At 41.5% G+C, this 248939-nt stretch overlaps 3 protein-coding genes across 11 annotated transcripts; all 3 read left to right on the forward strand.

Annotated features, from left to right (window-relative positions):
* Positions 1-28355: 28355 nt before the first annotated feature.
* LOC149314304 (SITS-binding protein-like) lies at positions 28356-90767 on the forward strand. Its single transcript, XM_089523089.1, has 12 exons — positions 28356-28376; positions 33295-33365; positions 43180-43624; positions 48823-48994; positions 50319-50526; positions 53461-53608; positions 54167-54370; positions 58246-58514; positions 60737-60873; positions 73623-73744; positions 77438-77617; positions 88760-90767. Exons 1-12 carry the CDS (start codon positions 28356-28358, stop codon positions 88931-88933), a joined length of 2151 nt encoding a protein of 716 aa, XP_089379215.1. The 3' UTR covers positions 88934-90767.
* A 28715-nt stretch (positions 90768-119482) lies between these two features.
* LOC149314305 (carnitine O-palmitoyltransferase 1, liver isoform-like) lies at positions 119483-201073 on the forward strand. 3 transcript variants are annotated; one of them, XM_089520807.1, is made up of 19 exons: positions 119486-119766; positions 133952-134105; positions 135971-136110; positions 137970-138141; positions 143244-143345; positions 144466-144603; positions 149318-149395; positions 153145-153252; positions 155805-155892; positions 159703-159898; positions 164910-165098; positions 165396-165501; positions 167010-167126; positions 171505-171669; positions 180034-180168; positions 182554-182706; positions 184418-184522; positions 185643-185735; positions 198547-201073. In XM_089520807.1, the coding sequence occupies exons 2-19, from the start codon at positions 133965-133967 to the stop codon at positions 198631-198633; spliced, it is 2313 nt and encodes a 770-aa protein (XP_089376933.1). In that variant the 5' UTR covers positions 119486-119766; positions 133952-133964; the 3' UTR covers positions 198634-201073. The 3 variants fall into 3 exon arrangements, with proteins under 3 accessions (XP_089376935.1, XP_089376933.1, XP_089376934.1); XM_089520808.1 differs by lacking the exon at positions 155805-155892 and adding an exon at positions 156356-156440 and having other exon boundaries at positions 119487-119766; XM_089520809.1 differs by lacking the exon at positions 198547-201073 and having other exon boundaries at positions 119483-119766; positions 182554-182657; positions 185643-185732.
* Positions 201074-203843: 2770 nt separating this feature from the next.
* Positions 203844-240748, forward strand: TESMIN (testis expressed metallothionein like protein). 7 transcript variants are annotated; one of them, XM_089520813.1, is made up of 13 exons: positions 203844-203915; positions 208525-209057; positions 212077-212194; positions 214952-215010; positions 217816-217974; positions 219878-219998; positions 228818-228894; positions 232073-232146; positions 233199-233267; positions 235340-235442; positions 236992-237129; positions 238314-238489; positions 239936-240541. In XM_089520813.1, the coding sequence occupies exons 1-13, from the start codon at positions 203876-203878 to the stop codon at positions 240126-240128; spliced, it is 1860 nt and encodes a 619-aa protein (XP_089376939.1). In that variant the 5' UTR covers positions 203844-203875; the 3' UTR covers positions 240129-240541. The 7 variants fall into 7 exon arrangements, with proteins under 7 accessions (XP_089376939.1, XP_089376943.1, XP_089376940.1 ...); XM_089520814.1 differs by lacking the exons at positions 203844-203915; positions 239936-240541 and adding exons at positions 203933-204122; positions 240548-240748; XM_089520812.1 differs by lacking the exon at positions 203844-203915 and adding an exon at positions 203934-204122.
* The last annotated feature ends 8191 nt before the right edge of the window (positions 240749-248939 follow it).

The raw sequence follows: 248939 nt of genomic DNA on the forward strand, positions 1-248939 counted from the left end.
AATAGATCCATTATTTAATGTTGTTTTCTAGCAGTTTCAGCCCAGTCATTACCTGGATTAGGAGATTGGCTTCTTCCCTCACTTTTCTCCTAAATGAGTCCTGTTTCATTATGGTAACTTGTGATTTTAAGAGAATAGTTGTTTTTTTAATGAGCTAATTTTTTATCCCAGTCTCTTTTAAGCCATAACTATTTGTCTGATGGGCTTTTAAAATAGTTTGCTTGCACAGTAAAATGCCACACTATCGTCTATTGCTTTCTCTTCTCATTTGGAAATTCTGCCTTTCTCAGGCAAAATGTCTAAGATGTGAATGTTATATTAGAGAGCATGTCTGTTTCCATGGTGGAAAAATGTTACTGGAAGATTTCTTTCCAGTTACTGTCTGAAGAAGTACTCAGGATTTAAACTTAAGTGGTTGTTAATATGTGTGTTCATATGACATTTTCTTGACAAAGAGGCCAGGGAAGTTGACCCTTGTGAAAGCAGTTTGCTAAAGCTGAAAGTATAGCTTCACTTCCAAAACCTTTTATGAGGGAGGCAGGGGTAAATGCTGAACCTGTCATAGGCCAAGCACTTGCTAAGAATGATAAATGTACCTGAAGTGAAATACAGCCTGAATGTTCTACAGCAGGTGATGATTATGTACATAAGAGGGTTTTTAAAGTTCTTTACAACCACTAATAATGTCTTCACTCCAATTTGTAACATCCTACATCCCCTAAATCCCACATCACCACTGGTTGTGGAAGTGCATTCTCTACAAACACACATGGGTTTTCTTTTCTTCTTTAACCCTGTTCACAGTGTCATCTAATGTCATCTATACAGCAGCATTTCTCATGACACAACTTGCTAGGTTATACATTATCCCCATTACTGCTGTCACAGAAATCTAACAGAACACTTCTTAAATTCTCTGTTGCTCTGATTTTCACCCTGCCAGTGTAATGCATCAGAAATAAATACTGGACATTTTAGAAGTAGGTATCGAAATGACAATCCCATATACAAGATAAAGCATCAACACAGAACAGCACTGCTAAGTAATGGGAACCTGGTTCTTTTTAATAAATGGATGGATCCAAATTTGTACATCTTAATGTCCTGCTATTGAGGCACTTTAATGAATGGTGTAAACCTAGGTACTGAAAATCCTGGCTTCTGTTCTAGGGTTGGGAAAGCCAATCTCACTGGGGCACTCCAACTCATGAATCATCAGGGCCACTGCCTGCTCATTTGTCCAGAGAACTAAGGAATGGACAAGCAAGAAATCAAGCAGAGGTGAACTGAAGGCACCTGCTCTGGCACAGAGTGGTATCAAGTGCTGTCACAAGCTTCTACTGCTCTTTTTGGTGGGGTCAGTTGCGGCCAGTTGCCAGACAAAGTGTGCTAGTACAGTGCTTCTCAGGCTATCCATAGTGGGGGGACCAGCTATTGTTGCTTCAAATGTGGATATTATTGCACTGCCCTTTCCCATCCTTTCCTCCTGAACTAGGTACCTAGGTGCGGGGTATAAACTGTAATATGTGGATTTTATTGCACACCTCCATGCCCAGGCAGGAGGCACCCCGTACCTGATTCAGACTTCTCTCACACCTTGAAAAGAATGGGGAAATCCCGTTCTTTCAAAAAGTGCGGGAGAAGTCCGGATTGGGTATGGGATGCCATGATCAGGAATGGAATGCCTCCCTCCTTGGCAAGGAGGTGTGTGATAAAATCTACACATTACAGTTTACATGCTGTGCCTAACTCGAGCGGAAAGGACAGGAGAGGGCAGTGTGATAATTTTCTGTTTCTTTCTTTGCTGGAAACACAACATATTCCATGGACCACCACTTTGAATAGCACCAGGCTACTTCCCCTTATTTGTTTAAATATTTCTTTCCTCCTCTGTATTGTGTGAACTTGGGACAGCATACAAGCAAAATCAATCTGAGCAATTCAGAACAGTTTTTTAAAAGAATAATATTTTAAAACAGGCTAAAGGCACAATTAACCAATTAAAACAGGATACTTACCCCACTTTACCTCCTGAGATTCGTGTTTGTCATTTCTGGGCTTTAGGGAGTCAAAGAGAGAGAGCTAGGAGCTGGAAGTCAAATCAAGAACCAGCAGTTAGAGAGAGAAAGCAAATATGGTATATACTAAAATCCCCAATGGGGGCAATGTTTCTATGGGGTTCAACAGACTGCCCTGAAAGGGCGAGCTGGAGGTTCCCATTTTTGCTTCTGAGGGACACTGCAGTAGCCAAACCACATGGCCTCCCTCTGCACCAAAAAGAACCCACTAAAAGCAGGTTCTTTTTGGTGCATGCGGTGCATGCCATGAGTGCGCACAGCGCTGCAACATGCGGATGCTGCACCATGCTTGCATCCTGATGGTGGCCCCATGTGGATGGGAGGCCGCCATGATGGCAGCACTGTTACATACTAGGGTTCGGGAGCATGCAGACGCTCTGCAGTCCTGAGCCCTAAAATCAGCCCCACGAGGCCACAGACCAGTGGTCTGTACTGGGCCTATTAGGCCTACTTAAAGTTTTAGCGTTGACAAGATTGTCCAGTTGTGTCCAGCTGTAGGGAGTGGTGCTTTTCTCTCTTACTAAGCCAAAGAGCCATAATTGACAAAGACGATTCTGTGTTGATATGGCCAGCATAACTCCATGGAATGCTATTAACTTGCCACCAAAGAGGTACCTATTTATCTACTTGCCCTTTTACATGCTTTCGAACTGCTAGGTTGGCAGAAGCTGGGATTAGTGATGGGAGTTCACTCCGTCTCGTGGCACTTGGGTCTTGAACTTCCGATCTGCTGGCCTTGCAATAATCAGAGTCAGTTTCTTAACCTCTAAGCCAGTGTGTCCCTCTTAGGTCTACTTACCAGATGAGAAAAAAGCTTTCAAGATGACCAGATCTCCTCATCAGGCAAGGTGTTATAAAAAGAAGATAAGTGGATGAATAGAAGGGGAGAAGGGCCTTAAAACCGAAGCCATGGTGTTTGAATAGCCAGTCTTAAAATAGAATAGGGCAGATGGTTTTTAGGGTTTGTAGCGCTCAAGACATGGGCTCTACAAACCCTACAGCCTTCAGAACGAGGGAGATGAATCTTAGAGTGAGAAGGCTATCTTGAAAGTTGTATCCATATACATTTTCCTCCACACTTTGTGTCACCAGAGGAGATTATCCCTAGGCCCCAGGTGCAATCAGGGCAGGGCTTTGGAACACCAATTAATAACCTTGCTCAGCAGAACAGCAGGAGGGAGCCTTAACATAGCAAGGCTGATTCCCCACACTTTGAAGCAAGTGAAACTATATACGTTACCACCCAAAGGGTGGGAAGCACTGTAAGGCTAGTGCTGACAATTGCCCAAATGCACCATTGAACACAAATAACACTGTAATTGGGTTTTGCAGAATTATACAGAACTAGGTGTTCAAGCAGACCTACTCCAGTGTGTCAAGTTAACAAGCTGCAATGTAGGATTGGGGTAGGCAAAGTGTGGATATTGTTGCAGCACCTATTAACGTAGCCTGAAGCTGCCACCAGCAACTCCCATCAATGTAGCCTGTAGTAAGGATGGTAGTTCAACATCTGCAAAACAACAAGTTGTCCCCAGCTGGTGACCAAGGCTCTCCTGACACTTCAGACTAGAATGAAAAAATGAACAAAAAATAAGAATATAAAAATAGAAGAAAAGCAGTGCTCCTACAGGGCATGGATCCGTCCTCCCCAAATTGTTGACTTTGCAATGCAATCAGTCAGCCAACCCCTCCCCTGAAGACTAGGAGGTATTGACAATGGTGCCAGCCCCTCTACAACATCCCCACCACTGGAGGAAGAGGAGGGCAGTACAAAGAATGTGGCAGTAAACAGTCATGGCATTTCTATTATATCATATAATTTCCATATCCAGTCCTCCTTTTTGGGGTACCATTTGCCACAACATATTCCAGAACATTTCCCTCTATCAAAGCAACACAAATTTAAATGGTTATTTTCTTAACTGGGATATATTTGGCCTCTTACCCCATCCACCCTCTCATATAATGGCTACACCTGACATGAAAAGCCAGCTTGAATCCTTCTGAAATAAACCCAGGTTAATTAGGCCCATTACATTTAGCATGCTGATATGTTACTGTCATGTTCCAAAATGCATAATATTTTCCCCTGTGACAAGAAAGACCTGCTTGCTCTCATTGTGGGAGAGGAAAAATAAAGAGAATTTGGCCAACTGAACATCTGTGGGATAATTCATAATAACTTGAGTCAGTGTGCTATTATTATCATGCCAGAAAGAAGGCATAACAACGTGACAGGAGAGCAAAAGTTTATTTGGCCTTCACAGCACATGCAGATAAGGACCAGCTGCTGCCTGACTAGGCAAACCACCTTTCTCATTCTCTGCTGTGGGGTTTTTGTGGTATGAATGGATGGTGATGGCGATGAGAATGAGGATAATTTTATCCATTTATATCTATTTATATCACATTATTAAAAGTCCATCCCATTAAATTTCTAAAGCCTGGCTCTGGTAGTACAAGATTTTTTTCAGTTGCCAATGAAAAAAGAACAAGAAGGAGCTCTCTCCTCGATCTAGCCATGTGTGCGCACGCACTCGTGCGCGCACACATGTATATATATAGAGAGAACACTTTCTCTAATTGTAAAGAAAGGTGACATGTATAACTCTGGCTATGGATTTTCTTCTTGCTAAAAAAAAATTCATCTCCCATAAATATGCATACTGTTGCACAGGGATTCTTGTTCATGGGGTTCCAAAAGCGCCCATAACCCTCTTGAGAAAACATTGGGCCAGGAGACAGTTCTGCACAAGCCAGAGATGAGACAATCTCTGGAATCCCTTTGGTAACATATCTTCATGTAGCTCAGGGCTATGCATGTATCTTTTTTTGGAAGTTGAGCAAAGAGATAAGTGCTACTTTCTTGTACAACATCCATACACACACCATGCCAAACTGCTTTCAAGGCCCAGTGGTGCTGCTACAGCTGTTTACTGGCTAGGAAGAATGTGCTGAGGGGAGGGGAATTGGGGGGAACGGATACTCGAGATCTAGTCAGGTACTGTCTGGTAATTTCCCTGTTCCTTCTGGACAGTAAATGCCAGTGTCAGTGCCTCTGGGGCTTAAAAACTACCTTCCAGAGGTGGGAGCAACGGAGAGTTGTGTGTTATTCTTTAAATGCCTTGATTTTGGATTATGGACACCACATGGTTATTGTTTTTCTAAAACATACTTTCTTTTTGTGGGTTCTCTTTTCAACTGTCTTCTGCATTTTTCCCTCCCAAGCAAAAGATTTTTAAAAACCCACAAAGCAAAAAGCTCAATTCAACTTCCAGCTTCTTCCAAATGTCAAAGGATTATTTGTCCTGTTCTTGACTAAAATTAGAAACTATGACTTGGGCAAACGCATGGTATTCAAAAATGCCAATCAACATTTGCTAACAAGATAGGTTAGCCTGCTAATATGCTGATCTTACTTCACCTGCAACACTGCTGTGGACAGGATTTCCAGCAGCCAAACAAAGTACCTCCTAGCTCTGAACTTTGCTAAAATGTAACAAAATGCTAATCACACTCTGAGAATGTTATTTCCACCAGCCATCTTCTATGTCAATTTTCCTATGTCAGAGCTTGGGAAAGTTCCTTTTTTTGATTTTAACTCCCAGACTCCCCTGGACAACATGATTAGTGACCATGCTGGCTGAGCTGTTATGGGAAGCATAGTCCAAAAAGGGAAAAGAAAAGGGGAACTTTTCCATGCTCTGTTCTGTATTGCTATCTGATCATTCACAGAACTATCGTCAAGCAGAACTGCCTTATTCAGATTATACAAGATTAAACACCCCTTGGTTTTAGCTGGCTGTTGTTTGTTCCTGACTATTCCCATCTCCTCTAGAGAGTAGGGATACGTCATATAGGCATTATCATACAGACAAGGTTATTTCTTTAAAATAAATAAAGTATAGAAGCAGCTAAATTGACTGAAAACCCCTTTGTAACCCTTTCCCATGTGGAACAGTTTGTCCACAGAAGGAAATTTTGCAAATAAAATTGTAGCTTAAAAAAAAATACAATAAAGCATGGAAGGTTATTGCTGGCATTCCCTTATGTACTTACATATTTTTGTGAACCAAAAGTTAATACACCCATTTTGTTGAGATTTCAGTGATGTGAGGCCCGGGTTTGCCATTCAAGAATTCCTCCCAGTCCCTGCGGGAAGGAGAGACAGCCAGAGGCTGAATGAGGGCAGAGCACTCCTCAAGGGGTAACCCTGGAGAGAAAGTTAAAAGAAGTCTGTGGCCAGCTCTCAGCAAGAGCCGGGCTATGTAATCTGAAGGAAAGCTGAGCAGGGTAATGATTGTAAGACAGACCACAAGTAAGAGCCTTGCCCATGTTTAGACACATTCCATTAGAGATGAGAACCATTGCAAGCTTATGCTCACGATTTGCTAGATTCCATGTTTGCAATCTTCCTGTTTATTTGGTTTTCCACACCCTCTCACATCCTATATCACTCTGACAACACTTTTCTTCTTTCCCATCTTCCTTCTATAAGACCCTGTGTTTGATTAATTGTAACAGTTCTGCCAAGTTTTCACACATAATGAAAGAGAGATGGGATGCAGAAAGATCTCGGCAACCTGATGGAAATGGGAAGCTGAAAGATGGCAGAACAGTGCCAGGATGAACCACCACAGGTACCCAATGCAGAACGTAGATAATAGCCTATCATAGCAAGAGGACTTTATGTCTAAATTTGCCTCTCTGCTTGACTCATTGTATGTAGGTGAGTGAGCATGGGACTGATATTGTGCAGTTTCTGCCTTGCCCATTTTGATTACTCTGCTCAAGCACTGTACGAGCTCTCAAAGTCTTCCAACACATTCAGCAGAAATTTAAAGCATTACAGGGACGTAGCCTGGGGGGGGGGCTGTTCTTGGGGTCTGGACCCCCCCTTCCATTAGAAAAATGAATGGTGCATGCTGCTGCGCCGCCGCGCCCAAGCCCCATTATAATGGTGGCACTTAGTCTGGACCCCCCCCTTCCTAAAATCCTGGCTACGTTCCTGAGCATTACTTCTTTGAACTTTATCATTGTTGTGTGCTTTCTGACTTATGGCAACCCTAAGGTAAACCTATCATGGAGCTTTCTTTGTTCAGAGCAGGTTTGCCTTTGCCTACCTCTGAGGTTGAGAGAATGTGACTTGCCCAAGGTCACCTCACCCCCATGGCTGAGCAGGAATTTGAACCCTGCTCTCCAGAGGCATGGTCTAACACTGGAACTACTGTATCATGCTGGCTCTGAACTAAACTTTCCCAAATCTCCCCAGCCAGAACAACTATTGGCCATGATGCCTTAGCGTTTCTATGAGCTGTACCCCCTTAATACGTTTTGCAAACTCTGGCACATTTAGGCAGTATGGTTCACGGGATGATCACAGCAGTTCTCAGCTTTAACGGTGGGATCAGAAGTGATATTGACACAATTGTAAACATTTTTACTGAGACGCAATTCTTTCTTTTTGTTTTCCAGTATGTGCAGTTAGAACTGTACCTTTTCTTTCTTTCTTTCTTTCTTTCAAAAAAGCTTCCTCAGTGTGGCAATGGTGCGGTACAGACGACACTAAAGCACCATGCTGGCGCCATACTAGAGTTAAGGAACCACGCAGCAACCGCATGGTCCCTAACCCTAGTACAGTACAGCACCATAACAATGGAGGCGCCCTCTATAATGGGTGCCGCCACTGTCATGTAAGTGCCGCGTGGCATACACACGTTGTCATGTGGCACTTACGTAATGAGTGAGCCAGTGGTGCACTTGTTACGCTGCCCCTGCGGCTTTAAAAGAACCCACTTTTACGTGTTCTTTTTCTTCCACATGGAAGCCACGCGGTTTGGTGGCTGTGGCTTCCTCCAGAGGAAAAAACACTGCTGCCAGCCGGGACATTCTCTGAGGTATGTAGCGGCCCAATATAATAGAATTAGCAACTCTTTTTCCCTAGCAGGTCTCCTGTGTCTTTAACAACTGCATCACAGGAAGGATTGTGAAGCTGACCTTTTCCATATCACCTCCTAAATTACTGTCTTCCCTCTGTTCCTGAAAATGCTGGCCCTTCTGGAAATAGTGTTTACGCATGTTGTTTAAATCCTCTTTAGGAGACTTTCCTGCTGTTGGCATTCACATGCACAAGACAGAAATAGAGTTTGAAATGCTGTTCTGTCAGGTTTTTAAACTGCTTAACATACATGCAAGATGAACAGAGGTATTTTAACACAAAAGGCAGCTTTGTTCTTTGTCTTTCCTGTCCTACTCATTCTGCATAATTATTCATATTTGTATTTTTTTTCTTTCCCCACTCTTTCTGTATATTAGCATCCTGTTCAATACTGTTAATGCAACTATCCCCCCACCTGCTTTCTTTCCCTCTCCCATGACCTTCTGTATAGGCAAAAGGCCTATTTCTTTCATCCACTGACAACCCTCATTCCCTTTTAAATCTGGTCTCCACTAAACTGACAGCATCATTTTTCAGTTACCTCCTCCCAGGGCCTGTTTTATACATGCAACAGTGCTGGTGCTGAACAGAGCAGCTGACAAGTTTTCCCAGCTTCATCAGTTTTGCTGAAAAGGCAAGATGAGATAGTTTAAAAAACAAAACAAAAAAACCCCAATTATTATGTAACCAGTTACAAAGCCCCTCCCCAATAATTTGTGCAGATTAATGCAACTAAAGTTTTTTTTAAGAGAAATTCATTACATTGCATAACATTGTTCTTAATGTTTATTATTCTTTTAAAATAACAAAAATCTTGGGATGCAGTGGCTTAGTGGTTAAAACACCAGTTCTGACGATTGGAAGAATGGAAAGTATGAAAGAGAGACTGCTCCAAGACAACCTGTCATCAGACCTTGCGAACTCAGGGTGGTGGTTTCCTTGATTGGGTCTATCCATCTGTAATGCAGGTCCAAAACACACTGCAGAAATAATCCAGCTCAAGACTGCTTTCACTGTCCTGGCTCAGTGTTAGGGAATCCTGGGAACTGTAGTTTGCTGTGGCACCAGAGCCCTCTGACAAAGGAGGCTAAATGTCTCACAAAACTATCGTTCCCAGAATTCCCTAGCACTGGGCCAGAGCAGTTAGAGTGGTCTCAAACTGGATTATTTCAGCAGTGTATTTTGGACCGTAGTCTTCCTCTTTCCACTTTGGCTGCATCTGCTTGACAGAAATAATCCAGTCTGACACTGCTTTAACTGTCATGATTCAATGCTATGGAATCCTGGGATTTGTAGTTTGTTGTGGCAGCAGATCTCTCAGACAGAGAAAGCTAACTATCTCACAAAATCACAAATCCCAGAATTCCACAGTATACCAACATGACATTGTTGTTGTTGTTGTTATTCTGTTTGTTTGTGATTAGAAGCACTTCTAAATCTGAGCGATAAGAAAGGTGAGAGGAAGAAAATCAATTTATTTGAAGTGTAATGCTGGAACAGTGTTCTACAGATACTTTAGACCATCAACATGACCAGTAAATGGGTTTTTAGAGCAAATCCCACCTGAACTTTTCCTAGAAGCCAAGATGACTAAACTGAGACTATTGGATTTTGGACATCTGATGAGAAGACATGACTCATTAGGCAAAACAATAATGGTGAAAGACAGTAGGAAAAGAGTGAGGCCCACATTGCAGATGGATAGAAGCTCACAACTCTCAATGTGCAAGACTTAAGCAGCGCTGTCAGTTGATAACAGGGTGACTTGTAGGTTTCAGGGTTGCCATAAGTCACAGCTTGTTGCTGTTGCATGCCTTCAAGTCATTTTCAGCTCATGGCAACCCTAAAATGAACCTATTGTGGGGTTTTCTTGGCAAGATTTGTTCAGAGGAAGTTTGCTATTGCCTTCCCCGAGGCTGGTGGGTTTCATGACTGAGCTGAGAATCAAACCCTAGGCGTTTATCAGATAGGGTCTCTGCAGTTCAGATGTGGGGCTTCCGCAGATTGGGCAATTCGCATTGACGTGATAACGAGAATGTATTTTCATACCTGGTAGCTTTAAATGTGAGCCCCTTCCACGGGACTTGCGAACTGAATCCTTACTGGCTCCTCATTTTGGCGCGATTTGGCGAGTGCGCTAAATAAGTGGATTGACGCAATTCGCATTGAGGCTCTGTTTGATCTCACTGCGAATTGGTCTGGTGTGGAATCCCAATCCTGAACACCATCGCAAGACCCCCAGGTTGCAAATCTCCCATGATGCCCTGCTGCAATGTGTCCCATTTTCTTCTGGTGGCTCTTTTCGCTTTCAGGGCAACCGGCGCTCCATTGGAGCTCTCTCTTTGCTTCCCCCCTCTTCCCCAATGCAACTTCGGCAGAGCAGCCAGGCTAGCAGCGCTTTCTCCCTCTCTGCCTCTCTCTTTCTCACACACACATATCCCTGGCAGCCAAGTTCAAAGGGATCCTGTGTCAGAGCCCCATCCATTTCATCCACATGTACATCTATCCTAAGGATGTATACTAATGTTTTCGAAATAGATGTGAAGGAAATGAAACATGAGGATGGAGGGAGAGATGGAACTCCCAGAATTCCATAGCCTCGAGTTAAGGACCCCACAACAAACTCCAGCTCCCATAATAGTAATACTTTATTTTTAAAATAATAATAATAATTTATTATTTCATAATAATAATAATAATAATAATAATAATAATAATAATAATAATTTAGGTTACTAGTTGGCCGAGGCACCAGAGCTCTCTGACAGAGAAGGCTCAATGTCAATTTCATGCACATCTACATCCATCCTCCTGTCAGTCTCAACATCTATCTCACACACACACACACACACACACACACACACTCATATACACACACACACACACTCACATATATGTGTATACACACACACACCCATACACTCATACACTCATATATACATACATATAGACACACACACACACACATATACACCAGAGCTCTCTGGCAGAGAAGGCTCAATATTTCTGTACACTACAGTTCCCAGAATTCCATAGCACTGAGCCAGGACAGTTAAGCTGGAGTTAAACTGGATTATCTCCCCAGTGTGGATGCAACCTAAGAGAAGGCAACTGAATGACAGGAGAATGGATGTAGATATATAGAGATATAGATATAGCTCTTTAAGGGCTTTTGGACTTCAGCTCTCAGAATCCCAGGCTATTGGCCAACATGGCTGAGGCTTCTGGGAACTGAAGCCCAGGATCCTTTAAAGGGCACAGTTTGGGGACCACTGGGATAGATATAGATGTGGATGAACTGGATCGGGCTCTGACATGGAAGACCCTTTGAATTTGGCTGCCAGGGAAGGGAAACTAGAAGGGAAGAAGAAAAAAGGGGGAGCTATCATTCAGGTGAGGCTAGCATTTTCATGATAGTGGAGCCTGGCTCCCTTCTTAGCCCCAGAAGTGCAAAGGTTCAGGATGCCTTCAGGGCCCCACTGGGCATGTGCAAGAGTCCCAATTCGAATCGTTGAATCCCCATGGTATGCACCGGTGTGGAACTACAATTTGCACTCACTCCGCTTTCCCTGAATCTGCATCACGTGATTTCCTTTGATTTCACGTCATTACAGAAGGGCAACAGAAAAGCAACCAGGTATGAAAATACATTCTTGTTATCACGTTTCCAGAGTCGTACTGCAACACTCAAACTGGCTTTCATAAGTCACAGTTTACCTGGCAGAAATTAGCAACAACAACACAATTCATTCTGAAGCTCTGAACTGTAGCTCACTTAGTTTGTGCCTAAATTCAACACGGCTCCAAACTCTTGTCCTCCTCAACACTTGTTGAGAACCCTGTAAAAGCTAAATTATCTCATTATTGTTGAGGGTTTGAAAGAGACGGAGAGAGAAAGAGACAGAAAAAAGCTCCTGGGCTCCGACTCGGAGGTGATTTGGCAGGAGGAAAATCTCTTCCCACTCTTCGCTGATTCAGTGAGGAGTGGGGTAGAACAGAAATTTCTCCCAAATTCTTCAGTTAGTTCTTGGCAATGTGGCTTGGTACAAATAATAAGCAGGAATTTGTGACATTGTGATGTGTGGGATGCTTTGAGAGGAAAATATGTTTCTCAGGCTCATTACTGTTTAAAGGTCTGCCTTGGCTCAGAACTGCCACCATCCTCCCTTTCCCTGCTTCATGAAACATAGGCTTCTTGGAGAGAGAAAAACATAGAGTTGACATCGTGGGGGAAGTCTGTCCTTTGAGTCGTTGTTGTTTGCCTGTAATGAACACCAGATAAGAAAGCAGTTGTGTCTGTGCATCCACCTAGAAAATAGAATAATATAAGGCTCAAAGTGATTGCTGTGACAAAACATAATGATACCTTTTACTTTTCAATACTAACAGATGTGTTCAATGAACCCACTCCCAAAGTCTAGGTACCCTTTGCAAAACACTCGCTCTGGACAATACTCACATGTGGAATGCTTGAAACAGCCTTTGTTTTTTTTTAGTAAGAGGACATATTGAGAAAGGTGCCCTTAGGGAACTGTGTGCATTGACTTGCCAAACTGAAAGACAAAAAATTTAGTAACAAGTGGAGCCAGATCAAGGAACAGAACTTGGTAGGGTTAGAAGCAAGTGCTCAGGACAGTCAGGGTCTGACATTGGCTGAGTCTCAGGAGATAGTGCCTAGATATAAAGGGATGGAGCTTATTGCCAGCATCCTGTTGCTGACACATGAAGGCATAACTACTTTTGGGACCTTTCAGAAAGAAAATTCCATCAGTTCCATTATGCAACAACAGCTAGAGGCCTGCTGGACACAGCTCCATCACTTTTGGCACTGATCAGTTGTGAGGTTGTGGCCATTTTCATTCTGATTGTTTTTGAGCACCAAATAAGGATATAGTAGTCTGTGAGTGTGTGTGTGTGTGTGTGTGTGTGTGAGAGAGAGAGAGAGAGAGAGAGAGAGAGAGAGCGCCAGGGGAAGCAGCTGGACAGAGGAACAGCCTCCACCTCATCCTGTAAGTAAGCCTGTAGAGACTTTCATTCTGCCAGTGTGATGTAAGATCTTCTTAGATACCCTAGTGCTAAAGTGGCAGAGCCTTCCCCAGAGGCAGTGGCCAACAGTAAGTTACAGCAGGCCCTTGGTATCCGCTGGGATTTGGTTCCAAGACTCCCCATGGATACCAAAAACCGTGGATCCTCAAGTCACATTAAATACGCCTTTGGTCCCCAACAACAATCTTAAAACTGAACTTATCACCTCATCATCAAACCCACAAGTTTTGATACATTACATTTGATACAATACATTTCTAGTGATATTCTATTGCTATTCAGACAGCTTATAATAAACGTCTGTTCCTGGGCACTTCACTCTATGAAGCTGAGGAAACAGACTCAACTCTATGAAAACTAATGCTACCAACCTCTTTCTTCCTTTCAGTCTCAAAGGTGTTACAAGACCCCATTGCCTAGTTAAACTATACAGTTACATAGAGCCAGTTTATCCATAGCTCAGTACTGCCCTCATGGGCAGTAGCTTTCTTCTGTCTCTAACAAAGGTATTTCCCAACAAAGCCTAGGCACCAAAGCCTGGCTCTCATCTTTCATTACCAACCATTTGACCTCAACAGCCATGTTAGCTGGTTAAAGGCGTGGGGGAAGTACTCCCTAATGACTTCAGTGACAACAGATGATGATCCCAAATGGGTTAAGAGCAGTAGAACTTGTAAGTAAAAAGCCACCACAAAGTGATTACAGTTGTTCCATATTACTCAGCATTTGTGATTTTGGATGCATATAGTAGAACCATGGAAAAGTTATTCTTTTGGACTACAATTTTCAGATTTGCCAGCTAGCATGAACAGTGTCAATGGTGGCTAGAAGAGTTTGGAAACTGTAGGGTTTTTTAAAATAGTTTTTCTAACCTCTGCTTGTAAGGACTTCATTCCCTCAAAATAAGGGAAGTGAAGTTTCTTGCACAACAGAGGGCAGCACAGTGCAAGACTAACCATGTGGGTTGCTGCTACTACCATTGTGAATACTTTGCATGTCTTCCTATTCTTGAATTAAATTGTGTATGTGTGTATGTTTAAGAGAGAGAGAGAGAAAGAGAGAGAGAAAAATACTGGCCTATAATACTGAATGAAAATTGTACTTGTGGAATGCACCCTGAACTAGCACTCAAATAAAATCAGGCATTTTCACATTGCTGCCCAGCATGTGTAGAGAGCTATTTGTCCTGATGGGTTCTCAGAAGCAGTGTAGCTATGGGGTGGTGGGCAGGGGAGATGGGCAGAATGAGGGCCTTGTCTCCTTAAATAAAAATTCTGTCCTCAAATTTCTAGTATAGCAGAAAATGAGACACTGACATTCATTTACGCCTTATATTTGCTGTATTTGCATTCCCTTAGTATCTTTGCCTATCCACTTTGTTAGATGCCTAAACTCTGTTTCTAAATGCTTATCCAAAGTTTTAAATTGCTGCAATGCTAGAAATTTGGGGAATTAAGGTAATTTTCATTTTAGGGAGAAGAATTCTTATTGTGGGAGCACTGCCTTCACTTCCCTCCCTTCCCGTAGCTATAACCTGGCTCAGACACAATCCATAAGGTGTGTTGTGTTAGGAGTTTATCACATGGCTGGGATCCCATTGAAAAACAGGGTTTAAACTGGAAAAAGCCCACAAAAGCAGATTAATTTTCAGATGACGTCTGACATTAAACTGGACAGAAAGTGGAAAAAAACACAAAAGTGGGTTGTTTTTCAGATGACATCAGGCTTAATGAGCATTAACCCAGATGGAAAGTAGACAAAATGCACTGGAAAGTGAAATCTGGAAAGTGAAAAAGCGGCCCGTTTTGTCAACTGTCTGTCTGGATTAATGTTGTGTTAATGCTCATTAACTCTGATGTGTCTGAAAAACAACCTGCTTTTGCGGGGGGGGGGGGGGTGTTCTGAGTTTTAAATCTCGTTTCTGCACAGGATTTAAGCTGTTTGCCTCCATGTGATAAACTCCTTAGAAGACCAGCCCCACAGACATGTCTACATGATCCTTAAGGGTTAACAGTTCTCCAGGAGAATAGTTCTCCATTTTCAAAGGTACTATATATCCATATTCTTACAGAAACACATACAGTGTCTCCCTACAGGCAGACAAGAATGGCTCTTGCATGCATATCCAGGCAAGGGATTTAAAGGTCCCTTAAGGTTCAGTCAGAGCTTCACCAATTAAAGCATTAAAAAATCAAAGATTTGGTAAACTTCTTTTTGCAACACTTTGTAAACCCTTTAATGGAAAAAAATTGTAGCCTTTGAAATCTGCCTTCTTATTTATTCCTAACAAGCAAGATTTGACAGATTTCTTCTCATTGCTTTAAACCTTCCTGATATGACTCATGTAAGTAGTGAAAACTCACTGAACCAGTTTAAACTTGCAGATTCCAGGGGCTGGAACCTGGAACCCATGACCAAACACTTCTAGACTTCTTATTTCTGTTGTTGCTCACACATAAATCTGAACCGTCTGCGAATCTAAAGTAGATTAAATGCTTGCAACCAAAACTTGTCATGTCAGTAAAGAATCTCTAGTTGTTGAAATTCAAGTGAAATAGAGTGTATGCATATATGTATGGACACATGTAGCCTTACAGATATAGACACATTTAGCTGCTTCCTGCAAGCCTTTCCTACCATTGCCAGGTTAACTGCTTGCTATGATCTCATGGGATACACAGAAACAAATAAGATGTCAGCTTTAGAATATTAAGAAACAGTAAAGTTTCTGGGAGGGAAGTGAAAATTTGCTTTGGATGAATTGATGCCATATAGAGATTAGACTGTAAATTAAGAGTACTCTGGCTCTCATCTTGGGAGAGGTCCTTCTTGGTTACTATTTCCAGACTGTGGAACTCCCTTCCTAGAGATGGTTAGCCTGGCACCCTACTTGCTATCATTCTGTAGGTAGGTAAAAACTTTGGGGGGGGGGGTTGCTTCTCAGAGAGAAAGTACTTTTCATAAAGTGCCCTTCCATAATGTCAATACTGGTTTTGCTTTTTAATAGTCATCCTTTTAACAGCTTTCAATTCTACAGATAGTTTCATTATCTTTTTCTCATTTGTACGGTGTGAATTTTTAGCTATATATACATTAATCAGCTACAATGGATGGGCATAAGAATTCTTTCATGCTTATGTTAAGAGAAGTTTTATCCTACTTTAACTGCTTTGGCTAAATTCCACTGATGTTCTTCTGCCACTGTTACAAATGCCAGTCAATTGCCCAGTTGATCAATGAACCTTTTATGTTATTGACCAAATATATCTCTCTCTTTTCCTATCCCCCTTCCCTCTCTGACCTGCCCCCTTTGTCTTGCAGATTAGAGGTGGCTCCAAGTTTTGGAGACCCCTTAGGTTGGATTCTCTTAATAGCTCTCCCATTTCCTTGCAGCTGTTATATCTGTCCATTTATTCTTCTTTTTTGTGTGTTCAGTCTGTAGTGCCATTAAAACAGGGAGAGGGCAAGAGATAAAGAAGTTGCTGCTCCTTCTCCTGGTGTCTAGCAGTACATGTTTCCTTGGAGAAGACAGACAAGTGAGTAACAACAGAGAAGAGGAGAAGCAGCAGCAGCAGCACTGTAAGAATGCTCTGGGGGTTGGCAGCTCCGCATTGAACAACAAGCCTCAGGCTATGCCCAACAATGCCAACACTTGATGCTGACAGTGGTATTGTGTCTTCCATATTAATCCAAAGAAGGTGACCTCAACTGAGTATGATGACATGACATAAATAAAAAGAGAAAGACTATGAATTCTTGAAAGTATTTTTTAATTTTAATGGTTATAATATTGGAGAGCAGGTTTAGACTCAGAAGAAAGAAGAATACAGATAGGAGCAGGGGAACATCAACAATCTAAGCTTTGCGGAAGACACCATACTACTAGTGGAAAACAACATGGACTTGGAACAATTACCAAGCAAGGTCAAGGAAGAAAGTACAAAGGCAGGCTTGTCGCTGAACATAAAGAAAACAAAAATAATGACACAGAGGATGTACATAAACTCAACCTAGACAAAGAAGAAAGTGAAATGGTTAAAGATTTCCCATGCCTTGGATCAAACATTGATCAGAACAGAAACTGCACTCAAGAAATAAGAAAGCTCCGAATGGAAGTGCAGCTATGAAAGAACTAGAAAATATCTGAAAGAGTAAAGATATACATCAGAGCACTAAAATTACAGTAGTCCAGGCCACTGTATTCCCTGTCACCATGGATGAGACAGCTGGACAGTGAAGGAAGTGGATAAAAAGAAAATCAACTCATTTGAGAAGTGGTGATGGAGAAGAGTGTTGCAAACACCGTGGACAGCCAAAAAGGCAAACAAATGGGTCCTTGAACACATGAAGCCTGAATTCTCTCAAAACCAAGATGATTAAACTGAGGCTGTCATACTTTGGCCCATCATGAGAAGGCAAGATTCCTTTTAAAATGCAATAATGCTAGGAAAGGTAGAAAACAGTAGAAAGAGAGGAAGATGGCACGCTAGATGGATAGACTCAATCCGGGAGGTTATGGGCTTGAATGTACAAGACCTAAGCAGAGCAGTGGAGGATAGCGGGGCTTGGCAATGTCTCATACACAGGGTCACCATGAGTTGGGAGGGACTTGAGGGCAGGTAAAACCAACAATAACACAGTACTGAAGGTCACAACAGATACATCCAGACATAATTCCATGATGTTCTGTGGAGTTTTTCCTGTCACTGCACTACTCCTTCTTAATTCACACAAAATACTTTGTGAATATATTTATAGCTGTTGTGCTCCAGCAGATGGTGTTGTTAAACCAGGAGGCTGGGAGAGAGGCAGTCTTGCTGGAAAAATGCATACTGACTGAGGAATTCTGAGAATTGTAGACCAGATTGTTACTTGTCCAATATCTAGTTATAATGGCCGAAACTCTCTACCTAGTGAAGCAGTTAGTGGAATTAGGTCTTAAAAGAGGTGAAATGCTAAAATGCTGACATACGTTGAAATATCACGGGCTGAGCATTTTATACCATATGTATACAAACCCAACACTCCTGCTGTTGTTTCAGCATGGATCTAGAGTTGGCTAGGAATTTTCCCCACTGCAAGGCACTGGCATTTTAGTCTCATTTATTTATTTACACTGAAAATGGAAGAAGCATTATCAGGGACATCATGTTCTGCCTTTTAAAAAGCTTCTGTCAGACTGATGGTGGCGGAGGAGGAGGAATGTAAAGGATTTGGAAACAAGCATATTAGTATGTGTTCATTTCTTTCCCACAAAGCCAAACAGATTAGAATAAATTATCTCCCCTCCCTTCTGCTTCTCCTTCTTCGTCATTCTTGTTTGTGCTGAAAATTTAGCACTTGTTGGGTTTTTTGTTTTTGTTTTTTTACTATTCCTGACCACCAGTAAAATCCTAAATACTTTTCTCTTCCCAACACAAGTTCCTACATGGTTGAGCATAGCATAAGAATTCCATATGTGAAACCCCACAATGGCTTTCTCTTCCCGCTGTGTCCAAGACTCACTGTTGTGCTGTGGTAGTCCCTGCCACCCATATACGTTTGGTTGCTGATGGAAAACAGGAAGGATCAGAGAAGCATCTGGCTATGTCCACACAGACAGATACAGACTGTGGGCATCTCTAGCTGAGATCTGCCAGGGTCTTCCAGAGGTCTCTGTGGATGATGTCATTGTTCCGCATCTGGCTGTGGGAACATAGCCAGATCTTTCTCTGATGCCCTCTACTCTCCACCAGCAATGGAACAGCTGTAGGTCAGGGGCTGTCACAGCACAAGAGTGAATCCTATGGGGATATGAATGTTATATATAGAGAAAGAAAATACTAACTTCTGTGATGTCAAAAAATAATACATACATACATACACTTGTGTATATCACTAACAGGATGCTACCCAACAAATGCTAAATTTTCAGCACAAGTGATTAGGCAGAAAATGCTAACAAAGTGACCACTGGAAAGCAGCCAAAGGGCAGATGCCTCATTCAGAAATGGTCACAAACTCTGCAGGAATCTCCACTGACCGTTAAAAAACAACAACACACCAATGGAGATCTACTCTGGGGTGGTTAACATGAGCCAGAAATTCCAAGCCATTTAAATTGGCCTTGTCTTGTAGTAATTATGACTGGTGTGCTGCTGTACAGCGAGTTCTCATTAGCTTGACAGGTCGTTAAGGAGAAGAGATCCTGTTTTGCATAGCTAGGCAGTCTGAAGGGTCATGAGGTTTGGAGGAAGCGTGTACATGCATAAGATGTGACATATATTGTGAAATCAAAGCGTTGATTTCACTTGGGCTTCATGGTGCTAGTGTCAGTTCACTAATGGGACACATCCTGCTGAGGGCCAGTGCTATCAACAAGGGAAAGTTACAGCAGCCGTTTATCATTACAGTGTGGCTTGTTAGTTAGCAGACTCAGTACAGTGCCAACAGTGTTGCCAGTCAGCACTGAGTTAACGCTTCTGCATCACAACCTTTCCAGCTTTCATTAATTGGTAAATTCTATTTACTTATTGCTTCCCTACAATGAACTGGCAACTGAAAATAAAGCACCAGCACTTGCTGTTTCATTCTCTCTTGTCTTGGACAGATATGTCTATTGCGAGGTTGTATTTTGTTTCCCACATACTCAGAGAACTATCCATCTCTCTTAGGCAGCAATGTATCATTATAGAAAATGCCTAGGCTGCTATTATTCTCACAATGTTCCAGGTGGCCCTACAGAATTATTTCTCAATAAATAGTTATTTCTTTCATCTGATTTTTTTTTAAAAACAACCTTTTTCTGGGAACTTCCTTGCCCAAAGAAGGGCAGTTGAGTTCAGATCTTTATAACACTTTTACTTGATCCAATAAACCAGTGCTACTCAAAGTGGTGGTGGCCCCTAATCCATTCGTTGTCAGTCCCTGGCAAGGTTCCAGGAAAGGATCCTTTTTGCCAAACTGACTGCGATCTGTCAAGGTCATGGATCCTAAAACATGGGGAAGCAGCCCTCTCCTGAAATGGTCTGGCAAAATGGAACCCTGAGATTGCTATGTAGATTAGACCTATTGGGAAATTTCAATCAGGAGTGTACTAAATGATCAAGCACTAAAAAACATGAAGACAGCTAGCTATAGCTAGCTAGCTATAGTGGCACAGTGGTTAAATGCCTGTACTGCAGCCATTCACTCAAAACCACAAGGTTGCGAGTTCAAGACCAGCAAAAGGGCCCAAGCTCAACTCAGGCTTGCATCCTTCCAAGGTCGCTAAAATGAGTACCCAGACTGTTGGGAGCAAATTAGCTTACTTGCTAATTAGCTTACTTGCTGTTCACCGCTATGATCTTTGGAATAGCGGTATAAAAATAAAACAAATTAAATTAATTAATTAAAATTAGCCATTGAATCCTCCTAGGAATAACAAAGGCTGCCAGCAATCTTTCCTATGCACCTTACTTAGGCTTAAGCTAGACTGAACAGATGGAGTACCCTTCTACTGTAAGTATGCATAGTGCTTGTAAGAATCTTCATGTTTAGGGATGTTGGAATGATAATAAATGGGAAAGTAATTTACCCTCGCATCACAAGTAACCACAAGGAGGCAGAATTAATCACCACCCACCTGCCAGGTTTGAACACAAACACACACATACCTCCTCAAAAACAGTTCTGCAGTCTCTGGGAAGGCCTCATAGCAATGACATTTCTTTATCTCCTAATTGCAATGGCATTTACTTTGCCACATCCTCACCATTATCCACATCTCCAAAAATTGAGTTTAGCTAACGTAATAAACCTTTAAACTGAGGTAAACCACATAGAGAATCCCAGACTAAGGTCCAAAACACACTGCAGAAATAATCCATCTTGAGACCACTTTAACTGCTCTGGCTCAGTGCTAGGGAATACTGAGAACTTTAGTTTTGAGAGACATTTAGGCTTCTCTGTTAGAGAGCTCTGGTGCCACAGTAAACTACAATTCCCAGGATTCCCTAGCACTGATCCAGGGTCATTAAAGTGGTCTCAAACTGGATTATTTCCACGGTGTGTTTCGAACCTAGCTTTCCTATTATGCTCAGGATCAACCACATGAAAGACTGGGAAAATTATTTACATGGCGCATGTGAGTAGCCAAGTTTGCTTTCCATAGGAAGGCCCACTCAATACTCCATGTGACATCATAGAACATTTTTGCTTTTTCATTTACATCTTCCCAGAATTTGAAAATGCATAGCTTCCAACATTTCACAGATGGAAACCAGGATACATGTGGTCAAGCCCCATCAGTGTGGTCAAAAAGTTATTAATGAGAAAGAAAAAATAAGCTAGGGGTCAAACAGAGTGGCAGCTTGGAGTGGCGTCCAGCTGATCCACCCCCAGTCAGACCCCGATCACTGTGGGACTGCAGCAACTGGAAACCGCAGTCCTGAAGCCAGCCACTGCTGGGGCCCCAAACAGGCCCCTGGCAATGAGTGGCTTTTCACTGCTCCTTTTTCAGCCGGCTTTTCCTGGCCAGGCACGCTCTCTGTGCAGCTTCCAGCCATTCTGGGTGTGTGCATCATTTGCACACCCCACCCCCAGAGCAGCTGGAAGCCACTCTTTCTTGCCCATCTGTTTCAGGCCTAGGAGAGGCTGCAGCAGTTTGATTTTGTCTGAGTCTACTGGGAAAGGCAAGATTCTTCCCTATTTGTTCTCTTCCACCATTAAGCTAATTGAGTTCAGTTTGCAACAATTCAGTTTGCAACAACTCAGTTTGCAGCAACGGCAAATGGGGAAAATGGAAGGAAGAGAGAGAAACTGAGACATTTTAAAAGCAGCCCCCCCCCAAAAAAAAAAAAAAAACAAAGAGAGAGAGATAATAGAAGATGAATTGGGACTGTCCCTTCTAAATTGGGGCAGTCAGACAGTATGAAAATGTTACTTCTTTATCATTTATACAATCCTCAAGCCAGTATTACAATTTGTCACCTGGCTAGGAACCCTGTTGAATGATTGTGTTCAGATTTTTTATAATTTGTATTAGTGGATTTTATCTATTTTTATGAGATGTTTTTAATGGTTTTTATATGGTCTGTAAACTGCTTTGATCTATGGAAAAGTGGTATACAAATAAAATTTTTTATTATTATTATTATTATTATTATTATTATTATTATTATTATTTTGGGATTTGCAGTATACAATTCCTCATTTTTCAGTCTTCTGCTAAAATGCTGGAGTTTAGTTACAAAACTACTCATAAAGAAATGCTGGAAGTAAGCCAGCTATGATACTGCCATAAACTGATCTATTTAAACTGAACAGTGCTGCCACCAGCTGACCATGACATAAAAGAAGATATATATATATATATATATATATATATATATATATATATCCTTGAAGACTCCAGCAATGCAAGAAAGCATACAACAGCCTCAATATTTTTGTTGGCATTAATAACGGTCATCTGGAATAGTTCTGGGGAGAATGGGGGAAATAGTAAAAGGACAAACAAAAAAAGGCATTAAGGGGCAAAACGGACAGCCTCGAAGTAGCAATTTGACACTGCCCCTTTTAGGACCAGATCAGGCTCACAACAACTACATGCTGTGGGCCCAATCCAGCACTTTGCCAGCTCTAAAAAGACCAGCAAAATGCTGCTCCTTTTCAGAGCAGTAAAAAGCCACCCTTGTCACAGTGGCAGCAGCTTTTCCGGTTTTCTTTGGCGCAGCATGTCTAAACGCTGCGCCAAAGAAACCAAAGAGTCAGGACATGCAGTGTGCGGTTGCCACGCCCCCACTCCACCCCAATGCTGGCTTTTTATGCCAATCTGTTTAGCTCCCTAGGTTCCTTCTATAGCCTTTAATTATTATTTCAGTGACTGACATATCAAAACTATGCAACTGTGCAAGGTAGCTGAAATCAACCACTTTAAAGACACATAATTGAATGTTTTTACCTGCTCTTCTATCCACATCCATCCTTCTATTCTCTGCAATTCCTACTGAGCAAGAAAGAGAACAAAATTGCTCCCATTGAGCAACTTTTAACAAATAAAATTAAATATATACTGTAAAGGCTCTTAGAGTTAGGGGCTAAACAGACCACCCCTTTGGCTAAACAGACCACCCTGCTGCTGCCCCTTTCAGTGCTGGAGGGGGGCCATGGCAACTACATGTCGCCACCCCAATCCAGCCTTTCCCCAACTCTAAAAGGAACAGCAAAATGCCACTCTTTTTCACACCACGGAAAAGGTTTCTTTGCTGCCAGCGTGGCACTTTCTGGTGCTCCTTTTGGCGCTGTGTCATCTGGATGCAGCACAAAGGAGCACCATGATGCTGCCGACAATGCACTGGGGTACACAGCATGACAGCAGCATCAGGGCATGCGTTGTGAGGATGCCATCCCCCCCCCCCCCCAGCCTGATGCCTGCGTATAACGCCGGTCTATTCAGCCTCTTAAGAGTCAGAATGTTATAATGATCTGAGTATTGGGCTAGGAATCTGGGAAAGCCTTGCTCAGCCATGGAAACCCACTGGGTGGCCTGGGCAAGTCCCACTCCCTAATTTTAGAGAAAGGCCATGGCAAACCTCCTCTAAGAAGAATTGCCAAGAAAATCTTATGAATTATAGGGTCACTGTACTTGGTGATCAGATGTCCTCATTGCAAAGGAAGACAAGGCGCTGCAAAATGTAGGGCATTCAAGAAAAATGTAGAATGTTACCAAATAAAAGCTAAAAACATTAATATAATTGTCCATGGCAGCCATGCCAGACTCTGAAGGTTGATGCTGGGGGGCAGAGTCTTTCACACCTGCTTGTTCCAAAGTTGGCAGGAGGGAGAGAAGGAGGGAGAGTAAGGCAGTCTGCCCCTCACACACCAGGTTACAACAAATGTAGCAACACCACTGGGAAATGAAAGAGTAACTGTGCAGTCCTAGGCACATGTAAAAACTTTAAAAGCCCACAGGGTTCTGTGTGCCTTATTTACATGTAATGGCAAAGTAGTGGAAAAATAAATAAGCAAAGGAGAGATGTCCTGAAGCACAATAAAAACTATTTCCCCTATAGTACTGGGTCAGTTTAATACTTTTTTTGTTGAAACTTTCTGTGCACAGCACTCTGATTATGGAAGTGTAATTCAGGTTCTGTTAGCTTCTATAAATGCTATGAACCAGAAAAAATATTTATTAAATGCATGAGAAAAAATTAGGAAGATATGTAGGGATATCATATCAAAGGATATCCAGACAAAATGGAGGTACTCATGGTAACGGACCCGAACTCAGGTATTGGAATACAACCTCTAGTCCTAGATGGGGTCACACTCTCCTCCAAGGAGTATGTTCGCAGTCTGGGGGTGCTTCTGGACCTATCGCTCCTGATTACAAATCAGGTAAATGAGACGGTCAGGAGTGCCTGTTATCAGCTCCCTCGGAGTGTAGTGGAATCTCCCTCCTTGGATGGAGGTCTTTAAACAGAGGCTGGATGGCCATCTGTCGGGGATGCTTTGGTTTGGATTTCCTGCATGGCAGGGGGTTGGACTGGATGGCCCTTGTGGTCTCTTCCAAATCTATTATTCTATGATTCTATGATTCTATGATATGCCAGCTGCGCCCTTTCCCGGAAGTCAAGGATCTTGAAACCATGATACATGCTCCAGTAATCTCCCGTCTGGATTTTTGTAATGCACTCCACATGGGGCTACCCTTGTGCTTTATCCAGAAACTTCAATTAGTACAGAACATGGCAGCCAGACTGGTCTCAGACACATCCAGAAGAGACCATATAACACCGATCTTAAGATAACTTCATTGGCTGCTCATTAGTTTCCGAGCCCAGTACAAGGTGTTGGTTATCACCTATAAAGCCCTAAATGGCTTGGGTCCAACCTATCTTCGGGACCATCTCCTTCCGTATAATCCCCCCAGTGCACCCAGGTCCTCTAGGAGGAATCTGTTACAGCCTCTAAAAACAAGTTTGTCCACGACCACCCAGAGGACCTTTTCAGCTATCACTCCCAGATTATGGAATGGCCTGCCAGATGAGATCTGTAATATTACCACCTAAACGACTTTAAGAAAGCCTGTAAGGCAGATCTCTTCTGGCAGGCCTTTCCTGAATAAATTCCCAGCCATCAAAATAAGGAAATCCAGCTTCTGACCTGACCTTGCTATAACCACTGCTTACTGTTATTTGTGAATTTTAAGTATGTTTTAATTCTAATGTGTTTAATTGTATTTAAAGGGGGGTGGGTGGGAATGATGGTTTGGGAATGTATATTTTAATGCTGTAAGCCACTCCGATTGCGTTTCGTAGAGGGGTGGGATATAAATAAATTTTATTATTATTATTATTATTATTATTATTATTATTATTAGGGGGGATGAATGACATATAATAGAATTACAGAAAGAGCTATATGCTATTTGTTGTCTTTCTAGCTCCATAATAATTTAAAATATAATGGTGATTAGTGGAAAAAATGTATCTTAAAGAAGATGTGACTTATTTTGTCCAAGAAAAACAAGAAAAGGAACTGAAAGGGAAGGCAGGCCCCATGTTGAGAAGTAAGAGAAATGTACCAAATGTTTTTCCCTAGTCAGGTCAAAGGAAAGCCATTTTTCTTGGCTGCAGAAAGTAAACACACACCAAGGACCATTCGAAGGAAATGTAACAAGATTAAATTCAGCTGTACTTCATAATGGACAAGAAAAATATTGTTCAAATTTTTACTAAGGGTGAAGGTGTTTCATAGGAACAGAAGTTTGGATAAGAGGCATATTTTGGCCCAATTTCCAATCAGGAAGAGGTTCAAGCAGTTTCTTCCCCTGTGTGAAATCATCTCAAGTGTTAGAACTGCTTTCTAAATGGTGTCTATCAATTTTCAGTAATTAATTGTACTACCACCTGGGGGTCTGGGGAGCTAATTTGGCTATTAAGCCACAAAACCAGCATAGAATCATAAAATTATAGAGCTGGAAGAGACCTCAAGGGCCATCCAGTCCATCCCCCTGTTACCCATGCTGCTCCATATAAATTTTGGTATAAATGATAACCCTTAATGACCCCTAGACGAACTCTAATAGCCTGTCCACCATTGCCAGCAAGGCATGAGGACATGTACACAGACCCCTGAGGGGCACCCACATTATCATATCTAGAGAGTCGCATAAGAGGATTATCATATGACCAGGAAGAGCAAATGTTTGCCTTCCCTGAGGCTGTTGCCCCCTCCTTGGGTCTGTTGTCCCAGCAGCTTAAGACCACTAAGACAATCAGACAGGGACATCCAGGTGAAAAGAAAGTAATTAAACACCTTTGTTCTCACCATCAAGCACCTTTGCCAGAAGCAAGATTTTGCCTATAAATATCATCAGATTTGCCTGTTCACTGGGCCAGTCTGGATTTCAGGGGGAAGCTATGTCCCCTTGAACCCTGTCCTGGCTCCTGACTCCTGGCCAGTCATTCCATGGCTGAGCCTCATGCCATCCTCATCATATTCCATTTGGATTCCTGGAGGGAGTCTACATTCTGGTACATATCACCCCAGTGATGCCTAAAATCCTATTCCATGCTAACCTATGCTTTTCCTGAACCTTGTATGTGTGTGTGTATGCTAGTGAATCGTATGTGTTTTTCCCCTTATAAATAAATTGGTTATTAATTCTAGAAGTCTGTCTCAGCTCCATTTATTGGAATCCCCTGGTCTATTCCGTATACATATCGGGAGACGATTCTGCAAGGGCCATCATAGCAGGCCCTCCTCTTGCAATATTTGAGCTAATAACAATAATAATAAAATTCCCCTAAACGGACCCTTGGCTACACCCCTGCCTATTGGCACAGTCTTGGCGGGGAGTGGGGGAGGACCTTATCTGGAATACAATGTCGTTTGTTTGCTCCTGGCTTGTAGGATTCCAGCCAGGATGATATCTAGGGGTGTGTGGATGGCACCGGGTGACATCTCAGAGGGGGTTGGACACCTGGTAGGTGGTCACTCACCATCTGTTCCAAGAACTCTTCAGCCAGACAGGGTGCCTATCTGCTGAGACCACTGGTATGGATGGGGTGCTGTCACTGCCTGGCAGCCCTTTCTAGATCTGGGAGATTCCTTCTGTGTTGCATTGAAGAATTCAGCTATGTAACTTTTTAATACTTCAACTGCATAGCTTCTTTGTGATGCACCACTGGCCACTCGGGGAAGCTTAAGCTGTTGTTGCTTACATTTGGTTTGTGGTGACACATGAAATGGAACATGCAAACATTGTGCTACCTGGATATTGTGATTTCTTTAAAGTAGGCACAGGAATCATGTGTCTCTCCAAATGTTTTTGGACTGCAGCTCCCAGCATTCCTCGTGATTGGCTATACTGATATGGGCTTCTGGCATTTGCAGTCCATGGACTGCGGGATTCCCAGCATTGCTTCAAAGGATGGATGTTCTGAGGCAGACAAGTCCATATGTTTTCTGCCGGGCTGGTTGTAGTTACTCAGTTGGCCACTGCACTGCTGAACAGCTTATCAGGTAGTCTCTACGTTCCTGTATGTTCTCCTGTAGCTTAATTAATCCATTGCCTTAATGTACCTCAAAATAGATTTATAATTCCAGTTTGTTTCTAGACTTCTCTGTTTACTTGCTCATCTTTTTGTGTCTGGGGTCTGTAATTATCCACAAACACCCATTCTTATTACATCTTATCTGTTCATTATGTATCACTCACTCACTTCCTCCTCCAATCCAAAAACCAGCCCCAAAACAATTCAGAATAGGTAATACATCCTTTTCTAGACAAATCCATCCACATATTGATAGCTCTTAAATGATTAAACTGGAGTTTCTGCCATGTTTTGGATTATTTTGTCCACTCAGCTGTTCTGTTTTTCATGTTACTATTAGTCCAGATAACCTTAATACCTTCTGAATGGTTCATCCAATTGAAAATAGAAATAATAATGGAAGGTGGAGACTTAAAACATCAAAACTAAAAATGACCCTTATTGTGGGAAAATCTACATATGGAGTGGCACAGATTTTGGAGGAAAGTGCATGTGTGAGAGACAGAGAGGAAGAGAGATTATTTGGGATGTCTATTATTATTCTATTGGATAGTGTGGCATCAACAATTTCTCCTCTAGTCTTTTTGGAAGTGCATATTAGTAAAAACTATACCGATAATAATATAAATTCCATTCTACCAGCAACAGTCCTATGTAGCAAGGTTAGTGTGAGAGTCAAAGGTAATTCTTAGCAAGTCATGTAAAAAGAGTTTAAATTATTCTCTCTATATTTTCCATAATTTTGTGCTTCTTGTATGATTAAGTATAGAGATGAAAGCCACAGTTTTCAAGGTATGCAGGTAACACTTCCTGAGACCCGACTTCTCCATCGCAGAATTGCAACATCTTATCCCAAAGAAAACAAAAGGGAGTTCAATGAGAATACTGCAGAAAGGGAGTAGAAAAGCTGAATTTAGAGGTATGATTAAAAGAGTTAAGTATATTTAGTTTGGCTAAACAGTGGTAACAGGGTGGAGAGGATAACTGGACAAATAAGCAAAAGGGTATATAAATATAAAGGAGGAAAAGGCTGTGATACTTCACAAGTATTATGAGAAGTCATCAGTGGCAAGAAGAAACAGTGAAGATGTCATTCTTGGATAATCCCATTGGTTTCTTCCCTCCATTATTAAAGATGTTCCTGACAGCTATAGAAGGTAAGATCATAGCTCAAGATCTGTTGTTCTAGGCAAGTGTTGGGTTTGACTGGGAAAGAGGGAAACTAAAAATAATATTGATGTGAATCTCTCGGTTATTTAAATAAAAAGTGTTCCACACAATTATTCTGATGTTGTTTAAATACAGATTTATGCCTGTGACTTTCATGTCAGAGAAAGGATGTATCCTATTATGCATTCAGCCAGCATGGCATAGTGGTTTGAGTGCTCAACTGTGACTCTGGAGAACAGGGTTCGATTCCCCAGTTTGCCATGAAACCCACTGGGTGACCTTGGGCAAGTCACATGCTCTTAGTCTTAGGGGAAGACAATGGCAAACCTCCGCTGAACAACTCCAGCTAAGAAACCCCATGACAGGGTCACCTTAGGGTTGCTATAAGTTGCAAATAACTTGAAGGCATACAACAACAACATTCAGACATTTGGTATACCTATTTATAGCATCTAATCTTGGAGGTTAAGCAAGGTCAGCTCTGGTTAGTACTTGGGTGAGGGATTGTCAATGCTACCAGATTCTATAGGCTCTACTTCAGAGGAAGAGACTGGCAAAACCACCTCTGAGTATTCATTGCCTGAGAAAGCCATACAAAATTCATAGGGTTCCCATAAGTCAACAGATGACATGAAGGCATATACACACACTCACAATCCCTGTGATATACTGTATTGTCTCATGTACTATCAATTAGCATAGTTAATACAACTCCATATATTCATATATTGAACTGGAATCAGTTGAACACATCTCATCCCCCTTCCCGCCACATACACACATATGTCTCTTATTTAATTGACAGAGAGATAGATTCTGGAATATTTTGCAGCTAATTTGCCAAGAAAACCTAGGTTCGCTTTAGGGTCACCATAAGTTGGGAAAGACTTGAAGGTACACAACAACAATAAATAGCCTATTTAGGAGCAAATAGGTATATAGGTTGTTTTTTAAATGTGTTTTTTAATGTTGTAAGTTGCCCTGAGTCCCAACCTTTTGAGAAGGGCAGGATATAAATAAATATAATAAATAGGTTGTAGGCCACACTGGAGGCCCTTTGGTTTAATTTTAAATGTCTGCTGTAAAACCCATGAGATCTGAAGGTGGTCCTTTTCACATCTCCTGTCCAAGGTTACAAATTTTCTTTCAGCAAAAATTAGTCTTTCAGATATACTGGCCATCATTATGCCTATTTCAGGCCTCAGTAGCTGAAATTGATCCCATGAACACTGACTGGATGGTGTACTGTACATGTCCTTAGGCTCTGTAACAAGTGTCGTGTCAGGTTCTGAGCAAATGTGAGCAACTTGTTTCTTGAAGTACCTGACATCTCAGGTATTTCATGGCATCTATGCTCATCTAATTCCTGACTGGCATTTCTTGGAAGTTCCATAAAATCCATTTTAGAGCGACAGCATCTAGGAATTTCCTTCATGACATTTGTTGTTACTGTTATTGTGTGCCTTCAAGTTATTTCCAAATTATGGTAAAACTATTGATTCTGCACCAAGCAGGCTCAGTTGATTTGTGAGATACAGATTTTTCTAAGTACCAAAGTACCAAATCAAATTAATCACAGGACAAAACAAGTGAAGCAGCAATTTCCAATTTATTCATTACAATCTTGCAAGAAGGGGTGTCTCAGGCAAGTAGGCACACCGTCCGAGGTTTCACACAGTATTTATAACACATTTTCTGTTACAATATTTCTATCTCATTTTTTTATTGGCCAGATCTAGACATGTGATCAGTTTTAAAACTCCACCCATAACATATCTCATCATACATCTCATGACCATTTAAATTAGTCATTATAGATTCATAGGTGTGTTCTAATATTCATACCCCCGCATTAGGCATGCACAAAAGGGGATATCTCTTGACTTTTAGTAACCCCACCATAAAAATAGTGTTCTCTATTTATTTATTTTTTTTGGCTTATTTTCTTCTGTGCATGATACTTATTTACCTTTATTTCTTTTATGACCAAGACAAAGCAAATACATTTAAGAGTAAAAATCCAGAGGTACTGTGCAAGAAACTATGTAAATAAATGTAAAAACCGACAATAAGATTATGCTAAGCACAAAAAAGGAATAGGGCAGGAAGGGAGGTATTAAAAGGAGAATATTAGGCAAGGAGTTTATATATGGTCTAATATATAACTCTGTTAAAGCATGTGAAAAACTGTAATTTTATGTATTTAAAACAATATAAAAATAAATTATAAAAAAAATAGTGTTCTTGACAATTAATGAGGATGGAGCTCTCTTATCAGTTGGCTCCAAAAACTGCTTTGCCTCCTCCTTTGCAAAGTTGTCCTTGACTTCCAGGTGCAGCCTTTGATGCGTCTTTTACTTCATCATTTATTTATTTATTTATTAAACAGAACACTTAGCCATTTTGATAATTTTAACAGTGACAAAAAATACTATTTAAAATAACTAAGTCCAGCATATTTTATAAGTGTATCTTATTTATTATCAATGATATAACTCCCCTTTATTCTTATAAAACAAGATATTTAATATTTAATAAATATCAGTGTTATAAAAAGCTTATCTAAAAACTCTTTCTTTTACTAACTTATATTTTTATAAAATTCCCTTTCAGTTAAAGGGTCTCAGCTGACCTTTACTCAATCCTATTAGAATATATATATATATATGTGGTTCCATATTATCTATATATATAATCTAATTATAGCAAACGATTATATAGTCTTACACGATTTCTACACTATTCATCTGTTTCTAACTCTTTTATTAAATCTTATGTGTTTCATTCAAATCCATTTCTCTCAGATTGAAAAGGGAAAACCACACAGAAGGCAGTAAAGGCTGGGCTGTTTAAACAACAGGTTTTATTAGCCTGTTGATTTATGCGAGCCTGGCCTCATTTAGGATGCCGCTGTGGATTAAGGGCAGGCCATTCTTTTCCTTTACCTAGCAAGTTAAATCTGATATCACAAGGTTTGCAGCCTTTGGGGATAATTTCCCCTTATGTTTTATGCCTCACTTTAGCTCCTTGGCCATCAGGTTCTCCTGCTCCTAAATGACAGTCTTGGAGGAACCCTGCTGTAGCACATTTGTGTTTTAGATTGAATGAGTCAGCAGTGGAAACCCTTCTGAAAATGGAGATGGGAAAGGATCTCAAAAACTGTCGTTAAAGCATGTAGTCTTTAGAAAAGCTAAAATACAGATGTTACAAGACCCGGCAAGAAAAAAATAATACAGAACTACTGGGTGCTTCCATCATTTTATTGTATAGCCCACCTGCGTTGTTATTAGAATTTTACAGGAAGTCCAGACATCTGTGGTTTTCTATTTATGACCCTTCCATGTTGATCCTGTCACTTCTTCCATTTTTTTTCTTATCACAGGAAATCCATTAAGGAACAAAAAGTGGACTGTAGTACTTCGATGGGGGACCACCAAAGAATACCGGGTGCTATGCCCCGTATATCAACAGAATGAACTAGTAAAACCACTTTGAGTTTCTTGTCTCAGAAAACTCTATAAAATTCATGGTGTCTTCATAAGTCAACAGGCAACTTGAAGGTATATACACACAACACTAGGGACTATCCATCTGGAAGTACTCTAAAGGAAACTTCAAGACATTCAAGCATGCTTCAACAAGCACATTTCTACAATGGAGCCAGTATAAACAATTCAGAAAGTGAAAACCTAATATTCAAATATGCACCATTATTTGTGAGAACAACAAAACGAACAATATTCAGGGGTAGCCATGTTGTCCATGCAGCAAAACACAACAAAATACAAAATCCATGAAAGGGTAATACTTTTACTGGCCAACCAAAACGCATGAAATACATCATGCATTTTGATGCTCCACTGGCTTCTTCATCAGGCAAAAGACGTTAAAAAAATCATAGAGGAGAAGAGAAGTGATTATGGTATAATCACTGGCATGCAACCTGGACATGCTCTGCCAGAACCAATTTGGCCCTTAGACCAGGAGCCTTATGAGAATACATTGCAGTATAGGTTTCACACTTTGGAAATCTTGTATACATTCATATACACGTATATATTTCAGTTCTATACTCCTAGAAATGTCAGTAGAAGAACAATATATTTTTTTATACCTTAATTACGAAGTCACTGTCCTGCCTCAGTAACTGGTAAGATCCTGCCTGTTATCTTCTGAGTGTTTTTTCTGAACAATTTGCTGGGAGGCATTACGTGAGAGTGAGAGCAAATTTGGCCAGCCTGGATGCCTGGATTTTGTCACTGTCCAAGAACCTGCATCTGGACTAGGCAGATACAGTCTATATCACGGCAACCTGTAGGATGTCTCCACAAGGCATCCTACCATGCTGAAAGCTCACACAAAAGCATGAGTCTTCAAGGGTGTCCACCCACCATCATTGTTGATATGTCATGCTCTGAGATCAGCACTAAGCTTCCTGTTTTTCTGCAAAAAGCCTCTCCAAGATTTTGCTAGCACTATTTTAAAAGCCTGGGATTACGCACAGGACCAATCTGTTTAATGAACCACATCACTTTTGCAGCTTTGTCTTCTGACTGTGGCTAGTGTCCTGAAAAAGCTGGAATTGCTGACTGCCTTAGGCCTTACAACAAGGTAAGATTTCTTTCCCCAGAAGTCAATATTGGATTTACCTAGCAAAAAAATTTCCTCTAATTATCGGTCTGTTTTACGATAAGTTACAGAGAAAGGCGTTTGGTTTCTTCTCATGATTATAGTTTTTGTGTTCATTTGGATATAACCACTTGTTTCTCCTTTATATTCTTCCTGGTTATTGCTAATGATGGGAAATTCTGGGCAACCATCCAGGTTTCCTCAAGTCTACAGGTATTTATTGCTTAAAATGAAGATTATGATGTTAACAGTAGGGATGAAAAAAAGTATACACCACCTCTCAATAATTACTTTCAAAGCCATTCAACCTATTACATTAAAACTAAGGGGTCTCGGGAACTATAGTTCAAACAAGGAATCTGTCCAGGTTCTGACAATGAGTCATCCTATTTGTCCATCTAGACTAGTACTCCTTACTCTGACTGGAGGCAGTTATCTAGGATTTCACACACAAGTGTTCCTTTTTTCACCATCAACCTAAACGTTTTAGGCGGAGGCACCAGAAGTTCAACTGGAAACCTAATGCATGCAAAGTAAGTACCGTACCATACTGTACTGTACTATTGAGCTCTGGTCCCTTCCCACTGTAAAAGAGGATAGTATAATCAATGGAACAGATTAAACAAATCACTAGAGAAAAAGTAGAAGAAACCATATTTTAAATTAAAGTTCTGTACCAAGAAAGATGGACTCTATTACATGTATAAACTTAGCATATCAAGCACATTTTGCTCTGTTTCATTGATTCTGCCTGATATATTCTGCATAACTGTTTCTTCTACTTGACTGTTCATGGGGGAGTGACAAGGAGCTCTGTGGGACACTGGCATGTGTGGGGAGAAACAAGAAAGTTGAGATTTTAGGTGCTGAATCGAAGTGTGTTTGCTGTACATTTACAAATTTATGCTTATGTTTGCAGTGTTCTGGAAACATGATTTTCTTTTTAACTGTAAAAGTTTAAAACTTCAGGATGCTGATCCTGCAGTCAATATCAAAGCTTGGGTTTTTTTCATGCACTTTTACAAAATTGCAGTGTACACATAAATGTGTCTGTTGGTCTTTTCATTGTCAGTTCAGCCACCAGTTCAGTTGGCTTTTGTATATGTAAATGTCTTGGGCCAACCCTGATGCAGTGCTAGTTGTTTCTCTCTACACTGAGTGCCATCTCTAGTTCTCTACACCCAGAGCCAAACTTTCTACCTGAACTGCAGAGGCAACTGTTTGGCCATTGTTCCTGTGGCCAACAGTGAAAAGAGGGTAGATGAACTTTCCCAGGCATAGCCTGCTAACCTCCATTATGGCAAGGTGACACCAAGGAGGAGAAAGGGAGGGACGGCCCATAGAGAAATGGCAAAGACCAAGAATGAACAATGGCAGCAGGGTCTCCTATATACATCACAGGGGACACATGTCCCCCCCCCCCCACGCCGGAATGGCAGCTTTTGTTTTCACTGACAAAATAAAGATTTCTGGGAAGGTGGGGGACTGAGTTATGGCAAATATGACATTGATAAAATCAACACCAGTGAATAGAAGAAACAGGAGATTTCAAGAGCTGCTATGTAACTGTTTATTGTTGTCTGTCTGTCTATCTAGTTTACCAGTGGTGGGAATTCTTGTTCTTCTTTGAGGGCTGCATTCTCCCAGGGGTAATATGTGACTGACCCAAATACTAGCAGTGAAGGAGGATAGTGCCAGGATCCAATGTGGGTATGGCCACCTTCTTTTATGTTACCCTTTCTGACTCAAACTCTCTGCTTCTCACTCAATGCAGTTTGGGGAAGAATAGATTGCTTCCCTTCCTCACCCACCAGAAGTCCAAACTTTCAGTATTCACTATGAATCGCCACCATAAAGGCACAAGAGAGTCTGTATGGATACACTAATGTAGGATTGGTTTGTCAGTACATATAAACCATATCCTTTGATATGAAGCACTGAGGAAAAGCAAAAGGTGACAACCTCTTCCATCATGTCACTCTTAGGAGCTTCCAAAACAACATCTATCTGTCCTTAGCTGAAAATAGCATGCTACACAAAATGACATTTGTTCAGATCCAGAAAAGTATTGCTTTTAGTATTGTATTGCTAAATGTGCACATTTCTGGGGATATATTTGATTTGAAATCCTAGAGTCCATATGGTAGATTGAATCTATTCTCTTCCTCTCAAACATTTCCTTACTTCAACACTAGAGCCCTAACATTAATTAGGTCCATAGAGTAAACTGAATTGCTTCTTCCAAGGAGTTGCAACCTTGTATGTCGTCTCCTAACCCCCATGGAAATTTCCAATAACTTTCTCTCTAACATCATCTTGTCTCTCCATTATTGGAGACCTGCCATCAATTGAAATTCCACCTCAACATTAGGAAGAACTTCCTGACAGTAAGAACAGTTTGACAGTGGAACACGCTTCCTTGGAGAGTGGTGGAGTCTCCTTCTTTGGAGGGTTTTAACAGAGGCTGGATGGCCATCTGTCAGGGGTGCTTTGATTGTGTATTTCTGCAAGGCAGAATGGGGTTGGACTGGATGGTTCTTGTGGTCTCGTCCAACTCTAGGATTCTGTGATTTTATGATTCTATAATTCTATTAAGGCCAAGAAAAAAAGGGGGGGGAGGAATGATGATGATGTTGATGATGATGATTGGGAGGCATGTGATGGGCATTATGGGGGAATCTTTGACCAAGATCCTACCTCAAGCCTATGAAGTCCTATGACCTTACCCTACCCCAGAAAGTTGTCAAATTTTGGGAGGAGACACTGGTACCGATTATTAACAGAAGTGCAAAGAAGCAGGGACAAAGCAGTCCAGAAGAGGAAGATGCAGGTGGTCCCAGCTCTTAGGGGAAGGGAGAGTGTACTTCATTCTCTCTTCTGGTAGCACAGAACATCTACATTTTCCTCCTCTGAATTGCCTCCACCTTCCCATCACATTCCACCAGCAAGCAACGGCAGCAGCAGTGGCCCTTCCTGGGGCTTTACAGCTGCCTGAGAAGGATGTTTCAGAAGGAGCACAAGGGGGGGAAAATCCCTCCATGTCTTGTCCAAAAAGAGACTTATATGTGCACAGTCCATATTTGCACATTATCATTAACACAATGCTAGCCTTTGTATCCAGAGGACCCAAAGTGTTCCTGGTCCACATATATGTCCCCAACACAGATTAAGGAGATGATATATTTTAGGCCATCCATAAAGTAGGGAGGGGTAGAATATTAATCAATATTCACATTGGTAATGAAAAAGGATATCTCAACAAGGGATGGAAAGAATATTTGAAAAGTGACAGATAAATGTGTGTGAGTTTCTTTGCTAGTGAAGACTTATTTTAGGAAAAAAATGTGCTGGGATGGCTGTTTCCTGTGCAAAAATCCATATATTTTTGCACAGACTAAGTTTTCTGAAAGACATCCTAAACAGCAAATCATGGATGAAAACTGTGCAGAATACACACTATTGTATTTTGAGGCAGCAAGAAGAAAATTGTTGAGATTGTTCATTCTTGCTTGAGATAATTAAGTGAATGAAGCAGGAATAAAACCATGAAAAAGAAAAAAAGGAAAAGGAAAAGGAAAAGTGCTTCTTTGCCTTCCATTCTCCCCAGCAAATGTGAAGTTGCCTTGCTTTGACTAAGGTAATTTTTCCACAAGGTTTTTTTTTAACAGTGGAATGGAAATGATTTAGCATTGGCAAGCAAGAGACATTTTACATGTACGTGCTGCTGTTCTGTCTTCCCCCTGGCTTAATCTTAGGAGGGAGGAGGGAGTATATTGCCTTAAAGAACAATCTGTTTGTCAACCTAGGTCATTATATTGTACTGGCTGACATCCTGTTAGTAAGTTACTTATTCCATTACAACTCACTTTTTTTTTAATCATCGCACAGTTTGGAATTCTGTTCCAGCCATACAATGACAAAAAGCCCATCCCAAACCTACCTTGTAAGCCATGCAGCCCCTACACAGCCATTTCCTTGTTATCAGAAAGCAGTGATGCATCCAGCTATTCCCCTTTATCTGGCTGTGCTGCAATGCTGTCATATTCCAATAACTTCCAGAGATCCCTTGGGGTCCCTGTAGATGCCTGTCAGTTAAAGGAAAACAGTTGGATGCATTACTGCTGATCCTCTCACTGTTCAGCATCCAGAAATGACCATGTTGAGAAGGGTGCTGCATGGGTTACAAGATGGTTTGTGGTGCAGTATTGGGAGACATAGGTACCAGAGACACATACATCTTCCAATATGGGATCTCAGCCTCTGTCTTCCAGGGTTTGGCTAGTATGAAAAATCTGTTTCATAAGTATCCTCATTTAGAGAGCAGCAGAGTGTGTAGCAAGCTTGGTTGCCTAGGTTTACCTGCCCTCCTGTCTCAATTTCTAGTGAAGGTAAAACTGGGTGTATCATGGATGAAGCCATCCCTAGAGGTTGCCACAACTTCCCTAATTCTTTTTTTAAAAAAAATCCATTGCACTCTATTGCTACAATGGTACTGCTCACTGAAGTAGTGGCGTTCCCGCCCAGTTGTCACTCAGTGTGGAGATGGCAAGGCCAAATGGGCACTCCCTCCACCTCGCTGCTATGGTGTGTAGAATGACACCATGGCAGCGAGGGGGGAGCATACTCAGCCCTCTCATCAGCTCCCTTGGCCTTCTGAGGCCCACATGGCCATGGCCGTGTGGGACCTGGAAGACAGCAGGAACACAGCTGTCCGCCTCCCCTGAGTGTACTACCCCACCTAGTGACACCCTCCCTCTGGGGTGCCACCTGGTGCAGTCCACACCACCGCACCCCCTAGTGATGTCACTGCACTGAAGTGTGTTGAAGGAATGTTGCACTACCATTATAGTGATAGTGATACAGCAGTTAGTGAGCCATTGGAACATGTTGAAAGAATGTTGCATTCGTGCAATTATGATAGTTGTTTTTTAAAAGAGAGAAATGTGGAGTGGGGAGAGTGACAATGGCCTCCAGAACCATGGCCTAATGAGACACAGGAAAATATTGGGGGAGGTGGTACATGGCCATTCAAAGCTGTCTCCAGTTCAGGAATGCTATAGCTCTATGAATGATTGCTACAATAATGGAACTAAAATTAATGTGAGAAAGGCAGCATTATAATTCCAGTAGCATAGTGATAGTATACTCCTTCTTTAGTTATTAAATAAAATGAACAAAGAGCTAGTATACAAAGGCCCTTAGGCAGCACTTTCACCTTATGAGAAACTACCACACACTGAATCATGAGAGCTGGTAGCTACTTTATGTTCAAAAGTTATCAACATACAGCTCAAAAATGTGTCCAGCCTGTTGAAGTAATTTGTTGTCACAGCTGTACCCAAACGGGTCAACCAGATGTCCATTCCAGTAGACCCCTACTGAGCAGTGTAAGAGTGTCTGTAGGAGTATGGGGGGAAAATATCTGGCACAGCTAAACTAGTGCCACGATTTAGCAAATCCACTAGTTATGTGTATGTATTGATTTCTCTCATTCTCTGATACATCTCCAGCACTTTAATCTTGGTTTTGTGAGAGGAAGGAACTAAGGACAGAACTATTTAAGACATAGTCTCATAAATCATTCAAACAACCCCCTGGTTTTCTGTTTTAAATAACTCATTTCCTATGGCTGCTTAGGTTTCCTAGAAGTCAGAATCTCTTATTTTAAGGAGTGCCACTATCACAGTGGCAAATATTCTAGTCCTCATTATCTTATGAGCCAGCATGGTGTAGTGGTTTGAGTGTTGGACTGTGATTCTGGAGATCAGGGTTTGATTCCCAGCTCAGCCATGAAACCCTCTGGGAGACCTTGGGCAAGTCACATGCTCTCAGCCTTCTCAGGGGATGGCAATGGCAAGCCTGCTCTGAACAAATCTTCCAAGAAAACCCAATGACAGGTTCACTTTAGGGTCCCCATAAATCGGAAATGACTTGAAGACACACCACACACAATTATCTTGTATATTATTGAGGGTTCTAGGGATGATGTTTAACTAGGCCCAAGGGGGGAAATGGCTATAAATCTTTCCCACTGAGTCTCACCCACCTTTAGATACTCTCTCATACCATTAATAAACTGCTCAGGGAGTTTATTTGATTAGGCTGAGAATTTTATAGTAATTTTGCAACTGACAGTATGTAAGACATGTGTCTCTTAAAGTGGGGCATGTTTCTTCAGGCTTTTCTCAGGAGTTACAGTTCAAGCGCTTTCACACCTGGGGCTTTTGTGTGGTTTGTGCACATGAGCTCGTAATTCACTAAGCCTCTATTAGAGCTAGTCCTATCAAGCACCTTCCATTTTCCCTTTTGTGTCCAATAATCTGGGGGACAGCATGAGAATTGATATAAAGGTAGGGGCTGTTCATATGTTCATACCCTCCAACATTTAAAAAATGAAAACCAGCAATTGAAGTAAGCTGACAAGAAAGATGAAAATGGGAGGAGAGAGGAATTGGGACATTTTAAATGCTGCTGAAAAAACCTAAACGGACAGAGGATTAATTAGGAGCATCTCTGACAAATCGGAACATTTTGAGGGTATGCATGTTACCCTGCACATAGAGGGGTTCAGACATTACATTAATCACAGGTACGCACCCACTGGGTAACCGTGGGACCTCTCTCAGCCTTAGAGGAGGGCAATGGCAAAGGCAAACCCTCTCTGAAGAAACTTGCCCGTGATAGGCTTGCCTTAAGCTAACAACAACATTAACAACAAGCACTTTATGTACATGTGTACATACATTGGTGATGTGTACAATGATAATGTTGTTTAAGGAAAAAGCAACATGGGATATACAGTGAAAGAAATAAAACATGTATGTGAGAGTCAGGGTGACTCAGCAGAAGCAATTTGAAGCCACACAGGTGTAAAAGGTAATGTAATTAGCAAGTCCTAAATGCCAAGGACAGAAATGCAAAGTGGATAATTGAACACACCTGAGAATTGTTAAGTGGTCAAGGCTGAGATGATGAAATCATTAATTGTGGGTTGAACCAAGAGAACCAATGAGAATGGTGTACACGCCCACTGGGTGGAAACAGACAACAGTGGGTGGTATTTTCCAATGACTATAATAATGGCTATGAATCCCAATGTATTTTGTGGGTAGTAGTAGTGGGTAGTAGTGAGGAGTATTGGATAGTTTTGGAGCTGTATATAGTAGAATAAAGTAGATCTTTTATATAAGACTACTGAGTTGTCTGGTGTCTTGGGTGAAGATACAAGAGCCAGCTGGATCCTGAAGAAGTGGGAAGACTTCTGTGGAAGCAAGAGTGAGAAGGCTTGGAGAGTTTGTCAGGGTCTTCAGCCTATTCTCTGTAACTCTGCTGCTTTAGAGCAAAGCTTTAACCACTGACCAAAACTGGTCAGCGCCGGTGCGTAACAAGGTGGTGAGTTCGAGCCAGAAGTGAAGAGCTACAACTCCCATCATCCCTGACAAATGTTTCATACATAATGTTTAGGTTATTTATGTGCAATTGGATATACACATACTCATTTATGAGTTTCATGGTTTCCACTGCTGTTCACATGTTTAAGCTTCTTGATTAACAAATAGAAATAAAAATCTTGTGATCTTGAGTACATATATCTTTTTTAATGAAGTAACTAATAACATGAAGTAACATGTATTGCTGCTGCCATTTGCAGAAATGAGTCCTGCATTCAGTGGGGCTTCCATATCATTGTGATCTCTAGGGGTTCTACTGAATGATTTATAAATTGAAGTAAGTTTTTTGTGTAGTTTTTTTCCCTTTACAAACCAAAAGTACTAATATGAAATCTTCAGAATGGAAGAAGACAAGTGTTAATGAAAGTCAAACATATTTGCTGCCAAATTTTTATTTACTAACAAGCATGGAAGAAAGAAATAGGAACAATGTTTAAAGACTAGAAAGTTCCAGATTTTGTTCCTGCTCTTTCCAAGTTTATTTTGGAAATACATACATGTTTACCCTTGAATATTTTCTGCCAGCTCCCAGTGCAACCAGATACTTTTACACCTGCTACCTAAGTCAGTTTATTCTAACCCAGAATAAAATCGGAAAGAACAGGAACAATCTGGGACTTTTCCTTCAGTCTGGATGCTCTCTCAGAGTTGGGCATGATCCAACAGATCAGATTTTTACTGAAGGCCTCAGGCCAGGCTGCTGCTACACAGCGCTGAGCGGTAATGCAGCTCGCTTATAGACCTCATCCTGCCTCTCTTTGGCCTCCAAGGTGTTGGTGGTTGAAGGCTGTGAAGTCCGCATGCAGTTTTGGCCTCCACTTTCTTCTCTAGTTAGTTTTCTAGTTAGTGGTCTTGCCTGCCTACTCCTCTTGGGCTCCTAGAAGAAAGGGTTGACAACATGAGATGCTGGCTTGCTGTAACCCACACTACAGTTTAGCCTGGAGATGTTTTGTGTGGAGATGTTTTGTGTGACAACAAAATATCATCAAAGCCAACTGACCTTGCCTATTTTATATTTATGAAAAGTTGATCTTTCTTGGGTATTTTAAATTGAAAATATTTTAGATAACTCTATATCTATATACCTATATATATATATATAGATAGATAGATATATTTGCTGCACAACACAACAGAGAGCAAGGGGTTCTGTATCTGTTTTTAAAAGAAGTATTTAAAAAACAAGACATCTAGAGCCTCTAATCTCCAAAGGGTCTCGGCTCAATATAATAAAGTACATGGAGTGCAATCCAAAAACAAAGAGGAAAACGCAGCCACGTAACCCGGAATACCCACAGAAAACTATGGATGCTGGCCATGAAAGCCTTCGATTTCACATCATCCAGGACATTTTCATGGTCAAGCAGGGATTCAAACCCTAGCCTTCTGGTGTCCTAGTCCAACACTCAAGCCACTACACTATGCTCACTCTTATATCTACGATACAGTTGTTTCATATTGTACATCTGAAAAGCTTTCCATTCAAAGGGTTAATCTCTCATTAATGTAATTTGACATTCAAGAACCTTTTGCTTATTTACACCACCAGGATGTGTGATCAACTCTCTTCATAACTGTGGCCACGCAACAGACTATTATAAGTTGCTTCTTATTTGAGTTTTTAATTTTTTAATTTATTTATTTTTGGCAACTATCCCCAGAGCACACGGGTTTTAACAATACTCTGGAAGTGAACCAGAGGCTGCTTTGGGAGCCTTTTGTGGTCTTTTGTGTTTCAAAAACTTTGGCCCAAATCCAGACATGGCATTCAATTGACTTTCTGCAGTTCCTTAACATAACTGGCCATCCATGTCCTTGTTCAGCTAGCAACCTTTTTCTTATATAGAATCAAGGCTTCCCAGGGCCCAGGGGGTTTCTTTCTTGAGCTATGGACAGAGTTCCTGTTTAGGCACAGTCTGACATGCAACCAGAGAAGCATCGGGACACTGGTACCTGGGCCAAATCTGGAAAAGGCCTATAGATTTGACGTTGCCACATCCTTGCAACTATATTTTATAGGTGCTCTCTCTTTTATGTTGCCAGTGCAGACCAGGCTAGAATAATTTCCCCATACTTAAGACTCTCTTTGAATAATGCAGTGAGAAGCACCAGCACAAGCTCTGAAAAGTTTTACCTTTCCTTGCAGCCTTTTTATTCTTCACCTCCCTTGGGCAGGGGCAGTGTGGTGTTATTCATTCATGGACAGCAGGGGGGGAAGACGCAAATCTGAAAAGGGCTCCAGACAAAGCTCATAAAGGGGAGAGATCTGTGCCTAGAAATGTTGTGTTAGATCATTGCCTTTTTAAAAAATCTGCCTGTGGTAAAATGCCTCACAATCATCCCAGGAACCCAAGTCCAGTCCCAGAGGTGCCGTGGGACTCTGGGCTGAAGGAGATGAATGAGACCTGGAAAGGAGGGGTTGCTTGCCTTGGAGTGGCTGTGTTCTTTGTGATGACCATTGGGATTATTTACTGGCAAGTGGTGGATCAGCCCAGCAAAAACTGGATCCTGAAAGGGAGCACCAGCGGGCTTCTGTGGGAACGCAAGGCTCGCTCCCTCATCCTACAGACCCTCAAGGAAGAGAAAACCATGTTGGAAATTCACATGGGAATCTTCCCAAACATGGATGTGCCTTTCCTGAAGGACCTGTGTTGGCTGAACAAGACCGAGTTCTGCTCCACCTGGGAAGCCATGGCAGACTTGACCATCTCCTTGGGCCCCAGCCTTGCTTCCAACACAGACTGCTACAGCATCAGTTGGACTCCTCTTCACTGCCAAGTTAAGCTAAAGGTAACCATCTAAAGCCCCAATCTTTTTCAGAACACTGTCTCACTTTTGTTGCATCCCAAAGTGATAGCTATGAGAGGGGGAGCAAAATGAGGGCATTGCCCCCCTCATAAGAATTCTGCCCCAATAAATGAAATTTTCCTTCAGTCCCCAAGTTTCTATCAGTGCAGAGAATGAGACACTGAAAATTGTGCATAATGCTCATATTTGCTGTGTTCACAGTCCCTTAGCATCTTTGCCTACCCTTTGCCTTTGGATAGCTAGACTGTATTTCTAAATGCTCAAGCAAAGTTTTAAGCTACTGTGATGCTACAAATTTTAAGACAGAAGGAAAATTTCATGGGAGTGCAGAATTGTTATTTTGCAGGTATGCCCTCATTTTGCCACCCTCTGTAGCTAAACACCTGGCGGTGTCTTCAGATAGCAAGACTTGGCAGATCTTCTGCTTTTGCTTTACGCCAATGGTGGTGATATGAGCAAAGAGTGAATATCTGTCCTAATAGACCTGATTGCCATATGAAACCTTGGAAACTATACATGTAGAAGATTTATATTTCTGTGTTCACAATTTATGAAAATCCTGTAAAATACACATACATAGATAAATAAATAGTGGGATTCTTCTGCATAATTCCTCTGACAATCTCAGAGTGTAATCTGAATGTTAAACTATATGCACATACAATAGAAACACAAAAGTGCAATAATAATACAGGCAGCTAAATCCTAAATCAATTCTAGCAGCACCACTGCAATGCTGAGGCTCACCCGAGGGTAGACGATATCTGCTTATAAAACTGTTTTGAATAACAATACATAAAATTACAGTGGTGTTTGAAACTAATAAGCTAAAAAAGATGAATTGCATCTTCTCCTAGTCAAGAAATAATTATGGAAATTACTGATTATGCAATGACCATAGGAGTCCTCATGGCTGTTATCCTTTTTTTAAAAAAAGTTTTGGAACAATTTTGAAAGTATCAAATCTCTCTTAATCAATAATGAAACCTAAGAAATGTCCTCTCTAGATGCATAAAGCTGTAAATATTGTTTTGATATTTTCTCAGTGCTAACCATATGTACTTGGAAATGTCTCATTGAAATGAATGAGATTTGTTTCCAAGTGAATAGTGTTATGATTCAATCCCCTAAATATTTTATGTAGATAATTTGCAATGGAGCAAAGCAATAAATTTATGTATCTATTTGGATGTTTAGTGTTACTTCATCACAATTTGGGACAGAATAGTTTTTTAAACAGTTTCATTAGCTTGTAGCTATTTAGAGACATACAAAAGGATATGATCCTAAGTAAACATCCCTTGAAATAAAGGTGTATTTATAAGTAATACAAAGACTTTCTTTGAGAATGCAAAACATGTTACCATTAGTGATGTGAGACAGAAAATGGGAGACGGCTTGTTTACTTTTAATCAAGCAGAATGTATATTTATGTAGTTCCAACACTGTTTTTTTTTTATTTGAATTATAGGTATGAAAAAATCCAAACTTGATTGAAGTTTTCTCAGTGAAAAAAGCTTCTGAGATCACTAGATGATCTGCCTGACTTGCTTATCTGCCTTCTCAGCCACTCTGTATATGCTACATACACCTAGTTTGCTTTAATTTACTGGTAACTGTAGTTGATGTTAATTCAAAATCTGTAGCACCAATATGCTTCATATGAAAAAGATCATTCATAGAAAGAGATAATTGCACTTCAGTATCCTGGAAAGGCAAAAACACATCAGATCATTGAAATCATATTTAAAAGCCTTGATTAAGATAGTCTGAGTACTTCCAGACAAGGCTTTTATTGTGCAATTGCCCTGGCTGGTTCACAGAATCTTATTGATTGGTGGAGTAATTGGTATTACCAACAGTGCTCCATCTAAAAGTACCCTTGATTTTAAGCCTGAAGAAAATCTTAAATCAAAACCCCAGTGCTTGGAAAAGTTTCTTTTTGGATTTTATTTCCCAGAATCCCTATGCTAACCTAGCAGTCAAAAACAAGATAAAACCAAATTCTGCAGATTTCTCCACTTCAGTTGAGACAAATGTTTTAGATGAGTAGCACTGGGTCTTTTTTTAGGCAGTAAGTAATTAATAACAGAGTTCTAACTAAAGAGACCTAATCCTTTTCAAAGAACAGAGGTTTAGACATTTCCAGACCAAAACACACTGCAGAAATAATCCAGTTTGAAACTGCTATAACTGCCCTGGCTCAGTGCTAGGCAATCCTTGGAATTGTAGTTTATTTTTGCACCAAAGCTCTCTGACAGAGAAGATCAAATATCCCACAAAATTACAGTTCCCATAATCCCCTAGCATTCAGCCAGGGCAGTTAAAGCAGTCTCAAACTGGATTATTTCTGCAATGTGTTTGGGACCTTCCCTTGACTTGTATAATATGAGTGTACATGTGTGTATGTGTGTTAACAGAAATCTGAAAAGACCTTGCTATGTAGCATAGTGCAATGACTATATAAAATACAATAATCTGAATCTCAAATGTATAATGATCGTGACAGCTCTGTCTAACTGCTTTAGAAGGCTGGAAATGCCTAGCAGCATTCAGATCTCTATCAAAGATTTAGCAATCATTATGGAGATGTTTGGACTGGAACGGGATTTTTCAACAAAAGCATTCACATAATAGAGATTCTGAGTGCATCCAGGCTGATTAAAAAGACTAGTCCCAGAAAGTCCCAGATTTTGTTCCTTTTCTTTCTGATTTTATTTTGGAGATCCATATATGTTTTGTTTATCCCAGAATATTTTCTGTCAGCTTCTGTTATGATCACAGACATTTTATACCAGCTCCCCAGGCTGATTTATTTTAACCTGGTATATAAGTGAAAATAACAGGACCAAAATCTGGGACTTTTCAATCAGTCTGGATGTATATGTTATAGTTTTCTGAAAGATATCCCTAAGCCTGCAAAACCTGGCCCCTCTTGTAGTGGAGATAAGTGTGAATTTCATGCAAGCTATAGTCAAAGTGTAGAATTTGCTACCATAAAAAGTAGTGATGGCCACCAGCTTGGCTGGCTTTCAATGGGGACAGATCCACAGAAGATAAGGGTACTGATGGATACTAGTCATAGAGGCTGCAGATTCCTTCCATTGTTTGAGGCAGTTATGCATCTCACTACTTGTCACTGGAGCACATGAGCAGGGGGTGCTATTGCATTCATGCCCTACTTATGGACTTCCCATAAGGAACTTGCTGACCAGTGTGTCTCTATATGAATAGCATGCTGGAATAAATAGGGCTTTGTTCTGATTGAGTGTATTTCGTATGTTATCAATATTATGACATCTTCAGCATTATGGGGGCGGAAACAATCTCTGCCCCTCACTTTGTGAAATGAAATACAACTTAGCTTATATAAAATTTAAAGTATCTGATTTCATATGGCTTTAACATCTGTATTTAATTTCCTTTTTAAAAGTTCACACAGAGGCTGTTAAAGGATATCTTTGCAGGACTTGCTCGAGTACTGAGTTAGATGAGATGTTTCCTTGATTGTAAGGAGACATCTTTGTTTTATTGGACAAGGTGCAGTGAGAGTTGACATGTTGAACAGATGGACATGGGGAACCACTGTGCTTTCTCCAGTACATTTATATTGCAATATGTGTGTGTGAGAAGGTTCCACTGACAACCATGCAGTCCTTGGAAGAGGGATCCATTCCTTTTAGGGTCATTGTTATGGCTCTGTGTTCAATAACCTATAGGAATTTCCCCTCAAAACATATTCTCAACTTTCCTTTCTGATTAAGAAAGGAAAGCAAGCCTGAAACTAGCCATTTGAGAAAGAAGTAATTTTCACCCTCCACTTTTTTGATTTTGCTGGAAACAAATTGTGTGATATGCAATACCCAGAATAAGACAAGGAGTCTTCAGCTCATTAGTGGTTGACTGACCTCACTGTGCAAAGGAGACAACATCACTGCTAATGCTGAGACCGTCAAGAATGCCAAATCCCCTTTGAAATGTGTCTGGGTCTTACCCTAAGAAGCCTTGTGACTGTGCTCTCATGTGGGAGGTGGAACTTGCCAACTCCCTAGCTTAGCACTGGGAATGACTTTGATAGGGCCTGGGCAGAGCCTGGAAATTTTACTTTTTCTAGCTATAGTTTCCGGAATATCTTACCCATCATGTCCACTGATACTTTGGCTTTCTTTGCAGAAGAAGGAATTTTAACAGATATTACTTGTTATCTGGTTGTGTGACAAGCGACCGCTTGTATACAACCATTAAAAGTACAGGAGACTGCTCCAGATTTCAGTCTGGCACACCTCCATACCACTCTGTTTTCTGTGGAGTTTATTGCACTGGGGCTGATTTCGAGAGATTAAAGAGAGATTAAAGTGCATTCAAAGCATCCCACAAATGAAGCAGAAATGGCAAGTAATTGCACAAATGATTATCACACACAATTGCACAAATAAAGAGATATTAGAAATGCATTGTCGCTGAAATCCTGAAAATAAAAAGATGTGCATTAATGCTTCTTTGTGACCACTTTAGTGGCAGGTTTTGTGGGATATTGTGTGAAATCGTTATGAATAATTACGCGATTTTTCGAGGATATTCACAGGATAAACTCCCGAACTCCTTCATGTGATAAACTCCTGTGAGAGGAATGTCTGGGGGCTGCCACTTTCAATCCCCAGCATATCCTGCCTGGGGAATTAGGCTCCTCTGCCTAGGGGAAAGTTGTCCCTGGTTAACGTAGCTGTGGCAGCTACCTTCAACCATGCCATAGAAGTGGAATTAACCTTTTAGGGTCTATACCTCCATACAGTGAGCAAGCTGGTTCATGTCTGTATGAGGCCTTAGTGGGGGAGATTTGGTTCAGGATAAAAGAAACCTGTATGTTATGACCAAACCTTGGAAATGTTACTTTTTTAAAATAACAGTTCCCAAAATTTCCTAGACATTATGGGCACTAGGGGTTGTAGGCCAAAAAGTAATTTTTACAAGCTTTAGTTGTATTGATTATGAAGAACTGACAATGATTTGGCTCCTGCACATATGATAATATTTAGAGACCTCTCCTTGTATCTTTAGTATTGCATTACATTATTCCTGGCTGGGAATATCTGGTAATGCTCAATTACTCCTTGGTGATCAAAAGCAAATCTGGTCATCAAGTATATATACAATTTTCTCTCTAATATTTTCCTTTGCAGGACTGTTTTTCTATGCTCAATATTTCCTGGTATGGAGGAGCAACTGTGAAGAGCCAACACTGGCCTCTGAACAATGTGAAAATCAAGTCCCAACCATTCATTATCAGCAATCTTACCAAAAGCCCCAGTTCCTATGGATCTGTCCTAGAAAGGTACTTCTTGGGATCTACTGGTAAGATTGTTTGTCCTCACTTGATTTTCCAGCAATGTGGGATATTAATCACTGCTCTTTGGCTTGAAAAATGTGGATATAATGTTTTGATCATGAGAGGTTTGGTGGGGTTGAAACATGGTGGAAATACTCTCAACACCCCCTAGATATTTTTTTTTGCCACAAAAACAACCCTGGGGTTGCACAATGCCTGCAGGCTGCACTTTGCTCACTCCAGATCTAAAGAGACTCAAATGGCATGCAGAGATTTTAGTACTTAATTCTAGTATTACACATCTTATTCCATCAGTACACAGCAGAATGTCACTCCAGGCTCAGCCACAAGCAATATAATTAGCATTATTGAGTCATATATTCAAGACTTACTGTTTTGATTTTGATACACAGTAAACCCAAAAACAGAGCCACAAAGAGGTCTGCCATTGACTTAGTTGTCAACTAAGATAATCCAACATCTGTTGGTGATGGACAATTAAGGGTGCTTCTAAACTGAGGGCTCCTATTGTTTATGACTAAAAGGTACTAAACAGCTATGCATCTGCACTGCAGAAATAATCCAATTAAATAAATAATAAATAAATAAAAAATTTATTTATATACCGCCCTTCCCATGATCAGGGCGGTGAACAGCAGATCAAAACAATACAATACATACAACAGCAAATTATCAAAGACAATAATACAAATACAAAAGACTATTAAAATCAATATTAAAAACCCCATCAGCCAGCTACCCTTGCTGTCAGAGGGGGGAGACTAGCTGGAACTTGTGTTGGGGTTTGACACCACTTTAACTGCAATGGCTATGGCTATGGAAATCTGGAAGGTGTAATTTGTTGCTGCACCAAGCAGAGATTCCCAGAATTCCATAGCACTGAACCATGACAGTTAAAGTGGTGTCAAACTGGATTATTTCTGTAGTGCAGATGGACTCCTTGTGACATTTTTCCTCAATTTTTTCCTCTGGTAAGAATAAAAGTGACAGAAACAAAGGGAAAAGATGGGAAGACTGACCATCACCATTACCGTGGATAAAGATTAGTGACTGGGGCATTCCAAGCTGATGATTCAAGTGCAGTCTAGAGGTGCCCCAAGATACCACAGAGAAACCTGTGCCCTTGGAAGCAGAATAAACATCTAGCAGAGATGTACAAGCAGACTCATTTTACTCTTCAATGAAAAGATGGGATTAAGGCAAGAAGTGGCAGCTTTTATTTCTCACACGCAAATTCCAAGAATTACATTGGAAAGGTATCTAGTGATGGATTCAGTGAAACACACTCTCAGCTATCTTTTTTATCCCCCCTCCCTCCTGTCTCTAAAGGGGTGACAGTGACGATTGCCTCCGATATTCCTATCTCCATCTCGATAGAGAGGAACAAACAGTTTTGCCTTGAGAGCCCCATTGGCACTGACATGGCCTCCCTGCAGTATACTGTGTGTGTCAATCCAAACATCACTTCTGCCCATCAGAAAGTGGGAAGCCAACTTTCAGAACAACAGAGAAGGCTGCCAGAGACGAATCTACTTCGGTAAGGAAAATACAGGAAGGTGTGTAATGAGGCCCCACTCCAGTTGTCATGCATCCTTTTATGAATACCTTTGGAATCTAATTATTAATCTAATTTATTTATGTATATCAAGTGTGTGAAAGAGCAGCCATTGGGCTGTACGTGGCCATTTTTAAGCCTCTATGGGCTTCTAGTGCACCAACTTGTTGTTATTGTTACAAAATAATGTTCTCTGCATTTCCTGTACATGGTTTTAGCTGTTTTAACTGTTTTAACTGTTTTATTGTATTTTTTTTAAAAAAAAATGTGTTTTAGATAATGTAATAATGAGAGGCAGCATGGCATAGCAATTTGAGTGTTAGACTGCGAACTCTGGAGACCACAGTTTGATTCCCAGCTTGACTATGGAAACCCACTGAGTGATCTTGGGCAAGTCTCACAGTCTCCGCCTCGGAAGGATGACAATGGCAAACCTTCTTTGGACAAATCTTGACAAGAAAACCCCATGATGGGTTCACCTTAGGGTCTTCATAAATCAGAAAAGACTTGAAGACACATAACAATAACAACAAATTATCTTTGAGAGTTTTAAAGTTTTAAATGGTTTTTAATTGTTTAAATTAATTTTATTGTATACACCCTAAGGTGTTTGGGTATACGGTGCAACTATTTTAATACATACAAATCAAATCAAATAACCTCCCTCCAAGAGCTATCTAAATGGATATATAGAGCTACTTTATACCGCGGGTTTACTACAGATGATAAATGGGCATGTCTAACAATGATCCAGTGCATTTTTTCTTTTTTTACAAAAGGCAGATGTGGGAAATTAACTCTTTCTTCAATCACCAGCTCTCTGCTCCAAATCATCCACCAAATACCTTACACACATGCATACACAGACGCACACCACATCTATTTATTGATATGGTGGGCATGCTCCAGGGACAGAGGGCAATCTTCACCATCCCCCAACTCCATGGGTCACACCAGTTGACCAAAACAAAACCAGAACTGAGTAGAAGTCCATTTCCGGTTTTGTACAACCACCACAAACAAGGTTTTAAAGGAGATTCCTGCACTGGTAAGCGGCTGAACTACAGGAACATAGGGACATGGTTACTTCCAACATGACAGTTCTATGGGAATTGTCACTCTTGGAGGTTTCCAGAAGCAGGATTCCTGTTTTTCCTGATTTTGGAGGCAGTCCAAAGGTGGCTGTCCAAATGGTGGCAGTTTCCACTTCTAATTTCACTCTTGAACATGTGCTTGTAGCCTTGCAAAATGGGGAAAACAGCTGGCAGAGTGACTAATGTGCACCTGTGGAAAGGATCAAAAGCTCTTCCCTGCTACACTATTTCTCCAGTCCATATCAGCCTCCACAAGGTTGTTGTTCCTTCTCAAAACATCCAGTCAGCAAATTGTTACACCTCTCTTGCAATGAATATCATCATTATGAGTGCTCAGTAGCTTGCAGTATAGAACTTCTTGCTAAGTATTAATTCTTTCCTACATTAAAAGTACAAGGATTTAGTTCTTTAGAAATTTACCTGTTTTTAACACTAGGTACGACTTTGCGAGAGAGCCAGAGTGGCATAGTGGTTTGAGCATTGGACTATGACTCTGGAGACTAGGGTTTGAATCCCCACTTAGCCCTGAAACTCACTGTGGCCTGTTACAGACAGCCAAAATAAAGCTGCTTCGAGTCACAGTGGAGGTATGGTGTTTCAATGATGCATACGTCCTAAGAGTCCAGAAGTCGCACCAAAGCCATGCTCCAGTCCTTAGGGCTGGAGCATGGCTTTGGTGCGACTTCTGGACTCTTAGGACTCATGCATCATTGAAACACCATACCTCCACTGTGACTCGAAGCAGCTTTATTTTGGCCGTCTGTAACCGGCCTGTGTGACTTTAGGTAAGTCACATTCACACAGACTCAGAGGATGGCAATCGCAAACCCCCCTCTGAAGAAATTTGTCAAGAAAACCCTGTGATAGGTTCACTTTAGGGTCACTGTTAGTTTGAAACAACTTGAAGGCATACAACAACAAACCACCCTGGTAGTGGTATAACATCACTCTTGTGAACTCCTTCAAGGAGGGATGACATAGCACATGGCCAATTACTGGTTGCTGTAGGACCTTTTGTGGCATTTTGAAGTGTATTAGCCATATAATTATTTATATACTCAGCCAAGCACTGTGTATGGTAAATAATTGCCTATTTTAACTCCTATAAACACATTTGTCTGCCATGATTTTTGTTGCTGTTGTTGTTAGCAATAGTAGTTTGGTAGTGGTAGTTATTTACCCACAGTGTGACAGGTGAAGCTAGAATTCTGGAGCTGTATATAAAGTTAATAGTGAAAAATCTCTTGTGCTGGGAAAGCTACCCAACTATAGCTACTCCCAGAATTGTCGCTGTGGAATTTCTTGGAGTTGTTTTCCAAGACGTTAACATTCCAAGCTTTGCTGCTGACTATGGTAGCCCCAGATCTTTAGTCTTCATTGTGTGTTTTTACCCCGTCAGCTGCTGAAGTTTAATAACAGGAATGGCCTTGAAACAGGTTGCTGATTGTTGCTCTTGTAGAAGGCTGAGGGGTATGACCTGTTGATCTGGCCCAACATGGCAATTCCCTTTATAAAGATGGAGTTCAGCCACTTATTCGCTCCCTGTAATTTATTTTGGTCAAATACAAATCCTCACTTTCCTGCTACATTAAGAAATCAAATCCAGGAAACTGAATCAAATTAGGACTTAGAACATTTTATTCACAGAAGAAGCAGGGTCAAGAGTCTCCACGCTTCATACTATTTAATATTTTCATAGAATTTAACTAGTTGTCCAGGTTTAACCTATAAAATTTGAGTCTGTGGTGTTCTTCTAATTTGAAAAAAAAATGTGTGGCCCAAACAAACTGTGGTAAAATCAATGTGTTAATTATTAATACAGATTGCCTGTCTGGAGGTATAATGGAGCAGCAGATTCTGCTGCCAAAATGGAGCAAGGATTAAGATCTTTCTTCAATAAATTGCAAAGGCATCTCGTGGAAGGGCTAATCATTCTCAGCGAACATTCCACAACGCTACTTCGTAACATGGTATGTGGATTTGCAGAGGCACATACCATAACTATGAGACAAAAGTTTCATCTGCCTTCTTTATTTCTGAAATATTTTAAACTCTGGTATTCTATATTAAATTATTTCTTTTTAAATCCTTGGTATCTCTTTTTAAATCTTTGTATTATAATTTTCCATCTAGGCACTGATTAACCCCCCCCCCCATCCCCCATATTCCACATCTCAGACCATTCACCTTAATCACTCAGCACTGAAGCACTGTTGAAACAACGGCTGGTCTAAGATGTTTAATTATAGTATTAGAACCCCTTTACCTATAAACAGGAGCTCTATTTAGCCTGTTCATATTTTGCTAAATAAGCAACTCTACTCTTTTCCAGCAATACTTCACACATCACTGCTCTTGTGCTGAAGTTCCAAATAGAAAGTAGGGAAAATTTGTCAAACATATGATCTGGTATTTTGTGGAGTGTCATTTTAATAATGAATGGATAATCTGTTGTGGTTCAGTTTTGCTTTCCAGTCTTTGTGACAAAATTATGGTCCAATAATGTCCTCTTTTTGAACTTTTCACAGGACCACACATATTTGCCTGCTGTGAGAAGAAAAAGGCTGCACACACTAAGACTTGACATGGACTACTCACTTATAAAACCTCTAAAACTTTCCATAACTGTGTCCCCTCATGCAAGCATCAACTCCCGTCTTTTTCAGATGTCTCTGCAGGAAGGCAAAGAAGACTTTTGGTTAAGCCATCATTCAAAATCGGGTGATTATATGGTACATGCCTAATGATCTTTCTTTCACTTAAACAGATGTATCTAGTGGTACCTGATGTTGTCATGAGATATAAGGACTCTTTGGCTTGGTGTACTTTAGCACAGTAGTTCTTCATCTTTGATGTTCCAGTGTTTGAGATGTCAATTCCCAAAAGTCCCAGCCAGCATGGCCAGTGATCAGGGATTCAGAAAGTTAAAGCACAAATCATCTGAAAGGCTAAAGGTAGCTTTAGTAGAGAATTAGCACCAAACTACACAAAGGTATGGGGCCCTGGCATAGCAAGGAGGGCATGCAGCTCAGAGATGGGCAACCTTTAGACAAGATAAAGTCTGTGAAAATTATTTTGTGGTCGGCAGGTTCTTTCTGCAATTCACACTGGCCCATGAGAGGAGTAGAAGACATAAAATGCTGTTTAAATTCTGGGAACCTGTGTTGTGGAACTGAACCCTGGTTTGTAGTCTGGGAAGTTGCTGCATGGAATTGAGCTATGCTTTAAAGACCCCAAAGCTACTGCACTAGGACTCCCTCCCATGAATACAACTGATGGTCAAGTGAGAAAATTGCCAAATTGATAAGAATAACATCTGCCCCCACCTCCTTTTATTCTGGCCTGAGCCCCATCTGCTGCTGGAGTTCATTTAGCCCCTGAGACATTTCCCCAGTTTGGAATTCAGCTCCAGGACCAACATGAGGTTCACCACTCCTAGCTTTCCACTTCCATCGTGTGCCATAACCTCAATTTAAGTCACTTTTCCAGAGTTGCTGTAGAGTACAGAAGGGAAAACATGAGACAAGCAAAGACAGGAAATACCAGGTCATTTGGTGAGATAACTTTGAATCAAAACACTCTGTATATGTGTCTGAAATGCTTAGTGACAAACAAATAGTGGAGTCTTAGGTGTTTATCACACAGAAGTTTTTGCAACTCAGATCCTGGGTGACCCCTGGTTCAGCCATGCAAATTCACGTGATAATGTGAATGTTGTATCACACCTGTTTGCCCTTCCGTTGCCCTTCCAAATCATGGGGGAATCGAGTCCAAGGCAACTCACGTGATGTGGATTCAAGCAAAGGGTGCAAATTGTATTACCACACTGGTGAGATTTCAATGATTCAAATCGGCACCCTTGCACATGCTCAGTGGGGATCTGAACGTATCGTGATCTTGATTGTGTGAATATTTGCCTCATGAATATTTCTGTGTCTTCTTCATCCCCCTTTTTTATTTTCCCTTCCATTTCAGCAATTTCAACACACACATACTGTAGATAGATGGATGGATGGATGGACATACATATCTGCATATTCACATTCACCCATATACACACTTATATATATATTTCCAAAAAACGAGTTGCCCTTATAGTTGCCCTGAAAGTAAAAGGACAACCGAAAGGAAATGGGGGGAAATTGCAGCGCCGCATCATGGGAAATTTGTAACCCGGGGGGGGGGGGGTTGCGGTGGTGTACCAGAGCAGAAGCAAAGTTGCATTCCACACCAGACCAATTCAGAGTGAAATCGAAGTGACCTTGAAAGCGAATTCTGTGACTTCACTTTTTTCCGAATTCATCAAAATGAGGAGTCACTTTGGATTCACTGCGGAAGCGCCATGGAAAGAGCTCCCATAGAAAGGAATCGTGTGTGATAACACAGCACGTGATCACGTGAATTTGCATCGTTGGACCCACAGTCATGTCGGATCTGAGCTGCAAAAAGCTGCAAAAACTTCCATGTGATAAGGCTCTTAGTGACAGGTTTCTTGCCCATTAGCCATAGCATCTATAAATCTATGTCTCCAAGTCTTGCTTTATAGCTGTATATGTGCCTATAAGTCATATGTCAACGTATGGTGACCCCATTAATTTCACAGGGTTTTCTTAGGCAAGTAATACTCAGAGGAGGTTTTGCCAGCCCTTTCTCGGAAATATAGCCTACAGCACCTGTTATTCCTTCGTAGTCTCTCATCCAAGTACTAACCAAAGCTGATCCTGCTTAGCTTCCAGAAGATGGTATCTGATGCCTTTAGGATATTTATATTTATTGTTAATCAACTATGTCTGTATAGTAACCAGGGACGTAGCCAGGATTTTGGGAGGGGGGGGGGGGTCCAGACTAAGTGCCACCATTATAATGGGGCTTGGGTGCGGCGGTGCGGCAGCACACACCATTCATTTTATCTAACGGAAGGGGAGGTCTGGACCCCAAGAACCCCCCCCCCCCCCGATTGGCTACGTCCCTGTAGTAACCCTCACAAGTAACAATAGAATGAACAGAAGTTTGGAAATTCTTTCATACTACATAGTTATACTACTGTGATCCCACTTTGATTGCTGTGGTTCCTTCCTACATGTGTTGTTTAGGGAGGAACATTTAGAATGCTTAGCCACAAAACTATGGTGCCATACCAAATTGTGAATCTCAGAATTCCTTAGGTTTCAGCCATGACAGTTAAGTGTATAGTCATAGCACCACAACTGCATAGTATGAAAGGGTCCTAGGTTAACCCAGTGTCCCCACTAGCAATGGGAGTACTCCCTGAATGAATTTCCCTTTAGAATACTTTGACAGGTAGGAAGAGAGGGCATTTATTTGATGATCTCTGCCATTCCTTTCTCTTGCTTCTAGAACTATCAACCATGCTGTTCTGGAGGGTCACTCAGTCTTCTGGAGTATATAGAAGGTGACACAGAGGATTGTAGAGAAGTGAGAGGAATCAAGGAAGGACTTCTTCCTTGCATTTTGACTTTGACGGGAGCTACACTGGAAACATCAGTAATTACTGCTGCCACAAGATGTGTCTGTCTCAAAAAAATCTACAAACTGTGTACAGTGAGCCCTTGGTATCCACTGGGGTTGGGTTTCAGGACCCTCCCTGGATACCAAAATTCATGGATGCTCAAGTCCCATTAAATACAACGGTATAGTAAAATGATGTTGTTTATATAAAATGGCAAAATCAAGGTTTGCTTTTTTGGAATTTATATATTTTTAAAATATTCTCCAGTCTTGGATGACTGATAAAAAAAAATCCATGGATATGGAGGGCCAACTGTATATTTTTAAGGCGGTCTCAGCTTGGTTCCCCCCCCCCCCTCCCCGTCTTTTCAAGGTTAGAAAAATACTTAATAGGATCAGAAAACCTTCCACAAATAGAAGAAGTCCTGTCTACAAAAGGTAGAAACTAGATTGGGGTGAAAACCATGTTCCTTCAGCCATAAACAATAAATTGAGGACAGAGGTGGAAAACAGGAGTGGGAAGAGTGAGCAGAAGGGGAAAGTGGGAGGAGGAGAGAGAAACTGGGACATTTTAAAAGCAGCTGAAAAAGTGGGGTGGCAGAGAGTTAATTGGGGTTGTCCTTGCCAAATCTGAACAGCTGTAGGGTAGGCAATACTACAGAAAAAACAACAACCAGGAATAGCTATATCAATTCATACAGGGCAATGAGTGGGTCTGAATACCCAGAAGGCAGCCTATCTCATTTGACCTCAGAAGCTAAGCCTGGACAATAACAGCGAATACCAGGTGCTGCAAGCTCTGTTTCAGGGGAAGGCAATGGTAAACCATTCCTGAGTATTCGTTGGCTAAGGAAATCCTATGAAATTCCTGGAGTTGCCATAGGTCAACAACACAAACATACATCAGTTCCACAATATCAACCAGCCTGTTCAAATAATGCCCACTGCACTTTCCTTTAATGCAGAATGACCATGCAACCTCATTTCTGAGCAGATATTCTCAAAAAAGGTCTTCCTCCTATATTTTCAAGCACTAAACTGATTTCCTGGTTTATCTAATCTAACCATTGATTTGGAACACAAGGTAATTATCTAAAGCTCCCGCTTTGTCCTTCTGGTGTCCATTTTTCTGTTGCAGGTGCCACTGCTTACCAGGTGGAAGGGGCAGTTTTCTGCTCGTCTGAATGTAACCAGTCAAGCAGCTGTGCTCTGGTACATGGACCAAGTGAGACTCTTGAAGCAACAGTTGGGAGCAGAGTATGTAGCTTTTGAAGGTGGCGAAGGCAACTTATTTATGGAGCAAGCCATCCCACCTCCCACAGAACTCAGTGGGGACAAGTACATCTACATTCTGGCCATGTTGGCAGCTACACTGGGAAATACATCAATAATTAGTGCTGCCACAAGGTGCGTCTCAGGAAAAATCTACAAATCATGTATATTTCTAAAACAGTCTCAGATTTGTCCCCCCCGCCCCGCCCCCAGCTCCCAGCCTTATGAAGGAGAGAAAAATAATTCCAAAGTCTCTGCAGCATTAGAAAATGCTTGTAAATACATTTGTGTGTTCAGGTTGCTATAAGGTGGGAATAGGGAGAGGCGATAATGATTATAAAAGCCTCCCTTTTCTTCTCTGTAGAAGAAAAATGCCTTCAGGTTCAATAAGAGATTAAAGACATTGAACTGGCTCTGTAATCTTGTAATCTCTTCTTCAGCCACAAGACCCATTAGCACAGTTCTTGTTCTGCAATCACATAGAAGTCGATTGACCACTACTGTTCCATAGCGCACTTCACATGGTGCTGTTTTCCTGTTATGATTCGGCCATGACCATTCTCTCACACAAAGTGCATCAGGGCTATGCCATTACATCAGTTAGATTTCACTTCATGTGTGTGGTTCCTAACCTAGGGAATCATTCTCTGCCAGAGACCTCTGGGTCATTCACTGGAATAACAGTCCCCAATGTACTCCAAGGAGAGGAGTTAGGGATTAAACTGGGTCCATGGAGCCAGAGCAGTTAAGGTACTATCAAATGGATATTGAACTGTATAGTACAGTTACACAATGTTCTGTAAAATATCTTAACTTTCCTCTTGTAGCTCTACCAGTGCAGATCATCTCTGCTACACAACAAGTGTTCTCCCATTCCTTTTTGTTTTGTTTTCTCTCTGTGTGTCTTTCTTACTTTCTCTCACTCTTTTTCATATGGGAAAAAGAGATGAGAGCATAGTGTGATGCTCCAGTCAGTGTTGTATGATTTAGTGAAGATTTTCAGATGACATCACAATAATCCTGCAATTATCCTGTGAACAAAGAGGAGTTTTCCAGCCACTTTTCATTCTTAGGACTTGTTATGTGCTCTCAAGGCAGCTTTGATTGTTTGTTTGTTTGTTTTGTGGCCTTATGAGGGAGGGACTTACAAGAGACCTTGTTGTTAAAACTCTTCTCAGGTGTTGCACATTCAGGACCCTGTCTTCCCTGACTGAGTCAATCCACCTGAAATATGCTCTTCCTCTTCCATCAAATTGATCTGAATGTAAAAAAGAAAGTGATCTTACACTGCATGTTTGGGCTAGAATCTTGTTAATTTACCATGCTAGTCAATATACCTTTTGCAGGATTACACACACATAGTGAAGGAACACAGCCAAAATCAGCCAGCTTTGAGCAATTCTGCTTCACCAATGCTTCACTGCTGTGGTACCCACGGCCTTTTCCCTACTGCTGCTACTGGTGTATTGGTTTAAACATTGGACTATGACTCTGAAGACCAGGGTTCGATTCCCAGATCAGCCATGAAACCCACTGTGTGACATTGGGCAAGTCACATGTTCTCAGCCTCAGAGGAAGGCAACAGCAAACCTCCTCTGAACAAGTCATGCCAAGAAGATCCCATGATAGGATCACCTTAGGTTTGCCATAAGTCAGAAATGACTTGAAAGCACACAGCAACAACAACAATCTACTGCCTGGTGTACTTATGTCATTGTAGTGCACCAATAGGTTTCCTGCCGAAGTATACAAAGTGTGTGTAGTTTATGTGAGAGCCAGCATGGTATAGTGGTTTGAACCTCCCCACTTTAAGAGAGAAGTTCTGGCAAGCTCCATTTTCCAACAGCAGCTGGAGTAGCAGTAGCAATGGAAAAACACTGGCCACATACCTTTTTTGCTGCCCCATCATTGCTTATAAAATCCCAAGGGGATCTGGGTTTTAATCAATATAGATTGTTTGTGTGCCGTCCTTTCTGTGGCCGCATCTACACCTCAGAATTAATGCAATTTGACACCAATTTAACTGCCATGGCTCAATGCTTTGGAATTCTGGGGTTTGTAGTTTTATGAGATATGTTAGCCTTCTTTGTCAGAGAACTCTGGTGCCACAGCAAACTACAAATCCCAGGATTCCATATGATGTAGCCATGGCAGGTAAAGTGATGTCAAACTGCATTAATTCTGCAGTTGGCCACAAAGCAAGGGCTGTAGGAAAAGCATAGATGGATATCCAGTGGCTGTGTCTGTACAGAATTCTTCATAGTTCATATGTAATACTGGATTCCCCTTCCCCTGAGTGAATACTGAGCCCTTAAATGTCTCTGATTTGATGTTTTATCTCTTTTGATTTCTTCTAGGGTTAGCCACCTTCCACTCTTTCTCCAAATGAGCCCACGTCAATCTGATTGGAGCTACGCTGGTTTAAAAGGGATTATTCCATCTGTGCTTCACTACAGCCTTCTTGGCTACAACTTTTTCATTCCAGATGCAATAGGTAAATTTGTTTTATGATCTACTTCTCTCAGTTCTTTTCAGAATCAGTTTGATGAAGGCAGAAAATGCTTTCCTTGAAGGGAGGAGCCAAAGCAAATAGCAAGGTCTATGGTTCATTCCATGGGCTGGAAAAGACTTCTGGTTTCAGCCCTGGGGAGTTGCTGCCAGCGAGTTACAGCACTGAACTGAATCCATGGCAGGCAGGCAGGCAGGCAGGCATCCATCATCATCATCATCATCATCATCATCATCATCATCATCATCTATTTATGTCCTGCCTTCCTCTCAGAATAGGCACTCATGGCAGCCTTGAGGCTACATTCTATCCCCAGTTCCATTTGGCAGCATACCAAGCTCCTCCTGTCACCACTGCCAAAATTTTCACTGTGCTGATGAATGTTTGCAGGGCCAAAATGCCACCTGTTTCATTATGTGCTTGATGTTCAGGGTAGTGTTCATCTTGTTTCAGAGTAGATTCAGACTTCAAGAAGTATGATTCTCCTTTGGAACACGGTATATACCCCCATGTACAATGTTTTTAAAATACCACACTGCTGAAATGTGATGGTGTGGCAGTAATTTTAGAGAAAACCCACTGACATGCTACCAAAATCCAGCCATTCAGCAGCAGGATGCACTCCTCCCCTGGTTGGTTGGGGAGGACCCCCACCTCTTGAAATGCTCACCTCTGAACTAGAAGAACCAATGGTTTCACTTGGAACAAAGCATTTTCTTATGCTCCTACAAGCAGATGAATGTCCACTGTCTTTTCATCTCATCAGCAATGTTTATTAAAGTCATACCAAATGTAGATTTAAGGCATCCATTTCTACTGTTCTGTTTGGTGTCATCTTGGATTTGACTTATTTTCTGTACATGAAAAATAGCCAATACATTTGGAAAAATTAAATAGCTTCATTCTTCTCCTTGGCAAAACCTTTGGGACTGATTTGTGGTGTGGATTATATCTACGTTATAGTACAGTGACAGAGAACATGCTTTGCATGCTAAAGTTTCCAGATTTGGTGTCCAGGGAGGGTCAGAATATATTCCTGTCTGAAATCCTAGAGAGCCACAGCTTGTCAGCACAGACAACAGTAAGCTGGACCTGTGCTTCTTAAGCTCTCTGACGTGGGAGACTGGCAGATTCTTCCCTTAGCCTCAGTGTGATAGTGATCAGCACTATATTTGTGTCCATTGGTTGCAGTTTTTCCTTTCTTTCCTGGAAGCTCTCCAGCAACCCACAACAGATAGCCTAGAGACCAGCAAGTAGCTTAGACAAACTAGTCTACAGGCTCCCATTTGGTTTAGCAGTGAGCTAGGAGCTTATCACATTAACTTTAAAACCTCCAGAGAGCCTCCCGCTGGAACTGGTTTTAAAGTTAATGCGATAAACTCTATAGGTAAACCAATAGTCTGAGCTCTCATTGGCACTACAGAAATAATGCAGTTTGATACCACTTTAACAGCCATGGCTTGGTGCTATGGAATCTTGAGATTTGTAGTTTTGTGGGGCAACAGAGCTCTCTGACATTATTTGTGCAGTGCAGATTAGACCTGAGTAGGTAAAAAGCAGTTTTGTCTTGAGATTCAGTGAATTTGAAGCTCTAAGCTGCTGATTTGAAATGACAACTCCTTGAAGCTTTTGGATGCCTCTGCAGTGTTGGAGGTGATAGAGAGGTAACTCAGCTTACACTCAAGCTGCCTGTTTGTATGTGTAGGAGTACATAGAGACAGGCATCCTCAGCTTTCCTTGACTACTATTTGTCTGCTTAAACTATGCTGGCCTTCCATTTGACCTAGACTGATGCTCTTAGGGTTGGTGGTCTTATGGTTGTTGTTGGTGGTGTTTGTTTTGTTTTGTTTTTGCTTCTTGTCATGTTTCTCTTGATCCTGTCAGGTTGTTCCCAGAGCAGGAGTGGGTATGGCTCGCTGTGTCTTTAAGTCTTACTAATTATTTAGAACTAATATTTCTCTTATTTTTTCCTGTATCATTGTATTTCTCTTAATAAGCATTAGCTTTCATACTTGAAAAAGAAGGCAGGCACTATGTGGTTATACTGCAAAGAAAACACATTATTTGATCACTCTAATATTTCAAAAGAAAATAGAAGAATAAGGAGAAATTTGGGGATGGAAAGAGTGTGTTGGTTCAGAGTGATGTTTGTATCTCAGATAGTGCTCAATTTGGTGATACAACATTTAAACAATTGAAAAGAGGAATTTTAAAGTCCATAAGGCAGGGGAAGAAATCAACAGTTAAATTTAAAATGAAGAAGAAGTTAAGGAATATAGGGTAAATGGGTTGTGAATTCTGGCTATAATGTCCTGATGGATTAATGGCAAATATGTGGTTAAGAGAGTGAAACTTGGGGTGCATCTGAACTGTAGAAATAATGCCACTTAACACCACTTCAAGTACTGTAGCTTCATCCTGTGGAATCCTGGGATTTGTAGTTTTACAGGATCTGCCAAAGAGTGCTGGTACCTCACAAAATGACAAATGCCAGGATTCTGTGGAATGGAGTCACAGCAGTTAAAGTGGTGTCAAGCTGCATTATTTCTACAGTATAGATATACCTATAGATAATGTTTTGGTTTTAAAGAAAATGCATATAAAATTTTAGTAATTTTTTTCCAAAATGCTCTATAGGTGCCATAGAATGTTCTAATGATTTATAAAAAGAACTTTTATAAAATTATTTTTTAATGAGGTATTGTTGTGATACGATGTTAAAAATTGTTTAGAATGTATAAAGTGATTTTAAATGTTGAGGGAAAATGTTTGATGTCTTAATATATGTGGTAGATATACCAATTCAAATAAAGATATTAATATGTAGGTATGAGAAGGACAGCTATGAAAGAACTAGAGAAGATACTAAAGAGTAAGACATACAACAGCACACTAAAGTCAGAATCGTCCAAGCCATAGTGGTCCCCATCATCACATATGGATGTGAGAGCTGGACAGTTAGGAAAACAGATAGGAAAAGAATCAACGCACTTGAGTTGTTGTGCTGGAGAAGAGTGCTGAGGATATTGTGAGCAGCCAAAAAGACAAACAAATGGGTCCTTGAACATAACAAACAAGAAATTCCCCTGGAATCCAAGATGATGAAACTGAGGCTGTTGTACTTTGGCCACATCATGAGAATGCAAGACTCACTCAAAAAGACATTAATGCTTGGAAAGGTTAAGGGCAGTAGAAAGAGAGGTAGATCACAAGCCAGATGGATAGACTTAATCAGGGAGGTCACGGACATGAACTACAATACCTGAGGAGAGCAGTGGAGGATTGGGGGTCTTGGAGATGTCTCATCCATAGGGTTGCCATGAATCGGTGCCAACTTGAGGGCAGTTAACACAATTTTTAACAACAACATAGCTGGAAAGGAGATGTGAAGTGGGGGGGGGATTCCATTAAGAAGGAATAGACACTGGTATTGATAAATATAGTAGAAATGGATTTAATGTTTGATTTCATTAGAGAAAAGCTGTTGACAGTTAGAATCATAGAATCGTAGAGTTGGAAAAGACTACAAGGGCCATCCAGTCCAACCTCCTGCCATGCAGGAATTCTCAATCAAACCATACCCAACAGATGGCTAACGATTTGCAGGGGGAAAGGAAAAAGTGAACAGAACAAGTGATTTTGGATGTTGATAATTAATGAGAATAGATTATTGGAAGAAAAGGATTGGTAGTGAGAGAGCTATGAATGTGTTCTTATAACTGCTATAATGTAGACTGGAAGTCATATTTCTCTATTGGTCTTGTGTTTTCTTTGTTCTCTTTTCTTTCATTCATTTTTTTTAATATATATTTCCTTTCATTTTTTCTTTTTTGTTTTGCTGTATTTTTAAGCGTCTAATAAAAATACTGTTTAAAAAAAGAGAAAGACAATGGCAAACGCCCTTTGAATAAATCTTGCAAAGAAAACCTTATAATGGGGTTGTCATAAATAGAGATCAAGTTGAAGGCATATAGTAACAATAGAGAGGAAGCCCCTGCTGGACTTTTGGTTGCTTCTGGTTTTGTCTTTGACATTTGTTGTCCATATGGCTCCCAGAGGTTCACCAAGGAGGAAAATTGGCCCCAAAACCAAATTAATGAATTAAAAAAATTAAAAATCATATAAACTATTTCCTTCCAAATTCTTTTTTGTGTACCCTTTAGACATTTGACAAGTCAGACACACAGCTGTATACAGTAGGCCAGGGGTAGGCAACCTGCGGCCCGTGGGCCGAATGCGGCCCGGCAAGGCCTTGGGACTGGCCCCAGCCCGGTCCTGCCGCCGATTGCCGCCGGGGCCTTTGGCCTCTCGTGCGAGGGGCATGGTGGGACAATTGTCTATAGAAGCCTCAGAAACATGCATTTATCTTAACATTTTTTTAAAAAATCAGCAAATGTTTTCGCGTGTCCTCCATTTTTTAATAAAAAGTGTCGTCCATTTGAAAATTTTGTCCTACATTTGTCCTAGTTTATTTATTTAATTAATTTTTCAGAAAATTATTTAATTATTTATTTTTTGGCTTTGGCCCCCCCAGTTGTCTGAGGGACAGCAATCCGGCCCCCGGCTCAAAAAGGTTGCCTACCCCTGCAGTAGGCATAGCCAAACCTCTCTGGATTGTTTAGGACCCAACAAGGCACTTATGACCCTTGCTTTTAATTTAATTGAAGGTTCTTTTATCATAGCTACTTCATAAGATCCAAACAGCCAAATGCTGTTGAAGTGGGCTTTTAAAATAGTTGCTTATTTTGAGATTGATGCTGCAAATCACATTTGGCAGGATTAAATTTTTTCATCTTAAATTGCAGCCTGGAGACCTGAATCCTGTGTCCATAGTCAGGCATAACTGGAAACTTTTTGTCTCTTGTGTAAAATAAGACCTTTAGTCGTTACTGTATTTTTTCAAATATACTGGTTTCAAATCTGGGCCACAAGCCAGCCAAAGTTAAATACACTGAAGTCTTATTGATTTAACTGAAACATAGTTAAGAAAAATAATAACTTGAAAATGCCATGCAGAGCAATTCTGTAGATGTTTATTAGGAAGAAAGACCATTAAGTTCAGTGGGGGTTATATCCAAGAAAGCATGCATAAGAATGCAGCCAATTTATTCAGTTCAACTAAACAAGATCTAAATTCGCATAACTTTTGTTGGATTATGTCCTTGGATCTTCAGGAAAAGAGATACTGAGAGCCATGAAATCCTTATAGTTGTAACAGATGTTATACAATGTATTGAAAGACCATGGCGGGATACATACCGCCATTTAGTACGTCTTCTATAAGTACTAGGGTTAGGAAGGGGCGGTGCTTCCGCACCCCCCTAACCCTAGTACGTATAGAATACGTACAAGATGGCGGCGCCCCTTCCACATGGGCGCCGCCATCTTTACGTACTGGACGCACAGCGTCCAGACGTGTCGCGCCGCTTCTGACGTAGCGAGCGCGCCCCTGGCGCCTCGCTACGTCGCAAACGCGACGAAAAAAGAAGCTCCATTTTGGAGCTTCTTTTTCGGTCCGCGCGGGAGTCGGGCCGTGTGAAGGCTCCGGCTCCCCCGCGGACCTACTGGCGGCGGCGGCAGACCGCCGCAAAGTGGCGGTATGTACCCCGCCCATGTAAATATCCAGATACTACTGTGCATTATTATGCCACATTGATTGTGCGAGGTGCTTTGAAAAGACCAGCTTTCATCTTGCCTGTCTTGCTAGCCCTGATTCCTGGATAATATGGTGATTTGGATGCATCTATACTAACCTGTTACAACAGTTTGATTCCACAACAGTTTGATTCTATAATGGCTTTGTCAGATAGCATATTAGCATTTGTAGTTTGGTGAAAGGTATTTAGAATTTCCTCCTGGAGTTTGCTGCACTGAACTACAATTCCCAAAGTATCCCAAAGAAGAGGGAACTCAATCCCTCTTCTCAGAATACCTTGGAAATTATGATGCAGTAGAGTGACTAGAAGAGAACCAGCAGGGTATAGTGTTGGACTACTGCTCTGGAGATCAGGATTTGAATCTCTGCTCAACCATGGAAACCCACTGGGTGACCTTGGACAAGACATACTCTCTCAGCCTGAGGAGGGCAAGGGGCAACCTACTCACCCACCCCAGAAGAAATTTTGTCACGAAAACCCTGTGATAGGTTTGCCGTAGGGTTGCCATACATCAGAAACAAGTTGAAGGCACACAGCAACCACAGGGTGGCTAGAGCTTTCTAGCAGAGAATGTTGTCACCAAACTACAGATCCCAAGATTCCACAGAATGAAGACTTTGACAGTTAAAGTGGGATCAAACTGCTATGCCTGTGTGGTGTTGATGCTCTTGTCGTGTAGTGGTTATGTGTTAGACTAGGACATGGGAGATCCAGGTTCAGAGTCATCATGAAATTCACTGGATTCCTTTGGGCCAGTCACTGTCTGTCAGTCTGACCTACTCCACAGACTTGCTGTTGTGAGGATAAAGCAATAAAGTGGAGAACTAAGTGTGTCATTCTAAGCGCATTGGAGGAAACGCAGGATAAAAATCAAACACATACACAAAACGTATCAGTTACTCATCAAAGTCACCACCTATTAATACAGCTGGTATCAGGAACTGTTCTTAGATTCACTCCTAATGTATGTGTTCAAAGCCTTTCTAGAGGTGCTTCTATATGGACAGCTCTCCATATTAACACCAAAGGGTACTGTGTCCCACTGTTATATCTTTCCCTCCTTAGGCCCCATTTCCACTGGCCCATTTAATGTGGGTGGAACTGGGTAGATCCAGATGCCCCTCTCCTGAATCTCTCCGTTAGCAAGTGCCCACTAGATTTGAGGGGCATTTTAACCCAAATGCCTTATTGGGTTTAACTTGAAGGCACCTGCTGTCAATCAAGCGATTGTCATAGGTGATGTTTGCAGGGGCATCGGAAGTGTGATTCTCTCCCTCCTTTTTTTTTAAAGAGCCATGCACAAAATGCCCCAAAGTGCGCACATTTTGTCAAAATTTAAAACCTCTTTGTGTGTGTGTGTGTGTGTGTGTGTGTGTGTGGGCATGTGTGTGTGGGCATTTGGGTCAGTGCAGGTTATGATCTGCCCTTGGCCCCATTTTCAACCCCAAAATGCAAGCTAATGCATCCTGTATCCCCAGCTCCTTGCCACCCCAGAATGCCTCATACATAGGTAATAATAATAATAATAATAATAATAATAATAATAATAAATTCCTCACCTCAGAAATACCAGAAAAGGATGTGATTGCCATGCATTCTTCTTTGCTTTTAAAAGCAATTCAGGGCTACCCTGAAGAGACAGTAGCAAAAGCATGTAGCATTTTGCCAGTTGCCTAATTGACAAGAGCAACAAATGTAACATTCGAATTATAGCATCGATTCGCAAAGGAAAAAAAGTCTAGCCCTTTGCAATATTTCCCCTTTGCTGGAAGCCAGCAAATAGAAGGAAAAGTGAACAAGCAGCTAGCCATGTTCTATCTATCTATATCTGCCTCAAGAAAAAAAAACATGTGCATATTTTGTCAAAAATAATTTTAAAAAATAAAAAGGTGGGGGAGGTGCCTGATGGGAGCTCCGTTCATGCCCTGCCTTTGACCTGACCTGAACTGACCCCTTTCCTCCTGCTGACATTCTCTTTAGAGGAGCTTTGCCTTTGCCTTCCACTGAGGCTGAGAGAGAGTGACCTGTCAGTTCCAACTGACCCATGGAATCAATTGGGAATAAAAGGGAAATGCAGCGCAGGCATTCTGACTGTAGCACCCTCATATAACACAAATAATAATAATAATAATAATAATAATAATAATAATAATAATCCAGGAGCAAGAGGAAATGCAAGTAGAACAAGCAAGCACCCAAAAAATCATGTGCATAAATTGTCAAAAGAGGCTGCTTCTGCTGCATCCATTTCCCTACATCCCGCAGCTTGGCCCCACAGCCCTATTTCCCTGGGCAATCCTCCTCCTCCTTCCTTCCGCCCCTCACTTCCCTCTGAGCTGCCCTGGCTCCTTCATCCTCCTCCTCCTGCTCCATTATAGGATGCCCTCCATGGCTCCCTTCTTCCCAGGGCTCCTTCCTCCTCCTCCTCCTCCATCACTTTCTCCACTCCCCCCTGCCCACCCTCCTACAGCCCTTTGCAGCCCAAAAATCACCCTGATTTCCCCTTTTGCCTCCTCTCAGCATCCAGTCCTTCGGCTCTTTCCTCCTCCTCCTCCTCCTCCTCTTCCTCCCCCTCACCTCCGATGAGGGGAGGGAATGCTCTGCTCTCTACCCACCCTCTGACCTTAATTCCTCCCTGAATTTGCCTCGAACATGATCGAGGGCAAGTTCATATTTCGCGGAACCCAGGTCTTTTGAAAAAAGATGGGTTTTAGCCCAATTCTGGATACCCCAGGGTAAGGGGCATTTCCCTGTGCAAGCCTCAACATGGATTGTGACAGAATCGGGCCCAATATGAACTTCACCTGGAAGAATCGATTTCAAAACCAGTGTAAAAGGTAATGTGAATGGCCCCTTAATAGATTTCTTTCTGGAAGAAGTTGTAGAAATACAGGAGACAGCTCCATCACTTACCAAGGCTAGTGCAGCTACAGGTGGGTGTTCAGATGGACACATACTGCCACACCATGAAGCCATTGCTATCACCTTGCCATTCTTTGTGAAGGATGCTCCCAGAGCCTGTAAGAGTGGAAATGCAGTGGTTGGCTTCACTCACATGGCCAGGTGCCCTCTTCTGCCCTTACAGGCCATGGTTGGGGCCTTCACAGAGAATGGTGGCAGCAACAGGTAAAGGGGCATGTGGCTCTTTGACCTGTGTCATCTGAACAGGATGATACCAGGCTGGTAGGAAAATGGGCCTTATGGCCTGTGCATACAGCCCCAAGAGTCTGAGGTTGGGTGATTACAGGACAAAAGGCACTATTTGAAAACACACTAAGAAAGCCATGTTGATGATTTCTCTATTCCTGTGTGACCCTAAGTATCACTACTGTGAATACTTTTTCATGTTGACTTTTAAAGAAAGATAAGAAAACAACAAAAAAGCATAGTCCTCTGATGGTAAAAGTCTGTAATATTGAGAAGGGTTGGAGGAAAAATAATGCATTTAAAAAATAATAATTTCATAATAATAGAACTGAACCCAACAGAACCTGAGAGTAAGTCTTCCCTCCCCGCTCCCTGGCCCTGTGCTGTAAAGAAGGAGCCTCTTTGCTATTCCTTGTTCTCAAAATGAGCTGTCACTTGTGATAAAACGTAAGGCTGTATTGGAACAGAATATTCTGTTTTGGAAAACAGTTTCCTTTGCCACAGGAGTAAGAATTAGGTTCTTGATGCTTGAGGCAAGGTTTTTAATAAAATTCCCCCTTAACCCCCATCCCATTCTCTCCTAGCTTGCATCTAATATTTCATGCAGAAATCTGCCTGTTCTTATTTACAGTAGCTGTTCCTTAGAAACTAGTTAACACTGCCTTGTTTTTTTATATCCCATTTTTGCTCTGATGAGCAAAATTATGTCTTCATTACCTCCAGCCCTCTTAAAGATCAACCAGGTTGGATAAAGTGGTGTCATGGCACATTACATGTCAGGATCTTTGGGATTAGGATTTTAAATTAGCTGAATACAGCTGTTTGCTTTTGAGTACTTTGGAAGACTGAAATGTGCAAACTGGTTCTAAAACTGCCAGAAATAGCTGGTGCTACTTCATCAGGGCAGATGCTTGGATACAGAATATTTAGCCATTGCAACTATAGGATTTCTCTTAATGGCACTGTGCCCCATCAGCTACAAGACAGGAAAGGGCTGCAGAGAAAAGAAAGTCATTGACTACACACGGTTAGTGATGAATTAAAAAATAGCTCTAGCTTTATTTATTACATTTACAGCTTTTTGGTGCAGCTTGGGGCAGGGACCCAGTCACTGAGAAGTTTGCCTACCTTCTTCCATCACCAAGTGCACATTATTGAGGAGCTTTAATGGACTGAAACCCAACAGGGGTGGGCAGAAAACGTGGGACCTTCCTGCTATCTTGGTGTGTGGATGGCCATATCCGTCCCCAAGGTGGGCAGCTGCTTACAGTCTCCACCCTCAAAACCTTATGAGGGAGACACGTGTGAGCTACATTCACTGAGTCCAAGCAACATGGCAGGTGTGCTTAGATGTATAACAGACAGACCAAAGAGGGAACTTTTTGTTCTAGGTTTGCCTCATACAGTTCTTACTTCTCCCAGTAGCCGGTTCTGCAATGCTGAGGGGGCCATGTTGGATACTGGCAGAAAACTGGGCACCTTCCTCTTCTCTGCATTATATGGTGTTTCAATGAGTTCAACTTCCTGGATAGTTCTTTTAAAGTCCAAGCTACAATATGGAACAGATTCTTCATCCTACTGACATGGAAGCCACCAGCAGCCAGTATAGAGGTCTTACACAGGCTTGGCCTAGAATGCTGTCCTCTAGAGTGTGCCAGACCAGATGACCTGCAGAACATTGCAAAACAGAGCCAAGGTTGTTGCAGCAAAGGTGACAGGTGTAATACTGATTCAATTCTTGATGGTAAATTATGAGCCTATCATAAAGTGTTTCCAGGCCAGGAAGACTGCTTATTGTTAGAAGATGAGAAAGAACTTTGTGAAAGTGACTGGAGGCTTGGGTTTACTTAGATGGGCAACTGTTGCTACTGCTGCCAAGTGACTTGATCTGCCATTCTGTGAGCATCCTGCAGCCATTTTTGTCGTTGCCATGCATTCAGGAATGTCTTTTTATGCCAACAACAGCAACGATAATAATTCTGGTTTGTAGAAAATGCCACAGTAACCTGTCTGATGGGGACAAAGCTCTAAATTTGGAAACACAAATTTAAACAGTAGTACCTATTGTAGTTGCAATGGTTACAGTATTTAAAAACTGACCTCTCAAGCTGTGTAGTCATGCAGCTGCTTGGTCAAAATATCAAAATTACATAATAGAAGGTTTCAGAGTTGTGACTAAAGATCTATCCTAGGATACCAGCAGCAAAACAGAATCCAATTTCCTTATTTTACTGCAATGAAGAAATCCTGGACCAGTAAGGATGAGTAGAACACTACAGAAGGTATCACAACATGAAGACACAAGGAGAGGTTTGCCTAATTTGCATGACAATTCTTGGAATGATCCTGACTACAGAACTGAAGCATCTTCATGGAGTGTCTTTAACAATGACAACAGTTTTCTTAAGATACTTCTGTGGATTGTGATGCTGATTAAGATGATGTGATGATCTAATTTATGTGCCCCAAAAGACCAATGAGCAAAGCAAGAAATAAACTCATCTTGTCCAAATATTTCAGGCATCCATAACTTAGTTTTTCTTGGTTAAAAAGCTCCTCCCTTTATGGAATACATGATACATGTATGGGTTGTGTTGGTTCTAGATATACAGTATATACACTATGTATATCCTTCTGTTGACATGCTGAAATAACAACATGTTTGTACAACATAGCATTTTCCTTGCATAAAGAAGTTATTGCTAACTATGTGAAATGGTCTTAAGTCTTATGACAGCAGAAACTGTCTGTGTGACTACTGTAATGCCATGAGTGAGATGCAGATTTGTTCTTCTTAGAACAGACCTATGTTGTGATTAACTTGGGCCATACTCTGAGCATGATACTAAGTTTGGATCCAGGCCATCACATCACAACTAGGAGTTGGCATGACTCTTAAAAAATTCAGAAGCAATAACTTCTGTAAATGCAAATTTAGTTGTTATCCAGAGTAAATGAAATACACAACTAAGGAATTCTTTCTTTTCATTACTGTTAATGCAATCTTTCTCCTAGATTTAACATAATCTTACATAGGTCACCTGTTATGAATATGCCTTTCTTTTCTAACTCCTGTCTATTGGTGTTACATATCTTCTTGCTAAGTGTGCATCTGCACTGTAGAAATAATACAGTTTGACACCACTTTAATTGCTGCAGCTCCATCTATGGAATCCTGGGGTTTGTAGTTTTACAAGGTCTTTAACCTTCTCTGACAAAGAGTGCTGCTACCTCACATAACTACAAAACCCAGAATTCTGTAGAATGCAGCCATGGCAGTTAGAGTGGTGTCAATCTGCATTATTTCTTCATCCTAAATCAATGAATGTGAAGTATATACCAGACAGAGATACATAGATTTCCTTCCATTCTTTTAACATGAGACTATTTGGATAATTTCTTTTTAATTCTGTTGTTTACACTGTGCTATAAGTTGGTCCATCCATTGTATTGCACAATTATGCCATATAAGCTCTTGGACATTTACACTTGTGTCACTGGCAGAATTAATAGTATGATGGTGGAAGGCTTCCGAATTGCCAGATGAAATACATCATAATTCTGGAAAGCTCTAATGCGGTACAGAGATACTGTGATGGGAGGTGGAGGTGTTAGAACCATATTTTAATAGTGCTCTGAGCATTCAAGAGAATACAGAATCCTTGCCACAGGGTTGAGATTTCATGCAGCCTTTCAGTATTTCAGCTCCCAGTAGCCCTATACAGTATACTCAGTGGTGTGTGATGTTAGGAGTAACAGTCTAACCATATTTGCAGGTTCCCATCTCTGTCATGTTACAACGACTCAGGTTTTATTGTGCATCTAGCCTGGTGATTCCTTAAATTAATGAATATAGGATTAAAGCTGGATAAATATTTCCATCGTTTCTCTTTTCTACTGTCCATTTGGTTTTCTGTATGCACTGTACAGGAGGGACTCTTACAAGTGGATTTTTGACTGATGAAGAACTGTATATTAGATGGCTCCAGATTGTGACTTTTCTTCCTGTGATGTCTTTCAGCACTCCACCATGGGTCTGTTGTGATGACTGGGTAAGTGTATCTTCATGCCTCAAGTATGCATGTGCTTTATGAAGATGCCAAGACCAAACTAATATGTTTAATGCTAAATAAACAAATGCTTGACATTTCCCCCACTATTTGTTATCATTTGCTTCTTGGGTGTCAGCCACTATGTGTGCGCCACTGGTAGTGTGAATCTCTCAGCTCTTTTCCCTCTGGGTAGTTGCTAGTGTTGTTGTCTGCCCAGTATCTCATGGGACTGATTCACTACCACTGAGCTTGAGGTAGATAAAAGAGAATTGATTTATTCTTTCCTCTTTAAAACATCTCCTTTCACTTCTGTTTCCCTTTTCACAACATCAGCAGCCTCATCCAGCACTGCAGCAGTGAAGTGAGGTGTGTCTGTCCATGTTGGAGTCTTAAATTCAGCTGCATACCTTCTTAATAATGTTCTGCTCCACCAGTTTTTCTGTTGAGAGATTTTCCAATTCAGACTGCTGCCACCACCACCACCACCAGTGCTGCAGCTACCACTACCAATGTTTCTATAAAACCCTATATAGAAAATATACAAAAGCCCACATCTCCCAATATGAGACTATCCAATTTTAAGATTGTTGAGGGGATGGCTTTCTCTCCATCTCATCACCATCATAGGGACATTTGGTGAGCACACAGGAGAGAGCCTTCTTGATGGCTGCTCCCAGGCTGTGCAGTTCCCTTCCATTTAGGTTAGTTAGTTTGGCCCTTATGTTGTGCTGCAGCAGGCTGTAATTCCAGGCCTCCACAAGATTTTGTTCAGTGCTGAACACTGATAAATATTACTGCTATAAGGCAAGCTTTATTAGTGGCAAATGATGCAGCAGATAGCATTCAGCAGAGAAGCATTCTAGCCCTTTCACCAATGGATCTAGCATCCCCATGCAGCCAATAGTAGAACTGGGCTCCTAAACAAATAATTCAGCTGAGACTATCCCCAGCCAGTGAACCAAATCCCACTCACTGGGGAACCTCTGGGCTGGCACGTACTCCCCCACACAAGTGAGGATAATGGAAAATAAACTTTCAAGTGTTATATAGTTCAGAAACAAAAAAGAAAGTCAAAGTACATGTGACCCATCTCCCCTGCTGCTTTTATTGTTTTTTTACTACCTTCAAGTTGAAAGGGGGTAGAATACTGACCTAACTATAGACCTAACTATAGCTGGGCAGAGTCCTGTCTGTCATATAATACAGTACTCCAAAATGAGAGACCATATAATGAAGTATTCCTGCAAATGAGAGACCATTAAATCTCATCAGCAGCCCCTGCTCAGGTCTTGCAGATTCAGAACTGTGGCTTCCTTGATTGAGTTATCTATCTGTAATACAGTCTTGTACTTTTTCTACTGTCTTCTTTCTTACCAAGCATTGCTTTCTTTTCTAATGAGTCATATCTTCTCATGACATGTCCAAAGTATGATGGTCTCAGTTTAGTCATCTTGCCTTCTAGGGAGAGTTGGCTTCATTTCCTCTAGAACAGTGAAAAAAGCAGATTTGAAATGTGGTGCTGAGGATACCATGGACCGCCAAAAAGAGAAACAAATGGGTCCTTGAACAGATCAAGCCTGAAATCTTCACGGAGGCCCAGATGATCTAAATGAGGCTGTTGTACTTTGACCACATCATGAGAAGGCAAGACTCATCAGAAAATACAACTAATACTAGGAAAGGTAGAAGGTAGTAGAAAAGAGAAAGTCTGCACCCAGGTGGAAAGACTCAGTCAGGAAGTTCACAGGCCTGAAGTTGAAGGACCTGAGAAGAGCAGTTGAGGATGCCTAATCCACAGAGTCACCATGAGTTGGGGTTGACTTGAGTTCAATTAAGAAGAACAAACAACAGCTTTTTTAACTGTCCAGCTTTCACAACTATACATGGAAATTGGAAATGCAATGGCATTGGCAATCCTGAATTTTAGATAAGAGGACTGTGAAGGAGATTATTTTTTAAAAGTACTAAAAAATAAATAAAAATGAGAATTACAACAAATGCCCACTATGCACAGAAGATCTATATAAAACATGTGAAAGGTCAAATGATATATGAGAAAAAGAAATGTATGAAGATGAATCCCAAATCCTGGAAAGTGAATTGAAAGCCATACTCAAAGCAACTGAGAAGAACAGATCACCAGGAACAGATGACATACCGATAGAACTGCTACAACCCACAGATTCAAGTACAGTTCTAACTAAAATCTGCCAATAAATATGGAAAACAAAGCAGTGACCCACAGACTGGAAGAGATCAATATACATTCCCATCCACAAAAAAGGAGATGTTACTACAGAATCATTGTACTAATTTCCCAAATGCTCAAAATTTTGCAGCAAACACTCCTACCATATATGGAACAAGAAATCCCAGAGGAGCAAGGTGGTTTCAGGAAAGGAAGAGGCACGAAGGATCACATTGCATATATACACTGGTTAATGGAGTGCACCAAGGAATTCCCAAAGAAAGAACTTTATCACACCATGGGCTCCAGGCAGGGACGAGAATGGAATGGAAGGGGCCAGGAATGAATGTGGAATGAGTGGAGGATGCATTTTACCGCACACAAAGTCCCTCACTTGTTCCGTTCTATTCCTCATCCGTTCCAGAGGGGGCGATTTTTGTGAACTGTTCAAAACAGTTCTCAAAAATCTCCTCCTCTGGGGACGGATTGGGAACGGAAGGGAAGGGAAGGGAACGAGTGAGGGATTTCCTTGTGTGCAGTAAAATGCATCCCCCACTTGTTCCGTTCCCTTCCAGGCTCCTTTTGGCCCATTCTCGCCCCTGCCTGGAGCTCTGTGCAATAAAGTTCAAAACCTGCATGTGCTTTATTGACTTCAGTACAACCTTTGATTGCATCATGAAAAACTATGGAATGCTCTCAAAGAAATAGAAGTGTCACTACACTTGATCATCCTAATGCATAACTGGTACTCAGGATAAGAAGCTGCCATCAGAACTGCGTTTGGAGAAACAGAATGGTTCCCAGTTGGAAAAGGGGTCAGGCAATGTCTATTCAACTTGTATGCAGAGTAAGTTTAGAGTCAGAGGCAGGAGGGGTGAAGATTGGGGCGGGGGGGATATTGACAATCTAAAATATGCAGATGACACAATACTACTAGCAGAAACCAAAAAAGATCTGGAGCAATTATTGAAGAAGGTCAAGGAGGAAAGTGCTACAGTAGGCTTGATACTGAACATTAAGAAAACAAAAATAATGACCACGGAAGATCTACAAGAGTTCATCCTAGATAACAAGAAAATTGAAATCGTCAAAACGATTCCTTATCTTGGATCAAACACTGAGTAGGAAGGGGACTGCAGTTAAGAAATTAGAAGGCTAGGATTGGGAAGGGCAGCTGTGGAAAAAATGGACAAGATCTTAAAGATCAAAGATATAACTCTGAACACTAAACTCTGAACACCTACAGAGGTAGTGGTGGTAATGGTCATGATGATTAAGATGACCAAAACAGCAATTAGATTGGAATTTTCATCCATGGTTAATGATGAGCGATCTGGGTAGACTTCCATTTATAATGTCTGTTGTGTCTATTTGTCACATGTGAAGATTTATTTTCTATGCCTCTCTCTTCCTCTTTTGGGAAGAAATAAATCAAGCTCAAAAGAACAATTTGCTAAATATGTTTTTCATTGATCCAAATAATACACTAACTTTGTATCTTTCAGGTGCTGAATCTCACCAGGCACTACATCCAAAGGCACCAGAATTTTGTGGTACCCCTCATTGAAAAGTACAGCAAGGAATGGCTCTCCATGGGATACCCTGTTTTCCGACCCATATGGTGGCTCAGCCCCACTGATCCAATCACTTTTACCATTGATGATGAATTCCTCATAGGAGATGAGGTAATTTTTTAAAAAAATCATTTCTGCAGTAACATGTTTTAGGTTGAGATTAACCATTACAAAGGTTGAATATTTAGCATGTTTGGATTTATGTTGCAACATAGATTTTTATCACTCTACAATTGCCTGGCAATGTGCTGTGGAATCCTGGGATTTGTAGTTTAGTGAGGCTATTTAGAATGACCAGCCAGAGAAATCTTAGACCTCACTAAATTATAAACTCCAGAAGTCCACATGATATTGCCGTGGCAGTTAAAGTGGAATATTGTGTTTTAACAGGGTAGTATGATAAGTTATCTTAAAATGTCAGATCTCTCTATATACAGCTGGACAATCTGTATGCAGGTCTGAAGAGACAAATTGAATATATGAGTGGTACAGTGCTTGCAGAAATTTCATAAACCATAACAGAAGAAATTGCTAGCAAATGCCCAAACAGAAAGATCCTTGTTGAGGAAGAATTGTGTGATTTCTGCAAATAAAAGTGTTGTCTCACCAGACTTTTTTGGCAACAGACACTTCCAGAATTTGGAAGCAATTGATTATATAAGAATGTCTGAAATCCTGCATCACACTAGCAGATTGTAAATTCTCACGAGATATAGTGATGTGTTTCCTCCTCCTCCACAGACTTGACTTATGTGTTTTCTAGCTGGACGACCAGTAGCCAGGAGGACTGACTGTTCCTTCACAACCACCTGGCCCCAGAGGACCACTGGAAGGTCCAGGAGGATGCCCCTTTCTTCCTTCAGGTAGTTGTGAGAACAGAACTGGCTGGATGCCTGGATGTCCCTTGTTCTCATCCCATCCTCCATTGGCCACTGGGCTAGAAAATAGGAAGGCATCTCATGGAGGGAGCTGTAGCAGATGGAGATGCTGAATTCCTCTATCCACCTACAACCAGAAAGTTACATAAGCAGGCATAACTGTGTGTCACTTACAGGTTGTCAGTGCATGAGTTAATTTATTTAATTTTTTCTATGTCGCCCAGCATTCTGTTAATCACATATTCAAACAAGTCCACTTTGCTCTTCTGTATTGATCGATTGATCGATTGATTGATTGATTGGGGGGGGTTGCAGAAGGAGAAAGACAATACAAACTTTGCCAACTTTCCCAAGCCTTCCAGGACTCACCACCATATCTTTTAATATCCCATTAAAAGACCTTACTGTATAGCCAGGGAGTCAACCAAATGCCTGGTCAAATAAAAAGGTCTTTACAGGTTGTGGAAGGAGAGCAAGGAGGGGGCCAGCCTGGTTTCCCTCGGGAGAGATTTCTACAGCCTGGGAGCAACCACTGAGAATGTTTTCATGTTCTTGAAATGCTGCCTTCCCACCCCCTTGGCAATGCATTAGGCAGAAGTACTACACAAAACTTTTAAAAGTTTCCCTCCCTAGGCAGTGTCTTTCTAGCCACGGAATCATATTTATTATTCCTAAACTCCCATAACCACCCTACCTTTGGCAGGGTGTTCACTGAAGTGATTGTGAGTTATGTGACATTCCACAGCCTCTAAATCACCCTGCAGCACTTGTATTTCACCAGCACAATTTACAATGCTTTAGGAAAGCAAGCTACTGCCTACAGAAACAGTGTGTGACTCCCTATATCTTGCTTTGTATTTTCTTAGTTCTTCGCCCCCTTCCTTCCTCCTCCCCTCCAAATTTATGGGTCCTAGTACAATCCTTTGAGAAAATCTATCACCCATCTCTGTTAGTTCACTATGATGTTTTCTATAGTATAAACTAGATAGTAGGAGGCCCTATGGGCCTAAATACCCTAAAGGCACCAGAACCCGTCTGATCTGTACTTGGAAGGGAGACACCCAAGGAATACCAGGTGCTGTAGGCAATATTTTGGAGGAAAGAAATGGCAAAATCACCTCTGAATATTTCTTACCTAAGAAAATGCTATGAAATTCATGAGATCACCGTTAGTTGACAGGTGACTTGTAGGGGTGTGTGTGTGTGTGTGTATGCATGCATGCACGCACACACACCCTATTTTTCATAGTGAATTCTAATGCATTTGCTTTTTGCAACTAGTTGTGTAAGAGGTGAGGGTTTCTGACAGGTAAATTTTAATTATCACTTTGTTTTTATTCTTTTATGGCCAACTGCTCTTCACTTAAACCTTGTCAAAGGCTTACTGAAATCAAGATATACTATATCTTGATTACTATACTATATCCTATACAATATCAAGATATCCTATACACTAGATGATTGTTGTGTAGAGATTTGAATGTCAAACTGGAACTCTGACAGTCCAGAATTTGAATAGAATTGAATGGAATCCTTGGAATCCTTCTGGGTGGCCTTAGTCAAGTCACACTCTCTCTGTCTAAGAGAAAAGGAAGAGCAAACTTCCTCTGAATAAATCTTGCCAAGAAATCCATAGTATAGGAGTTAACTTGAAGGCATATAAACAACAACAAAAAGTGTCTTCAAGTGGTTTCTGACTTATGGTGACCCTAAGGTAAACGTATCATGGGGTTTTCTTGGCAAGATTTGTTCATAGAGGATTTGCCCTGGACTTCCTCTGTAGCTGAGAGAATATAAGTTTCTGTGGCCAAGTGGGGATTCAAATTCGCTCTAAAACAAACAAATGCCTTCTTTAATTCTTAAATCTGCCCAATTAAAAAATAATAATGAAAGATGTACAGTCTCATTACAGCTGACTGACCATACCCACAGATTCAACCATCCATGACTTGGAAATATGCAAAATTAATTAATTAATTAATTTTCAAAGCCATTGTGTATAATGGGACTTGCACATCCACAGATTTTGGTATCCATGGGAGTCCTGGAACCAAATCCCAGTGGACACCAAGGGCCCAGCGTACTTAATCCTGGTTTTGTAAATAACACTGAAATTCGACACATGTCTAAATAAAAGAAATTCCCACTGAGTTCAATGAGATTGAATTCCAGGTAAGTGTATTTTCTATTATTGCCTAAGTGAGCCATAAATTTAGAAATAAGATAATACTGATTAGAAGATCACTAGCAGTTAGAGACCTGTGTTATGAGGAACACTTTCCATATGAAGTTTAGTTGCATATAGGAAGCCCACACGCATAACATGAAACCAGCTGCAACCTCACCAGCAACTGATATATTGGGACATACTTTCTTGGCTAGTACAGTGTATACATGGGGTTAAAAGAGTGGCTTACCTTTCTTGAATTCAGTGCTAATTTGGGAGGCAGCCAGGTCCTATCACACATCAATTGCCATCAAATTGCCACCTGGGTCCGTCCTAGTTGCAGCCAGGGTTGTCTAAACCACTTCGGCAGCAATTTTTAGAAGTCGGAAGCTTCCATTTTCTAAAGGGTCCGTGGAAACGGCTTAGATGACCTGGGCTGCATCAAGGATGAACCCTAGTGGTGATTCAGCAGCAGTTTATATGTGATAGGACCCAGCTGCCTCCTGAATTAACACTGAATTCGGGACAGGTAAGCCACTCTTTTAACCCCATGCGATAGGATCCTATGTCTAGCAGCCACTGATAGTCCCATTTGCTATTAATTTGTCCCCAAAAACACTTTTTAAATCTGTGGAAGCTGGCAGCCATTAATACATCCTTTATTAGCAAATTCCACAGTTCTATTTGTTGTGTGAAGTCCTTCATATTATCTGCCTTAAATCTTCCACTATGCACTTTCAATAGATGATTCTGTGTTGAAGTAAGACAAGAGGATAAAAATTCTCCCTACCCACTTTCTCCACCCCATGTGTATTTTTATACACTTCTGTCATATCTTCTCCCTTAGGCACATTGTTTTCCAAAAACTGGAGTACTTTCTCTAACTCCTTAATAATTTTGCTTTCCCCTGTCTGCACTTTCTCTCCCTATATAATAGCCTTTTCCAGGTTCGGGACCAGAATTGCACCCATTATTCCCAGTGTGGCTGCAACATGGATTTCTATAAAGGCAGTATGATAATGGCAGATTTTTTTTCCTAATTATGCCCCACATGGAATTTGCCTTTTTGCAGAAGCCACACACTGGGTTCACGTATTGAGTGTGCTGTTTAGCTCACCTCCAAGGTCCCTTTCTTGCTAAGTTGCTGTCAGCTCAGTTCCTTTTAGTGTATATTGTGGTAAAAAAGATCAACATTCCCAAGTTCTGAGTTCCAGTCATTTTGACTTTACAATGATGATCAAAGCTAGCCAAAACTATTTTGCTGCCTGAGATGAAGGGCAAGATGGCATATGGCCTTCAAATCCTGAGTCTCCTTCCTGGCACAGAATCCAAGCACACTCTTATTATAGGCAATAGCTAAAAAGGTATGTTTAAATATTTTTATATTACATATAAAAAGTATATATAGGAGATAAGATTAATATATATGTGTATATATATATATATATATATATATATATATATATATAAAGTATATAGGGATAAGAATAAAAAGGTATATTATCAATGTTTATGCTGTGACAGATGAATACTGCTATCTTTTATGGATAAGATCTTACAATATTATTATAATGTTTATTTATATTCCACCTTTCCCCCAATCTAGGATTTTAAGTGATTAAACCACATGCAGCTTTATAATGCATATCATACACAAATAAAAATTAATAAACTAACAAAGAATTAAAAGCAGTTAAAAGCAAGACCAATAAAAGAAAATAGCAAATAAATAATACAGCACATTCTGAGATTTCAGTAATTATGTGAAATGCCCAGTAGACTGTCACTGCTGCCCTTCCAGCACCAGCTAGGTGAGATGGCTTTCTCAATCTGCCTAACATTAGGGCCAGCTCTGGTGCTAATATTAAAACTTTGTAACCCATACCAAGAAAACAGTGAACTGAATGCAAATGTCTAAGTATAAAAATATGTTTGGTTGGGTTTTCTGGTCCACCATAAAAACTAGATCTTTCTTGCCTTCACCTTGGTAAATACTTCCCAAATGCCTGCTCCTTATATTCTGGAGAACTACAGAGCTCATTTCTACTAAGGTGCCATTGGGCAGGGCAAAAGGAGACATGGCATGTATCAGCTGTCCTGCTTTGAAACCCCTTAAAGTACAAAGTCAAAGGACTGATGTCTAAAGTCCTTTAGATGGTGATAGCAATGATGCTACCAACTAATTCAACCCTTGTTTGTCTAGATGAAAAAAATCAATCATATCCTACAGTTATGTTAGAATCAATTAACATTAACAAGTGACTGGAAAGAGCTTAAAGAGCAATTAACATTTTAATTGCCTTTCCAGTTAAAGTTCAAATACTGCCAATGTCTAATTAATTTGTTTGAAGCAGTTCCCTCTTTGCTGAATTTATGATTAATATAAAACCATAAATATTTCTGTCAGATCAAGGCAACAACACATTGATCTCCTGGGTCTTTAGTCTTAAGACTGCTACATAGTTAGAGCTACAGCATTGTCTTTAATCATATTAAGAAGACTCTCACTCAGAGGTCATTAGGCCCTTGAAATGCTGCAGCGTTTAGTGTATGATTGTAGCCTTTTATTACAAAAAGGAGAGCATCATTAAAACAATTTAGATATATATTTCTGCTCTGGTATTTTAAATGGTCTTGACTGGTACAGTATTAAAAAAAAAAATCACTAGAAACAGGTCTTTCCCCTTACTAAAGGTGCATTACTATGCTGCATATTCAAAATACTCCTTCACACAAAAAAGGTATGCAAACTACAAATCTTGCACATCAGTGATTGCCTTAGACATTTTGACACCTGGAGTGAAAAACTCAAATGACCTTCCTCCCACTTTCTCCCAGAATTGGTAGACTGTTTCTAAAATGAAACACATTTCTGCCCGAATTGATCCCTCTCACCAGAGCTGCCTCATAGGCCTGTCTGTCTAATCATCTCTCATGCATTACTTATTTTTTTTCTCCTTCCCCTGCTGGTTCTCCTCCTCTTCCTCTTCCTCCACATGTTATTGTTGTGCTCATTGTTGCTGTTGCGGTTGTTGTCACTGTTCCTTTTCTTGCTGTCCATTCTGTCCAAACAAGCTGAAATTGTTCCTATATAGTATTAGTGGCTAATCAAGTGATAATGAATTTGCAACCATTAGGTCATTCTCTATGACACAAAACAGCCACTGCTTCTGTAGATAATGATAGATTATGTGTGACTTACTCTCCTACATGAAGAATATAGCATACAAGCAAACTTCTTCCTTCTGTGAACTGGAAAGAAAAATCACAACTAAGTGGAACACCAACTATTTCAGGGTTTGTTATCTTTCTAAGCAAAGTTCTGTACAAGGGCTTAACTTGGAGTATGTGTGGTTGGTAGTTGCATTTTCTGATGTCCTGCAAATTTGTCACTGCTGCCTGATCCATGTGACTGAACACTAGTCTTAACCCTTTGCAGTTTTGCACACATTTCCACTGGTTATGTAGCCAAATGAGGATCTGAATACTGTGTAGTGTAGAGAGACTGGCTTTCAACCAAAATATGAAAAGGGAGTCCTGGTGGTGCAGTGGTTATATGCTGGTATTGCAGCCACAAGGTTGTGATTTTGGTGCCAGGGGCTCCAAGGTTGACTCAGCCTTCCATGCTTTCGTAGGTCAGTAAAATGAGTACCCAGCTTGACAGGGGCAACTGGCTTACAGATTGTAAACCACTTAGAGATTGCTGAGTTCACTATTAAGCACAAATGTAAACACTATTGCTATTGCTATATTCTCACATGGAAAGCTGTAATTGGTTTCCTTACTGTAGAAATTATGTGCACACTTTTTCTAGCGTATGTACTTTTGTAAAGGTGTTTACCATTGACTACTGCATATTCATAGAATCATAGAGTTGGAAGACACCACAATGGCCATCCAGTCCAACCCCCTGCCATGCAGGAATTCTCAATCAAAGCATCCCCAACAGATGGCCATCCAGCCTCTGTTTAAAGAACTCCAAGGAGGGAGACTCCACTACGCTCCGAAGGAGTTTGTTCTGTTGTCAAACGGCCCTTACTGTCAGGAAGTTCCTCCTAATGTTAAGGTGGAATCTCTTTTCCTGTAGCTTGTATCCATTGTTCTGGGTCTTGTTCTCTGGAGCAGCAGGAAACAAGCTTGTTCCCTCCTCAGTATGACATCCCTTCAAATATTTAAACATATCACCTCTTAACCTTCTCTTCTCCAGGCTAAACATCCCCAGCTCCCTAAGTCGTTCCTCATAGGACATGGTTTCCAGACCCATCACCATTTTAGTCACCCTCCTTTGGACACACTCCAGTTTCTCAGTGTCCTTTTTGAATTGTGGTGCCCAGAACTGGAGACAATATTTCAGGTGGGGCCTGACCAAAGCAGTATACAGTGGCACTATTACTTCTCTTGATCTAGACACTATACCTTTTATTGATGCAGCCTAAAATTGCAGTATAGTGTCTAGATCAAGAGAAGTAATAGTGGGTGAAGGGTGTTTTTTTAGAACTGTAGGCATTTTAGCTGTCCATATTTTTAAGAGGTAGACATGAGACTACGTACATTTTATTTCTCCAAAATGTACCAGAAACCTCCAGATTTCAAAGGCAATGGAACTTTGTCTTACAATGAATCTGTAGAGGTGTGAAATGCACAGTTTCATTGAGAAACCTGACTTCGCCAACATCCTTTTTCATGCATAGATGAATGTGAGGATGCAGAAATGTCTAGTTGGATCTTCATGTCTGTTGAATACTTATCCAGGTATGGAGCAGAGTGATCAGATGATTGCTTGGACACCCTGGCCTTTGCCAAGGTCAGCTTTCAATCATCTGAACTGGTTTTGATCTTTGGATCTGCTTGCCTTTTCCCTTTATGAACGAAAGCATGCACACACATAGAATAATCACAGAATGTTTGGCTGAAGAAAGATGTAAACAATCCATTCAGTACTTCTGATTTTTTTTTTTTAAAATGCCACAATGATGTGGCTTTTTTCTTTACACAAGCTATGTAAATATATGCAAGTGGGCTATTGCAAAACTTGTATAAAATTTTGTTCTCAGAAATCCAAAAGCCCACACCAAAAAGGAAGGATATCTTGCCTTCATGTAGGCAAGGAGAAAAATTACATAATTCCTCATTCTCTCTTGCAGTTTTCCACTACAGTAGGAAAACATTTAAACCTTTTTGTTGTTGTTATTTAGCACATTTAAAAAATAATATTTGCCTATTTATTTACATAGAAATTCCACGATCCAGAGAAATATAATACTCATGTGGATAAGAGTCTAGTATAAACATTTCTATGGAGATCATATTGTATTAGCTTTGTTTATGACTGGATCTCCAAATCAAGGATAAATGTACTTTTCTGGCTACAGAGTGAGGCCAAATATCATATTACACCATGTCAAAATTGTTCCAAGTTAAGCCTCCAGAGTCCCACTCTCTCATCTGAATATATATTCTGCTCAGGGAAACACATGCTCATGAACCTACCTCCCCCCCCCACACACACACATCACATGGTAAACTCTAGCACATGCCGCCTAATTTTGCTCCTGTCAGAGTCAATTCACAAGTTCTCATTTGTTGCGTAGACGCCTGGGGCAAATGTCCTAGCATAAATGTGCCAGGATTCATGTCCTTGAAACGAGACTCACTTTCTTGGAATGGAAATAAATATTGTGACTGTTTGCAGACAGGCTTCAGCAAAGAATGGAGGTAATGATCTAAAAGCTATCGGTTATGGAGACCTTTGCGCTGTCATGTAGATTTCAACTGACATTTTCATCTCACAACAAGAGGAGGTGGCCAACTGGCCATAAGCCCAGTTTTAAACTTATTAGGGCACAACTAGACAGGACCCAACTCTGACACTGCTAGTTTTGGAGTGGAAAGGCTGACACACTACTATGCAATCACAGTGACACTAAACCCCTAGGTTTCTGATTTTTTGTTTTTTTTTAAGGGAAGCAATAACTTTCTACAAGGAATGACCAAACATACATACACACACACCTGTCTTTAAAATGAAGCAGGAAGTTCCTTCTCCAAAGAGAGTGTGGTCAATATCGTTGTTTGTTGTGTGCCTTCAAGTCATACCTGACTTATGGCAACCCTATCACAAGGTTTTCTGGGCAAGGTTTGTTTAAGAAGGTTTGCCATTGCCTTCCCCTGAGGCTGAGAGCATGTGACTTGCCCAAGGGAACCCAGTGGATTTACATGGACAAGCAGAGAATTGAACCTTGGTCTCTAGAGTCCTAGTCAAACCACTACATCACACTGGCTACAATATTGCTGTATCTTAACTCATCAATAAAACTGAGATGAGCAAATTGCTGCCTGTGTGCTGCTTGCATCCCTTGAAGGCCTCTAGACCCTCTGTAAATAGCAAATGTGGGGATGTTGTGCTCCTCAAACTCCAAAACAGCAAAAAAATCAGACAAAATAAAACAAGCCACTGCAAAGTGCACTGGATTTGTTTCCACGATTCCCACCTTCCAGAAACCTGCACCCACTCAAAAATGGTTAGTTACTTCTTTCAATTTTGATTGATTACTGGATTATTGGGGGGGGGGGTTTCCCTGGCAGAGTTTTAAAGTACATGAGAGTCTTAGGGGAGCAAAACCACTGCACTTTGCAGCAGTTTTGAACTGTTGGGTAGGTTGTAGGAGTGGGGGTGGGGGGAATAATCTGAAACCGTTTTAAAAAAGAGGTTTGGGGATTTTGTTGTCCTGGTACAGTCCATCATGGGGTGTGGGGGTGAAAACTGACTCCTCTCTCCTGTGCAGTTGTCCATCCTGTGCTGAAAACGCTGATATACTAGGGGAACAACTAGTTGCTTACAAACAAATAAGCAGAATTAGTGGCTGGAGGCTTTGGTTCATTTCTCAGCCTCTATATAAAGGAGAGTGGTAAGGAAAGCCTGGATGTTTTTGCAGGTAAGCCCATTACTAGAAAAGAAATGCTGAAACCAAGATAATATTTATACAAACTGATATCCTACAAGATTTATATCATCACTATATTTCTAAGGTTTATAAATTTCCAGAAGTAGCATCATTTGATCAGAACAAACAGCATTTATCTGGGGTGCCTGCTGGCTCAGAGAGGCTCTCTTACAGGGTGATCAGATGCCATAAGTGCAAAGGAGAACAAGGTAGTGCAAAATGTAGGACATTCAAGAAAATGTAGGACATTACAACATAAAAACAGTAATATAAATATAAATTCATTTCATATGATTTATTTACAGCTATATTACATACACAGTATTTTATTATGTACTCAACCATACTTTTCTGATGAACTTATCTTCATTATCTTCATTGTTGGCTTGCAATATACTTCTAGAACTCTGAACAAGACAAAGGATTAAAATTGTTCTTTACTAGCAACATGCCCTTGACCGAATCTATATTTAAATTATTACATTCATTTGTCCATTGTGCTGAAATTAAGGGAAAAAACAATTTCAGCATTTGCATTGTTTCCTCAAGGAGCCCATTGCCTAACACATTTGCTTCCTTTTCCCTTCTGAGAAAATAGCTAGACGTGCATACAGTTGTACATTAAACTCAGAGTGTACATTTTTCCATGTGGTGAGGAGAGCAGAAACTAACAGCAGAGGTCTATATTTTCAGGATGTATCAGTCACACTTACCTGCAGATCTCAAATTCCACAGGCTGGCATTTTATCCAGCATCCAATCTCTACAACACTACAGAAATAATCCAGTTTGACACCACTTTAACTGCAATGGCTCAAGGCTATGGCATTCTGGGAACTGTAGTTTGTTATCTGAATTGTTTCCCCCTTACCCAACAGTAAGCAGGTCTCTCCCAGAGTTGAGAGCTGGAAGAAAGGTTTTGTATCTAGCACCACAAGCCTGAGAATACTTCACTACACCCAAGAGACGTATGTGTAAACCATACTTACCCCACATGTGTTTCTAACAATGTCTATCTTGAATCTTAATTCTTCATGACAAAACTGAAAAGGCAGAGGGGAGAATAATTCTTATGAGCGCAACCTAAAAATCTGTCTTATATTGGGCTGGACTGTTGGCCCATGATCCAACATTGTTGATACTGAGTGGCAAGCTGCTTTTTGGAGTCCAGGTGACCCTGTGCTGGTTTCAGATGAGCTTCAGCTCTTCCATATTAGAAAGAGCAACATCTCTTTAATCTTTAATCACTCCTCTTTTTAATTCAGGTACTTGTTGCCCCAATAACAGAACAAGGGCAAAGTCAAAGAGACATCTACCTGCCAAGAAAAGGTCAGAAGTGGATGGACACCAACACTGCTGAAGTTTTTGAGGGAGGGACCTTCATCCAGAACTATTCTGTCACCCTTTTGGATGTGCCTGTTTTTGTCAAGACTCTATAAATTTTGGACAATCTCGGAGTCCACCCGTAACTCAGAGAAGCATCACTTATACGGAGGTTCTGCTCCCACTTCTCCTCCTCCTCCTCCTCCTTCTTCCCAAAAGAGCTTCGATTTCAGCCAGGTGCACTTTTTCCAAGAACAACATACTAAAGCAAGTAATAAAAGTGTGTGTTTAAAGCTGTTTTATTTCCACTGCCTGGTTTGCATGACTAGTAAACTCAAGGAACTTCTGGTGGACCTGCAGCTGTCACTGCCATCTGGTCTCATGAAATCACTCCTGCTGTTGTTGTTCCTCCTCTTCAAAGAAGCACTGTAAAATGTCTTTCTTGTAATGGAGAAATAATGGACAGCTGAAAGTGTTTCATGCCCATCATTTTTGCTCTCTCCAATTTTCTACCCCCTCCAATAGCCACTTCCCCCTAAAGCCAGAGATTAATTAAGCAGTTAAGCCCTCTCCCAAGAGATGAGATACTGTGCTTCAAAAAAACCCCACAAATGTGTGTCCAGTCCTGTGTTCCATCTTGGTGTGACCTAGGTTGTATCCACACTGCACACTTATAGCAGCTTGCTACCTAACTATCATGACTCCATCCTAACTGCAGGGGCTTAGAACTTTCTGCAGCCAATGCCAGTGCTGAAGCTGAAAGGAGGAAAGTCGAACTATCTAGCAGGTGTAGGTAGCTCCACCAAACTACAAATCGCAGGATTCCATAGGATACAACCATGACAGTCAAAATTATAATAAATTGTTTTAATTGAGCAGTATACAATTCAATTAATTTATTATTGCAAATAGCCAGCATAATTGTGTAGTATGGACATACCCTTCTTCTCAAATGGGCTGAACTCAGGAATGACATTACTTTCTTCTATAAATATATCTGTGAATATGGGGATTGGACAGAGTTTTGGGTTTCTTCCAAATGGAAAGTTTCTCACACTAACAATCAAAAGCATTGTGTATCTATCAAATTTCCCCTTACTTAACAGGGTTTTTGTGTACGTGCATGTTGCTGCTGTCAGTGGGGAAAAGGAAGTAGTGGGAAACTATAAGGTTACAAATAGAATTTTTGACACTTCAACCTGCTAAAATTTTGTATAGAAAGCAGAATAAAAGCCTCCTTCTGGAATCATGAGGCCCACAGAGCCATTTTTGTAGCCCTCCTCAGGAGTCAAAACTAATATTAGCAAAATGTCCCATAATGACATCTGAGGAGTGTCAATGGCATTTCCACCACATTTGGCATGCCTCTCCCCTCTGGGTCAAAAGAAATTTTTGCCAAAAAAAAAAAAAAGTTTTTTAAAAATTTCCTCTCAAAATGACCCTAACCACTTCTCTACATGGATTAAGGCAGGGAACAACAACAACGACACATAACCTATGTTAAAAACATAGCATCAGTTAAAATGCATAGATCTGTTAAAACATAACATGAAAAGAGTCAATAAAATCAGTATAGATCAATCAACCCATAGTATAAAATCTATCATTTAAAATCACAATTTAAAAATCATTTGGATAATCCTCCCTGAAAAGACTCAAAACCGGGCAGTGTATTCAGCTGGCAAATCTCTTTGGTCGTTCCAGCCTAAACTAGGCTGAAGGAAAGTTTTCCGGGTAACAGTTGCCTACCTAGCCTTGGCTTACTGAAGTAAATGTCCTAGAGAGGACTTGAGTGTATGGCACAGATTATTTGGGAGTGGGTGATCCTGCAGGTAACTTAGACGCAAATCATGTAGTGCTTTAAAGGTAACAACCAATATTTTGTACCTTGCCTGAAACTAGCACCAGTGGTGTTATTTTAATATTGGTGTGATATGATCACTCCTAGATGTACCAATCTGGCTGAAATTCAGAAATTGAAGTTTCTGAACTTGGTACTGAGGTAACTTAATGTATAGTGCATTACAGAAGTCCAGCCTTGGAGTCACCAGCATGTGCACTACCATTTTAGAGCCTCCAGCTGGTGTAGCATCCAAAGCTGATAATAGACACTGCTGGCCGTTGCATCTATCGGAGCTGTCTTTTGGAGTGATGGATCCAGAAGCCTCCCCAGGCTCTGGATGTAGTCTTTCTGGGGAAATGTATCTCCATCCACCCATTGAGAACATCACCAAACCCAGGTTAGGATCTCTGAGAGTAAGCCCCTCTGTCTTATCTGGATTCACATTTAACCAAAAGCAAGGATATATAGGTTGAAAACCAAAATGTAACTTAAATAACATACAAATTATATATATCTACCTGGCTTGAGGTGTAGTGTTTCTCAATGAAATTCAGCCACAAAGACTGGAAAACTGGTTAAAGAATTGACAAAAGGATATAAGGAAAGATACAAATTATGGGAAAGTCTCAAGTTCTCGTCTCCTATTTATCAAAAAATAATTAGTTTTCTTTCTCTCATTTTAAGAGAAGCTTGGAGATCCCAATGAAGACTATGAGCAAATTAATATAAAGGGGATAGTGAGTGGTAAGCTGAAAGAGAGGATAGAAGGATGTCTGCCCTTTTTCTTCTTCCAATTCTTACAGCTCAAATGTTTCCCCTCTCCTGTAATCTTATTGGTTCCTTTCCATTAAAACTTTAAGTCAATAATTGGTCTGCATTAATTTATTGTTGGATCAAAGGTTTTATTTCTTTGCTGTCTCTCAGATACATCTCTTACATTTTCCTTATAGACATTCAAAAGTCATACATTGATCTGGCATAATAAATTAGTCATTAAAGGGGTTTTAAAAACAAAATTTACAGGCAAGCCTGAAGCAACTAATATTAATAGTACAAGATAATAAATTAAAAATCCAATTATTTTAGCACTTACATATCTAACAAGCTTATAATAAAAGCAGAGCAATTCTCTTGTCTTATTATGGCCCGGTACAAATGGGCCCTCAGTGACACCCTTGTCACGTGCTAGGGTTGGCTCGGGGTGGAGTACCCACACGTCCCACAACCCTAGCATGTGATGAGAGGGCATAATAATGGCGGCACCCTGTATACATGGGCGCCGCCATTGTTACGTAAGCGCTGCACAGTGTCCGCATGGCACTGTGTGGTGCTTACGTAACAAGTGCACCAGTGGCGCACTAGTCACGCTGCCCTTGTGGCATAAAAACAACCTGATTTTCGCAGGTTCTTTTTCCGCCAGAGGGAAACCGCACGGTTTGGCGGCTGTGGCTTCCCTCTGGTGGAAAAACAGGTGCCAGCAGGCTGCTGTTTTTCAGAGGTCTGTACCACGCCCAAGACAACATAAACGGAAAACAACCTTACATCAAACTTAAGCACACAGACAAACATTAAACAATTTAAGAGTAAATAAAGAAAAATGGTTTACTCCTAAAGGGCTAGAAACAAACGCTTTACTAAACACAATTCACCCAATTATTCCCTTTCTTAAAATCTAGTGGCAGCTGCATTCTTAATTAAAGAAAAGCAGCTTATGAAAATAAAATATACAGTAACTATAACTTAAAACCTTTTAAAAATCATTATTAAGCATCAATGCTTATTATTTCTATTATTTCACAGCCAACAAGACAGCTAAGAGAGATGTTTTCCGTTTCATAATTTTAATTCGGAGGGAGTTTTCAAGGCTATGTGATGCAAATGTCTTCAAACAGACTTCATTACTTCATTTGTTAGGAGTGATCCATTTTTTATGGCTCTCTTTTGCCATTTCCTCTTACATTTCCAGGTGTGTGAGGGGGGGGGGGATGTTAGCACATCATAGCATCATAGAACTGTATTGATAGAGACTACTGAATGAGGATGGCAAAGGATAGTTTTGGCTTCTCTAACAAGCCTCTGACAAGTTTCTTGCAGTTAGTTTACCAACTGAAAGGAAATCAAATTGAAAAGTCCATGCCTTCTCCTTCTCCCTTGCTCTCTATGGGCCTTATTATACATGGGGGGTTTGCAACTCAGATCCGCAGTCACTCCTGTTCTAGCAATGCAAAATGTGAGGGTTTTTTCACACCAGATCCAGAGTCACTCCTGTCTATCAATGTGAATTCACGTTAAAACATGAGGTTTTACCACACCGGGTTGCCTTTCCGTTGCCATTCTGAATCGAGGAGGAAGCGAAGTCAGTTTGATTCCAGACAAGTCACGTGATGCGGATTCAAGCAAAGTGTGGTGAGTGCACATTGTATTACCACACTAGAACATACTTTGAGGGTTCAACGATTCAAATTGGCACCCTTGCGCATGCTCAGTGGGGCTCTGGAGGCTGTCCTCCTTACCTGCCCCCTCCTTAGCTGTCATCCTTCATCGGGGTGAAGGAGCAGTCAGGGAATGATGGGATAGGCAGCAGGGTGAAGGAGAGAGGCAGATCGGGGTGTAGGAGCAGTCAGGGGATGATGGGATGGGTAGCAAGGTGGCAGAGAGGACGAGATGAGGATGCAGGAGCAGGCAGGGAATGATGGGATGGGTGGCAGGGTAGCAGAGAGGATGGCATGGGGACACAGGAGCAGGCATGGGGTTATGGGATGGGTGGCAGGGTGGCAGAGGGGGCGAGATGGGGTGAAGGAGGAGGAGGGGGATGAAGGGATGGGTGGCAGGGTGGCAGAGGGGGCAAGATGGGGTGAAGGAGGAGGAGGGGGATGAAGGGATGGGTGGCAGGGTGGCAGAGAGGACAAGATGGGGATGCAGGAGCAGGCAGGGGATTATGGGATGGGTGGCAGGGTGGCAGAGGGGGCAAGATGGGGTGAAGGAGGAGGAGGGGGATGAAGGGGCAGGACGCAGGGGGCCAAGGGAGGCAACATCAGAGTGATCTTCCACACCAGACCAATTTGAAGTGAAATCAAAGTGAACTTAGAAGCAGATTTTGGTGAATTTGCTTGTTTCTGAGGGCCCATTCACATTACAAAAAAAATCGGTTCTGAAACCGATTCAATCACGTGAAGTTCCTACTCACCCCGAATCTCACACAAGCGAATCAGGAGCTTGCACACCCGTTCCGTGTTAAATGGCCCCTAGCGCGGGTCTTTTGAAATCGGCGCAAATGCCGTTTCTTTTTAAAAACCCCGGGTCCTGGGAATGAGAACTTTGCCTCGATCACGATCGAGGCAAATTGAGGGAGGGATTTAGGTCAGAGGGTGGGCAAAGGGCAAGGCATTTCCTCCCCTCATCGGAGGGGAGGGGGAGGAGGAAAGAGCCCTGAGAAGAAGGGCTGCTGCTGGGCAAGGAGCAGGCAGGGCTCCTGGCGCCGGGAGGAAGGGGATGCTCTCCTCCTCCTCCTCCTCCTCCTCCTCCTCCTCCTCCTCCTGCTCTCCTGCTGGCCCCTGCTCCCTCCGGGGCCATTCAAGGCCGCCTCTCTTGCTGGGGGACTTGGCCAACCCCAGGAGGGCACATTGTATGCCCACGGAGGCAGCCGCTTCCAGTCTGGAGCCTGGCACCCAGAGAGGGGCTCCCCTGAGAGCCAGCCTGGCAGCCAGGGGATGGCGGGAGGAGGAGGAGGAGGGTCGCTGGCCAGGCAGCAGCAGACCTCCAGCAGCTGAAGCAGGGAGAGAGATTCCTCTCTCTCTCTCTCTCTCTCTCTCTCTGTGTGTGTGTGTGTGTGTCAGAGGGAAAAGGGGGGGTGGTCTACTTCCCGCTCCCGCAGCCTCCCCATTGCTCTTCTCCCTCATGATCCCAAGGCTGGAAGGGATCCCCAAGGGACATCCAGTCCAACCCCCAATCAAAGCAACACCCCCCCCCCTTTTCAAGCAGCCTCTTTTGACCATTTATGCGCATTTTTGACCATTTATGCGCATTTTTGGGGGGGTGACATGTCTGTGTGCTTGCTTGTGCTTTATTTCCTCTTGCTCCTGGATTATTTATTATTATTATTATTATTGTTGTTGTTGTTGTTATTATTACTGTTATATGCGGATGCTACAGTCAGAATGCCTGCACTGCATTTCCCCTTTATTCCCAATTGATTCCATGGGTTAGAGCATTCCCGCCCCTCATCGGAGGGGAGAGAGAGGAGGAAAGAGCCCAAAGGGTGGATGCTAAGGGTGACAGGTGGCAAAAGGGGAGGCTGGGCTGCATAGGGCTGGGGGTGGGGGGGGGAGATGGAGAAAGTGATGGAGGAGGAGGAAGGAGGAAGAGGAAGAGGAGGATTGCCAAGGCTGGGGGATGTAGGGAAATGGATGCAGCAGAAGCATTTATGCACATTTTTTGACCATTTATGCGCATTTTTTGGGGGGTGACATGTCTGTGTGCTTGCTATTTCCTCTTGCTCCTGGATTATTATTATTATTATTATTATTATTATTATTATTATTATTATTAATGCGCTGCATTTCCCATTTATTCCCAGTTGATTCCATGAGGTCACTCTCTCTCAGCCTCAGTGGAAGGCAATGGCAAAGTGTAAGCAGGAGGAAAGGGGGTCAGTTCAGCAGAGGGGGAAGCTACAATGTTGCAAAAGACCTCACTTACAATCAGTGTTACATTTTTAAACAATTTTTTGGAGCAAAGGGAAAGCTACAAATGTTGCTTTTAAAAGCATAAAAAAATGCATGACAATTCCATCCTTTGCCTGGGACAGGAGCAGATCTGACCCAAATGCCCACAGGTTTATAAAAAAATTAACCCTGTGCCTGGCTCTTTAAAAAAAGGGAGGAGGGGGAGGACACTTTCCGATGCCCTGCAAAACGTCACCATGACAATCGCTTGATTGACAGCGGCCACCTCGCCGGCAGACAGAATGCATTCGATTTCTGTCAAAATGCATTCGATTTCAAATTTGTAGTGGGCACTTGCTAACGGAGCGATTCGGGGGAGGGGCATCCGGATCAGCCCAGTTCCCTCCATGTCTTTTAGGCCAGTATGAATGGGGCCTGAATTCACCAAAATGAGGAGTCAGTGCAGATTGAATGCAGAAGCGCCTCGTAAGAACTCCCCATAGAAAGCAATCATGTGAGATAACACATCATGTTTTAGCATGAATTCACATCGTTGGACCCGCAGTCATGTCGAAACTGAGCTGCAAAAAGCTCCAAAAATCTCAGTGTGATAAACACCTACGTTTTCCCAACCAAAGCACACCCACTGACCACCCCAAATCAGTATAGAAGCAGAAATGAACTTTCACACAGGAAAGCATCGCACAACAGAAGCAAGAAAGGAAATAATTATGGGTTTTTTGGTGTTGATAAAAAGAAATCCTTTAAAATGGTCTCTGACAGAACAAAGTGCTATTATGTTGATGCAATTTCATTTTACCTGCCTTGCACAACAAGGCTTTCTATTAGTTAGAAAGATGAAACAGGAAAAGAATGAAGGGACACCCAAACCAAATGTGATGCACAGTTTCAAACTGGTAGGCCAACCATGCACCAGCATGGTCAAGTAATGTTTCTGAATGCAATATAGTAATTGCATATGATTGGATTTCAGCCGGCAAGAAAATTCTACATGTATTTAGCTTTCAAAAATCTAATTCACTTTTTGCAGTCCTGGATTTTTTTTCTTTTAGCATTGCTGGGTAATAGGTTATATCAAAGATGACACAAAGGCATTAGACCAGAGCAAGCAAATATCTCCTGTCTGCTTGCCTAATTAAGGTTTTAAATTTGCATTACAAATCAATGGAAGCCAGAACATTTTTAAGTCTCATGCATGAAAATGCTTCTAGATTTTTATGTCTTCTGGTTTTTATGTCATCCTCATCTATTTAAATATCTGTTTGTAAAGTCACCACCAGTTTTTGATAATCTCTTCAGCAATATACAGTCACATTTGCAGGTTAAGAATTCAGAGATCTGATTATTTGCAGATTACTGTATTTGCATGTAAGTGCCTCTACTAGTTTGGCCTACCTCTATTGCTAGTTGCAAATTGATGCAGGCCTCACCTTTTTTTAAAGGACACATTTGGAACAAGGACAGTGTTAGACATTATTCCATTATAAAATCTGCTCTGACTTTGGCCTCATACTCCTCAATGTTTTATTAATGACCTAAGATAAAGGTGTGGAGGAAAACACTTCAGACTGGAACAGCATGTGGAGCCAGCAAAAACCTCAGAAAACAGGGATAACATTTGAATTAATCTTGATAGAATGAAGATTGGTTGAAAATAGGCAACAACAACAAGTTGACTAGCTGACTAGAGAATAATAAAGTGAAATACGACAGCTGGAAACTTATGATTTGGGCAATTGATCAAATCAGTTGTATTATTACTGGATGGGGAGCTGGATTTCCAGTTTGGCTGTAAGTTAAAAAAAAAATAGTGATGATGATGATGAACTTTATACTTTGCCTTTTTCCCAAACCACAATTCAAAAGTAGCTTACAAATTCAAACAAATACAATTATTATTACTATTATTATTACTATATAGTTAAAACATACAAAAGAAAAAAATCAAAATGGAATTAAACTATAAAAATAACATTAAGAACTATTTTAAACTTGCAATTAAAAGTAATAAAACAGTTTTAAAACTATACAAGTAAAACAGTAATGCACCCTCTTAAAAGCTCTTTAAATGTTTTCAGTTTTCAAAAACCTATCAGACTAAAAAAGTGTTTGCCTGATAACAGAAGGATACGTGCATTAATATTTGTTTAGTATATGTTAATAGGATCTCAGGAGTGTAATCAGTCCTAAACTCAGCATGAGCTAACTAACAATGTGATGTGGCTGCAAAAAAGGCTAGAGAAACTAAAAATTGTATTAATTAAACCATGCTTCCCAAGAGATGAGACAAAATCATTCAATTTATTCCATTCTAGTCAGAGCTCACCTGAAGTATTGTGCCTTGTTTTGGGCATCAATTTAAGGAAGATTGAGATAAACTGGAATAGGTTCTGAGGAGGGTAATTAAGTCGATCAAAACATATTGAACAAATCTTGGGAAGAAAGGATGAAGTGACTGGGCACATCTAGCATGGAGAGGATTAACAAACCATCTTCCTTGCTCTCAAACTATTTCTATTCCATTGAAAATAACTCCTCTAGCTTAATTTAACTGCAAATACGAAAGCTTACATGGCTTATGGGTAATAGCTTCAATTGCTAGCTTACCTTCTCATACCCATCCATCAATTATACAGTTCCCCTTTTTCCTTCTCATAAATTCTTTTGGTCCAACTAGCGACATCTTCATTGGCCAACCAAAATGCAAAAAACACCTCATGCATTTTGTTGTATTTTGTTGTATGCCCAATGGAGCTACTACACCTAACCTTATTTTCCCTTTTGGTCTTAATACTGAATGTTATGCAGTGATGACATCTAGTGGAGAATTTCTCAGGGTACATCCTCTTAGGCATTCACAATGTCTTCTCTTTGTTATTTCAAATTTCATTTTTAGTAGGTATTTCTTTTTATCTCTTACTGGCTTCTCTAGAAAAATAAACCTAAAGTGTTTTGCATGACTTAGGTAGGTCTATAATGAGTACCAACCCAAGGCATGCTTGCCCAGAAGGAAAGTCTTACTTAGTTCAATGGAACTTATTCCCTAGTTAGGGTATTTACAAATGAAGATTTCTTCAAACAATAAGAGATTATCTCTAAAAGTCCACTAGCAAATTTTAATTATATAAATCAGGAGAAGGCAAGGCAGAGTTGCCAAAGTGTGGTATTCAAATAAAAAACACCAAGTCTAAGTAATCATGAGAAGACACACGTACATAGAGATATTTTTCAAAACAGTGTTATTGTTCTGAGATTCCTCCCCTTCACCCTGAAGACTGGAGAAGAGAGGCCAGGCCCTGAGATCTGAGAACCCCAGTAACTGCCCCTATCCCTGATAGAAGTAATAGTCAAAATCAGTGCTCATTGCTATGGTTTTCAGTACAGTATTCCATAAACATAGATAGCTTGTGTGAATTAACCCAGAAAGAATATATACGAAATGGATCATTGAGCTATTAGTACCTATTTAATACAAAAATGTATTTACACTAAGAATTGTTATGCATATGCTGCTGAGTTAATCCTGAAGGTTGTTGAACAGTTTTGTTCCCACCCAGCCTTAAATGCAGGCTTCCAAGAACTAGATTAAGTTACTTTTTTATGACGATGCCCATAATCTTCCTGTCAGTGGCCATGCTGGCCTGGGGATTCTGGTAATGGTAGTCAACAAAGAAACTTTCCACAATCTTGTTCACAATTCATCATTCACAAGCCAAGTGAATGACTCATATACTGGTCTGGCTGAGATGATCCCTTAAACCAGGAGTGAGAAGTAATGGCTCTACAGATGCTATTGGATTGCAACTCCCATCAGTCCTAGCCAGCATAACCAATGGAGAGGGGTGATACCAACTGTATTTAAGCAATATTTATTGGACCATTTCCCCCATCTCCCCATATTGGTCCTCCTATTGGGCAGAATGAAGCATCTGTCTCAGGGGGATCAAATGCTAGGGGTAAGAAATTGCCCCACCATGACCATCATGAAGGCCACTGCTCCAGAAAACCTTGGCTTCTTCTTCAGGCAAGGTGTTACAAAATAACAGGAGAAAAGCAATTAGAGATGTTAGTCAGATGCCTGCATTATGTTATTTCTGTCCTTAGTTAAGATGGTATGATGAGGGTCTTTTGCAGGCTGACCCTTCCCCTTCTGGCTATGTAGCAACTGGGTGATTTTTAAAGTCTAGGAAATTTAAAATCCATTTGCATCTCAATAGTGACTCTTCTCCTGCAATACAGGAATGGAGACAAAGCTGCAAAACATACCCTCTCATAGTAAAGTAAAGGTATTCCCCTTAGACAAGGTTGTCAAGTTGTGTCCAACCATAGGGTGCGGTGCTCATCTCCGTTACTAAGCCAAAGAGCCAGTGTTGCCAGTATGATTTCACAGAACACTGTTTACCTTCCCACTAAAGTGATAACTATTTATCTACTTGCATTTGCATGCTTTCAAACTGCTAGGTTGACAGAAGCTAGAACTAGTGGTGGGAGCTCACCCCATCATGTGGCCCCTGGGCCTCGAACTGCCAATCTGCCGATCTTGCAATCAACAGAGTCAGCATCTTAACTACTTGAGCCACCGCGTCCCTCCATACCATCTTAGCTAAGGACATAGCATCTTAGCTAAGGACAGAAACAACATAATGCAGGCATCTGACTAACATCTCCAATTGCTCTTCTCCCGTTTTGTTCGTAACACCTTGCCTGAAGAAGAAGTCATGGAGCTTTGAAAGCTTGCAACAAGTCTATTGTGCATTTCAGTTGGCCAATAAAGGTATAATTGTTTGGTGGAAAGTTAGTTTGGACAACCCAACAAAGAGTAAGAGTGAAAGATAGCCATGTCTAGTTCCATGTGGGATTTTTGAGAAACAGTTGGGCATAAGCATTTGAAATAAATAAACAGCAGATGATAAAAATCATCAGCATGGTGGAGTGCATTGTGTGTTGGACTATGACTCTGGAGACCTGGGTTTGAGTCTCTGCTTGGCTCTGAAACCCACTGAGTAACCATGGGCAAGTCACACTTGCTCAGTTCAGAGTATGGCAATGCAAACCCCTTCTAAAGAAACTTGCCAAGAAATCCCTGGACCTTATCACACTGGGGTTTTAGAGCTCAGAACTATGGTGAGATCGAATTGAGTGATGCACATTCACCTCATTACGTTCATGTATTTTCACACCTGGTTGCTTTCAATGGGGCCCCTTTCTGTGGTGGTTCCGCGGGGCTTCTGAACTGAATCCAGCTGGCTCCTCATTTTGGCGAGTTCGCTAAATAAGTGGATTCACGGGATTTGCATTGATGGTCAGTTCGAACTTACTGCGGATTGGTCTGGTGTGGAATTCCAATCTGCTTGTGCTCCTGAACACCATCGCAAGACCCCCGGGTTGCAAATCTCCCATGATGCCCTGCTGCAATTTGCCCCATTTGCTTCCGGTGGCCCTTTCCACCTTCAGGGCAACCGGGGCTGAGAGCAATCATCGTTCCATTGGAGCTCTCTCTCTGCTTCCCTCTCCGTCCCCACTGCAACTTCTCCAGAGGGGCCTGGCCAGCCAGCGCTCCCTCCCTCCCTCCCTCCCTCCCTCCCTCCCTCTCTCTCTCTCTCTCTCTCTCTCTCTCACACACACACACACACACACACACACATATTTCAGCTATATATATCTACATCTATCCTCTTGTCATTCTCCTCATCTATTTCATATATATATATATATATATATATATATATATACATACACACTCACATATATTCATACACATCAGTCAGGGGATGATGGGATAGGTCGCTGGGGCCAGGATCGGGAGGCAGAGGCAGTCAGGGGGTGATGGGATAGGTCGCTGGGGACAGGATCGGGAGGCAGAGGCAGTCAGGGGATGATGGGATAGGTCGCTGGGGCCAGGATCGGGAGGCAGTCAGGGGGTGATGGGATAGGTCGCTGGGGCCAGGATCAGGAGGCAGAGGCAGTCAGGGAGTGATGGGATAGATAGCTGGGGCCAGGATTGGGAGGCAGTCAGGGGGTGATGGGATAGGTCTCTGGGGCCAGGATCGGGAGGCAGTCGGGGTGATGGGATAGGTCGCTGGGGCCAGGATCGGGTGGCAGAGGCAGTCAGGGGGTGATGGGATAGGTCGCTGGGGCCAGGGAATGATGGGTTAGGTGGCAGAGGGGGCGAGATGGGGATGCAGGAGCAGTCAGGGGATGATGGGTTAGGTGTCAGGGTGAAAGAAGGGAGCAGATCGGGGTATAGGAGGATGCAGGGGATGATGTGACAAGAGAATAGATATAGATATATGTTGCTGAAATAGATGAGGGGAATGACAAGAGGATAGATATAGATGTGGATGAAATGGAAGGGGGCTCTGACACGGAGGACCCTTTGAATTTGGCTGCCAGGGATGGGAAAATAGAAGGGAGGAAGAAATGGGAAGCTGTCATTCCCGTGAAAGTGGAGGGGAAATAGCTGTCATTTCCATGAAAGTGGGGGGGAAATAGCTGTCATTTCCATGAAAGTGGGGGGAAAATAGCTGTCATTTCCATGAAAGTGGAGGGGAAATAGCTGTCATTCCCATGAAAGTGGAGCCAGGCTCCCTTCTTCACCCCAGAAGTGAAAAGGTTCAGGATGCGTCCAGAGCCCCACTGAGCATGTGCAAGGGTCCCAATTCAAATCGTTGAATCCCCATGGTATGCAAAGGTGTGGAAATACAATTTGCACTCACTCTGCTTTTCCTGAATCCGCATCATGTGACTTCCTTGGATTCGATTCCCCCTCAGTTCGGAAGGGCAACGGAACAGCAACCAGGTGTGATAAAACAGCCACGTTATAACGTCAATTCGGATCACTCAATTCGCACTCACCCCTGATCTTAGCTCCAATAACCTCAGTGTAATAAGGTCCCCTGTGAAAGGTTCGCCTTAGGTTCACCATAAGTCAGAAACTACTTGAAGGTACATAAAAACAACAACAACACGGACATAAACTTTTAAAATAAATGAATAGCAGGTGATAAGTAGCATCTGCCAATCCATTGCTAGAATAGCTTTTTTGCTGTCCTACAACACAGTCCTAACAGGCCAAAATGGCCAAGGGCCAGTGGAACCAACAGTAGGCCAACTAAAGCTGTGCTGAATCCAATCCCCTCTGAGCCTAGTGATATCAGAAATAACTACTCAGGTTTGTCCTCATGTTCTCCCAGCATTGTGGATGCATCCTTGAGTTGGAGGAGGTTTGGGTTTTGTGTAACTCAGCTCTGCCCTTGCAGAGCATTTTTATAAGAAGATTGCTTTGTTGGCAGATCTTGAAGATCAACCAGCCAACGAGCAGCAAGCTGACACTATAATTGTCAAGGAAGGAGGGAAACAAGGGTAGATAATGAAAATAATTAGAATAACTGAAACAGGGACATATCTAATTTACAAAATATATACATGTGTATTATCAATATTGAATCTCAATAGTAAGAAGTCAAGCAACAGTATACAAATAGAAAAAACTATGCTGTATCCTTATGAATATCAATGATAGTCCAAACCAATGAGATAAATGTCCAAAGTGTTGGCAGTAAAATTATTCTGCTGTTTCACCAAACATATCCAATCCAAAGTCTGGAAAAAATCATTGATGGTACTTGCAGTATGGTAGCATGAAGTTAAATAATGTAACTTTCACTGGTAGCAATGTCTTTCAATAGTTATACTCTTTCAATAGTAGAGGCTTTCAAAAGTGGAAAGACGGCTACCTCCGGAGTACTATGTGGCCGTTTCGACTCACAAGAAGTCTTCATCAGCAGTATTGAAACATTCTATGCCAGATTAATATTTCAATTTGAATATTCCATGCTTCCAAACCATAAATCAGCTTGACTTAACAAATAGGAAGGTTTCTGATCACCAGAAGGTTTCTATTTGTATACTGTTGCTTGACTTCTTACTACTGAGATTCAATATTGATAATAGACATGTATATATTTTGTAAATTAGATACATCCCTGTTTCAGTTATTCTAATTATTTTCATTATCTACACTTGTTTCCCTCCTTCCTTGACAGATCTTGAAGATCATCTGGCAAAAGAGAGCTCTGGTGGCAAAAGAGCATTTCTGCTGCTACCCAAGGAGGTTTGAGCCTGTTTGCATATCTCTACAGCATGGGTTGCAACTTCCATTTAATTTAAATTTTTCTCCAATTTAAATGTCCTTCCACTGACCACATACTTGCCATTGTTTCCTTGGTTTCTGCCATGTCTGGCTGCTGCAGTAATAAACATTATAACAGCACGCAACACTGCAGTGTCCACTATAATGCAGTAGCATCCCTAGAGTTGGTGTCACCCAGTGCAGTAACTCATGCTGTCACCCCCACCCCCAGCCCCATTGATCTCCTCCTGTTTCACACCATACAGAATCTTTAGCACTGCTTTTTTGCACTAATGTTACTCGTAAATCATAATTCCCATATAACACTGAGTGTAATGCTAATAGTGACATAAACAACTAGCAAAATTAAAATTATACTTTCAGATTACAATATCATATACACTGGGGAAAAAGACTGGAAAATCTAGTGGTTATCTGTGTAAAAGATATTTGTATAAGATACAATATAGTAGTTGGAACATTTGGAAAATATAGTTTTGTTAAGATATTGAAGGAGGAGGGTATAAATGAGATAGAAAGATATAAGAGAGTATTTAGTTGGATTCTCATAAAGTGGTGGAAGTCATAGATAAGTAGGAATGTGTGTGTTATGAATGAAAGAGTAGAGAAAAAGTTTTAGTTTTTAAGAAAAAAGGGGGGAAAGGCAAAGCAATTGACTGACTTACAAACAAGAATACAAGAAGAAGAAGAAATAATGAAAGCAAAGGCTCAGGTTAAAGAATGAGAAGTTAAAGAAGAAAAGGAAGAGAAAGAAGAGGACCAAGAACTAGTGTCTCTCATAATGTAAATAAGAAGCTCAAATATGACTTTGCCTTGAGGAAAGAAGAGATTGTATTAATCTAAGGAATGTAGTATGTGTTATGTATTTTTAAAAAACTAATAAAAATTAGTTAATTAAAAAAAAGAAAAAAAGTACAATATCATATACACAAGCTAAATGCATTCATAAATGCATAGTGCAGATTTGGTAAACATGTGATTTTTTAAAAAAAATTAAAAAGAAATTTAAGAAATTAAAATTTCGAAAAGATTTTTTAATTAAATTTTTAAATTTTTAATTTTATTTTTTTTAATTCAGGAGTCTCTCCTTTTTCCTCCCACTGAGATTCACCCCACTCCCACCATCTTTTTAAGTATTTTAAAGGGAAGCAGATGAATAGCAGAACTCATTTCTGCCAAAAAGTAGGTGTTTGAGGAACAGTGGTATTACCACCACCACCCTTAGGGTGTAACCTGGTGTGGCCCACACCCACTCGCACCCTCCTAATGATGCCACTGCTATAATGATGTCCAGTGACATGTCAAGGGCAGCCTTATTTGAAAGAAGGTCTGTAAATATATGCCATCTGGTTCAAGAGACATGCAAATAGGGAAATCTTCTAATGTTAGTTTTCCTTATCCAAACCTTCATTCATTTCCACATTAGTTGTGATTTTAAGCCTACCCAAAGTTTGTATGAATTCTCATACATACATCTCCTAATATCCTTATCTTTGTATGCCATTATTGTCTAATGTGCATATTACACAAAGATTTTTCCATAATATAATGTTTTTCATACAGTATTTTTGCTAATACACATTTCTATAAACACATTTCTTCAGTAAACATATTTTTGTGTGCATGTGGTGGCCAGTGAACTACAAAACTCAGAAAATGTTGAACATGCTGTTCTGAGATGTGTGAATGTCCCGTGCCTCCCTGCATGTTATTTCAGACTCTGCCTAACAGGCTGACGAAAACAGCTAAAGAAATGCAGTGTCAGCAAGGAGAAATGACAGCTGAGATTAGCCAAAACAGCTTGAAGCAAAGAAATCCAGGGAAAAGAAAAGGATGGATGGGAAATAAAAATTGAAAGTGACTGGAGCAGAAAGGGAAGCAGCCAAAGATATGTAGAAACCCTCTCAAAATGCCCAAGTTTAGCCCTTAGGAGCTGCTATTATTATTATTATTATTATTATTATTATTATTATTATTATTATTATTGAAATAATGATGTAAAAAAGGTTTAGTGTTATAGTGCTTTAGTAAAAAAAAGTGCCATTTCACTTTTTAGTGTTTGTCAAGCTTTGGTTTCCTTTGGAATGAAGCCACTGAACAAATACTGACATTTTGTATCATTTGTGTTAATTTACTATTGTTGCTGTTGCACATAGTTAAATGCACAGCATTTAAAATTGTGAGGAACTTCTTTGAGTCCCAGTTCCAGGAGAAAGGCAGCATGTAAGCCATATAAATAAAATAAAATCAATACTCCAACAGCAGAACCAAAATATATTGCTCTGCACAATCAGATATTGGAGGAGGGGGCAGCTAGCAACCTTACAGTCTTTCTGAATCGAACTAGTTCTGTTTTTTCTCCACACTCTCATTTCTTCCTATACAAAGGAATAACAGGGGAAGAAAAATGTCATTTTCTGGGATCTCTCCCCTTCCACCGCAGTGTCTGTCTATTACTTGATCCATTGTAAGGTAGTCTGTAGGCTAATCTCTGACAACAGAAACTGGTTTAGACAGCTTCCCTGGAGTTAGAAGGAAAGGAGAGATGGAACTAGGTGTCATCAGTGTACTGGTGACATCTCCAAAATTCTGGATGACCTCTCTTGACAGTTTCATGAAGGTGTGTATGGAGGACAGAACTGAGCCCTGAGAGGCACCACCTCTGTCAGACAGAGTCTGAAATAACATGCAGTAGTCAGGGTGTTGAACTAGCATCCCCTAGCACCACCTTCTGAATCCACCCCTGCAAGAAACAGTGGAGACACTGTAAGACAGTGCCTCCATGCCCAATCCCAGAGAGTGACCCAGAAGGATACCATGGTTGATGGTATTGAAAGCCACTGAGAGGTCCAGCAGAACCAACAGGGACACATTCCCCCTGTGCAATTCCCTGCATAGATTATCCACCAAGATTACTAAAGCTCTCTCCATCCCATAACTATGGCCTGAAGCCAGACTGGTTGCGCAGTGGTTAAATGTCTGTACTGCAGCCCCTCACTCAGAACCATAAGGTTGCAAGTTCAAGACCAGCAAAAGGGCTCAAGCTCGACTCAGGCTTGCATTTTCCGAGGTCGCTAAATGAATACCCAGATTGTTGGGGGAAAATTAGCTTACAGTGGTAAACCACTTAGACATTGCTTAGGCGGTATGAAGTGGTATATAAATGAAGGTTGTTTGTTTGATTTCATCCAGGAGCCCCTGAAGCTGAGATGCCACCACACACTTCTCAATTTTGCCCAACTGGAAGTATGCTGCATACAAATGGGAAAAGTGGGAGAAGGAGAGAGAAGCTGAGACGTTTTAGAAGCAGATGAAAAACTAGGATGACAGTGGATTGAGTGGATACAAGCAACCATCTTTGCCAAATTGGGACACTTGGAGTGTATGTCATTAGCTACTGTCTCTTATTCACAATATTTTAAAAATTGCCAGGAATGTTGGGAAGTGTGGACATTTCTCCACAGTCCATCAGGTTTAATTAAGAGAGAGAGAGAGAGAGGGAAAATGACTATAAGCCCCATCATAATACTTTATGCTTTTGCTGTTGTTGCTGTACAAATGTATACTTTCGCAAAACATGTTCACAGCATGGGGTTGCAAAACTAGGTATTGGTTTTCAGATCTTTATCAACATCATGCTTTTCAGCTTTAACGTGTCCCAACTGTTCTTTCTGTTAAATTGCAGAGTTAGGCCTATTATACCAGGGATGACCTTACCGCCACCAGTTCAGTTTCCGTTTGCATAAGGCCAAAGTCCATTAACTACTTCACAACAATTACGAAATGTTCATCCACAGCAAAACAAGGTTTAAAAGAGGGCCACCTTTGACATCAACTGTGATCAGAGTGCATGAAAGACAATAAGTTTTCATGGTCTTTCTTTTACCACTATTCTTTGAACTATGCTGTTGGACTTAGGGGCAAATGTGTTCATTCGTATAGATTGGCCTCTCCAAGTCATCTGTGAAGGGGGGGGGGCATGCAAACATTTATGTTTGTATGTAAAATACAGTTGTCCCTCCATATTCGCTAGGGTTAGGGGAACAAGACCCCCATGAATATGGAAAAAACGCAAATAACAAAAACACTGTTTTTACCTGAGAGGACACCTCTCTAGGAATCTCTAGGTCCTCCAGTGCAACTCTGTGGCCAATGTCCAACATACACTGACCATAGAATGGCACTGGAGTAGCTACAAATGGTCTTTCAGTGCAACTTTTAGTTAAAGTTGACCACAGAGTTGCACTGGAGGACCTAGACAGTCCTGGGGAGAACATATTAATGAAATCCGTGAATAATCAAATCCGCAAATATCAAAGCCGCAAATATGGAGGAATGACTGTATTTGAAGTTTTGTGGTGTCTGATCCACACTGTAGAACTCCCTCCCATGGGAGGCTAGGTTGCCCCCTGAAAATATAGGGAGGGAGGAATGAGAGCATCCCAACTATTCTCCAGTTCCTACATTTCTAGCAGACTAACACACTGAAAACAGTTCACACCTAGAACTTACATTTCCTCTGTTCTCATTCCCTCAGTACAAGCTCTGCTTGCCCCCTTGCTTTAGATGCTTAAACTGTGTTAAATTTCTTTTGAAGGGCAAAACTTTTATTTGAGGGACAATGCACTAATTTACCCCCTCCCTTGCTCTTCTGGGATCTCTTTTTGCCAGTAGGCAAAAACCATTTTTATTTAAGCAAGGCTTCACTTTTTAACTAGAGCCAGCCAATAGGTCTTTTATTGGAGTGCAATATGAAAGGGGCCAGAGCATTATCCTGCACCTGCTCAGGAACAGATAACTTAGGTATATCATTTTATTTCGTCTTTTTCAGAGTATCTCTCTAATCTCTGCTTATGTGCTCCAAGCATGTATGACATATGGCCAGTGATATAATCCCATGTGGCACATCTCATCATCTCTGAGGTTTATATATGAGTGTTGGTGTAGAATTGGGTTACAATTCCACCAAATCCTGTAGTTCACTGTGGCAATGGCATTGCAGTGGTCACTGTTGTAGAGCAAATGATTTTTAAAAGAATTATTCTTTTCCCCCTGTTCATCAGTTTCAAATGGGAGTGATTTCCCTTGCACCAAGTCCATCCAGTGAATAGAACGAGGTTATAGTCCGAAGGAGTAAAGGATATTGCATATGTCTGTTCCTCCACTGTGATACCTACATATTTCATCAATGACTCTTCCTCCATTTTGGCCAGTCTGTCAGAGCATGTGAGCAGACACACTGGTATTTTTCATGGTGGCATGATATCCTGTGCTGTTCTGGCTAGCATGATTTTTGCCATAACTTACAGCCTTTCCCTGATACATTGCACATATAGGATAGGACCCTATATAGAGTGGTGGTGTACTCATGTCCTACTAATGGGATTCACACAATTTCGAAATAATAGTAAAGACACTTGTCATATTTTCATTTCAATATATTTTCTTCTACTTGTAAGAAGCTGTGTTATATACAGTAGTTTTCAAACACGTAGCCATATGGTTAGTCTCTCACTGCATGAAAAAAGCAATGCAGAGGGAAGAATTTAGTAGAGGTGGAAAAGGAAGGCCACATTATAGAGGATTGAGTCAAAGAAGCCACAGACCTGAGTGTGGGAGGCCTGTTGATGACAGAGGGCCTTGGAGGTTTCTTATTTATACGGTCACATCAATTAACAAAGACAATAAAAGAATGTACAGTAGTAGCATCTTTGATACTGATTTATGTTAGGAAAGTACCTCTGAATGCAATTATTTAACTAAATTGGTCTTAAAGGTGCTATTAGATTCTGCCCATTCTTCCTTTTTGTTACCATTAAGATATGCTTCATGCCTGAGGCCTTAATACCACTCAGTACTGCATCTGAAGAGGTAGGTTTATAGCCACAAAAGCCCATGTGATTTTTTTTAAGTTAGTCTTAAGGTGCTGCACATTTCCTTCTCTCTTTTTGCCCTCCCCTTTCCTTCCTCCTTTTTATTCTGAAAGAGGCAAATTTTGGGCACCATCACATTACAGTTAATAGCACTATTATCCCACTTTAGCTGCTATGGCAGCCTCCAGTGGAATTCTGGGGTTTGTAGTTTAGGAAGGCCTAAGAGATCGTTGGGTGATAATTTTAAATGCGACTTCCTAAATTTCAAATCCCGGGATTCCATAGGAGCTATAGCCCCCAAAGTGAAACAATACATCTATAACAGTGCAGTGGCTACTTCTCTGAAAACAATTTCATTATCATTCTGCCCAGGAGATGGCAGTAATGACTATTTAACAGGCAGCACATTGAGGATTCCATAAACAAGAAAAACAGCTGAGCTTACAGACGTTAGGGTATCATTTGTTTATGAATAAAAAGTATTTTTTATGTATCTGGAAAACGCACACTTCTGCAGGCAGCAATTGCATACGTCAATATGCCAGATAAAAACATGGCAGGGAATATACTTATACAGTGGTACCCCGGGATACGAATGCGCCGCCTTACGAAATGTCCGGGTTACGAAAAAAATCCATTTAAAAACATTTTTCCGGGTTACGAAGGTTATTTCGGGTTACGAAAAAAAATTTGGTGCTTTTCGGCGCGATTTCACACGGAATCGCGGCTTTCGCTATTAGCGCCTAAGGGCATTTCGGCTAGCGAAAGTTTCCGGGTTACGAAAGCGGCGGCGGAACGAATTAATTTCGTAACCCGGGGTACCACTGTACTGGGTAACAGGTGTAACAGGTGTTTGGCGCATAATAGTTTATTCATTATTTATTACATTTCCTGCAAAAGGTTCAAAGCAGTATTAAAACCACAATAAAAAGATTAGAAAAAAACAAAAACAAAGCAGTATACCTATTCCCCCCCCCCATATCCTTCTTTCAAGAAACGTGTTATAAAATACATGACTGATTAGCAATTTCAATCAGGATTTATCAAATCCCAATTCAATATTCTAACCACCTCACTACTACAGTATACTGGTGCTCTAAATACATTTGTTGTTGCTGCTGCTGTTGTTGTTAGCCTTCAAGTCATTTCTGACTTATGTTGATCCTACTAAGGTGAATCTATCATGGAGCTTTCTTGGTAAGTCTCTTCAGAGGGGGGTTGCAATTGCCATCCTCTGAAGTTAAAGGAGTGTGACTTGCCCAGTCACCCAATGGGTTTACATGACTGAGCTGGGATTTGAACCTGTTTTCAAGAGTTAGAGTCCAACACTCAAATAAGCTCTAATGTATAACTCAGTGATGGTGAACCTTTTAGAGGCCGAGTGCCCAAACCGCAACCCAAAGCCCACTTATTTATTGCGAAGTGCCATGTCTCTCTGGCTTTCTAGTAACAAACTCTGGCAAACTCTGTGCTGGGGCGATGGCACATGTGCCCACAGAAAGGGCTCCGAGTGCCAACTCTGGCACGCGTGCCATAGGTTCGCCATCACTGGTAACTCATGGTGGAGTATTTCCCAATACTGTACAGATTTTTTAGACTGCAAATTGGTCCCTCAGCATCTGGACTTGATGCCAACTGGGGATGCTCAGGTTATTTCTTTCTTTATAACAGAAATGTGGTACCTCAGTTCTCCAGCTGCTATTGGACAACAATTCCCATCACCTCTTACCAAATGAGTTATGCCAACCAAGACTAATAGAGTTGGAGTCCAATAACATTTTAAGGACTACAGATTCTAAAGAAGACTACATCTATGGAGGTTTATGTTACAAACTGCTTTTTCTCATTTAGTCTAAAAGATGCTAATAGATCCCTTTGTGTCCTGATACAGACTAACACAGCTACGTCTTTGATTACAACTTATATTAATCTATTTATATGTGCGCACATATGCCCAAATCCAACCATTAATCCCTTCACCTAGAATAGACCAATTGAGTTAATGGAACTTGCATATGTGCTGATTTACCTAATTTCCATTGGTTCCGTGAATATACTTTGGTTGGGAACTCACAGATATCCAGATAGATATGGGCCATATGATCCAAGGGGGGCTTTTAGCAGACTCTACATGTGGAAGGAAAACCCTCTGTACTTGATAGCAAACCTCAAATTACACTGTGGCATTCATCCCATAGCTGGGTTTTCCATGCAGCTATATTACCCCACAGTAGCCTGGATACATTACCCCATGCACTAACATTTGACTTGAATTAACTAAACTCTTCTACTAAGTAATATCAGTGATTATTATACAGAAACCACATCACTCCACATACCAAGGTGGACATACACATCCCACAGACTGCACTCATCAAACAGTACTCCCACAAGATAATCCTGGGGGCACTGCTGGATATTGTTGTTACTTTATATCTTTATTACTAGTAGTAATGTTACTACCATATTACTACTACTACTACTACTACTAATACAGCCCATCTTTTTCCTGGCTAAAAAATTCAGATCATATAAAAGTTAAAAAAAATACAAACATCTGTTATATACACACATAGGCCTAAATACAACTATTAGTATCCTCAGCCAGTGTAGACTACTTGAATAAATGGAACTGAAACATGTGTTGACTTGCCAAGTTCCCTTTAATTCAGTGGGTCTACTCAGTTGGCAACCCACTAACCATCAGAGAGACTACCTCCAAAATAACTCCATTTTCCACCATATCCTGGCCAAAATGGCAACCAAAAGTGGTAAGACAAAAATGGAGGTATTAGAAGATTCTGAAGGGACATCCCCACCACTCTCAGTCTATTCCTCTCTTACTACTTTAAGATTAGTTGGTAGGCAGTTTGTACTGGTCCTAGACAACAATTTGCCTGTGTGGTGCAAGATAATGGCAGGAATAATGTCAAGTCAGGGCATCTTGCCACACAAGGGTTGCCCCCACACTCTTGTGGAACTCTTTCATTTACACTAAAAGCCAAGCACAAGCTCAACCCACATGTAGACTAACATCAGCTGCAGAAACAAACAGAGAACTAGGGGCATTGTTCCCCCACATTTGATCAGGCTCTGCCACCTAAAATATTCCTGACTCCCCTGAAGAACCAGCATTTTGTACGTCAAAGGTTAGCAAGCCCAGCAACTGACAGCCAGACCACACTGCACTGAAAACACAGTAAGGGACTGATAAAAGCACAGTTATGGCACATGGCCTACACAAATACATGACTTAAATAACAAAGCTAAACTCAGAATATGGGCTAAAGGTTATGTCAAACAAGCTCTTTGTCTCTGAGTAGTATGCTTTAGATTTTAAAAAGTCACCCTGGGCGACCTTTATGATATTTGCCAGTGCCAACATTTTGCAGTCTTATAACTAAATTGTGTGTTGTCATTTCAATCCTCTCATCTCCTGGGTGATTGTACCCTGGTGCAACAAACCTAGAGTTGCGTTGTAACCTCAGTAAAGGGCATAGGACAGTTTTTGCATATTGACAGATCTGTAGCAAAACCTATTAACATAAGCAGCTGAGCAAAGCCACAGGACAATTCCTGTACCTTTGACCTACATTTTTGAGCAAGTATTAAACTTTGGTAAATATCAATCTACTTTCCAAACAGGTTATTAGAAAGCGCACTGCTGTGGTGACACAGTAATTCTGAACTGTAATTGACTGTTGCAAGGTAGGAAAGGAAAGGTAAAGAAAACCCTCTTGGTTATGTTGGAAGTTACTGTTTTATCACGAGAACAGGAGAAAATATTTCTACTCATTGAAATGAATTGGGTTAGATTCACTCATTGCAACACCTAAAGTGTAAAGTCATCCGGGGTGAAATCCTTTTCACACTAAAACTAAATTGTACCTCATAACATGGTGATGAAATTAATCCAAGGAATTTCCTCAATGGAACAATTGTCCTCAATGGACTATTGAACCCACCGTCCCTGTGGATTAGTAACTTATAAAAATCTAAGAACTGTACAAAGGAAGCAAGACTTTAAGTTCCCAAGGCTAGTGGCAAGATTAGATAAAATATAATAAAAATACCGAAAGTGCTGGATGCACGATAGGAGTCACTCTCCTTTTACTATAATAATAATAATGATGATAATATAATCTTGAAGAAACCATGCAAGTTCAAAACATGTCCTTCAATGTTTAAAAGTGTGTGCAACTGTATAATGAATAATTACAATGAACTGTATACAATCAGATTTCTGTATCCACGGATTCTGCATCCACAGATTCAACCATCTACAGCTTGAAAATATCCCCCCTCCATTCCAAAAAGCAAACCTTGATTTTGCCATTTGATGTAATGGATACCATTTTACCACATAATTGTATATACAGTTGGCCCTTCTTATACACGGATTTTTTATACACAGATTCAAGCATCCACGGTTTGAAATTATGTTCCAAAAAAAGTAAAAATTTCAAATATCAAACCGTGATTTTCCATTTTGTATAAGGGACATCATTTTGCTATGTCATTATATTTAATGGGACTTGAGCATCCACAGATTTTGTTATCCACGGGGCATCTTGGAATCAAACCCCAGTGTATAACAAGGGTCCACTGTAATGGGACTTGAGCATCCACAGATTTGGAATCCAAGGGAGCCTACTGAAATCAGTAATAATTAAAACATTTCTATCAAAAGAAGTCAGGATAGGTTGCAGACAAAATAACAATTTCAACATAATATAAAACACCGTGCGTAATTAACACTGTATCACATGTTCACAACCAATCCAGCTATGATTGCTGTATTCCTCAAAAGCTTTGATGAAAAGCTCACCTTTAACTTGGCATGGAATGGTGTCAAAATGAGACCAGCTTTTAGCCATAATCAGGTCTCCAAGGAGAGGACATGTAACTTTTAAATTAAGTGAATGGAGGTTGAGTCTGAAATCTGAAATACTCCAAAAACCAAAACCTTTATCATGGGTGGCTGAGATAGTGAGACCTTTGCTTTCTGATGGCTCAGAGTACACAATCTTTGTTTCATGAACAAAATTATTTAAAATATTATATAAAATTAACTTCAAGCCTGGTGTGTAAAGTGTGTATAAAACGTAAATGAATTTTGTGTTTAGACTTGTGCCCTATCTCCAAGATACCTCATTAAACATATATAGACAAATACAAGTATTCCAAATTCTAAAAGCATCTAAAATCCAGAAGAACTTCTTGTCCCAACCATTTCGAATAAGGCAGATTAAATCTGTATACAGAAAACAGTCTAGTCAAAATACAAATGCTTTCAGAGGAGACATTTATTGTAGAATGCATTCTCTATTATTTATGAAAACTTATAGGAGGTTTATATGTTTTTGGCTTCAATTCGCAGCCTTCTCATGCTCTCTTATTACAAGGCATTTCCTTTTGCCTTTTTTTGCATCACAAAAAGCATGTTAAGGGGATAACACAAAATAGCTATACAGTATATGTTGTGAGCAGTGGTACCCTTAAGTTACTAAGTTCTGATGAAAGCAAGTGAATGAGATTTAGGGCGGAAAAATGAAATGAACAGATATGAGTGACACCTGGCTGAATGAGACTACATGTGAAAGGGATCTGGGAGTCCAGACCACAAATTGAACATGAGTCAACAGTGCAATGTGGCAGCTAAAAAGGCCAATGCGATTTTAGGCTGCATCAATAGAAGTGTAGTGTCTAGATCAAGAGAAGCAATAGTGCCACTGTATTCTGCTCTGGTCAGGCCCCACCTGGAATATTGTGTCCAGTTCTGGGCACCACAATTTAAAAAGTACATTGAGAAACTGGAGCATGTCCAAAGGAGGGCGACCAAAATGGTAAAGGGTCTGAAAACCATGCCCTATGAGGAACGACTGAGGGAGCTGGGGATGTTTAGCCTGGAGAAAAGAAGGTTAAGAGGTGATATGATAGCCCTGTTTAAATACTTGAAGGGATGTCATATTGAGGAGGGAGCTAGCTTGTTTTCTGCTGCTCCAGAGACTAGGACATGGAGCAATGGATGCAAGCTCCAGGAAAAGAGATTCCATCTCAACATTAGGAGGAACTTCCTGACAGTAAGGGCTATTTGACAGTGGAACAAATTCCTTTGGAGTGTAGTGGAGTCTCCTTCCTTAGAGGTTTTTAAACAGAGGCTGGATGACCATGTGTTGAGGATGCTTTGATTTGCTTTGAAAGGGCTGCTGGGCAAAGGCAGCCTGACAATGCCCTCTCCCCTCCTCATGCAAGTGAGGCAGCAGAGAAGCCATGAGAGGTACAACTCCTTCTCTACTGCCTTGGCTTCACCCTCATGGAGACAGCAAGTGCAGCAGAGAATGCATGAGGATCACACACTCGCCCCTCCTCATCAACTGCCTTGGCTTCCTCCTTGGCAGTGAAAACGAGGCCGGTGCCAGCAGCAGCAGTACACACACACAGGGGGTGTTCCCACTTGGCAGATAAAACGGATTATATTGTCGCAATTCTGATTCAGATTATGTTCCGGGAATAATTTGAATTTTTTCCATCGTTTCCATTACCAAAAGGGGCAAATTACCTCGATTCATTTAGACCCTGTTTTCATTCCCATTTATTTTAAATCGCTTTATTTTAAAGCGGATTAACTTGCTCCCCATTCCCATTTTTGTCCACAAGCTGTCAATCAAGCGCATAGGCTTCAGACGTCACAAGTTTTGGGAGTTTTTTTGGGGGCAGCCAATGAAAATCATCTGCATCCAAGGCTCTTCTGTTTTGTCTCCCCAGACTAGAAGGAGGCTTGGCAAATCGGATCAAGGAGGAGAAGGCAGCGGGCTTCATTATTGGGGAGAGAATCTTTGGGGAAGAGAGAAGATAAGGCTCGATTCCCCCCCCCTCAGATCCCTGGGCGTCCAGGCTCTCAATTCCCCAAAATTGCTTTGCCTCCCTCAATGCTCACTGGGCTGTCTGTGGGGCGATCAAGCAGGGATGTCCTGCAAAGCCCATCCCATAGTTCCTCTGGAAGGAGCCTCCTTTTCCCAAAATCGCTTTGCATCCCCCATTGCCCATCCCATAGTTCCTCCGGAAGGAGCCTCCTTTTCCCAAAATCGCTTTGCGTCCCCCATTGCTCACTGTGCTGTCTGTGGGGTGATCAAGCAGGCATGTACTGCAAAGCCCATCTGCTGCTCAGGCAGAGGTGAAAAAATAAAAAATAATAGTTTAAAATGGTATTCAATGGGTCTCCTCACACATCGGTCTATGAATGTGGAGCAGAGGGGAGGTTGCAATCCACGGGGGAAAGTCTATGCGAATTGAAGAGAATGGCGCTGGCGATGCAGAAAGAGACCAAAGAGGGTGACACCCCCAGGCCAGCCCCTTGAGCGCTGCTCCTCCCATCTCCAGGTTCCCGGATCAGACACCCTTTCGTTCCCATTCGGATACAGTGAATTGTACCCCACTTTCAAAAATAACACGTATTATAAACTACTATTATTTTAAACCGAATTATAGGCTGATAATCCGGTTTAAATATTTTAATTTGATTCTGATTCGAAACGCGGTGGGAACGCATGAGGGGTAAGGGAGATTTAATTCGGGCTTCTGTGGGAATGATGCACCCTAAATTTGGATCATGACCCGCTTTATAGGTAAGTGGGAACGACCCCACAGACAGCAGGAAGACGGCTCAACCACATATCATCCCTCCTCTGAGGTGTCACCCAGCATGGTCTGCATCCCTGCACTTGACTAATGATGCCACTGCAATCCAGCCCGAAATTGGAGTTTTGATCCACAAACCTTGGCTTCTTCCCAGTATGATTTCATTAAAACATTATCTGCCACTACAGAGATTGCATTACAGTTTGGGCTCATTCCAAAAAGTTGGGTTTTCTGCATTCTGGGGGAGAAGAACGACAGACATGGGCATAAGGAATACCATAGGAATCTAGCGTGGAGTCTGTGCTTCTGATTCCAGATATGGCCTCATTCTAACTTTTTTGTAATCAACTTCCCAATCCCCTCCCAGAGTGACCAGATGTCATAACTGCAAAGAGGACAAGGCACTGCAAAGTGCAAGACATTTAAGAAAGATGTAGGACATCGCAAAATAAAAGCTAAACCACTAATAATATAAAGGTAAATTCATGCTTCTTTGGCATGCTCAAAATTGAAGGCATTTTGGAATTCCTCCTGGACAGAAGGTTGGAATGGAGGATGTGTCCTGGAAACGGAAGATGTCTGGTCACCCTTCACCTTCACCTCCTGGCAACTTTTCTGTTTAAAACAGGTGAAGAGAAAGCTGGAGGTCAAGTGCATAAGCGAAGACCTGGCACGCTGAGTCTGGACTCCCACCTTGAGCCACAAGCTCCCTGAGCGGCCTTTATCAGAGCCATCTTCCCTTCTGGCTTGGAAAAAAGTACTAACTTTCCTGCTTTACAGCATGGATGTAAACAGTTGAGATGTGTGGAATGTGAAACACTCTGAGCATCCAGGTCAGTGTTGCCAAAGAACTGCAGGAAAACGAGCAGCAGACAGGATTACCAGATGTCACAACTGCCAAGGAGGACAAGGCACTGCAAAATGTAGGACATTCAATAAAAATTTAGAACATTACAAAGCAAAAACTAAAAACACTTATAATATAAATATTAATGCATGCTTCTTAGTCATGCTCAAAATAGAGGACATTTTGGAATTACCCCCAGACAGAACTTGGAAATGCAGGATGTGTCCTGCCAAAGGAGGATGCCTGGTAACCCTGGGAGCAGAGCGCCTCCTCTTCTGACTGGAAGCCACCCACTTGGGCTGCTAGCCTTTTTCCTCCTCAGGCCAGCAGCCCCCCATTCCTTTTGAAATCTGGGTCCCTGCCACTGCTCCAGAGCAGCGCGCCCTACAAAGCAGACTCAAAGGAGGGCCCCAGGTCTTTTTACAGACAGATTTGGGGACTCTGTCCATGTGCCCTGCTCCTTCCAGCTCCAGTCGGAAAAGAAAAGGACCACAAGGTCATGGTGATGCAGGAGGCGCAGTGGCAGCAGTGCCATCAATTCAGCAAGAGCCACAGTCTGGGAGCCCTCTCCCACCCGGAACAATGCAACATCTTGCAGCCCTTGTTGTCATTGTGGGCCTTCAAGTCAAGTTTCTGACTTATGTCAAACCTAAGGCAATCCTATCATGAGGGTTTCTTGGCAAGGTTTGCTCAGAGAGGGCTTGCCTTTGCCATGGCCATCCCGAGGCTGAGAGAGTGTGACTTGCCTAAGGCCTCCCAGTGGGTTTCCACAGCTAAGTGGGGGAGCTTAAGAGCCAGTGTGGCCTAGCACTTTGAGCACCGCACTGCCACTTTGGAGACCAGGGTCCGATTCCCCACTCAGCCATGGAAAACCACCTTGGGCAAGTCACACTCTCTCAGCCTCTTTGGGGGAAGACAATGGCAAATCACCTGTGAATAAAACCTTGCCAAGAAAACCCCGTGGCAGGCTTGCCATAAGTGGGGAGCGACTTGAAGGCACATAATGAAGATGACTATCACAGCTATAATCCCTGGTACTGTAGTACATACGTGTGGCATTTAGCAGTGGGTTATTGTTGTTGTTGTTCCATTTATTTATATCCCGCCCTTCTCCCAGGGCTGGGACAACATTAAAAAACACCATACAGTTAAAAACATACAAAAAGAGTATTAAGTTCAGAGCGCTGCAACCTGTAACCCTGGATACCTGAGTTCGAGTCCCACCTTGGCCATGCGTGACAAAACCCAGTGCGCAAGTCACACTCTCTCGGCCTCCTCAGGCCATGGCAAACAAACAAACCCCTTTGAATAAAACCTTGCCAAGAAAGTGCCCTTGGCAGCTTCACCGCCTTAAGAGGGCCGCCATTGTCGAAGGCACACCACAAACACCACACAGATGAAGATGGTATAATCATAGTACATAGTACACAATGCATAGTAGTACACAAGCGTGGCGCTTAGGAGTGGCTCAGTGGCCCTGGAGCCCTGGGTTCGAGTCCCACCCTCTGGGCCATGCGCGACTAAGGAGTCACTCTCTCTCAGCCTCCATGGCCAGCTCTGCCAAGGAAGCCCCACCACCGAGGCGGGGAAGGGGCTGGAAGAAGAAGGCACACGGAGAGACACGGACGGGTGGCACACCCAGGAGCCCATAAGCCGAGAAAAGGCGCGGCCTCCTGCTCCTTCCCTCAGGGCCTCCCTTTGCCAGAGAGAGAGGACAGGCCCCCGCCGCGCCCCCTCAGCGCCGCCCTCCTCCAGGCCTCGTTGTCTTCGCCCTTCCTTCCTTCCTTCCCTCCTCCTCCTCCTCCTCCTCCTCCATTGCTGTGGGGCGGGCAATCCAGACCCAGCCGGGGACGACGGCTGCACTGCGCTGCCCGGGCTCCTTCTCCTCCTCCTCCTCGTTGGAGAGCCGTAAGTGCCCCTTCTTCCCTCCCTTCTTCTCAGCCCCAGACCCTTTCCAGGGCAGGCAGAAAGACCCAGCCCACACAAGAAGTGGGCGCTGAGGGTCTCCTTCAGAGCAAGGCGGGGGGGGGGGGAGGGAAGAGACCAAACGTGTCCTCCATTTCCCGGACGCGTCCTCCATTTCCGTCCTCTGCCCAGGAGGAGTATCCCGGACGTCCTCCGTTTTGAGCCTGACTAAGAGCATGACATTTGTAAGGTTTTTACTTTTTATCTTAGAGGTCGCCATAGGTTGGGAAATCACATGAAGGCACACAACACACGCACAAACATTATTATTATTATTATTATTATTATTATTCACTATGGTTGATAGACGGCTGATAGAGGAGTTCCCAAATGTCCTCCATTCTGAGCCTGATTAAGAAGCATGGCATTTATAAGGTTAGAGAGGTTAATACCTGAGAGGTTGCCATGGGTTGGGAAATCACATGAAGGCACCACAAAACACACACACACACACCTGGTCACTTCATAGTCACGGGCTAAGAGGCTTGTCCTCCTTTTCCAGGACATGTCCTCCATTTCTGCCTTCTGTCCAGGAGGTATTCCCAAAGGCCCTCCATTCTGAGCATGTCCAATAAAGCATGCGCTTACACTGATGTTATTGGTGTTTTTAAGCTTTTACAGTTGGGGATGCCCTCCCTTTTTCCTCAGAGGCCCTCCATTCTGCAGTGCCTTGTCCTCCTTGGAGGCGCAGAGGACGGCTGGACATGGCCCAGGAGGGAGCTTGGGAGGAGGGCATGCATGGCCCAAGAAAAGATCAAAACACTGACAGAAATGTAAACGCATGCTTCTGAAAATGGAGTGCATTCCAGGCAAATGGAGGACATGATCCAAGAAAACTTTAAAAAGCAAACACACACTCATAGGACTTTATAATAATAATAATAATAATAATATTTATATACCGCCTTTCCAAAAAGATCAAAGCAGTTTATCACATGAAGGAGATCAAGAGTTTATCCTGTGAATATCTCAGAAAAATCACGTAATTACACAAAACGGTTTCACACAACACCACACAAAACCCACCATGAAAGCAGTCATGAAGAAACATTAACGTGCATCTTTTTACTTTCAGGATTTCAGCTACAATGCATTTCTGATATCACTTTAATTGCGCAATTGCATGTGATAATTCACACAGTTACCATTTTCACTTTATTTGCAGGATGCTTTAAATGTGCTATAATCTCTCTCTAATGCTGAAATTAACCCCAGTGTGATAAATTCCATAGCAATATAAATGCATGCTTTTTAGTCACACTCAAAATGGAGGAAATTTGGGAATCCCTCCTGGACAGAAGGCAGAAATGGAGGACATGTCTGGTCACTCTGCCACTTAGCCATAGTGACTATGAACTGACCACGTGTGTCTTGTGTGCCTTCATCTTATTCCCAGCCTATGGCACCCCTGAGGAGTACCTATAAACCCATGCTTTCTTAGTCCTGCTCCAAATGGAGGACCTTTTGGAACGCCTCCTGGGCAGAAGGCTGACATGGAGGATGTGTCCTGGGAAAGGAGGACATGTCTGGCTACCCTGCCTCTTAGCCATAGTGACTGTGAACTGACCACGTGTGCCTTGTGTGCCTTTCACTCTGCCTGTGCAAGTGTCTCTGCCTTTTGCCTCCTCCCCATGCTTGAGTAAGAATAAACCACAAAGAGTAATACGTTTTACTATTCGACTGGAATAGGAGAAGTGCTGTCTGCTTATCAATACTTCAGACAGTTGCTGAAAGCTTTTCTTTGTTGACCAGTTCAACCAGTTGAAGTTTGCAGTGATAAACTAGGAAACCTCCTCCCTCCAGACAAACACCCCATTTAAAGAAAGTAGAAAGGACCTTGGTTACCCAAACTGCAGAAGCTTGTTTGCTCTCTCTCCACTAAACTTTATGGGACAGAAACTTACACACTAGAGGTGAGGGAGCTGTGACCCTCCAGGTGGTGTTGGATTGTAACTTCAATCCGCCTGAGCCAATAGTATTGGGAGGGCCATAATTTCCCCCCATTTCTGCTCTACACAGATAAGCCCTGCTGAATGCAGAGGGGCTCACCTCTAAAGTGAACGTGCGTAAAACTGTATTGTCAAAAGGTGAATTCGCCTCCCAGATCCTATCTGAACCTACCTGACGTTTTTGAGTAAAATCACTATGTGTATGTGTACGTGCCTTCAAGTCACCTGTCACCTTGTGGTGACCCCATGGATTTCATAGGGGTTTCTTAGGCAATGAATACTCCAGAGGTGGCTTCACCATTCTTAGCCTACAGCACCTGATGGTATTCATTGATGGCACCCCATCCACGTATTAACCAGGGCTGACTGTGCTTAGCTTCCAAGATCAGACAAGATTTGGTACCTTTAATGTCTGTTTATCAACTACAGACAACAGAAGTAGACAAGGATCAGTTGAAGCTGTAGTATATCTTTTCAAGCTAGACAGGACTGTGAATAATGCTAACATGATGTTTAATTTGGCCTTTTAGTAAAACTATTCTGATTTTTATCTGACTTCATTTGTTGGACTATACCTTTCCAAATCCCTATACAGTGGGTCTTTGTTATCTGCTGGGGTTTGGTTCCAGGACCACTTGTAGATACCAAAATCCCTGGATGCTCAAGTCCCATTAAAACCAATGACATAGTGAAATGGTGTCCCTTATATAAAATAGCAAAATCAAGATTTGCTATTTGGAATCTATATCTTTTTGGAATATTTTCAAGATGTGAATGCTTCAATCCGTGAATAAAAAATCCGTGGATATGGAGGATTGACTGTATTTAAAATCTTACATGGTTGTCTCCTCTAAATGTAATAGAAACAAAGGTCATCTCATATTTAACTGAATCAACACAATTTAATATCAGTATGCAAAGGGATCTTGCAGCACCTTTGAAACTAACTGTGTGAAAGAAGTTAGTCTCAAAGGTGTTGCAAGATTTCTTTGCATACTGATATTCCAGACTAATAAGACTATGTTTCTGAATACAATTGAATATTATCTATAAGGCATAAAAGTTATTAGCATAACATAGAGAGTAGAGTCATGAAGCTCACTTGGTGACCTTGGGCCATTCACTATCACTCAGTTTAATCTACCTCACAAGGTTGTAGCGAAGATAACACAAGGGGGTGGAAACAGCATCAAGCATGCCACTTTATTTGGAGGAAAGGTGTGGTATAAATGTAATAAATCTGGATAAATACACTATTTAAATATAATAGATTTTAAGTCATATACCTAATCAAGCAAAATAAATCCTTTGGTCAAGTGATATCTTAGCACCCAGAATATGCAAATATTTCATTTCTCAAATACATTTCTTCTGAACTTATACTTCTCCACTATGCTTCTTACTAAGGACAAATTTATATCTAATACAAATACCATAGTGGGGGGAAATTAACATATTGTGTATCGTATGAAACTCTGTTTTGATTTAAAATCAGCTGACAGCCTGAAGGTTTCGGACACAGGGTGAGAAAGGGTATATAATATTAAATGCCTGGGCAGTGTCTACAGGTAAAGCTGTCATTAGAAATAGTTTCTACAGACACTATGGGATTTGCAGCTATGCAAATTACCAAGAAGAACCTGGGGCTTGCAGGAATTTGTAGATTGCGTTGGCAATGAACGTTTGATATTGAGGCCATAATTAGATCACATTATGCAAAAAAGTTTTTATTTTGGTAGATAGAAGTATGAATTTCCCATAATGAAGTGTAACTAATTAAATTGGTTATTGGTAACCAAGATGGTTAAGGCCCTTGTGAATTTTAATAGCAACTTCATACTCCATCATTTTTTGATCACAGCTTTCAGAGCTGGGAGCACATTGTTATAAACCATGTGGTAATTCCAGTATATATGTATGTGTATTTGTATAACTAGAACAGCTGGAAGAGACAGCTAATTGAGCAGAATTCTGTTTGTACAGGTAAAGTAAAAAAACTATTATTGTAGCGCTGTATAATGCTGAGAAATGGAGCTGTGGAGGGAATTTTCTGTTTTCTGGATGGGCATGCCACATTAAGCACAAGTAAAATTGGCATGTTGTGCTATTTACCATGCATGCTTTTTTACCATCTTAGCCTGATGAAGAAACAGATGCTTTTAAAGGTTGCATGGACTGTGGTGGCTTTGAGGTTGGCCTAAATAAAAGTAGAGTTGGCCCTTCTTATACACGGATTTTTTTATACACGGATTCAAGCATCCATGGTTTGAAAATGCTCCAAAAAGTATAAATTTCAAATATCAAACCTTGATTTTCCATTTATTATAAGGGACATCATTTTGCTATGTCATTATATTTAATGGGACTTAGCATCCACAGATTTTGTTATCCACGGGGGATCTTGGAACCAAACCCCAGCATATAAAAAGGGTGCACGGTAATGCCACAGTATAAACTTTGGAATTTGTCTTATGATCAATATAGGTACCCCTGCATTTTGAATCAAGCATGATGAAATATTTTAGAGTTATATTTTCACGTGTCTTCCCTATACTGGCATTTCCTCTTAGATATTTTAAAACAGAAGTGGCTTCAGGAGTGAGCTGACCTTACAGTTTTCAGGATGAATTTGTAACTGGTATGTGGGAGCATGCTTTCCAGAATTCCTACAGATCAATAGCCCTAGGTGAGGAGCAATAGTCTCAATAGCAATCTCAAATACTATTTATTGGTATCAGACTGGGGAGGGGGCAAAAAAATATGAAAGTGCTTGTGCACTTGATAGAAGTCATCAGGTAGATTAATGGAAGGGACTGGTATTGAATTTATTCATTTAAGGATTAATCATCAAGTTAGTAGTTTCCTTTTAAAATACCCGATATTTTCAAGTTCTGCTGACATTCAGATCATTCATGTTATATAAGTTCATTTCTTTCTGCAGAAGTGGATTTGGAGTACTACACAAAAGTGAAAATGGTCTATAAAATCAATACTCAGCAGTCCTCTTGGGAAAAAGTTCCTGAAGATGGCCTGGTAATTTGTGTTGTTTAGGTGTAAGTGCCACATCAGTACTACAGCAGACCCTTGGTATCCACTGGGGTTTGGTTCCAGGACCCCCTGTGGATACCAGAATCCATGGATGTTCAAGTCCCATTAAATACAATGGAATAGTAAAAAGGTGTCCCTTATATGAAATGGCAAAAACAAAGTTTGCGTTTGGAATTTATATTTTATTTGAATATTTTCAAGCCATGGATGGTTGAATCCATGGAGAAAAAATCATTGGATACAGAGGGCTCACTATATTACTTTCCTGGGTCACTTGGGTACCGTCCATGAAGAACCCTGTTTAGGAGAGAGGAGTTGATATCTCCTAATCATCCAAGTACCAGCCCTGGAAAAACTGGTATGGGAGGAGCTGCCATGCAATGCTTCCTCATGCTTTCCCCAAAGGATCAGAACAAATGAGGGAAAAGACAGCCATAGGCTTCCCCCACCCAGCACTAGCACTTTCCATAGTAAAACCTTTGCAATACCTTCATTAGTTATGCTAAAGCTTAATTTAACAATATGTTTTTTAATCTGTACTTTTTAGAAGCAATGACAGTATCTCAAATTATTTCCATTTTTGTTCAGAGAAGAAAACACTTAATGATTTACATACCAGTTTTGCATTTTTATAAACCAGAGGATCAGATTTGCTGGATTGGCCTGTACAATGGACTTTTGGTATCCGCTGGGATTTGGTTCAAGGGCACACATACACGCACCAAGGATACCAAAATCTGTGGACGCTCAAGTCCCATGGCATCCCTTATATTAAATGGCAAAATCAAGCTTTGCTTTTTGGAATTTATATTTTAAAATATATATATTTCAAGCTGTGGATGCCTGAATCTGTGGATATGGAGTGCTGTCTGTATGTGAAGCACTGAACTTTCATTCTCTTTTGAATTTCCTTCTGTGCCTTTTTTTGGAATGCTTTGAATGCTCAGCCCTTGTTCAGAGTCCTCCATCTTTTTCTTGGGATGCCAGGGACTCTTCCCGTTTCATTCAGAACTGGGACTCTGAAACGGATTCTGCAGTCTTGAGTGTGAAAGACAAATTGAGCCTTTGTAGTGGAGTGGTGTTTTGTGCTCAGCGTAACCTTTTGCCTACTTTTCTGAGTCGGCCATGTGATCTTTCCCCGGCAGTGGAGGAAGGGCGGGTTTTTAAGAACTATGCTCCTTTGCCAAAGTGCCTTTCAGATGACATATCGCATGACTCCATAAAAATCAGTCACAAGATCCTAATAATATTGGGGCTGGGGATAAGGAGGGGAAGGCAGGAGAAACAAAAAGGAAGGCACCCAGAAGCAACTATTTCTGGAACTCATTGTAGGTCAAGCACGTTTTCTTGGCTTTGCATGAACGGAAATAGTGACAACAGCCTTCCTGACTGAAGTGTTGTTTCCGAAAAATATTCAATTGTACAAAAGCAAAAGTGGTAGTGCAGACTGTACAGCTTTGCTATCTCTGTGGCTTGGGGGAAATTTTGGGGAAATTGGGAAATTTTAAATTGGGAAATACCAAGGGTCCACTGTAGTACTGATGTGGCACTTACTTTTGGGAAAATTGGGAAATTCTACATAAATGGGATACGTATTCTCATATATGGCTGTAAGTTTCAGATCCAGATGTACATTATATATTTTCACCTCTATAAATAAATTAATCAGAATAGCTGCCATCCATGGTCATACAACACAAATGCATTCACAGGTTTTGTCTTCCAAGGTATGGCTTAATAATCCTATTGAGTACCTGGGGAATGCAAGTCAATCTTTCAAAGTGATGCTGATTAAATTATAGAGATAGTTTTGCATTTTTTTGGCATTGTGAAAAGTAAAGTAACCAAGAGAAGTGAAAGTTAAAGTAGTCTGGCACTGCGTCTTGGCTCCAAACAGTAATTCCTTCCATATATTTTTTTGCTTATGTCAGCCATAAGAAATATCTGCCTAGTTTCATATGAACTATGTGTACCCACATCATTCAATAGAGTCCAAAGTTTCTCCTCTACATTCCAGAGTTGAATGCTTATCAGTGATGTATTTACAAAGAAACAGTTTGAAGAAATATTCTGCTTTGAAATGTAATTTACGTTTTAATGTTTAAACTATATTTTAAAAAACAATCACCACCACCACCACCACCACCATACTTTTAAAGCATGCCATGAGTCAAGGTAGCCTGTTCTTGTTACATGTTGGGAAGGAGAAAAGCCACTGTCTTCTTTGAAAAATTGCTAGCCATTTTTGTAAGTAACCTAAACTAACACCATTCTTAATATCACAGTGAGTGTGTGTACTTATTTAGGAACCTATAGCTGGTTCAGACTTTAATGAAATGTTTGTAGCCTCTGCACAAAAGTTGGAAAGTAAATAAATTATTAACAAAAAGAAATTAAAACCAGTTGTGACAAAAACCATTCAAAACAACAAGTGAAAATCCAGCACATAAAAATTAATTCTCAAAGGTCTGCGGGAATAAAAATGTCTTTACTTATGGTAGGTGTGGAAAAATCATAAGGAGGGTGCCAGTCTTAAATCTCTGGAAAGGGAGTTCCTGAGCCTGGGAGCAGCTACTGAGAAGGCTCTCTCCTGTGTCCCCTCATATGTACCTGTGAAAGACGTGGGACAGAGAGAAGGGCATCCCCAGAAGATCTCAAAACCTAGGCACTTGTGTATGGGGGCATGCAGTTCTTCAAACAACCAGGACGTAAGCTGTATAGTAACTAGGAGTCTGTTCTACAGAATTTAAGCTTTGTTATTCCACTTTATCTACCTTGGGTCTGTCCTTTGGAACATCATATTGAAGAAGGAGCAAACTTGTTTTCTGCTGTTCCAGAGGCTAGAACATGGAGCAATGGATTCAAACTACAGGAAAAGAGATTCCTGGGAAATAGCATTTTAAATCAAGACAGGAGATTGTAATAAAGGATAGTAGAAGCCCTGGCCTGGACAGTAACCTTTGATCACCTTCTCTGTACCAATGAAAACCAGCTATGGGTAGAAGAGTTGCAGGCACCCTTGTTTACCAGTTCGGTACAGGTTGTACCTTTTGGGTTGTCCTTCAGTTTAGGGACTAATGAAGTTTTCTAATAAGAGCTGTTACTGGTATAGACTCATCAGTAATTTATCTCACTTTAAAAGAGACTTATAAATTAATCCTGTAAAGACTAGGGGGGCGATTCTATGTTTGAGCAAGGCCTAGATATGTTGAAGGTGAACAGTTGACTTCAGTATGTAGAGAGATCTTGTCTCTCCTTTGAGACTAACTAAAGAAAGAAGCTTGCAGCACGAGCCTTCTTGACTAAAGTCTACTTCCTCAGATTCATTAGGTGAAGTGGTAAGCTCCATCAAATGCATCTGAGGAAGTAGACTTTAGTCGATGAAAGCTCATGCTGCAAACTTCTTTCTTTAGTTAGTCTCAAAGGTGCTACAAGATCTCTCTCTATACGTAGACTAACATGACTATACAATTGACTTCAGAGGTATATGGTTCATTCAGTACACAGTTTATTGATCAGGGGCATGCTGGGTTAAAGGATAACCTTTGGATCTTCAAAGCAAGAATGCCCTCAAGGTATTTGTGTGTATCAACAGAAATTAGACACACCCCTTTTTGGGGTATCACTCAGTTCTGTTTCTTATTGCTGTTGTTTGTTTTGCATGTTGTGTTTTGTTACATTAGAGTAAAAATAATTTACTAACACTGCTGTTTTGAGCCAAACTAATTAAACATTTAAATAATATTCCCTGAATTTACTCAGTCACTGCAATTAATGTTGAATTGATCCTTGTTTTGAAAAAATGGAATAACTGAATCTTTTCCTCCTGAAAGCACATTGACTTCATTCTGAATTAATAATAAGCCAGGGAACAATGGAAACTCTAGCTTATTGAGTACCAGCAGTGGGCTAGTCCATGCTGCCCTATCACTCCCCTTTGCAGATAAAATGACTAAATAAACCACTGAGTGAAGCTTGATGGTTTGCTTACTGAGGCTGCATCCACACTGCAGAAATAAATCAAACTGACAGCACTTTAACTACCATTGCTCAGTGCCATGGAATTCTGAGAATTGTAGTTTTGTGAGATATTTAGCCTTCTCTGTCAGACGACTCTGGTGCCACAACAAACTGCAGTTCCCAGAATTCTATAGCATTGAGCCATGGCAGTTAAAGTGGTCCCAACCTGGATTATTTCTGCAGTGTGGACGCAGTCAGAGTTGTCCAAAGGTTGCAGCATCTTCTGCTCTGGGTGACCAGATGTCCTAACCGCAAAAGAGGACAAGGTGCTGCAAAATGTAGATCATTCAAGAACAAATGGAGGACATTACAAAATAAAAACTGAAAACATTGATATAAATGGAAATCCATACTTCTTAGTGATGCTCAAAATGGATGACATTTTGGAATCGCTCCTGGACAGAAGGTTGCACATGTCCTAGAAGAGGAGGATGCCCAGTTACCCTGTACCACCACCACTATGCCAACAGGCATAGGGCGAGGGCCTACATTCAGATGGCACAATAAACAATTGTTTTTAACTGTCCTGGAGTCAACCTTCTTATGGCAACCCGGTGGATGAGATGTTTCCAAGAAGCCCTATCCTGAACTGCTCTGCTCAGGTCCTGTAAATTCAGGCCCAGGACTTCCCTGACCAAGTCTATCCATCTGGCCTTTGATCTTCCTCTCTTTTTTCTGCCTTCCACCTTCCCCAGCATTATTCTCTTTCTAGTGAGGCATGTGTTCTTGTGATGTGGCCAAAGTACGACAGTCTTAGGTTTTGTCACCTCCATGGAGTAAAAGTTCTGTGGTTCATTTAGCCGCTCTCTGCAAGTAGACATCTCTATACTATTTGTACTCTATAAGCCAGCCTTTCTGTAGTTCTCTGCCTTTAATATTATATGTCAACTTAGCCATGTAGTTTTTAAATCATATATTGCTATGACCACTCAGGCAAATATTTTAAAAGCCAGGGTGGATTACTGGCATAGAGAAATAATAAAACTATGTAGATACTGCTAAATGAAAATACCCTGTCAAGGCTCTTTATTTTTTAAGTAGCTTACTCTTCACCATTTGCGTGCAAGGTTTGTATACCAATCCACTGCCAAATGCTGCACCAGCATCTGAGATGAATATTTCTCCTTCTTTTCACCTTAGCAATTTCATGTGGCCACTGCGGTCTTTGCAGCAGAGTAGGGATCCGCATTTCTAAATTGAGGCGCATGCTCTGTAACTCTCTGCCCTTTTACCTACTTTTCTGGACACACACACGTGACTTTGCTTCAGAAACGTGGAGGCAGGGAAGGGCTCTGCAGCCAGCTAGTAAAACCTCTTTAGGAAGCAGGAGGGTGATCTTAAAAAGTTATGAGTTGCAGTTCTTCTGCTTTCAGTACCCAGCTGCCGTCTGCGTCTAATTTTGGATTACATTTCCTTGGACTGCACAATTCAAGATGCTATTCTGTTCAGTATTGTACAGTTTTAAGAGAAGCGGTTTAAGAAATGAGTCTAAAATTATTGTAGTGTCATTGTTCGGGCCTCATAACTAATAGGGCTTCATCTTTAAGTCTGCTCTGTTGTAGGCAAATGTCTCTCAAATACTTCATTATTGCATTTAACGTGTCCCGTTTTTGTATTTGAGTATGGAAATGAAATTAATAATAATGGTAATAATAAAAAAATAATAATATAGACAAATATTTGGGCAGCTAGTGACATGTAAATATGTAGCAGAATTCATGCAGTTACAGGGCAGAATAACTTAATTTTCAACATTGGTTGAGGGAAAATTTCAGTATTGGTGCCTCAGAGTCCTAGCTTCTTAATTAACTATATAATTATAATTCTCTTTTTCATGCAGGAATCCTTAAATCTTTTCTTTTTAATTTGATCTTAATCTTTTCTTTTAGATTAACAATAAGATTGTAACAATATATCAAATACAGTCAAATATTATCAAAACACCTATAAATAATATATGTGTCTGTGTATTTATGCGTCCGTCTACCCTATGTAACATCCATTATTAGTTGCTCTGTTTCTATAATATATTAATATCTGTGGCAAAAATCCAGTTGGTCAGTTAGTAGTCAATTCAGTTATTGAGACTATATTAAGAATTCTTAAATATAGGAATTCCTGAATCCTCTACATACAGTATTTTACTGCTTGAAAAAAGTGAGAAATGAGAGTCAAAATCAGTCACTGAGACCACAGGATGCAGCTTTATAACAGAGCAGAAAATTTGCCCACAGTCCCATATTGTTCACTCTGAGTGACAGTAGCAGTTAAAATTCAGGTGGAATATTTTGCATTTGTTTGATATCTGATCCTTTGAGTAGCTGAACTGACAGGCTAGAATAAGATAGGCCAAGCTTGTGCTAGCCTTGCCCAGCCAGTCCTTGGTTGACACAGGGAAGGGGCGGGCATTTACATGCCTGCCATACCCTGGACCCATTACCACCACATGCCCCTTCTCTTCCTCCACCATTGAAGCTATTGAAATAATACCCATCGCTGCATCTGAAATGGAAATGGGGTGCCTCCGTCCAGGGATTAGAGCTTTGCAAAAAAGCTTTTGTTGCAAAATAACAAGATCATTTTTCCTGAGTATAGTTCTAACAAGGAAACTCTTCTGTCCATATGATGGTGAATGAGTGTCCTGCAGGGGTTACCCAGCTCTGAAAGTTTCATTTATACTCATTTGAAAGTTTCATTTGTGTAGCTTCAGTCCCACGTTTGTAAAATATAAATAGTATATTGAGCCATTGTAATTATTGCTATAATTTATACATAATACTTTGAATAGTTGAGGGCAATGCTATATAAACACTGGCCTTGCTAGTGTTTCTTTATAAATACCAGCCCTGTCCATGATGGCATAATTTATAAAGTAAAACGAGTACCCCAAAAATAACACAGTAGTAAATAGCAGAACAACTAAAACAGGCACAAGAAAGGAGTGCAGGGGCCGTTTGGTCAGCCAGGAGTTGCTACAACTCGGTAGCAAATGGCGGGTCATAGGCCCCTTTGCTCCAGAATCAGACTGATACCAGCAGATCAGCATCTGGTGTGCCTGATCCCAGCCTGGATTCAAAGATGGGGGGAACATGAACCTTCGAGCCCATGTATACAGCTTCTTAGTTGAATATTCAGTGAGGGAAATTAGGAGGGCTGGTGGCATGCAAAGCCATGTGCTCTGTCATCAAGGTTTATGTTCTGTAACAAAAAGAGAAAGGAACAATTCTAGTCATCCCCTAAATTAGTTTTTTACAACTTAGTGTTAAGTTGGGAGAATGTCTCAGACCTCTTAAGGAGCTCCTGTTGAAGTGAAGGCTTCTGTTAAAACTTGAATAATGCTTTATTATTGCAAAATACTGTATATTGAAATCTATTCTCTGGAAGACAAGACAAGCTATATCCCACTCCTTTTCTTCATTTCAGTTTGATCAGGATCATTCGATATGGGCTGCCATTGCTTGCCCTTGGTTAACAAATGTGACTAAGGTGTCCTTTGCATATCATTACTGTATGTTCTTATCTTCTTAATGTCAGTGTGGTGCAGTGGTTTGAGTGTTTGTTTGACCACGACTCTCAGTTCCCCTATTGGCCATGGAAATCTACTAGGTGACCTTCGGTGAGTCACATACTCTCAGCCCCAGAAAACCCTGTCATAGGTTTGCCTTAGGGTTGCCATACGTTGGAAACAAAGGCACAGAACAGCAATCTTATAACCACTTCTTTGAAGCTTCAGTGCCATCCTCTTCTGTTAGTTGTTCCAATGTATGTACAGTGTGCCTGTGTTATACGCGAGTGCACCATACGCAGCATCCAGCATACACTGAAAGCCTTTGACGGAAGAAGCCTCGGCACCCTCGGAAGAAGTAATGGGGGGGGGGGTGCCATGTGTACGAGCCCCATTACTTCCAATGGGGCTTCAGCATATGTATTTTTTTCCTTACGCAGGGGATCCGGAACAGATTCCCCCACATAAGGAGAGGGCACACCAAACTCACTCCTCCTCTTAACTTTTCCTGAAATTGTAGAGCTATATGAAGATTGCCTTAATCTGTACAGATCATGTTAAATGGAGCTGCCAAAGTTTTAAAGCATAGATGAAAAGCATATTATTACAATATGGCAAACCTATATATGGGATGGAGAGGAGATGATTTTAGAGGTGATGTGTAGGAGGGCAGTCCAAGGGTTAGAGCTGTGCCAAAGAGCTTTTGTTGCAAAATAGCAGGATCATTTTTTCCTGAGTGTGGTTCTAACAAGGAAACTGTTCTGTCCATATGATAGTGAATGAATGTCCCACAGGGGTTACACAGCTCTGAAAGTTTCATTTGTGTAGCTTCAGTCCCATATTTGTAATATAAATAGCTATATTGAGCCATTATTGCTATAATTTGTACAGAATATTTTGAATAGTTGAATATAATAGCAAGTACATTCCTATACCACTTACCAATGTAATAAGCAGTTTACAAAGTGTAAGCTAATTGCCCCGCAAGCTGGGTACTCATTTTAGCAACCTCGGAAGGATGCAAGCCTGAGCTGGCCCAGAGCCCCTGGCTGGTATTGAACTCAGTTGTGGTTTGTGAGTGAGTGGCTGCAGTACAGGCATTTATCCACTGTGCCACCATTGGCCTTGCTTGTGTTTCTATATAAATGTCAGCCCTGTCAATGATGGAATAATTTAAAAAGTGAAAAGAGTAACTCGAAAATAATTTAATAGTAAGTAGCAGAACAACTAAAACAAGATGTTAAAACAATTTCATTGCAAGTTATGAACCCAGGAAAATAAAAAGGACTTCGCTTTGCACCAAAAGAAGAGCAAGGTGACCACCAAGGAAAAGTTCCCTACCTCTGTTACTCTTTTTAGTTTATTCAGAAGTATCCTGTTGTTGGTGTTACTTGGAGCAGACTTTGCTCTTTATAATTGATGGGGCATGATGTAGTCTGAAATTTTGGGAAGTATATTATGCAAACAAAGAAACAAGCAACAAGATAGCAGATACTTGGTATGTATACTTTTGCATTATATGTCATATACCCTCTTTCTGGTTAGTTATCTCAAAGTAAGTTCCTACTACTAATATGCAATTTAAAAAAAATCTTGCTTTTGACAGATACATTCTAACAATGGCGGAAGCCCATCAGGCAGTTGCGTTTCAGTTTACTGTAACACCAGATGGAATAGACCTTCGCATGAGCCATGAAGCTCTCAGGCAGATCTACCTGTCTGGTCTCTATTCTTGGAAGAAGAAGTTCATCAGATTCAAGGTAATTTATTTTGTAGATCTTAATCTGTGCTCAGGGCAGAGGTACACTCTATGCTACAATGCAGGGTTCTGAACATCCTTGTTTACAACATAATACTAATGTTTCCACACATTTCCTTTGAGTTATTTTTTTTTTATCTTTCCAACCGGATTTAGTAAATTACAACAAGTAAACCACTATAAGAAAGAATGAAAGAAACTGTGCTATTTTCTCTCTGCAAATGTATTCTTCCTTATTTATTTCTGTCCCACCTGTCTCCCCTTAGAACAGTGGTTCCCAAACCTCGGTCCTCATTTTTGACTTCAGCTCCCAGAATTCCTGACTGTTGGCCAAGCTGGCAAAGGCCTCTGGGAGTTGAAGTCCAAAATACCTGGAGGATCAAAGTTTGGGAATCACTGCCTTAGAACGTAACAATAAAATGATTAAAAATTGTAAAAAACACAAACTTAAAATGTTTTAAGTAGTAAAAAAACTACTTAAGAATTATTTAAGATGGAATTATCTATTCAGAATAAAGCCCTCTTTTGCTGCACTCCTGCCTAACTGCTAAAGATCTTCTTGAATAAAAAGTTCTTTGCTGGTGGAGGGACAACAGAGAGGGGGGCATCTGTCCTCATTTGGAGGAATGCTCCACAGTCTGGGAGCAGCCACCAAGGAGTCTCCTTCTTGCTTCTGAGTGACAGGAAAAAAGAAGGGCTCTCCCCAAGTATCTCAAAGCCCATGCAGGTTCGTATAGAAGAATACAGTCTTTCAGATAGTTATCAGATAGATACCTATCTATGTACACACACACAATAACTTGCCCTTCTAATTGTACCCAGAAACAGACATGCACCCAGGAAAACTGTTATTAACAAGGAAATCACATGTTCCCCGTAATTGACCCTGATCAACAGTCTGGCTACAGAATTTTGCACCAGAAAATGTTTTTGAATAATTTTCAAAATTGCCCCACATAGAGCTTGTTACAACAGTCTAAATTGGATGTAACTAAGGCATAAAATGGGAGAAGGCCTTCTCTCTGGCTGACAGACTCTAGAACTTGATAAGACATAGTGGGAGAAAAGGGTAAACTAGTATGAGATGCTAGTAGAAAATATGCCAATCTGAATGGGAAAATGTATGTGTGTTTCCCTCCTATAGTCTCTTTCTAGGCAAGCTCCTGCCTTCCTTTCCTTTTGTCAACAGGTAAAGACCTTCTTACTTCTGTTTAGGAACTGATTTTTGTACATGTAAGGGCTTTCTCTTTTAGGGTTCAGTACTATATTTGCTCTATGGTTTTAATGGTTTAAATGGTTTTAAATTTACAAATAGTTTAGTACTGGTTTAAATGTGATTTTTTTTGTGTGTGGTTTTAGCTACATGTAGTTTTATTTGTATTTTTTTTAATCTGTAAATTGCCTTGAGTCCCAGTTTTAGGAGAAAGGCAGGGTATAAATAAAATTAAGGATACATCACCATGCAAGATCAGACAGCTTTAGGAATGGGTGCACTCTACAGACATCTTAAAGTCTCTCACTGTAGGAACAAATGGACCAGTCTTCTCCTGATATCGGCATTTTTTGGAAAGGTTTGTAAACCCAAACACCTTCTCAAATGTTAAGACCTTCAGATTTCCATAGGTACAGTATTTATTAGTTTCCAAGTATGCTTTTGCTCATTGGCAAAGTGCATTTGCTATGTATATGTACTGTAATGATCTATAAGGAAGACCAATATAGCAAACTAGTCTTCATTTGTATGGCTGTGTCTTCACATATCCTGGGATATTTCTTAAAACAATTGCTATGGGAAACATGAGGTGATGGCTTCAGAAAATTTCTGGAAAATCCAAAAAATTAATTATTGTCTTCTTATCTTTACAGAATGGCATAATCACAGGAGTCTATCCTGCTAGCCCATCAAGTTGGCTGATTGTAGTAGTAGGAGTTATGTCAACAATGTATGCTAAAGTAGATCCTTCTTTGGGATTAATAGCTAAAATCAACCGGACCCTTGATACAACGTAAGTAATTAGCACCCTCTTTTATTCTTGATCATATTCTTATGATAAGTTTTGCGATGAATGAAGTGACACTTCTCTTTCCTTTAGCTCAGAAAAAGCTGAGCAATTTAACCCAAGGTATTTCCTTTAATTTTAATTATTGTTAAACATCTCAGCTTATTTTGCCATTAGTGTTGAAATGAAAAGAGGTCTTTTTTCTTATATGTATGTCTGTATTTGTGTGTGTGTTTTTGCACATACAGACTCTTGCCTTTAGTGCTTAGCTCCTAGAGCAGGAAGCCAACCACCAGGAGTTCTGAGGACTGTTTTATCACTCTTGACAAAATAGCTATGAGAAGGATGGAGCTGAGTATAGTTGCATTCTTCTATGGCTCAGATTAAAATCCATACCAAGAAGATCTTGGGCTGGGCATTTGGACTGTAAGACTTTCTTTTTTGATGAGACGAATATTCTAAACCATGAAGTCAGAAAGCAGACTTCTTTGGGGAGCTACACTACAAAGGGTTGTACCTTTTATGAGTATCTCTGTGCTGTATTTAATATACACTGAATAAAAATACACACAATGTTTGTTTAAAAAAAGCATAAGCATTTTTTTTTAAATAAAAAAGCTCCTTATATAATTTACAATATCATACAAGGATCCTTTGGTTGTGTTTCAGAGAGTTCTGTCTTCATGCCATTAACATTTTACCAAAATATTAAGCATTTTATTAATTGTATAATTTGGGTAGGGCCACATAATTTGAAGGCTAACTGCCATTCCTATAAATTGCTGCTATCTTTCATTTGGAGTTTTAAAGCTTTTTATAAATATTATTTGATTTTATTTGTTTACTACCTTTTCTTTTCAAGGGACAAAAGTGAGACACAAGCTTTTAAAATGACTGACTGAGTGACTGAAATAACACAAACCTAACTATGGCTTTATGTTACTATGGGTAGATCTAATGAATTTGAAGTTATTTGGCATTAGCATTTTGAATAAAATATGCACACAGTTAAGTTAGTTATCTAGTTTTGGCTCTCCTTCAATATAGGGAGTGTAATTTGGGGACTTAAGGGCTGGAATGGTTCAAATGGACTTGTGCAGAAGGAAAGCTTCATGATGGATGGCAGTGTCTTTGTTCTCTTCCTTTCCTGGGCCCTCATTCTCTTTTTCCTTTTAATTTATGTTAAAATGCTACCTATGTCCTGTGGCTGACCTGTGGTAAGATTACTATGTACTGTTAAAAGCAAGTGAAATGTCTTTCCAATTTAATGTCAAGCCTTGTCAGCACAATTTCATGTAGAGAGCTGTAAGAGAGTATCACAGGATGCCTGTGTTCTAGGAACATGCAGTGGGGTGCATGACCAGTGGCTCTTTCACACTTTACAGTTATAACACTTTGATTCTACTTAGCTGCATCCCTTAGAATCCTGTGATTTGTAGTTTGGTAGGACACTAAAGATCTGTGGCTGAGAATTCTAATTATGCCCCTAAACTTCAAATGCCAGAATTCCATAGGATGGAAACATGGCCATTAAAGTAGCATCATAGTTCCATAATTGTGTAGTGTGAATGCATCCCTAGGCTTTATTCCAACCACTGATGCCATAGTAATGGCTTTTGAAACATTTTTTTTCTTAAAAATAAAAAAGAAGAGAGACAGAGCTGGCATCCCATTGGTAACCACTTGAGCTGTTTTATGCTGTTCTCCCTCCTCCCAAATTTGCCACCTGTCACTGGGCTACTGAATTGGCACTTCAGTTCAGCCCCTAAGTTCAGATTGACCCTGGCTTTCTTAGTATGTTCTGCTGTTTTACTTTTGTCAGACTTGTTTGACAGATACTTTCTTTTTTAATTTTCCCTCAATAGTGGCTATATGTCCAACCAAACACAGAATATTGTCAGTGGGATTCTTTTTGGAACAGGGCTCTGGGTGGTCCTTATTTTCTCAATGCGCTACACACTAAAGATGCTGCTTTCCTACCATGGCTGGATGTTTGCCGAACATGGCAAACTTTCTAAAGGAACCAAGTTATGGATGGTAAGAGTTATTCATCATAAACTTGAACGTAAAATGGAGTTGAGGTAACATTTACCTGATTTAGACCAGATTCTTGTCAGTGTTTTATGTAGAGGTTACCTTTTGTGTAGAGTCAGTTAATGGTAGCAAGGGAAGCCAGAGAAAATCTTCCAGCACCAAACAGCCTATTTTTCTAGTCTGTTTTATTCTCCTCATAGTTGCTGTGGCAGTGGCCTTTCTCCTCATGCCACAACTCCCTACACAGGCATAGTTATGCCTGCACAGTGAAACATTCCCACCACCTTGATAGGCATGAACACGAAATAGGGGGAGCACAAAATAGGGTCTTCAGAATGACTGCCCCTAAGCTCTAGACCTCTCTTCCTAAAGAAACCAGAATGGTCTCACCCTTACCATCCTTCCATCATCAAGTAAAGACTCCCCCCACCCCACCTATGGAACCTGAAGATTTTTAAAGAAAAAGATTTTAAGAGAGTGCTGTATTGTTTTAATTGTGCTTGTGTTTTTCTCTGCATTTTATTATTTTAATTGTATGTTCTAAATTATTTTAATATTGTTCAAGTTTAATTCTACTTTAATCTTGATCTTTTGTATGTGTTTAGCTACATTGTAGTCATTTTAATGCATAAGTCACCTTGAGTTCTGAGTTTGGGGGAAAGGTGGGATATAAATCAAGTTTATCATCACCACCACTACCAGGATCCAGGCTCTATCATAAGTAACTTTGTTTTCTGCATGTTGCTTTTGTATTTTTCCTGCCCAAACGGGCAGGAAAGGATGGCAAGACGTCATCCTTTTCTGCCCTGGATCGTTGCCGTGGCAACCGCATGGGTGTGGCAACGATCCGCTTCAAAAAGGAGCTGTGAAAAGTAGCTGCTTTCCACGCCGCTGCCAATGTGCCATTAGCGCCCTTGAGCGGAGCGGTGATGTCTCTTGTGTGCCGCTCCGTTTGGATATAGCACACAAGACATGTCATCGATGCACGCGCTATCTGAACGTGTGCATGCCCAAAATGGTGCTGGAAGAGAGCAAAGTGTGCGGACGCTCCACTCTCCCAAGCCCTGATTTCGGTCCCAGGCCACCACAAAGCAGCAGTTTGTACCGGGCTCTACTCTCCTCCTCCTCCTTCTTCATATTCACATAACTGACTACTCCTGCATATTCCTTGAACATTTTCAGTTTGGTTACATCCTGCCTACTGGCAGAAGTATCCTTCATTTTTGTGAAGCTTGACTACAGTTGACTGCAGTATTTTAATAGCTGAATGTTCAGTGCTGCAGTTCTTCTTATCAGACAAAGCCATATAAGACCACAGTCTGAGCATATTGGTGAATTGTTCTGAATGCTGGAACATAAAGCTTCATAGCTTCATAAAATGGGTAAAGGCCCAAACCTCAGGTCCAAAGAAAGTTTAAGAAGAAACATTTTGAATGTATCAGGAGGGATAGTTGGGACAGAGGAATACCTTGCCCTGAGAATTATTAGGTTGCAGCACCCTTCCCCAACCTGACTGTGAGGTTATGAGAGTTGTAGTCTAGCATATCTAGAGAGCTAGAAGGTTAACCTTACAGAGTAAGTGACTGGTATTAGGACTAAACAAATAGATGCCTTGTCTACAACAGTCTCTTGTGTTATTACATTGTGTCCCTTACATGTATTAGTTGATTGTAGAAGGAATTCAATTGGAACATGAGAACTAGTCTGTTGAATGTTTTTATGAGAAATAGAAACCAGTTGCAAACAAAATGTCTGATAGTTTTTTCCAGATATAATTTCAAGAGCTTTCTGATTTGAATACAGGCTCAATCTGTAAGGGTAAGGGACCAGAGCATTGTGCCATCATGGCTTATCATTTTCATTGGATGGATTTTTGGCATGCCTTACAAATTTGACACTTTTTTTCTTACAATACTGAGCTTGAGTGCTGTGAACAAACTATGATTAATATGCCATCTTGAATGTTAGTCCTGGATACTGTGAGGAAAACAATTATCAGTATAACTGAAACGACAAGCATCTTGAAAAATACATCTAAAAATATATCTAATAACGGGGACTGAATTTCTCAGAAATTTGGGAGAGTTTATCATAACTAGCTTTGGCGGGTTACAGACCACTGAAAAGCGGCGGCCTGCACCTGGTGGCCTGCCAGAGCGGCAGCCACCGAGGCCCCAATCCGCCGCTTTCCAGGCTACGGGGAAGCGGCAAAAGGCCCCTTCCCCGCAGCCTGGAAAGGGGTATCCTTGGGGCTTCAAGGCCCAAGGACACCCTGCGGCGGCGGGGAGGAGGAGAAAGGGGCCACTTGGCCCCTTTCTCCTCTGCGTCGCTGGGCGCAGCCATCTGAAGGCTGTGCCCAGCGACGCAAACAGAAAAGGCGCTCCGTTTTGGAGCTCCATTTCCGGCCGGGGAAGGGGCGCACTATGCGCCCTGGCGCGGCGTGATGACGTCACGTCCGCGTCGCCCCATATAGAGGCGGCGTTGTCGTGATGTCGTAATGGCGGCGGCCGTGTGGAACAGCCGCCGCCATTTTGTGTGCGCTCCACGCGTGCTAGGGTTGGAGGCATCCGGAAAGGACGCCCCTTTCTAACCCTAGCACGTGCGGAGCACACACTTTAAGGCCTGTCTGTAACGGGCCTTTATTTGCTAGGTTGTTGCATTCTACCTCACTAAACAGTCTTGACTGTTGTTGCCCCCCCCCCCCCCCCCGAGTATTCTTCTTGCTATTTTTATACTTTACCTTTGGTTAAGAACCTTGAGAGAGAAATACACACACACACCAAAAGCTGGTTAAAGAAAGAATTTTGTGATATTTGTGATCTCTGCTTGTAGTAGAAGAATTTCTGTGTTCTGCAACAGTTTACAAAATGAAATGTAATTATTTTTGTGATGGCTGTGCTTTCAGGAAAGAATTTCACTATGTCATACCACGTTAGAGGTAATGTAGACAGGTCTCCTGCTTAGGCACTGTCTATCATAGTGAGGCTGTTGCCAAAGGATGAGCCAAAGTTATGTCCCCTCTTGACAAGAGTTTGCTAAAGCTTCAGATATTTGTACTTGCATATACAGTGTGTATGAAAACTTGAATGGAAGATGAAACTACTGACCGTTTAAAAAAAAATTCCACTTTAAAACTGCAATAGGCAAGCCACTTTTAAGCACAAATTATTCCTCAAAATCTATCTATTTGGAGGTAAGGTCATGGGCCTATTGGCTATAGTTGACTGGAATGCATGTGTTGAAGTAACACCAGAGGAGCATCATTAGCATACAGAAGTCCACAATTTTACTGGTTACATCTGAAGAAACTTGGCCTAGCTTGGGATAAGAAATCATGTGGCATTCAGACGTTGTTTGGACTGCAGCTCCCAGCAGACCCAACTAACATAGGCCCGTTACAGACGGGCACCCTAGGACGGACTCAGTCCGTGCTAGGGTTAGAAAGGGGCGTCTCTTCCAGACGCCCCTAACCCTAGCACGGACTGAGTCCGTACGAAATGGCGACGGCTGTTCCACACGGCCGCCGCCATCTTGACATAGTGCCTCGCGGCGTCACATCCAGGGCCCAGGAAGGAGCGCGATTTTCGCGCTACTTTGCTGTGTCCGGGAACCGCGCCATTTGGCTGCTGCGGTTCCCGGACGCAGCAACCGGCGGCGGCAGCAGACCGCCGCTTTTCGCCATAGTCAGTGCTGAGGAATGCTGGGAGTTGTGCTCAGATATCATCTGGAGAGCCACACGTGATTCCTACTCTTGATCACGGGACCCATCTGCCAAATAATGGAACCCCATTCCCTCCTCCCATAGCCTGGTGCTGGGGGGAGTATGGAATGACAGACATAGCATTCCACATAGCTGAAATGGCTCCTCTATCAGCTGTGAATGAGGTTTCATAACCTCCAAGCTGGATGTGCTCCTGAATATCTCAGCCCAAAGTCCTTTAAGGCACCCTTGGACTAAGGATGATGGGCATTCTCTCCCCAATAATATAGGAATGTGGCCCTATGTGAAAACCTGCCTAAAATTGTGACAAAAATCTCAAATAATATAAAACATATAGGCCTGTTACAGACCGCCAAAATAAAGCTGCTTTGGGTCTCTTTGGAGGTATGCTATTTAAATGATGCATGGGTCCTAAGAGTCCGGAGGTCGCGCCAAAGCCACACTCCATTCCTGAGCACTGGAGTGCAGCTTTGGTGCAGCTTCCAGATTCTTAGGATGCATGCATCATTTAAACAGCATACCTCCAAAGAGACCCGAAGCAGCTTTATAAGTAAGAGCCCATAAGCTCTAAAATGAAAAGTAGGAGAACGGGAAAGATCTGAGCCAGACTATGGGTGCCTACAAGAATGATTTTACACTCCCTTGGCAGACCATAGAAGAACCACTGCGTTCACTGGCGTGAGCCCATTCCCCAGGCTGACCAACCACTATAATGTCTCAGGAAAGCCTATGAAAATCTTGCAGCTTCCCAGAAATAAAACCACTAGCATACCTTGACAAAGATGGATGCCTGTTGTATCCCAGTGCTCTTTCAGAGGGTTGTAATGGAATCCCCAGTAAGACTGGGGATCTACCTGTGTCTTTTCCTGGCAGTTCAATCAGTTGTCCTGCTACTTTATAAACACTGAAGATTTGAGTGCTCTAGCCATTCCTATGGCATACGTTTTCTCTTTGAACATTAAAATGGAGCAAAAAATCATTAAAAGAACATTTATTGGTATTGTTCCATTAACATGTGTGGCACCTTACTTGTTTAGCAAGGATTCTGTTCCCAAAGAGTTTACACATAGTCAGAAAAGGGTGGAGAGGATAGAAAAGGTGTAGGCAAATATTAGATAAATTTAAACCTTGGTTATGATTAGGAATCAGGATTAACAGCCAAATACCATATGAAAAATGGATTTTGAGGTGAGATAGTTTCTCTTCGGCCTAGGGTTTATAAGAAATGGATTAACAGTTGTCAGAAATCCATGTTTGCATGTGCTCTTTAACTGTCATCTTCTGAGAAGGAAGTCCAAATGATGAAGTACACGTTTATGAAACATATTAAACACTTCTTTTCTGCTGCTCAGCAAAACTTTATTTTCTTCTGTTTAATTTGCAGACACTGGTGAAGCTTTTTTCTGGTCGTAAACCAATGCTGTACAGTTTCCAGACATCTCTGCCACGTCTTCCAGTTCCAGCTGTTAAAGATACTGTAACTAGGGTGTGTTAGATTTTTGAAAATGCTCTCTCCCCAAATGTAAATCCAGATGGAATGTCTGCCTTGACTTTCTTTGTTCCCACGCCTGCATAAGTAAAAAATTAACATGATATCTGATTAACTCAGTTCCAGATTATGGCGTATCTCCTTTCACTTACAATGAAATCAAGTGTAGTGTTATCTATTGCCACAACTCATTGTATCTTGCATTTATGCTCCAGAGGCAAGATATTCAAGTCTTCAGATTCCTTTGTTTTTATCTATTGTCTGTCTTGTGTTATCTGTAAATGGTTTAAAGGCTCCTCACCAGACTTTGTTCTTAGAATTTCATTATATGATGAATCAGTTGATGGTAAAAGTAATTTTGCCTTACAGTTAATTGTTAGATTCAGCTAGAGTAGACTCACTGAATCAATGGGAAATTTAATTTAATAGTTCCATTGTTTCAGTGTTGACTGACTGACAAAATAGAACTTAATTTAGATTCACTAAGGCTCCATCCACACTGCAGAAACATTCTAGTTTGACACCACTTTAACTGCCATGGCTCACTGCTGTGTAATTATGGATAGTTGTGTGTGACATTTAGCTTTCTCTGTCAGAGAGCTCTTGGGCTTCAAGAAACTGCAATTCCAAGAATTCTGTAGCACTGAGTCATGTAAGTTAAAGTGGTATGAAACTGGATTATTTCTACAGTGCAGATGCAATTTAAGGTATCTTTGCTGCACCCCTAGAAATTCATTCTTGCACCACCTGGGGGTACAGGCACCCCAGGTTGGCAACCCCTGGGTTAGAAACGGGATTTCAGAATAACTAGTGGTTTGTTAATTTATTTATTTATTTATTTTGTGATACAGGTCAATTATATTCCAATTATAGATTCATGTTTTAAATGCTGTGATTTAATATGTTCTAAGTGCAGTAATGGCTTGTGCCATCAGAAAACCATTCTGTTACTGCATTTCTTCTTCGTCATACCAAATAACACTGGCAATTGTGGTGCTCTTTTGTATTGCCATGAGTGTTACTTTTATTTGTTGCTTATTTGTATCAGAAGAACAGAATGGGGTGATTTTTATAGACCTTGCCATGCTGACAGATCTTTTCTTCTTACCAATTCCAGTATTTAGAATCAGTTCGTCCTCTTATGAATGATGAACAGTTTAAAAGAATGGAAGGTCTTGGCAAAGATTTTGCAGTTAATCTTGGACCAAAGTTACAGTGGTACTTGAAACTGAAGTCCTGGTGGACTACAAACTATGTAAGTAGATGAATCAGGTTCTTTCCTGAAATCATATAGTTTTAACTTCTTAAATCTTCTGTGATCCTCTGTTTAAGTTTTTCAATTGTTTTATGTTTAAAGAAACATTACTCTTCAAAAGCAAATTTTGCTTACCATTTCAGTACATTGTTTTTATAAACTCTCATTTGTATACTGGCAGTAGAAACTGGTGATAGGTAAGACATGATAAATTTGTCCATGAACAGTATGAACTTTTATGTAATCCCACTTCTTTCAGCAGACAGGCCCAGCAGGAACTGTGACTGCTGTTTTTGTGTGTATGTGTGTGTGAACACCATCACGTCTATTACTGCTTAGCCTTAATTAGTTGTAAATTACTAGTTTGAGCTTGGATGGTGTTAAATATTTTAAGTAAGCAAATATGTATGTTAAACTCCTTTTTCTGCACAGGGAAAATAAATAATGAACTTATGGATGATGTGCAAGGCTTAAGTGCTTCTGATTCTCAAGTCTCTTCCCCCCCCCCCCTCTTTTAACTCTAGGCAAAACTGCTTGTTTGTAATTGTGTTCATCGCACACAATGCATTTTCAGGGATATGGACGTGCATTGTTTATATGACATGCCAGTCTAGCATCACATAATATTATTTGGAAATTCACAGATGCTTCCCTAGTTAGTGTGATTCATATATAATTGCTCTGAGAATAACATATTAATTGAGAATCAATCTGATCTTTCAGTTCTATCAGGCTCCTACATTTTAGGTCAGGTTTGCATGGCCAGAATAGGAGGAGCCCAGAGTTTTAAACATTTTAAACAGCCTAGCATCGCAACGAAGGGCTCTGGATCTTCTGGGAAGATCCAGAGAAAAGTGTGGTTTATTTTAAACCATTGAAAAGAAGGGGGGTATCTTGGGTTCTGTCCTAAACTGGCCATACATCATCCAGACAGTTCACATTAGAACCACAGATTGGGCCTTATGTCATCTGGACTGCTCACTGAGAGGACTGGAGGGGGGATGTGTTATTTGGCCCATGCAGACAATCTCCAAGCCTCCTCTTGCAAGCATGAAAAGTGAAGAAAACCTGGGACAGCACAATTCAGGAACTCGTGATTTAGTTTATGGTCCTATTTGGCCACTCTCTGGCTCACACCCCCCCCCCCATGTCCAATCACCAAATTGGTCCAAATCATCTCAGAATAATTTGGACCAATCCAATTTAGGCCAGATCTAGATCAACCCAAACAAGTTTAGTTCATTTTGGGATTTCAAAGAATAAGGAGTTATTTGATAGTGACAACACTTGTAGAGCCAAAAAGCAGCGACAGGACCCTAGTACACTTTCCTGCAGAGAGAAAGGAAAGAGTGATATTAGTGTATTCATCCGGAAAATGGACTTCATCGAGTGTATTTACCTGACCTTGAAGGCTAAGGATAGTCTGGGGATCCTGTTGGTCTACCATCCACCCCGTGGGCTAACAGACTCCCTAGCCGAGCTGACACAGCTGGTCTCGGAACTGTTGCTGGAGTCTCCCAGACTTCTGGTTCTGGGAGACCTCAACATCCCTTTCGAGGCCGGCTCACAAAATCTAAAAGGTGCGGCTCGGGAGTTCATGGCTTCCATGATGGCCATGGGCCTATCCCAGTTAGTCTTGGGTCCGATGCATTTCACAGGTAATACACTCAATGTTGTCTTTAGTACGGACTGGGACACTCCGTGGGCAGAGGTAGGCAGTACCTCTGCTCTGTCATGGACGGACCATTAAGGGAGCCCTGGTGGCGCAGTGGTTAAAAGCCTGTACTGCAGCCATTCACTCAAAACCACAAGGTTGTGAGTTCAAGACCAGCAAAAGGGCCCAAGCTCGGCTCAGGCTTGCATCCTTCCGAGGTCGCTAAAATGAGTACCCAGACTGTTGGGGGCAAATTAGCTTACTTGCTAATTAGCTTACTTGCTGTTCACCGCTATGATCTTCGGAATAGCGGTATATAAATAACAAAAACAAAACAATTACCTGGTTGAGGTTCGACTTAAGGCAACTACCCAAATCCCCCCCGGGGGTGGAGGACCGATTAGGATGGTCCACCCTCGAAGGCAGATGGAACCCAAAAGGTTCCAAGAAGCCTTAGAAGGGCTTATGGTTGGATCTGACGGCGATTCTGTTGATGCCCTGACTAATATCTGGGACAACGATCTCTCCAGGGCTATACACAGTATTGCTCCTAAGCGTCCTTTCCGGCCTGCTTCCAGTAGAAAACCATGGTATACAGAAGATCTCCGGGAAATGAAGCGGGCCACGCAATGACTAGAACGCAGCTGGCGGAGACACTAGCGCTTATCCGACAAGACATTCCATGAGGCTCGTTTGAAGTCATATGGAGTGGCAATAGACGCAGCAAAGAACTCCTTCTGTGCTGCGCGTATTGTGTCTGCGGAGTCACGTCCAGCAGAGCTGTTCAGGGTGGTCAGGGAGCTGACTCAGCTTCCCCCCACCCTGAACCCTATTTTAGAACCAACTACAGCCTGCTGTGACGATTTTAACAACTTTGCAGATAAAATCTCTCGAATAAGGGCTGATTTTGACGCTGGCATTTCAACAGAAACTATAGAAGAGGTATCCAGAGCTTCTGTGGACTCTATTAAACTGGATCACTTTGAGTTTGTTCATACCGATGACATGGACAAGCTTCTTGGAAGTGTTAGGAAGACAACATGCTCTCTCGATCCCTGTCCTTCTTGGCTGACTGTCCAGGGTGGTGATGCTATAACATTACTGTTACAACGTATAATCAATGCATCATTCAGGGAGGGAAAATTTCCATCAAGTCTAAAACTAGCAACAGTTAAACCGTTGCTTAAAAACCCCTTCTTGGACCCCCTGGTAAGGAATAACTACAGACCGGTCTCATTGTTGCCATTTCTAGGTAAGGTGATCGAGAGAGCGGTCGCCGTCCAACTCCAAGCAGTCTTGGATGAAACCGATTATCTGGACCCATTTCAAACTGGCTTTAGAGCGGGTTATGGAGTTGAGACTGCCATGGTCGCCTTAGTCGATGATCTCCGTCTGGGCATCAACAGGGGAAGTGTGACCTTGTTGGTGCTTTTGGACATCTCAGCGGCTTTCGATACCATTGACCATGGTATCCTTCTGGAACGCCTGAGAGAGCTGGGCATTGGGGGCACTGCGCTCCAGTGGTTCCGTTCCTACCTCTCAGGCAGATTCCAGATGGTGCAGTTGGGGGACACTTGCTCCTCTAAGAGGGAACTGACATCTGGTGTCCCTCAGGGAGCTATTTTGTCCCCTACTTTGTTTAACATTTACATGAAACTGCTGGGAGAGATCATTCGGAGACATGGGGCGCGGTGTTATCAGTACGCTGATGACACCCAAATATGCTTCTCTGTGTCCCCGACTGATGCATTGACTAAGGATGGCGTCTCTCCTCTGAATGCCTGCCTGGAGTCGGTAATGGTCTGGATGAGGGAAAACAAACTCAGCCTGAATCCAGAGAAAACGGAAGTACTGGTGATAGGTCCCCCAGGCCTTAGAAAGGAAATTTATCCACCTGTCCTGAACGGGGTCACACTTCCCCTGAAGGACGAAGTTCGCAGTTTAGGAGTACTTCTGGACTCGTCTCTGCAGTTGACATCTCAAGTAGATGCGACGGTCAGAAGTGCTTGCTATCAACTTCGGTTGATACGCCAACTGCGGCCCTTTCTGGGCCAAAGGGACCTTGAAACTGTGGTACATGCTCTGGTAACCTCTCGATTAGATTTCTGTAATGCGCTCTACATGGGGCTACCCTTGTACCAAGTCCGGAAGCTTCAATTAGTACAAAATATGGCAGCCAGATTGGTCACTGGTGCATCCAGGTTTGACCATATAACACCTATCTTGAAAGATCTTCACTGGCTGCCCATTCGCTTCCGAGCGCAATACAAGGTGTTGGCCACTACCTATAAAGCCCTACATGGTTTGGGCCCAAGTTACTTGAGGGACCGCATCTCCCCATATGATCCGCCCCGCACATTCAGAACATCTGGGAAGAACTTACTGGTAATTCCACCTTCCAAATATGTTGCCACATCCCAGATGGCCTTTTCAGTGGTGGCCCCACGGATGTGGAATGATCTACCTGAGGAGCTCCGTCTGATAACCCCCCCAGAAACATTCAAAAAGAGGCTTAAAACTCTTCTTTTTTGTCAAGCCTTCCCCCCGAAGAATGAAGTTATCTACCCTGTTGCCATCAATTCCCTGTTTACCCTTGAAGGCGAATGATTGTGCTTAGAGTTCTGTAATTGTATGGTTTTAATTGTCTGTACACCGCTTTGATCTGTGAAAAAGTGGTATATAAATAAAATTAATATTATTATTATTATTATTAATGCTCAGCAACAGCATTCAAGTTACTACTTACAAAATTCAGACAATACAACATGCTTTCCATCTCTGTTTTCCAAAGAAATTGTGTGTGCATTGGGTGGGGGTACTTTCTGTGCTGTTAGGTGGAGTGATTGCTTCTGGCAAGACGCTAGGGAACCAGATTACCCAAACCTTTGCCTTGTCTGGTAAATCCAAACAAAAATTGTAGTCCTCTGAGTGCAGTACTGAAGTCTGATTTTGCTTTCATTGTCAAAAGCAAAGTATCTAATGTATCTAGGTTTTTGTATCGGTCTTGATGTCTTGATGAATTCCCCAGATTAACTAATTTGATCTTGTTTGTTTTTATAGGTTAGCGATTGGTGGGAAGAATACATTTACCTTCGAGGCCGTGGGCCTATTATGGTAAACAGTAATTACTTTGCAATGGTGAGTATATGAAACACTATTTGAAAATTCTTGTAGGTTCCACAGATTCACTTCTTTCATGGCAGTGGTTGGGCAACATGTGGCTTCCAGATGCTGATAGATTGCAACTCTTTTCATCCCTCACCATTGGCTGTGCAAATCCAGTCAAAAATCCACCAAACATTGATACCTTTATTGGCCAACCAAAATACACAATATACTGTACATGTTGTAAGCTTTTGAAGCTTCACTGGCTTCTTCATAAGGCAAGGTGTTACAAACCAAACAGGAGAAAAAAAATTGAAGATGTTACTCAAAGGCCTGCATTTTGCTGTTTCTCTTCCTGGTTAAGATGAAGGAGGAGCATATCTTGCAGGCTGGCACCTCCTTCTTCTGGCCATGTGGCAACTGGGTGATTCTCAAAAATTCTTCAAAATCTTGCAATATGTATATTGTGTATTTGGGTTGGCCAATAAAGACTGGATTTGCTAAATGGCTAACACTGCTATCCCTGGATGTTCATTGGCTGTGCAGACTGGGAGATGAAGGTCCAAAACACACTGCAGGAATAATCCAGTTTGAGACTGCTTTAACTGCCCTGGTTCAATGCTAAGGAATTTTGGGAACTGTAGTTTTGTGAGATATTTTAGCCTTCTCTTGTCAGAGAGCTTTGGTGCCACAATAAAATACAATTCCCAGGATTCCCTTACACTGAGACAGGGCAGTTAAAGTGGTCTCAAACTGGATTATTTCTGCAGTGTGTTTTGGAATGAAATTGTACAATGTCTGAAAAATTCAAAGCTATAGCCATGTTAGTCTATAGAATCAGTATGTAGAACCTTTGAGACTACCTGAAAGAAACAAGTTGGCAGCATGAGCTTTTGTAGATTTCAGTCTACTTCCTAAAAAAGCCAAAAAAAGCAAACAAACAAACAAAAAAAGCATCTGAGGACACTTGTGCAACAAGTGTCACTCTTTGGGTGACTTCATTGTGTGCAAATCTTCCCAGCATATGCCACCTTGATGGAATTTCCTATTGAAGTGTGCCTGGGGTTGCTGGTGTAGTAAGCATTTGTCTTGTGGCTTGTGTGTGTGAAGATGTAATCTGGTGATAACGGCACTGGGAATCTTGCTGCTGAAATAGTATATCCTGACCAACTTCCACTGTAAACCTCTATATCTAATATGCCTTTAAATAAAAAAAACAACAACTGTATTCTTGTCAGCGCAACTGCTGGGATCCAACAACCCTTGTCAGCAACTCAAATGAGTCCTGAGGTTAAATCAGACCCTTGGAGCAGAGCTGGCAAATTTCCAGAAGCCGAAGCGTGGCTCCAAAGTCCAATTGGGATGACAGCAACTGGATGTCTTCCAGGAACTGCAGCAATGCAGGAACCTCCAGGGACACACAGCAAACCGATGTTCTAGCTTCTTCTGATAAACCACCAGAGAAACAAAAGTCCCCAAAGTGCTCTTTATTCACAGTGCTATAATACAAAACTAGATCTCTCAAACTCCAAAACATACCAATCCAACTCCTACTTCAAACCCAAACCCCCTTGCAACCCCTGGGTTTATATAGAATCCAGACCATGTGGTCTCCCAAACCCAGTGAGTTCAGGTGTGTAGCCATGCCATGTGTCTCCTCTGCAATCCAGACACATGTTTCATCATCCATGGCTACGTGCACTTGGACATTGAAGTGTCCTTGGCCCAATGAACATCCGCTGTGGATGATCAGCCTTGCCACTGTGCTGAATGCTCATGGCCAAACACACACACACACATCAAGCATTTCCCTGTGTGCTGTGTTTTAACCCTTCAAATCCTGACAATTCTTACTGAATAAAACATTTATACTCTCACTGATTTTTCTTCCACAATCTGTACTGTGACAAGAAAAAATTGTATAAATTGGCATGTCCTCCCTTGCTTTGTTTTTTGTTCCATGAGCATAACTTTCAGACCAAAATGGAAGTAACTGGAGTTTTACCAGTGCAAGGAGAATCTATAAACCATATCCATGTATGTTTCTTTGTTCCACTTTACTCTAGTTGATTACTTACTAAACATTGATGCTCAGGAGCCTAAATGTGATGTGGGAAATCAATAATTTGACTCTTCCACTCTATTAAAAAAAATAGCACTAATCCTGATAACGAGGGGAATGATACCGCACCATTTCCTCAGTCTAATTCCTCTCTCCAAAACTGCTGTTAGTTTTAATAGTGAAAACAAGAGGAACAGGGTTATGCATTGCCTCCAGCACACATAAGAAAAAAAGATGGTACAGTGGACCCTTGTTATATGCTGGGGTTTGGTTCCAAGATCCCCCGTGTATAACAAAATCCATGTATGCTCAAGTCTCATTAAATATAATAACATAGCAAAATGGTGTCCCTTATTAAAAAATGGAAAATCAAGGTTTGATATTTGAAATTTATACTTTTTTTGAACATTTTCAAACCGTGGATGCTTGAATCTGTGTATAAAAAATCTGTGTATAAGAAGAGATGACTGTAATAATTTTAGACCATGATATAACAAAGTGGAATCATGAGGTACAGCTGATACTATTGCCACATTGTAGACCAGGGGTCGGCAACCTCCGGCCCTTGGGCCGGATGCGGCCCGCAGAGGCCTGGAGACCGGCCCCTGGCTGTTGTTGCTGCCGCAGCGGCCACCCATCACAGCTTTTCGCTGCTCTGGGCGCCGCCATTTGGGGCGGCTAAATGGCGGCGCCCATAGCCCCAGAGGCCGCTATGGGCACCGCCATTTTTTCACCCAAAATGGCGGTGAACTCTAGCGCGACCTCACCACCATTTTGCCGCCCAAAATGGCGGCGCCTAGAGCAGCGAAAAGCTGAGACGGGCGGCCGCTGCAGCGGCGGCGGCATGCCTCTAGGAGGCCCGCTGCCATCGCTGGGGCCCTCCAGGAGGGCTCCGACGGCGGCAGGGGGCCTCTGGGAGACCCTTTGCCGTCGCTGGGGTCCTCCAGGAGGGCTCCGGCGATGGCAGGGGGCCCCTGGGTGGCCCTTTGCCGTTGCTGGGGCCCTCCAGGAGGGCTCCGACGGCGGCAGCGGGCCCCTGGGATGCCAGTTGCCATCGCTGGGGCCCTCCAGGAGGGCTCCGGCGGCGGCGGCAGGCCCCTGGGAGGCCAGCTGCCGTCGCAGGGGCCCTCCAGGAGGGCTCCGATGGCGGCAGCGGGCCCCTGGGAGGCCAGTTGCCATTGCTGGGGCCCTCCAGGAGGGCTCCGACGGCGGCAGCGGGCCCCTGGGAGGCCAGTTGCCGTTGCTGGGGCCCTTCAGGAGGGCTCCTGTGGTGGCGGCGGGCCTCTGGCGTCAGGGGCCGGCAAAGACGGGGAGGCCTCCAGCGCTGGTGGTCCCCGCCGGCTCTTTCCTGGCCTCTGACAGGGCCTGGGGCCCCATCAGGGGCCGGCAAAGAGGAGGTGGCCTGGCCCCTGGGGGTGGAAGCTCCGCCCCGGGGTGGATGCTTCGCCCCCAGAGGGTGGATGCTCCGCCCCCGGCACGCGGCCCCACCCCCGGGGGTGGAAGCTCCACCTCCCCGGCTTTGGCCCCCCAGTTGTCTGAGGGACAGCAACCCGGCCCCCGGCTCAAAAAGGTTGCCTACCCCTGTTGTAGACTATATAAAATTACAATATGCATGTAAAAAGCTTTCCTTTCAGCATACAAAAAGGGGGAAGTTGTGTATCTGTTGCAGTCTCAATTATGAATATGCTAATGTCCTTTGCTGCATCTTTTCATCCTCTAGGACTTTCTGTATTTTACTCCCACTACTGTGCAGGCAGCTAGAGCTGGAAATGCTATCCATGCCATCTTGCTATATAGAAGAAAACTGGACCGGCAACAGATTCAGCCAGTATGTACATTTTCCTCCAACAGTTATAGATGTGAATCTTATGTGAGCTGTCTTGTAACATCCAGAAAAATTTCTGAGGGGAGGAATATGGCTTTCATCTATATATATGCAAATGTGTGCAAGATGTGAAAGTGATTTCCATAATAAAGGAAGAGTTCGTTGAACTGCTGACTCCACAAAATGAAAACTAGCTTCAGGGGCAGTGAGGCCTATTCCTTAGGCCTGCTTCTGTAGGTCCCTGCTATTTTCTGCCTCAGGCTTTGTATTGTATTTGATCCTCTTCCCATAATAGCAGTAAAGTACCTATCCCGTCCCTGTTGAACTCTTTGGGCTAAATATATTATTATTCCCAATTATAGTAGACCCATTGAAATGACCTAAGCTGTTACTTATTTAAGTGTTATTGATTACAGTAAGTATCCAAAGGGCTCTTGTAGCACCTTTGAGACTAAGCCCCTAAACAGACGGGCAGACGAGGGCGGCAGTTACATGACGCATGCCCCCGAAGCACCTCGAGGCTGTGCCAGGGCCACCTAAGGGGGCCCATATCCAGCCCGAAAAGGAGCGGATATTTTCCACTCTTGGGGCTGCAGCAGGAGTCACCCTTGGGGTCATGGCATGGCAGTGATCGGGCTGGCAGCAGCTTCTGGACATTTCTTCCTGCCTGACTGCTTCAGCCCTAACTGAAAGAAAGAAGCTGATAGCATGAGCTTTTGTAGACTTGAGCCTACTTCCTCAGATACATGTTTGGAAGTAGGCTCAAGTCTACCAAAGCTGAGGCTGCTAACTTCTTTCTTTTAGTTAGTCACAAAGGTACTACAAGATCCTGTTATGTACTGAATTTCCAGCATAACATGGCTATGTCTTTGATTACAGTAAGTTACATTGACACTAATATTGGTGTTAGACTAAAATGTTCAATAGGGGCTGGATAGGAACTTCACTTGTATAATTTGAGATTGGCACTGGATGTTCTGAAACTGGACATTAAGCTATTTGGAGGGGTTCTGATGTGCTTAACTGGTTTTCAGGTTTCCTGCAAATCAGTCACATAGCGCATGTTGAACTCTTTTCACTGCTCACATATCATGCATCAAAAATCCTGAGGTACAAAGTAAAAACAAGCAAACAGTGTTGGTAGTGGAATCCGAATAATGCACTGAATCCTTTTTGTGAGTAGGTGGTTTCCTGAACTCAAGATGTGACATAGAAGTAAAATGTGGGGTATTTCTGTATAAACAGGACTCTTCACTAAATCTTAATATTCTTCAGAACATCCCAATTTTATTAAAATTTCCCCATAAACCATTAAGCCTTTTTTGAGATTTGGAACAATTAAAACCTCAGAGGTGAAATTGTACATGATGTGCTTTTTATTGCTGTAGATGTCTTAGCATTGCTTACTGTCATAGAAAGACATCTCAGATGTGGGCATAAGGTTACCTGAATTAGTCATTACTTGTATAGATATGAAAGAAAAAAGAAGCATGCTGAGGCCTTGCTTTAATATACTGCAAACAAATCAGAGAATGTGGGCTTACCTAAATATCATCATTAGTCACTTTACTGCAATAAGTGTACATGTCAGTCTTCAATAGCAACCTGATCTGAGGGCACTTTTTCACAAGAAATTGTTTATGGGATAAATAATAATGATGATGATAATAATAATAAAACTTTTATTTATACCCTGCTTTTTGTAATCAAACAATCAAAGCGGCTGACAACATTAAAAACATTCTATATACAATACATTTGAATTACAATATCCCCCCAAAAGAGAATTAAACAAAATTACAATTTTTATATATACACAGACAGACACACACACACACACACACACACACACTGACAGTTTTCTTTCAAATGCAGCTAAATCCTTAATAACATGAATAATAGAATAAATGTTGTCATCTGCTATGTAGCTCTAGCTGTGTTAACACAAGGATGAACTATTTTGGCAAGTTTTGTGAACACTTCCCTCAATGAACTGCGTGCCAGACAGCTCTCCTTAACTGTGGTGGTTCCACTTTTGTTTTAGAAAACCAGAAGTGACTGGGTCTGGGTGAAAGTATAATTGAAAATGAACTCACATTATGGAGATGTTCATATTCAAAGGACTAAATACCTAGGTGGTATAAGTCTTGAAAGGTGGAGGAAGGAAACATTTGGAATGAATTTGTCAGCTTAAATAGTGTAAGAAAAATTCATATAGACTTAGTATACATGAAATGGGTTCAGGAAATAAAATTAATAGGAATTTTGGAAGGCTATGTTATTAAAGCTGCTTTACATAAAGCTACATTTTCTGCTAGGAAGTCATACTGTATGTGCACAGGTCAAGTGGAACACATGCATGCTTTAATGACAGATGACAAATCACATGTTAGATTCACTTAGTTTCCCTCTCTGTTTAGGGAATATCTCCTAGTTTGCAGTGGCCTAGGAATCCCCAAATCTTCTGACAATCACTCTAACCCTGGCATGTGTTTTTTTCTTCACGTGCTAACTGTATCTGTAAAACACAATTGTAACACACGTTCGCAACATAGATTCTTCTGATGGGATCCACTGTTCCACTCTGCTCAGCTCAATGGGAGAGGATGTTTAATACCTCCCGTATTCCAGGAGAGGAAACAGGTAAGAAGAACCAGTTGAAGGCAAGAACGTCAAAGAATCTAAAGAGTGTGAAATATTGCCAGAACTTCCTGTTGAATATATCATCCTAATAACCCATGTTCATATTTACAGTGTGTAGCTTAAGGAATACTGAGTGAACTGTGCACTTCATAGTTGCTGAGAAAATCTCCAACCACATTTAGAATACTCTGATGCTTAAAAAAAGACTTGGTTTTGTATTCTGATATGTTTTACTTATTTCTTCCCTTTAAAAATACCTTGATTCTAGGAAATTATTTTCTACCCAGTATGGACTTACCTTTTCTATGTGATCTTTACCATTTAAAAAAAAATTCTATTCCTTTGGGTTCTCTTGGTTTCCATTGCTTCTTTAACTTTTTTCTGAATTTACACTTTTCATACAACCTCCTTGTTTTAAAAACTTTGTGTGTGGGGTTTTTTGACTTTCCTTTTTTCCTTTCAGCTTATGATTTACAATACCATCCCAATGTGTTCTTCTCAGTATGAACGTATGTTCAACACTAGCCGTATACCGGGCATAGAGACAGGTATAGTGTTAGTCCTGTCAATGTATTTGGCCTCCCATTTGCATTCTAATATTCTGTATATGTAACATTGCTTCAGCCTATAACATCTGCATATATTTGCTGAGGCTGTGTGATTTTTCTAGCAAAGAAGTCACTGTAATTTTATTGCACAGTACTATAAGATCCACTTCTTTAAAGTTTTGAACCATTTCAGTGTTGTAGCAATTTGCTACTAAGTGGGTTGGTTCAAGATAAAATGAATGGTCCCCACTAATATCTTTCCAAAAACACATAATGCTTGTGTGTGTGTGTTTTTAAAGTGTTGTTTTGAATAATTTTGAGGTTTTTTTCAATCTCATTTCTAAAGCAGTTATTTGTTGCCAAAGCTGCAAATTGACATATATATCATTCAATATAATAAATATGAAAATTTCAAAAATCTAAAAAGTTATATAATTTTCAAATTGATTTAAAAATAAAATAAAATTGTCCTAAATAGTGTAAAGTGAACTCAAGAAATCTTCAAGTTTTAATAAAATCCATCCTAAAGAAACAGATTTTGAGCATTTCCCTGTGAGAAAAAATGTTAGATGAGTTTTTGACAAAAGCACAGGGAAGTCACTTTGTAAAAATACAGGATGTAGACCTGGAGAGTATGGAGAAATACACTTAGGATGCAAAAGAATGATTTTTTCAAATGTGACTTAAAATCAGGAGTAGTTGGATAAAACCGCTGTAAATAGACAGATTTTGCTTAATTTTAAAAGTTAATATACAGTTGTCCCTCTGTTCTCATGGGGATCCGTTCCAGACACACACACACACACACACACACACACACACACACACACAAAAGCTCGCGTTTATTCAAGCCCCATAGGCTTGAATGGAGTGTGCCCCTGTGCATGTGTTATGGGCGCGCACACCAGTGCAATTAGTGGAGGTTGCCTCTCCACACATATTCAAGAATGCCGGTCTCAGATCTGCGCATTAGGAGGGTGACTGTATTGATATTCTAGTGACAATCTAATAATGAACCTAAAAATAGTACTTTATGCAAAGAGGCTGGTACTGCTCCTCTATATTGTATGTTAACCAGATGGGTTCACATTTGGAATAATAAAATCTTGATGGAAAAAATATCAGAACTATTTGAAATATTTCAATTAATCCTTTTATCTTTCTTTGTCCTTGCATGTGGCCAAATCTTGTAACTGAGCCATAGTGCAATGGAAAAATGATCACATGAGTTTCTCTTCTTTTCTACCCCCTATTTGTGCCTCGTGTTATAGAAGGGCTGTCCTACAGAAAAGTGTTTGAAGATCTGCAAGTCTTATCTTGCTAGGCAAAGGTGCAAGAAAGCAGACTCTTGGTACAAGAATAGTGGTGAAGATGTATTATCTGTAATCACCTAGCATTAAGAGGGTATCAGGTCTTCCTTTGGGGGAAAATAGCTTTTATTGTGTGCTCTGATAAAATAGTTGAGTTAGAAAATGTAACTTGGGACCTCATGAATAGAAGCAGACTCAAATGGTTCATAATACTTCCTTGAACTGGACCTTGGTAAAATACCATGTAGTACTTTCTAATATAACTATCAATTCAACTGGAGTAATACTTCACAATGTAACTATCAATCAGAGGAAGTCTTCAATGTTTTGCCCAATTTCCTTCCCAATTTTAATGATAATTTAAAAATATTCTCTCAGTTATCTAAGATCACTAATAATGTCTTCAGTAGTGCCTCCTCCTTCATGTCTCATTTCTTTTAAGCTTTGCTCAGCATGTTATTCTATTGGTAATGAAAAATAATGATCAAATTTTGAGACTAAATCCAGATAGGTGTTTTAATTTTTAAAAAAATATGAAAGCAGTGCTTTTGCTGTGTGATAGTTAACTCAGAATTCTGCATCATGTTAAAAGGTTTGATTTTTGCATTCCTTGTTTCTTCTGCATGAATGTGATTGCATTTACATTTTTTCACTGCAAAGATGCATAGTATTCAGTTGCTAGAATTGTTTTTTGCCTTTGGTGATCACACTGTTTTTCAAAACGGGTTATGTCACAAAAAACTTGAAACAAACTTTCTATCTGATGTGGGTCACAGCTTCTACATCAGGCCATTTCTGAAAGAAAAAAAAAGTATCCCCTATTGAAAAGGTGAATGATGACCTTAAGATAAGTTTACCAAATGTCAGACAGTAAATGTTTGAACTTTTCCCATGACAGTTGAAAAAGAATGACATAGGCATTTTGGAAATGATTATTGATGTATTTGTTCACATGAGAACTTCTACTGTAGGGTCTAGGCAGTTCACCTTCTGCATGATATTTCGTTGCACACTTACTGGTGTTCCAAAATAAGAGATTTAGGGGCTGTGCATACCGGCCATAAAGGCCACCTTGGGGTCGGAGTCAGGATGAGGCATCCACAAGATGCATGCCCTGACTCTGTCCAGAGGGCGGCATGATGCCGCACACTGCTCCGCATGGCGTGTGGCGTCACAGTGCTCCTCTGGTGCTGTGTCCACATGACACAGCACCAAAGGAGTGCCTTAAAGCCATGGTGCTGTGACTATTGCACTCTTTCCAGGGCATAAAAAGGAGCCAGATCAGGGCCACAGTGTGCGGTTGCCACAGCCCCAATCTGGGGAACATGGAGGCAGCTGCAGGCCACCCTTCAGGGGCGGTCTGTACAGCCCCTCATTTGGATAGCATAAGGTAGCCTTTCTCAACTTGAAATAATTTTCAGGTCTCAGGGAACCTCTACACAAAACTTATTGTATTGGTAGCTCAAAAAAGATTGATTTTTTTTTTTAAATGACATCTCAAGAAACCCTGGTTCATACACCCTGGTATAAAGTACTGTATGCAAGGGAAGTTTGCAGAGGTGCACATAAGAGATTAAAAGAAAGTACTGCTGCTTTGTGCAAATTTTTTTTAAAGAAAACACTGATTTATTTATTTAGGGTACTTATAAAGGCTCTCAGAACGGCTACAATTATTATTATTTTTAATTAGACGGTTCTCTGCCCTCAGACTTACAATCTAAAAAGACACAACACAAAAGGGGAAGGGAATGATGGTTGGGAAACACTGATACATTTAATATTATCAACAAGCAGTGTGTTCATAACCCTTTATCTATAAACCAGTTAAGTTTAGTTAAATAGATGTGACATGATTAAATATTTCAAATTGTTTGGGGCTGAGTGTTGCATTGATTTAAAATTGTACATTATGGAAATTCTTGCTCATTTCCAAACTTTGGTTGCAATTCTAGACACTATCCAGCACATAAAAGACAGCAAACACATTGTTGTGTACCATAAAGGATGCTATTACAAAGTATGGCTATACTATGATGGCAGACTGCTGAAACCCCGGGAGATTGAACAGCAGATACAGTGGATTCTCAATGACAAATCAGAACCCCAGCCAGGTGAAGAGAAGTTAGCTGCTCTTACTGCCGGAGACAGGTATGAGTTTGATAAAACTAGTGGAAAACTATTGTGGACCTATTTAACTTTGTCTAATCTTTGCTGACTATCCCTGTAAATGTGAACAGAAACTTTCTATAGAGTCTGTAATACATACATTTTCATGTACTATGGTATTTATATTGCTTTTGATTGTGAGATGGACTAGCTGAAACATGTGTGGTTATTCTTTCTCTTAGCACTAGGACACATTGGCATTCAAACTGAGGTGTACGATATTAGCATCAATTTGATTGCAAACTATCTTGTATATCTTGTATACCCTCTTGGGAGGGTTCTACTGTTAAAGGCAGCTTATAAAGAATTGTACCATATATACTTGACTACAAGCTGACCTCATGTATAAGTCAAGGGCATGTTTTGAGCCCAAAATTATGGATTTTGCCATGACCCATGGATTAGTTGAGGATAAAACTTCAGGGCAAAGGAAGACAGTGCCAAAGAATGTAGAAAATTCCAGCAGCTGTTAATTGTTTGTGCTCACACTGAAGACTGGATGGATGAGAGAGTGGGGGGGGGGGTCTGTGCATTTAGGATGGTTACACTCTTGCCTTTCACCTGGGGGTGCTTCCATTTTGATAAGAGTTAAAGTACTGTACTTACAGTATTTATATTGACCTATGGATAAGTCAACTCATGTTTTTGGGGTCAATTTTTTGACTAAAATTTCTAGACTTATACATGAGTATATACAATAGATAAAATAAGTCTATAAATGGCTGAATGCAGAATTTGGTATGTATACTCAAAGAGAATTCTGGGGCATATAGTAGAGTGGGCAGGAATGATGTATATTTAGAGTTATGCATAGTTACCATTTCAAGGACCCTTTTCTAGATATCCCCCTAAATCTTAGCATCTGATGGACATTGGGAACAGGTCTTTGGATATGTTTGGATGTTTGCTCTTAAGTACACAGACACAATCCACTTTTTACACACTATGGATTTGCAGAAAAAGCCAGGCTCTAACAAAGGTTCCAGTCTAGAAAACATGGGTGGGTCAGCAATGGAGGGTTTCTCAGTTGCCCAGAAGTAGCTTTTCAGGCATTGCCGTGGAAGAGAAAAATCCACAAGAACATCCATTTCTTCAGTGTCAGCAAATAACCTGTATGAGCACAAGTATGCATCCATCTGAATAATGTCTGGAAAGGAAGATACACCACTGAATTTGGTCTGTTCAGGATAGGATAGAGGCCCACAACCTTAAAACCTTCTTATCTTGCTACTTAGAAATTCCAGATATCATGTGAACATAAGGTATACATAACATGAGCTTGTCCAGAGGAGGGCAACCAAACCATTCAAAATGAGGAGTGGCTGATGAAGCTGGGTATGTTTAGCCAGGAGAAGAGAAGGCTAAGGGGTGATATGATAGCCATGTTTAAATATTTGAAGGGATGTCATACTGAGGATAGAGCAAGCTTGTTTTCTGCTGCTGCAGAGACTAGTACACAGAGGAATGGATTCAAACTACAGGAAAAGAGATTCCACCCAAACATTAGGAAGAACTTCCTGACAGTAAGAGGGGTTTGACAGTGGAACATACTCGCTCGGAGAGTGGTGGAGCCTCCTTCTTTGGAGGTTTGTAACAGAGGCTGGATGGCCTTCTGTTGGGGTGCTTTGATTGTGTCTTTCTGCATGGCAGAAGGTTGGACTGGATGGCCTTTGAGATCTCCTCCAACTCTATGATTCTATAACATACAGGGATTACTTGAAGACGGGATGGATATTTTCTTCATCAAGGGCCATATTTCCTTTTGGAGGGAGCAATTTTTCTTGGGACACACGACCAGAGTTTTCTTAAACTCTCCTATCCTTTCATGCACCATCTATTCATAAGTCCTGTCAATCCTTTCATTAATCCCTCTTCCTCCCAGTTGTGTTTGAGTGTGGGACTGTTGCACACCCTCCTTCCCCATTTATTTACTCATTTGTGCCCCCTATCCATTGATATATACCTCCATCAGTTCATTCAGACAGTTTTTTTTCCTCTCCCCACCCCAATACTGTGTCATAGGAATGTCAGTTGTTGCTTTGTACTTTTTACAAAACACAACATCATACAACATGAAGCAAACGAGGGAACAAAGTCATACATAGTGGGTTTCCCAGTCAGATTTGAGGACAGTAGCAGTACTCTGAGCATTCTGGGGCATGGTGGACTTGCTTTAACACCAAGTGAGGGGCAGGCAAGTTATGAGTTGCCCTCCTGTGTTTTGAGCCACTCTGCTTTCTGTTTTGAAAGATGTTTTGTGTCTTCCTTCAATTTTGAGACATGCCTAACATTGTGGCATGTGTAGGGAATGGTTTTGTAGCAAACCTTTGCTATTACAGTAGAGTCTCGATTATCTGACATAAATGGGCGGGCTGATAGTCGGATAGCCGAAAATGTCGGATAATCTGGAGGGTCCAAGAAAAGCCTTAAAATCACTATGAATTGCAAACGTATTGAAGTTTTACTGCAGTAACAGTAAAAGTAACGTTGCAGTAACGTTGCAGTAACAATGTTGTAATGCATAAACAGTTCAGTCCTCTGAAAATGTAAAGAAATCACTGATCAACATTGTGATGTACAGTACGTACTGTAAACAGTTCAGTCCTTTGAAAATTGAAAAAAATCAGTGATTCTTTTCTGCTTTCCCGACAATTGCCATTTCTTCACAGCCAAGTCTTGCCATCTTTGCAGCATCATAATGTCAACCCCCATAGCTTCTTCTTGTTACTCGATGTACTTCATTGCGATTTCTAGAGCCCTAACCCCATCACCATGTGAGATTGTGAGGGGTTCAACAGATGATGCTTGCTCATCAATTTCTATTTCATTGCCATCGCTATTGACAAGAGTGACAATTTCATCATCAGTAATTTCATACTGATCGTCTTTGTTCATCCAGGTGTCAACCTCTTGCGAAGACACATCCTCACACCCAGGGATATGGTGTACTAAGGGTAGAATGCTTTCTTCGTCTTCCTCTGTGCTTTCCATCATTTCATCTTCTTCTTGAATTTCGCATAGCAACTTATTCCATGATCTGACAATTGTTGGGGCCCTAACATCACTCCAAGTCCTTATTATTATTATTATTAACCTTTATTTATGAAGCGCTGTAAATTTACACAGCGCTGTACATGCAATCTTTTTAGCTAGACGGATCCCTGCCCTCGGGCTTACAATCTAAAAAGACATGACACAGAAGGAGAAGGGAGAGGTGGAGGGAAAGGGTAAGAGGTCCAGCAGTTCCTCTCTACCTCCGAGGCCTGGACCAAGGCAGATGGACTGGAGGGAGGGCTTGGCTTCATAATGGATGGTTAATCTTCCAGGGAAAATACATACTCTCAAGTAGGATAATGCATATACAGTACATAGCAATACAGGAAATGGTTTGATAAACAGGCACCAAAAGAACATCAAATAGTAAGCAACAATTATGCAATGCCTGGGAAGGCTTCTCTGAACAGGATGGTTTTCAACTCCGTTTTGAAGCTGGTTAAAGAATTGATGGCTCTTGCTTGTGGGGGAAGAAGGTTCCAGGAGTCCTTGCAACCGTGTTTCAATCTTTCAATCATGTCTTGTCCTTCTTCAGTTTCTTCTATCAGTGTCAACATTTGCTTCCTACGATAGTTCCTTTTTAGCGTTTCCAAAACGCCCCAATCCATCGGTTGGCATATGGTGGTGACATTAGGTGGGAGAAACATAGCATTAATGTTCCCATACTGAAGCTCCTCTGCATCAAGGTGCGTCGGGGCATTGTCTAGCAACAAAACTGCTTTTCTGAGGTGGTCATTGTCTTTCAAAAATTCCTCTGTGGAAGGAACTAATTCCTTAAAAACCAGTCTTTGAAAATTTCTCTGCTCATCCACGCACTTTTTTGACTGTAGTACTTCACAGGAAGAGCACTCTTCGAAATATTTTTAAAGGCTCTTGGATTTTTGGACTTCCCAATCACTGCGAGGTCCATTTTGAGGGTTGCAGAAGCATTGCTGCTTGCTAAAATTGTCAGCCTTTCTTTACTATGCTTATAGCCTGGGGCTGCTGCTTCAGTTTTGGTTGCAAGACTTACTGGGTAGCAGTTTGTAATTGAGGTTGGACTCATCACAATTAAATGTCTGATCGTCCGTTAGGCTTTCAGTTTCAACAAAGTCTAGAAATTTTTTCTTCAGTGCCTCCATTTCTTGAAAGTTGAAGATTTTCAATCTCTCCACAAACCCGTAACTTACAGATTCCATAACGTTTCTTCCATCTGTCATACCAGCCAACGCTGGCTGTAATATCTGGGTCCCCTTCATCAAATTCCTTTCGAAAATGCAATGCCTTTTGCTGTAAAATAGGCACACCTTTGTCTCTGAACTACAGAAACCATACATACAAAGCTTCACTGACCTTTTCATAGCCACACTTTTTCATGGTTTTCCTCTCTTTCACTGCATCATCAGTAACTCTGGAGGAACACCATTTATTCTATCACCAATCGGTTCCTTTTCCAGTCTCCTACAGTTACCCTTCCAACGCCATAGTCATCTGCTACCTTCTGCAACGTCTCTCCATTGTTCAGTCTGTTGATTGCCTCAAGTTTCTGCTCCATTGATACAACAACCTTCTTCCTTTTCGTTGCCATGTTTTGGCCCTTGTTTTGGGGCCTGGAGGTTGCCAAGCTTTGGCCCTTGTTTTGGGGGCTGGAGGTACTCGCCCTGCTCCCTGCCGCCTCCTCCGCCACACTTGGGGCCCTGTTTTGGGGGCTGGAGGTACTCGCCCTGCTCACCTTGCCCATCACGGCCTCCATGTTTGGGGACGTGTCTGTTCTGGGGGCGGGCAGCCACAATGTCGGATAATCTGGAATGTCGGATTACCGAAGGTTGGATAACCGAGACGCTACTGTACTTCATTAGTCACATTTAAAATTTAGATTTAAAAGAGAGTGACTGTATAATGTGTCATGCTCTCCACTGTGTGCCTTTAACGATTCTCTCCATTGAAATTCTTGTGCCAGAGTTCCATGGGCCAAAGCTCGCCAGACCTACTTTGCACGTGGAAAGAACAAGCAATCATTGGATGCTATTGAAAAGGCAGCTTTCTTTGTGACTCTGGATGACACTGCTCAGGGTTATAGGGAAGAGGATCCAGTGACGTCAATGGACAACTACTCAAAGGCACTTCTGCATGGCAAATGCTATGACAGGTATGTTGCAAAGAAGGAACAGGAGTTCTTTTTGCTTTTTACATGCGTATTTAACTTCCTTTATAGCAGATAAAGTGATGTGTTTTCCTTTCTTCAATCTGGAAACTTTCTTGTAACTCTTCGGAAAAGAATTCAGATGGTATTAAGAAAAAACTTTTTTATACATAGAAAAGCTTTTCTGTTCATTTTCCAAAGTCTATTGACGTCTCCATGAAACATGGGGATGGCGCCATTTCAGCTCAAGAAAAACTAGCAGTGAATTAAAGTTGTTATTAATATATATTTTGTCTTTCCTAGGTGGTTTGACAAGTCATTCACTCTTATAGTGTTTAAGAATGGTAAAATGGGTCTGAATACCGAACATTCTTGGGCAGATGCTCCTATTGTTGGACATCTTTGGGAGGTGAGTCTTTAGCTGTATCAGCCATATAAATTTGGATAAGACTTGGATAAGATGAATTTGAATGTTTCCCACTTTTACTTTTTCTCCCAAACTTCACTTCCTTTCTTTGTTTGTCAGTTTCCAATCAATGACAATTACATATGTAATGCATGATGCCATTTTTTTTCCTTTAACCAAGAATTCAGCTCATCTGCTCTGTATAAGTGTTAACACATGCTCACCCTGTTGCTTGGCTTACCTGAAAGGTTCTAAAGCAGAGAGTCTGTGTATGCTTGGAACCTCTCCCTACAAACCACAACCTTGAAACTTTGGGGTTCAGAATCACATGGACAGTTTCCATGCATACAGAAGGCGTTTTTTACTTCAGAGTTGCTGCTTTTCACATGAGATCAACAGAGAGGGCTGGCCTAGTATACTCTCTTATTTTATTTAGAACTCATAAAGCTAAGGTCTGCATTCCAAGAGATGGAAAATAGGTGATAAACCTGCAAGGCTGGTGTAATTTTGTGTTAAATCACAATACTATAATAGGAAGAAAGCTGTGCAAAGCTACCCAAGTATGGGACGAGATAGGTGGAGTGGATGGTTTAAAATCAAGACTCAGAATGCTTTGTGTGCTTATCCACCATTTCAATACAGTGTACTCTGTGAGTTGCCGCAGCACCACTCTTGGCCCATTGCTTTGTTTAGGTGTCAGATATTGTCCAGCATTCTGCCATCATGCCAATAATACACAAATAAATAATTAAATGTGTCTACCCCAAACAAAGTTCTGAGCCATTCTATATCATGTTGCCCAAACCTCAGGGAGATTATATAGTCTTGTATCTAGCCTTTATGATCTCCTATAAAGCCCAGTGCTTTCCTGAAACTTCATGTCATGCATGACATACCCTGTCTAATAATGCCAGGAAGAAATGAATATGGAACATGGGATGTACACCTTCATGGGATTTGGGCCTCCCCAAACCATACAGCTAAACCTCCAGGGCAGTGTCCTCTGTGAATGACATACTCTTCATTTGGGCACAGGATACTGTTAATTTGCACGGTAAATTTGGTGCATAATTCTGGATTAACTCCACTAAAGTTCAGACTGCCTAGCTGTCTGTCACTCCTGCTGCTGCTCTTCTTTTTAGGGAGGAGATTGTGATAAGTTGGCAGGAGGTGGATGGTCTATAATTGTCATTCATGGGTTGGACAGTCACCATGCAGGCCTAATAGACTGAAGCTTCTTTTGATGGTAGCCTTATTGCAGAATGCAATTAATATGCAGTTTGTAGTACTTGGAATTTGTTATGTGCAATGTCTGTTCATATTCACAAACACAAGGTTTTCCTATCCTGTTGTACAAAGAACTCAGCTGAAGAATATAAAAAAAAATTAGAGTTTCCTGCAACTCATACTTAATCTTGTGTGTTTAGACATGCATGTTTCATGATCCGCAGCAGTGTATTTATAATGGATTTAATGGTGGGTTCATCTTCCCTTTACCCTCTTCTCCTTAGAATGTCATGCTTTCGGACTGCCTTGAGTTGGGTTACACAGAAGATGGGCACTGCAAGGGAGAAACCTCTTCTGGAATTCTTATGCCTACCAAACTACAATGGGAAATTCCTGAAGAAGTAAGTATATAACCATTTTTGATCAGTGAAATTGGTAATGGATATAGTAGCAGTTTTCATCACCAAAAAGTGGGAGGAAAACTTTGTTTGCTTTGCCACTGCTGCTATACAGCACTACCACCCTGACACCACACCACCTCCCACATTGTTAGAATCATAGAATTGGAAGAGACCACATGGGCTATCCAGTTCAACTCCCTGCCATGCAGGAAGACACAAAGAAAGTACTCTCAACAGATAACCACTCAGCCTCTGTTTAAAAACCTCCAAAGAGAAGACACCATCAGTCTCTGAGGCCGTGTGTTCCACTGTCAAACATTCTGAAGAGTCCTTTAGTTCTCTGCACCAGCTTTTTGTGAGAAGGAGAAGTAGTGTAGAATTGCTTCCCTCGCCTTTCTGCTGACAGAAGTGTCTGCTGGATCAAAGAGCCTTCTGTCAGCAAACAGACACTGTCTGACTGTAACTGAGTGCACTTCTGTTCAATTTTAAATAAATATAATTATTGTCTAATATTTAGTAAATTAGTAAAGCCTTAAAGAAATGATATTTCCACATTTGATTGTCATGGTTTGTAACCTATACTCAGGACAAGAAGCTACTGTTAGGACAGAATACCAAGATTGACAAGGGGTTCAGACAAACCAGCATTTTATCACCCTTTCTGTTTAACTTGTATGTTGAATGGATCATATGTAAAGCAGAATTAGACTCAGAGGAAAGAGTCTTGAAAATGGGAGGAAGGAACCTCAACAATTTGTGCAATTTATGCAAAGATACATTGTCGTTGTATCCTTCTTCTGCTTTCTTGCCATTATTTACCTGCAATACTGACCGACATTTGTCGACCTTGCATAAGCAATTTTGGAAACGTCTTACTAGTCCAACCTGATAATATTTGTCAGTACCAAAATCCTAACACTCATTACTTACTGGAAGGGCTAGTCTTGTTAAAATCATTTCATCGTTTTATTTAAGCTCTGCTTGACAACATATGTTGTCATACTCAAGAACATTCATCTTTTGCTTTGGTTGTCTTCTCATAGAACAGCAGTGATGTGTAGAATGTATTTGGGGATGGGGACTTGAAGGGGGTTTTATAGGTGCATGTCTTATGCTCCAGATAACTCAAAATTAATCAGTCTTAGAAAGTATTAGGAAGACTCATGGTGGCATTTTTACTGGATTCAGAGTAGAATTCCATTTATGTGAATTTTTCATAATTGGCCCAGTTTGGACAAAGCAGTAAGTCAGGGATTTACAGGAATCTTGACTTGTCACCAAGCAAACATGGTTCCTGATTTGCTTCACAATTTGCTTTGTGTATTGGCCAAACACAGATCCAATTTCCTCTTCCCTCAGCAAACCAGAGAAGGAAATCTAAAATAAATCCCTGGATTCTTTCTCTTCTTCATTGGGAAAGAAACAGAACATCAGCTGTACCTGAACTTTGAAATGAAAATTTCCAGGAATTTTAACGCTATTGATAAAAAAAACATTAGGAAGAAGCAGTCCATTAAAATACCAGAATTTTTTGGATCAGATCAGATACTATGCTTGCTCCCCCATTAGTTTGGGTTTAACTCAAGAGGGGGAATTATTCAAGAAAACCAACTATTTCTAAATATAGAATGGCATTCAACAAAGCATTCAATCTGATTCCATTGAATTGAGTACAAGAATCGCATATGCCCTTGGGGGGAGGGATTATTAGAATCTTTATCACATGCACTCTTTTAAAAGGTAAAGGCACTTGACATGAATGTTTAGTCGTAACCAACTACGTATAGGGGGCGGTGTTCATCTCCGTTACTAAGTCCAAGAGCCAGCATTGTCCAATGACTACTCAGTGGCCATGACTGCATAGAACACTGTTACCTTCTCTCCAAAGTGGTACCTATTTCTCTACCATATATACTCGTCTATAACTTGAAAAATTTAAGCCCAAAAATGGACTCCAAAATCCTGGGTTGACTTATATATGGGTCAATATGGTAATACCGTTCAAATGCCAAGACTGTGAGCCTTGAAAAAGCTGGTGGTGAAGGGAGGGAGGAGAGAAAGAGAAATAGAGATCAGAGGTTTCTTTCCCCATTTTGCATGCCATGAGCCTTGGAAAAGCTGGTGGTAAAAGTGGGGGGAGAGAAAGAAAAAGCGAGCTTGGAGGTTTGTTTCCACATTTTGCATGCTGAGACTGTGACCCTTGGGAGAGGTCCAGAGAGGGAGACGGGGAGAGGGAAGTGGTATTTTGTTTTCCCCTTTACACCCTTTGTTACATATAATAATAATAATAATAATAAAATAAAATTTTTATTTATATGCCGCCCTTCCTTCGATCAGGGCGGCTTACAACAGATAAAATACATACAAATTACAAATTAAAATGCATACAATACAATAAAACAAAACCAACAATAAAAAGCCCCTTAGCCCAACCTCTTGGCCACGAAAGAGGAGGGAGGCCCACAGGATATTTATTCGGGGAATGCCTGTTGGAATAGGAAGGTTTTAAGGTCCTTCCTAAATTGGGCCAGGGTGGTAGACGAGCGGAGCTCTGTGGGCAGCGCATTCCAAAGGGCTGGGGCAGCTATGGAAAACGTCCTCCGAGAAGTGGAGGCTAACCTAGCCCCAGGCACCTTCAGTAGCTGCTGCCCAGACGTTCTGAGGGTGCGAGGCGGAACATATGCCCCTGTTTGACCCTCAATTTATCCACGTGTTACATCAAAATCCACGACTTTGGCCCCAAAACCTACCTTTGACTTATACATGAGGTTGACTTATACATAAGTATATACGGTACTTGCATTTGCCTGCTATCGAACCGCTAGGTTGGCAGAAGCTGGGACTAATGATGGGAGCTCACTCCGTTGTGTGACACTTGGGCCTCAAACTGCCAACCTTCTGACTTTCTGATCATCAGAATTGCCATCTTTACCACTAAGCCACTACATCCCATGGACTCTTTTACTGTACATTATACAAAGATGACAAATTAAGTCATCCCTCCATATTTGCGGCTTTGATATTTGCGGATTTGATTATTCACGGATTTCATTAATGTGTTCTCTCTAGGACTGTCTAGGTCCTCCAGTGCAACTCTGTGGTCAACTTTAACTAAAAGTTGCACTGAAAGACCATTTGTAGCTACTTCAGTGCCATTCTATGGTCAGTGTATGTTGGACATCGACCACAGAGTTACACTGGAGGACCTAGAGATTCCTAGAGAGGTGTCCTCTCAGGGAAAAACAGTGTTTTTGTTATTTGCGGTTTTTCCATATTCACGGAGGTCTTGTTCCCCTAAACCTAGCGAATATGGAGGGACAACTGTAGTTATACTTCTTTTAAGTAAGGAGGTTGACAGACAGGCTGCTCCATGCCGCCCCTTTTAGCCCCCCATCGTTACCGCAGCCACCAAATGGCACAGCAACGATGCACTTCCTCCCGGGAGCAAAAAGAAGCTGCCTAATGCAGCTTCCTGGAAGGGGTGCGATTGGCGTGCGCACCCCCCAATGATGTCACTTCCTGCCAGCGCTGTTTGTGGAGGGTGGCAAGCCATAATGGTGGCATCCTCGTGGACTAGGCCTGCTGGGCATCTAAATGCCCAGTCTCATGTAGCCCTAGTCCACGGTGAGGACACCGCAAACTGCCCATCTGTACTGGGCCTAAGTTCCCAGGTAGAGCTTCAAAATGGTATCTGAAATATTTGCTAGAGGATACTGAAAAAAAGGGTAACAGAGGAGCTTTCGAAGTTCTTTTTTTCTGCTGCCAAAACGCAAAGGGCCATGTTCCATAAACATTAATAATTTAAGGATGCCCTTTCTTGGTCAAACATAGAGGTGCTAAGTGGGAGTCTATTTCCAGTAGTAGGAGGGATATCAAAAGTTTTGTTGCTAGTAAAAAGTAGTTTTTTAAAAAAAGGCTGCATGGTTTTAATAAATATATTTAGCTCAAATGTTTAATCTGCTTAAATTGTATTTGTTTTGTAATGAATTTTATACACATTTTACTAAGCGGTTTTTAAAATGTATTTATTTGCACTTAATTATATGCCACTGTTTTATTTTAATATGGTTGTGTTCTTACCTCCCAATATGGAGTGCTCACGCTTTTGTTTATAGGTGTGTAAGAAGCAAAACAGACAGTTAAAATAAGCGGGTTTCTAGCCGGCTTGTAGGTGGGGCATTTAAATAATTCACACCTTGAAGCCAGCCAGAAAGGTGTGTATTGTCTAAATGCCCCACCTTCAAGCTGGCCGGAAACCTGCTTATTTTGACATGGCTTCAGAAAAGGCACCTTCAAGCCGCTTTTTCCTGCCCATCTGTTTCATCCCTAAGACAGATAATTCTTGGGATATTTTGATCATTAAATCATTTCAATTTAGTGCCAAGAAGTGATTGAGAGATCCCTGGCCATTGCAAGACCTCTAGCAGATGATGTGGATTTCCATTCGTTTCCTTTCAACACATTTGGGAAGGGTTTAATGAAGAAAGCTAAAACTAGTCCCGATGCTTTTGTGCAACTTGCCCTACAGCTTGCTCACTATCGGGTAAGTATCATCCTGATTTTAGTTTGTTTTAAATGCCTTCTAAGTAAAGTATATGAAATGTAATCCTGAATTTAGAAAGTAAGCTTCTGAGAGAGTACTGATTTAACCCATGCTACTACTGTTTCAGTTATATCATGCTGTCCTCTTTGCATGCTAGAACTGTTTAGTGCAGTTGAGGCTTTGCTTTTTCACATATAGCAGTGCACATTTATTTGGATTTCCCTGAGACAAGCTGCTTCTATACCACGATGAACAAAATGTGGCTTTCCAGATGGACTGCAGCTGTCAGCATTTTAAACTATGGGCTATGCTAGGAAGCTGAAGTCCCAACCACTTCTGGAGGAATGCACTTTCCCCACCCATGTTCTCTACTGCCTGCCCAGTACCGAGTTCTGTACAGGAAAGGACCCTTGCAATGCTATTTTTTTTCCCTTACCATTTTAGCCCTACTTGTTGCTTCATGACCATTGAATTACCAATGAATTTGCCCTTAGCATGTTTCTGTTCCGCCATGGTGAATGTTCTAATTGTCTTGATTTTTTTTACCCTATCTTTTTTTTAAAATTGCGCGGTTTCATTATTAAAGAAAAAAGTGCTACACGTATAAGGAAATGAGCAATTAAAGTCCTGCAATCACCAATCCCCAAGAATAAAAGCAGGCCAAGGAGTGATTCACTTTCTTCTTCGTGGTCTCTGCGAATCACACAATGGGTTATTTCTGCGCATGCGCAGCAAACTCGGAAACTTCTAGAATCTCTGGGCAGAAAGTCATGTAACTTTCTGCAGGCTTTTGCAACTTTTTGGCGGTAGCCCCGCCCATCCCGTATAAAAGGCCCCTGGTGGCCCGCTCCTCTTCAGTTCCTTCATTCCGCCGCGTTTGCAGCTCGAGGAACTTCGCTCTAGCAGCTCATAGAATCTCTATATTGACTGACCATTACTGGCTATCGACTCTGGACCGGACCTCACCATTCTTCGATCACGATTTCAACACCGTCGACTCTGTTGCTGAACTCTGGTAACGAACATCCTTGCCCCAATGGCCTCCTTTAAGCAGTGCGCCAAATGTGGGGTCAAAATTCCAATGTCGGATGGGCACGACAAATGCGTCCTCTGCCTTGGCGAGGGCCACATTACGGGGGCCTGCAGACATTGCAAGGCGATGACCGCCCAAGCCCTAAAGAACAGGGATCAGAAGCTTAAGGCCTCCCTGTATGACAAAGTTTTTCATCCCGCCCCGGCTGACGCCCAAACGTCCACGTCGGATACTGCCAAGGCCAAGCCCGACAAGGCTCCCAAGAGGGCTCACGGTGATAAGCAAAAGTCCTCTAAGACCAAGGAGGGGCGAGAATCGAGGAGGGCCAGGTCGGCCTCCCCGCCACCGAAGACCAGGCGGAGAGGGCCCCCAAGCACCATCTCAGTGCCCCCGGCAGAACCGCGGCCCGCACCAACCCCTATACCGGAGTCCGCTTCTGTTTCGGCTCCTCCACCCTTGGAACCGAGAGTAATCATCTCCTCCAACTTGGCTGTCCATCAAAAGGATTTGGACATAGTCCAACTGGGCGACTCTTCCGAGTCTGAGGGTGAGATTCCAGACTCGGACGTCCCACCGTCTCCACAGGGACAGAGGCACCTTCCTCGCTCACGGTCCCGTTCCCCACGGAAACGAACACAACTCCCTCGGTCACCGTCCCGTCCTGTGCGAGACAGAGTTTCGCCACTCCGGAGAGATCGAGGCGTTCTGGGAACTGAGGCAGACGAGGCCCTGGACAGGGATCGCCAGGATCGTTCCCCACTGGATGGAGACCAACCGGACAGTGAGCTCTTTGACACCTACCCGGATTTGATGTACGACCGCCACACTGGACAATATTTGTTGCCGGTGGATGTGGGTCACTTGCGTCGTAATATCCCTAGCCAAAGAGGAGTGAGGCCTCGCTCTCCACAACTTAGAGCCTCTCACTCTAGGTTTTCGGACCAGGACAGACGCCCGTCTCTCAGTAGAGAGGACCGAGACAGACGCCGTTCTCCTAGTAGAGAAGCCTCTCCTGTATACCGTACGGAGAGCAGATCTCGCTCCGCATCACGCTCCCGTTCGGCTTCCCCGTCTCTTCAGATCTTAGAGGACCAACCTCTGACCTTCGGTGAGCCAGATGCCCCATCGCCATCTGACGACGTCCGTTCTTTCTCCGATAGAGTCATCCGGATGGCTGACGCCTTAAAGCTAGAGGTCGCCCACCCCGAGGAGGACGCCCTCGACCCAGTGGAACGCAGGATCCACGGCTGTGCCCCTGCGCCACCTTCCTTGGCCTTTCTACCTTCCTTAGAAAAGATTGCCAGACGATCCTGGGATGCACCGGCTACCATTGCCTCCACCTCCAGGAAGATTGAAAACCTCTACAGGGTCACTCCATCTGGACCCACGTGGCTGTTTAATCATCCCAAACCTAACTCAGCCATCGTCGAGGGTTCACAGACTTCCTTCGCCGCCCGGCCTTCTTCTTCCCCAGTGGATAAGGAGAGTAGGAAGATCGACGGCCTGGCAAAAAAGTTCTATGCCTCTGCTGCGCTGGACATTAAAATTGCTAACTACGCAGCATGCATGGGAGCTTACGTCCAGTTGTTAATGGAAAGAATGGACCCTGTCATTAATGAGCTCCCAGACGACAAAAAGAGAATTATGACCGCCATCCGCAATGAGGTCCATCTGGTTGGTGGTCAGCAGATCATATCAGCACGCCACTCTACGGATTGTGCCTCAAAGATTCTCTCTGGATCGGTGGCCCTTCGTCGGTATGCTTGGCTGCGCTCGTCGGACCTGACCCCACAGGCCAAATCAGCCATAGAGGATATGCCATTCGACAATTCTGGCTTATTTAATAAAGAAACTGACGAGAAGCTGAACTTCCGCTACAGGATGAAGACAGCTGCCAAAAAACATGGCATGTCGGCCTCTGCTTCTAGGCCATCCAGACAACGCTACTCGGGTCAGAAGAGCTGGTTCCACCATGGGCAACAACGATTCCACCAGCCCGAGCGCCAATTCCAGCCTCAGGACCAGAGCCACCAAGGAGGACGTCCCAGGTCTCCACCACACCAGGACCGTCGTCAACCATCCCAAGGCCGTTATCAACAAGGCTACAAGAAAAAAGACACGCGAGGCAAGAAGAGGTTCTGAAACCCTTCTGCGCACTTCGTCCCCCCTCTTGCCAACACCTTAGGGCCCTTCATTAACACCTGGGCCTCTATTACCTCTGACTCTTGGGTTCTCAAAATAGTCCGAGAGGGTTATGCCCTAGAGTTTTCTGAGCTCCCCGTCACTGGAGCCGTTATTACCACCGTCCCCTCGGACACCCTCCTCGACGAAGTGCGCTCCCTTTTGGACAAGGATGCCATTGAGCCTGTCCACCCCTCCAACAGACACTGCTGCTTTTTTTCCAAATACTTTATAGTGCCTAAGAGACCGGATGGGCTTAGACCCATCTTGGACTTACGAACTCTAAACTCCTTTTTGGTTTATAGACGTTTTAGAATGATAACTCTTGCCTCTATTCTGCCACTTTTGCAGAAGGACGCCTGGTTTGCCACGTTGGACCTAAAGGACGCTTACTTCCATGTCGGCATAAGAGACAACCACCGCAGATTCCTTGCTTTCGCAGTCGGGTCGGACGCTTACCAGTACAAAGTCCTTCCCTTTGGTCTATCCTCAGCACCACGAGTTTTTACAAAATGCATGGCTCCTGTTGTCGCCTTCCTTCGCCAGAACGGAATTGTAGTCTTCCCTTACCTAGACGATTGGCTGTTCACCGCCCCGTCACGGGAGGACTTGACGCGCCACATGGTCTTTGCCCAGGACCTATTGTCATCACTGGGTCTCCGGATCAACCAAGACAAGTCAAACCTGACCCCGACCAGACAGATAGAGTTCATAGGCACAGCTTTGGACTCGGAGACAGGCATGGCCTACCTTCCACGATCCAGGTTCCTAGCTCTTTCATCAGCGGTAAGGGCTTGCCTCAGCCGCAGACATCTTCCAGCCCGTGTGATACAGGTAGCAATGGGTCACTTGGCGTCAACCACCTTTGTTACGCTATGGGCAAGGCTAAGACTCAGACCGGTACAGTCCTGGTTCCTTTCCGTCTTCGATCCCGTAAAGGACCATCCCGACAAAACGCTCACCATCCCAAGGAAGGTTCAGAACTCATTGCGTTGGTGGCTCCATCCAGACAACGTCTGTTCAGGCATGCCGTTTGCCCTTCCACAACCAGAGATTACGCTAACAACGGACGCGTCCCTGCAGGGTTGGGGCGCCCATACATTGGGATTGACTGTCAAGGACAAATGGACCTCCACGGAATCAAGTCTCCATATCAATGCGTTGGAGATGCTGGCGGTGGAGAAGGCACTCAGAGCATTCCAAAGCCTTCTCTCCGGCAAGGTGGTGCTTCTCTTGACGGACAACACAACCACCATGTACTACCTCAACAAACAAGGAGGTACCAAATCAAAGACTCTCCTAAAGATTACTCTCCGTGTTTGGGACTGGTGCATCCAACACAGGATTCTGCTCCAGTGCATCCATCTTCCAGGCGACGACAACGAACTGGCGGACCAGCTAAGCAGATCCCAGACAACATGCCACGAATGGAGACTACACCCAGAAGTGGTCTCCCTTCTTTTTCATCGATGGGGCACGCCAGAGGTGGACTTATTTGCGTCCCCCGACAATGCCCACCTCACCAGATACTGCTCACGGGCTCGTGTAGCCGACGCTCTGGGAAACGCGTTCCAGTTTCAATGGACAGGTTGCTTCCTTTACGCATTTCCCCCCTTCCCACTGATCACCAGGGTGCTGGCAAAGATAGGGATGGATTCATCAGATGTGATAATCATCACCCCGTGGTGGCCGAGACAGCCGTGGTTCGGGCCCCTTCGACAGAGAGCACAAGACCACCTTCGCCTCAAATACCGGCCCGATTTGCTTTCGCTTCACAACGGCCAAGTCCACCATCCCGAGATGCAGTCCCTCCCATTGGTGGCATGGAGGATTCGATCCTGAGCTCGCTTCCATCCGGGGTACAGGATATAATCAGGGCAGCTCAAAGGCCGTCTACTCGGAGAGCCTATGCTTATAAATGGGACAAGTTCCTTTCCTTCCTACAAGCCAAGGACGTCCCACCGTCCCGTGTCTCCATCCCTGTAGTCCTGGACTTTCTATTGACACTGACTGAAGCAGGCCTCTCTTTAAGTTCCTTAAAGTGTTACTTGTCTGCCATCTCGTCCCACTATTTCATGCAGGACAAGCCTTCCTTGTTTCGAGACCCGCTTATAAAGAGGTTCCTTAAAGGATTTAATAACTTACACCCGCCGGCCCTTGATCCTCCCCCACAGTGGAGTTTAGACACTGTTCTGAATTGTCTAGTTTCTAAACCCTTTGAACCCTTGGCTACCACTGACTTGAGACTCCTAACGTGGAAGACAGCCTTCTTGGTAGCTATCACATCAGCTCGTCGGGCTGGTGAATTATGTGCCCTCAGGGTGGACCAACCCTTTCTCCGTTTTCACAAGGACAAAGTGGTTCTCCGTACGGACATTTCCTTTTTGCCAAAGGTGGTGTCTGCATTTCATATCAACCAGGACATTGTTTTACCGACTCTGGCTCCTAATCCGACCACGGACTCTGAGCGCCAGCTCCATGCCCTAGATGTTAGAAGGGCACTGGCGTTCTACTTGGACAGGACAGCTGCCTCTAGGCGTTCAGAGAGACTCTTTGTGTGTTACTCTGCAGCCAAGAGAGGGCTACCGGTTTCCCCGCAGAGATTTTCCAAGTGGGTGGCCAACACCATCCGTCTCTGCTACGAACTGGCTGGTAAGCCCCTGCCTGGTCGAGTTAGAGCCCATTCAACTAGGGCGGTAGCAGCATCCTCGGCCTTCTTGACGGGGATCTCACTCGAGGATGTATGCAGGGCTGCTGTTTGGTCCCAGCCATTGACATTTATAAGACATTACAGGCTGGATGCTAGGGCCAGACAGGATGCAGCCTTTGGGAGGGCAGTGTTACTCTCTGCCATGCATTGAGTTGTTATGCTGTTAATAAATAACACTGTTGTTTGGTTTACATACTTTATTGTCTTTCTCATTGTTGGTTATTGACACTCCCTCCTCCTCTGACTACAGCTCGCTAGTCTAACCCATTGTGTGATTCGCAGAGACCACGAAGAAGAAGAACAGGTTGCTCACCTGTAACTGTGTTTCTTCGAGTGGTCATCTGCGAATTCACACAAACCCGCCCATCCATCCCCTCAGTGTCTGCTCTATTGTTTACGCTTGTTGTCACGCTGATTAGCGGCTCATTCGGAACTGAAGAGGAGCGGGCCACCAGGGGCCTTTTATACGGGATGGGCGGGGCTACCGCCAAAAAGTTGCAAAAGCCTGCAGAAAGTTACATGACTTTCTGCCCAGAGATTCTAGAAGTTTCCGAGTTTGCTGCGCATGCGCAGAAATAACCCATTGTGTGAATTCGCAGATGACCACTCGAAGAAACACAGTTACAGGTGAGCAACCTGTTCTTCCCAGTTATATTGGACAGGAAGAAATAATATGAACTGAATTTGCAAACAGGAAAAGTATCAGTTAAAAACATAGTAATTCCAAAAGCTTCAGTACTTCTTTAAATTGAGACAAAATATGCAGCATTTGCAGTGTTTTCTAAAAAATAGAAAATAGTGGAATTGGAAGTATCATTTGGGTGCTCGTGTAGATGTAAATAAATGAAAAATATCATTTTTAAATAAAACATCAGACTTTTAGTGATGAGATGTATAATTCCATAGATTAGGTTTGTATCTCAAAAATGAATACTATGTGCAAATTTATAATTAATAAGGAAGAATAATCAAGAATTTTATAAATATATTTATTCATTTCCTGCATTTCCCCCCATAGCCCAAGGACCCAAGACATTCCATAATAGATGTGCACAAAGCCTTCTTTCATTTAAATCTCAAAGAATCCATAACTGGAGTCAAACTAGTTGGAACATATAGATGATCTAATCTAAAATAGTACCTTTCCAAAAGCACTTGAGGAGGCTAATAGTTGAATAATAAGCCTGGGAAATTGATTTTAAAAAAACAGATAGAATAAATGCAGTTTTCTTGAAGAGGAGTTAAAAAAAACACCCACACAAGAATTTCTGTTGGCAAGAATGCCATTTACATCAAATGTTTTGAAGTTACTGGTAAAAGGTGAGGCAACCAAGGTGTAATGTAATTGCTAGACCATATAAAAGTAACTGTACTGAATCAGTGGGAACACGTTAAAGTAACTTGTATGTAAATTCCGTTTATTTCTGTGGCTCTACTCTGTTTGGGATTAACAATTGGATTTAGGCTCTGGCTTACTAAAGACACCACTTGTAATTTAATTTGGATGGATCCAGAATGACAAATTAGATTAAATATGAGATAGTGCAGATGTGTGTTTACTAGAGTTTTAAAGATGCTTAACTTTGCACACTGCCCACTATGGTCTCAGTGCATCTTGGAGTAATTTACTTTGTGTGCTGCAGCATAGCAAAGTTAAATATGGTATGGAAAACTTTTACAGGGAAACAAGACACAAAACAGCAAATAAGATGTAGTTACATGCAAAATATCATGTAATGTAATGTGATACCATTAATGGAATTCATAGTATGGAATAGCATGTAAAGTTCTAGGTGCACTGTCTGAAAAAGTACAACACAGCCCTGGAATAGATGCAGAGAGGGGTAACTGAGGCTGTTAGTGCAATAGAGCAATTTCCTTGTGGGAGGAAAGGTGCAAAAAGTTTGGAATTTCATCCTGTGCACATTTTACTTAGGATGAAAGTCAGTGGAAGTCAATGGGGACATCAGTGGGATATCAGTGACCTCTAGATGACATACATAGGATTGATTGTGCTTTAAATTTTCTTTCACATATAACCTAAGCTTCATGGGAGTTGCTTCCATCTGGTCCCATGCAGCTATGTGTGCAAGATTAAATCTAATTATATGGGCAGAGCTGATTTTACCTTTGTACCCAATCTGCAACTAAGTTATGTTTTGCAAGGACTCTCCCATATAATACACCATTAATTTTGTTTCTCATGCATGCATATTTATATTCCACACTACCCTCAGAAATTTGGAGTGTAACTTTCTCATCATTCTATGAGAGTTCGAAGCATACTGAATGAAATCATAGATCCATTTGATGCTAAAAGAAGCATCCCATAATATTTAAGATAAGTGGTTGTAATGTGTATGTTAGTCTAATTTGTGTTGTGAAGTGCACACTGAACATATCGCTTTCATTAAATTTCCTTTCTGCATTTTTGTTTAAGGACATGGGGAAATTTTGCTTGACTTATGAAGCATCTATGACACGCCTTTTCAGAGAAGGTAGAACAGAAACAGTTCGTTCATGTACTATACAGTCATGCAAATTTGTGCAAGCAATGGATGACCCATCTGAAACTGTGAGTTTAATGTGATCAATAATTATACATTTATCCTTACTTGTATGCAAGTGTTTATGGCTGTGGGCAGCATCTTAGGAAATATATTACACCTTTCCTGTCCAGCATGGCAGTAAACACATTTGTAAGATAAATATCTAGATAGCTCATTGGCAAATAGTTTCCCTTGCCTTTCCTTAGAATAGTATAATTACAGTATAATTATATAAGGTCACCAGGATAAAGTTCTAATAGGTGAACTGCTTCGTATAGGTCAATGTTTTGCATAAATTACATTCTCAGAAGAGCAAGTATGCTACTTCAATAGAAGAATCATCCACATTCTCCATGTCCTGTTCCGCTGAACTAATCCAAAATTTAAAAAGGTCACCTTGCCCTGATACAAAAACCAACTGTCCCACAATATAACTTCAACAAAGATACCATAGTAAAACATCCCAAGAAATTTAATGAAAAACCAGCATGACTTAGTAATTAGAATGTTGGACTTGGTAAGGTTTTGGAACGGGTTGTTTATTCTCGCTGTCTTGAGTTTCTTGAAGCCAACTCCATCCTTGATCCCTTTCAGTCTGGTTTCCGCCCAAGGCATTCTACAGAGACAGCTCTCACCAAGATCTCGAATGACCTTTTACAGGCCAAGGCTAATGGCCTTTACTCTGTTCTCATCCTTTTCGATTTGTCTGCAGCCTTTGGCACTGTTGATCACTGTCTTCTAGTTGATATACTTTCTGACCTTGGGTTCTCAGACTCTGTTCTCGACTGGTTTAGATCTTACTTGTCTGGCAGATCTTTTGCAGTAGTTGCAGGGGGCCAGACTTCTTCTCCTGTTCCCTTATCTGTTGGAGTTCTCCAGGGCTCTGTTCTGGGTCCCCTTCTGTTTTCTCTCTACACACTGTCCTTAGGAAAACTCATTAGCTCTTTTGGCTTTTCCTACCATCTGTATGCCGATGACACCCAGTTGTATCTTTCCGCCCCTGACCTTTCTCCAAGGCTTGAACAGCAAGTTTCGTCTTGCCTCACAGCTATCTCGCAGTGGATGCGCCATCGGCGTTTGAAGCTCAACATGTCCAAGACGGAGCTTCTTGTCTTTCCTAAGCCCACCCTTCAACACTCCTTTTCTGTCTCTGTGGACAACATTTCTATTCAACCAGTCCAGCAAGCCCGCAGTCTTGCTTTTATCTTTGACTCTTCTCTGTCGTGTATCCCTCAGATCCAGACCACAGCCAAGGCTTGTCGATTCTTTTTGTACAATATCGCTAAAATCCGACCTTATCTCTCCGCCTCTACTGCCAAGATCCTGGTCCATGCCCTAGTGATCTCACGACTTGATTACTGTAACGTCCTCCTGGCTGGGCTTCCTCTTTCTCACCTCCGTCCTTTAATCTCTGTCCAGCATTCAGCTGCACGCATTATCACATCCACCCACCGCTCTGACCACATCTCTCCTGTGTTGGCATCCCTTCACTGGCTCCCCCTCCCTTTCCGCATTCAGTACAAGCTCCTGCTGTCCACATTTAAAGCCCTTCATGGACTGGCTCCTCCCTACTTATCAGACCTTCTTTCTCCTCACCTTCCCACTCGGGCCCTCCGTTCTGGTAGTCAAGGTCTGCTGTCCCAGCCTAAGATTTCCTTTGCCCCATCTCGGATTCGCCCCTTTTCACTCGCTGCCCCTCACTCCTGGAACCTTCTTCCCCCACAGGCAAGAGCCATCACTTCTTTAACCAGCTTCAAAACGGAGTTGAAGACCATCCTGTTCAGGGCAGCGTTCCCAGGCATTGCATAATTGTCACTTGCTATTTGATGTTCTCTTGTTGCCTGTTTTATTGAATCATTTCCTGTTATGCTATGTATTTTATATGTATTATCCTACTGGAGAGGCCCCTTCCCCACCACCACTCTCTTTGTGTCGTGTCTTTTTAGATTGTAAGCCTGAGGGCAGGGAACCGTTCAATTAAAAAGATTGTATGTACAGCGCTGTGTAAATTTACAACGCTTTATAAATAAAGGTTAATAATAATAATAATAATTGTTAGATCCAGATGCTCACTCTCGCTCAGGCTTATCTTCCCTATAGGCTTGTCATGAGGCTAAGTGAGGAGGAAAAATCACATACACCCCCATGAACTCATTGGTAAAAGAATGTAAATCTAACTACTACTACTACTACTACTACTACTAATAATAATAATAATAATAATAAATGAACATTTGCTTGGCACTTCTAGTGGTGGATAAAATAGGTGAGGGGAAGGAGGTAAAGGATAGCTCTGTATGCCTCTCTGGGGCTCCTTGAATTGGTGCCATGCTGCATCTCTTTCTAGACTTCCACACTACTTTAATGGTATTTTAAAATAGAAATCTTGGATTTCTCCCTTTAATCTTCAGCTTGAAAAGAAGATTGCATTATTCAAAGCTGCTGCTACTCATCATCAGCTCCTGTATCGTCTTGCCATGACTGGTGCTGGGATTGATCGCCACCTTTTCTGCTTGTATGTAGTGTCAAAGTACCTTGCTGTTGATTCACCTTTCCTTAAGGAAGTAAGTGACCACACAGTATTTACTGATCAACTAATAAGCAAAAACTGGTTTGGGTAACTTCTTTAATTTTCTTCAAGCAGGAATTATGAAGTATATCTAGAGCTGAACATGATATCAAAGTTATTTTCCCCTAGGGGTAGCTTAATTTTTTCTAGTTCAAAAAATAAGAATAGCAGTGTTTAAATTAGAAACTCCCAACATTATGGTAGATTTCAGTTAATATTTTGTGATCTAGATTTAGAAAGATTAACTTGATTCTACTGAATTCTTCACAGCTAAGGATTGTTGACCTTGTGTTCTAAAACAGCAGCACTCCTTTGCCTCATTACAAACCTCCTTTGTAACTGATTGAGATAAAAAAACAATTTATGATATGGTTATAGTTAATATTTATAAAATTAGTTATCCTGAACTATATTAGATATCCTGAACCAAAAATTATTCATTTTATTTATATTCTCCTCCATTCCATCCTCAAAAATATTACCATAACTATAATTTGGTTCAGAACAATGTCTGTAGTTTCTTAGACCAGTGACCCTCACAATGCAGCCACTACATGGAATCTACCTGACACTGCTTCTGTATGGGGGCATTTCCACAGTGCAAGTCATTTAGGTGTGCCAGCTTGATATATGGGCTGGTCCTGATATGCAATATGTTTCAACATTGTTGCAAGATGCTAAAGTGAACATCTGCTGCTTTTGAGATGGACTGCATGTTGAGTACCACTCTGCATTGACAGACACATACATACAATGTTGAGAACATCTTCTGCAGCAAAGGGTCAGTTTGAAGAATCCCCTTTAGTCATGTTCATTTAAATGGCTTTTCTGTCTTCTCTCAACAAGAAGTGTCCATTCAGATAAAACACCAAGCCAGTCATACTATTGTGAGTCACACTTGTCTTTCACTTTGGCCTCTGGCCTTTGTTCTTATTTAGTGACAATTGTTTTCACTCTTGAGCAGTTATTCTGGAGAGAGAGAGGGTGTGTGTGTGTGTGTGTGTGTATTTATGTATGTACTATCAAGTCACCTGTCAACTTACAGAAACCCTCGTGAATTTCTTAGGCAAGAGGTGGTTTTGCCAGTTCCTTCCTTTCTATAGAATAAAGCATCTTGTATTCATTGGCAGTCTCCCATTTACGTACAGTCTGCCCTTCCCTTACACGGGGAGGGATCCATTCTGTACTAAACAGGAGTGAACCTGCATAGCTTCCAAAATCAGATAGGATCTGATGCGTTTAGGATATTTTGGCCCTTGGGATACATGGGTATAATCTCTTGAAAGTACAGGCGTAAAAATAGCATTGTCTTTTCCTGGTCCAATCAAAATCTAAATTAGACTCTATTACCACTGGCAAACAACATTTAGCACTCATGTGTCTTATAATCTACAGTAACTACTGGTGGCCTTGGGTCCCATTTTGGGAGAAAGGTGGGATGTAGAATGAATGAATGAATGAATGAATGAACGAATATGCGACTTAAATTCATTCCAGCACATGTGAATATAGTGTTAGTGTCATTGTTTGATAACCTGTTTCCCCTAGTTTTCATACCTATGTTCCAAAAATCGCAATCCCAAAATTTACATAAGGAAAAATGTTCAAAGAAGCATGGGTGGGTTGTAGCTTTAAAACAACAGATTTATTGCTGCTTGCAAACAGCTGATAAATCTGCTAGTTCTTATACCTCTTCACTTTTTCAGGTTTTGTCAGAGCCCTGGAGACTTTCAACAAGTCAGACACCACAACAGCATATTGATCTGAACAAGAATCCTGGGATGGAATCCAGTGGTGGAGGTTTTGGGCCAGTAAGTTGAATGGTACCTGTTTTTAAAAGAGGTCAGCACTTGACCAATATACTTGTCTAGTGTAGCAATAACACTGCCACTGTGACTGGCGTAGCACAGTGTCTCAGGCATCTCTGCTGAAACAGCACATTGCAGAATCATGTTGTTTGTAAATCTTAAGATTTCATGCATGAGGAAAAAGCTAGATTAGTGGTTAAACCTTAACCATTACACTTTCTCTTTATTCATAGTAATTACTTAAGCTTTACTAGTATGGGAATATTATTACTTCCTCTACCAGTTGTTAAGCAAATAGGCTGTTACCAAGCAGTCCAGGATGTAGATTACTTTAACCACAAAGTTGCTGTAGGTAGAGGATGAGTAAGCTCTGGTACTGGGATGGCATGTGACCCTCAAAACTGTTCTTTCCCCTCCAGGTTCTCCAAAATGAAACCTCAACTTTTAAGTACATTTCTGCCCCCTTCCCCGCTATTGTTTAACAGAATTCCTGTTTTTCAAAACCAAACGTAGATTTCTAGCAATCTTAACAAATTGGGGTTTACTGAGATAAGTCAACGTCCAAACTTGATTTATCAATTCATTATATCATAGTTAAAAATTTATTTATGCTGTGGTTTATGTTGTGGTTATTCAAAAACAGAAGAAAAACAGAGTTATCTCTGTGTGCCTGTGAAATTACTAGTTGTGCTAGGGACTGTATTTTACAACATCTTCTGCAGTGGTTTTATACTGACATGATATGCTGGCAGAAATCCAGCATCAAATTCCTCAATGGCTTGGAACCTGGATACCTGAAACAGCACGTCTCTCTATATATCTGTCCAGCCATTAAAATCTGTTGAGGATGCCTTTCTCTGATGTCCCACCTTAGGGAGCAATTCACTAGGTCAAGATGTAGAGGAGGGTCTTCTTGGTTGTTCATACTCCAGTTATGGAATATCTTCCCCTCTGAACAAATCTTACCAAGAAAGCCCCATGATAGGTTTGCTTTAGGGCCTCCATAAGTCAGAAACAACTTAAAGGCACACAAGAACAAAGTTTGTAAGTATTTTAAATGAATAAAATAAAAATAAAGTATGGTTTTGTACAAATAAAAGCATTCTAAATGTGCCTCCCTTAGGTTGCTGATGATGGTTATGGTGTGTCTTATATAATTGTGGGTGATGAGCTCATCAGTTTCCATGTATCCAGCAAATACTCTTGTCCTGAAACAGTAAGTGTTTTATTAAATTTAAAGACCCTAATTCTGTTCTGTGCCTCTCAGTTCATAGTCCTCTTTTTCAGTTAGGGTACTCTTGAGCTTGTAATGTATTTAATTAAAGTGTGTTGCAAATAGTTAAATCTATAGGATTATGTAAAATATAAACTACGTATGCAGGGAGACTGCAGTTTTCAATTTATGCTAAACGTGTGCATGACTTTTTGTTCTGGGGAACAGCTTTTGGAATTAGGTGGACTTATCCCATACTATAGGACAGTGATGGTGAGACTTTTAGGGAGCGAGTGCCCAAACTCAAAGGCGGGGGGTGGAACTTCTGCATAGACAGAATTTCTGGGGGTGGGACTTCTGCCCTCTGGGGACAGGACTTCCACTTTCCAGGGGCTAGACTTCTTCCCAGGCCTTCAGCTGCCTCCACGGAGATAGCTAAAGGCCCGAGAAGGCGGGGGAAGACGAGGAACAAGCCTTTTGCTTGGGAGGAACAGACGTGCGCCTGTTCCTCTTCTTCCTCCCTACTTTCCCAGGCCATTAGCTGTCTCTCAAGAGGCAGCTGAAGGCCCAGGTGGGGGGGAGGAACAGGCACGCACCTGTTATTCCTCTTCCCCCACCCTCGACACGACCTCCAGAATGGCTTTGCTTGCTGGAGAGGGCACATAGATTTGCCACCATGTATATAGGACAATAGCATTAATCTCACATGCAAGCAAAATAATGCTCAGTATTCTGCAGCATAGACTCCAACCATACAGAGAGGGAAATTCCAGAAATACAAGCAGGATTCAGAAAAGAAAGGGGCACTAGGGACCGCATTGCAAACATACGATAGCTAATGGAGCACACCAAAGAATTCCAAAAAAGAATCAGCATGTGTTTCATAGACTAGTTCACAAAAAGCAATGGAACACACTCAAAGACATGGACATGCCACTACATCTGATAGTCCTGGTGAAGTATCTGTATCAAGGACAGAAGGCCACCGTCAGAACAGACTTTGGAGAAACAGAGTGGTTCCCAATAGGCAAAAGGGTCAGGCAAGGCTGCATCCTATCACCCTACTTGTTTAACTTATATGTTGAAAACATCTTAAGAAAAGCATAATTAAAATTAAAAAAGGAGGAGTGAAGATAGGAGGAAGCAGCTTTAACAACCTAAGATATGTGGACAACACCATAATATTAGCAGAAGACATTAAGGAATTGGAACAGTTAATAAGGAAGGTCAAAAATGAAAGTGCAAAGGCAGGTCTGATGCTGAACATAAAGAAAATGAAAATAATCTACTACAGATCCTTAAATCAGACTGAGAAATTGGATGATGCCTTTGTAGAACAGATGACCACTCTTTCAGACAGGAGAGACGTTGTAGTGATGGGAGATTTCAACTATCCTGATATTTGTTGGAAATCAAACTCAGCCAAAACATTAAGGTCTAGCAAATGCCTCACTTCTTCTTCGTGGTCTCTGCGAATCATACAAATGGGTTTTACTGCGCCTGCGCAGTACTGTCGGAAACTTCTGGAATCACTGGGCAAAGTACAAAAAGCAACTTTTTGGCGGTAACTCCGCCCACCCGTTATAAGGCCCCTGCCTTCCCGCTCTTTCCCCAGTTCCTTCTTTCTGCCGCGTTGGCTACTGTTGGAACTTCGCTCATCGCTCTTCTCCGTTAGAATCACTGGCTATTTGACTTCGGACCATTTTTTGACCATTCCTGACTGATCTCCCACATTGTACTTCGACTTCGGACTGTTCTTGACCATTCTCCTGCTGACCTTCCCCATTGTACCTCGACCTCGGACCGTCTGACTCCGGCTGCCTATTTGGAAAGATGTCACCTCCGTTCAAGAAGTGCGACGTCTGCGGGGGCAAACTCCCAGTTCAGGACCCGCACTCGTCTTGCTTGCTCTGCCTGGGGAAGGACCACAACATGAAGGCTTGTCAACTTTGCAAGTCCATGACGTCCCAAGCAAGAAAGAATCGGGAGTCCCGTTTGACCTCGGCGATAGCACAGGGTAAGGTGCAGGGGGAGGTTTCCCGGCCGGCGTCTGCCCCCTCACCATCGACTGCGGCCTTGGTTTCCAAGCCTCGGGATAGCCCTTCCAGTGCCGTTTCTGCGCCTCCGGCTACTGTCCAACCTTCTTCGGGGGCCCGTGGCCCGGATAAGCCCAGAGCCACCGATAAACCTGTGCAAGTGGTCCGCGGCCCAGACAGGCCCAGTACTACCGACAAGCCCTCTAAACACCCCCACAAAAAGTCGGGGTCTGAGGCCGCAGCGGCTGCTGCTTCTCCAGTTCGGGCAACATCTGCTTCGAGGTCAGCTTCTGCCTCTGGGACTGGCCAGGAAGGGTCCGTTCCATCCCACAAGTCGATCGAACCAGCAAAGAAATCCTCCAAATCCAAGGAGGCTTCTGCCCCAGCCCCCAGCTCATCGGAACCGGGAGTGGTGGGGCCGAGTCGCGCATCTTCTGCACCCAGAGACAAGACTCCTAAGTCAGGGTCTTCGGCGCTCATGGAGCTGGAAGACAATCTCTTCTTCCCTCCTGAAACTCCCAAGGGGCCCAAGAGGAAGGCTAAGACCCCTGAGCCCACTTCGTTAGCTCCTAAAAAGAAAAAGTCCCGTGATGACACCTCCAAGGAACCTACTTCTTCGGGAAAGCCTCCCAAGTCGTCTGGTCACCCATCAGGCTCCAAGCATCGATCTCCAGACCGAGTCCCCAGGACACCATTACCTGCATCCCAGGCCCTTTCACCTCCTCCCCGGGTTCGAGAGGAGGGCAGCCAACACCTCTCACCACAACAGGTGGAAAGTGAGACAACCCCAAGCCTCTCTGGACTCGTCGTTATTCCTGTGGAAGACTCGGATGATGAGGGCTCCGTTACGAGGCGACGGCGTTCCCCCACCCCGGTGCCCCGCCTGTCACCTACACACGCATCGGAGGTCCAACCCAATGACCCCGACGTGTTCTACGATTCAGAGGCAGACAGGTACTACATGGCGGTCCCCAGAGAAGCAGCTCTACGCAGATTCGAGGAGGGACACCGGCGCCAAGTTCCCAAGGGAAAGCTCGCTACTGCGTTGCCCGAGCCTACAAGACCAGAGTCAACTAAGATGACTGGGAAGCACACAGAACCGAGATCACAGACGGTTCAGGACCCGGTGAGGGTGGAAGAACTGAGGATTCAGTCCGACACGGAGTCAGACCTCGAGCTGGTCCCGTCCTCTGCCTACCAGTCCGATGATGAACTGTCCCCTCAGGACTCTCCTCAGGACATGCATTGCCCAGAGCCGGCCTCCCCCACGGATGATCTTCGGTTGTTTGGCGAGCATGTCATCAAGATGTCCAGGGCCCTGGACATCGAACTCGCCTACCTGGAGGAGTCGGCTCGGGATCCAGTCGAGCGCCGGGTCCACGGTCAAGTCCCAACGCCTCCATCCATCCCTCTTCTGCCCTCTCTGGAGACGATCATTAAGAGGTCTTGGGAGAACCCTGCGTCTCTGGTCGGGACTTCGCGCAAGGTGGAATCTCTGTACCGCGTCTCCTCTGCGAGCTGCGCCTGGCTGTCGACGCATCCCAGACAGAATTCCGCCATCGTGGAGGGGGCTCAGGTCGCCTCCACACACAAACAGGCCACCTCTCCCGTGGATCGGGAAGCCCGCAAGATAGATGGTTTGGCCAAGAAGGCTTATTCCGCAACGTCTCTTGCCGTCAAGGCCGTGAATTACATGGCCTGTATGGGCGCATACATTCAGTCGCTCATGGAAGAGGTCTCGCCGCTTATCCCTGACGTCCCCGACGACACGCAGAGGAAGCTCGTCAAGATAAGAGATGAGGCACACTCCATTGGGGGCTGGCTCATTACGGTGTCTAGAAACGTGACCGACTGCACAAGTAGAGCCATGTCAGCATCGATGGCCCTCCGCCGCCATGCCTGGCTTCGAGGATCGGATCTCAATCCGGGAGTAAAAGCAGCTATTGAGGAGATGCCCCTCGACGGCTCTGGCTTGTTCCATGCGGACACGGATGACCGGCTCAACCGTAAATTTAAGATGAAGGCGGCTGCCAAGAAACACGGCATGTCTTCCTCTTCGTCGGCTCCGTTCCGAAAGAAGCAGTGCCCCTGGCAGCCTCAAGGTCAGTCCTTCAGGCCTTCCGGTCAGGACCGCCAGTATCAGCAACAGGGACCCCAGCGTTCTAGGTACCCTTCACAGTCTTCCTCCTCTGGCAGGCGAGGCGGTCCCCCCTGTTATCGGAAAGGCCGCAGGCAAGATAACGACCAGGCCAAGAAAAGGCCCTGAAATGTACTGGCGCACTTCGTCCCCGCTCCATTTTTTCTAAACATTCTGCAGCCCTTTATTAACACCTGGGCTTCCATCACGACAGACTCTTGGGCACTCAACATCGTCCGTAGGGGTTATGCCCTCAAATTCGAATCCCTTCCCCCTAAGGGGAAATTCCTTTCAACCCTACCCTCAGACACCCTTCTCGACGAAGTGCGCTCTCTGGTAGCTAAAGGGGCCATCTCTTCAGTCCAGCGGGACAACTTGGAGGGAGCCTTCTTTTCAAGATATTTTACGGTCCCAAAGCCGGATGGCGGGATCAGACCTATTTTAGACCTCAGAGACTTAAACTCTTTCCTCCGTTATCGTCGGTTCCTGATGGTAACCCTGTCTTCCATTCTACCCCTCCTTCACCAGGGACTCTGGTTCGCAATGATCGACCTCAAGGACGCCTACTTCCACATAGGAATCAGAGAGTCCCACAGGAGATTCTTCACCTTCGCCGTCGGCTCCAACGCCTATCACTACAACGTCCTCCCTTTCGGTTTGGCCACGGCTCCAAGAGTCTTCACAAAGTGCATGGCGCCGGTTGTAGCTTATCTCCACCAAAGGCGCTACAGAGTCTTTCCATACCTGGACGACTGGCTCCTAGCAGCCGACTCAGAAGCCGACCTCCAGGAGTCCATCGACTTCACGCTGAATCTACTCAGGTCCCTGGGTCTGATAGTAAATCTGGAAAAGTCTCGCCTCAAACCCTCCGGACAAGTGCGTTTCATCGGGGCGGTCCTCGATTCTGACACATGCATCGCATACCTCCCTCGGGACCGTTTCCTGGCGCTGGAGTCCTCAATGAGGCCACTCTTGACCCACTGGCGGATCAGGGCCAGGGACGTCCAGGTAGCTCTAGGCCACATGGCCTCGACCACTTTCGTGACACCATGGGCAAGACTTCAGCTTCGACCACTCCAAAGGTGGTTCCTCTCAGTTTTCAACCCAGCATCAGACTCTCCTCTCAGATGGCTCACGATCCCGAGGCCCGTCACATCCTCCCTCAGGTGGTGGCAAGAATCCCGAAACGTCTGCGCAGGCTTACCTTTTTGCCCGCCTCAGCCGCAGCTAACCTTGACGACGGATGCGTCCCTGGAAGGTTGGGGAGCTCATCTTCTCGACCTCAGCGTGAGGGAAAAGTGGTCCCTAGACGAAAGGCCTCTCCACATCAGCGCGTTGGAGATGCTGGCAGTAGAGAAAGCCTTGAGATCCTTCGAAGAGACTGTGACCGGCAAGATCGTCCTTCTCAGAACGGACAACACAACGGTGCTCTACTACCTCAACAAACAGGGGGGCACCAAGTCAAATACATTGCTGGACATCACACTACGAATCTGGTCTTGGTGCATCTCGAGAAATGTTCTGCTCCAAGCAGTTCACCTCCCAGGGGAGGAAAACGAACTGGCAGACCAGCTCAGCAGGACGTCGTCGGTTTCCCACGAGTGGAGACTCCATCTGGAGACAGTGACCAAGATATTAGATCGGTGGGGGACCCCTTCGATCGACCTCTTCGCAACCGACAACAACACGCACTGTCCCCAGTTCTGTTCCAGAACGCGCAGCAGGAACTCCCTCGGAGACGCGTTCGCCTTTCGGTGGTCGGGGGACATGCTCTACGCATTCCCGCCATTCCCGTTGATTGTCCGGGTGGTGGCCAAGATGACGGCGGACGACTCGGACGCGATCCTCATCACCCCATGGTGGCCCAGACAGCTGTGGTTCCCGTCGCTGCTACATCTGTCGAGGAGAACCTGGCTCCGCATCGAACCCCGCCCAGATCTGCTCATGATCCAGGACGGACGGGTACGTCATCCAGATATGGATCATCTACTACTAGTGGCTTGGAGGCTCCATCCTTAGCAGCCTTGCCAGACTCGGTACGGAGGGTGATTCTGGCTGCTCAAAAACCTTCAACTCGCAAGTCTTATGCCTTCAAATGGAAGCGTTTTTTGCAGTTCCTGGCGGAGAGGGACCTCACCCCAGACCAGGTCACAACTCCGGTGCTGCTGGAGTTCCTTATGGCGCTTCTGGAGACCGGGCTCGGCTTGACCTCCATCAAGTGCTATCTGTCTGCAATCTGCTCCCATTTCCAGTTTGGGGGCAGACCCTCCTTTTTCAGGGATCCCTTAGTGAAGGGTTTCCTAAAGGGTTGCGGGAACCTCTACCCCCCCGGTGTCGGTACCGACTCCGGCTTGGAGCTTGGACGCTGTGCTGGCAGCTCTACAGTCCAAGCCTTTCGAGCCGATGGCCACTATGGACTTGAGACTTTTAACCTGGAAGACTGCCTTCCTTGTGGCCATCACATCTGCCCGCCGTGCGGGTGAACTTTGTGCCTTACGGAGGGACCAACCCTTCTTTTTTTTTCTTTTTTTAAATTTTTTTTTTCACATTAAAAACAATCATTACATATCACATAGCATACATACCTGACTTTATACAAAAAATACAAAAAAACAACAACTTCCTATCTTAATTTGTGATTCTGGACGCGTTAATAAATTAACCTACTACAATCTCTTAACTTAACATTTATTGACATCTGAAAAGGTGTAATAATTACCCTAATCTTATCTTATCTTACCCTTACTATATAAACTGTTCTTATATGTCTTACCCTATACCTTTAATTTCTGTTATTAAATCATTGTATGTACTATCCTGATTTAAGATTCTTCCTTTATATTATTGTCTGATTACTTTTTAATCCTGTTGCTTATAGATCCTTATATATACTTCTGTTTCTACGTTTACTCCACTAGAGCTATCCATCTTGACCTTTTTCCCTCTCTCTTAATATACTCCACCCATGGTTCCCATTCTTTGTAAAATGCTTGAAGGGAGCGCTTTTTGGTTAAATAAGATATTTTTTCCAAACTAAATATTTCATACAACTTCAATTTCCATTCTTCTATTGTAGGGGTCTCTTCCTTCTTCCAATATTTTGCCAGTGACATTCTGGCTGCCGTAATAGCGAAAAATAAAAAAAAAGGGACCAACCCTTCTTAAGATTTCATAGGGACAGGGTGGTTCTCCGTACCGACATCACCTTCTTGCCAAAGGTGGTGTCGGCGTTTCACTTGTGTCAGGACATTGTGTTGCCTACCCTGGCCTCGAACCCGATAACAGAGGTCGAACGGACTATGCATACTCTGGACGTTAGGAGGGCTTTAGCCTTCTACTTGGACAGAACGTCGGGTTCGAGCCGATCCGAGAGACTGTTCCAGTGCTACTCAGAACCGAAGAAGGGTTTGCCGGTATCACCGCAGAGGTTCTCAAAATGGGTGGCTGAGACCATCCACCTCTGCTATGAACTGTTGGGCAGACCTCTCCCCGCCAGGGTATGACCACATTCAACCAGGGCAGTAGCTGCATCCTCCGCTTTTTTGACTGGGGTTCCCTTGGAGGATGTTTGCAAAGCTGCTGTTTGGTCCCAGCCAATGACATTTATTAAGCATTACAGGCTGGACACTAGGGCCAAATGGAACGCAGCGTTTGGAAGGGCTGTACTGATTTCAGGATTGCATTAATGTGATAATATGTACGTTGGTATGTTAATGCTGAGTGGTTGCAAATGTTTACCCTATGACTTGACCATATGCATTCTTCCTTGTACAACCCTTTGACCATCATGCATGATGGTTTGACCAGACTCATTGTTGTTTATGCAATTTCTGACCATTATGCATTGTTGGCTGATGCAAAGCTATGGTGTCTATTGCACAAGGATTTTGGGTTACTTGAGAAGATGACTGACTACCTTTGAGTTCATAACTTTATTGTGAATAATAAATCACATTGTTTGAACCACTTCTGGTCTCAGGACACTCCCTCCGCCGCTTACTTAAGCTTGTCAGTCTAAACCCATTTGTATGATTCGCAGAGACCACGAAGAAGAAGGACAGGTTGCATACCTGTAACAGTATTTCTTCGAGTGGTCATCTGCGAATACATACAAATCCCGCCCACCGTCCCCTCAGTGTCCTGCTCTTGGTTTGCTCATTAAAAGTCGCTTACGCGGCGAAAAGGTTTGGAACTGGGGAAAGAGCGGGAAGGCAGGGGCCTTATAACGGGTGGGCGGAGTTACCGCCAAAAAGTTGCTTTTTGTTGCAAAGTGTACTTTGCCCAGTGATTCCAGAAGTTTCTGACAGTACTGCACAGGCGCAGTAAAACCCATTTGTATGTATTCGCAGATGACCACTCGAAGAAATACTGTTACAGGTATGCAACCTGTCCTTTCCTAGAAGACAATTTCATTGTCCAAAAGGTAGAAGAGGTGGTAAGGGGATCAGCCATTTTAGATCTGATCCTAACCAACAGGGATGGCCTGGTTAATGGGGTGCAAGTGGTAGGATACTTAGGTGGGAATGACCATGTTTTCTTTGAGTTTGTTACACAGAGCAAAGGAAAAGCCAGGCATAGTCAGACACACATTTTAGACTTTAGGAAAGCTGATTTCAATAAACTCAGATCCTCCGTATAGGTTTGCTGTTAATTTACAGCCACTCCTAAGCAGTAGGAGCTGGCACTGAACCTCCGTAGGACCCTCCGAACCCCCTTTAACAAGAGGCTTTCTGGCTGCTAAGAGTGTTCACCACAGCCCCCCCCCCCCAAAAAAAAAAAACTGCGACAAGCAGGCAAAATTTCAGCAGACCTGCTGAGATTCCACCCAGCCAGGCACCATAACCAACCAGATGTCTATAGCAAAGACACAACTTAGCACTCAGGTCAAAATTATTCAGGCCATTGTATTCCCAATTAACATGTACAGATGCAAGAGCTGGACAGTGAAAGAAACAGACAGAATATCAACTCATTCGAAATGTGGTGCTGGAGAAAAGTACTTAGGATACCATGGACAGCCAAGAAAACAAACAAATAGGTTCTTGAACAGATCAGACCAGAGCTCTCTTTGGAAGCTAAGATGATCAAGTGGAAACTTTCCTACTTTGGTCACATAATGTGAAGGAACAGATCACTAGAAAAAACAATAATGCTAGCAAGTGTAGAGGGTAGAAGAAAGAGAGGGAGGCCCTATACAGACCGGCCCGAAAGGCTAGCTAGTCAGGGCAAAGCGTTCTGACAACACACTCTCTAACTCTGCCCCCAGATGATGCAGCGCTGAAGGGGCGTATACAGCTGCACTGCCATGGCTATTGCGCCCTTTGGAGGGCACAAAAAGGAGCTGCTTTTTTGGCTCCTTTTTGTGCCCTCCAAAGTTCGGATCACCGCGGCGGACCCAATACAGTGCGAAAAGAGGCAACTGCAGGCCGCCTTTTCGAAGTGGTCTGTATAGCCTCAAAGACACAAACCAGAAGAATAGACCCGATCAGGGGGGTTATGGGTAAGGGCTTACAGGATCTAGGCAAGTTAGTGGAGGATAGGGATTCTTGGAGATGTCTCATCCATAGGGTCACCATGAGTCAGAACTGACTCGAGAGCAACTAACAACAATCCCATACAATTAGCACTGCACAAATTTGTCCCCTTTCATTTCTCATTATAGTTTTTTACATTTCTTCTCTAGCTTCAAAATTGATCTGTCGTAATTGATTTGCTACAAACCATGGTTAGCATTCAGATTTACCTAACCATGGTTTGGAGGGCCTCACTAACTATAATTATAACATGCAAAGGGATCTTGTAACAGTTTTGAGACTAATTGAGAGAAGGAAATTGATAGCATAAGCTTTTGTAGATTTGCGGGGAAAACAGACTGGCATGAAAAACCAGCTTGGGAGCATGGCATACAGACGCTGCACACCCTCAAGATGCCAGGAAGTCACACCAGCACTCAGACGTGGGCCGGCTTCCAGGTGCTCCAGTGGCACAGCGTTTACATGCCGCAAACTACCACAATTGTGGCGAGCAAGAAAAGCCATCTTTTTGCCAGCTCAAAAAGGAGCAGCTCTTTTCTGCTCTTTTTTTTGGCCAGCTGCAAGGCAGATTGGGGCCTCGGTGTGTGTTGAGGCCATCAGAGCCATCTGTTTTGGCCCTAAATCTGCGTCATCAGATGCATGGTGTGAAGTGCCTAGAAACAGAAGTTCATAGCTACAAATGAGCAGGTCATATGTTTGAATAGGAACAGAGATGCAAAACTAGTGGGTATGGTAATGAGATGAGAAGTTCAGTTTTAACTATGGTCATTAGGGGACAGAACCAAGATGAGTAGATGACCATATGAATGGTAGAGGTTGCTACTGGAATGTATTTTGATGTAAAAAATCTGGGAAGCAAGAAGGAACCTCTGCACCAGAGGATAAACAGACATAAGAAATGGGAATACACAAAAACCAGCTGTAGAGTATTTCATTCTTCCTGGATATTTTATCTTGGATCACAGAACAGCAGTCCTTTAAGAAAGAAACTAGTAAGGATGACTGGAAAGAGAAACAATAGACTTGGAATATATCCACAAACTCTGTTAATAGTGGGTTGAACAAAGATAGTGGTTTCCTGGCACAAAACACTACTACCCTAGCCCCATGAGAGCTCTCTTACCCAGTTTATTACATCTCTTTTCTGGTTACCAGCCAGCATCATACCACATGCTAATAATATTCTCCACCATTCATTTTGTTACCTAATCATTTTGGATTTAGGGGATGTCTTTTCTCCTGCCTTTGTTTCCCTAACAGCTTTAGTTAAAACTGAACTTGTCACCTCATCCCCTCAGCACAGTTATGTCTTTGAATTCTGTAATTGTCACAGGGTGACCTAAATACAGTACACTAAAGGCACCAGATCCTATCTGATTTTGGAAGCTATGCAGGCTCACCCCTGGTTAGTACTTGGATGGTAGACAGCCAACGAATACCAGATGCTGTAGGCTATATTTCAGAGGAAGGAACTAGCAAAACCATTTCTGAGTATTCCTTGCCTAAGAAAGCCCCATGAAAATTATGGGAATTGCCATAAATTGACAGGTGAATTGAAGGCATAATTGTCACAGATACTGTGAAATATGGTTAGAGCAATAGGGAAGAATAAGCAAACAGGACAAGGAAGGAAATCATAAACTCAGTCCCCCAAGCTAGTATCTGAATTGGGCAGACATGATCCATTCAGTGCCAATGCCATAAATAATTTTCAGGGAGCAAAGCAGTGCGGTCAGTGGCAAAAATGCCCTGGACCTGCCCTTATTTCACTTGCAGTTTCCAATATTTGTTCCATTTTATCCTTGGCTTCTTCTAGCTATTCTAGTGCTGAATGGTGGCATTTTAGAATAAGGTGCTACAAATAATGGTTCCTTCAGATTCATGGCCTTGGCACTCATGGTTTCAGTCATTCGCAAGGCCCAATCCACAGCTCCCTCCATCCCTCCCGTACTGGCATCTTCCCCCTGGTGCTGGGGAGTTTAATTGGCGCCCGGGCTGCCAGAGTTTGTAATCATCCCTGGCAGCCATCAGGACTCTCTTTCCCAGCAGCGCTGGGCCTGGCATAAGCATGCCCCGCCCCCTGTGTTGCAGCCAGTTGATGTTTCACGTGTTCATTGGCTGCAGTGGAGGGGGTGGCGCATGCACATACCAGGTCCCAAGTGCTGCTGGGAAAGTAGAGTCCTGATGGCTGCCAGGGCTGATTACAAGCCCCGGAGGCCTGGGCTCCAACTAAACTCTCCAGCGCCAGGGGGGAAGATACCAGTGATGGAGGGGAGGGAGGAGGGGAGGGAGGGAATTTTACAAATAGTCACATCCTATTAGGACTTGAGTATTTGCAAAATCGGATCTGCGGGGGGGGGATGTATCCCCTGTGAATCTGGAAGGACCACTGTATATTTCAGGTAATCATTTTCTCCATTTAGTCAATTAATCATATGCTCACTCAATGTAGGAAATCTACTTTTCTCAGTCTGTTTTGTTGGTTTTTATAACACTTCTTTATGCTAAGGTTTTTAGTTGATATGTTCATTTGTCTCTATTGTGTTGCATTACAGACAAACAGTCTTTCTGATACAGTATTTTGCTGCAAAGCACATAATTTGAATTATGATATTGACTGATATTGGAAATGACGTATAGCAAATTCACTTGGTACTTTAATGCATTAAATGAGAATTATAGCACAATTATTTTTTCTTTTCCTCTCGCCATCAGTTCCTGCTCAGAAAGTAGACCGTTCACATGAAATCTTCACATACAAATCTGTTATTTCTCTTTATGGTGTAGATTATGTTTTGTATTTACCCTTTTACTTTGAGTTGTTGGATAACCGATTCTCATTTGAAACAGAAGAATGAGTAAGCCTGTTATTGAGGTGTTAGCTTTCCAAAGTCTACTGGTGAAACCAATTCCTTGCTTTTAAAAAAATGCTTACTAGTAGTTGTGTCTCTTTTTTTAAAACAGAGAGAAAGAAATCAAAATGAGTAATTGATCTGACTATATTCTGTCTGATTACATGTATGCATGTGTGCTCACATTATGTGCAATATAAGAGCTCCATTCAGTTGTGAATGTGTATTTCTAACTCTCTTTATGTTCTTGTTTAGGATTCCCATCGCTTTGGGAAAAACATCAAACGAGCATTGTGTGATATCCGTGACATGTTTGGCATTGGTAAAAACTCAACCAAGTAAATCCCAAACAATTGGTCAATTAGTCCTATGCCAGGTATAATAACTCTTCTCATCAGTGACTGAAAACAAGTCATGTCAAGCAGCAGTCCATTCCAGAGTATTTAAGCAAGCTTTCTTGGGAGAGATGCCAGAGCCCATCATTGCATATATTCAGAAGAGTTTTCTTTTCCACAAGAGATGATTTTGACATTCTCTCTGTATTTGTAGGAAAGCTGCAAGATAGCAACGTTTATTCGAAGCTTGTCTTAATTTGTTGTACATTTGATCATTTCTTACTTTAAATATGTCTACTTGTATTCTGTAAATGAAGGGATGAAAAATATAGATTCCAATTGTACGTCAACAGAAGAAATCAGAAATGTATCAGTCACAGACCACCAATTAATGTTATTTGCTGCTTTTTATCAATAAGGGACAATTTTGGGCATTCACCTTAAAAAGGAGTTTCATTAACCAGAGCATAAAAACACAGCTGACGAACCTATTCAGTTTGCTAAGTGGGAAACAGCTGTGTTGTACTGCTTGAAATAAAGTCTATATTGCCATAGGCCAATGGTAAATTAATTAACTGTGCCTAAAGAATGTTGATTAACACTTTTTATTTACATTAACTTGTACTTGTCTCTAAAGTTTGGAAAGCAAAATTGCTGAATTTGGAAAATAATTACTGAATTCACAGTAATTTATTTTGGCATAATATATCTTGGTAAAATAGCACATTTCTAGACAGTGTTGTATATAAATGTCCCATAAATTTTCTTCTTGTGTCAATCCTAATGAAATCTGCCTTATGTGACAGAGGAATAATTTCTACACTACTTTTAAAAGTAACTGTTATTTTTGCTTCAGTGGAGTTCACTTCAAGGTCAGTAAAAGTTGCCTCGTCCCATAAATTCTTTATCCACTTAGAACTTTATCACATGGGAACAATTGGAAGTATAAACGGGGGTTATCCTGTGAAAATCAAACATTCACAATTAAGATTTTCACACGATGTTGCAAATAAACGGCCATTATCCCGATAAAGCTTTTCACATGATAGCGTGTTGAAAAGCAGTTAAAGTGGCATTAACCCATGAATAACCAGGCAATAAACAGCAACAAATCATTTGCGGGAAAATTCCAAAAATGCTTTCTTGCAGTTTATTGCCTGGTTATTCCCAGGATAATGGCTCTTTTATCGTGCTGTGTCTGAAAATCCTAATTGCAATTTAATAGTAATTGTGTGATTTTCACTGAAGAAACCCCATTTAAACTTCAAATTTTCCTCTATATGATAAAGTCCTTAGAAAGGTTGGCCTTTAGATGTTAGTCGACAAATACAAGCTAGACTCAGCCTAGTGGACTTATTGCAGATTATTCACCCTCATGCCTTAAGCAACTCCCATCTCATATGCAATCCTTAAAAAACAGAGGTTACTAAACATCTTAAATGTTTCATGGGTAAACTATGGACAACCGACTTCAAGATGCTTTTAAAAAGTAAAGAACATGACAAATCATGAATCCTCATATCACCAGAGAATGTGTGATGGAAATTACAGGGAAATTGATATGGGAGTATACAGCTGGCAGAAAGTTCACCAAAAACAAAACAAAACTTGAAAATACTGATATCAGGAAAATGTAACAATTATGTCTTCTAGGCAGTCCTTACAAAAAAACCTAAGCATCAGTTTACCATTACAGTTCAACATGTGATGCGTATGAGGAGGATCATGCCACATATTGAGATGTTTTTCAAATCCCAATACTCCAGAGCATCTAATAACTAAGAAATCGGGGGTGCAAAGAAGTCTCCTTTTATCGTGAGGATGCAGGATACGAATAAATTCTTTGCTACTCAATATCTTGGCTTGAGGTATAGAGCAGATACATTGTTCTGTAAATTACATATCAAATTACAAATCTGCCCCCCCCCCCCCCCGGAATGGGCTGAGAATGTGTTTTATGTGATCAGGTACGCTAACTAAACAAGAAAATTATGAAAGGAAATAAAATATTGCTTGTCGTGCTGCAGTCTGTGGAAGTATTGCAGCAAGTTTAAAAGACAGATGTTTGGAGCTTTATATGTACACACATTATATTGACCACTGACCAATTAGTAATTTTTAAGATGGTTTTTTTTATTATTAAAAACATACCTAGGTTTGACTCAGGTTTTAGATGTTTCAATGTAATCATAGCTACTTAGTGCATTATCAATGCAATTTTTCATTCTTTAAGGGAATGTAAATGTATAATTGGCTGAGGATATAGTAGTTTTATTGTGTCTGGAGGGTAAGTGTCATGTATTTTTTAATTTGGCACACATTTGCTAAGTTTGGTTTATATTCTCTTAGAATGTCAGCTACATGTAAATAATGTTCCTTTGGTTGTAAATCTTTAAACGCACAGTAAACATAAGTTAGCCTTAATAAATAAATTAATATAATTCTTACGTGTGCATTTTTCTGCAACAAACATTTTAATACTCCTGTATTGGTTTTTCTTAATGCCAAGTTCTGAAAATCCATCACAGTCCATGGTACAACCACAAAAATATAAACAATAAACGCCATGCAGTTATAGTGCAAGACATCTGGTTTAAACTGATATTTTAGGTTGCAAATAAAATGGAATTAAGTTCCAAATATCATAGTTTTTGTGACTAATTTAATAATCACAATGTAGAGAGATCTTGTGGCACCTTTGAGACTAACTGAAAGAAAGAAGATGCCAGCATGAGCTTTCATAGACTTCAGTCTGCTTCCTCAGATGGAAGTAGACTTAAGTCTATGAAAGCTCATGCTGCCAACCTCTTTCTTTCCGTTAGTCTCAAAGGTGTTACAAGATCTCTACATACTGATTTTACAGACTAACATGGGTATATCTTTGAATTCTACCACTCTTCAATAATCACAACACATTCTTACACTGGGCCTTTGGTATCTGCTGGAGTTTAGTTCCAGGATCTCCCTCCTATGGGTAGCAAAATCTGTGGATGCTCACAACCCCATAGAATATAATGGTGTACTAAAATGGTGTCCCTTATATAAAAAGACAAAATCAAGGTATTCTTTTTGGAATATACATAGACTCATACATACAAACATATATATATATATATATATATATATATATACACATACACACACACACACACATATATATATATATACACACACACACTGTGTTTTCAAACTGTGGATGTTTGAATCTGTGGATAAGGAATCCATGGATATGGAGAGGCCAACTATATAAATCTGTAACTGGGATTTCGGTGGAAATGTGAATTCAATTAATATGGAAATCCCAAGAAGCCAGCTTGAAATAAAAATGTACATAGTGACCAGCATCAGCTTTACTTTAAATTATGAACTAAGGGGCATATTTGAACTGTCTCATAGTATCTGGTTTTTCAGAAGTACACATAGAACTAATACAGCATTGTGTTCCTTATGCAATTTGCCTGGCTTATTACTGACTTCTTTAAGTTGTATGGTGCAAAATTTGAATGGGAGTCCTTGATGGTGAGGCATATTGAGCTCCTGTACCAGACTGCTTCTCAGTCTTGCTCCTTCACTTTCTGCCCATATGTAAGTGCATGCCTATCCTTCACGCATAAAGTGGAATACTTAAAGGTAATACTGCACAGTACAGACAAAGTATCTCTTTACAGCTGGGATAGAAAGATGTGCTGGACAAACCTTCAGAACCCTTTTTGATCCCAGGCATTCTGATTATTATTATTGTTGTTGTTGTTGAAAGAGAACAAAGTTACTTTCACTTTGCAGAGCTTGTACATTAGAATTTTATTCAGTCTTGGGTGTGGATACTCCATAAACAACATGGTGTGGTTTGAGTATTTGACTCTGGGGACCAGGGTTCAATTCTGCACCCATCCATAAAACCCCCTGGGTGACATTGATCAAGTCACATGCTCTCAGCCTCGGGAAGGCAATGGCAAACCTTATCTGAACCAATCTTGCCAAGAAAACCCCATGAGAGGGTGGCCAGAAATTAAAAATGACTTGAAGGCAAACAACAATGGGTTGGGCAAGGGACCGGACAAATATCTTATTCTCCAACTGCCTTGTCTGTCATTATACTTTGGCTGTGGTCAAGATGTGCTAAATTTAGCAAAGTGCTAAATGTCATCGTATGAACTGTTAAGCTTGTCATTAAATTCAGTTTCCTCAGGGTTTCTGTAAAGTTAAAATCTTTTTGAATCTCTCATATTAATCTGTAAACACTTAAGACGTCACCTACTTGATAGCCTGTCTACTCACACTTGCTGCTAAAATGTATTTTGAACTATTGAATAGAACATTTCAGGGAAACTAGGTGTTTCTCACGTTGCTTTTTGTCTAATAATTGAATGAGTGACCTGCTGAGTGCTAAAACCATGGGAGAGAGCAATTAAATAGGTGCAAGAAGGAAGCCCACTGCCTTCAGCAAAGTCGAGGGGTAGTGAGAAGTAAGGAACTAACTGAAAGAAAGAAGTTGGTAGCATGAGATTTCATGGACTAATGCCTACTTCCTCAGATGCATGGGGGTTTATTGTTGTTATTGGTGTTGCTATTGTTTATTATTGTTGACTTTTGTTGCAGTATTATTATTGGTGTTATTGTTCTTGATCAATGTTGCTATTACAATATTGGTGTTGTTATAGATTATTATTGGTTATTGTTATTGGTGCTGTTGATTATTATTGTTGATTTGTTGCTGCTGTATTATTATTAGTGTTATTGTTGATTAATGTTGCAGTATTATTGGTGCTGTTATTGTTGATTATTATTGGTTGTTATTGTGGTTGTTATTGTTGATTGTTGCCGTTGCAGTATTATTGTGTGTTGTTGTTGGTTATTATTGATTATTGTGATTGTGGTTGATTATTGTTGATTGTTGTTTTTGATTAATGTTATTATTACATCATCATCGTCATTATTATTATTGGTGTTATTGTTGATTGCTGTTGTTTAAATGACCCTTTGTCAGGGAAGCGGGGGGGGGGGGGGAATCAATCCTCTCCCAGAGCTGGTGGGTCAAACTTCTGCTCGTCCTCATTTGAAAAGGCGTGCGAGCTGAGGAGAAACGCTGAGGGGGCGCCCTTAACTGACAAATGGCGCGTGCCCCCTCCCCTTCCAGGGCCTCAACGAGGGGCCTCGCGCCAAAACAAACCCCGCCCCCCTGCGCGCGCCCTCCTCAACGGCTCCTGCGCGCGCAGCCGCCGCCGCCAAGTCTTTTGCCCAGCCTAAAAATGGAAGGGAAAAGGCGGGAAGCGGTGGAGGAGGGGGAAGGTGAGGAGGAGCCTGGCTGAGGCCTCACTCACTGATTTGTGTGGCGGCGCAGCATCTGAACCACTCTGGAACGACGAAGCGTCACGGAGCCCCGTCCAACACCATTATTGCCCCTTGGCACTACCACCATGCAAAATAATAATAATAATAACCTGGTTTCACGTCGCTTTAACTTCCCTAGCTCCATGCTGTGGAACTCTGGGAAATGTACGTGGAGAGAGAGAGAGATCTGCGTAGCGCCTTTGAGACTGAAGAAGTTGGCAGCGTTCGTTTCTTTCGGTCTCAGTAGGTGCTACAAAGGTCTCTCTAGGTACTGATCCTTCATGGTCCTAAACGCACTGCAGAAATAATCCAGTTTGAGACAGCTTTAACTGCCCTGGCTCAATGCCAGGGAATTCTGGGAGCTGTAGTGTTGTGAGACGTTATTTAGCCTTCTCTGTCAGAGAGCTCTGGTGCCACAATAAACTACAGTTCCCAGGATTCCCTAGCACTGAACCAGGACAGTTAAAACAGTCTCAGACTGCATTATTTCTGCAGTGTGTTTTGGACTTAGCACAGCTATATCTTTGGATTCTCTGGGAAATGTAGTTTTGTGAGACACTAAGCCTTCTCTGTCAGAGAGCTCTGGTGCCACAACAAAGTACAATTCCCAGGCTTCCATAGCATTGAGCCATGGAGTTCAAACAGATTATCTCTGCAGTGGTAATGCAGCCTCATGTGGCAGTATGGTTTCATTACCAGAGTGAAATCTCTGGAGACAGCTCCTGCAACTGTAATGTCGAGACGGGATTTCGACTAGTGTTACCCACAGTTGCGTGACAGCAAAACCTGAAATTCCCTCTTCTCCAGAGCGATTAAAGGGATATTTTGAGTCTGATAACCCTGGCACGACAAACTACAGTTCCCAAAAATCCACAGCATTGAGCCACGACAGTTAAAGAGGCATCAAATCATATTTTTTCTGGAATAAGGAACATGTTGATCGATGGCGACAGAACCAACAGAGACTGCAGAAATAATCTGCTTTAACTGCCATAGCTCAATGTTATGGAATTATGGGATTTGTAGTTTTGTGAGATATTTAGCCTTCTCTGTCAGAGGCCTATCTCACAAAACTACAGATCCCATAATTCCATAGCACTGACCACAGGAGAAATAACCCAGTTTGGCATCACTTTAACTCTGGCTCAAGGCTATCGAATTCTGGGAGTTAGAGTTTGTTGTTATATCTGGGCCCCACAACACACTCCAACTCCCAGAATTCCATAGCCTTGAGCCAAGGCAGTTAAAGCGGTGCCAAACCGGGTTATTTCTCCAGTGTGGATGCAGCCTCAATCTGTATGTACAGGTGAATCAAGCTTGAAACATCTTCACATGTAATTGTCTTTAAATGATACTGAGACAGTGTGGCGTAGTGGTTTGAGCGTTTGACTATGACTCTGGAGACTGGTTTGATTCATCTCTCGAGCATAAAAACCCAGTGGGGTGACCTTGGACGAGTCACACTCTCTCAGCTTCCTCAGAGGCTGGCAATAGCAAACCCTCTCTGAAGAAACTTGCCAAGAAAAAAACATGAGAGGCTCACCATAACACAACTTTGAAAGATATTGCATAACAACACAGCCTTGTGGCATCTTAAAACAGGAGTGGACGACAATGACCCCCCAGATGTTAGACTGCAACAAGCTGTAGTGTTAGCCAGCATAGGCAATATGGGGAAGGATTATGGGTGTTGCATCCCAAATGCATCTCTAGAGCAGTCGTCCCCAAACTGTACTCTTTAAGGGGAATTTGGGCTTCAGCTCCCAGAATCCCAGACTGTTGGCCAACATGGCTGAGGCTTATGGGAGATGAAGTCCAAAATCTCTTAAAGGGCACAGTTTGGGGACCACTGTGGTGAATTGATTCCTGAAAGACTATATTTTAGTAGGCTTCAGGCCACAAGAGTTTATAACAAATAAAGCCTGTTAGTCTTTTGGCCGCCACATATACTGAAAATGGATTATTTCTGCAGTGCCGATGCAGCCCCTGTTGCTTCTGTTGCCAACGACTAACACGTCTAACATTAATGTCTAAAGAAAATACCTATCTATATTCCACTGTGCTTGATTTTCTACACATAAGATTGAACAGATATTATCACTTCAGACAATGAATGAAGTTGCATGCCTTCAAGTCAGTTCCAACTTATGACAAACCTATCATGAGGTTTTCTTTGCAAGTTTTCTGTTCAGAAAGATTTGTTGCCTTTGCCTTCCTTTGAGGCTGAAAGCATGTGACTTGCCCAAGGGCACCCAGTGGGTTTCTATGGCCAAGCAAAGAGTCAACATTCAAACCACTACACCACACTGGCCCTCTGAAGAGATAGAATAATAGAATAATAGAATTGGAAGAGACCCCAAGGGCCATCCCGTCCAACCCCATTCTGCCATGCAGGAGCTCTCAATCAAAGCATCCCCGGCAGATGGCCATCCAGCCTCTGTTTAACGACCTCCAAGGAAGGAGACTCCACTAAACTCCAAGGGAGTGTGTTCCACTGTCGAATAGCTCTTACTGTCAGGAAGTTCCTCCTAATGTTGAGATGGAATCTCTTTTCCTGTAGCTTGCATCCATTGCTCCGGGTCCTAGTCTCTGGAGCAGCAGAAAACAAGCTTGTTCCCTCCTCAGTATGACATCCCTTCAAATATTTAAACAGGCTATCATTTCACCTCTTAGCCTTCTCTCTAACAAGCTAAACATACTCAGCTCCCTGAGTCTTTCCTCATAGGCCATGGTTTCCAGACCCTTCACCATTTTAGTCGCCCTCCTTTGGACACGCGCCAGTTTCTCCACATCCTTTTTAAATTGTGGTGCCCAGAACTGGACACAGTATTCCAGATGAGGCCTGACCAGAGCAGAATAGAGTGGCACTGTGACTTCCCTTGATCTAGACACTACACTTCTATTGATGCAGCCTAAAATCGCATTGGTCTTGTTAGCTGCCGCATAACACTGTTGACTCATGTTCAACTTGTGATCTACATGGACTTCCAGATCCCTTTCATACATATAAGTCTCTCGTTCAGCCAGGTGTCCCCCATCCTATATCTGTGCATTTCATTTTTCCACCCTAAGTACAGTGCCTTACATTTCTCCATGTTGAAATTCATTTTGGCCCAGTACAGACCTCCCAAAAAGGGAGGCCTGCCAGTGCCTTTTTCCCCTCGCAGAAAAGCTGCAGCCGCCAAACTGCGTGGCTTCCCTATGGAGAAAAAAAGAACCCGCTGCATCAGTTACACCTGAGTGTGCCAGTGGCGCACTCATGATGCAATTGGCGCAGCATGACGTGCGGACGCTAAGTGTTTGTCACATCACAATGGCAGCACCCGTATATACAGCGGTGCCACCATTGTTATGGCGCTGCACTGTAGTAGGGTTAGGGATTGTGCGGTTGCCATGTGGTCCCTTAACGCTAGTACGCTGCCTGCACAGCACATTTGGCCCATCTGGACTGGGCCTTTGATAGCTTTGGCCCAGCTTTCTAATCTATTCAGGTCATTTTGAATTTTGTTCCTATCCTCTGGGATATTAGCTACTCCTCCTACTTTGGTGCCATCTGGAAATCTGATAATTCTGTCATGTACAACCACAGTTATAACCACACAATACACACTTTCTGAATCTTAATGTCCAGGGACAGAGATCATTGAACAGGACTTCCCAGTCACAAACCAACTGTTTCAAAGGAATAAGGTTGTGAAGGCCTGCTCCGAACATTTTGGAAGGCTGGAAAAATACTGCAGTCAAAACCTTTATGTTTTATACTTTTAAAACTAATTTTATTTCATCTGTTTATTAAGTATGTGGTTATGGGTATAATTATTATTAAACATTAAGTTTATTAAGTAATAATAATTAAAGATATTATTATTATTATTATTATTATTATTATTATTATTTGTAAATCACCCCATGGACATCTTGCCAGTTGAGTGGTATATAAACATAATACACTGTAAATAAATATCCCCTCTCTCACACTGATACCTAATATTGGAATTAATTTGATGGAAGTTCCAGTTTGGCTGGCACAGTAGGGTTTCAATGTGTTGGAACTTTGTAAGATATTGTTTAGGGAATGTATCCATCACCCTTTATCCATAACATGGGTTGTATTTATTTCTATATAATAATAAACACAATACTAAGACATCCAGCATTTCCTGAACTAGATACGATGATATTTAAAAGATCAGTTGATGCTTTAAAAGGCTACCATATTAGCAATTTATGAATGTGCTGCAGCAATGTCTTTACCTGGAAGAATTAGATAACTTTTGCATTTAATAAAAGAATTAATGACTGTGGACCAAATCTAACTATTGGTCCAAACTAGAGTAGACCCAATGAATTAATGGGACTTGATAAATTGATACTTATTTAGGACCTATTGATTCAAGGGGTGTACTCTAGATGGGACTGACAATTGTATATATGGGTTTTACATCTGGTTTGTGTTTTGGGCTGACAAAACTACAAGGGTGAATGTTTGTGAGCAATGACCATATACTTGGTATTAGAGCCTTATTTTGGATATATTTTTATTGATATTTTAAATTTTATCTTGAAGCTGAAACACCTGCCAAGCTGAAAGCATGTGCAGGACAATTGGAAGTCTCCACAGAGGTCAACCATGTCCAGCCTGAAAGTTTAACTGTATCTGTGGAGAAGTATGTAAGTCTTAGTGGAGTTTCAAGAATGGATAATGGACTTGTGAATGCAGTTAGCATGAGTAACTTAACTGATAATACAACTGAAGAAAGATTCAACTCCCATCAAGAAGCCTGTTTAATATCTATGGGGGAAACTACTGTCGATCACCTGAAATATGTTCTTAACAGAGAAAATGAAAATGCAGCGTTTGAAGTAAAAATGCAGCCATGCATACAAGATTATTGTGGTGATGTCCTCAGAAAAGATCCAAGATTACCAGAAGAGATTTCTTCAGAAGGTGCAACATGTGCATATTTACCACAACTGCAGCTGCACTCATGCAATATCCATTTTCCATCTGCATTAATGACACAACATAGAAATTCTGTGCTATCCCTTAGTGCCAGCACTCCTGATGGAGCACTCAATGCTGATATAGAAAGGATACCAGTAAGAGTGTGCTTTTGTTTATCTAATATTAGTTATCTAATGTAATAATCAAAATATAAGTACCTTACACTAATAGTTGCATGTTAACTGCATTTCATAAAAATTCAGAAGCATTTGATTAAATGTAGGAGCTTTTAAGAGTACACGACCATTTAGGAGAAATGTATTTTAAAACAAAGAATATCTAATCATACATATCTTAAATACATTCTTGTTAGAATTCTTAGTCTCCAATGAGACAAAAACATTTTTTGGATATGATTTACAAATATAAGTTCTTATGGAGTTTAATTGTAACTGATTTAGATTTATAAGAACACTATGAACTCATCCTAATAGCAATGCTCTGTCTGCAGAAACTGTCTTCTTTGTTGAGTGAATACAATGTAAGTTCAAAAGTAAACGGCTGATTTGAGGGGGATTCAATCATATATGCTCTTTCCTCTATTACTGTGGGAATATCTAGGCACTAAGTGTTATCTTGGTGCTCTTCCCTTATTAACCTGCTGTTGGGAAACCTACAACCTAGCCATCAAACCTACATTTCCCATCTGTTCTTTTCATTAGCAGAAGCAAAAAGATAAAACACCTGCCTCTCGGTTTCCAGAACCAAAAGTCTGAAAATTAAAGGCTGCCCTAGACTATTCATTCAAAATCTTGTAAAGATTTTTTACAAGAATTAAAGAATTATTAAATAAACAGTATAAGAATCTTAAATAAAAATTAAACAAACAAAAGTGCCAATACTGGGAACACATGACAAAAATTTCTAAAATAATGTCACAAGGAAAAAAAATGATAGACAAATATATTTCACCTTTCTCATGATGTTTGCACTCAGCAACTAATTAAAAATATATATGATAATAACTGATGGTAGAACGCATTTTACATGTAGAAAATCCCAGGCTTGATCCCAGACATCTGCAAGTAGGACTGAAAAAGACCCCTGTCTTAAACCCCAGAGAGCTGCTGATTGCAGTAGGAATTTTCAACCCCTTCATATTTTGAACTGTAACTCCCAGCTGTTCTAGCTGGCATAGCAATAGTGAGGAATGCTGTCAGCTCCAGTTCAACATCTGGAGTTCACAAAATTCCCATTCTGATGTATATAGGCAGTACTGGGCTGCATGGACCATTGATCTGGTTAGAAGAAAAATCATTTGAAATTGATTGCAAAATATTCAAGACTAGTATAGAGTACACAGTATTAGAGACATTCATAAAGAACAGGTTATACTAGACTTCAGCATTCAGAAGAAACATATCAAGTAAAAATTACAGCTGGGCTACTTTCTTAAGATTTTGCTTGTGGGTTTCCCAGTGCCATCTCATCAGCCAATGTGAGAAGCAAGACACTGGGCAGATGGGCCACTCATCTGATTTAGCAGGAGTCTTCTTGTGTAATTGCTAGCCTGAAACATGTAGAGCATTTGAAATTGCACGTTATTCCATCTTTTGTTCATGCATTTTCAGTGGTGAGGTGTAAAAAGATAGAAGAGCCGGAAAAACCAGCAAAGGTTAAAAGGAGAGGGCTGTGTTGTTTGAATCCTCCATAAAATTTACTGAATGAGGCAGTGATGGCAAAATACAAGCGTTGTCTGAAACCACTTTTGTTGTCAAATCGTTAACTAAAGAGCATGAATGATACAATGTATACTGAAAATCAATATGAATGCATGCAAAATAAGTACACTTGACTGCTGATGCACATGCACAAAAACAGACTGTTCTTTGCATGGACATTAGAGGTGATATCTGAGCACTCCCTAAGCACCTACATTTTTCATCAGCATGGATTTTGGAGGAATCATGAATGGTGGAGCAAGCCTAGTTTATTGTGGATGACTGCCAATATCAAGAGAATTTAAAAAGTATCTTTATTTCATTGTTTTTCCTCTTCAAGGTAGAAGGAGTGTCGAGAGAACACAGATTCCCAGCAAAATACTCTGTCTACTCAGAATTAGATTCCATTCAGTTCAATGAGACCTTACTCTGAGGTGAATGTGTATAGGATTGCTGCCTCCATTATTAATTAACAGGACTGGGCTGCTGCTAGCTTAAGCCTCAAGTGTAGGACCAGCTGCCATTAGGCAGAGTCAATTGCCTCAGGTGGCAGATGGTGAGGGTACAGCAGGGGCAACCTGCCATCCATTCCTTCTGAGTTCCCTTTGCCATTTCATTCTCTTGGAATCCTCTCTCCTGCATCAGCCTCAAGCTCACTGAGTTGCTACTGTTGAGTTGCTACTGAGTTGCTACTGTTGAAGTAATATTCATCTACTACCAGTCTCTGTGCAGACTGGAGGGGACACCTTTTTATCTTTCATGCCAGGCAGCAAAATAATTTGGATCATTCCTGCTGACTTTGGACAAGTCACATGCTTGTATTCTGATGCAATAGCAAACTAGAGAAAAGCTAAAAGGGAGCTCATCTCACCTGTGTCTTCCACTCACAGTATAATCTCGGTCAAGTGATTTCTCTACCCAGAATTCTGTTTCCATCTTCCAGGACATGGGGGCAATGACAACCACTGTTATCCCCAACAATTTGTATTCAAAGTTATAATACCCCTGAACAAGGAAACTGTTTGGCTATTATGCCTTAAAGCTCCTCCAGATGAAACAAAAGTGTCAGGAAATGCTGAGATTTGTTCCAGCATAAACCAGTTTTATTTCTGGTACCCATGACATTTTGTTGCCCTGATACACTTCCAGTGAACCTCAAGTACTACCAAAGACATTTTCTTCCTACTCCACAAGTGAGTTTATTTTTAACCCAGTACATTCTGAAATGTAAGATTTAGTTACTGGCCAGTGTGTTTCTTCTGTCTCAAAGCCAATAAAGATGGCTGCAAACAAAGACAGCTATTGTTTTCAGGACACAGATTCAACAGAGATCAAATGAATGAAAGATTAATGTTAGTGCTAAAGCAAAATGTTCCCCTAAACATTTCTTCTTATTACAGAGTAAGTAATTAGTTTACTGTATTAATTTTCAAAAGTATGCTTGTTTTCCTAGGTACTGAGACCACTATTAATTCCAACTGCAGGTGCAAATAACCGTGTTTCTTATGACCAAATCAAAGGAGTTATTAATAATTCCACAATGTTACAACCATTCGCAAGTTGTTCTAGTGGTAAGTGCTTTTGAAACATGAATTCTGATGTGTTTGTATCCATTGAATTGATTTTTTCCTTGCTTTTTTAAAAATCTCTTCAGAGGGAAGTTTAATTACTGTGTGACAAGACCGTTCTCCCACTCCGTTCCCCTGTGCTACAAGCTCCCAAGCAGGTTGCAAGTTCTATGGAGATTTCTTCTAAGCACAGAATGATTTCTCTCGTTCTGCAAGCTAGACCTCCAGTGTCATATCTCATCAACTCTGGTCTTGTTACTGACACAGAGCACAGAATTTAACTTTTTATTTCTAGGATGTTATATTTTTGTGTTTCGTTTGCATCTTCATTTTTCTTCAGGCTTTACTTTGTGTTCATATTCATTTTAAATTTAGGTTTAATTTTTTTTAAAGTACAGAAATGGCAAATATCAAATTAAAATTTAATAGAAAAAAATATGTCACTGAAACTCCTTTGGAAAGAGAATTCTGACCTGATAAATGGAAGTAAATGGGGGTGAAAAAGGTTGAAATTCCATTATTTTTCTTGCATTGAATTGATTATAGTCAAGCTGAGATCCTAAATGAACAATGATGTCTTATAAATATCCATCAGTGTTCTTTTGCTAGCCTTCCCTTTTGGTCCCATACACAACCCCAACTGATGCTGTTCAGGTCGCTCCCCATGGCCAATCGGTGGCTAGTGAGTATGGTGGTTTCTCAGGCAATATGTGACTACAATTTTGCAACCAGGAAAAAATGACTTGTTGCTTTTCCAATCTGCCATTGTACTGACTGGCAGTTCAAGAGGGTGGATGGTTTTCATCCCCCACCCTCCATCCTGCCCCCGACTATAAAACTGCAGCCAGATCATGGGGTAGAAGCAACAGCTAATTGACTGCATGAATGTTCCTCAAGTCATTAGTTGGAGTTGCATGGTTGCTGGATACCTTTCTGAAACAACTATAAAATCACATACACTGGCATAACATAAAATTACACTAATGTATCTCAACTGGAGGATGCGAGTCTGAGTCTAAGAAGAAGAATCAGTAATATCTGATATTGCCCACACAGAGTCATAGAATTGGAAGGGGTCTCATGGGCCATTGAGCCCACCACCACCACCCCACTCTATGCAGGATATCAAGATAGAGCATCCTCAGCAGATAGCTGTTCAGCCTCTCTTTGAAGATGTCCAAAGAAGGACCAGACACACACACACACACACACACACACCTCCCAAGGTAACTGACTCCATTGACAAACTGCTCTGACTGTCAAGATGTTCCTCCTAATGTTCAATTGAAATATACTGAGGATGAGCAGAACGAGCCCACACAGTTTGGTTGCTGCCAGCTCCCTCTGGAGGGAGAATGGGCAGCTCCAGACCACCCCTTTGGGGCGGTCTGCCCAGCCCCAATGCTTCAATTAATGCAGGCTAAAATAACATTATACAACATTTGAGAGCTAGTCTAACATAGTGGTTTGAGTATTGGGTTGCGACTCTGGAGACCAGGATTTGCCCAGTTGGTTTCAACCATGAAACCAACTGGGCAAATCATACTCTCTCAGCCTCAGAGGAAGGCAATGGCAAGCTTCTTCTGAACAAATCTTGCCAAGAGAACCCTGTGCGAAGGTCGCCATAAGTCACAAAGAACTTGAAGACACACAGCAGGAACAACAAAATAGCATTTGCCTTTTTTTGCTGCAACATTACACCAAGGGTAGGCAACCTTTTTGAGCCGGGGGCCGGGTTGCTGTCCCTCAGACAACTGGGGGGCCGAAGCCAAAAAATAAATAATTAAACAATTTTTAAAAATTAAATAAATAAATAAACAAGGACAAATGTAGGGCAAAATTTTCAAATGGTGGACACTTTTTTTAAAAAAGTGGAGGACATGTGAAAAAATTTGCTGATTTTTTAAAAAAATGTTAATATAAATGCATGTTTCTGAGGCTTCTATAGACAATTGCCCCTGCGCGCGAGAGGCCAAAGGCCCCGGCGGCAATCGGCGGCAGGACCAGGCTGGGGCCAGTCCCAAGGCCTCGCCGGGCCACATCCGGCCCGCGGGCCGCAGTTTGCCTACCCCTGATTACACTGATGGCTCAGGTTCAGTTTATGGTCAACACTAATCCCAATGTGCTTTTCATATGTCGTACTGCTGAGCCATGTAGACCCCATCCTGGACCTGTGCATTTGGTTTTTCTGACCTAAATGTACAATTTTGCATTTGTCTCTATTGAATTTAATTTTATTAGGCGGGTTATAGACCGCCGCTTTGCGGCAGTCTCCCGCCGGCGCCATTTGCTCCGTGAGGGAGCCGCAGCAGCCACACCGCGCGGCTCCCGCACGGAGCAAAAAAGAAGCTCCATTTTGGAGCTTTTTTTTGCGGCGCCTCTATGACGTCGTGAGGCGCCTGGGGCGGACTCGCGACATCATAGACGCCGCGGGACATCCGGACGCACAGCGTCCGATACGTAAAGATGGCGGCGCCCGTATGAACAGGGCACCACCATCTTGTACGTATTCTATACGTACTAGGGTTAGGGGGGTGCGGAAGCACCGCCCCTTCCTAACCCTAGTACGTATAGAATACGTACTAAATGGCGGTGTGTAACCCGCCTAAGTTTCTGCCCCATTTTCTAGTTTATCTAGGTCCTTTTGAATTCTTTTCCTATCTTCCAATGTGTTAGCCACCCCTACTAGCTTTGTGTCATCTGCAAACTTGATAAGAATTCCCTCCAATAATCTTTCTTTTACTCTGTTTTGCATAATAGAATCTTGCAATGGTACCACAGCTTTATCTCAGGATGCTGCTGCTGTCTGTGATGAACTTGTAAGTATAAATTTGATTCCCCACCTCCATTTTACTACTTTGCCTGCATCTGTGAATTGGAGCTACAGTTGCATAAGCAAGAGCTCACCTATGGTGATTTTTGCCAATTGCTATACCCTCTTAATGGCTTTCTCTTGCTGTATAAGTGCTTGCTATATTTTAAGATTTCCTTTTTTTAATCTTAACTATGTTTGCCTGATGTTTTACTTTTTTAATTTATATTTTTATAATGTTTATTTTACTCTGTTTTGTTTCACTGTTTCTGTGTATTTTTCATTAAAAGGAGGAATGGAAATACTATAAATACACAAGAAAGAAAGCACCAAATCATGAAGACCATAGCTAGCTTCATGAGACTTAGGGGCTTATCACACGTGAAACTGGAACTCCAATCTGGAGCCCTTCCATAGTGAGGGAGAAGCAGGGTCACTTCGAATCTAAGGCAATTCACGTGATGTTTTATCACACGTGAAGAACGAAATTGTGGTGATTCCTGAGTCAAAGCGGAGAAAGAGCACTTTGAATTACCACACCAGTACATACCATACAAATTCAACAATTCGAATTGGCACCTTTGTGCATGCTCAGTGGGGGTCTGAATGCATCAAGACCTTTTATGCTTCCAGAGTGAAGAAGGGGGGCACTTCCTGGTTCCACTTTCATGGGAATGCAACCCTCACGTGAATTGTTCCTGTCATCTCTCCCCCAGCCTCCGATGGCCCCCTCCTTTGCTCCCATCTCTCCCTCCAGCCTCCTGTTTCATTCCCTTCATCCCTGCCATCTACATCTAAATCTACCTCCCGTTTTATTCCCTTCACCCCTATCATCTAGCTCTAAATTCACCCTCCGTTTCATTCCTGTCACCCCTGTCATCTAGACCTAAATCTACCCTCCATTTCATCCCCTTCACCTTTGTCATTAGATCTAAATCTACCCTCCATTTCATTCCCTTCACCCCTATCATCTAGATCTAAATCTATCCTCCGTTTCCTTCCCTTCACCCCTGTCATCTAGATCTACATCTACCCTCTGTTTCATTCCCTTCACCCCTGTCATCTAGATCTAAATCTACCCTGTTTCATTCCCTTCACCCCGTCATCTAGATCTAAATCTACCCTCTATTTCATTCCCTTCACCCCTGTCATCTAGATCTAAATCTACCCTCTATTTCATTCCCTTCACCCCTGTCATCTAGATCTAAATCTACTGCCCATTTCATTCCCTTCATCCCTGTCATCTACATCTAAATGTACCCTTCCGAGCACCGGAAGCAAATGGGGCAAAACTGCAGCACAGAATCATGGGAAATATGGGATCTTGGAGGGGTTTTTTTTTGGGGGGGGGGGTGTACCAGGACAGAAGCAAAGTTGCATTCCACACCAGACCAATTCGGAGTGAAATCGAAGTGAGCTTAGAAAATTTTTTTGTGAATTTGCTTGTTACTGAATTCACCAAAATGAGGAGTCACTTTGGATTGACTGCGGAAGCGCCTCGGAACAACTCCCCATAGAAAGCAATCACGTGAGATAATACATCACGTTTTAACATGAATCCACATGGTTGGACCCGCAGTCGCATTGGAACAAAGCTGCAAAACCCTCCATGTGATAAGGCTCTTAGTGAAGGACTTTGTCAAAAGTGTTTTGGAAGTCCAGGAATAATAATAATAATTATTATTATTATTATTATTATTATGCTTTATTTATATAGCGCTGTAGATTTGCACAGCACTGTACATACAAACAATAAAATAGATAGGCGTAAACTAGCCCATGGCGTACAATCTTAAGAAATAATAGCATAATACATATAAATAATACATAACAATACAGGCAAGGGTTCAATAAAACAGGCAACAAATTAAAAACGTCCAATAGCAAATAATAATCATGCAATGCCTGGGAATATAACTAGCAGGTCATGCGATAGGACTCATTTAATGAAAGAGTTCCAAAGACTAGGCACAGCCACAGAGAAGGCCAGTTCCATCATCCTGACCCAGTGTAGTTCAGAGGTGGAAGATAAGAAGAAACTGCTCCAGACGATCTTAGTGGCTCACATGAGAAGAAGCATATATTGATGGTCCTCGGTCTATTCTGGTCCTAAGGAATTTAAGGATTTAAATATTATAAGTAGTTTTTGAACTGGAACACAAAATGTACTGGAAGCTGATGACCCCATTGTAATAAGGAAGTCACATAAAGGTAAATACATGCTTCAAAGAATGTTTCATTTTTAGAGTCATCTTTGACAGATAGTTTGCCTGGAGTAGGAGATAAACATGGGGTATTATAGGCTTCCTCAAAGCATCTGTCTAGCTTTTGTGGGAAACAGGATGATGGACTAAATAGGTCTGATTAAGGAAGGCTTGTTTTATGTTACTAGAAATAATGCTGCTTCTAGGAAGCAAATGTAAATGTTTGAAGGATTAATACTTATATTGAATCCTAAGAATCAATGGAGTGGAAAGTTGATATGATGTTTGTATTTATTAAAGCTCAAGACAGTGTGGAAAATTAATTATTACTTTCAGAATATTGCCCCATGCTTCAGACACTTCTTTGTGTTTTTTATTTCCTTTACTATTCTGTAGAAATATACTGAACATTTATTTTTTAAAAATAGCTGTAAGAATGACAATTTAAATTTCCAATTCTACTTATCAATTTAATATTTATTATTAACTGTACTATTTAAGCAGTTTTATTTTTTCTTCTTCAATTTTCTTAACATTGCAAAGCAAATGAAAACAAAACAAAAAACCCAAATCATCTGCTCTTCAACACAAACTTATTTACATTTCAGGCTGAAGTCAGAGAGGCAGTTGTTAGCATTACATCTAATAACGCAGAAGAGATTTTTCAAAATTCAGATAGTGGAGAAAACAGCCACAACCTACCCATTTCACATGAAATAGAGGATGGTGCCAACTGTTCACAGAGAAATGATCCTAGTCCCCAAGTGGTAATTACTCTCATTGATCTTGATAATAATCTGAATAACTATTATTTTTATTTCAGTGAAACTAAGACAAATTTTATAGAACAACCAGCCTTGGATGATACCATACAGGCAATAAAAAAGTTCTGTGGGGAAGTTCTGCGTGCATCAGTAAATGTTGAGTAGGGGGCTGCATGCCAGATATATGCCAATGTATGGGGTCTATGTCAGCACAACTGCTGGGGTCCCACAACCACTGTCAGCAACTCAAAACGGGTCCTGGGGTTAAATCAGACCCTTGGAGCAGAGCTGGCAAATTTCCAGAAGCCGAAGCGTGGCTCCAAAGTCCAATTGGGATGACAGCAACTGGATGTCTTCCAGGAACTGCAGCAATGCAGGAACCTCCGGGGACACACAGCAAACCGATGCTCTATCTTCTTCTGATAAACCACCAGAGAAACTAAGTCCTCAAAGTGCTCTTTATTCACAGTGCTATTATACAAAACTAGATCTCTAAAACTCCATACCATACCAATCCAACTCCTTCTACAAACCCACACCACACCCTTGCAACCCATGGGCTTATATAGTCTCCAGTCCATGTGGTCTCCCAAACCCAGTGAGTTCAGGTGTGTAACCATGTCATGTGTCTCCTGTGCAATCTAGACACATGGTTTCATCATCCATGGCTACGTGCACTTGGGCACTGAAGTGTCCTTGAGCCAATGAGCTTCAGCTGTGCTGATCAGCCTTGCCACTCTGCTGAATGCTCATGGCCAAACACACACACATCAAGCATTTCCCTGTGTGCTGTGTTTTAACCCTTCAAATCCCTGACAGTCTAGACTTCCCTTTTACTTCCCCCTCCTTTCTCTCATACATATACAAGCACTTAAACACAAGCTAACATCTTTTGTGTTATGCAGTACATAAAATCAGAGCCCTAAACAGGTTTACCCCCGACATTCAATGGTACTTACTCTCCAGTAAGTGTGCATAGGACCAGTGGAATCACTAGGATTGGTCTCACCCAGTATAGGAACTCATGGTGTCACCCCCCCCCCCATATACCTCCTCCCATTTCACACAATACAGAATCCTTAGTAATGCTTTTTTGCACTAATGTTACTTGTAAATTGTAATTCCCATATACCACAGAATGTAATGCTAATAGTTGTGATATAAACAACTAGCAAAATTAAAATTATACCTTCAAATTACAATAGCATATGCACAGCCTAAATATATTTACATATGCATAGTGAAGATTTGGTTAAATGTGATGTTCTTATAGAAAATTTCAAAAAAAATATATTTTTTAAAAAAATTAAAATTTTGAAATTTGAAATTTTTAATTTTAAAAAATTCTGTAGCCTCCCCTTTCTCCTCCCACTGAGCTTCACCCACTCCCATCATCTCTTAAAGCATTTTAAAGGGAAGCAGTTGAAGGCCACAGCCTGTTTCTGCCCAAAGGTAGGTGTTTGAGGAGCAATGGTGTCACCCCCCCCTTAGGGTGTCACCTGGTGACCATCCCCCCTAGTGATGCCACTGCATAGGACTGAACCTAAGTTTGATTAACAAAAATAAAACAATACTTTTTGGCATAATGAGGCTGTTTCTTAACATGGCATGCCAATCCTCCCAACAATATTTCAGCTTTAAAAACAAACTGACTTTATTTTTAAGGGGGAGGACAGCTGAGGGTAAGGGAAGTTATTGTAATGTGTTTTTTATATGCTTGTGTGTTCGTGCATGTGTGTTTATGTTTGTGTTTATCTGTTTTGTGTATTGTGTATTATTGTGTTTTTGTTATTTTTGAATAGTGAAAAATTATTTTAATAGAAACTTAAGAACTTCTTTGTACAAGTAATTTTTTTGTATAGAGAATGAAAACTACTAAAAAATCATAATTGTTTATGCATTCCAGATAATCTGTCAACTGAAGAATGGTATGCATATACTCTGCATAAACAATACTGAAACAAAAGAATTGAAAGCAGTTCATTTGGTTCCTCTAAATCAAGAGCAGCAAAAGTATCTTCAGCCAGGTATTGAAGTTCTGGAAAATAAAAACAATATATCAGATATTATCCTAATTATTTAATATTTTGCTAATTTGTAACTTCCTATAGGAGTGTACCTTGTGCATATGAAGGCGAAATAGGTTCAGGTCACAAATGTCAGGGATGATGGGAGTTGTTGCTGTACACCTCAGGCTGTAACTCACCACCTTGTTAATGAAGCTGAGCTGACCAGCTTTGGTCAGTGGTTATTGCTTTCTCCCAAAGCAGCAGAGTTTTCTGAGAATAGGCTGAAGACCCTGACAATCTTCTTCAAGCCTTCTCACTCTTCTTCTTCAGATGTCTCCAAACACCATCAGGATTCTGCTGGTTCTTGTATCTTCACTCAAGACACCAACACAACTCAGTAGTCTTAGATAAAAGATCTACTTTATTCTACTATATACAGTTACTATCTCTATATGCCCAATAATCCACAATATCTCTACACTCTACCAATACTCCACAACTACCCACAAGTTACATTAGCAAAACCGGCAATTATTATAGCAAATGTTTGTTACCACCCACTAGACAATTACCACCCAGTGGGTGTGTACATTCACAATGATTGGTTGACTTTTGTTCATCCCATACTCAAGTCCAACCCATGAACATCATCTGATCACCTTGTACATGTAACAAGTCTCAGGTGTTACCAATGTACATTCCTTAATTTTGTCCTTGGCTCCCAAGACTTCTAAATTATATCATCCTTTACACCTGTGTGATTTCTTAATTGTTCATGCTTAGTCATTCTGACTCTCACATACATATTTTATTTCTATAACTGCATGTCCCATGTTGCATTTCCTTGACACTTTACTTGATAAAACTGTACAGCTAGTGGGACTTAAATCATTCACATAGAACATTGATTTTCTCAGGGATTGGGACTTACAACTCAGTCATGATCTTACCGAAGATAAATAATACTACAGTACAATGCTATGTTTATCTGTCTGAGAGTGAAAGAAAAACACTGACACACAGAGAGAAATGGAGGGAAATTGTTGGAAAAGGAAGATATCTTGGAAAAGACAGAAGGACAACCTCTGATACAGATGCCACAAAAGTTAAAAGAAAGAAACCATATAATTTAAATAATTAAAAGCAAACCATATCCTGTAGATTGTATTTTGGGCTGAAAAGGCAGAAGGCCTCAGATCTAAGCTAATCATGCCTTTACTGCATTACATATACAGAGGCAAGATCCATATCAAACTTCATTAATATTTTTCTCAACTGTGTAATTCAGTATATGAGCATTGTTGGCTCAAGGATCTTCCAGACACTCAGAGGGCCTTCTTAATGTAGAAGAAATAGAACATGCAAACTGAGAATTCTCTTAACACTCTCTTTGACATTCTTAATTTTTACTGATCTATGCATAGTGAGAACTGCCATGAGGACACATACCAGATTTGAAGTGCTCCATCCTCTGGATATGGAGTCTTAAAATTTCACAGTATTATCTCCCAGGATGTCAGGAGCATTCAGTCAAGGATTCTAATAAAAAGAGGCATCCTTGTTGAAATGTTTCCAAGGCATGTAGAGGTAAGCAGTACCCTGTAAGCACTTCCACTCTATTGTGCCCTCCCCATGGCCCAGAAACACACCTGGGGCAAAGCAGATGGGGGATGGGAAAGATGGACACTTGTCAATCTCTTCCACAGCTCCTGCTATTTGTGTAAACAAAAAACCAATAATTCCCAATAATTACTGTGAAGTCCAGATCAGGGAATAAGGATCCAGCCTGTGTTAGATGGTGTTACACTCCCCCTGAAGACACAGGTTCCCAATTTGGGGGTACTCCTGGACTCGTCTTTGAACCTGGAGGCCCAGGTCTCTGCAGTGATTAAGAATGTTTTTCCACATTTAAAGCTTATGCACCATCTGCGCCCATTCCTTGAGATGCCAGATCTGCCCTCAGTAGTACATGCCTTGGTTACATAGCAATATCAATAGCAGCTTCATTTATACTACCAGGACTCCAGGTTACATCCCGTTTGGACTACTGTAATGGGATCTACATGAGGATGCCTTTGAAGAGTGTTTGGAAACTTTAGCTGGTCCAAAGAGCTGCAGCCAGGCTGTTAACTGGGGCAGATTACAGAGACCACATAACACCCCTGTTGAAACAGCTCAATTGGCTGCCATTTTGTTTCCAGGCACAATTCAAAGTGCTGGTTATGACCTATAAAGCCCTATATGGCTCAGGTCCTCACTATTTGGCAGACCGTCTCTCCCTGTATGAACTGGCCCAGGCTCCAAGGTCCTCTGGAGAGGCCTTTCTCTCCTTCCCACCACCATCACAAGCACGGTTGGTGGGGACGCGAGAGAAGGCCTTTTCCGTGGCTGCCGCTAGACTGTAGAACTCCCTTCCCAGGGAGACCAGAATGGTTTCTTTTTCATTGGCCTTCTGCCAGGAGGCTAAGACCTATCAGTTCAGACAGGCTTTTAAAACAGAATGTTTGTAAAGGACCAACTTGGGGTGTTGTTTCATTTTAAAGTGTTTTATACAATTTTATCTTTTTAAAATGCATTTAATCTTTTAATGGCTATCTATTTTAACATTGCAATAATTTAATTCCTTTTTAATGCTCCTCTTTTCTATGTTTTTAATTGTATTAATCTTTTAATATTGTGAAGCCACTCTGAGTCCCAGTTCTGGGGTAAGAGCAAGATACTGTTTTTCTCTGGAGGGATGCTGCAGCAGGCAAAGCACGCGGCGTCCCTCCGAAGTAAAAAGAACCCAGAAAAAACAGATTCTTTTTACGGTGCCCAGAACACACCATGAGTGTACCATTGGTGTGCTGGTGATGTACACAATGCACAGCGATGTGTATACACTGCGCATCCCTTACATCAAGATGGTGGCACCCGTGTGGATGGGATGCCATCATGATGCAGCTGCCGTGCCGTGCTAGGGTTAGGGACCGTGCGGTTGGTGCGTGGCCCCTAACCCTAGTATCGCCGGTGCCATGCCACTTCAGGACCATCTGTCCCAAAGTCTTGGTTTGTCACGTCTGTATACTTTTAGCAGATTTCATCGTAGGCCTAGACAGTGTCTGAAAAAACAACAACAGAACAACACTCAACAGAGCCATTACAAATAGTTATATTTTCTGGCCTGGAGGAAATGTCACATTTTCTTAATAACAAAATCAGAATTTATTTATTTATTTTATTTATATCCTGCCTTTCTTCTGCAATGGGGCCCTTGGAAAATTTAAAACTAATTTGTTCTGTTACATGTTATGTTTTTTGACAAGTTACCCATCGACATTACTCATCACAGTATTTTAAAAGTAACTTTAAAAACAGAGCATTGTTTTTGTATTATTTTGAGGAGGAATAATTCTCAAGTCTGATGTGAAAACATGAAAATTCCTGTAAAAATGCCTGTAAAAATATCCACCGATGTAGCCTTTAAAAAGTAACTAGAAAATGCTACTTTCACAAATTACTTCATTTCCATATGTTACACTTATTTTGAAATGCTACTCCTTACAACCTCCTCACCACCCTGAGATGCTATTGTGTGTGCAGAGAAGGGCTGTATTCAAGTATCCTCGTCATACTGTTCAACGCCATTTTCGTAACCTTCAGTCTGTTGACTCTAACCATCTTGGTCAGACCCTGGACTCATCTCTCTCTTCCCTAAATCTTGGGAATTCTGCTGATTCAGCAATGTCTTTATTTAACTCCACTCTTTCCTCGACTCTTGACCATTTTGCCCCTGTCTCTGTACGCACTTCTTCCTCTAAGACTAGGCCTCAGCCCTGGCTTACCCCCATTGTCAAGTTTCTCCGGTCCTGCTCTAGAGCGGCCGAACGTCTTTGGAGAAAATCCAAAGAGCGGCCTGATTTTATCCATTTCAAATTTGTTTTTTCTTCCTTCTCACGCGCCCTGTCTATGGCAAAACAAAATTATTACAAATCATTGATCTCTGCCAATGAGAGGTGCCCGCAGCGCTTGTTCTCCACCTTCAACTCTTTGCTTAAACCTCCCTCTCCTCCTGTCTCTTCATCATTCTCTCCTAATGACTTTGCTAATTATTTCATCTCTAAGATCTCCACTATTCGCTCTGAGATAGTCCCCCCCGATTCTTCTTCTGCTCATAATCTTCTATCGCCCTCAACTAAAAAAAATTCTGTGTTTCCTCCTGCTTCTCTGATGAACCTGCTACACTTCTGAACTCTTCCAAACCTGCAACTTGTTCTCTCGACCCAATTCCTACTCGTCTTCTAATCTCTATAGCTCCTTCTTTTCTGCCCTTGCTTCTCCATATCTTCAATCTCTCTCTCTCTACAGGCTCCTTCCCTTCGGACTTCAAACATGCTCTCATTTCCCCTATTCTGAAAAAAACCTTCTCTTGACCCCTCCTCTTTGTCTAGCTATCGTTCGATTTCTCTTCTTCCCTTTCTTTCTAAGGTTTTGGAACAGGTTGTTTATTCTCGCTGTCTTGAGTTTCTTGAAGCCAACTTAATTATCGATCCCTTTCAGTCTGGCTTCCACCCACGGCATTCTACAGAGACAGCCCTCACCAAGATCTCAAACGATCTTTTACTGGCCAAGGCAAATAGCCTTTACTCTGTTGTCATCCTTCTTGATCTGTCTGCAGCCTTTGACACTGTTGATCACTCTCTTCTAGTTGATATACTTTCTGACCTTGGGTTCTCAGACTCTGTTCTCTACTGGTTTAGATCTTATTTGTCAGGCAGATCTTTTGCAGTGGTCACAGGTGGTCAGACTTCATCCTCTTCCTTTATCTGTTGGAGTTCCCCAGGGCTCTGTTCTGGGTCCCCTTCTGTTTTCTCTCTACACACTGTCCTTAGGTAAACTCATTAGCTCTTTTGGTTTTTCCTACCATCTGTATGCCAATGACACCCAGTTGTATCTTTCCACCCCTGACCTTTCTCCAAGGCTTGAACAGCAAGTTTCATCATGTCTCACAGCTGTCTCGCAGTGGATGCGCCATCGGCGTTTGAAGATCAACATGTCCAAGACGGAGCTTCTTGTCTTTTCTAAGCCCACCCTTCAACACTCCTTTTCTGTCTCTGTGGACAACATTTCTATTCAACCAGTCCAGCAAGCCCGCAGTCTTGGTTTTATCTTTGATTCTTCTCTGTCATGTATCCCTCAGATCCAGACCACAGCCAAGGCTTGTAGTTTCCTTCTATACAATATTGCCAAAATCCGACCATATCTCTCCGCCTCTACTGCCAAGATCCTGGTCCATGCCCTAGTGGTCTCACGACTTGATTACTATAACGTCCTCCTGACTGAGCTTCCTCTTTCTCACCTCCGTCCTTTAATCTCTGTCCAGCATTCAGCTGCACGCATTATCACATCCGCCCACCGCTCTGACCATATATTTCCTGTCTTGGCATCCCTTCACTGGCTCCCCCTCCCTTACCGCATTCAGTATAAGCTCTTGTTGTTGACGTTTAAAGCCCTCCATGGGTTGGCCTCTCCTTACTTATCAGACCTTATTTCTCCTCACCTTCCCACTAGGGCCCTCGGTTCTGGTAGTCAAGGTCTGCTGTCCCAGCCCAGGATTTCCTCTGCCCCATCTCGGATTCGCCCCTTTTCACTCGCTGCCCCTCAATCATGGAACCTTCTTCCCCCGCGAGCAAGGGCCATCACTTCTTTAACCAACTTCAAAACGGAGTTGAAGACCATCCTGTTCAGAGAAGCATTCCCAGGCATTGCATAATTGTCGCTTGCTATTTGATGTTCTTTTGGTGCCTGTTTTATCGAACCATTTCCTGTATTGCTATGTACTTTATATGTATTAGCCTACTAGCCCCACCACCTTTCCCTTCTCCTTTTATGTCATGTCTTTTAAGATTGTAAGCCTGAGGGCAGGGAACCATCTAATTAAAAAGATTGTATGTACAGCACTGTGTACATTTACAGTGCTTTATAAATAAAGGTTAATAATAATAATAAATAAGTTGCCTGTCAACATAGGGTAATCCCATGAATTTCACAGGGGTTACTTAGGTAAAGGAATACTTACAGGTGGTTTTGTCAGTTTCTTCCACTTAAATATAGCCTACAGAACAGAGTATTCACTGACAGCCTCCCATCCAAGTACTAAGTAAGGCTGAACCTGCATAGCAGCCAAGATCTGATCTGATGTCTTCAGGGTCTTTAGGATCCTTAGATAAGTAATTACAAGTAACCTGTTACCTCTACGGTCTGCATAAACAGTACATGTAGTAGTAGTAGTAGTAATAATAATAATAATAATAATAATAATAATAATAATATGATTTATTTATAGCCTGTCTTTTCATGAGGAATCAAGGCAGGTTACAACATTGAAAAAACAGTACCTCAAGGTCAATCACAATATAAAAATTGTCTCCTTCCCATCCCCCCTTCCCAATCATAAAAACAAAACAATATAAAATATATTATAATGTAAGGTTAAAAAAATTATAAACAGAAAACACAGCTAAAAATTGGGCTAAGAACCAGTTAAAGCAAGAGTTTTCTTTGCAAGGCAGACGGGGGCATCCATACTCATGGGGGAGGGGGGAGGCTAGTCTGGAAAGGCCTGCCAGTATTGGAAGGGTGCAGTATTCTCATAAGAGAAATAAGAGCTTCTAGATTAGAAAATGTCTAGACTGAGCAGAACAGTTCAGTAACAAACACTCATTTAGACTACCATGAAATTACAGTACTATATTGAAACAGACTGTGGAAACCATGGAAAGTAAAATAACCATCTGCGTTTACCCAAACTGCCCACCAGATGTCAATGTTTTATCAATGATAAAAACATTTGATAAACCGATGATATACTGTAATAAGATGCTAATGGTCAGAATAATGGCAGCATTTCAATCAGCAATTTTTTCCACAACAAGATTATTTTCTTATGAATTGTGTCCTGTAATAGTTTTTCTTTGAACAATGACACCAGTAGAAAATTTAAGAGGAAGGAAACTTTCCTCGATTTTCTTTTTAGAAATTTTGATTGTCAAGAGAACCTTTAAAATTTTACCAAATACACGTTTAGAATGCCCACAAACAGCTCTGCAACACCACACATCACTTGCAATTGCAGTTTTGTACCTGCTATAAGCATTTGGGTCCAACAGTAGTAGCACATTCCTATGTACAGAAAATATGCAGGGGTAGCTGTGTTGGCCATTTAACAAATACAAACAAAAATCCATCAGTGATACCTTTATTGGCCAACCAAAATGCCCAATATACTCATTGCAAGCTTTCAGAAATGCCCATTGAGCTTCAAAAGCTTGCAACAAATATGTTGTGCATTTTGGTTGGCCAGTAAAGGTATCACTGATTTATTTTTGTTTGTATTCCTATATACAGTCAGTCCTACTTATCCATGGTGTTTTTCTCCACAGATTCAAGCATCCATGGCTTGAAAATATTTTTTAAAAGTATAAATTCCAAATAGCAAACTTTGATTTTCCATTTTATATATGAGACACCATTTTCCTTTCCCATTGTATTTAATGGGACTTGAGCAGCCACATATTTTGTTATCCATGGGGCTCCTGGAACCAAACCCCAGCGGATAACAAGGGTCCACTGTATCATGAATATATCAGGGTAGCAGCAGATTTCCCAAACCACAGGCCTTGTAGTTGAATGATATAAGGAGTATGGACCCTGCTATCAAGGTCCTCCCTTGCCTTCTTACCTGAGTGGGAGGAAGAACAGGCAGTACACCAAGGAGCTCTTGGAAGTCATAGCTGAGAGTAATTAAATGGAATCCCTGCTATCTCAGTTATCACAGGCAGCAGGTATTCCTTTGATCTAAGAAGCAGCAGTGCTTTTGTGTGGATGGGGCAGGGACCCAGACCATGGTGGGCCATACAAAGCCAAGAGCTGAAAATTCTTCTCTCCTGTTAGAGGTACCATTGAGTTCAGTGCATGTTTATTCCCAGATAAATGGTTACAGAATTGTAGCTTACCCCTGGTTATAGTACACTGTAAGCATAGGAGAAAAAATAGCAGCTGAATGTATCATCCAGACTAATATTTTTTCATTCCATCTGTTATTGATTTACACTCAAGAAGGAGGCACTCTACATCACATCACATCCTTCCAACCCTTTTCTACCCATTTAAAAGTGTAGACTATTCTTTTTTAAAAAAATACGTTGGTGTGAGTGTTGGACTACAACTCTGGAGACCAGAGTTCAATTCCCCACTTGGCTATGGAAACTCACTGGGTGACCTTGTGCAAGTCACACACTCTCAGCCCCAGAAAAACCTATTAAAAGCTAGCTCATTAAGACACTGAATGGCAGTGAAGCCCTAGGGTTTTATACAAGACTCTTCCCAAAAGTCTTGTTTGGAAATATTGGTGGTCTCTAGCTTAATAATCTTACTTTTTATGTGCACATTTGATCAATGGGTAAATTTTGGGCTTGGCATGTGTGTGTGTGTGCGCGTGCACATGCGTGTGCCTTTAAGTCACCTGTCGACTTATGGCAACCTCGTGAATTAAATAGGGTTTTCTTAGGCAAGGAATGCTCAGAGGTGGTTTTTGTCGATTGTTATGAAAACTTCCAAACTCAATAAGCAACCATTTATGTAGTAAACAATCAAAAGGATTATTAGTTGTGTGCTCAACTGACTGAAATGTAGACCTTATTTATCCACATATACATCTGTTTTCATTTTAACCAGCTTAAGTTATGGTTTAGTCTTGGTTGGTAAGGAAAGGCAGGATATAAATAAAACTTGTAATGGTAGTGATGGTAGTAGTAAGTATGACAATGACCTCATTCCTATAAGCATTTTCTTATTAGATGCAAGTAACACTATAACATCTGTACTGGGACAGTTTCTGCCAGTTGTGAGTAAACTGAACGTAAGCACACAAGAGGTAAGTGTGTTTCCCGCCACCCCTGCTTTTCTTTCAGGCAAGCGTTTTCCAATTTGACAGACTTGCACAGATTAAAAGGAAGGGGCAATTGTCATTGGGATTGATGAGTCTTATCAGCCTCTTTGTTATATGATGGATCTTTGCCCCCAAGAGCCATCATACCTCTTGAGACATCCTCTCAGACCCCCATGCCACTGCTTCCATTCCTCTCAACAGGAAACTACCTCCAACACCATGTGTCTCATTTTGTTTTGAGACCTGACAGGTGTCCTTTCATCCATAGAATCCTCCAAAGTCACCTCCATGCCTTCTGAGGAGTGAAGCAGTTGTTTCTATTCCTGTGCCACATAATTGCTGATAAAGGCGAGAGCTTGGAATCAATTGTAGATTTTCAGACTTAGAATGTGATTTTTGATAGTTCTGTCCCGAGGCATCCCCTTTTTCCTTCCCTTCCAGGAAAGTATGCTCTACTGTTTCATCTTCCCTGATGCATTGATTTTACAAAGTACTTCACATGGAGAGGGGAGATCAAACAAAGATTTGGGGAAAGTAAATCTGAAACTGTATAATGCTATAACATTCTTTCAGGTAAACCTAATCTAATTGAGATTTTTACAATATGGAGTTTTCTCCAGAGTTTGCCCTCACAAGCTCTGCCATTTAAATGTCCAGGCCATTTCATGGACCCAAACAGTGAAGTTTATCCCTCCTCCCTTGGCAGTGTTGCTGCTGGCAGCTCACAGCCACTTGCTTTTAAGGTCTGCTGAGGTGCCCAGATTACATGCTGGTTGCCTCATTTGATTCCCAAGCTGATGGGTGCACCAGCAGTGGTGGTGCTGCTGAGCATGGAGGAGAGAAAAGCCTCACTATTTGGGCTAGGAACTGGCCCAGATATTAAATGGTGACAGCTGCCAGTATCTGTCCTGCCTATTAAAAGTAGTGGTGGCAATGGTGGTGGTGACAGCAGGGGCAGCAAGGGGTGGCAATGGAAGCAGCAGTGCAAAATCCAGGAAACTCCATAGGGCCAATCAGATGGTATAGAGTATCTACCCAATGTCCCCATGGAGTGACTCCAGGGCTGGTGTGGGGGAAGGTAGCAGGAGTCCATTCAGACTCTTGCCCCTGGTGTAGCCTAGCCTTGAGATAACATTTGCTGTCTTTAATGCAGCATCATACTGCTGGCTCATGTTCAAGTCATGAACAACATTAATTCCAAGGTCCATTTCATATATAGTACTGCTGAGCCAAGTATCTCCCACCCTACACCTATGTATTTGGATTTATGGCCTAAATTTTGCACTTGTCATTGCTGAATTTCATTTCATTTATTTCAGTCCAGCTTTCTAGTTTATCAACATCCTTTTGAAATCTGCTTCTGTCTTCCTATGTGTTAGCTATCCCCTCCCAGATGCAAATTTGGTAACATTTCCCTCCACCTCATCTTCTAAATTATTGATAAAAATATTGAAGAGTGTTAGCCGCAGGACAGACCACTGTCTGTGGCACTCCACTTGAAACTCCCGTCCAGTTTGAAGCAACTCTCTGAGCACAGCTTTCCAACCAATTATGGATCCATTTGATGGGATTTCCATCTATTTAATATTCAGTCTGTTTGCTAATCAAAGTATCATGGTGCACTGTGTAAAATGCAGTCTGATTACTATGGATAAGAATTCCGATCCAAGCCCACAGAGGTGAAAGCCTGACTTCTGGCAAGCAGGATGTACCCCAGACAAGAGTTCACCTGACTTTGCATGTATATGAATCGAGCAGTAGGACCACTCATCTCATCCTGTTCCAGTGGAACACCCAGTTGCTCTGCCAATCCCTGGAAGGCTAATAGGCAGCCCAAAACCAAAGATAACCAGATAGTGTATCCCAAGGAAATTGTAGGTCCTATTCTTAACAGATTATTTTAAAAATGTACTGAAGTCTCAAAGGCCATAAAAGACACCAGTTCAGTTCAGTTCATTTATTTATATGCCACCTTTCTGCTAGGTTAGGACCTAAGCAGCTCACAGAAGAATGAACTAAAAACAATTCAATTTTAAAACACACCAAGCTTTAATATACTGCATTTAATGTAAAGCCCAAGCAGCAAAATTTTGATGGCTGAACCAGCAACAATCTGAAAAGTCCTGACTGAATATCACATTTGATCATCATGACCCCACCCTGCAGTACATTATGTTAACTACGGCCCTATACAGACAGGCCAAAATAAAGCTGCTTCGGGTCACTTTGGAGGTATGCTGTTTACATGATGCATGCGTCCCAAGAGTCCGGAAGCTGCACCAAAACTGTGCACCAGTCCTTAGGACTGGATCATGGCTTTGGTGTGGCTTCCGGGCTCTTAATATGCATGCATTATTTAAACAGAATACTTCCAAAGTGACTCGAAGCAGCTTTATTTTGGCCTGTCTGTATAGGGCCTATGTGTCTGAAGAATGCATACCAATTGCACAAAACTCAAGTAGAATTTCTTTATTTTCAGGTGCACCTTTTTGGTATGATAAGTGGTGCATTAGTCTAATTCTTAGGGACTTTATCAAAGAGATATCCTCAAACTGGGATGGTGAGTTAAGCAAAAAGGACACGTCACCCTGCCAGCTTCAATGAATCCTTATTTAAACCATTCCACAGAAACTCCTTGTGAACTAAGGTTAAAGTCAGGCCCACTCCAGCTAGTCCCCAGATAGTTTGGCAGGAGTGAACAGAGTAGTAGTATAAAAATTGTTGGACACTTCCCTCCTTCACTGTGGTAGTAGAGAAATAGGTTCAATTGCCAGCCAATTGAAGAAGGAATGATCATCTTCTTATCCACTCTTGGGGGTAAGCAGTGAGTTCATTTGGTGAGAGAAGGGCGAGTTATTTCATTGGGAGCAGGGACTTTCCCGCAATGATTTACCTCTTTAGACAAGAGATGGGGAAAATGAAATCCCAGGACTGCAAGCATCCCCCAAATCTGTTTTTTAAGGTCCACGTAGACTGAAGGCAATATTCCAATTTTACTTTAAAATATACTTTTTGGGAATTCCTCTGTATATTTATGAATATAATTTATGAATATTTTAGACTGATTGTCTTTATTTTTGTAATGTTGTTTTCTTTTTTCTTATAAAATTGTATAAAAATGATGACTTAATGAAAAAATAACTTATCATTTTTATTTGAGCAGCTTGATAATGGAGCCATACATACCTACCATTCAGATCCAAATTTTCAGGAGCCAACAAAATTGTCTTTAGTTGGGTAAGAAAAATAGCTGTCTCTAGAATTACTATAAAGCATAACCCTTTCTCTATGCAATACTGAAAAAATTCATATAAAATTTGTTACCATTTACAGTTGTTTTCATACAGCAAATAATTCTGACAAAATCTCAGATTTTTGCAGAATCTCACTTTCAGGTGAGCAAGATCCTTGGTTAAATTTAGCATTATGCAGAACCAGCTGTTGTTCATGTTAGAGAAATATTCAGTTGCTGACTCAGGGGAAAATGCATAGCAGGTACATAAATAGGAAATAAATATAGTGGATTTGATGCTAAGATAAGTTAATTTAGGAAACTTCATGGAAGAAATGTTTCCCATTCCCCATACCTTGCAGCCACCTGCAACTCCGGAAGAGCCTCTGTAAAGGACTCTCCTGAACAGTCTGGGATGAGGCACAAAGACTGCTGGGGATTAGAGGAATGGGAAGTTTTTCTTCCATAAACCTCCTTAAATCAGCTTAGGTTAGGATTCAAGCTATTGTCCTTCCTTCAGTATAATAGTAGATTGAAATATTTTTATTAAGTGTTTCAATATCCTGGAGCCATCAAGGTAGAAATGTCCAAAATGAAGGAATATCTATAGACAGAAATAAAAATAATGGATGACATCCTTTTCATTAGTTTGAATTAGAGTAAACTTGAATCAGTCAACCGCTCAGCTTTTTAACTAGAGTATACTCACTCAATCAATTGATTAGTGGATCAACATATAGGCAAATCCAATTGATTCAGTGGTTCTACACTAGTCAGGACAAAACTAGGATTTAGGTAAAGAAAGAGGTGAATATATATCCAGTATAGCTATCATATAAGAAGATACCTCTGCCAGATTTTTGTAATTCCCATTTTGGACTATCTCATGTCCCTCTGTGTAGCAGCTTCAGGGAACTGGAGGGATGCCACAGAGATAAAGAGGGAACCCCCTCTTCACCAGCTCACTTTCATGCATATGAATTTAAATCCAATCCATTATTTTTCAGATGTTATCTTCCTATTTTTTAAATTTTAATTTTTTTTTCCAATTATTTAGGTTACCTGGTTTCTGGGATGCAAAGTCAAAAAAGCCTTGTAACTGTACTAAATCACAGTGTCTCAAATTGTAAGTAAATGAATTTTTGGCATCATGCACACAAAATAATATTTGAAATACACACTTACAGTACTACGTTTTTAAAAAGCACCATGATAATATAAGCTGCTACTTTTCTTTTACTTTCAGGTAGTTCATATTTCTAACTACCTATAATAAAAATTAGATATTAACCATTATATTTCTGTGTTTGTCAAAATTGTGATAATTAAAATTAAATTATGCATATTACTTTTCTATGTAAATACCTGCTGAAAGTGTATTGGTCTCACTTTAACAATAATGTCAAGTTAAATGTCAAGGAAATGTTGAAAGAGAACATAAAGGCGCGTTCCGGATGGGCCCTATGGGGCGCCATCGTTATGCGCGAGGGGCGGCGTTTCCTGACACGCCTTGCCCCTCGTGCGTAAAGACTACGTCAAAATGCCGGTGCCGCCATTTTGACGTCGCAGACACGCAGCGCATGGACGTCACACACCGGAAGTAGCACCACGAGTGTGCGCCTCACGCCTTGTGGCGCCTCTTCCAGGGCTCAGGAAGAAGCACCATTTTGGCGCTTCTTTGTTGCTGCGCCCGGGAACCATGCGGTTTGGCTGCTGCGGTTCCTGGATGCAGCAACCGGCAGCGGCGTGAGACCACCCGTTTTGGGCAGTCTGTAACGTGCCATAAATTGACTTAATGAACTTTGCGTTTAACTGAATATTAAAAAACACTTTAAAAAGTAATGCCAAGATCAATCTCCAGCACATTTACTTGTATAGGAGAGAAGATGATGATGATGATGATGATGATGATGATGATGATGATGATGATGATGATGATTATGATGATTTATATTTTCCCACCTCTCCCAGATGGATCGAGGCAGGATTCCAATTTAAAAATTACATACAAACACATCAATAAAATACAATAACAGTGATAATTCCATTAAAAATGAACACAGCGTCACATAACAGGGGCAATAAAATTATACAATGATCAAGGAGTGGAGCAATGTCTCTTAGACATCATTATGGTTATAGTATCATAGAAATCTTCTTTCCTGCCACTTTTACTAAAACTGTATATATTGGCCATTTTCTAGACTGGGAGATCATTCTGCACTTCCTATAAAAGGATTTAGTAGCTTCACTGCTTCCTATGCCCCCTGGTGCAGGTCATTGTTTTTTGGATAATAAGGTGGTCTTTATTTATTTATTTATTTAATAGGATTTATATCCCTCTTTTCTCTCAATAAAGGATTCAAGGTGGCTTACAATAATTTAAAAAGACAGAACTAAAACATTAATTACAAAAGTTTAAAAAATTAAATATTGACCAGAATGGGGACTGCAGTCAAGAAATAAGAAGACGACTAGGAATGGGAAGGGCACCTATGAAAGAACTGGAAAGATACTGAAAAGTAAAGACATACAACTGAGCATTAAAGTCAGAATCATTGAGGCCATTGTATTCCCCATTACCATGTTCGGATGCAAGAGCTGAACAGTGAAGGAAGCAGACAGAAAGAAAATCAACTCATCTGAAATGTGGCGCTGGAGAAGAGTACTTAGGATATCATGGACAGCCAAGAAAACAAAGAAATACGTTCTTGAACAGATCAGACCAGGGATCTCCTTGGAAGCAAAGATGATCAAGTTGAGACTATAGTACTTTGGCAACATAATGAGAAGGCACAGATCACTAGAAAAAACAATAATGCTAGAAAAGATGGGGGGCAGAAGAAAGAGAAGAAGACCACAAATCAGATGGATAAACTCAATCAGGGGGCTTATGGGCAAGGGCTTGCAGGATCCTGGGCAAGGCAGTGGTAGATAGGGATTCTTGGAGATGTCTCATCCACAGGGTCTCCATGAGTCGGAACCACTAAATAGATTTAACCTAATTTTTAGGAGGAATTATGGTTTACTGAAAATGCATATGTTGTTGCAATCTTTTAAACTCCAATCTTTTTAGACATCATGGTAGCATACATAATGACTATCACAGTCTCATAGTGCTTGTAGACAGAAATTAATGCCAACCTCAAATTAATGAATTATAAAATATATGTTTTATGTTTTCTTTGTTAAATACAGGTACTGTGATTGCTTTGCAAATGGTGATTTCTGCAGTAACTGCAACTGCAATAATTGTTATAATAATCCACAACATGAAATAGAACGGTTTAATGCTATTAAGGTAATACAACAATGTTCTATTCCCTAATTTTTGCCTCCATTTTGTTCTTTACATTAATCAAACTGCTGTACTATTGAAAGTATGGATATAGATCATTTCTTATTCGTGTGTGTGTGTGTGTGTGTGTGTGTGTGTTTTAAGTGATTAAACATACAGTTGCTCCTTTGAATTCACAGGGGTTCAGTTCTGGTATCTACCATGGATGCGAAAAATACACAAATTATTACACGCCATATTATTAAATGGTAGCAATGTGAATTTACTTCAGCATGTCCTCATTCATGTCACCATCATTTAATAATATGGGTGTGACAATCTGTAGATCATTGAATTTGTGGATCTGAAAACCTGAGGATCCAAAGGGCCAACTGTATTCATTTTCCTCACAAAAGTCTCCTTTTGAATCATTGCAATATTAGACTAGACTAAATAGTCCACTGAAATTGTAAAAAATAATAAAATGTAGAAATTATGGTACAGATATACCTGCGGTACAGACTGGCAGGGAGCGGCGTGAATGTGCTAATTGTAGAGTTCCAGAGTGCGCCCCAATTGCACGCTCTGGAGCCCTTGTCCATACAGACTCCATCATCATGGCAGCCTCCTGTCCACATGGTGGCCACCATGATGACATCAACACCGCACAATGTCCAAATGTCACTTCCAGGAAGTGATGTCATAGCAGCACCCTTTCCCTTTTAATGGCACTGCAAAAAAGAAGCCACTTAGAACAGCTTCTTTTTGGCAGTGTGTCAGTACTGCACAGTGTGGCTGCTGCAGCACTGACAAGGGGGAAAGATTTAAATACTTCAAAGCTACATTGAAACTAATGAACTTTTCTTTTAAAAGAAGATTCTCCAAGTATAACAGGCTTTTGAGCAAAAGTTTTAAAAACAGAGGATAAATGACTAAGCAAAACTCACCCTGCATATACCTTAACTGTTATTTAGCTGATCTGGAATTTTTCCTTTATGTCGAAAAATATTTTCATTTGTTTCAGTTACTAGCTTACTAATTTTTGGCACTAGATGAGTTGTGGAAAGTATAATGAAAAACTCTGTCAGAGAGATCAAATTTCCAGTATTTCCGTTTTGTTCAAGTACTGAGCCTATTCATTTATTTAGTATCCCACCTTTCTCCTTTTACAGGATCCAAAGTGGCCAACCAACAACCAATTAATAGCAAATAAGGCAGTAGGAATAATTTTAAGACCTGTAAAAATTGAGACAAGTTTCCTGAATGCAAATTATACATGCCAAACACCTTTGTTATTTGATCCTGCAGACTAAAACCTATTGAATTTGTTGTGTATAAAATATATGGTTGTACAGTACAGACGTATATAGCAGACAAACTGCTATAAACATATTTTATCCTATGTAACAGATGGATCATGTAATCAGCAGCATTCTTTCCAGCTGCAATCTGAACAATAGTTAAGCATAACATGGCTAAGTAAGGACACATTTTAGAAGAAATGAGTTGACTTTTTTTCTTCAGTTCAGATAAGAGTTTTTGTCTTGCATATAAATAAAATGCTTTATTTTAGGCATGTCTTGACAGAAACCCAGAAGCTTTCCTGCCAAAGATTGGGAAAGGAAAAGTAGGAGATATCAAACCAAGACATAACAAAGGATGTAATTGTAAACGTTCAGGGTGCTTAAAGAATTACTGTGAATGCTTTGAGGTTTGTTAAGTAAATTTTTCTAATTCGCTTTCATAAAAATATAGTATCAGAGGAGGGAAGGGTGGGAACAAAGAATCCTCATGGGGGGACTCCCACAAGTGTGTTCCTGAGGACAAGGAGGCAGTAGCAGCTGGCACCTCAAACTAAAAAGTGGTTGGGAGGATGGCGAGTGCAAAAACACTCACAGAAATGAGGACATGCCCTAATTCAGCGGCACAGGTGTGGTATATTTTTCGGAAGTGTATCAGTACAGGAAGATAAATCTTCTTTAGTGACTAACAAAAAGATGGACACCAACATGTGCTATAGAATAAGCCACAAGATTCTACATAATATTCCTCCTCAGCATAAGCCAGTAAGGACTAAAAGGGCTTAATGGATAGGGAATAATGGCCCAAAACACACTGCAGAAATAATCTAGTTTGAGACCACTTTAACTGCCCTGACTCAATGCTAGGAAATTCTGGGAACTCTAGTTTTGTGAGACACTTAGCCTTCTCTGTCAGAGAGGTCTGGTGCCACAATAAACCACAGTTCCCAGGATTCCCTAGCACTGAGCCAGGATAGTTAAAGCTATCTCAAACTGGATTATTTCTGCAGTGTATTTTGGGCCCATAACACACTGTTTTGGTTTGTTGGAATGCAGTATCTTAGAAGAGGGCATAGGCAGATCTTGACTAGAAATACTACCACAATGCAAGAATGTGTTGCAGGTCCCATTTACAGTGGACCCTTGTTATACGCTGGGGTTTGGTTCCAAGATCCCCCATGTATAACAAAATCCATGTAGGCTCAAGTCCCATTAAATATAATGACATAGCAAAATGGTGTCCCTTATAAAAAATGGAAAATCAAGGTAAATTTATACTTTTTGGAATATTTTCAAACCGTGGATGCTTGAATCCATGTATAAAAAATCTGTGTATAAGAAGAGCTGACTGTATTTACATTATTTCTAAAGCAATAGTTTGCTTAGTAATAAGTTTTTTTTGTCTATGATGCTCATCAAAACAGTCATAGAGTCATCTCAGAACCCAGGTGCGGAGAAAGGAGCAACAATAAGCCCTATTGTAGATAGACCAGCAGTTACACAGTAGGACACACTGATCTCATTTGTATTCTTTTCTGTATTTGTTTTAAATAAAATAAGTTCTTTGTGAATTAGAGTGTTTTCAATCTCCTAGGCTAAAATTATGTGTTCATCTATCTGCAAATGTGTTGGCTGCAAAAATTATGAAGAAAGCCCGGATCGGAAAACACTAATCAATATGCCAAATCATATGGAGATTAAAAGTAATGAAGGAAATGACTCTGTATCATTTTCTAATTTGGAAATATGGTCAAACCCCAGAAAAGACAGGTAATTTTTAAGGGCTACCTATGTAATTAATTTTCTAGGACATATATTTTGATATAGAATTTATTATATGCTTAATAGTGATGTGTTTTAAACATAGCAGTTATTTATCACTTAGACAAACCCTTTCAGTCTAGCTCTTGGGTCCATTCAACCTCTCCTTGCTCCCTTCTGTGTGTTCCATCTTATCTACAAGTATTCAAACACACCTTTCTAACTTGCTTCAGCTTGATACTGCTGCGGAAGTAAAGGTTATAATACTGTTAGGGGTTTTTTTGTACCAATAGAAGCTTGTACATTTGTATCAGAAGCCAACTTTGCAACATGTGCTTTCTTTCAGAGCTTAACTAGAAATTGCTCTTTGTCCTTGTTTTCTGAACACTGGGTGGCAGTATGAATGTATGTGTCCATATACATATGTACACATTTGGCAACATGACAGTTCTATAAAAACTGCAGTAGGAGTCTTGCAAACAAATCTTCAAAAGTGCACTGCAGTCAAATTGAGGATTTTTTTTTTTTAAATAACAGATTTGAACGGTCAGTGACAGGTGCATCAGCAAGGAAAGAATTTTGGTAGGGTTTTGAAAATATTCACTTTGTTGTTGTTAGCTGCCCTCAAGTCGACTTCAATTCACGATGTCCCTGTGAATTTGCCTAATAAAGAGTTACATCAAGGATATACGTATTATCCTTGCTCTTTAACGGTGATCGCCTGAAGCACACCTACTTATATACAGGAATCATTAATGGCTTAGTATCTTTCAGATATTTGGAATGACTTACTCTATAAGCCAGGACGAGAGCTGAGAAGTGGAACTAATACTTTTCTGTAAAAAAAAGTGGCAGGTGGAAAAAGGATGATTAACCCTGATTTGCTTAATATTTTCCTCCTGAACCCACTTTCCCTGTGTGTTTTTCCTGCTAGGATTTCAAAGAGGAGAAGAATAACTAGAAGGAACAGGTTGCGGGCGAGAGCACAGTGGAAGGATTAAGCATGCTGGCATTACTGTTTTGTTACAAACTGTCCTTGACCACATAGTATCTATTCAGAGGTGAACCTGGTTCACCTGATACATCTGACACCAAACATCTAATTCAGCTACGAGTATATTTACTAGTATTCCTGGAGAGAGAGCCAATAGGGTGCAGTGGTTAGAGTGCTGGACTAGGACCCTGCAGACCAGAGCCTGAATTCTTGCTCAGGCATGGAAACCCACTTGGTGACACACACTCTCAGTCTCAGAGGAAGGCAATGGCAAAACTACCTTTGAACAAATCTTGCAAAGAAATCCACATTATAGGTTTGTCTTAAGGTCACCATAAGTCAGAAAAGAATTGAAGGCACACAACAATAACAAATTACTCAGCACTTTGGAAACTATTTTTTTTTTCATCAGTTCTCTTTCTCCTTCTCTCTCTTTTTTGTTCTTGTTTTTGTTCCAATAGGCAATCTAATACATGTATATCATGGGAAGTAGTTGAGGCAACATGTGCCTGTCTCCTGGCACAAGCTGAAGAGGCAGAAAAAGAAGCTTATTCTTTTTGTGTAGCAGAACGAATGATCCTAGAAGAATTTGGGATATGCTTATCACAGATTCTGCACTCTGAATTTAAATCTAAAGGACTGAAAGTTGAATAATATGTCTCATTTACAGATGCACAATGATCTGAAGGACTACTTGTTATTGCCTTTGATGTTGATACTATTTTTAAAAAATTAACTTGATTTATTGCTGTCATATCATGACTACTTTTTATTTCAATTTCATACTAGTTTATGTTACCATAGTTTTCCCCCCCATATTAACAGCACCATCATACTAGATTATATAAATTTTTCAGTGTCATTTCAAGATTTGCATTACTACAGGCTCAAAAAGGATTGCAAAAATAGGGCTAGATTACTTAAACCTAAATGTTCCAGGTAACATGTTTGTGGCTTATACATTATATGGTTCTTGGATTATTCTAAATTATGTAACATCAAATGCAAGCCCTAAGATCTGAAAAGAATTGCTAATATGACTGCATAACATTGTGAAATTCTTTTTGTTTCAGGCTGGTACTCTCATTTCTAATTCCTCTTGAAGTTTAATCATTTCAGAGACTTCACTGGAAAGTTGATTTACTGAAGATGATTTTAAAAATGAAGTACCTTAAATGTAGTTTGAATTCCTTTTATTGAATGTTTAATTGTTTGGGTTTGATAGAAATGTTGAAAAGAACTTGTTTTCTGTTCACCATGCTTTACTGGGTTTGTAATGCATTTTATCTCATGAATATTCTTACTAAAATTATTTTCATTGCTAAAAAAGGAAAAGATACAACAGTTGAGAAAGTAAAAGTTGGAGTCATGACATTTGTGCCAAACCCCAAATCAGTTCCATATTTCTAGTGCAAACTTTGGCAATAAATTTCATAATATGTAAAATTTTAAAGTGTCCAGAATTTTCATTTTTAAACAATAATTTCAGAAGCAACTTATGCACTGCTACTTCGCTATAAACTCTGTATATCAGTATATGTGGGAATTGCTTATCTCTCTTTATTATCCATAACCATTCAGTAAATGTTACTGCTTGCACAATAAGCATTATCTTGCACTACTCTCTCCTGTATATCTGAGAAAGTAGGCTCAAGTCTATGAAAGCTCATGCTACCAACTGCTCTCTGGGGAGTGGATTTGGAGGGGAGTGGGTTTGGTGAGATGCATCTGAGGAAGTAGGATCAAATCTACAAAAGCTCATGCTACCAGTCTCTCTCTTTCAGTTAGTCTCAAAGGTGCTACAAGATCCCTTTTCATACTGATTTTCCAGACTAACACAGCCATGCCTTGGAATTGATAAAATAGATATGGATGATCAATAGCACAAGATCCACCAGAACTGCAGATACTTAAATTATCACACATCTGAAAAATTTTCAAGAATATTTTACAAGAGATTTACCTTTTACCTGAAAGTTCTATGTTACCAGTTTACTATTTCTATTAACAATACTTTTTATGTCACAATACATTTGTCATAAAATAAGAGCTTTCCCACAGTGCTAAATGGATGAATACTTTCACATCCTAGTAATCTCCAAAGATCAAATGTACAAAAGCTCAAGCTACCAAGTTCTGTCTTTCAAGTATCATGTAACTGAAATTGTACACATAACTGTGGCTTAATACTGGGCAGAGGTTATATTATTTCCAGGCTTCCAAGTAATGTTCATAATTGTAACACCAAAGATCAGAATGAAATATTGAACTATGCATCAATGACAATTTTCCATACTTGGCTCACACTCCTAAACCAATCTACCAGTATAAATTCTATTCAGGTATATAAAATCTGAGCTAGCACCCATCACTGTTTTGCATACTGAGGTTTTTCTCTATTTAATATGCATTTCACAATATACTACATGTCCTCACTAAAGGATATTATCATTTTGTTAAAATCAACCATGGCTCTCTTGCCTGTGTGCCCATCATCAGTTAGGTTGGCTAGCATGAGAAATAGCAGGTGACTTACCTGTTCTTGCAATGATCATCTGTAAACTCACATGATTCAGTCTTGCACATGCACAGAGCCACACCATGGAAAATTTGAGAGCTGCATAGCTTTGGGTAGTAACCCCATCCCCAGGCATATGGCTATACCTGGTGCCAAAGGTTATTCCCTCTTCAATTCCATTATCCACCAAGTAAGGATGGACCTCCAGAAGGGGGAGGCAGGTGGGTTGTGTGAGGGCACAGGTGACTACTCAAAAGAATTTGAGTTGCAGGTAAGCAGTCATAATAATAATAAATAAAATTTTTATTTATATGCCGCCCTTCCTACGATCAGGGCGGCTTACAACAATTTAAAAAATATACCATAAAATATACAAAAATACACAGTTACATAATTAAAATCAAACAACAAGCAAAAAAAAAAAACCCCATAGCCCAACCTCTTGGCCACGGAAGAGGAGGGAGGCCCACAGGATATTTATTCGGGGAATGCCTGTTGGAATAGGAAGGTTTTAAGATCCTTCCTAAATTGGGCCAGGGTAGTAGACGAGCGGAGCTCTGTGGGCAGCGCATTCCAAAGGGCTGGGGCAGCTATGGAGAACGTCCTCCGAGTGGTGGAGGCCAACCTAGCCCCAGGCACCTTCAGTAGCTGCTGCCCAGACGTTCTGAGGGTGCGAGGCGGAATGTACGGGGAGAGGTGGTCCTTTAGGTATCCTGGGCCCAAGCCATTTAGGGCTTTATAGGTAATTACCTATAGGTCATGGTCTCTGTGCTTCACACAACTGTGATTAGTAAGCTTACTCAGGTAGAGAGTGGGGGTCTAGATTAACTAAGCATAGCCAAGAAGACTGTCCTTCCAAAAAAAGGCATCAGCCCATGCTCTACAGTCAAGTCTATAATGTTGTATGAATGGAGAGGGCTGTAACCATGTCAGAAATAATATGCAGCCAGTCCTCTGGATAGGGGAAGACCTTCACACCTATTGTCTGTAGGTAAGATGTTACCACTGCCATTATTTTGGTAAAAACTCAAGGTGCTGACAACAGGCCAAATTTGGGAAGCAGCTTGTATTGAGAAAACTCACAGCCTACTGCAAAGTGGAGATATCATCTATGATGGGTGGATTCTAAAATGGAAGTATGTATCCTCAAGATCAACGGATACAAACCAATCTCCATGTCACAAAAGTGTCAAAAATGACACTATCTGGAATCTTTTGGGGGAGGACAAGAGATGTAGGCACAACCAACCAACCTAGAACAGAAAAAGATGATGTTTTGATCCTGTGGATGATCGTTCTGGTGAAGAAGAATAATGATATATTGATTGGCAAGGCAATTTGCATTGTGTTGAGCACGATTAGGAAGGCTGGTGAGACAGGTGCAAGGGTGACTTTGCGCTGGATGAAAAAATGCAAGACTTTCCTCCAGGGGTGTTTTTGAGGGCAATAGGAGCAAAATTGTTGACCAAACCTCATGTCTGGGCTATAGTACATGCCATGTGTCCATGGATTCATTGGACTTAGCATTAAAAAGGCCCTCACCATCTAAGGGGATATCCTCTATCCTGATCCTAGTGTCTTCCATGAGGCATACAGACCTGAGCAACACATAGCACAACACAATATACACAATTGTTTTAGCTGTACAGTCTACCACATTTCTTGCAGCTTTAATTTGCCGGGCTGCTAGCCTGTAAGCCTCTTGTTGGAAGAACATGTCAATGTTATGGGATGAAGGATGGAATGAAGGAATGGTGAAAGTTTCTCTTACAGGAATTGCGGATAGCCAGCTGATAGACAATGCTGCAGAAGATTAAAACCATTGTTCTAAGAGATCCAGCTGGCAGCCCTCTTTTTCAGGTAGAGTGGAGAATGACTTCTTTGTAGCTTTTGACTGAGAGGCTTCCATAATTGAATTTGGAGCTGGGTGAGTAAACAGAAGACAAGAACCTCTTACTGAACTCTAAGCAGAATTAACCATGGGTGGTATTGATGAAGGCTTGGAGCAAGACTGTTTTATCTTGTTCAGTAAGCTAGACATCAAATGAAGCATGGCAAGTAGAATTCTGGACATCCAACTTTTGGAAAACTGATCCCAGAGGTGATGGCAGCTGGAATTTCATTTCAAGCCCAAGAGATTTGGCCATGCATAAAATAAGATCTGAATATGCCCAGAGATCTTGCATATTCAGATCATATTCATATATTCATATGAAGAGACAGAGCCCTCCCTCCACGGCCAACTGTCATCGTCCAGCCTGGAGGGAGTGAGGGGGTGGGTAGGGGCTAATTTTGTATTGCAATTTTTATTGTACACTGCTATGATCATTGTGGAATAGCAGTCTATAAATAAAACATTATTATTATTATTATTATTATTATTATTATTATTATTATTATATGGGCTGAGGACTATACTGGTATATTGTCCCCAACTTCCTCTGTGGAAGGGAGGTTGAATGATGAGATATGCTCCTATGTGGATGCATCAAAGTTGTAATCATTTGAAGAGGAACCCAAGTCAGCCAAGGATGGCTCCTGAGTAGCTGCTGTAGATGTAGAAGGTAAGTGAGAAGGCAACGTAGTCAATACCAAAGGAGCAGAGGCAGAGGAAACAGACTGTACGGTAGTTTTGGAAGGCCTTTGGGAAACAGTAGTCAAAGGTACAATCTGCCTGAAGCTGTAGATGCAGAAGGAGCTGGAGGTGGCAGTGGTTGTGAGACCATAGTGTCAGACCAATGGCTACAGTGCCAAGACTCTGGCAATTGATATTGTGTTATTTGAAGTGTGTGATATCAGTGGACAATTTCCCTGTGGCAGGTAGGCAATGTTAATTCAGGAGATAGTTGTTGGTATCTCTGCCATTCACAGAAATGCCACTGGGGACAGTGGCAGGTAGCCTCAGAGTAGCTCCCTACATGTGCATCCTGATTATAATGATCCAGAAACATAGTTGCTAGAGATCCATCACAGTAGAAGTTTTTAAAATAACACCCAGGAGAATTCCTTGAACAGATAACAGAAGAGTCCCTATAGTGCACTTGATGTCTACCATAGTAAAGCCCCTCTTTTCTGTGAGGGGATGGGCTCCTGTGGTCCAAAGAGATGTAAGTATGCTACTGGAGTGAAGAATGAGAATACTTGCACTGAGGGAATAGATGTCACCATGGCAGTAAATGTAAATAGTCCATGGTAAGGGTATGACCCTCAAGATGAGACAACAATGCTCTGGGCATCATAGCAATTTGAGCATGCTAGTCTTCTGAGTGTTGGTTGGTGTGACTGGATGTCTCATGAACTGCCTTTCTTACCACTGGTCATCAGTCTGAAATGAAACGATTGGATCAACTTAGATTGTTGCTGGACTGAGTGAGTGGGTATTACGGTCTGTGGCAGTGCCAGCAGTGGAAACGTAGCAGAAAAGGTAGGCGCAGCTGTGGGTGTTGATGCTGATATTGTAGAATTTAGACTTCCCTTTGCTCTTGGCCTTTTCCTCCTTCTTTGTAGGTTGCTGAACTTCCCTGTCTGAAGCAATCCCCTTTTGCTGTATGAGAAACGATATCTTGGGGTAAATGGGTTAAGCAAAGTTTTCCTCACAGGAGGAGTCTGCTCCACAGAGGGTCCTGATGGGTGCTCAGATTCCAATATAACTGCCAGTACTGAGGGTGGTATCAATGCCACCTCAGTTTTAGACAAAGGTCAAATGGGCTTCATTGACTTGAGTAAAACTCTTCTAAAAGACAAAGTTTTACAGATCATGACCGAAGCTATATGTAGAGATAAGTTTTTAGCCAGCAAGTTTGCCACTAAGCAACTCTTTCCAGAGGTGAAGGCAGAAATGGGAAATACAGTTTCTCAAGCCCTGTGTTGTGAATCTCTGGCAAATGAACTCCCCTTACAGGACCTGGAAATCCAAAATCCCCAAACCTCCAAAACCCAAAACTTTTTGTCACCAGCTGCCTGCTTCTGCCTTTGAGGAAAGGGGGGGTTAGTCCAGCATCCTCTGATTTTTCCCTCAAGTAGCCCTTGCTCCACCACTGTCAGAAATCTGACAGGGGAAAGAGAAGAGGGGAAAGAGGGGAGTTCTCTGGTTTTGCAGCTCTGCTCACACAAGGCTCCTGTAAAAAACAGATATCCCAAATGATTTTTCATCTGTCAATAACTTTCCACCACCACCACACATTGGAAAGTAGCCCTTGTAACTGGGAAGAAAGGGAAAAGTTCAAGCAAATTCAACCACTGCTACCAACTGGCACTTCACTTGGCTTCCATGGCTCACATAGTTAGGAAGGAAGAGAAAGTTCAAGTGGAATTGGCCATCAGCTTGAATAGCTTTAAGAGAGGAGTGGATAAATTCATGGAGGTTAGGGCCATCCATGGCTACTAATCAGGATGGGTTTATATAACTACCTGTAGCAAAGGCAAGGTCCCTCTGTATATCAGTTGCTGGGAATTTGAGATGGAGGATATAGTTTTTTCCATGTCCTACTTGTAATTATTACAGGCTATTATTTTTTAAATATTTTCAAGCTGTGCATGGTTGAATCCATGGATAAAGAATCTGTGGATAAGGAGGTCCGTCTTATGGGCTGTGTGAAAGGGACAATCCCAAATTCCAGCAATATGAGAGGTAGAAAAGCTTGTTCCTATCTCCTTTCTTAACACCCCTCTTACCCCTTTTTTCCTAAGCTAAAGCACCCCCAATATTATAGATTTTTTTTCTCAGAGTAGCTGATCAATTTGTCTTTGCAAGCTTGTGTTCCTTGTCGGCAGACCCTTCCTCCGAACACATGAAAGTTCTCAACATTGTGTTATGTGCATGAAGATCTGACATGTTGCCATGATGCTGGTGCTGAGAGTAGGACTTACATGCATCCCCCTGTCTCTATATATAGTTTTGCTCTATATGTGAGCAGCAACATCCCTATATGGGGCTTACACATACACTATCCAAATCAAGTGCTTTTGCAGAGTTTACTCAGATGATTTCATAATGTGTTGCTTTATGTCAAGGATAAGGTACAGGCTTTCCAGTTGTTAGACTTCAACTCCCTCATATGTTTTTGGGAAGATCTATTTTTCAAAACTTGTGGTATCTAATTATTCAAATTTGGAAACAAGAATGGATTTTGTTAACATTTTGTAAGTATGATGGTTTTATCTTAGAGAAGAATGGTTCTCTGAAGCTGAAAGTCGCTTTCTCTTTTTCCTTGTATGGACAGAAGTGCATGTTACCAGAAAATATCAGTTGAAAATTCTGAAAATGGCATACTGATGTTGAGTTTCCCCCTTTCTACTCCATTTCCACGTAGTTCAACTTGCCTCACATCCTGATGTCATTATCCTCTTTTGTTCCCTGCCAGTCTGTTAATGCGGTAATGAGTTGAGGACATAAGGTTAAGTGACCTACATGCTGCTAAGCTGAAGAGAGATTGTTTTGTTACTTTTGTCTGTAATCGCTTACACTTTCAGTTCAGAGCTTTGGAACACCTGTGCAACGTTACTTTAAAATGAATGTCATGTTAACATTGGTTGCAAATAGTGTGGTGTGTGTGTGTGATTTATATTAGTAATGTGTTACAAAAATGTTTTTAAAACTTTAACATACAAAAATTGCTTCAATCCCCCAGGACCATTCAAAGATATTTTTTTGAAATGGTAAGTATGATATTGCTCATTGTACCCAAACCAGGATGCCTTAGCATTTATTGTTAAATCACACACACACACACCTGTTATCACAAAAAGTTACATACTACAGGTATATTGTTACGTATGATGCCTTCTATCTCTTTTTCAGTCTCAGAACATACTACATCCTATGGGGGGGGGAGGTGTTACTCTGCAGGATAGCTGCCAGAGGTCAGGTTCATGGAGCTTCTGGATTCAGAGGAAGATTCAGGAAGATTCAGAGATCTGGCTACGATCCATAGTCATGTCTATCCTGTCTGCTTCTCCAGTACCATGCTGCTGCCTCTTTTCCAGTCCAGTAGCACTGATGCAAAATCCCCGAACAACAAATGAACTGTGCACAAGCACTGGAGTGTCGTATTTGAGATTCAGGGCTTTTGACAGTATAACCTTACAGCACTGTTTCTTTTTAACTGGCATACTCCCAGCCTAGAGATTTATGGGGTTTCTAGTTCAGGATGCACTAGAATTCTCTGGTGCAAATCCCAAGATCTATGGGATAGAATCATGGCCATTAAAGTGAAATATAGTGCTACAAGGATGTAGTGTGAAAGGATCCTCAAATTTAGGACACTCTTCCAAAGAAAGTTGGTCATCGTTGGCTATTTCTTTTGTGCTACAGTTTTGTTCTCTGCATAATAAACTTGCTTGCCTAGTTAAACAGTCAGCACATTTAAGATAAAGATTTTCTCTTGAATATTTTAGAATGCTATTATATGCCTTGAAGAGACACCACGTTAAGGCAACAGTAACAGTATATTAGAATAACAAAGGGTTGCAGAAGAAGTCAAAACTGTTCTGAAAGCACATCTCAAAATAATGCTTTCATAAATCTTAATTAGAATGTGGATTTTTGCTGTCCCACATTATCCACTTCAGAGACAAATATGACTCACTATTAAATTAGTACAATCAGCACTGATGTAGGAGCAACTGTAACACTGTCTCTTTGTGAACCATTTTTGTCAGTGTAATTACATTAGTAATAGCTGATTACACAGGAGTCTTATGTTCCTATGAAATTAAGGTAATTACGGCAGCTAGAAACACATCTGTCTATATTACACGCTAATATGAAAACTAGTCAGAACGCGAGCAATGTTTTCAATATCTTTAAAGCAAAAGTTCACTATGGGGAAATTATACTATATTATATTTGAAAAAATTTGGAAAGCCTGGAAAACCTCACATCAAGGGATGTATATGACACAGAAAAAGGAAAAGAGGGCACTTCTATTAAAATTATAGTCCCTCTA

This window comes from Sceloporus occidentalis, unplaced genomic scaffold (assembly GCF_023333645.1).
Source record: "Sceloporus occidentalis isolate IW3139 unplaced genomic scaffold, rSceOcc1.0.p SCAF_4, whole genome shotgun sequence".
In the NCBI taxonomy this organism is placed as follows: Eukaryota; Metazoa; Chordata; class Lepidosauria; order Squamata; family Phrynosomatidae; genus Sceloporus; species Sceloporus occidentalis.

Excerpts from the sequence above, each read along its gene's own strand:
- LOC149314304 (XM_089523089.1), top strand. The coding sequence starts at position 28,356 with ATGAAAGCCACAGTTTTCAAG. Across the intron at positions 28,377-33,294 it reads TGAAAGCCACAGTTTTCAAG|CTTTGTCTTCTGACTGTGGC; the intron begins GTATGCAGGTAA and ends TCACTTTTGCAG. Across the intron at positions 48,995-50,318 it reads GTACTTCTTGGGATCTACTG|GGGTGACAGTGACGATTGCC; the intron begins GTAAGATTGTTT and ends CTGTCTCTAAAG.
- TESMIN (XM_089520812.1), top strand. The coding sequence starts at position 204,044 with ATGCAAAATAATAATAATAATAACCTGGTTTCACGTCGCTTTAACTTC. Across the intron at positions 217,975-219,877 it reads ATGATCCTAGTCCCCAAGTG|ATAATCTGTCAACTGAAGAA; the intron begins GTAATTACTCTC and ends TATGCATTCCAG. Across the intron at positions 238,490-239,935 it reads TCAAACCCCAGAAAAGACAG|GCAATCTAATACATGTATAT; the intron begins GTAATTTTTAAG and ends TTGTTCCAATAG.
- LOC149314305 (XM_089520807.1), top strand. The coding sequence starts at position 133,965 with ATGGCGGAAGCCCATCAGGCAGTTGCGTTTCAGTTTACTGTAACACCA. Across the intron at positions 167,127-171,504 it reads AATGGGAAATTCCTGAAGAA|TGCCAAGAAGTGATTGAGAG; the intron begins GTAAGTATATAA and ends ATTTCAATTTAG. Across the intron at positions 180,169-182,553 it reads TGGATGACCCATCTGAAACT|CTTGAAAAGAAGATTGCATT; the intron begins GTGAGTTTAATG and ends TTTAATCTTCAG.